The 288,358-nt window shown below is 44.8% G+C and overlaps 5 protein-coding genes across 6 annotated transcripts; 3 read left to right on the forward strand and 2 right to left on the reverse strand.

Annotated features, from left to right (window-relative positions):
* Positions 1-69,303: 69,303 nt before the first annotated feature.
* NR2C2AP (nuclear receptor 2C2 associated protein) lies at positions 69,304-84,471 on the forward strand. Its single transcript, XM_069767705.1, has 5 exons — positions 69,304-69,419; positions 71,177-71,267; positions 76,944-77,049; positions 77,120-77,187; positions 83,320-84,471. Exons 1-5 carry the CDS (start codon positions 69,325-69,327, stop codon positions 83,434-83,436), a joined length of 477 nt encoding a protein of 158 aa, XP_069623806.1. The 5' UTR covers positions 69,304-69,324; the 3' UTR covers positions 83,437-84,471.
* An 11,117-nt stretch (positions 84,472-95,588) lies between these two features.
* RFXANK (regulatory factor X associated ankyrin containing protein) lies at positions 95,589-159,253 on the reverse strand. The gene is made up of 9 exons (XM_069767706.1): positions 159,034-159,253; positions 139,582-139,695; positions 137,773-137,853; positions 134,199-134,264; positions 134,017-134,117; positions 111,153-111,278; positions 109,644-109,710; positions 109,180-109,260; positions 95,589-97,482 (listed from the first exon to the last, which is right to left on the reverse strand). Exons 2-9 carry the CDS (start codon positions 139,691-139,693, stop codon positions 97,430-97,432), a joined length of 687 nt encoding a protein of 228 aa, XP_069623807.1. The 5' UTR covers positions 139,694-139,695; positions 159,034-159,253; the 3' UTR covers positions 95,589-97,429.
* A 76-nt stretch (positions 159,254-159,329) lies between these two features.
* BORCS8 (BLOC-1 related complex subunit 8) lies at positions 159,330-200,409 on the forward strand. Of its 2 annotated transcripts, none has more exons than XM_069767708.1 (4): positions 159,330-159,462; positions 174,512-174,624; positions 177,698-177,762; positions 198,620-200,409. In XM_069767708.1, the coding sequence occupies exons 2-4, from the start codon at positions 174,535-174,537 to the stop codon at positions 198,729-198,731; spliced, it is 267 nt and encodes an 88-aa protein (XP_069623809.1). In that variant the 5' UTR covers positions 159,330-159,462; positions 174,512-174,534; the 3' UTR covers positions 198,732-200,409. The 2 variants fall into 2 exon arrangements, with proteins under 2 accessions (XP_069623809.1, XP_069623808.1); XM_069767707.1 differs by having other exon boundaries at positions 159,340-159,472.
* Positions 178,502-185,742, forward strand: LOC138657520 (uncharacterized). Its single transcript, XM_069745297.1, has 6 exons — positions 178,502-178,519; positions 180,590-180,850; positions 182,566-182,686; positions 182,810-182,919; positions 183,365-183,434; positions 185,463-185,742. Exons 1-6 carry the CDS (start codon positions 178,502-178,504, stop codon positions 185,546-185,548), a joined length of 666 nt encoding a protein of 221 aa, XP_069601398.1. The 3' UTR covers positions 185,549-185,742.
* A 630-nt stretch (positions 200,410-201,039) lies between the features above and the next one.
* TMEM221 (transmembrane protein 221) lies at positions 201,040-217,948 on the reverse strand. The gene is made up of 3 exons (XM_069767709.1): positions 216,138-217,948; positions 214,613-214,698; positions 201,040-204,626 (listed from the first exon to the last, which is right to left on the reverse strand). The coding sequence occupies exons 1-3, from the start codon at positions 216,422-216,424 to the stop codon at positions 204,058-204,060; spliced, it is 942 nt and encodes a 313-aa protein (XP_069623810.1). The 5' UTR covers positions 216,425-217,948; the 3' UTR covers positions 201,040-204,057.
* Positions 217,949-288,358: the final 70,410 nt, after the last annotated feature.

Below are 288,358 nucleotides of genomic sequence, written 5' to 3' on the forward strand. Positions count from 1 at the left end.
TGCCTACAGCCAGCCCAATTTTTTTATTTTAGGCCTTCGATGCCTGTCTGCGGTCCGTTCTTTCTACTACTACTACACTGACCAGGCCACTGCTGCCCGTGTTCCCCTGGAACCAATTTAAAATTGCCAACAGCCATGTGTTATTATGTTAGGCCTTCGATGCCTGTCTGCGGTCACTCCTTCCACTAGGCCTCCACTGACCACACCACTGCTGCCCGTGTACCCCTGGAGCCAATTTAAAATTGCCTACTGCCATCTGTTATTATGTTAGGCCTTCGATGCCTGTCTGCGGTCCTTCCTTCCAATAGTTCTCCACTGACCAGACCAATGCTGGCCGTGTACCCCTGGAACCCAGCTGAAAGTGCATGTAGCCTTTTTTTCTTTGTTTTATATTTAGAAAGCCCAGATGAACTACGCTGTGCAACGGTTCAAGCTACCCAGTCGACATTTCTTTTGCGAGAAAAGCCATCCCAGCCCTCCACCGGCATGAAAAAGTCTGCATTGTCATAGCACTCAGGCAATCAAACAGTAGAAAGGTGCACCTGACAAGAGACGCATGGACCAGTAGGCATGTCCACAAAAAGTTACGTGTCCATTACGGCGCACTGGGTTAATGTGTTGGATGCATGGTCCACAGGGGACAGCCTACAAAGTCTGTCTGCAGTCCCTAATTCCAATTTTCCTCCGCTGACCACACCACTGCTGCCCGTGTACCCCTGGAACCAATTTTACAGTGTCTACAGCCTAATTTTGTTATGTTAGGCCTACTACGCCTGTCTGCGGTCCCTCCTTCCAATACTCGTCCACTGACCACACCACTGCTGCCCGTGGACCCCTGGAACCTATTTTTAATTGCATAGAGCACCCTTTTTTTAATAGTAGGCGCACAAAGTCTGTCTGTGGTCCACTATTGAAATTGTCCTCCACTGCCCAGAGCACTGCTGCTTGTGTACCCCTGTAACTTTTTTAAGCTGCAGTGAGCCACATTTTTGGTTTAAGTCCTACTACCTGTGTCTGTCTGCGTCACTCAATTCAGCTGTGTTCCTTTGAAAAAAGCTGAGCGTCAATAGTCTTGTTTTCAGCCTCTAGGAATTTTAAAACTGCATTGGGGGTACAACTTTGGTAGGGCCTACTAACGGTGTCTGCCTCCCCAAGGTGTGCCCCAGGTTTCCTCGCCATTGCTTCGATCTTAATGCTCTCGTTTAGTAGTTGTTGGAAACTACGCTGCATTAGGCCTACAAATTGGGTATGGGGTGTAGAGAGATGGTGTGTTCCACTCCAAGGTGTTCTCCAGGTTGCCTTTCCTGAGCTTCGATCTTCTGGCTCTCGTTTAGTAGTTGTTGGAAACTACGCTGCATTAGGCCTACAAATTGGGTATGGGGTGTAGAGAGATGGTGTGTTCCACTCCAAGGTGTTCCCCAGGTTTCCTCTCCATTGCTTCGATCTTCATGCTCTCGTTTAGTAGTTGTTGGAAACTACGCTGCATTAGGCCTACAAATTGGGTATGGGGTGTAGAGAGATGGTGTGTTCCACTCCAAGGTGTTCTCCAGGTTGCCTTTCCTGAGCTTCGATCTTCTGGCTCTCGTTTAGTAGTTGTTGGAAACTACGCTGCATTAGGCCTACAAATTGGGTATGGGGTGTAGAGAGATGGTGTGTTCCACTCCAAGGTGTTCCCCAGGTTTCCTCTCCATTGCTTCGATCTTCATGCTCTCGTTTAGTAGTTGTTGGAAACTACGCTGCATTAGGCCTACAAATTGGGTATGGGGTGTAGAGAGATGGTGTGTTCCACTCCAAGGTGTTCTCCAGGTTGCCTTTCCTGAGCTTCGATCTTCTGGCTCTCGTTTAGTAGTTGTTGGAAACTACGCTGCATTAGGCCTACAAATTGGGTATGGGGTGTAGAGAGATGGTGTGTTCCACTCCAAGGTGTTCCCCAGGTTTCCTCTCCATTGCTTCGATCTTCATGCTCTCGTTTAGTAGTTGTTGGAAACTACGCTGCATTAGGCCTACAAATTGGGTATGGGGTGTAGAGAGATGGTGTGTTCCACTCCAAGGTGTTCTCCAGGTTGCCTTTCCTGAGCTTCGATCTTCTGGCTCTCGTTTAGTAGTTGTTGGAAACTACGCTGCATTAGGCCTACAAATTGGGTATGGGGTGTAGAGAGATGGTGTGTTCCACTCCAAGGTGTTCCCCAGGTTTCCTCTCCATTGCTTCGATCTTCATGCTCTCGTTTAGTAGTTGTTGGAAACTACACTGCATTAGGCCTACAAATTGGGTATGGGGTGTAGAGAGATGGTGTGTTCCACTCCAAGGTGTTCCCCAGGTTTCGTCCACATTGCTTCGGTCTTCCGACTCTCGTTTAGTAGTTGTAGAAAACTACACTGCATTAGGCCTACAAATTGGGTATGGGGTGTAGAGAGACGGTGTGTTACACTCCAAGGTGTTCCCCAGGTTTCGTCCACATTGCTTCGATCTTCCGACTCTCGTTTAGTAGTTGTTGAAAACTACACTGCATTAGGCCTACAAATTGGGTATGGGGTGTAGAGAGATGGTGTGTTACACTCCAAGGTGTTCTCCAGGTTGCCTTTCCTGAACTTCTATCTTCAGGCTCTCATTAAATTGTGGTTAAATGGAACAACTGCATTTGGCGTACTAGTTGGTTTGGGGCCTACTATCGGTGTCTGCCACTCCTTGCTGTTCTCCTGGTTTCCTGTCCTGAAATTCCATTTTCAGGCTCTCGTTAAGTAGTTGTTAATGTTAGACTGCATTTGGCCTACTAGTTGGGTTGGGGCCTACTATCGGTGTCTGCCACTCCTTGCTGTTCTCCTCCACTGAACAAAGCTGTGCCGCCTGTTTACTACGGTTGCCAATTTTGAACTGCATTTCGACTACTTACTGATTTGGGCCTACTCTCTGTGTCAGCCTCTCATTCCAGTTGTCCTCCACTGCAATGCCCCCTGGTTAGTCCTGTGTTACCAATTTTGAACTGCATTTAGCCAACTTTATTCTTTGGGCCTATATCTGTGTTTCCTCCTCATCCTGCCCATTGCCCAGCCAGTGATAGATGAGTCTGCTGGTACATTGACCCATAACGCAAAATTCCCCGTGCACGCTACACAGCAAGATTGTGACCCTGCTGAAAGTCAGGTTCCTCTTCCCGCATACCATACCACCTTACACGGGGACAAAGAGGAAGGTGCAGATGAAAGTGCAGGTTCCTTCATCAGGTGGGGGGAGGAATACTAGTTGGCGACGTCACTGGCACAGGGCCTCTCATAGTACGCAAAAGTGTTGCTGCCGGTGGGAGGCGCCCCCGCCGTGCAAACACACCGCTGTACTTTGAGGGGCCCTGTGCCAGTGCCAATGCCAACGAGTGGGCCCCCCCTGCTTGCTCAGGATCACAGCACTTGCAAAGTTGAAATACTTACCTCTCCCTGCTCCACTGCCGTGACGTGGTCCAGATTTACTGGGCCCACTAATTACTTGAACCAGCCCTACCCCCCACAACTTTAGCCATATGACCCCCAATTTCAAATGCCTTCCAATTATTATAAGCTAAATTACGATTGACAAGCTTCTGTAACAAGAATGGATGTTTTTGCCATTAAAATGGGCAGTGTAGGTGTTTTCCTGGCCTCCACTCACTGCCGACTATGCTCCCCCATTGACTTGCATTGGGTTTCGTGTTTCGGGCGATACCCGACTTTTCGCCATAATCGGCCGATTCCACTCGACTCGACTTCTAAGATAGTCGGGTTTCGCGAAACACGACTCGACTCTAAAAAGGTCAAGGTCGCTCAACACTAGTTCCACGGCTCCAAAATCCTGTGAAGGTGTTTGGTGAATGCCGAGTCCTACTTATGAACAGCCCAGTGTCGAAGGGACAACTACAGCTCCAAATCGGAGCATTATATGCAAATAAATTTGTTTTCCACTTGTTGACCAGTCTGCCCGTCGGTCGTTCTGAACAGGATACTCTGCTGCCCGTTCCGGTCCGAAGACCCAGCGTGGTTCTGCGTTTGGAACTATCAAGTCTCCAGAAGTTTCTTGTTCCCAAACTGCAAGATCAGTCTACAGTGTTGATATCTCTCCACCTAATCAGCTGGCTATTGAGTCACGGTGTGCTGACCTCACTGAAGTAAAGGAAGCAGTGGTGTCCTCTCCGCACACCTCCAGTGACAATACCAGTGACCAGTTCCCAGGAACATCCCTGTCACTTGAAAGTTTTTCTCTGAACTATAGGCAGAAGATGCTTCCTGTAAAGATGCCTTCAGACTCCATGTGGCAGGTGGATGAAGTAGTTGAAGCAGAAGCTCTTGTATCTCTGTTCTTCACCAATCCAGAAGAAGAGATGGTCCAGTTTTGTCAGAGTAACAGGCTGATGGGGCTTCCTGAATGTATGCCTTCTGCTTCCAAGTGGCTACTTGATACTAAGACAGAGACTTATTCATCCTCTAATCCAGAAGAGGAGGTCCAGTTTTTTCAGGGTACCAGGCTGAAGATGTGATGTTTCCTGTATGTATGCCTCCAGCCTCCAACTGGCTATTGGGTGAAGATCCCAAGACAGAAGTGTTCTCATCTCTGCTTTCCACCAGTCTAAACGGGGAGGTTCAATTTTCTTGTGATGATGGGCTTAAGTTGGATCCAGTGAAGGTGTCTTCAGTTTCCAATGAATCGGATTATGTTGAGGTCAAATCAGAAGCTTCCAAGTCCCTGCTTTCAGTCAACCAGGTGAAAGAAGTCCTGGCCCTTGTATCTTCAGTGTGGGAAGCTGATCTTGCTGGAGACTGGGCAACCTGAGATCTCTAATGTCTCATCTACCTCATTCCACCCGAGGAATGTTGTGATGGCTCTGACTATGTGTGCTCCTATCCTTCTTCTACAAGTTCTTCTGGTGGGCTTGAAGAAGAGGGGCCGTAAAGGAGGGGGTACTGTAACAACTCTGCTGGCATCACGGCATGGCCATTCATCTCTCACACTATCTTACCCACTGCTCCAGGCCATGATGTGGTTTCTGTTTCTTGCCAGCTCCCTGTTCTGTGCCTCTGCTCTCTGCATGCTTCCTGGCTGTGTGCATAGGGGGGGCGGCGCCTGAACTCTCTGGTTCTTATAGGAATCAGGTGCACCTGTCTAATCTGTTCCTGACCAATTACCAAGAGGCCTCCAGTATTTAGTGCAGTTCCACCCAGTGGACTGGGCCTGTGCTATGTGTTAGCTCAGTTTGTGTCTAGCTTCTGAGTTTGCCAGGCCTAGCTCTGTGTTACTCCCTCTCTAGTGGTCTTTCGCTGTGTTCTTGCCTTGATCTTGTCCGCCCTCCAGGAGGCAGAATATCCTGGTCCCTGTGTCTTTGTCCTTGTGTCTTGTTCCATTGCCTTGTCTATACTTTGTCCTACCTCTGTCTCCTTGTCTGTGGCTTCCTTCCCTGCTGTGTCTTTCCTTGTGTTCTCAGTCTGCTTACACTCCGCACTCTTGCGGCTCTGCATGCTCTGTACCTTTGTGGCTTTACCTCTGCTACGCACTCCTCCGGTTCTGCTCCGTTCTATTCTGCTTAGCTTCTGTGGCTGCAGTAATCTCTTGCTGCAGCTCCTCTCCACATTCCTTGTGGTTCTGCTCTGCTTAGCTTTTGTTGGTACTCTGTCATGATCCCAATGGCAGGGGATCACTAAAGGACAAGCACAGATACAAACAAGCTCTAGGGCGATGGAACCTGAGCTGACCGCGACCCTGAACCTAACACACAAATAAAAGTAGCCGGGGAACGTGCCTACGATGATCCTAGACGTCTCGCTCCAGCCGAAGATCTAACTTCCCTTATTAGAAGAAACACAGACCTCTCTTGCCTCCAGAGAAATCCCCTACAGAAATAGCAGGCCCCCACATATAATGACGGTGAAATGAGAGGAAAGCACATACGCAGTATGAAAACAGTTTCAGCAAAATGAGGCCCGCTAAAGCTAGATAGCAGAGGATACAAAAGTGAACTGCGCGGTCAGCGAAAAACCCTTCAAAAAACCATCCTGAAATTACTTGAACTCATGTGCCAACTCATGGTACATGAGGAGCAATTTCAGCCCACTAGAGCAACCAGCAGCAAGAATCACATATCTGCAGGCTGGACTAAAAACCAAATAAAGCAAAACACCAAAACAGGAAAATCCAAACTTAGCTTGACCAGAAGGTTCTAGGAGCAGGGAGCAGAGGTAACAAGACACACTGGATACATTGATAACCGGCGAGGAAATGCCAGCAAAGCCAGGTTAAATAGGAAACTCCCATATGCTGATGGAACAGGTGGAACCCAGAAACCCAGGAAAGACAAGTCACCCAGCACCATCAGTAACCACCAGAGGGAGCCCAAAAACAGAACTCACAACAGTACCCCCCCCTTGAGGAGGGGTCACCGAACCCTCACGAGAACCACCAGGGCGACCAGGATGAGCCCTATGAAAAGCGCGAACCAAATCATCAGCATGAACATCCGAGGCAACCACCCAAGAATTATCCTCCTGACCATAACCCTTCCACTTGACCAAATACTGGAGTTTCCGTCTGGAAACACGAGAATCCAAGATCTTCTCCACAACATACTCCAATTCTCCCTCCACCAGCACTGGAGCAGGAGGCTCAAGCGAAGGAACAACAGGTACCTCATACTTCCGCAACAACGACCGATGGAACACATTATGAATAGCAAACGATGCCGGGAGATCCAAACGAAACGACACAGGGTTAAGAATTTCCAAGATCCTATAGGGACCGATGAACCGAGGCTTGAACTTAGGAGAAGAGACCTTCATAGGAACAAAACGAGAAGACAACCACACCAAGTCACCAACAAGAAGTCGAGGACCCACGCGGCGACGGCGATTAGCAAACTGCTGAGCCTTCTCCTGGGACAACTTCAAATTGTCCACCACATGACTCCAAATCCGATGCAACCTATCCACCACCATGTCCACTCCAGGACAATCAGAAGGTTCCACCTGACCAGAGGAAAAACGAGGATGAAACCCCGAATTACAAAAGAAAGGAGAAACCAAGGTAGCAGAACTAGCCCGATTATTAAGGGCAAACTCGGCCAGCGGCAAAAAGGTAACCCAGTCATCCTGATCAGCAGAAACAAAACACCTTAAATAAGTTTCCAAGGTCTGATTAGTTCGTTCAGTCTGGCCATTCGTCTGAGGATGGAATGCAGATGAAAAGGACAAATCAATGCCCATCTTAGCACAGAACGTCCGCCAAAATCTAGACACAAACTGGGATCCCCTGTCAGAAACGATGTTCTCAGGAATCCCATGCAAACGAACCACATTCTGAAAAAACAGAGGGACCAACTCAGAGGAGGAAGGCAACTTAGGCAAGGGTACCAGATGAACCATTTTAGAAAAGCGATCACACACAACCCAGATGACGGACATTTTTTGAGAGACAGGGAGATCCGAAATAAAGTCCATGGAAATGTGCGTCCAAGGCCTCTTCGGGATAGGCAAAGGTGACAACAATCCACTGGCCCGAGAACAGCAAGGCTTAGCCCGAGCACAAACCTCACAAGACTGCACAAAAGAACGCACATCCCTCGACAAGGAAGGCCACCAAAAAGACCTGGCCACCAAGTCTCTAGTACCAAATATTCCAGGATGACCTGCCAACGCAGAAGAATGGACCTCGGAGATGACTCTACTGGTCCAATTATCCGGAACAAACAGTCTCTCAGGCGGACAACGATCAGGTTTACCCGCCTGAAACTCCTGCAAAGCACGTCGCAAGTCTGGGGAGACAGCAGACAAAATCACCCCATCCCTAAGGATACCAGAGGGCTCAGAATTTCCAAGGGAGTCAGGCACAAAACTCCTAGAAAGAGCATCCGCCTTCACATTCTTTGAACCTGGCAGGTATGAAACCACAAAATTGAAACGAGAGAAAAACAGTGACCAACGAGCCTGTCTAGGATTCAGACGCCTGGCAGACTCAAGGTAAATCAAATTTTTGTGATCAGTCAAGATCACCACACGATGTCTAGCACCCTCTAGCCAATGACGCCACTCCTCAAATGCCCACTTCATGGCCAAAAGTTCCCGATTACCAACATCATAATTCCGCTCAGCCGGCGAAAACTTTCTAGAAAAAAACGCGCATGGCTTCATCACTGAGCCATCGGAGCTTCTCTGTGACAAAACCGCCCCCGCTCCAATCTCGGAAGCATCAACCTCAACCTGAAAAGGGAGCGAAACATCTGGCTGACGCAACACAGGAGCAGAAGAAAACCGGCGCTTAAGTTCCTGAAAGGCCTCCACAGCCGCAGGAGACCAATTAGCAACATCAGCACCCTTCTTAGTCAAATCCGTCAAAGGCTTAACAACACTAGAAAAATTAGTTATAAAACGACGATAGAAATTAGCAAAGCCCAAGAACTTCTGTAGACTCTTAAGAGATGTAGGCTGCGTCCAGTCACAAATAGCCTGAACCTTGACGGGATCCATCTCAATAGTAGAAGGGGAAAAAATATACCCCAAGAAAGAAATCTTCTGGACTCCAAAGAGACACTTTGAGCCTTTTACAAACAAGGAATTGGCCCGCAGGACCTGAAACACCTTCCTGACCTGCTGAACATGAGACTCCCAGTCATCAGAAAAAACCAAAATATCATCCAAATACACAATCATAAATTTATCCAGATATTCACGGAAAATATCGTGCATAAAGGACTGGAAGACTGAAGGAGCATTAGAAAGTCCAAAAGGCATTACCAAATACTCAAAATGGCCCTCAGGCGTATTAAATGCGGTTTTCCACTCATCACCTTGCTTTATTCGTATAAGATTATACGCACCCCGAAGATCAATCTTAGTGAACCATTTAGCCCCCTTAATGCGAGCAAACAAATCAGTTAACAATGGCAAAGGATACTGATATTTTACGGTAATCTTATTCAAAAGACGATAATCTATACAAGGCCTCAAGGAACCATCTTTTTTGGCCACGAAAAAAAAACCTGCTCCCAAAGGGGACAAAGATGGACGGATATGTCCCTTTTCCAAGGACTCCTTAACATAATCCCGCATAGCAGTATGCTCTGGCACTGACAGATTGAACAAACGACCTTTAGGAAATTTACTGCCTGGAATTAAATTTATAGCACAATCGCAATCCCTGTGAGGAGGAAGCGAACTGAGCTTAGGCTCCTTAAAAACATCCCGATAGTCAGACAAAAACACAGGAATCTCAGAAGGAGTAGATGAAGCGATAGAAATCGGAGGTGCATCATCATGAACCCCCTGACAACCCCAGCTTAACACAGACATTGATTTCCAGTCAAGGACTGGATTATGAGTTTGTAACCATGGCAGACCAAGTACTAGAACATCATGCAAATTATACAGTACCAGGAAGCGAATCACCTCCTGATGAACGGGAGTCATACGCATGGTCACTTGTGTCCAGTACTGAGGTTTATTCATAGCCAAAGGTGTAGAGTCAATTCCCTTCAAAGGAATAGGGACTTCCAGAGGCTCCAGACTAAACCCACAGCGATTGGCAAATGACCAATCCATAAGACTCAGGGCAGCGCCTGAATCCACATAGGCATCGACGGAAATGGATGATAATGAACAAATCAGAGTCACAGACAGAATGAACTTAGACTGTAAAGTACTAATGGCAACAGACTTATCAACCTTTTTTGTGCGTTTAGAGCATGCTGATATAACATGAGCTGAATCACCACAATAAAAGCACAACCCTTTTTTCCGCCTATACTTTTGCCGTTCACTTCTGGACTGAATTCTATCACATTGCATTATCTCAGGTGACGGTTCAGACGACACCGCCAAATGATGCACAGGTTTGCGCTCCCGTAAACGCCGATCAATCTGAACAGCCATAGTCATAGACTCATTCAGACCAGCAGGCGCAGGGAACCCCACCATAACATCTTTAATGGCCTCAGAAAGGCCATTTCTGAACTTTGCAGCCAGAGCGCACTCATTCCACTGAGTAAGCACCGACCACTTCCGAAATTTTTGACAATAAATTTCTGCTTCATCTTGCCCCTGAGAGAGGGCCAACAAAGCTTTTTCAGCCTGAATCTCTTGGTTAGGTTCCTCATAGAGCAAACCCAATGCCAGAAAAAACGCATCCGCATTAAGCAACGCAGGGTCCCCTGGTGCCAATGCAAATGCCCAATCCTGAGGGTCACCCCGCAGGAAAGATATAATTATCTTGACTTGCTGAGCAGGGTCTCCAGAGGAGCGAGATTTCAAAGAAAGAAACAACTTGCAATTGTTCCTAAAATTCAGAAAACGAGATCTATCTCCAGAAAAAAACTCTGGGACAGGAATTCTAGGTTCAGACATAGGAGCATGTACAACAAAATCCTATATATTTTGAACCTTAGTGGCAAGATTATTCAGGCTGGAAGCCAAACTCTGGACGTCCATGATAAACAGCTGGGACCAGAGCCATTCAAGATTAAGAGGAGGAGGAAGTAGCCAGGCTGCAATAAGGCTAGGCAGCAAACTCTGAGGGAAAGAGAAAGAAAAGAAAAAAAAAAAAAACTTCCTCAGACTACTTATCCTCCTACTTCAGCCAATACAATTAACACTTTGTGGGCCGGTTATACTGTCATGATCCCAATGGCAGGGGATCACTAAAGGACAAGCACAGATACAAACAAGCTCTAGGGCGATGGAACCTGAGCTGACCGCGACCCTGAACCTAACACACAAATAAAAGTAGCCGGGGAACGTGCCTACGATGATCCTAGACGTCTCGCTCCAGCCGAAGATCTAACTTCCCTTATTAGAAGAAACACAGACCTCTCTTGCCTCCAGAGAAATCCCCTACAGAAATAGCAGCCCCCCACATATAATGACGGTGAAATGAGAGGAAAGCACATACGCAGTATGAAAACAGTTTCAGCAAAATGAGGCCCGCTAAAGCTAGATAGCAGAGGATACAAAAGTGAACTGCGCGGTCAGCGAAAAACCCTTCAAAAAACCATCCTGAAATTACTTGAACTCATGTGCCAACTCATGGTACATGAGGAGCAATTTCAGCCCACTAGAGCAACCAGCAGCAAGAATCACATATCTGCAGGCTGGACTAAAAACCAAATAAAGCAAAACACCAAAACAGGAAAATCCAAACTTAGCTTGACCAGAAGGTTCTAGGAGCAGGGAGCAGAGGTAACAAGACACACTGGATACATTGATAACCGGCGAGGAAATGCCAGCAAAGCCAGGTTAAATAGGAAACTCCCATATGCTGATGGAACAGGTGGAACCCAGAAACCCAGGAAAGACAAGTCACCCAGTACCATCAGTAACCACCAGAGGGAGCCCAAAAACAGAACTCACAACAGTACTCTATCTCTTGCTGCCCTTCCACTCCTATCTGCAGCCTTGCACTTCTCTTCCTGTGTGAACAGGCCCCAACCTGTTCCTTCATTCTCCTTTCCTTCTGGCTTGTTTCCGTACATGCATCTCCTGTGTGAACAGGTCCCAACCTGTTCCTTCATTCTCCTTTACTTCTGGCTTGTTTCCGTACCTGCATCTCCTGTGTGAACAGGTCCCAACCTGTTCCTTCATACTTCATTCCTTTCTGCTTGTTTTCTTACCTGTACCTCCAGTGTGAACAGGTCCCTACTTGTTTCTTCATACTACATACCCATATCTGCACCTCCTGTGTGAACAGGTCCCTACCTGTTCCTTCATATACCACACCAACCAGTCCTGTGCTCCTGCCATGCCTGCCAGCCCTGTGTTCTCTGCTGTGTCTCTGCCAGCCCTGTGTTCTCTGCTGTGTCTCTGCCAGCCCTGTGTCTCAGCCGTGCCAGCCTACTCGTCTGAGTTTCAGCCATGCCCTTCTGCCAGTCCTGCCTGATGCCCGCACCTGTCCTGGTGTTCCTGTTCTCCAAGTGGGATCAGCAGCCACAGCCAGACACCACCCTGGAGTAGCACCTGGCAGCTGCCTGCTGCACAATCCTGACCTCACCATCAGAGGCTCCAGTGAAAACCCAGGCAGCTGTCATAGTCACGCCCCTTCCAGGGTAGTCTAGTTTGTGGCACAGTGGGGCCACAAACCCCCCGAGCTCACACCTACCAGTCAGGGCGTGAGTGTGACAGTATTTGGATGTGCTCGGAGATTTTGTTTTCATCGACACAGCTGCATGATTTTCGACTGCTAGATAGGCTGAATATATGTGGGAATTCCCTAACAAACAGGCAATCCCCACATGTATTCAGGCTGTCTAGCAGTTGCAAATCTCCTAACTCCATTCACAAGTATAGCATTCTAATTAATCATTATTATTTATTTATATAGCACCATTAATTCCATGGTGCTGTACATGAAAAGGGGTTACATACAAATTACAGATATCACTTACAGTAAGCAAACTAACAATTACAGACTGATACAGAGGGGCAAGGACCCAGCCCTTGCGAGCTTACATTCTACAGGGTGGTGGGGAAGGAGACAGTAGGTTGAGGGTTGCAGGAGCTCCAGTGTTGGTGAGGCTGTAGCATCGGTAGTGGTAAGGAGGCAGTGGGGTCAGTGCAGGCTGTAAGCTTTTCTGAAGAGGTGGGTTTTCAGGTTCCGTCTGAAGGATCTGAATGAGGTTGATAGTCGGACATGTTGGGGCAAAGAATTCCAGAGGATTGGGGATATTCAGGTGAAGTCTTGGAGGCGGTTGGGTGAGGAGCGAATAAGTGTGGAGGAGAGAAGGAGGTCTTGGGAGGATCGGAGATTATGTGAGGGAAGATATCGGGAGATTAGTTCAGATATATGGAGGAGACAGGTTATGGATGGCTTTGTAGGTCAGTATTAGTAATTTGAACTGGATACTCTGAGGGAATGGGAGCCAGTGAAGAGATTTGCAGTGGGGGAAGCGGAGGAGTAGCGAGGAGAGAGATGAATTAGTCGGGCAGCAGAGTTGAGGACAGATTGGAGAGGTGCAAGGGTGTTAGCAGGGAGGCCACAGAAAAGGAAGTTGCAGTAGTCAAGGCGGGAGATGATAAGGGCATGTACAAGCATTTTAATAGATTGATGTTTGAGGAAAGGACGGATTTTGGAGATATTTTTGAGCTGGAGGTGGCAGGCAGTGGAAAGAGCTTAGATGTGTGGTTTGAAAGACAGGGCAGAGTCAAGGGTTACTCCGTGGCAGCGGACTTCCGGTATGAGGGAAAGCGTGATGTCGTTAATTGCGATAGATAGGTCAGGTAAGGAAGATCTATGAGATGGAGGAAAGATGATGAGTTCTGATTTGTCCACATTGAGTTTGAGGAAATGAGAGGAGAAGAAGGAGGATATGGCTGATAGACACTCTGGGATTCTGTACAGCAGAAAGGTGACGTCTGGGCCAGAGAGGTAGATCTGAGAGTCATCAGGATAGAGGTGGTACTGGAATCCATAGGACTTTATGAGTTGTCCCAGGCCAAGTGTATAGATTGAGAAGAGTAGGGGTCCTAGAACAGAGCCTTGGGGGACTCCAACAGAGAGATGGTGGAATGAGGAGGTAGTGTGGGAGTGATTAATATTTTTTCACTTGCTAAATGTGAAACAGCCTTCTGTATCCCAAATTTTAGCTAGTTCGCTAGGCGCTGGTATATCAGTCAGATAGTGTAGCTAGCTAGTGTCCTGCATGGCTGTTAAATTTACCTTCCAGCACTTTTTTTTGGCCATTACCGAGGTCCACAGAAAAGCATGGCACATGTCCTACAAGTGTGTTGTACACTACTTCTATTGTGCTCCATGCATGAGTATAGCATTGTAAATATTATTTTTTTCAGTAGCTAAATGTGAAACAGCCTGCTGTATCCCACCTTGTCATTTAGTGCTGTGGTGACATGAAACTGTCTGCAGACCTAAGGCACATTAAAAAAAATATATTTTTCAGTTGCAAAAAGTTAGACTGCCCACTGTATCACACTTTGTTATTTTGTTGGGTTAAAATTACGCTGTAAAGGCCTGATCCAGAGGCCACCCAAACATTCTTGTGCTCCTAACGTCATACAGTAGGGGACCTGACTTTAGAGGCCTGATCCAGTGGCCACAAAAAATTCTTATGTTCCTAGTGCCACGCGTTAGGGGACCTGACTTTAAAATAGTTTGTAGCATCTAGTGTGTTATAGAGTCCTGATCCACAGACTACAAAAAAATTCTTCTGTTCCTACTGTAATACAGTAGGGGACCTGACTAGATGCTACAAACTTTATAATAGTTTGTAGCATCTAGTGTGTTATAGAGGCTTGATCCAGAGGCCAACAAAAAATTCTTGTGTTCCTAACAGCATACAGTAGGGGACATCTGACTTTCAAATTGTTTGTAGCATATCTTCTTTGTCATGTGGCATGTGGCCTCATCCACACTCAAACAATTCTTTCTTCTGTGACTAACACGATACAGCACGCAATATTTCACCTTGGAATTTCCTGTAGCTGAAATTCAGCTGTTTGCAGAGGTGGTGCAGAGTTTAAAATCTCTTCTTTTTTTTTTTTGCTAATACTGTGCTCCTACCACACTATCTGAGCAACATGACTGGGAAAAAGTGAGGCCATGTGGAAGGGGAATTAGGCTTGGTGTTCAAGGTGTACGTGGGGTAGGTGGTAATGTTTGTGAAAGCACTAGTGAACCAAAGTCATGTCCTATGCATAGACAATGGACAACTTCTGCTACTGGATGGGCTACTCCACTACCTTTCTTTGCACACGCACAGTGGTATGCCTTGTTGATGAGGCCCAGAAAGAGTATGTGCTCAAGTGGATGGCAAGCACAGCTTCAAGTGGCCTTTCCTCCTCTTCCTTCACCACAACATCACACCCAGTAAAGTCCACAGATGTTGCACCCAAATTTCTCTTTCTTCCCCCAGAGTCCCAACTCTCCAACCGTACCACTGACTGTACGGAACCAAAGATGGGTGAGTCTGAAGTGCTGTTCACACATTCTATGAAATGGTCAACTGAGGAGGAAATCTGCACCGATGCCCACTTTTTTTTAGCTTGGATCCAGGGCAGGATGAAGTAGGTTCCGAACAGCATCCTGACCCTCATCATCAGACGTTAACCCCTGGAAGGAAGTAATCCTGATGAGACTCAGATATCCGAGGCTCAAACGGACTGTACTGTGCTGTTAGGGCAGGAAGAGGAGGGTGACTTCAAGGGTGAGAAATGTGATAAAACAGAGGATGATGATGATGAGGTGTTAGATCCCAGTTGGCTTGAACATAGAGGCACACAGCTGAATAGTTCATCTGAGGAGGAAGATGAGGAGGTTACGTTGCGCAATATGTCGCAGACACGTAGTGATGCAGCTATGACAAGCAATGCATCCTCAGCCACAACTGTGGCTGTGATCAGCAGCGTCCGCGGGTTTGCAGCTCACAGGGGCGGCAAGGGTTGCCGAGCAAAGGATAAGCCAACTCACATAATCTGCCAGCTTTGCAAAAAAACTGAGTAAAGGTAAAAAGTGCAATAATTTGACTACTACATGTGTGAATTTTCACATGCGTAATCAACATGTGTTACTTTGGGAATCGCACTGCGCTGAAATGTGGACCAGCGGACCTCAACAACCATCAGTCGCCTCATCAATCGCATCTGCTGCTTCTTCCTCCTCCTCTGTTACCGTGTTAACTATTGAGACGCAGGTCTTCGACCGCAGAAACTCGGGTTCTTTACCTGCTCCATTCACTCTGAGAGCCCACCATCAGCTGTAACGGAAGTGGACATGCTTGCTGTTTTTGACCGATGTCAGAGAACAAGCACACCACAACTTTCTCAATCCATCATAACATCTCACCGTGCACTTCTCTCAAGGTCCAGTAGTTTGTCCAGTTTACCATACTCCGCCCTCTCTCAGCACTGCAGCCAGCCCACGGTTCCGCAGATGAGATCACATAAAAGATTGTTTCCTCCTGCAGATGACAAAGCTAAGAGGTTGAACTCCGCCATCTCCAATCTGTTAGCCATAGAATTACTGCCTTTCTACCTGATAGATACAGACAGTTTTCAAAAGCTGAGAGCCGTCGCAGTCCCCCAGTACTAATTGCCCAGTCTCCATTACTTTTCTAAGAAAACTGTGCCTACACTACACCAGCATGTTGCAGACATCACCCGTTCCTTGATTAAATCTCTGTTTGCATTTCAGCACATATACATTTACGAGTAAGCATGGCCAAGGGCGTTACATTTCGCTGACTTGGCACTGGGTGACTCTGGTGGCTGTGGGGGCAGGTGCTGCTCCACAAGTCTTGGAATCTCCAAGGCTTGCAGGACAAACCTTTAGATTGAACACTTCCTCCACTGCTTCTGCCTCCTCATCTATTTCCTTTAGGGCCTCCAGCTGTGCCCTCAACCTCTGCCTTAATGAGACACGCATTCCAACAGTGCAGAGTGAATCCCCACCACTTCCGTACTGCGCAGCCAGAGCTCACCGCAATCAGGAAGTATTAAAATTTATATGCCTTGGAGAGGGCAGTCATACAGCTGAATAGTTGTGGACAGCTCTCCAGGCTGAGTTTGATCAATGGCTGTCTCCGCTGAACCTGCATCCAGGGAAGGCTGTGTCCGATGATGATGCAAACCTGGTGGCAGCCATACGGCGTGTCAAGCTCACACACGGGCCTTGCATGGCTCAAGTCCTCATCCAGGTGGTACAGCATTTTCTCCACCACTATCCTGGCCTGGGTGAGCTGCTTCAGAAAGCACGTAAGCTGTGTGTTCATTTCCCACCATTCGCACCCCTCAGGTCATCGACCTGTATTGATACAGAGGTCTTTATCCATGACGGTTAACAGGTTTATATGCGATGTTCCAAGACGGTGGAATATCATTCTGCACATGTTGAAGTGACTGTAGCAGCAGCAATGAGCCCTGATGCAGTATGTCATGTCATATAGCCTGGGCCAACACAGTACGGATGTGGCACATATCACATTTACAGAGTGGGCACAGATCAAGGACCTCTGCACCCTTCTGCAGAGTTTCGAAATGGCTACTAAGATGGTTAGCACTGAAGACGCCATCATCAGCATCACTATTCCGGTCATCTATATGCTGGAGCAGACTTTGAACAGCCTGCGGGTGCAGATAGTGGGAGGAGGAAGCAGAGGAGGATAACATTGTCTCTAAGTTCCAGACTGTCGCCACACAGGCGGGTGCCAAGGGAGGATGGATTACTGCGATCGAGGGGGGCTGGTCATAATAGACACACTGTTATTGAAGGTGCAAGATCCGAGGAACAAATGGAGGAGAGGTAGAGGTGATGGGCGAGTATGTCAGATGAAGAGGATAATCCTCCCCCTCTCTGTTGTTTGTGGTTGGAGGGAGGGGAAGGAGGAAACCAGCCTCATTGTTAACCAGCCACGAACACAACATAGACCTGGACCTCATGGTAGAGCCCGACATACAGTACAGACCAAAAGTTTTGGCACACCTTCTCATTTAAAGATTTTTCAGTATTTTCATGACTATGCAAATTGTACATTCACACTGAAGGCATCAAAACTATGAATTAACACATGTGGACTTATATACTTAACAAAAAAGTGTGAAACAAGTGAAATTAGGTCTTATATTCTAGGTTCTTCAAAGTAAATAAATAGATATGAGGCAAAGCCTCAGCCAGCTCACCAATTCGCTTCACAGGTGCACGGAACCCGTCCTGACCCAACGTGTCTCCAATCCAATATGTGAAAAAAGTTAGCAGTTCCAGCTCCTTTTAAAATTTCCAATTCTTTATTTTTCCATTAAAACTGCAAAGTCCTTGTGCAAAGTGGATGTAGCTACAGTGGATACAGAAAAACAAGCAACGCGTTTCGATCTAATATGATCTTCAAAGTAGCCACCTTTTGCTTTGATGACTGCTTTGCACACTCTTGGCATTCTCTTGAGGAGCTTCGAGAGGTAGTCACTGGGAATGGTCTTCCAACAATCTTGAAGGAGTTCCCAGAGATGCTTAGCACTTGTTGGCCTTTTTGCCTTCACTCTGCGGTCCAGCTCAACCCAAGCCATCTCAATTGGATTCAGGTCTGGTGACTGTGGAGGCCAGGTCATCTGGCGTAGCACCCCATCACTCTCCTTCTTGGTCAAATAGCCCTTACACAGACTGGAGGTGTGTTTGGGGTCATTGTCCTGTTGAAACATAATTGATGGTCCAACTAAACGCAAACTGGAAGGAATAGCATGCCGCTGCAAGATGCTGTGGTAGCCATGCTGGTTGAGTATGCCTTCAATTTTGAATAAATCCCCAACAGTGTCACCAACAAAGCACCCCCACACCATCACACCTCCTCCTCCATGCTTTACGGTGGGAAACAGGCATGTAGAGTCCATCCATTGAACTTTTCGGTGTTGCACAAAGACACTGTGGTTGGAACCAAAGATCTCAAATTTGGACTCATGAGACCAATGCACAGATTTCCACTGGTCTAATGTCCATTCCTTGTGTTTTTTAGCCCAAACAAATCTCTTCTGCTTTTGCCTGTCCTTAGCAGTGGTTTCCTAGCAGCTATTTTACCATGAAAGCCTGCTGCACAAAGTCTCCTCTTAACAGTTGTTGTAGAGATGTATCTTATGCTAGAACTCTGTGTGGCATTGACCTGGTCTGTAATCTGAGCTGCTGTTAACCTGCGATTTCTGAGGCTAGTGACTTGGATAAACTTATCCTCAGAAGCAGAGGTGACTCTTGGTCTTCCTTTCCTGGGGCGGTCCTCATGTGAACCAGTTTCTTTGTTGCGCTTGATGGTTTTTGCAACTGCACTTGGGGACACATTTAAAGTTTTCCAAATTTTTAACTGACTGACCTTCATTTCTTAAAGTAATGATGGCCACTCGTTTTTCTTTACTTAGCTGCTTTTTCCTTGCCATAATACAAATTCTAACAGTCTATTCAGTAGGACTATCAGCTGTGTATCCACCAGACTTCTGCACAACACACCTGATGGTCCCAACCCCATTTATAAGGCAAGAAATCCCACTTATTAAACCTGACATGGCACACCTGTGAAGTGAAAACCATTCCCAGTGACTACCTCTTGAAGCTCATCAAGAGAATGTCAATAATGTGCAAAGCAGTCATCAAAGCAAAAGGTGGCTACTTTGAAGAACCTAGAATATAAGACATAATTTCAGTTGTTTCACACTTTTTTGTTAAGTATATAATTCAACATGTGTTAATTCATAGTTTTGTGAATGTACAATTTTCATAGTCATGAAAATACAGAAAAATCTTTAAATGATAAGGTGTGTCCAAAACTTTGGTTTGTACTGTATCAGTGCCTTCTTGCACTATCTGCAACATGATCCCCGTTTAGTTATGATTAGGAATACTGCTGAATAATGAGTTGCCACTTTGTTAGATCCACGTCATAAAACCAAATTTTGCCAGATGCTTCCAGCTTTGGAAAGGGATCTGCCAATGCTGGAGTATCGTAACATGCTTTTACACAACCTTTAGAGAGCTTTTCCCCAATAGAGCAGTGAAGCACACAGTTCACATCACAGCTCTAGACTCCCAACCTCCAGCACATCAATTCGTCAGCGCCAAAACATTAGCAGCAGTGGTATAAGTGGAAGAAGAAAATTCTGTGTGTCCTTTGACACTTTTTTTTAGACCAACTCGTGCACCAGCACAACAGAGTCCAAGTCTTTCACATGGTGAACAAAGAGGAGAGGATGGTGCAGGAGTATCTAGAACTGAATATCAACACCATCAGTGAGGGTTTGGAACCTTTCACATTTTGATCCTTCAAAACGGATGAGTGGCCTCCCCTCGCCTCACACGCCTTGGAGGTTTTATTGTTCTCGGCAGCCAGTGTTCTCTCAGAACTTGGATTGAGCGAAACAGATCGGACAAATTGAAAAATCGCCAACTTTCGGCAAAGTCGGGTTTCGTGAAACCTGACCTGATCCTAGTGTGGGATCGGCCAAGAGGTCGGCGATCAGCGCGCCAAAGTCGCGTTTCGTATGACGTTTTCAGCACCATTTTTCATCCAATGAAGGAGGACGCAAAGTGTGGGCAGCGTGATGACATAGGTCTCGGTCCCCACCATCTTAGAGAAGGGCATGACAGTGATTGGCTTGCTTTCTGCGGTGTCACAGGGGCTATAAAGGGGCGTGCACGCCAACCGCCATCTTACTTCTGCCGATCTTAGCATAGGGAGAGGTTGCTGCAGCTGCATCAGAAGAAGGGATATAGTTAGGGAGGGAAGATTAAAGGTACCGTCACACTAGACGATATCGCTAGCGATCCGTGATGTTGCAGCGTCCAGTGTGACAGGCAGCAGTGATCAGGCCCCTGCTGTGCTGTCGCTGGTCGGGGAAGAAAGTCCAGAACTTTATTTGGTCGCTGGACTCCCCGCAGACATCGCTGAATCGGCGTGTGTGACACCGATTCAGCGATGTCTTCACTGGTAACCAGGGTAAACATCGGGTAACTAAGCGCAGGGCCGCGCTTAGTAACCCGATGTTTACCCTGGTTACCATCCTAAAAGTTAAAAAAACAAACACTACATACTTACCTACAGCCGTCTGTCCTCCAGCGCTGTGCTCTGCTCTCCTCCTGTACTGGCTGTGAGCATCGGTCAGCCGGAAAGCACAGCGGTGACGTCACCGCTCTGCTTTCCGGCCGCTGTGCTCACACAGACAGTACAGGAGGAGTGCAGAGCACAGCGCTGGAGGACAGACGGCTGTAGGTAAGTATGTAGTGTTTGTTTTTTTTACTTTTAGGATGGTAACCAGGGTAAACATCGGGTTACTAAGCGCGGCCCTGCGCTTAGTTACCCGATGTTTACCCTGGTTACCGGCATCGTTGGTCGCTGGAGAGCGGTCTGTGTGACAGCTCTCCAGCGACCAACAGCGATCCGGATCGTTGTCGGTATTGCTGCAGCGTCGCTAAGTATGACGGTACCCTAAGCCCCGAAACTGCTTGTGCTGTAGCGATTTCCACTGTCCAACACCACCTTTTCTTTGCAGGGACAGTGGAGTTTATATTTTTGTGCATCAGCTCTGTAGCTTATTAGGCTGCCTTATAAGGCTCCCTGATAGCTACATTGCTGTTTGTACGCTGCTGTGCAAACCAACTGCTTTTTTAAAAGCAAAAATCCTGTTGCTCCTTTCTGCACAGTTATCTTGTTTATTTGTCCACACTTTTGTGTGCAGCATTCCTTTTTATTGCTGTCATACTTTTCCTGAGATCATTGTAGGGAGATTGAAATTGTACTACAGGCTTTGTATTTTTTGGTATATCTTCCAGCCACGTTCTGCCACCTACATTGTGTAGTGTTATACACTGTGCCTGAGTTTTGGTGCATTCTCCCCCCAAAAAAGGGAGATTTAAATTGGCACTAAGTGGATCTACGTCAGTTCTGTTGGTTTGTCGTATATCTTCCAGCCACGTTCTGCCACTTACATTGTGTAGTGTAATACAGGGGTCCCCAACTCCAGTCCTCAAGGCCCACCAACAGGTCATGTTTTCAGGATTTCCTTTGCATTGCACAGGTGATGCAATTATTACCTGGGCAAGACTAAGGAAATCCTGAAAACATGACATGTTGGTGGGCCTTGAGGACTGGAGTTGGGGACCCCTGGTGTAATACACTGGGCCTGAGTTTTGTTGCAGTCCCCCCCCCCCAAAAAAAAAGGGAGATTTAAATTCTCAACAAGTTTATATACACCTTCTACCTTGTTTTACAGTACCATATAACGGTTGTTATTTTGGTTAGATTTTTCCAAAAATGAGGAAGTCTGGTGGAAGAGGCCGTGGGCGGTCGTTGCCAGCTGGTACTGATGGTGGTTGTGGTGGTGGATCCAGATAGATAGAACTTACGTTATTTTTCTGAGAACTCCGTATTAATTCATAATAGATCCCCCTGATCTTTTTCTGGTTGTGGTGGTGGAGCATATGGTGGTAGTGGGAAAAGCAAAATAGCACCAAAGGCTCGAGGTGTTGAGCCAGCGTCATCGTCTGGCTACACAAGGCCTTGAAGGCTCCCTTATCTGGGAGTAGGAAAACAGCTTTTAAAGCCGGAGCAGCAGGAAAAAGTTTTGGCTTTCCTTGCTGACTCAGCCTCTAGCTTTTTCGCCTCCTCTTCATAAGGTGCGAAATATAAAAGCAGCGAGTCGTCAGTGGATGCTCCCGGTCAGGAACAAGTCGCTTCCTTGTGTCCTTTACCAAAACCAAAAGTGAAGGATGCGGCAGGCGACACTACAGGTTATTCCATGGAGCTCTTTACACATACTGTGCCTGGGTTAGAGAGGGAAATTGTTAAAAGCCCATTACAAGATGAACCGGACATGGAGTGCACAGATGCACAGCCACAGCTAGATTATTATGCTGTTCCATTGACTCAGATCACTACATTGCCCTCGCAGTGTACTGAGCCAGAATCTGACCCTGATGAGACTATGGTGCCCCGTCATGAACGCTATAGCACCTTACACGATGACACAGAGGAAGGTGCACATGACATTGAAGAGGAGGTAATAGATGACCCAGTTGTTGACCCAGATTGGCAGCCATTGAGGGAAGAGGGTGCCACTGCCAGTAGCTCAGAAGCGGAGGAGGATGATCCGCAGCAGCCATCTACATCGCAACAGCTTTCATCTGGCAGGCCCGTATATGGCCAAAAATGTTTGTCAAAACCAAAAACAGTTTTAGGACAGCGTGGCCATCCGGTGAAAGTAGCACAGCGTGCAATGCCTGAAAAGGTATCCCATAGTAGGAAGAGTGCAGTGTGGGAATTTTTTAACCAAGATCTGAATGGTCAGTGCAAAGATATCTGTAAGAAGTGCTCAAAGACCTTTAGCAGGGGGAAGAATCTCCAAAATTTAAATACAACGTGCATGCTTAGACATTTAACCAGCATGCACTTGCAAGCCTGGACTTACTAATAAACGTCCCATACCGTTGGTGCACCTGCTCAAAATGAAGGTAGTCAGCAACGCTACATTGCTTCCCTCACTGTAAGCCCACTATTTAGGACACCACCAGCAGCAAATGTGGAGGTATCGTCGCAAGGCCAAAGCAGTCAGGGAATCATAAGGTTCTTGGTAGGAAACACTGTATGTAGGCCAACATCAAGAATACCATCACCAACCCTCTCTCAATCTGCTATGTCCACCACCACCCCCGCTAGTTCCACCATATGCAGCTCTCCAGTCCAGCTCACCCTACAAGAGACTCTCGTTAGGAAAAGAAAGTACTCATCCTCTCATCCGCATACACAGGGTTTGAACGCCCACATTGCTATACTAATCTCGTTAGAGATGATGCCCTACCGGTTGGTTGAAAGCGAAGCTTTCAAAGCCCTGATGGCCTACGCAGTACCACGCTATGACCTACCCAGTCGACACTTCTTTGAGAGAAAAGCCATCCCAGCCCTCCACCAGCATGTCAAAGACCGCATTGTCCATGCACTGAGGCAATCAGTCAGTAGAAAGGTGCACCTCACAACAGATGCATGGACCAGTAGTCATGGCCAGGGACGTTACGTGTCCATCACGGCTGTTATGAACAGGTAATTCAGAACCACAATGGACCTTGAAGTTCAGAGCACACAAGGTGACCTGACATTTACCAAAAACATAGGACGAGCTCTGAGACGTGGAAACTCTGCTGACCGCAATCCCTAATCCTAACACACCACACTAGAGGTAGCCATGGATTGCGCCTAACGCTCCCTATGCAACTCGGCACAGCCTGAGAAACTAACTAGCCCTGAAGATAGAAAAATAAGCCTACCTTGCCTCAGAGAAAATTCCCCAAAGGAAAAGGCAGCCCCCCACATATAATGACTGTGAGTAAAGATGAAATACAAACACAGAGATGAAATAGATTTAGCAAAGTGAGGCCCGACTTACTGAATAGACCGAGGATAGGAAAGATAGCTTTGCGGTCAACACAAAAATCTACAAACAACCACGCAGAGGGGCAAAAAGACCCTCCGCACCGACTAACGGTACGGAGGTGCTCCCTCTGCATCTCAGAGCTTCCAGCAAGCAAGAAAAACCAATATAGCAAGCTGGACAGAAAATATAGCAAACAAAAATAACACAAGCAGAACTTAGCTTATGCAGGATAGAGAGGCCACAGGAACGATCCAGGAGGAAGCAAGACCAATACTAGAACATTGACTGGAGGCCAGGATCAAAGCACCAGGTGGAGTTAAATAGAGCAGCACCTAACGACTTAACCTCATCACTTGACGAAGGAAACTCAGAAGCCGCAGTACCACTCTCATCCACCAAAGGAAGCTTATAGACAGAACCAGCCGCAGTACCACTCACGACCACAGGAGGGAGCTTGGCCACAGAATTCACAACACACGGCACACTGGGTTAATGTGGTGGATGCAGGGTCCACAGGGAACAGCAATAGTGGGACGGTTCTGCCTAGCCCACGGTCTAGGAAACAGTTGTCTGTAGGCGTTCGCCACCCCTCCTCCTCCTCCGTCTCCTCCTCCTCCAGAAGCGAAAGCTCATCCACAGAGCGCAGTCACACGACCACTCCATCCGCAGCTGCCAGTGTTGCACATGAAGTGTTCCATTATCGAACAGCTAGTGGTAACCATTAGCAGGCTGTGTTAGAAATGAAGTGTTTGGGCGACAACAAACACGCCGTGGAAGTACTGGCCGAGTACTTGCAGCAACAGCATCAGTCATGGCTGGGCAGTGTACATTTTGAGGCAGGTAAGGTAGTCAGTGATAACGGAAGGAATTTTATGGCTGCCGTAGCCCTTTCAGAACTGAAACACATACCTTGCCTAGCTCACACCTTGAATCTGGTGGTGCAGTGCTTCCTGAAAAATTATCCGGGGTTACCAGCCCTGCTCCTGAAGGTGCAAAGACTTTGCTCGCACATCCGCCGGTCACCCGTACACTCCAGCCGTATGCTGAACCATCAGAAATCGCTGAATCTTCCCCAGCACCGCCTAATAATCGACGTTGCAACAAGGTGGAACTCCCCACTGCACATGCTGTAATTTATTTGTGGGAGAATACACATACACGGGCAGGCAGTTGGATGGCAGACATGGAGTTGTCTGGTGTGTAGTGGTCGAAGCTACAAGACCTCTGTCAAGTCCTTCAGTGTTTTAAGGAATGCACATGGCTGGAAAGTGCAGATGACGCCATCATAAGCATGAGCATCCCACTAATGCGTCTGTTGATGCAAAGTTTGACGCACATTAAGGAGCAGGCGTCTGCAGCTGAGGAGGGAAGCCTTGATGACAGTCAGCCATTGTCTGCTCAAGGAACTCTCCTGGACGAGGTGGCAGACGAAGAGGAGGAGGAGGATGGGGATGAATATTTATGAGAGGAGGATGCTTCTCAGGGGGCAATTGAAACTGCCTTGTGTATCCTAAAATGGGACCCCCGCATTATCAAAATGATGACCGGTGACGATTACTGGTTAGCCTGCCTCCTGGATCCACGATATAAAGGAAAATTACAAAATATCATGCTACATGAGAACCTTGAGCAAATATTGGCTACCAAACAAGCAACTCTTGTAGACCGTTTGGTTCAGGTATTCCGAGCACACAGCAGCAGTGATGGTTCTCACACGAGCTGTAGGGGGCAACATGGCAGAGGTGTTAGAGGTTCACAAATCCGAAGTGGCGTTGGACAGAGGGGTTTTCTGACCAGGTTGTGGAGTGATTTAGCAATGACCGCAGACACGACAGGTACTGCTGCATCGATTCAAAGTGACAGGAGACAGCATTTGTCCAGTATGGTTACAAACTATTTTTCCTCCCTTATCGATGTTCTCCCTCACAGGTCATTCCCCTTTGATTACTGGGCATCTAAAATAGACACCTGGCCTGAATTGGCAGAATATGCATTGCAGGAGCTCGCTTGCCCTGCTGCTAGTGTGCTATCCGAAAGAGTCTTCAGTGCTGCTGGTTCAATACTGACTGAAAAAAGGACACGTCTGGCTACCAGAAATGTTGATGATCTAACCTTCATTAAAATGAATCAATCATGGATTTCAAATTATTTTGCCCCACCTTCCCCTGCTGACATGTAGCTTGCCTGAAAAATGTCTTGCTTTTGGCCTCCTCTTACTGACTGCTCCAATTCCTCCATTTGCAGCTGCTGAATGTCCACCATAGGCCATTTTTATACCTCCCTAAATGGGCTGACTCCCCCCACAGGGCCGTGGTCACCACTTGGCGCAAGCACCCGTGCGAGTGCCGTTTGCCTGGACAGGTGGGTGTGCCCACTCTTGGGCGACGGCACTAGCACAGGGTCCCTCAAACTACAATGAAGTGTCTCTGACAGTGGTGGTGCACAACCAACGTTAGACACACCGTCGTAATATGAGGGGCCCTGTGCCAGTACCGCCGCCCACGAGGGAGTGTTCCCCCCAGCTCGAACAGTGCTCTACCACTTGCAATACTTACCTCTCCCTGCTCCACCACTGTGTAGTCTGTGCTGTTAAATCCTTCAATGGCACTGCCAATACAAATTTGTTGAAATGATAGATGATAGTTAAAATATACAGGGGCCCTGGCCTCCATTTAGACCAGTTAATACTTTGCGCCAACTACCACTGTCTGCTACTCAGCAGAGGAGCCCACCCCTGTACCTAGCTATGCCACCTGTTTATTTATGAACAATTTTTTGTCAGCCACTCATTACAGTTGTCCTCCACTGAATAAAGCAATGCCGCCTGTTTAGTCCTGTTACCAATTTTGAACTGCATTTAGCCTACTTACTTATTTGGGCCTAGTAACTGTGTCAGCCACTCCTTACAGTTGTCCTACGCTGAACAAAGCATTGCCGCCAGTTTAGTACTATTAGCAATTTTAAACTGCATTTAGCCTACTTTATCATTTGGGCCTACTACCTGGGTCTCGTGTTATGAAAGGCAATTCAGTATCATAATGGACATGGAGGTCAGAGCACATACAGTGATCTGACAAAAACCCAAAATAATAGAACGAGCTCTGAGACGTGGGAACTCTGCAGACCGCAATCCCTGATCCTCTCCAAACACAACTAGAGGCAGCCGTGGATTGTGCCTAAAGCTCCCTATGCAACTCGGCACAGCCTGAGAAACTAACTAGCCTGAAGATAGAAAAAATAAGCCTACCTTGCCTCAGAGAAATACCCCAAAGGAAAAGGCAGCCCCCCACATGTAATGACTGTGAGTAAGATGAAAAGACAAACGTAGGGATGAAATAGATTCAGCAAAGTGAGGCCCGATATTCTAGACAGAACGAGGATAGGAAAGATAACTTTGCGGTCTACACAAAACCCTAAAGAAAACCACGCAAAGGGGCAAAAAGGCCCTCCGTACCGTACTAACGGCACGGAGGTACACCCTTTGCGTCCCAGAGCTTCCAGCAAAACAAATAGACAAGCTGGACAGAAAAAATAGCAACAAATAGCAAAGAAGCACTTAGCTATGCAGAGCAGCAGGCCACAGGAATGATCCAGAGAAACACAAGTCCAACACTGGAACATTGACAGGAAGCATGAATCAAAGCATTAGGTGGGGCTAAGTAGAGAAGCACCTAACGACCTCACCAGATCACCTGAGGAAGGAAACTCAGAAGCAGCAGTACCAGTTTCCTCCACAAACGGAAGCTCCCAGAGAGAATCAGCCGAAGTACCACTTGTGACCACAGGAGGGAGCTCTGCCACAGAATTCACAACAGTACCCCCCCCTTGAGGAGGGGTCACCGAACCCTCACCAGAGCCCCCAGGCCGACCAGGATGAGCCACATGAAAGGCACGAACAAGATCGGGAGCATGGACATCAGAGGCAAAAACCCAGGAATTATCCTCCTGAGCATAACCCTTCCATTTAACCAGATACTGGAGTTTCCGTCTTGAAACACGAGAATCCAAAATCTTCTCCACAATATACTCCAATTCCCCCTCCACCAAAACCGGGGCAGGAGGGTCAACAGATGGAACCATAGGTGCCACGTATCTCCACAACAATGACCTATGGAATACGTTATGTATGAAAAAAGAATCTGGGAGGGTCAGACGAAAAGACACAGGATTAATAACCTCAGAAATCCTATAAGGACCAATGAAACGAGGTTTAAACTTCGGAGAGGAAACCTTCATAGGAATATGACGAGAAGATAACCAAACCAGATCCCCAACACGAAGTCGGGGACCCACACGGCGTCTGCGATTAGCGAAACGTTGAGCCTTCTCCTGGGACAAGGTCAAATTGTCCACTACATGAGTCCAAATCTGCTGCAACCTGTCCACCACAGTATCCACACCAGGACAGTCTGAAGACTCAACCTGTCCTGAAGAGAAACGAGGATGGAACCCAGAATTGCAGAAAAATGGCGAAACCAAGGTAGCCGAGCTGGCCCGATTATTAAGGGCGAACTCAGCCAAAGGCAAAAAGGACACCCAGTCATCCTGATCGGCAGAAACAAAGCATCTCAGATAGGTTTCCAAGGTCTGATTGGTTCGTTCGGTCTGGCCATTAGTCTGAGGATGAAAAGCCGAGGAAAAAGACAAGTCAATGCCCATTCTACCACAAAAGGCTCGCCAAAACCTCGAAACAAACTGGGAACCTCTGTCAGAAACTATATTCTCCGGAATGCCATGCAAACGAACCACATGCTGGAAGAACAATGGCACCAAATCAGAGGAGGAAGGCAACTTGGACAAGGGTACCAGATGGACCATCTTAGAAAAGCGATCACAGACCACCCAAATGACTGACATCTTTTGAGAGACGGGAAGATCTGAAATAAAATCCATAGAGATATGTGTCCAAGGTCTCTTCGGGACCGGCAAGGGCAAAAGCAACCCACTGGCACGAGAACAGCAGGGCTTAGCCCGAGCACAAATCCCACAGGACTGCACAAAAGAACGCACATCCCGCGACAGAGATGGCCACCAAAATGATCTAGCCACTAACTCTCTGGTACCAAAGATTCCAGGATGACCAGCCAACACCGAACAATGAACCTCAGAGATCACTTTATTTGTCCACCTATCCGGGACAAACAGTTTCTCCGCTGGACAACGATCAGGTTTATTAGCCTGAAATTTTTGCAACACCCGCCGCAAATCAGGGGAGATGGCAGACACAATTACTCCTTCCTTGAGGATACCCGCCGGCTCAGATAAACCCGGAGAGTCGGGCACAAAACTTCTAGACAGAGCATCCGCCTTCACATTTTTAGAGCCCGGAAGGTATGAAATCACAAAGTCAAAACGGGCGAAAAACAGCGACCAACGAGCCTGTCTAGGATTCAAACGCTTAGCAGACTCGAGATAAGTCAGGTTCTTATGATCAGTCAATACCACCACGCGATGCTTAGCTCCTTCAAGCCAATGACGCCACTCCTTGAATGCCCACTTCATGGCCAGCAACTCTCGGTTGCCCACATCATAATTCCGCTCAGCAGGCGAAAACTTCCTGGAAAAAAAAGCGCATGGTTTCATCACTGAACAATCAGAACCCCTCTGCGACAAAACAGCCCCTGCTCCAATCTCAGAAGCATCAACCTCGACCTGGAACGGAAGAGAAACATCAGGTTGACACAACACAGGGGCAGAAGAAAAACGACGCTTCAACTCTTGAAAAGCTTCCACAGCAGCAGAAGACCAATTGACCAAATCAGCACCCTTCTTGGTCAAATCGGTCAATGGTTTGGCAATACTAGAAAAATTGCAGATGAAGCGACGATAAAAATTAGCAAAGCCCAGGAACTTTTGCAGACTTTTCAGAGATATCGGCTGAGTCCAGTCATGGATGGCTTGGACCTTAACAGGATCCATCTCGATAGTAGAAGGGGAAAAGATGAACCCCAAAAATGAAACCTTCTGCACACCAAAGAGACACTTTGATCCCTTCACAAACAAAGAATTAGCATGCAGGACCTGAAAAACCGTTCTGACCTGTATCACATGAGACTCCCAATCATCCGAGAAGATCAAAATGTCATCCAAGTACACAATCAGGAATTTATCCAGGTACTCTCGGAAGATGTCATGCATAAAGGACTAAAACACTGATGGAGCATTGGCAAGTCCGAATGGCATCACTAGATACTCAAAATGACCCTCGGGCGTATTAAATGCAGTTTTCCATTCATCGCCTCGCCTGATTCGCACCAGATTATACGCACCACGAAGATCAATCTTGGTGAACCAACTAGCCCCCTTAATCCGAGCAAACAAATCAGATAACAAAGGCAAGGGGTACTGAAATTTAACAGTGATCTTATTAAGAAGGCGATAATCTATACAAGATCTCAGCGAACCATCCTTTTTGGCTACAAAAAAAAAAACCCTGCTCCTAATGGCGACGATGACGGGCGAATATGCCCCTTCTCCAGGGATTCCTTCACATAACTGCGCATAGCGGTGTGCTCAGGCACGGATAAATTAAACAGTCGACCTTTTGGGAATTTACCACCAGGAATCAAATTGATAGCACAATCACAATCCCTATGCGGAGGTAGGGCATCGGACTTGGGCTCATCAAATACATCCCGGTAATCAGACAAGAACTCTGGAAGCTCAGAAGGGGTGGATGACGAAATTGACAAAAATGGAACATCACCATGTACCCCCTGACAACCCCAGCTGGACAACGACATGGATTTCCAATCCAATACTGGATTATGGGCTTGTAGCCATGGCAACCCCAACACGACCACATCATGCAGATTATGCAACACCAGAAAGCGAATATCCTCCTGATGTGCAGGAGCCATGCACATGGTCAGCTGGGTCCAGTATTGAGGCTTATTCTTGGCCAAAGGCGTAGCATCAATACCTCTCAATGGAATAGGACACTGCAAGGGCTCCAAGAAAAACCCACAACGCTTAGCATATTCCAAGTCCATCAAATTCAGAGCAGCGCCTGAATCCACAAACGCCATGACAGAATATGATGACAAAGAGCAGATCAAGGTAACGGACAGAAGAAATTTTGACTGTACCGTACCAATGGTGGCAGACCTAGCGAACCGCTTAGTGCGCTTTGGACAATCAGAGATAGCATGAGTGGAATCACCACAGTAGAAACACAGCCCATTCAGACGTCTGTGTTCTTGCCGTTCAACTCTGGTCAAAGTCCTATCGCACTGCATAGGCTCAGGTTTAAGCTCAGGTAATACCGCCAAATGGTGCACAGATTTACGCTAACGCAAGCGTCGACCGATCTGAATAGCCAAAGACATAGACTCATTCAAACCAGCAGGCATAGGAAATCCCACCATGACATCCTTAAGGGCTTCAGAGAGACCCTTTCTGAACATAGCTGCCAGCGCAGATTCATTCCATTGAGTGAGCACTGACCATTTTCTAAATTTCTGGCAATATACCTCTATCTCATCCTGACCCTGACAAAGAGCCAGCAAATTCTTTTCTGCCTGATCCACTGAATTAGGCTCATCGTACAGCAATCCGAGCGCCAGGAAAAATGCATTGATATTACTTAATGCAGGATCTCCTGGCGCAAGAGAAAATGCCCAGTCCTGAGGGTCGCCGTGCAAAAAAGAAATAATAATCAAAACCTGTTGAACTGGATCACCAGAGGAACGAGGTTTCAAGGCCAGAAATAACTTACAATTATTTTTGAAACTCAGAAACTTAGTTCTATCTCCAAAAAACAAATCAGGATTAGGAATTCTTGGTTCTAACATAGATTTCTGATCAATAGTGTCTTGAATCTTTTGTACTCTTGCCGAGAGCTGATCCACAAATGAAGACAGACTTCTAATGTCCATCGCTACACCTGTGTACTGAACCACCCAAATGTCTAGGGGAAAAAAAAGACAAAACACAAAGCCAAGAAAAAAAAATGGTCTCAGAACTTCTTTTTTCCCTCTATTGAGAATCATTAGTACTTTTGGCTTCCTGTACTGTTATGAAAGGCAATTCAGTATCACAATGGACATGGAGGTCAGAGCACATACAGTGATCTGACAATAACCCAAAATAATAGAACGAGCTCTGAGACGTGGGAACTCTGCAGACCGCAATCCCTGATCCTCTCCAAACACAACTAGAGGCAGCCGTGGATTGCGCCTAAAGCTCCCTATGCAACTCGGCACAGCCTGAGAAACTAACTAGCCTGAAGATAGAAAAAATAAGCCTACCTTGCCTCAGAGAAATACCCCAAAGGAAAAGGCAGCCCCCCACATATAATGACTGTGAGTAAGATGAAAAGACAAACGTAGGGATGAAATAGATTCAGCAAAGTGAGGCCCGATATTCTAGACAGAACGAGGATAGGAAAGATAACTTTGCGGTCTACACAAAACCCTAAAGAAAACCACGCAAAGGGGCAAAAAGACCCTCCGTACCGAACTAACGGCACGGAGGTACACCCTTTGCGTCCCAGAGCTTCCAGCAAAACAAATAGACAAGCTGGACAGAAAAAATAGCAACAAATAGCAAAGAAGCACTTAGCTATGCAGAGCAGCAGGGCACAGGAATGATCCAGAGAAACACAAGTCCAACACTGGAACATTGACAGGAAGCATGAATCAAAGCATTAGGTGGGGTTAAGTAGAGAAGCACCTAACGACCTCACCAGATCACCTGAGGAAGGAAACTCAGAAGCAGCAGTACCAGTTTCCTCCACAAACGGAAGCTCCCAGAGAGAATCAGCCGAAGTACCACTTGTGACCACAGGAGGGAGCTCTGCCACAGAATTCACAACAGTCTGGCTGTCAGCCACTCATTACAGTTGTCCTCCTCCACAGAACAAAGCAATGCCACCTGTGTACTCCTGTTACCAATTTTGAACTGCATTTAGCCTACTTGTTTTATTTTGGGCCTACTAAGTCTGCCTGCGCCACTCATTACAGTTGTCCTCCACTGAACAAAGCTATGCCGCCTGTGAACTCCTGTTACCAATTTTGAACTGCATTTAGCCTACTATCATTTGGGCCTAGTACCTGGGTCTCCTGTCAGCCACTCATTACAGTTGTCCTCCTCCACAGAACAAAGCAATGCCGCCTGTGTACTCCTGTTACCAATTTTGAACTGCATTTAGCCTACTTTTTATTTTGGGCCTACGAAGTCTGTCTGCGCCACTCATTACAGTTGTCCTCCATTGAACAAAGCTATGCCGCCTGTGTACTCCTGTTACCAATTTTGAACTGCATTTAGCCTACTTTATCATTTGGGCCAACAACCTGTGTCTGGCTGTCAGCCACTCATTACAGTTGTCCTCCTCCACTGAACAAAGCAATGCCGCCTGTGTACTCCTGTTACCAATTTTGAACTGCATTTAGCCTACTTTTGTATTTTGGGCCTACTACCTGTGTCTGCACCACTCGTTAAAATTGTCCTCCACTGAACAAAGCAATGCCACCTGTTTAGTCCTGTTACCAACTTTGAACTGCTTTTAGCCTACTTTTTTATTTTGGGCCTATATCTTTGTTTCCTCCTCATCCTGCCCATTGCCCAGCCACTGCTAGATGAGTCTGCTGGTATATTGACCCAGACCACTACATTCCCCTTGCACTCTACACAGCCAGAATCTGACCCTGCTGAAAGTCAGGCTCCCCTTCCCGCATACTATACCACCTTACACGGGGACAAAGAGAAAGGTGCAGATGAAAGTGCAGGTTCCTTCATCAGGTGGGGGGGCATACCCATTAGCACTGGCACAGGGCCCCTCATAGTACGCAATAGTGTCTCTGGCAGTGGGAGGCGCCACCCGCCGTCAAACACACCGTCGTACTATGAGGGGCCCTGTGCCAGTGCCACCTAGTGGGCCCCCCATGCTTGCTCAGGATCACAGCACTTGCAAAGTTGAAATACTTACCTCTCCCTGCTCCACCGCCGTGACATATTCCGCGTTTCCAGGGCCTACGAAAATCTTGAGCCAGCCCTACCCCCCCACAACTTTAGCCAAATGACCCCGTTTTCAATGCCTAACTATTATTATAAAGTAAATTAAGATTGACAAGCTTAATAAATAAGAATTGATGTTTTTGGCATTAAAATGGGCACTGTAGGTGTTTTTCTGTCCTGCACTCACTGCTGACTTTGATTCCCCATTGACTTGCATTGGGTTTGGTGTTTCGGTCGGCCCCCGACTTTTCGCAATAATCGGCCGATTTCACCCGACCCGACTTTTGACAAAGTTGGGTTTGGCAAAACCCGACTCGATCCTAAAAAAGTAAAAGTCACTCAACTCTAGTCATGAGTGTGTCAGTTGTGACAGATAGTCATTCTGTAGAAGGTCACTGCGCCTGCTTCTGCAGGCATATTATGGATCTCGGCTGTGGAGTGATATCCTTCTCCGTCTAGAACCTAGAGGTGAGCTCTACTGCTTGCTGCTGATTAGCACACCCTTGCTGGAGTCTTAAATACCTTTAGTCGCTTCAGCAAGGCACCGATGATGGCTCTATTTGCCTCTGTCTGTTGAAGTGCTAGAAGTCAACTAGTTTCTTCTTGGAGCTTCTTGGAGGATTGGTGGCATGAGCGCTCTTGTGTTGTCTCAAGCTAAGTGTATTCACTCATTTGTCTTGCTTTGTCTTTAGTTGTAGTGGGAACTGACTAATTGCTACCCCGTCCCCTCACTATCCAGGGTCTATCATTAGGGCAGTCAGGGTTTAGGTTCCTGCTCTGCGATAGGTGTGGAACCTATTTAGGGACTTAAGGGCAGACAGGGTGTTGTCAGATCTGCCTAGGGGTCTCCACTCCCCTTTTTCCTAGTGTTCTAGCTCTCCCACCCTCTTCCCGTTGTTGTGCACCTAGCTTCTCCCTCACTCAGCGTGACAGCTAGGCCAAGGAATAGACCATTGCTAGATGGTGATCATGTGGTGATGCTGTAATCCTGTACCGGCACACTGTCAGCTGGAGCATAGGAAGACCATGTAAAAAAGAGTTTGATGTCAAACGCATACTAGGTAAATGCAAGTGCTAAGCATATGTGCAGTATTTAATCTGGAATCCGAAGCTTCAAAGCAAGAAGCAAAATGGCTGCTTTGCTAAGCAGGGCCTGGACCAAGTGTACACAGCAGTGAGCTAAGAAAAATATTCATAGTGTTTGGTGGACTAATATTCTAGCCATTGAATGGATTTGGAATGCATGTATATTTTGTGCGCTACCACTGAAAAAGGGGGTCTGTGAAACCTTAGTGGTTAGCTCTGGAAAGTATCTCGCTGATGTGCAAAGCCATTAGCACTGTGAGGGAATCAGTGGAGGGCTGTGCTTCTCAACCCAAATTTTGGGGAGGCTGTGGTTCAGTCCTGTGGGGGTTCGTGCAATAGAAGTGAAATCCTGAAAACATGATCTGTTCATGGTTCATGGAGTTGGGAACACTGGAGTAAGGTAACAGTATTGCTGCAGCCCCTGTAAAAACAAACATAGACATGAAAAAAAGACATAACTTGATCCACAGTATGTTTATTGGTTTGAATAATTCCCCAATATTTAAGAATTATCCCTCATAAGAGTACTAAAGAACAGTTGCAAGCATATTGTCTTTTGTGCCTATTAACCCTGTAATGACAAAAACAATTTTGACCTTAATGACCAAACCAAATTTTACAATTCTGACCACTATCATTTTATGAGGTTACAATTCTGGAAAGCTTCAACAGATCCCACTAATTCTGAGAATGTTTTTTTCGTGGCATATTGTACTTCATGATAAAGGTAACATTTCTTCTATGTGACATGCGTTTATTTATGAAAAAATCTGAAAATTCGCTAAAATTTTGAAAATTTTGCAATGTTCAAAATGTTACCCTTGTGCCCTTAAATCAGAGAAATAGGTCACACAAAATAGTTAATAAATAACATTTCCCATATTTCTACTTTACACAATTTTTGAAACTTTTTTTGTTAAGAAGCTAGAAGAGTTAAAAGTTGACCAGTGATCTCTCATTTTTCCAACAAAATTTACAAAACCATTTTTTAGGGACCACATTACATTTGAAGTGACTTTGAGAGGCCCATATGACAAAAAAAAACCAAAAGTGACACCATTCTAAGACTGCACCCCTTAAGGTGCTCAAAACCAAATTCAAAAAAGTTTATTAACCCTTCAGGCGTTCCACAGGAATTGAAGCAATGTGGAAGAAAAAAATGAACATTTAATTTTTTTCACAAAAAATGTACTTTAGACCCAAACTTTTTGCTTTTCTCAAGGGTAACAGGAGAAAATGAACCCCAAAATTTGTTGTGCAATTTCCCGAGTACGCTGATACTTTATTTGTGGGGGAAATCTACTCTTGGGGCGCATGGCAGAGCTTGGAATCCAAGAAGCACCATTTGTCTTTTTGAATGTAAAATTTGCTGGAATAATTTGTGGATGCCATGTCGAATTTGGAGAGCCCCTGGTGTGCCTAAATAGTGGAAACCCCCACAATTGACCCCATTTTGGAAGCTACACCCCTCAAAGATTTCATACAGGAGTATAGTGAGCATTTTGAAACCACAGGTATGACACAGAATTTGATAACATTAGGTCGTCATATTGCATATGTCGTCATTACTGTTAAGCGCAAGTACTCGCTACTGTAATTTGCATCGGATGCTCGGATATGCACTGAATATCGTGAGTGCTTGAGTGATATGCTTGAGTCCCTGCCTCGCATGCTCTGTGACTGTTAGTCAATCCCAAAAAATGCAAGAAACCAGATACTCGGTGTATACCCGAGCACCCGATGCAAACTCGAGTAGCAAAAACTTGTGCTCAATACTAGCCTTCATATTGTCACTTTTTTACTTTAAAAAAACAACAATTCTAACCCCAACCCTAACACAACCCTAACCCAACCCTAACCCTAACTACAAAGAATGGAAAAAATAAAACAAATTATTTTATATTTTTTATCTAACTAAGGTGATGACAAAGGGTGGTTTGATATTTACTATTTTTTTATTTTGATCACTGTAATAGGGTCTATCACAGTGATCCAAAGGAACTAATAGGAAACATTTCCTATTGTTGCCAGGTTCTGGCCGGCAGATCTCAGCATGCACACTGAGCATGCGCCTTCCATTTTTTTCCAGTAAGATGGTGCCAGGCCACGGGATGGATCAGGAGGGACAAGGGGGATGGTGAAGGTATCGGGGAATCTCAGGGGGCATCATTTCTCTCTCCTCTGACATGTATACCATGTCACTTTGTAAATGTTTTTCCCAGCAATATGCACTCCTGAAGGATGATGATGGAACCTGATATTCTGATTCATGGATGAATTGTATTTCAAACTAAAATATAACCGGTTTCGACTTCTTGGAGTCTTCCTCAGGTATATTGTCATGTCATACCTGAGGAAGACTTCAAGAAGTCAAAACCGGTTGTATTTTAGTTTGAAATAAAAATCATCCTTGAATCAGAATATCGAGTTCCATCATCATCCTTCAAGAGTGCATATTGCTGGGAAAAACATTTACAAAGTGTTATCGCCTATGAAAGCACTGTTCTGTGCGCTCATCAGTTCCCATATCTCTGCAGCAAACTGAATGGAAAGAGGAATGGAGTGATCCATGGATTGGATCTATACGTAGTATATCAAGACACAAAAAAGGTGAGTGGATTCACACTGAATATATACCTTTGGAAACTAACTGCTACACTCAGAAGTCTGCGGTTCCCATTTCTCTTCCTATAATCCCCTCTTGTTTTATGTATACCATGTCATAAGATAGAAATTATTTTAATAGCGGGCACACATTTTATTTTGTGATCGGGGACCGGAAAATCCAGCCCTGACCATGTTCTCCGGGGTCTCAGCTACCCCCGGTAGATTTTCTGTCTCTGAGGGGCACTACAGCCTTATTCGCAATCGCCATTTTAAAATGGCAATGAGGGAATAAGTACCCTTAGTGCATTTTAATGAGTGTCGGCTATCGTTAAGGGAAAAAATAAAGTTGGATCCAAAATGGCTGACTTCAAAATGGCCGCCATGGTCACTACCCATCTTGAAAAGTTTTCCCCTCCCATATACTAATGTGCCACTAATACTAATACTAATGAGACTTGATTACACACAGGTAGATTATATTTATCATCATTAGACATTTTGGATCGTTCAGAGATCCACAATGAACTTCTGGAGTGAGTTTGCTGCACTGAAAGTAAAGGGGCCAAATAATATTGAACACCCCACTTTTCAGTCTTTGAATATCCACAAAAATTTAAAATAACCAATACATTTCATTCAACTTCACAATTGTGTTCTACACCAACAAGTTACATTTGGTATCTTTATGTTTGAAGCATGATATGTGGGAAAAGGTTGAAAAGTTCCATGGGGCTGAATACTTTCGCAAGGCACTGTATAATATACAGCAGTCAATTATACATTTTATAGCTCAGTCTGCAAATGCTATATATACAGAATAAAAAACTTTTATCTTGGTACTCACCCAGGTCCCTGAGATGGGAGGAGGATAAAGAGATGAGGTGGATCTACTATCCATCCAGCATCGGAGGTGCTGAGGAGCGGATGCAGGGGATTGGTGAGGAGAGAACACTGTTCTCTGACGCTGGTACTGGCCAGTGTCAGACAGAGAGAGGAAGGTGTCCTGTGCATGCTGCATTGGCCTTTTCAAACTTCTGACTAGGCCCTGTGTGCATGCGCTCTCTTGCTTGCCCGCACTGACAAGGGCTGCAGCCGTGTACACAAGCATGAATGAGGGCCGCGCTCACGTACACATAAGGGCCGCTGCAGCCCTTGTCAGTGCGTGCACTGAGAGAGCGCGCGCACACAGGGCCTCATCAGAAGATTTAAAGGGCCGGCTCTGGGGGGCCCCTGCAGGACAGCTAATAATGAGGGCAATCTGGCCAGTTTATCCAGCCCCGAGGCTCTGGGGGGCCCCTGGCCAGATTGCCCTCATGTGCGGTGGGCAGGGAGCAATCCCGGTAGCTCCGCTACCGGCAAGAGTAAATGGCAGTAGAGCGGAGATGCAGAGAATGGATCCATCCAGCTTTCGGCCAGCGCTTCCTATCTCACACAGCAGCGGCTAAATTACATCAACATTCAGCGCCTCGGCTGTGTGAGTCAGGAAGCTGCCGGTGATGGTGCGGCTTCAGGATACTGTGCACAGAGGTGAGGTGAGGGATGTGTGTGTATGCAGAGAGGTGAATGGTGCTGTGTGTGTCTGTGTGTGTAGGTGGAGGAGAGGGCAATGATGAGGTGATGAGGAGAAGGCAATGATTGGGTTGACGGAGAGGGCAATGATAGGGGTGGTTGGGGAGAACGCAATGATGGGGTGGTGGAAAGGGCAATAATGGGGGTGGTGGGGGAGGAGGAAATGATGGAGGTGGTGAATGGGCAATAATGAGGGTGGTGGGGAAAAGACAATGATGGTGGTGGTGGAAAGGGCGATGATGGGGATGGTGGGGGAGTAGGAAAGTATGGAGATCGTGGAATGGGTAATGTTGAGGGTGGTGGGGAGAAGACCATGATGATGTAATTGAAAAGGACAATGATGGGGTGGTGGAGAGGAGGCAATGATGGAAGTGGTGGAATGGGTAATGATGGGAGTGGTGGGGGGAAAGACAATCATGGTGGTGGTGGAAAGGGCAATGATGGGGATATTGGGGGAGGAGGAAATGATGAAGGTGGTGGAATGGGTAATGATGGGGTTGTGGGGAGGAGGCAATGATGGAAGTGGTGAAGAGGACAATCATGGGGGTTGGGGAGAGGGCAATAATGGGATGCGGGGGAGGAGGACAATGAGGGGTGTGGAGGATTGTGATGGGAGGAAGGGGGATTTATAATGGATTTAGGAACAGGGGAGGTGGAGGAAGACGTTATTATCGATTATTACTATGTCTAACACAGTCCCTTAGTATAAAGTGTACTCACTTATTATGTATAGCACAGTCTCTTAGTATATAGTGCACTCAGTTATGTATAGCACAGTCCAATAGTGTATAGTGTACTCACTTATTATGTATAACACCATCCTTAGTTACATAGTTTCCTCTTTTGCTATGTATAACACCGTCCCTTATTACGTACCATCCTCTCTAGTTATATATGATGCCCTCCCTTATTATATAGCTTCCTCTGCTATGTACACTGCTGTCTCTTACATAGTGTATTATTGTTATTTTTGTTACTCACAGCACCCTCTTTTATTACATAGTCCCCTCTCTTGTTAGATATAAAATGACTACTAATGGAGGAGCCAGTGACCAGACTAGCAGACCATCAGCTCCTCCTTTAGAAAAGAAGCTCTCCCATACTCCATCAGCCATCATTGCATTATACAGCTAACAAGACAGGACGGTATGTAATAAAAAACAGGGCTCTATAAAACCCAATATGTAAGGGACGGTGCTTTACATAACAAGAGAGGGCACTATATAATAAGGGATGGCAATATACATAATAAAGGAGACTATGTAATATATACATGTATGTGGCTATACAGTTAGGGCCAGAAATATTTGGACAGTGACACAATTTTCGCGAGTTGGGCTCTGCATGCCACCACATTGGATTTGAAATGAAACCTCTACAACAGAATTCAAGTGCAGATTGTAACGTTTAATTTGAAGGGTTGAACAAAAATATCTGATAGAAAATGTAGGAATTGTACACATTTCTTTACAAACACTCCACATTTTAGGAGGTCAAAAGTAATTGGACAAATAAACATAACCCAAACAAAATATTTTTATTTTCAATATTTTGGTGCAAATCCTTTGGAGGCAATCACTGCCTTAAGTCTGGAACCCATGGACATCACCAAACGCTGGGTTTCCTCCTTCTTAATGCTTTGCCAGGCCTTTACAGCCGCAGCCTTCAGGTCTTGCTTGTTTGTGGGTCTTTCCGTCTTAAGTCTGGATTTGAGCAAGTGAAATGCATGCTCAATTGGGTTTAGATCTGGAGATTGACTTGGCCATTGCAGAATGTTCCACTTTTTGGCACTCATGAACTCCTGGGTAGCTTTGGCTGTATGCTTGGGGTCATTGTCCATCTGTACTATGAAGCGCCGTCCAATCAACTTTGCAGCATTTGGCTGAATCTGGGCTGAAAGTATATCCCGGTACACTTCAGAATTCATCCGGCTACTCTTGTCTGCTCTTATGTCATCAATAAACACAACTGACCCAGTGCCATTGAAAGCCATGCATGCCCATGCCATCACGTTGCCTCCACCATGTTTTACAGAGGATGTGGTGTGCCTTGGATCATGTGCCGTTCCCTTTCTTCTCCAAACTTTTTTCTTCCCATCATTCTGGTACAGGTTGATCTTTGTCTCATCTGTCCATAGAATACTTTTCCAGAACTGAGCTGGCTTCTTGAGGTGTTTTTCTGCAAATTTAACTCTGGCCTGTCTATTTTTGGTATTGATGAATGGTTTGCATCTAGATGTGAACCCTTTGTATTTACTGTCATGGAGTCTTCTCTTTACTGTTGACTTAGAGACAGATACACCTACTTCACTGAGAGTGTTCTGGACTTCAGTTGATGTTGTGAACGGGTTCTTCTTCACCAAATTAAGTATGCGGCGATCATCCACCACTGTTGTCATCCGTGGACGCCCAGGCCTTTTTGAGTTCCCAAGCTCACCAGTCAATTCCTTTTTTCTCAGAATGTACCCAACTGTTGATTTTGCTACTCCAAGCATGTCTGCTATCTCTCTGATGGATTTTTTCTTTTTTTTCAGCCTCAGGATGTTCTGCTTCACCTCAATTGAGAGTTCCTTTGACCGCATGTTGTCTGCTCACAGCAACAGCTTCCAAATGCAAAACCACACACCTGGAATCCACCCCTGACCTTTTAACTACTTCATTGATTACAGGTTAACGAGCGAGACGCCTTCAGAGTTAATTGCAGCCCTTAGAGTCCATTGTCCAATTACTTTTGGTCCCTTGAAAAAGAGGACGCTATGCATTACAGAGCTATGATTCCGAAACCCTTTCTCCGATTTGGATGTGGAAACTATCATATTGCAGCTGGGAGTGTGCACTTTCAGCACATATTATATATATAATTGTATTTCTGAACATGTTTTTGTAAACAGCTAAAATAACAAAACTTGTGTCACTGTCCAAATATTTCTGGCCCTAACTGTATATATATATATGTATATATATATATATATATATATATAGCTTTGTCACCTTTAAAGGAGGGGCGCCCAGACACACTTCCTGCATAGGGGCCCCAAGCTGTCTGTGTCCGCCCCTGGGTCCCATTATACTGTATGGAGCACTGTGGGGGCCCATTATACTGTACGGAGCACTAAGTGGGCCCATTATACTGTATGGAACACTTTGGCTCACAAAATGGCACCTTTTTTTAATTACAAACTTTGTATTTTTTTACTACAAATGAAGAACCTATAAGTTTGGCATCTGCGTACTCATACTGACCTGGAAAATCATAATGGAAGGTCAGTTTTAGCGTTTAGTAAACATGGTACATAAAAAAAACTCCCAAAGACAATTGTGGAATTGCATTTTTTTTTTTGCAATTTCACAACACTTGGAATTTTTTTTACCCTTTTCTTGTAAACTGTATGGTAAAACCAATGGTGTCGTTGAAAAGTAAAACTCGTCCCACAAAAACAAGCCCTCACATGGCCATATTGCGGGAAAAATAAAAAAGTTATGGCTCTGGGAAGAAGGGGAGCAAAAAAACAAAACGGAAAATCGCAAGGTTGTGAAGGGTTTAAGTTTTTTTTTTTTTAAAAAGTAGTGGGGTAAATATATATATTATAGTTTCCATTTTAGCACAATTTACAGATTTAGGCTAGGTTCATATTAGCGTTTCAGTCTGCAGCGTGGTTCTGTGGACTTCTTTCCTTAAGCTCCGCCTGCTTCCGCATGCGTCCTGCGAGCCTTTAACATTGTGTACGCAGGGACGTACGTTGTATGCGGATGAGTCCGCGTGTGTCATTTTGATGTGCCCGCATGTTAGCCGGAGTATTACCACAGCAGCGCGTGTTACTTCATATAAGCAGCAGAATCCAACGTAAGGCAAACTGTGTTTAATATATGCAGCTTGAACTGGAACAAAATAAGAAAGCTTTGACAGTAACTACCGATATAATCTAGTCCATGTAACACATGTCTCTCTGTGAAGGAAACAGCAGCAGAATGATGCAATCAGTGAGAGTCCTCTGACCTTTTTGTACAAACTTTAACAATCACAGCATAGCTGACAAATGAACACTCATAGACATTCAATGCAGACTACAACAGGAATGGAGTTGTTGCATTTAAACTTATTCCAACACCCCCACTCAACAACTGCTTATCCTGTTAGTCCCATTGCAGTTCTGAATTCTTCAAACTTGGCTCTTGACAATGGCTTTGTCAAAACATCTGCTAACATCTTGTCAGATTCACAGTAAACAAACTTTAGAACTTCACGCTCTACTAAGTCACGCAAGTGATGATGTTTAACATCAATGTGCTTTGTTCTTGCACTTATCCTTTCACTGCTGGCGAGCTTGATACATCCTTGGTTGTCCTCATAGATAACAGTTGGTTCAGCTAGTGGTTTGCCGAATTCTTCCAAAAGTTGCTTCAACCAAATTAACTCTTGACTTGCATGAGCAGCTGATGTATATTCTGCTTCTGTAGAAGACAATGCAACTGACACTTGTTTTCTACTGGACCATGAGATTGAAGTGTGTCCTAACTTGAACAAGTAACCACTTGTTGATCTTCGATCACTTGAGTCTCCAGCCCAATCTGCATCTACATATCCTCTGAGAATTAGATCTCCTGATGCAGAAATCTTTAGACTTAACTCTTGGGTTGCCTTAAGATACTGAAGAAGTCTCTTAATTGCATTCCAATCTCTTTGGCGTGGCTTGCTTACACGTCGGCAGAGAATTCCCACTGTGGCTGAGATATCTGGACGGGTTGTGGTTGCTATGTATAGAAGTGCCCCCACTGCTTGTCTGTAACTGTCATTTGTGGGTAGCAGATCTTCTTCTCCTTCCAATTTTAGGTAAGATGGATCCATTGGAGTTGATATGCCTTTGGCTTCTGACATTCCAAACTGGTTTAGAACTGTGGAGATTTTAGAATTTTGATTAAGAAGAAAACTTCCATCTTCCTCTCTCTGGATTTGGATTCCCAAATAGTATGTCACATCTCCAAGGTCCTTGGTCTCGAAATGCTTGTTCAGAATTTGACCTAGTTTTGAAATTTCTCTCTCTTCTTGATGCGCTATTATTACATCATCCACATATAGAATAACATACATCCAATCTTGTGATACACCTTTTGTATACAAACATGGATCCGCTTGAGACCTTTTAAATCCTTCGTCGATTAACACTTTGTTCATCTTAGTGTTCCATGCTCTTGCTGATTGCTTAAGGCCGTAGAGAGATTTTTGCATTCTGCAAACAAGGTTCTCTTTACCCCTTTTAACATAGCCTTCTGGTTGAGTCATGTACAGCTCTTCTTCAATGTCTCCATGTAGAAAGGCTGTTTTGATGTCAAAATGTCTTACTTTCATCTGCTGAACAGCAGCTATGGATAATAAAGTTCTGAATGTAGTTTGCTTGGCAACTGGAGCAAAAGTAGCATCATAATCTTCACCATATTTTTGTGAATATCCTTTTGCGACCAATCTTGCTTTAAAACGGTGAACATTACCTTCGGAGTCATATTTGTTCTTAAAGACCCACTTACATCCAATTGCTTTCTTGCCTTGAGGTAGCTCTGTGAGCTCCCATGTTTTGAGCTTATGAAGGGATTCCATTTCTTCATCAGCAGCTTTTATCCATTTTTGCTTCTTATGAATAGGCAGTTTTTGCATTTCCTGCCATGACTGTGGCTCTTCTTCTGGAATTGATCTGACCATATAAGAAAGGCGTTTAGCTGGAATTCCTTTATTTGATCTTTCTGATCTTCTGATCTCCTGAGGTTGGCTTGGTTCTTCTGTTTCTTTTTCAGTACTTTCAGAGCATATCCAGACTTCAGTATTTTCTTTGAGATTCTCTTCAATGTCTGGAATCACTGACTGAAATTCTTGTTCCTTAGGTTGAATTATTTGCGTAACCTCATGAAATTTGAGCGATACTGAGTTTTCATCAATCACTACATCTCTGCTGATTGTTACTGTGTTGGTCTGTGGGTGCAGGATTCTGTATCCTTTCTGAGTTTCACTGTACCCCACAAGAACTCCTTCCTTTGCATGAGATTCCCACTTAGAACGTTTTTCTTTGGGAACATGCACAAAAGTTTTGCTTCCGAATATCCTGAGATGCTTCAGGTTGGGCTTCTCACAGTTCCATAGCTCATATGGAGTTTTACTTGTAGCTTTACTTGGCAGTCGATTTTGAAGATAGGTAGCAGTCATGATGGCTTCTCCCCAATATGTTGTAGGTAGGTTTCCATCAAATAGCATACTTCTTCCACTTTCACAAAGAGTTCGGTTCTTTCTCTCTGCTGTGCCATTCTGCTCTGGGTTGTATGGAACGGTTGTCTGGAACACGATTCCATTCTTTTTCAGGATGGTTTGCACTTTACCACTTGTATATTCAGTTCCATTATCTGCTCGCAGTACCTTTGGTATTCTTCCAAATTTGTTAAGAACTGCAGCAAGATATTCTTCAAGTTTCTGTGGAACTTCATCTTTACTTTGAAGTAGGTAAGTAACAGTATATCTGGAATAATCATCAATGAATGTGAGAAAATATCTCTTCTTGCTGGGAGTAAGAACACTCATTGGACCACACACATCTGTATGTATCAAATCCAGTATCTGTGCAGATTTAGTAGTGCTTACTTTAGGAAACGATTTTCTGGACATTTTCCCTTTTAGGCAACTTGTGCACTTCATTGTTTGATTACACTGGTTGATTGCAATACCATTTGCAAGTTGAGCTAGTTTCTTTACTGCTTCTGGATCTCTGTGGCCTAGGCGTCTGTGCCACACATGAATACAGTCCTTATGAAAATCTTGTCTAGCACTGTAAACAGTTTCATTGCATTTCAGCTGATAAAGTTCATCTTTGATTTTTCCTTCGGCAAGGGTATGACCCTTCTTTGAAATGATGCATCTGTCATCCTTAAATGTAACTATATTTCCCTGTTGTGCAAGCTTCTTTACAGATAAAAGGTTACTTTCAAGTTTGGGAACATACAGCACGTCTTTAACTGGGATTTTTCTGACTTGTGCTGAGGATTGAACTTGACAATGGAGATAACCATCTCCTATTCCTTCTGATGTCATATAGTGACCATTAGCTAAAATTACCTTTTCAGACTTGCTTTCATCTAGATTAATGAAGAAATCTTTATCACGTGTCATGTGAGCAGTCGCTCCAGAGTCAATACACCAAACATGGTTTGCATATGGGCTTGTGCTGACCCCAAATGCAGTCGCAATACATGCATCTTCCTTCTTTACAGCTGTTTTAACCTTTTGATGACTGTCCTGCTTTTTAAACTGATTCATTCTTGCTTTCCACACTCTGCAGTCTGCTTTAAGGTGACCAGGCTTTTTACAGACAAAACATTCACGAGTTTCCTTTAAATGACTCTGAGCTTTAGAAAAGTACTGTGTCTTTAATGCTGCTTCTGCTTTGCATATATTATTGCTAATAGTCTCTGACTTTCTCTTGTATTCATCTGCAAGTTTCCCTTTCACATATTCTAGTGTGAGTTCATCATCTGGTCTGGCATCTAATGCAGTCACAAGCGTGTCATAACTTTCTGGAAGACCACTTAATAGTAATGCAGCAACATGAAAATCTTTAATTTCTTCACCAATACCCCTTAGGCGCTCCACAATCTCTAGGGTGTTTCTGATATAGTCCTGCATATGCTGGCCATCACTTAATTTAGACTGATACAGCTTTCTCATAAGATATAGCTTATTGCTGAGATTTGACCTTTCATGCACTTTCTGTAATTCTTCCCACATTTTCTTTGCAGTATCACATTTGCATACATGTACAATCTGGTTATCATCTATGCTGAGGGAAATAGTGCTTTGTGCTTTCTGATCAGTCTCTAGCCAATCACCCGGTACTGGGTCAGGCACAGGCTGTTCAATACATTTCCATGTACCCTCTCTTATAAGTAACATCTTTACCTTGAATTTCCAGGAGCTGTAATTGTGATTTGTGAGACTTGGCACTGTGTACTTCACTGCATTCCTTTCTGTAGACATTCTTGTCTCTTGTACCTTTTTTTTTTTTTTTGTTTGTTACTGGCCCTTTAAGCTGCGCTGTCCGGTGCTCTGTACACTGCGGTACCTTTGCGTTCCGGTGTCCTTGTATTCCGGGGGTTCCTCTGTGCTGTCTGCGCTTGGCTCGCTGCTTATTCCGGTGACTGGGCTTTTTACCATTTACTTTCCGGTGGCTGGGCCCATAACCTGTTAGCCGGAGTATTACCACAGCAGCGCGTGTTACTTCATATAAGCAGCAGAATCCAACGTAAGGCAAACTGTGTTTAATATATGCAGCTTGAACTGGAACAAAATAAGAAAGCTTTGACAGTAACTACCGATATAATCTAGTCCATGTAACACATGTCTCTCTGTGAAGGAAACAGCAGCAGAATGATGCAATCAGTGAGAGTCCTCTGACCTTTTTGTACAAACTTTAACAATCACAGCATAGCTGACAAATGAACACTCATAGACATTCAATGCAGACTACAACAGGAATGGAGTTGTTGCATTTAAACTTATTCCAACACCGCAGAACACAAGAAAATGCAACATGTTGCATTTGGAGGGCACTTGAAAACAATGCACGGGAATGCATCCGCATACAACGCATGTCTGTGCATACACAATGTTAAAGATAGGTACGCAGGACGCATGCGGAAGAAGGTGGAGCATAAGGAAAGACATCCGCAGCACCACACTGCGGACTAAAACGCTAATGTGAACCCAGCCTTAGTCAGTAAAGTATGGTAGCCACTGTGCAAGTACATAAACCCAGATATGAACAACTACACTTCCAAAGTTACTACCTAACTTTACTGACTAAAATCTGGCACGTGTGCTAACATGGAAACCATCTACTATATAATTGTCTAAGGGTCACTTCCATCTGTCTGTCTGTCACGGAAATCCCAAGTCACTGATTGGTCGTGGTCAAACGGCCACGACCAATCAGTGACGGGCACAGTGCGGCCGCGAAATGGCCGCGAAATGGCCGCTCTCTACTCCCCTGCCGTCAGTGCCTCGCTCCATACTCCCCTCCAGGCAGCGCTCACACAGGGTTAATGGCAGCGTTAACGGACCGTGTTATGCCGCGGTGTAACGCACTCCGTTAACGCTGCTATTAACCCTGTGTGACCAACTTTTTACTATTGATGCTGCCTATGCAGCATCAATAGTAAAAAGATCTAATGTTAAAAATAATTAAAAAAATAAAAAATCATTATATACTCACCTTCTGTCGGCCCCTGGATCCAGCCCAGGCCTTTCCCGCTCCTCGCGACAGTCCGGTCCATGCATTGCGGTCTCGCGAGATGATGACGTATCGATCTCATGAGACCGCTATGTCATCATCTCGCAAGACCGCAATGCACTCTTGGGACCGGAGCGTCGTGAGGAGCATCGGTAAACTCCTGGGCTGGATCCAGGGGCCGACGGAAGGTGAGTATATAACTACTAGATGGGGGCCCGATTCTAATGCATCGGGTATTCTAGAATATGCATGTCCACGTAGTATATTGCCCAGCCACGTAGTATATTGCCCAGTCACGTAATATATTGCCCAGCCTCGTAGTATACAGCATAGAGCCACGTAGTATACAGCACAGACATGTAGTATATTGGCCAGTCACGTAGTATATTGCCCAGCTACGTAGTATATTGCCCAGCCACGTATGTAACAGGTTAAAAAATAAAAAATAAACATACTCACCTTCTGAAGGGCCCCTTGTAGTCCTGTCGCCTGTGTTCCGTGCACACGGCAGCTTCCGGTCCCAGGTTTGGTATGAGCGCAGCACCTGTGATTACGTCGCGGTCACATGACCATGACGTTATGGCAGGTCCTTGTCGCATAGCATCTTTAGCACCGGAACCTGCCGCTTGCACTGCCGAGGACAGGACGACACGTCGGAGGGTGAGAATAATGTTTTTTTAAATTATTATTATTTGTAACAGTAGATCTTTTTACTATTGATGCTGCATACGCATCATCAATAGTAAAAAGTTGGTCATACAGGGTTAATAGCTGCGTAATCGGAGTGCGTTACACCGCACTCCGGTAACGCTGGCATTATCCCTGTGTGAGGGCTGACTGGAGGGGAGTACGGAGTGGGCACTGACTGCAGGGAGGAAGGAGCGGCCATGTTGCCACCGGACTGCACACGTCGCTGATTGGTCGTGGCAATGGTTGTGGGCGTTTTGCCACGACCAATCGGCGACTTGGATTTCCATGACAGACAGAGGCTTGTTGTGAGTTCTGTTTTTGGGCTCCCTCTGGTGGTTACTGATGGTACTGGGTGATTTGTGTTCTGCTGTCTCTGGTGTCCACCTGTTCTATTAGGATTTGGGAGTTTCCTATTTAACCGGGCTTTCTTGTCATTTCCCCGCCGGCTATCAAGGTTATCAGAGTGTTTTGTTACCTCAGCTTCTGGCTTCAGTAATCTTCAGGACAAGCTAAGTTTTTGATTTTCTTGTTCCACGTTTTGATTTATTTTTGTCTTGTCCAGCTTGCATATAATTGTTTCTTTGCTGCTGGTTGCTCTAGCGGGCTGTAATTGCTCCTCATGTTCCATGAGTTGGAACATGAGTTCAAGTAATTACAGGATGGTTTTTTGAAGGGTTTTTTGCTGACCGCGCAGTTTACTTTTGTATCCTCTGCTATCTAGTTTTAGCGGGCCTCATTTTGCTGAATCTGATTTCATACTGTGTATGTGCCTTCCTCTCATTTCACCGTCATTATATGTGGGGGGCTGCTATTTCTGTGGGGTATTTCTCTGGAGGCAAGAGAGGTCTGTGTTTCTTCTAATAGGGGAAGTTAGATCTTCGGCTGGTGCGAGACGTCTAGGATCAACGTAGGCACGTTCCCCGGCTATTGTTATTTGTGTGTTCAGGTTTAGGGTCGCGGTCAGCTCAGGTTCCATCACCCTAGAGCTCGTTGGTGCTTGTCCTTTTGTGATTCCCTGCCATTGGAATCATGACAGAGGCTGCGACCAATGAATATCCGTGACAGAAAGACAGACAGAAAGACAAGCAGACAGACAGACGGAAGTGACCCTTAGACAATTATATAGATTTTTTATTTTAATTCTTTTTTTAACAGGGATATGGTGCCCACATTGCTATATACTACATGGGCTGTGTTTGATGCTGCATGGGCTGTGTTATATACTACATCCCTGTGCTATATACTATGTGGGCTGTGCTATATACTACATGGCTGTGGTATATATTACATGGCTGGGCAATATACTACATTGCTCTGCTCTATACTATGTGGCCTGGGTTATATACTGCATGGGTAGTGTTATATACTACTAGATGGTGGCCCGATTCTAATGCATCAGGTATTCTAGAATATGCATGTCCACGTAGTATATTGCACAGCCCACGTAGTATATTGCCCAGCCACGTAGTATATTGCCCAGCCACCTAGTATATTGCCCAGCCACGTAGTATATTGCCCAACCACGTAGTATATTGCCCAGCCATGTAGTATATTGCCCAGCCACGTAGTATATTGCCCAGTGACGTAGTATATTGCCCAGCCACATAGTATATTGCCCAGCCACATAGTATATTTCCCACCCGCATAGTACATTGCCCAGTCACGTAGTATACAGCACAGAGCCACGTAGTATACAGCACAGACACGTAGTATACTGCCCAGTCACGTAGTATACTGCCCAGTCACATAGTATATTGCCCAGCCACGTAGTATACAGCACAGAGCCACGTAACATACAGCACAGACACGTAGTATACTGCCCAGTCACGTAGTATACTGCCCAGTCACGTAGTATATTGGCCAGTCACGTAGTATATTGCCCAGCCACGTAGTATATTGCACAGCCCGTGTAGTATATTGCACAGCCCGCGCAGTACCACGCACGCAGTATATAGCACAGGCCACGTAGTGTATAACACAGGCTACGTAATGTATAACACAGGTCACGTAGTGTATAGCACAGCCCATGCAGTATATTGCACAGCCCGCGTAGTACATTGCACAGCCCGTGTACTATATTGCACAGCCCGCGCAGTACATTGCACAGCCCTCGCAGTATATTGCCCAGCCACGTAGTATATTGCCCAGTGACATAGTATATTGCCCAGTCACGCAGCATATTGCCCAGCCACGTAGTATATTGCCCAGCCACGTAGTATATTGCCCAGTCACGTAGTATATTGCCCAGGAATTTCCGGGGCCCCCTTGAGACTCCGCCCAGGCTCCACCCCCACCCCGCCTCCACGCTCCACCCCTCAAACTGTCCACAGTCCCACCACTCTTTCTTAGAAAAACTCCACTTCTCACCTATCACACATTAACAGTTCCTATCACCAGATCACACATATAGCCGGCAGCTTTTGTTTTGGCCAAAAGATTTTTTAAGCCACCAAAATGACAAGGTAGACACTTTTGGCCGGGCCCTACTCTACTGTAACCTATTAAATATTTGTTAAAATATGCAATACAATTTAGGTATATTTTTATTTATTTTTCAATTTTTAAAATGACCTATAATACCACATACAAGGAACAAATACCACAGCACCATGACCAGACGCCATATCACCACAGTGACATATAATACTATCTACAAGGCACAAATACCGCCACACCATGATCAGATGACATATTACCACCATAGTGATCGAATAATATCAAATACAAGGAACAAATACCACAACATCATGACCAGACCACATATTACCACCACATAGTGACCCGATACTACAATACTGATCAATAATAAAAAAAACTATAATACTATCACCATCAGTGCCATTATACACAGGAGATCTGTACTTAGTATGCAGTGTCTGTGTACAGGTAATACAGTGATCACCAGTGACATTATACACAGGAGCTCTGTATATAGTGTATAGGTAATCCAATGATCACTGGTGACATTATACCCAGGACCTCTGTATATAGTATACAGTGTATAGGTAACACACTGACTCACCAGTGACGTCTCTAGGTGAAGTCCTTCATCTTTCATCCAGCACAGACCGCCATCACTTCATCCAGCCAGGACTCGTCTCTGCAGGAAATAACACCGTTATCTCGAATTCCACTTGCAGAACACATTACTTAATTTTCCCAACTTCTACCTTACACCACATGAAGAAGGCGACTTAGTATCACTCTACACAGTAATAGGACCGCCCCCCATTTAGAACAGTATACTCAAAAAATAAAATAAATACATCACTGCATTAATAATATCCCTTAATTAGCCCCTATGGTAATAATATTCGCCATCCTAGCCCCCGTGTGTCTCATTCCTGGCGTCAGCCATATGTTTTCCCATCCTGCCCTAATGAGTATCCATCCTGCCCCATCTGTCTCCATCGTATCCATCCTGCCCCATGATCCTGTCCCATCTGTCTCCAATCATGCCCGTATCACCATTCTGCCCCGTCTCCAATCATGCCCCCTGTGTCTCCAGTCATGCCCCAGTGTCTCCAGTCATGCTGCCATGTCTGTCATCCTGCCCCCTTTGTCTCCAGTCATGCCGCCATGTCTGTCATCCTGCCTCCTGTGTCTCCAATCATGCCCCGTTTCTCCATTCTGCCCCTGTGTCCAGCAATCTGCCCCTGTGTCCAGCAATCTGCCCCTGTGTCCAGCAATCTGCCCCTGTGCCCAGCTTTCTGCCCGTATCCAGCTTTCTGCCCATGTGCGCAGCATTCTGCTCCTGTGCCCAACTTTCTGCCCCCCCGTGTCGATTTCTGCCCCCCCTGTGTCCAGCTTTCTGCCCCCCCCCGTGTCCAGCTTTCTGCCCCCCCCGTGTCCAGCTTTCTGCCCCCTTGTGTCCAGCTTTCTGCCCCCCCCTGTGACCAGCTTTCTGCCCCCCCGTGTCCATCTTTCTGCCCCTGTGCCCAGCTTTCTGCCCCCCCTGTGTCCAGCTTTCTGCCCCCCTGTGTCCAGCTTTCTGCCCCCCCTGTGTCCAGCTTTCTGCCCCCCTGTGTCCAGCAATCTTCCCCTGTGTCCAGCTTTCTGCCCGTCTCCAGCGTTCTGCCCGTCTCCAGCTTTCTGCCCCTGTGTCCAGCTTTCTGCCCCCCCCTGTGTCCAGCTTTCTGCCCCCCCGTGTCCAGATTTCTGCCACTGTGCCCAGCTTTCTGCCCCCCCCTGTGTCCAGCTTTCTCCCCCCGTGTCCAGCAATCTTCCCCTGTGTCCAGCTTTCTGCCCGTCTCCAGCTTTCTGCCCGTGTCCAGCGTTCTGCCCGTGTCCAGCGTTCTGCCCGTGTCCAGCGTTCTGCCCGTGTCCAGCGTTCTGCCCGTGTCCAGCGTTCTGCCCGTGTCCAGCGTTCTGCCCCTGTGCCCAGCTTTCTGCCCCCCCTGTGTCCAGCTTTCTGCCCCCCCTGTGTCCAGCAATCTTCCCCTGTGTCCAGCTTTCTGCCCGTCTCCAGCTTTCTGCCCCTGTGTCCAGCTTTCTGCCCCTGTGTCCAGCTTTCTGCCCCCCCGTGTCCAGCTTTCTGCCCCCCCGTGTCCAGCTTTCTGCCCCTGTGCCCAGCTTTCTGCCCCCCCCCCGTGTCCAGCTTTCTCCCCCCGTGTCCAGCAATCTTCCCCTGTGTCCAGCTTTCTGCCCGTCTCCAGCTTTCTGCCCGTCTCCAGCTTTCTGCCCCTGTGTCCAGCTTTCTGCCCCTGTATCCAGCGTTCTGCCCGTGTCCAGCGTTCTGCCCGTGTCCAGCGTTCTGCCCGTGTCCAGTTTTCTGCCCCTGTGCCCAGCTTTCTGCCCCCCCGTGTCCAGCTTTCTGCCCCCCCCGTGTCCAGCTTTCTGCCCCCCCGTGTCCAGCTTTCTGCCCCCCCTGTGTCCAGCTTTCTGCCCCCCCGTGTCCAGCTTTCTGCCCCCCCGTGTCCAGCTTTCTGCCCCCCCCGTCCAGCTTTCTGCCCCCCCCCTCCCCGTGTCCAGCTTTCTGCCCCCCCCCCCCCCCTACCTTTTCCAGCTTTCTGCCCTCCCTGAGTCCAGCTTTACTGCCCTGGGCCCCCCAGATCGCCGCTGTCAATAATAAAAATTTTCTGCTTACCTGCCGCGCTCCTGCTCTCTCCAAGCAGCTGCAGCGTGCACTCGCCGGCGACTGACAATGACGTCAGACGCCGGCGACCTGCACGCTGCGGCTGGCGGCTGTTAACTATTGACGTGCGGGCGCGGGCCCGCACGTCAATAGCGTTAAACAGCTGCAGCACCGGCCGCCGCTAAGGGCCCGGTTCAGCCTGCGGCTGCCGGTAGGGGCCCGGTGAGCAGATAAGACGGGACCCGAAGCGGGCCCCCTCTGCTCACCGGGCCCCATACGCCAGTCACTGCTGTAATGCCCTGATGGCGGCCCACTCCACCAGGCATCACTCCACCAGGTTGTATTTGTTTGTGAGGTTTTCTCTCCTGTCTATTTTTTGTGACCCAGTGATATTATCATGTATAGGTGACCCATTAGCCTTTTTTTTTTTTTTTTCCTTTGGCTCACCGTGGTTCACCATTGTCTGGGACATTCTTTGTGCCTATCATCTATTATTATTATTTTTGTTTGCTTGGCACTGTGTGTGCGCTTTGGCAAACTAATCTTGGCACTGTCCCGCTATTTATATTCATATTTGTATTCATATATACATACCTTGTCGCTATACCCCATGAGCCATTGGGTTAATTTTGGGTCACTTTATTACACTGAGCTATCGTCCGTTTTTCCTGAGTGTCTTTGATGGTGCTTATATGTTTTTAATTATGTTTTTATTGTTTGTGGTGTGTTTTCTTTTGAACTGTCAATAAAATCAGCTTGTATTTTACGTTTATTGCTGTTTATTATTGTAGGTGTGCGACTTTTTGCAGTAATGCTTTTCTTCTTTGGATTTTCAGTATAGTTTTTATTACTGTTATCGCACCCTCATGGATGTCTATATATTGTCTATATATTGTATATGGCTGTGCGCTCAAAAATCTAGTTTTGCTGTAGTATGTTGCCCAGTCACGTAGTATATTGCCCAGCCACGTGGTATATTGCCCAGCCACGTAGTATATTGCCCAGCCACGTAGTAGTATATAATACAGCCCACGTAATATATTGCACAGCCCACGCAGTATATAGCAATGTGGGCACCATGTCCCTGTAAAAAAAAAGAATTAAATTAAAAAATAGTTATATACTCACCCTCCGCTGGCCCCCGGATCGAAGCAGTTACCGACGTTCCTCGCGCGCTCCAGTCTGAAGAGTGCATTGCGGTCTCGCGAGATGACGTAGTGGTCTCACATCATCTCGCGAAACCGCAATGCATGGAGCGGTCACCGGGGCGTCATGGGGAGCGGGAAAGGCCTGTTCCTGATCCGACAGATGGTGAGTATATAACTATTTTTTATTTTTTTTACTATTTTTAACATTAGGTCTTTTTACTATTGATGCGGCATAGGCAGCATGAATAGTAAAAAGTTGGTCACACAGGGTTAATAGCAGCATTAACCGAGTGCGTTACACCGCGGTCAATGCTGCCATTAATCCTGTGTGAGCGCTGACTGGAGGGGAGTACGGAGCGGACACTGACTGCGGGGAGGAAGGAGCGGCCATTTTTCCACCGGACTGTGCCCGTCGCTGATTGGTCGTGGCTGTTTTGCCAGACAGACAGAAAGACAGACAGACAGAGAGGCGGAAGTGACCCTTAGACAATTATATAGTAGATGTCTCTGTGCTATATACTACGTGGCTGTGCTATATATTACGTGTCTGTGCAATATATTACGTGGCTGTGCAATATACTACGTGGCTGTGCAATATATTACGTGGCTGGGCAATATACTATGTGTCTGTGCTATATACTACGTGGCTGGGAAATATACTACGTGGTTGGGCAATATATTATGTGGCTGGGCAATATACTATGTGTCTGTGCTTTATACTACGTGGCTGGTCAATATACTACGTGGTTGTGCAATATACTATGTGGCTGGGCAATATACTATGTGGCTGAGCAATATACTACGAGTCTGCGCTATATACTACGTGTCTGCGCTATATACTACGTGTCTGTGCTATATACTACGTGGCTGGGCAATATACTATGTGGTTGGGCAATATACTACGTGGCTGTTATATACTACATGGGCTGTGTTATATACTACGTGGCTGTGCTATATACTACGTGGGCTGTGCTATATACTACGTGGGCTGTGCTATATACTACGTGGGCTGTATGCTACTTGGCTATTTCTCTGCTGTATCTGTGCATCATGAATCGTGGTATATGTTAAAGAGGAGGGCCTCCTGAAACTCTTTTGCCCGGGCCCTCAAAAATCTAGAGCCGGCCCTGGCTTCACCATACCTCCCAATTGTCCCGGATCCAGCGGGACTGTCCTGATTTTGACAGTCAGCCCCACGATCCCGAGCGGGACATTAGTTGTTGGGAGGTGTGTGTATCACCCGGTCAGCTCCCTGAGTCCCTGCACCCGCAGATCAGCACACCACATATTGGTTGCACTGTGCGCACAGGACCTGTGATGAGGTCACAGGATGGGAGGAGTCAGGGGTCACATGATCAGGAGGATCTCCGTGTACAGGACTCTGCTGATTGCCATGCCGCCGGACGAGGGTAAGTGTATGTGTGAGGTCAGGAGGTGTTTACAGTGTGGATGGAGCAGAGCCGTGTGTGTACGAGGTGTATGGATCGGAGCAGCGTGTGAAAGGTGTATGGAGCTGAGTTGTGTGTGTAAGAGGTGTACGGAGCCATGTGTACGAGGTGTAACGGAGCACAGCCGCGTGTGTACGAGGTGTATGGAGCGGAGCAGTTTGTGAAAGGTGTATGGAGCGGAGTCTCGTGTGTGTAAAAGGTGTACGGAGCCGTGTGTACGAGGTGTATGGAGCACAGCTGCATGTGTACGAGGTGTACAGAGCGGAGCAGCGTGTGAAAGGTGTATGGAGCAGAGTCGTGTGTGTACGAGTTATACGGAGCGGAGCCATGTGTGTACAAGGTGTACAGAGCAGAACCACGTGTGTACGAGGTGTGCGGAGCAGAGCCATGTGTGTACAAGGTATACGGAGCGGAGCAGCGTGTGCAATGTGTATTGAGCGAAGCCGTGTGTGTACGAGATGTATGGAGCAGAGCCGTGTGTGTGGAAGGTATACGGAGCGGAGCAGCGTGTGCAATGTGTATGGAGCGGAGCCGAGTGTACGAGGTGTACGGAGTGGAGCCGTGTGTGTACGAGATGTACGGAGTGGAGCCGTGTGTGTATGAGGTCTGCAGAGCGGAGCCACATGTGCAAGGTGTATGGAGCGCAGTCGTGTGTGTACGAGGTGTATGGAGCGGAGCCGTGGGTGTACGAGGTGTACGGAGTGGAGCCGTGTGTGTATGAGATGTACGGAGAGGAGCCGTGTGTATATGAGGTGTACGGAGTGTAGGCGTGTGTGTACGAGGTGTATGGAGTGGAGCCGTGTGTGTACGAGGTGTACGGAGCTGAGCCGTGTGTGTACGAGGTGTACGGAGCGGAGCCGTGTGTGCACGAGGTGTACGGAGCGGAGCCATGTGTGTACGAGGTGTACGGAGCGGAGCCGTGTGTGTACGAGGTGTACAGAGTGGAGGCGTGTGTGTACGAGGTGTATGGAGCGGAGCCGTGTGTGTACGAGGTGTATGGGGAGGAGCCGTGATGGAGAAGGCAATGATGGGGGTGGGGGTAACCATGTGTGGCCATTATACTGTACCCAGCATCGTGTGGGGCCATTATACTGTACAAAGCATCATGTGGGGCCATTATACTGTATGGACCATCACGTGGGGCAAGTATACTGTACGCAGCATCATGTGGGGCCATTATACAGTATGGAGCATAATGTGGCCATTATACAGTATGGAGCATTATGTGTGGCCATTATAAAGTATGCGGCACTGTGTGGCCATTATACAATATGGAGCATCATGTGGAGCCATTATACAGTATGGAGCATCATGTGTGGCCATTATACAGGATGGAGCATAATGTGGCCATTATACAGTATGGAGCATCATGTGTGGCCATTATACAGTATGGAGCATCACATGGGGCCAGTACACTGTACGCAGCATCATTTGGGGCCATTATACAGTATGGAGTATCATGTGTGGCCATTATACAGTATGCAGCATCATGTGGGCCCATTATACTGTATGGAGCATCACGTGGGGCCAGTACACTGTACGCAGCATCATTTGGGGCCATTATACAGTATGGAGCATCATGTGTCTGGAGGAGAGAAGGTTTTTCCACCAACATAGAAGAGGATTCTTTACTGTTAGGGCAGTGAGAATCTGGAATTGCTTGCCTGAGGAGGTGGTGATGGCGAACTCAGTCGAGGGGTTCAAGAGAGGCCTGGATGTCTTCCTGGAGCAGAACAATATTGTATCATACAATTAGGTTCTGTAGAAGGACGTAGATCTGGGGATTTATTATGATGGAATATAGGCTGAACTGGATGGACAAATGTCTTTTTTCGGCCTTACTAACTATGTTACTATGTGTGGCCATTATACAGTATGCAACATCATGTGGGCCCATTATTCTGTATGGAGCATCACGTGGGGCCAGTACACTGTACGCAGCATCATTTGGGGCCATTATACAGTATGGAATGTCATGTGTGGTCATTATGCAGTATGGAGCATCACGTGGGGCCAGTACACTGTATGCAGCATCATTTGGGGCCATTATACAGTCACCATCTAGTTTTGGATATAATGGCTCATAAACCCATACCATGGGGAGTGTTCTAGTCAGAGATCTGTACATAAAGCACTACATGTTTGATATATTCTTCTCTCCTTTTCTAACTCCTAAAATGAAAGTAAGGACAGTATGCACATTTTGAAATAGGCTATTTTCACACTAGCGTTGTTTGCTGTACGTCGCAATGCGTCGTTTTGGAGAAAAAACGCATCCTGCAAATGTGCTTGCAGGATGCGTTTTTTCTCAATAGACTTGCATTAGCGACGCATTGCGACGTATGGCCACACGTGCGACAGATGCGTCAAGTTTTGGCGCACCGTCGGCACAAAAAAGTTACATGTAACTTTTTTTGTCCGTCGAGTCCGCCATTTCCAACCGCGCATGCGCAGCTGGAACTCCGCCCCCTCCTCCCTGGACCTTACAATGGGGCAGCGGATGCGTTGTAAAACTGCATCCGCTGCCCCCGTTGTTATTTTCGCAGTTTGCGTCGGTACGTCGGGCCGACGCATGGTGACGGCCCTGTACCGACGCTAGTGTGAAAGTGGCCTAGGCTACTTTCACACTAGCGTCGGGTCGACATACCGACGCATGCTGTGAAGTAAAAGCACAACGGGGCAGCGGATGCAGTTTTACAACGCATCCGCTGCCCCATTGTAAGGTCCGGGGAGGAGGGGGCGGAGTTCCGGCCGCGCATGCGCGGTCGGAAATGGCGGACACGACGCACAAAAAAACGTTACATGTAGCTTTTTTTGTGCCAACGGTCCGCCAAAACACGACGCATCCGTCGCACAACGGATGCGACGTGTGGCAATCTGTCGCTAATGAAAGTCTATGGAGAAAAAAACGCATCCTGCGGGCAACTTTGCAGGATGTATTTTTTTCTCCAAAACGACGCATTGCGACGGAGGCCAAACGACGTTAGTGTGAAAGTAGCCTTAGGCTACTTTCACAGTAGCATCGGACTCGGCCCGTCGCACATACCTCCCAACTTTTGAAGCTGGGAAAGAGGGACAAAGTTAGCGGCGCGCAACGCGCGCCGTGGCAAATTTTAGGCCACGCCTCTGACCACACCCATTCACTAGTCACACCCATATCCACGTCTCAACCACACCCATTTAGCACTGCTGATCACACTGTTCATAAAGAATAATTATAAACAAAAAAATATGGCCACAGTGCTACATACTGTATAATGGCCACACATGATGCTCAATACTGTATAATGGCCACACATGATGCTCCATACTGTATAACGGCCACACAGTGATCCATACTGTATAATGGCCACACAGTGCTCCATACTGTATAATGACCCCACATGATGCTCAATACTGTATAATGGTCGCACATGATGCTCCATACTGTATAATGACCCCACATGATGCTCAATACTGTATAATGGTCCCACATGATGCTCCATACTGTATAACGGCCACACATGATGCTACATACTGTATAATAGCCACACATGATGCTCCATACTGTTTAATGGCCATACATGATGCTCCATACTGTATAATGGCCCCACATGATGCTCCATACTGTATAACGGCCACACATGATGCTACATACTGTATAACGGCCACACATGATGCTCCATACTGTATAACGGCCACACATGATGCTCCATACTGTATAATAGCCACACATGATGCTCCATACTGTATAACGGCCACACATGATGCTCCATACTGTATAACGGCCACACATGATGCTCCATACTGTATAATGGCCACACATGATGCTCCATACTGTATAATGGCCCCACATGATGCTCCATACTGTATAATGGCCACACATGATGCTCCATACTGTATAATGGCCCCACATGATGCTCCATACTGTATAATGGCCCCACATGATGCTCCATACTGTATAATGGCCCCACATGATGCTCCATACTGTATAATGGCCCCTGTTATGGCTGGCAATCAGGCAACACAGCGTGCAGTAATCAGCGCACATACAGAGATCTGGCAATAACCAAAAACAATAGGAAGAGCTCTGAGACGTGGAATCTCTGTAGACTGAAGCTGGACAGAAAAAACAGAAAACAAACTAGAAGCACTTATCTAGCAGAGCAGCAGGCCCAAGGAAAGATGCAGTAGCTCAGATCCAACACTGGAACATTGACAAGGAGCAAGGAAGACAGACTCAGGTGGAGCTAAATAGCAAGGCAGCCAACGAGCTCACCAAAACACCTGAGGGAGGAAGCCCAGAGACTGCAATACCACTTGAGACCACAGAAGTGAACTCAGCCACAGAATTCACAACAGTACCCCCCCCTTGAGGAGGGGTCACCGAACCCTCACCAGAACCCCCAGGCCGACCAGGATGAGCCACATGAAAGGCACGAACAAGATCTGGGGCATGGACATCAGAGGCAAAAACCCAGGAATTATCTTCCTGAGCATAACCCTTCCATTTGACCAGATACTGGAGTTTCCGTCTAGAGACACGAGAATCCAAAATCTTCTCCACAATATACTCCAATTCCCCCTCCACCAAAACAGGGGCAGGAGGCTCCACAGATGGAACCATAGGTGCCACGTATCTCCTCAACAACGACCTATGGAATACATTATGTATGGAAAAGGAGTCTGGGAGGGTCAGACGAAAAGACACCGGATTGAGAATCTCAGAAATCCTATACGGACCAATAAAACGAGGTTTAAATTTAGGAGAGGAAACCTTCATAGGAATATGACGAGAAGATAACCAAACCAGATCCCCAACACGAAGTCGGGGTCCCACACGGCGTCTGCGATTAGCGAAAAGCTGAGCCTTCTCCTGGGACAAGGTCAAATTGTCCACTACCTGAGTCCAGATCTGCTGCAACCTGTCCACCACATAATCCACACCAGGACAGTCCGAAGACTCAACCTGTCCTGAAGAGAAACGAGGATGGAACCCAGAATTGCAGAAAAATGGAGAGACCAAGGTAGCCGAGCTGGCCCGATTATTAAGGGCGAACTCAGCCAACGGCAAAAATGACACCCAATCATCCTGGTCAGCGGAAACAAAACATCTCAGATATGTTTCCAAGGTCTGATTGGTTCGTTCGGTCTGGCCATTAGTCTGAGGATGGAAGGCCGAGGAGAAAGATAGGTCAATGCCCATCCTACCACAAAAGGCTCGCCAGAACCTCGAGACAAACTGGGAACCTCTGTCAGAAACAATATTCTCAGGAATGCCATGTAAACGAACCACATGCTGGAAGAACAAAGGCACCAAATCAGAGGAGGAAGGCAATTTAACCAAGGGCACCAGATGGACCATTTTAGAAAAGCGATCACAGACCACCCAAATGACCGACATTTTTTGAGAAACGGGAAGGTCAGAAATGAAATCCATCGAAATATGTGTCCAAGGCCTCTTCGGGACCGGCAAGGGCAAAAGCAACCCACTGGCACGTGAACAGCAGGGCTTAGCCCTAGCACAAATTCCACAGGACTGCACAAAAGCACGCACATCCCGTGACAGAGATGGCCACCAGAAGGATCTAGCAACCAACTCCCTGGTACCAAAGATTCCTGGATGACCGGCCAGCACCGAACAATGAAGTTCAGAGATAACTTTACTAGTCCACCTATCAGGGACGAACAGTTTCTCGGCCGGACAACGATCAGGTTTATTAGCCTGAAATTTCTGCAACACTCTCCGCAAATCAGGGGAGATGGCAGACACAATGACTCCTTCCTTGAGGATACTCGCCGGCTCAGATAACCCCGGAGAGTCGGGCACAAAACTCCTAGACAGAGCATCCGCCTTCACATTTTTAGAGCCCGGAAGGTATGAAATCACAAAATCAAAACGAGCAAAAAATAACGACCAACGGGCTTGTCTAGGATTCAAGCGCTTGGCAGACTCAAGATAAGTAAGGTTCTTATGATCAGTCAAAACCACCACGCGATGCTTAGCACCCTCAAGCCAATGACGCCACTCCTCGAATGCCCACTTCATGGCCAGCAACTCTCGGTTGCCCACATCATAATTACGCTCAGCAGCAGAAAATTTCCTGGAAAAGAAAGCACATGGTTTGAACACTGAGCAACCAGAACCTCTCTGTGACAAAACCGCCCCTGCACCAATCTCAGAAGCATCAACCTCGACCTGGAACGGAAGAGAAACATCAGGTTGACACAACACAGGGGCACAGCAAAAACGACGCTTCAACTCCTGAAAAGCTTCCACGGCAGCAGAAGACCAATTAACCAAATCAGCACCCTTCTTGGTCAAATCGGTCAATGGTCTGGCAATGCTAGAAAAATTACAGATGAAGCGACGATAAAAATTAGCAAAGCCCAGGAATTTCTGCAGACTTTTTAGAGATGTCGGCTGAGTCCAATCCTGGATGGCCTGAACCTTAACCGGATCCATCTCGATAGTAGAAGGGGAAAAGATGAACCCCAAAAATGAAACTTTCTGCACACCGAAGAGACACTTTGATCCCTTCACGAACAAGGAATTAGCACGCAGTACCTGGAAAACCATTCTGACTTGCTTCACATGAGCCTCCCAATCATCTGAGAAGATCAAAATGTCATCCAAGTAAACAATCAAGAATTTATCCAGATACTCACGGAAAATGTCATGCATAAAAGACTGAAAAACAGATGGAGCATTGGCAAGTCCGAACGGCATCACCAGATACTCAAAATGACCCTCGGGCGTATTAAATGCCATTTTCCATTCATCTCCCTGCCTGATTCTCACCAGATTATACGCACCACGAAGATCAATCTTAGTAAACCAACTAGCCCCCTTAATCCGAGCAAACAAGTCAGAAATCAATGGCAAGGGATACTGAAACTTAACAGTGATCTTATTAAGAAGGCGGTAATCAATACACGGTCTTAGCGAACCATCCTTCTTGGCTACAAAAAAGAACCCTGCTCCCAATGGTGACGACGATGGGCGAATATGTCCCTTCTCCAGGGACTCCTTCACATAACTGCGCATAGCGGTGTGTTCAGGTACGGACAAATTAAATAAACGACCCTTAGGGAATTTACTACCAGGAATCAAATCGATAGCACAATCACAATTCCTATGCGGAGGTAGGGCATCAGACTTGGACTCTTCAAATACATCCTGAAAGTCCGACAAGAACTCTGGGATGTCAGAAGGAATGGATGACGAAATAGACAAAAATGGAACATCACCATGTACTCCCTGACAACCCCAGCTGGTTACCGACATAGAGTTCCAATCCAATACTGGATTATGGGTTTGTAGCCATGGCAACCCCAACACGACCACATCATGCAAATTATGCAGTACCAAAAAGCGAATAACTTCCTGATGTGCAGGAGCCATGCACATGGTCAGCTGGGCCCAGTACTGAGGCTTATTCTTGGCCAAAGGTGTAGCATCAATTCCTCTCAACGGAATAGGACACCGCAAAGGCTCCAAGAAAAATCCACAACGTTTAGCATAATCCAAATCCATCAGATTCAGGGCAGCGCCTGAATCCACAAACGCCATGACAGAATATGATGACAAAGAGCACATTAAGGTAATGGACAAAAGGAATTTGGACTGTACAGTACCAATAACGGCAGAGCTATCGAACCGCCTAGTGCGTTTAGGACAATTAGAAATAGCATGAGTAGAATCACCACAATAGAAACACAGTCTGTTCAGACGTCTGTGTTCGTGCCATTCTACTTTAGTCATAGTCCTGTCGCACTGCATAGGCTCAGGCTTACTCTCAGACAATACCGCCAGATGGTGCACAGATTTACGCTCGCGCAAGCGATGACCGATCTGAATGGCCAAGGACATAGACTCATTCAAACCAGCAGGCATAGGAAATCCCACCATTACATCCTTAAGAGCTTCAGAGAGACCCTTTCTGAACAAAGCCGCTAGTGCAGATTCATTCCACAGAGTGAGTACTGACCATTTCCTAAATTTCTGACAATATACTTCTACATCATCCTGACCCTGGCATAAAGCCAGCAGATTTTTCTCAGCTTGATCCACTGAATTAGGCTCATCGTAAAGCAATCCCAGCGCCTGGAAAAATGCATCAACATTACTCAATGCAGAATCTCCTGGTGCAAGAGAAAACGCCCAGTCCTGTGGGTCGCCGCGCAAAAAAGAAATAATAATCAAAACCTGTTGAATAGGATTACCAGAAGAATGAGGTTTCAAGGCCAAAAATAGCTTACAATTATTTCTGAAGCTCAGGAACTTAGTTCTGTCACCAAAAAACAAATCAGGAATCGGAATTCTTGGTTCTAGCATCGATTTCTGATCAATAGTATCTTGAATCTTTTGTACATTTACAACGAGATTATCCATTGAGGAGCACAGAGCCTGAATATCCATGTCCACAGCTGTGTCCTGAAGCACTCTAATGTCTAGGGGAAAAAAAAAGACTGAAGACAGAGCTAAGAAAAAAAAATGATGTCAGGATTTCTTTTTTCCCTCTATTGGAAATCATTGGAGGGCTCCTTGTACTGTTATGGCTGGCAATCAGGCAACACAGCGTGCAGTAATCAGCGCACATACAGAGATCTGGCAATAACCAAAAACAATAGGAAGAGCTCTGAGACGTGGAATCTCTGTAGACTGCAGTACCTGATCTATCCTCACACAACTATAAGCAGCAGTGGATTGCGCCTATCAACTACCTATGCAACTCGGCACTGCCTGAGGAGCTGACTAGCCTGAAGATAGAAATACAAGCCTGACTTACCTCAGAGAAATACCCCAAAGGAATAGGCAGCCCCCCACATATAATGACTGTTAGCAAGATGAAAAGACAAACGTAGGAATGAAATAGATTCAGCAAAGTGAGGCCCGATATTCTAGACAGAGCGAGGATAGCAAAGAGAACTATGCAGTCTACAAAAAACCCTAAAACGAAAACCACGCAAAGGGGCAAAAAGACCCACCGTGCCGAACTAACAGCACGGCGGTGCACCCCTTTGCTTCTCAGAGCTTCCAGCAAAAGTTAATAGCAAGCTGGACAGAAAAAACAGAAAACAAACTAGAAGCACTTATCTAGCAGAGCAGCAGGCCCAAGGAAAGATGCAGTAGCTCAGATCCAACACTGGAACATTGACAAGGAGCAAGAAAGACAGACTCAGGTGGAGCTAAATAGCACGGCAGCCAACGAGCTCACCAAAACACCTGAGGGAGGAAGCCCAGAGACTGCAATACCACCTGTGACCACAGAAGTGAACTCAGCCACAGAATTCACAACAGGCCCCACATGATGCTCCATACTGTATAATGGCCCCACATGATGCTCCATACTATATAATGGCCCCACATGATGCTCTATACTGTATAATGGCCCCACATGATGCTCCATACTGTATAATGACCGCACATAATGCTCCATACTGTATAATGGCTCCACATGATGCTCAATACTGTATAATGGCCACACATGATGCTCCATACTGTATAATGGCCACACATGATGCTCCATACTGTATAATGGCCACACATGATGCTCCATACTGTATAATGGCCACACATGATGCTCCATACTGTATAATGATCGCACATGATGCTCCATACTGTATATTGGCCGCACATGATACTTCGTACCGTATAATGGCCACACATAGCTATTCCTACACACGCGACTGCGCTCCGTACACTTTGCATACACGGCTCCGCTCCATACACACGGCTCCACTCCATACATCTCAAACACACACGGCTCCGTTCCGTTCACCTCATACACATTCAGCTCCGCTCCATACACCTCATACACACACGGCTACGCTCCATACACCTCATACACATACGGCTCCGCTCCATACATCTCGTACACACGGCACTACGTACACCTCATACACACACCGCTCCGCTCCATACACATTGCAGAAGCTGCTCCGCTCCGTATACATTGCACACACACGGCTCCGCTGCGTACAGCTCATACACATACGGCTCCTCTCCATACATCTCGTACACACACGGCACTACTCCGTACACCTCGTACACACACGGCTCCGCTCTATACACATTGCACACTCTGCTCCGCTCCGTATACCTTGCACACACATGGCTCTGCTCCGCACACCTCGTACACACGTGGCTCTGCTCTGTACACCTCGTACACACGTGGCTCCACTCCATACACCTTTCACACTCTGCTCTCATCCGAACACCTTTTACACACGACTCCGCTCCGTACACCTCGTACACACGCGGCTGTGCTCCGTACACCTCGTACACACGCGGCTGTGCTCCGTACACCTCCTACACACGACTTCGCTCCGTACACCTTTCACATGCTGCTCCGCTCCGTATACCTTGTACACACGCGGCTGTGCTCCGTACACCTCGTACACACGGCTCCGTACACCTCGTACACACGCGGCTGTGCTCTGTACACACGCGGCTGTGCTCCGTACACCTCGTACACACGCGGCTGTGCTCCGTACACCTCGTACACACGCGGCTGTGCTCCATACACCTCTTACACACACAGCTCCGCTCCGTACACCTCGTACACACGCCGCTGTGCTCTGTACACACCTTACACACACGGCTCCGCTCCGTACACCTTTCACATGCTGCTCTGCTCCGTACACCTCGTACACACGCGGCTGCGCTCCGTACACCTCATGCACACGGCTCCGTACACACGGCTCCGTACACCTCGTACACACGCGGCTGTGCTCCGTACACCTCGTACACACGCGGCTGTGCTCCGTACACCTCGTACACACGGCTCCGTACACCTCGTACACAGGCGGCTGTGCTCCATACACCTCTTACACACACGGCTCCGCTCCGTACACCTCGTACACACGCGGCTGTGCTCTGTACACCCCTTACACACGGCTCCGCTCCGTACACCTTTCACATGCTGCTCTGCTCCGTACACCTCGTACACACGCGGCTGCGCTCCGTACACCTCATGCACACGGCTCCGTACACCTCGTACACACGGCTCCGTACACCTCGTACACACGCGGCTGCGCTCCGTACACCTCATGCACACGGCTCCGTACACCTCGTACACACTCGGCTGCGCTCCGTACACCTCATGCACACGGCTCCGTACACCCCTTACACACACGGCTCTGCTACATCCACCCTGTAAACACCTCCTGACCTCACACATACGCTGCCTTACCCTCCTCCGGCGCCATGGCAACCAGCAAAGTCTTGTACACGGAGGTCCTCCTCCCGAATCCGATCATGTGACCCCTGACTCCTCCCATCATGTGACCTCATCACAGGTCCTGTGCACAGAGCAGCCATTATGTGCTGCTGTGCTGGCCGGGTGCAGGGAGCTCTCAGCTGACCGACCGGGTGATTCACATACCTCCCAACCAGTGCGGGACAATTAATGTCCCGCCCGGGATCGCGGGGCTGACTGTCAAAATCAGGACAGTCCCGCTGGATCCGGGACGGTTGGGAGGTATGCGTCGCAGTGCGTCGGGCCGAGGTTCTGACGCTAGCAGTGAATGCGCCACACAATGGAGGCAGCGGATGCATTTTTCCTGCGCATCCGCTGCCCCATTGTGAGGTGCGGGGAGGTGGGCGCGGTCAGAAACAGCGGTCCGTCGGCAGCAAAAAACGTTACATGTAACGTTTTTTGCTCCCGGCGGTCCGCCACAACACGGCGCAACCGTCACACGACGGTTGCGACGTGTGTCGCTAATGTAATAATAATAATAATAATCTTTATTTTTATATAGCGCTAACATATTCCGCAGCGCTTTACATCACATTATCATCACTGTCCCCGATTGGGCTCACAATCTAGAATTCCTATCAGTATGTCTTTGGAATGTGGGAGGAAACCGGAGTGCCCGGAGGAAACCCACGCAAACACGGAGAGAACATACAAACTCTTTGCAGATGTTGTCCTGGGTGGGATTAGAACCCAGGACCCCAGCGCTGCAAGGCTGCTGTGCTAACCACTGCGCCACCGTGCTGCCCATAACGTAATGTAAGGCTACGTTCACATTGGCGTTCCGCCAATGTGCGTCGCTGTTGCGCCGGCGACGCGCCGGCGACGCAGCGGCGACGCGCCCCTATGTTTAACATAGGGGACGCGTGCGTCGTTTTGGTGGCGTTTTTCGCCACGTGCGTCGTTTCCGACGCTAGCGTCGGACGCAAGAAAACGCTACATTGTAGCATTTTCTGTGCGTCCGATTTTCGTCAAAAACGACGCACGCGTCGCAAAACGCGCGCGTTTTTACGTGCGTCGCGCGTTGCGTCGCCGACGCAGGGCGGCGCAACGCTAGTGTGAACCTAGCCTTAATCTATGGGGCAAAAACGCATCCTGCAAACAAACTTTGCAGGATGCGTTTTTTCCCATAAACGACGCATTGCAAAAAACGCTAGCAGAATCGCCTTTGTGTGCCTCCTCAGCAGCACTCACACAAGCGTTGCATTTCTTTTTCATTAGCTGCATCTGTTTCCCGCCTAAATACAAGGACAATGCTTACAGTAAACGATGTGGTTCTGCTGCCATCTGCTGGCTGCATCCAGTATTAACATGAAGACAACAGCCAAAGAAACGTCACATGCGACGTTCATTCCATACTAGATTCGAGGCTTGGAATGCAAAGCCCAATGCTTTACGGCACACTATGCACAGACGTGCTTCACGACAGCAGCATGTGGTGTGTCATGTGTTTTACGGCAACATGGTGCAGACAGTGTTATGTTCTGAGGTAGTAAGCAGGTGAGTTGTTTGACAGTCTCCTTCTATAGTGTGGTCGGTGAATATATATTTTTTTATCTTTAATTCTTCATAAAGTTACATGGAGGCTATGTGATTGCTATGGAAAGAGCTGTGACCGCTGCTCAGTATTGACCAGAATACAGTGCATTGGCCCCCCATTCTTACCCCCTGAGGGCTCAGAAATGTCCTCCTGGTGGTCAGATGGTGCCTGTCCCTCTTACTATGGAGTAGGTCCCATGGCAGCTGACCTTTTTTTTTGGAGCACATATGGGGAATAATGACAGCCCCTCAGTGCTTGGTTTGCAGTGTTTAACGTGTGGTAAAAATGACCTGGCAGCAGATTCGTCAGTACGATTACAGAGATATCCGGCTTGTAAGGTTTATTTAGCAGTTTGGGGCTGTCGTGAGAAAAGCACTTCTGACAAAGTGGGCAGAACTGGGGCATGGCAACCCCTGTTTGGCAAGTTTGTGATGAGTAGCGGAGTTCCTTGTGTGACATCTTCACTCTCTTATTGGAGTGCGATTATTGGTGCGGCGCTCGCCACTTGTCAGACATGTTGGCTTCATTATAGGGTGTGTATCTCGTAATGAATCAGGAGCATCTGACTCCAACACGTCTCCTCATCAACATTGACAGTTTTTATCAGGGCTCGCGTTTTTGAGACGCTTTGTATTTCTGAGGATTTTGAGCGTTTCCAGTTTCTTCTCCAAAAACACTTCACAAAACTTCGTGTGCACATAGCCTAATAGTGGTTTGTCAGAATTTAGCTGATCAATTTGTTAAAGCTCTTATAGCTGGGCATACAGATGCGTTTTGTGATATATTGCTCTTTCTGACTGAACGGATCATGGAATTTAGCCTTTAATGTTTGATGCAATAAGGATGATATGAGGAAAAAAAAGGTCCATCTCTAACGGATGTAAAAAAAAAAGCAAAGGGATGCGTGAATGAAGCTTTAGGTTAAGTTCCCACTGGGTGTTTGTGCTGCGTTTTTTAATTTTTGTGCAGCAAAACCTGAGTGCTTGGCAGGAAAGAAGCTGTTTTTTTTTTTTGTTTTTTTTTCATGCGTGTTTAACATTTAATTCAATAGGTGAAAAACACTGAAAGAAGTGACATGCTCTGTCCAAAAAACCATGCAAAGCACAAAATCCTGATGACAAAAACCAATGTGTGTGAATGAGATTTCTGAAATCTCATAGACATAGCTGGCACTGTCAAATGCAGCTGAAAATTGGCATAAAAAACATAGCAAAAAACGCACAGTTTGAATAGGCTATTTTCCCACAGTGCGTTTTTGATGCTGTATATTTTCGCTTTGTCAATAACGCAGCTTCTTATAGTTGCAGAAAAGTGGATGGGATCTATAGTGGATGGGAGCATCTCTGTGCTCCTTTTGTGCTTGTTGGATGCAGAAAATTTGCACGGACAAACGATTTTAGTGTTTTTCCGTCAAAAAAATGCATATAATCCGCATATGACTGTATCAATAAAGTTTTGTTGCTTCCTAGTATTTGTCCTTATCAAAAATAAATCGGCTTTCATTAAAACATGACAACCGACAAGAGACAAAAGCCACAGCAATAAAAATACATGTAAAAAACCACACGTTATCTAATTTACGTCACAGCTGCAGAAATGGGGCAGAACATCTGCAACATCATAAGTTCATCGTGCAAACATAGCCTGGGTAGGATAATAGAAGCAGATAGAATAGTGGGTTCTTGTGGCATTGATCTTATTTTATTTCTTCTTGCAGGGTAAGTTCAGTTCTTCAGCGGGATGTTAAGCAGTTTGGTAAGCAGTTCCTCTTTGACCGTAAGGAAGAAACATGCTGGAACTCTGATCAGGTACAGTCATGTCAGATGTTGTTTGTTAAGGAAAGTAGTCCTTAATATACACATGCACAGCTCCTTTTAAGTAAATGCAGCCTTTACTGTTTTTGTTGTGTAAAGTTCTGCAGTTGTCCCATTCATTTGAAACAACCCATTTAGATTTGCAGTGTAAGACATTAACATAAGTCATGGAAGGAGTTAGGGTATGTGGAGCGAATTTGGGAGCTAAGCATATAGAGTAGATGCCAGTTGTGTTAAAGGGACTCTTTCACCCCCTCCAGCCGTTATAAACTAAAAGAGCCACCTTGTGCCGCAGTAATGCTGCATTCTAACAAGGTGCCTCTTTTAGTTTTTGGTGCAGTTATTGCCAAAATAAAGCGTTTTATAATTTCGCCAAAATACCTTTCTTTAGGCAGGGAGACAGGTCTTAACTCCCCTGCTGGAAACGCCACACTGCCATCACTCAAAGCTTCTGGGTTGCCGGGCGCCGCCCCCTCCGCGCTGTTTTCCCATGAAATCCGGCGCCTGCGCTGTTTAGTACTGGCTGCACAGGCGCAGTCTGCAAGACTGCATGTGAGGTCAGACGGCCAGAGCTCACTGCGCCTGCACCAGCCAGTACTAAACAGCGCAGGCGCCGGATTTCATGGGAAAACAGCGCGGAGGGGGCGGCGCCCGGCAACCCAGAAGCTTTGAGTGATGGCAGTGTGGCGTTTCCAGCAGGGGGGTTAAGACCTGCCTTCCTGTCTAAAGAAAGGTATTTTGGCGAAATTATAAAACGCTTTATTTTGGCAATAACTGCACCAAAAACTAAAAGAGCCACATTGTTAGAATGCAGCATTACTGCTGCACAAGGTGGCTCTTTTAGTTTATAACGGCTGGAGGGGGTGACAGTGGCCCTTTAAATAGCTGAAATTCGCCTCATTTGCTGTTGTAAACCACTTAAATGTCTTTCTCAATCACTGACAGTGACATTATAAGCTCCACAATCAGGTCCAAGCATTTGTTTGGGTGCCCAGCTCCTCTTCAGTTTTAGATTTAACCCCTTTTTGCCGTGGCCCTTTTTGGTTTTTGCGTTTTCGTTTTTCGCTCCCCTCCTTCCCAGAGCCATAACTTTTTTTATTTTTCCGTCAATTTGGTCATGTGAGGGCTTATTTTTTGCGGGATGAGTTTTACTTTTGAACGACATCATTGGTTTTAGCATGTCTTGTACTAGAAAACGGGAAAAAAATTCCAAGTGTGGTGAAATTGCAAAAAAAGTGCAATCCCACACTTGTTTTTTGTTTGGCTCTTTTTCTAGCTTCACTAAATGCTAAAACTGACCTGACATTATGATTCTCCAGGTCATTACGAGTTCATAGACACCAAACATGTCTAGGTTCTTTTTTATCGAAGTGGTGAAAAAAAAAATTCAAAACTTTGCTTAAAAAAAAAAAAAGTGCCATATTCAGATACCCGTAGCGTCTCCATTTTTTTGTGATCTGGGGTCGGGTGAGGGCTTATTTTTTGCGTGCCAAGCTGACGTTTTTAATGATACCACTTTTGTGCAGATACGATCTCTTGATCGCCCATTATTGCATTTTAATGCAATGTCGCGGCGACCAAAAAACGTAATTCTGGCGTTTCGATTTTTTTTTTTCTTGCTACGCTGTTTAGCGATCAGGTTAATGGGCTTTTTTTATTGATAGATCGGGCGATTCTGAACGCGGCGATACCAAATATGTGTAGGTTTGATTTTTTTTTTTTTTTTTTTTTAATTTAGGATGGGGTGAAAGGGGGGGTGATTTAAACTTTATATATTTTTTATTTTTTTCATATTTTTAAAAACATTTTTTTACTTGTCCCATGCTTCAATAGCCTCCATGGGAGGCTAGAAGCTGGCACCACTAGATCGGCTCTGCTACATAGCAGCGATCATCAGATCGCTGCTATGTAGCTGAATTGTAGACTTGCTATGAGCGCCGACCACAGGGAGCGTTCACAGCAGGCCGGCATCATTAGCCATAGAGGTCTCAAGGACCTCTATGTTTACTGTCCTGACACATCGCCGACCCCCGATCATGTCACGGGGTCGGCGATGCGCTCATTTCAGGCCACGCGGCCGGAAGCGGTAGTTAAATGCCGCTGTCAGCGTTTGACAGCGGCATTTAATAGCGGCGGGTGAATCGCGATTTCACTCGCCGCTATTGCGCACACATGTCAGCTGTACAAAACAGCTGACATGTCGTGACTTTGATGTGGGCTCACCGCCGGAGCCCACATCAAAGGGGGAGACACGACATGCGCAGTACTAGTACGGCGCATGTCGTGAAGGGGTTAAAAACCTTATCCTGGTGCCGCACAGCATCTCTTCATGATGGTGATTGGTGCTACTAGTCAGCGTTAATCACACCTCAAGCTACTATATATCTACAAAAACTTTCCAGTATTAGCCCCAGCAACTCCCAATTGCCATATATGGTATTTATAGACAAGTATAATTACTGGCTATTTAACCTCTTATCTCTGGATGGGCAATACAGCAGAGGTGACAGCTATATGAGAGCAGGAGAGCTAATTGAAGGGTTTGTAATGTGACACAGCTAAACTCACCTGTACTGCCCCTTCCACTACACTGAGTTTTGGACCTTATCTGAAATCTGTGAGTTATCTGTGCTACCAGAACAGTCTAATCATGCAGAACTTAGGATCAGCTGTATTATAACATCTCACAGAGAAATCTGTTCTAAGCTATTGTGGTGGTGTGTTCTTACGGTACTTTTTAAGTTTTGCTGCCTGCTTATGATTTCCTGGGGAAAGGCCTGGCTATTCACTGCTTGCGTCGAGAAACACGTGATGGTGTCTCCGCAGCTTCTTTACCTGCATCTGCATATTTCCCATAAGGGATGGGGGCAGTGTTCTGGAATCACTGCGTTGAGAAACACGTGATGGTGTCTCCGCAGTGTTGGATGTTTTGGTCTCCCCGAGGCCAATCATCTGTGCCTTTATAGCCTTTTTACTAGGCACTGCTCCTAATAGCCAGATTCCTACTCCACACTGATGAGGGGCAAACACCCCGAAACAGCTGTCTGTGGATGGATACCATGCTTGGCATAGGTGGCTTTCCTTCATAGGATGCTGCCCTTCCCGTGGTTGTTCTTTCCCGGGGAAAGGCCTGGCTATTCACTGCTTGCGTCGAGAAACACGTGATGGTGTCTCCGCAGCTTCTTTACCTGCATCTGCATATTTCCCATAAGGGATGGGGGCAGTGTTCTGGAATCACTGCGTTGAGAAACACGTGGTGGTGTCTCCGCAGTGTTGGATGTTTTGGTCTCCCCGAGGCCAATCATCTGTGCCTTTATAGCCTTTTTACTAGGCACTGCTCCTAATAGCCAGATTCCTACTCCACACTGATGAGGGGCAAACACCCCGAAACAGCTGTCTGTGGATGGATACCATGCTTGGCATAGGTGGCTTTCCTTCATAGGATGCTGCCCTTCCCGTGGTTGTTCCTTCCCGGGGAAAGGCCTGGCTATTCACTGCTTGCGTCGAGAAACACATGATGGTGTCTCCGCAGCTTCTTTACCTGCATCTGCATATTTCCCATAAGGGATGGGGGCAGTGTTCTGGAATCACTGCGTTGAGAAACACGTGATGGTGTCTCCGCAGTGTTGGATGTTTTGGTCTCCCCGAGGCCAATCATCTGTGCCTTTATAGCCTTTTTACTAGGCACTGCTCCTAATAGCCAGATTCCTACTCCACACTGATGAGGGGCAAACACCCCGAAACAGCTGTCTGTGGATGGATACCATGCTTGGCATAGGTGGCTTTCCTTCATAGGATGCTGCCCTTCCCGTGGTTGTTCCTTCCCGGGGAAAGGCCTGGCTATTCACTGCTTGCGTCGAGAAACACGTGATGGTGTCTCCGCAGCTTCTTTACCTGCATCTGCATATTTCCCATAAGGGATGGGGGCAGTGTTCTGGAATCACTGCGTTGAGAAACACGTGATGGTGTCTCTGCAGTGTTGGATGTTTTGGTCTCCCCGAGGCCAATCATCTGTGCCTTTATAGCCTTTTTACTAGGCACTGCTCCTAATAGCCAGATTCCTACTCCACACTGATGAGGGGCAAACACCCCGAAACAGCTGTCTGTGGATGGATACCATGCTTGGCATAGGTGGCTTTCCTTCATAGGATGCTGCCCTTCCCGTGGTTGTTCCTTCCCGGGGAAAGGCCTGGCTATTCACTGCTTGCGTCGAGAAACACGTGATGGTGTCTCCGCAGCTTCTTTACCTGCATCTGCATATTTCCCATAAGGGATGGGGGCAGTGTTCTGGAATCACTGCGTTGAGAAACACGTGATGGTGTCTCCGCAGTGTTGGATGTTTTGGTCTCCCCGAGGCCAATCATCTGTGCCTTTATAGCCTTTTTACTAGGCACTGCTCCTAATAGCCAGATTCCTACTCCACACTGATGAGGGGCAAACACCCCGAAACAGCTGTCTGTGGATGGATACCATGCTTGGCATAGGTGGCTTTCCTTCATAGGATGCTGCCCTTCCCGTGGTTGTTCCTTCCCGGGGAAAGGCCTGGCTATTCACTGCTTGCGTCGAGAAACACGTGATGGTGTCTCCGCAGCTTCTTTACCTGCATCTGCATATTTCCCATAAGGGATGGGGGCAGTGTTCTGGAATCACTGCGTTGAGAAACACGTGATGGTGTCTCCGCAGTGTTGGATGTTTTGGTCTCCCCGAGGCCAATCATCTGTGCCTTTATAGCCTTTTTACTAGGCACTGCTCCTAATAGCCAGATTCCTACTCCACACTGATGAGGGGCAAACACCCCGAAACAGCTGTCTGTGGATGGATACCATGCTTGGCATAGGTGGCTTTCCTTCATAGGATGCTGCCCTTCCGTGGTTGTTCCTTCCCGGGGAAAGGCCTGGCTATTCACTGCTTGCGTCGAGAAACACGTGATGGTGTCTCCGCAGCTTCTTTACCTGCATCTGCATATTTCCCATAAGGGATGGAGGCAGTGTTCTGGAATCACTGCGTTGAGAAACACGTGATGGTGTCTCCGCAGTGTTGGATGTTTTGGTCTCCCCGAGGCCAATCATCTGTGCCTTTATTGCTTATGATTGGGCAACATGGTGCAGAAATACCAGTGAAAACTGTCTGATAACACACACTTGTATACTTTGATTGCTAATATGTCTGCAACGGAGTGGCAATTTAATTTAAAGTGAATCTGTCATCAGTTTTTTGCTATCTCAACGATGTATCGCTTAGTTTAGTGGGTGCAGAAATTGTGACACAGAGTTATTAGATGTAGCAGAGCTCATAAAGCTAACTCTGCTTACACCACAGCTTTGTATGTATATATCTGACAGTGAGATGCTTATCAGAATAAGTAGTGTGGTTGGTCTAGTGTGAGCTGTATTCTCGACAGTGATAATCTCCTGCTTATGAGACTTTCATTGTAACTAAACAGCACACAACCAGAAAAGTGACACATCACTGAAATCTGTTTCAGACTCTTACTGTCTTCAGATAACATAGCAAAATCCTACTGACAGATTCCCTTTAAAAAGTTTTACTTTGCTCTGCAGCCACTATTACATTGTGCGTCCAGTTCAACATGAAAAATAAATATGGAGAAAGTTCTGTAAAACTAGCTGAGCCAGTGACATTTAGAATTTGTTTGCTTTCGTGCCCAAGGGATCATCTCAATGGATTACGCTGGAGTTCCCGCAGAAAGTCTGCATATCAGAAATCCACATTCAGTTCCAGGGTGGTTTTTCAAGCCGTAGTTGCGTACTAGAAGGTAATAACTTTTCCTAAGTAGAGTTAATACTACAGGACAAAAATCTTATTTTTATTGTTTTCATTTACAGGATGCCTTAAAGAAGGTGAACTAGTGAAAATTGCAGAATTTTACCCAGAAGATAACAGTGCCCTTCAGATATCCTTTTCAGGATGGTAACCATTAAACTAACAGCTTGTTATGGTCTATTTCCATTAATGCATATTGCCATGACCTTTATCTTTCTCCTGATGATTACAGTGTACCATACCTGTCTTTCATAATAGATCTATATCTTATGTGCACTGTGTGAAGATTGTTCTGTTTTGTATCAGAAAATACTATGGATTCATCATTTGTCTGGTTTTTTTTTTGTTTGTTTTTAACCCCTTCGCGACCATGGGGTTTCCGTTTTTGCATTTCCGTTTTTTTGCTCCCCTTCTTCCAAGATCCATAATTTTTTATTCTTTGGTCAATGTGGCCATGTGAGGGCTTGTTTTTGGCGGGACGAGTTGTAGTTTTGAATGACGCCCATTGGTTTTACTATATCTTCTATTGGAAAATGGGGAATTAACTTGAAGTGCTTTGAAATTGCAAAAAAAAGTGCACAATTGCTTTTTTTTTTTTTTTTGATCTGCCATTATAATTCTCCAGGTCATTACGAGTTCACAGATACCAACCATGTCTAGGTTCTTTTTTTACTTAAGTGGTGAAAAAAATTCCAAAGTTGGCAACAAAAAGCACGCCATTTTCAGAGATCCATAGTGTCTCCATTTTCTGGGGTTTATGGCTGTCGAGCTGACGTTTTTCTTGACACCATTTTGGTGTGAATACGATCTTTTGATTGCAGTGAAGTGCAGTAACAGGCTATGTTGCGGCGACCAAAAAAAAAATTAAATCTGGCGTTTTTGATATTTTTCCCTTACGCCGTTTAGGGAACGCATAAAATACTTATTAAAAAATGGAGCAAATTAAATGAAGAATTTGGCACAATTGTTGGTAAATTTCCCCCCCCAAAAATACAAAAATGCTCAAATGCAATAATGAATCTCTTCATATATCTGACCACCTTGCAATACTACGCACAAGGTAAAAGTAAATTTTCATCGTTAGACATTGCTGCCACTGAAAAGTCCAGGGAGCCTGCTCAGAATTGCCCAGCTCTGCTCCCAATTACAGCATTGGGTATGGGCACATACCTCCAATTCTGAGGATCCTCTGGAGCACCATCAAATCCATTATCCTCATATGAAGAGAAAATGGCACCATAACAAACCTGCCAGGAGATCCCAAGCAGGAGTATCTGTCCGTATGACCACAATAAGTCGTACACTCCAGAAAGGTAGCCTTTATGCAAGAGTGGGCAGAAAAAAAGCCTTTACACACAAATTGTAAGTCTCATTTTAGTTTGCCAAAAGACATGTAGGGGACTCTCCACATGTGTGGAAGAAGGTGCTGTGGTCAGATGAGACCAAAATTGAATTTTTTGTCCACCAAGGTAAACGCTAATGTCTGGCTCCAACCCAACGAAGCCCATCGCCCGAAGAACACCATCCCCACAGTGAAACGTGGTAGCAGCATCGTTCTATAGGTAGCAGGGACAGGGAAAATGGACCGAGTCGAGTGGAAGGTAGATGGTGCGAAATACAGGGATATTTTTGAGCAAAACCTGTCTGTCAGTGATTTGAGACTGGGACGGAGGTTCACCTTCCAACAAGACAATTACCTAAAGCAACACTCGAGTGGTTTAAGGGGAAACGCGTAAATGTTTTTGCGTGACCTAGTGATAGCCCAAGCCTTAATCCAATTGAGAATCTATGGTCAGTCTTGAAGTTTGCTGTTCACCATCTAACTTGAAGGAACTGGAGCAGTTTTGCCTTGAAGAATGGGCAAAAATCTCTCAACCACCGGCCACCCCATCAACCACATCTACTGCTTCTTCCTCCTATGTCACCGTGGCAAGTGTTCTCACACAGGTCTATGGCCACAGAAACTCTACTTGTTTACCCGCTACAGCCAGGTTGAGTGACAGCCCGTCAGCTCTTACAGAAGTGAACATGCTGCTGTTTCTGACAGATCTCGGACACCAAGCACATCACATCTTTCTCAATCCACCATAACATCTCTGCCTGCACCTCTTTCACAGTCCCACGTTTGTCATGTTCACCCCTCTCAGCACAGCAGCCAGCCCTCAGTCCTACAGTTGTCATGTGAAGGATTGCTTCCTCCTACACAAGGCAAAGCTAAGAGCTTGAACTTCACCATCTCCAATCTGTTGGCCAAGGAAATCCTGCTTTTCTGCCTGGCGTATACAGAACCTCTCTGAAAGCTGATGCCCGTCGCAGTCCTCCCATTACCAGTTATCTAAGAAAGCTGTCCCTGCGGTACACCAGCATGTCGCAGACATCATCCATTCCTTGAAAAAAATCTATGTCTGCCTGGGTGCATATCATCACTGACACCTTGACGAGAAAGCATGGTTAGGGTGATTACATCTCGTTGATGGGGTACTGGGTGACTGGTGGCTACTGGTGCAGACAGGGAAAGGGCTGCTCCACATGTCTTGGAGTCCCCAATGCTTGCAGGGCGCTTGGGGATGGAGAACTAAACCGTTATACACCAGAATATTGAGATCTAAAGTACTGGACAACAGGGGAGGAGGCTGTACAAAGTACTGACTGTAGGTGGGTGAATAGTCATGCACACTGAAGTTTTCAGTTATTTTGTCCTATTTGTTGTTAGTTGCACAATAAAAAGAAAACCAAATGTTCACAGTTGTAGGTATGTTCTTTACAATAACTGATGCAAACCCTGAAAAAAAAAACTGTGATACTCCAGGATGTGAGTCAGCAAAATATGAAAAACTTCAAGGGGTGAATACAATTGCAAGCCACTATACCTAGCACAGGACAGGAATTCGGAATGGATTTCTTTTTTGAAGGGCAAAAAAATCTGAAAGCCCTTACATGTGATGCTGTTATACACATAGATGTCTGCCAACAGTTAACTAATATGTCCTGACTCCCCTATACACATGAGCACGCCACTCAGCCACCCGCTTATGTATTTTCAGTGGCAGGAATGAAGAAAGCCACTGCCAGAAACTGGCCTTTTTGGATGTCACCATCAAAAAAGAGGACAGAGGGGGAATTTCCACAGGAATATATCGCAAGCCGACAAGCACTAATAGCCTCTTGCATTGGCAAAGTCACCATCCGACCCCACTAAAGAGAGGGATCCCCAAAGGTCAGTTCCTGAGACTCAAGAGGAACTGTTCCAGGAAAGATCTGTTTGATAGACATGCGGGGGACATGTACAGAAGATTCAGGGAAAAGGGATACCCTAGACATGTACTTGACACTGCTTATGAACATGCCAAAAAAACAGACAGACAGAAACTTCTACAGAGTAAGGGGAGAGATGAGGAAAGCAAGGAGGACATAAGGATAATTGGCACTTATGACACTAGGCATCAAGAGATCCGTAAAATACTACTTAAACATTGGGACATCATCAGACTGGATCCGGAATTGAGTGAAGTGGTGGGAGAGTACCCCAGCATAACGTTCAGGAAAGGAAAGTCGCTCAGAGACATGCTTGTACATAGCCAATATAGAAGACCAGAACCAAGCGGCACCTGGCTAGACAGAAAGCCATGTGGGTTCTTCAAATGTGGAAACTGTAGCATGTGTAGATGGATGGAACCAGGGAAATCATTTCATAGTTCGGCCACAGGGAAAGTGTACTATCAGAGGAACTTCTCCAACTGTAAAACTACAGGGGTGGTGTACATGGCGAAATGCTCTTGCCCAAAAGATTACATAGGTAAAACAAAAAGGGAATTTAGGAGACGAGTGGGGGAGCATATGGGAGATATCAGAAACAACCGGGATACCCCACTAGCAAAGCATATACAAACCCATCATGGGGGAGATGTCAAAAGTGTGACCTTTACTGTGATAGAAGTGGTGAACATCAACCCCAGAGGTGGAAATACAGATAAGACCATTCTAAGGAGAGAATGTGAATGGATATTCAGAATGGGGAGTCTTGAACCTAGAGGACTGAATGACCAATTATCATATGCCTGCTTTTTGTAGTACAGTCATAATATAAAGGTTAGCTGGGGGTCAATATTTTATAGCCGTGCATATGTCCAACTTTTTGTCTGGAGTCTCCCGACGGAATAGGGGAGCAGCATAGATTGGTGTGCAATATCTTTGTATCAATATTCATATATAATACCCCGCTCCTATGACACCACTGCCGTAAATAAATCCGAGTTACCGTCTAATCGTAATAAGACTTGAGTACTCCCTGGTATGTCATATACACGAACAGCCCCCCCCCCCTCTCTCTCCCTCCCCAACTCTGGCGTGAGAAAGTGATGTCTGGTGGATTGTGGCCATACGCATGCGCTAATGATCTGCGGCGGTGTGGTATGGTGTTATCCTCGGACGTCAAAATACCTAATCAATAAAGGAGTGGGATGTACGGGGGATAAAATGAGGCATAGCCCGAATGCCTCATTAAAATGCTGATCTTCGCATTACTCTATCGTGATGGCATATAGAATAAAGACGCGCAAGCGCAGTAAACATTAGGAGATGTGCGCAGTGCCAGTTTGCATAGCTGGAGCATGCGCAGTTGGGACAGGTGAGGGACGACCCGGAAGCAGTGCGGGCTGTCTAGCGAGTCACCGGAAGTGCAAGAGTGGCGGGTAGTCGGATGCCGGGCCGCCGCTGGTGGGCTCCTTTGGGGGCCGATAGGAGCATGCGTGGTTACATCATACTACCCGTAAATGCGCAGGTAGGGGGCGGGGCTATCTAGCACGCCGCGAGTATGGCAGAAGTTTAACCCTGCTGTTCTGTTGGTCAAAAATGACCGACTTTGAACTTCAATATTCTTTAAAATATTCAAGATGCGGCTCTGAAACCCGTGGCCGACCGACCCATCCTCATTTAAGTCAATCAACCACAAGTTTCAGAACCGCATCTTGAACACCCCAAAAAATACCAAAGTTCAAAATAGGTCTCCCCAGACCGAACAGAACAGCAGGGTTAAAGAGCGGGGAAATAAGGGCGATTCAGCCATGACACCACATCAGGACACACTATGCCAGTGTATCTTGCCTCCTGAGGAGCCCGCGGAGGGCGAAACGCGTTGAGGCGCCGTGATCTGAGGCAAACGGCGTACAGAGGGAGATAAGTGCATGTAACATAATATCGAGATATGTGAATGTACGCATTTGTGGGTGACACTGGTCTATGGGTTCAGCCATAGTCAATGGGATCGGCCACGACTGGCACTATGTACCTATACAAGACTGAGCCCATATAAATACTCCCTAACAAATACGTCAATATCGATGTGCCGTATGTGTTCCGCACATTTGTTTTTAGTCTGTGGGGATCTAGTGTTCCCTTAGTATAGGAGCTACTCTGTTTAGCCTACAGTGGGCCCTAGGCGGTGGGTAGTGGGTGTCCCGTGGTCATTGTAGGGTGCATCAGTAACCCAGGGACAGCCGCCGCGGAGTGGGGGCGCCACAACGCTCCCCCGTAGGGTGCCAACCTCCACAGACAGGTAGGCTGTGAGCACAGTACTAAGTAGGGACACCTAGTCCCCCCATTTTTAACTTAGTGTGTAGTTTTTGAGCACATTGTTCTGTTTTTGTTTTCTTTGTCATTTTTTGTCCGTTTTTTGTGGTGTGAACCAGTGTATTGGTTCTTTAGATTTATCAATAAAGATTTATTATTTTAGGATAGTTTATGATAGTCTATTGAGATCCTATTTGGCATTACATTTTCTTCTATATTAGCGGCTTATCTTGCTTGAAAACTGCCTGATCCCTCTCTCCACTGACATCTTCTATCAGGGTAGTAGTGGACGGCCTTCCTATACACATTAGATGCTCGTCCTTTCCAGCCATAATCAGTACTGTAGCTTTGGCCAACTTTTAAAGCATCAATGAGTGCCTTCATTGGGAATTTACACAGCGCGATGATCAGGAATGATATTTGTCCGTTAATTGAATGAAACGATTTTTAGGCTTGATTAAAAAAAATCATTGTTCTTGGCAGCACATCATCCTGTGTAAAGACATGCTGCCAAGAACAATGCCAGCCTAAACAATCTATTACTGTTTGCTCTCTGCACACTGTAAGCATGTCAAAACAGTCTATTTAAGATTGCCAATCGGCAGGTTGTGTAATTGAGCCCATAGATCTAACGTTCTGCTTTTTTTTTTGTCTTCTCCTCATATTCATTCTTCCTTGACTTTCTGAGCTGCACAGATTTGACTTTCCAGAGGAGTATGCTGAAAAGCTGCGTCTATGTTTCCCAAACAGTACAGATTTCTTTGGAAGGATTGTGGTTTACCACCTTGACCTGCTGGGCCGCAAGAACTGAAACTGCACTTCAGCCAACAAATAGGTGCAGAGACATGGAATGAAATATGGTTATGTTCTCAGATGTTGAATCTCTGTGCCTTTTTTATGTCGGGCTCATCAAGAACATTATTGTTAAAAAGAAATATGGTGCAGAAGCTCCATCTAACCATAAAGACAGTTCGCTAGTGTCTTCTGTTGTATGGCCTTTTCTACTGAACCTTTACTGAAGCAAATGAAGACTTTGTACATTCAAGACTGTAACATTCAAAAACAAACATTGCCTCTAGCCACCGACTTAGACCACCTTCAAACATCAGCATTTTTCATGTACACGATAAAATGGTACTGGTGTCATGGTGTTGTCAGCGTTTTTCATGTATGGATGAATAAATAACCACTCTTCAACTACCCTTTTTCCATGTTAAACATAGACTGCGCATGGATGCCATCCTTGTGCTGTACGTGTTTTCACAGACCCATAGACTTGTATTGGTGCTTTTCATCCGTGCCACCAGACATGTCTGTGAGTTTTGCACAGACACACGGTCTGTGTAAAAACACAGTCTGTATTGTATCCATAAAAAAAAATGAGAGCACAGACATCTGAATGAGGCATTATCTTGTTTTTCACGATGGCAAAATGTTCTGCAGGTTTGTCTTTGAGAGCAAGGCAGCAATATTTTATTATGGAAATATAAGACATTTATATAAAAATGGCCAAAAAGCTTTATGGGAGTTTTTGTTTGCAGGGGACTGACTTCTAGGACCCACACAATTTCTAAAGAATGAGATTGTTTTGAGTGACAGCCTGTAACATCACTGGATCTCTAAAGGGTGAATTCAATTGACATGACACAGGACTTTTTGAATCTCCCTCGTTATAGCTTCCTATTTAATGCATTCTCTTTCATGAAAAGTAGAATCCTATATTGCCAAAAGTGGAAGCCTTCATCTAACGTTACCTCATTTTACATTGTGATGTGATCCAATTCTCTGTGCAATAAAAATTACACTTTCATATATACAAAAGGAATTAAAATCATTGGTAAATTTTTTTTCTAAGTTTTATTGGTTTTGTTCTTGAATCTCCTTTTACAAAAAACAAGAGAAAAGAAAATACAATACCATAAAACGAGTTATGTAATGAATCTGAAACTGATAAAGAAGAGGGTGTCAAAAACATAACTCGTTCACTTGAAACTATATATAAGTATATGTGCTAGTTGATAGATGGAGAAAGAAAGAAGAGAAGCCAAAATAGACTAAGGCGACCCATCAGTTCAATAGACAACCTTCAACACATTGGAGGAGGACAAAGACCAACCAAAAGTTTATTAGTGGGTAAAGTGAAGGAAAAGGGAGCTTCATGAGGCATCTCACAATACTTCAATAAGTTGGAAAAGAAAGACGGGATTTCCACTGAAACCATTTGGTAGCAACTACATTGATTTCAGCTTGGGTCTGGGCATATGGGTGTTTCCCTACAGTGCAAAACTTCTAACCACTACTTTTCTAAAAGGGGATCTTCTGTCTTCCAGTGACTGGGCAGCTTCAAGTAGGTGCCTTAGTAGGGAATTTGTTATAAATGCATTTGGACATGAGAAACGTATAAAAGAACTGCTTTTGAGTATTTATGAATGTTAGTCATCTCCTGAGTGAACTTAATAACCTCCCCCCAGAAAGCATTTTAAACCGGGCAGTACCTCCATATATGCGACATTGGTCCCAAAACTATTTTGGACTTTTAATAATAGAAGTGTTAAAAAAAAACGTATTGGTCAGCAAAATTAAAAGTGATTGATCAATCTACAAATCTACTGGTAAATCAAAATTTGGTGAGACATCCCATCCCCCCTTTTTGCGTGGAGTGAATATTCATTACCTTAATGAACGGGGACAGGTGATCGCGCAGCTGCTGGTACCGGAACAAGATGCTTTTCTGATGGCTACACATACAAGGATAGGGATTAAGGTGCCATGCATACTAGGATAGGTATGAGGAGGCCATGTATACCAGGATAATGATGAGGAGGCCATGCATACAGGATAGGGATGAGGAATCATGGATACCAGAATAGGGAGGAGATGGCCATGCATACAAGGATGGGGATGAGAGGGGCCATGCATACCAGGATGGGGATGAGGAACCATGCAAACCAGGATAGGGATAAGGGGGCCATGAATACCAGGATAGGTATGATGGGACAATGCATACTCTGCTTATAATCGAGTCAATAAGTTTTCCCAGTTTTTTGTGGCAAAATTAGGACCTTTGGCTTATACTCTAGTATATACAGTAGATGGGGGACTTTAGATTATGAGCCCCAATGCGGAAAGTGATGGTGCTTCCTGTAAATATCTTTGGAAATTAATGGAACTATAAAAGCTATTAAAATCAATAAATATGACCCCACCATAACACTTCTCAACATCATCAAGTCTGTTTGGGATTACATGGAGACAGAAGGATATGCGCAAGCCTACATCTACAGAAGATCTGCGGTTAGTTCTCCAAGATGTTTGGAACAATCTCCCTGCTGAGTTTCTTTTAAACTATGCAAGTCTACATAGAATTGAGGCAGAGGGTGGTCACATCAAATGTTGAGTTAGATATCTATTTTATTTATTCACTTTCCTTTTGGTTAATTGTTAAAAAAATAAAATTAACACTTCTATTAGCATTCTCACTTTGTAGCATTTTTTTCCACATCTGCCTAAAATTTTTGCACAGTACTGTTTACCAATACATTTCTATTTCCTGGACAGACATAGCTAGCACTTATATGCTCATATTGTAGCAGGCTTTTCTGGATAGTACTGTCAATGAAAAACAAGTTTTTTGATGAAACATTATACCTCTCTGAATGGCAGATTCCTGGCATCGTGCTAAGAAAGGTCACTGGGTATTCTTTCTCTCAAATAGCAGGGATCCAAGAAGTATGATTTCTCCTTGCGGAGAGTGACATGGTAAGTATGTCGAGGTGAGGAGACTTGAAGCCAAAATGCTCCTCTGGGAAATATGCAAATTTTCTCTTCAGAGAGGTACTGGACTAGAACTCTAGTGCCACCTATTGGAAGTAGCAATCCTAATAGTAAATGTCGACCCTTTAACGAGCCTTGTCACATGACTTAGGATAATAGCCAAACCAGAATCTCAATTTGCAGACACTGTGTTTCGGGTACTGCCCCTCGTCAGTGCAAAGTGGAGATCTAGTTTGGCTTATTGAGAGGCTTCTGACCGGGATCCAAGAAGTATTGTTTCTCCTTGTGGAGAGTGACATGATAAGCATGTCGAGGTGAGGAGACTTAAAGCTGCAATGCTCCTCTGGGAAATATGCAAATTGTCTCTTCAGAGAGGAAGAGGACTAGAACTCTAATAGCAAACAGTGACGTCCTATGTCTGTTTAGGTGGCGCTGAGTAGATTAGTAGGTTAAATTACCTTATCTACGCTAAAGTTCTGCTTATGTAGCGTTTACTTACTACAGGGTATATGCCATTTTGTTTTTTTCCTAGGTCTTGTCTGTGACATGGCCACAATATGAACGTGCTTTGGTACATTGCACGTATACCAACTTATGTCTTTGGTTTTGCTACTCTTAGTGACCGCCGATATGCCTTTTAACAGCGGCATTTAAGGGTACTTATTCCTCAGTGCCGCTTTTTAACAGTGATGAGAAATAAGTGTATAGTTCCCCCCAGCGCTGGAAAATCTCCAGGGGCTCGGCTACGTGGGGGGGGGGGGGCTGGGGGTAGCCAACACCCCAGAGAACATGATTCGGATCAGTTTTACCATCCCGTCTTGTGATCACCGTTATTCACAAAATAACGGCAATTGCAAAAAATACGGCAGATTTCCCATTCATTTCTCTCTCCTCTGATCTAGCATACCAGGGGACAGAGAAATGGGGTCCCCCGAGCCCACCCGGTACTTTTGTTATCCTCGGACTCTCCGGCTCCGTTCCCCAGCCCTCCACATCTTCCAGGAAGAAAATGGCTGGCGCATGCGCTCCGCACCTGCCGAGATCCGCTGGCCGGTACCTGGCAACAGTAGATTTTTCCTATTGGTTCATTTTGATCACTGTGATAGACCCTACCACAGTGATCAAAATAAAAAAAAATAGTAAGTCAAACCCCCTGTGTCACCCCCTTAGTCAGGTATAAAATAAAATGAAAAACAGGATTTTTGGTTGCTTACCGTAAAATCTGTTTCTCGGAGCCTTCATTGGGGGACACAGGAACCATGGGTGTATGCTGCTGCCACTAGGAGGCTGACACTATGCAAATAAAAAAGTTAGCTCCTCCTCTGCAGTGTACACCCTACCGACAGGAAGTAGGATATTCAGTTAGTGAGAAAGCAGTAGGAGAAGCAACGTGTAAAAGAGAAAGAATAATATAATATTAATAAACTTTATATAGCGCCAACAAAATCCACGGCGCTTCACAGATTAACAGCTTCAAACACTCAGAGTGTTCAAAGAACCCAAACGTAGACAGTAAACAGAGCTGTTCAACTTGGGAGGGTGCTGTGTCCCCCAATGAAGGCTCCGAGAAACAGATTTTAAGGTAAGCAACCAAAAATCCTGTTTTCTCTATCGCCTTTCATTGGGGGACACAGGAACCATGGGACGTCCCAAAGCAGTCCCTGGGGTGGGAAAAACAGACTTCCATCAGGTCCGAGGACTCACCAGTGCCGCCTGCAGGATCCTTCTGCCCAGGCTGGAGTCCGCCGTAGTTCGGCGAAACGTGTGGATGGAAGACCAGGTTGCCGCTTTGCAAAGCCGTCGGCGAAAGCCCTGTGACGTACCGCACTGGAAGCGCCGACTGCCCGGGTAGAGTGAGCCTTCATCTCAGGAGGGGGCCCTCTGTGCTTGACCCGGTAAGCTTCCAAAATTGCCGTTCTGATCGAGCGATCAATCGTCGCCTTGGAAGCCGGCAGGCCTCTACGCACGCCATCAGGGATGGCGAAAAGAGAATCCATCTTTCGGAAAGCGGCCGTGCTAGCCAGGGAGATCCTCACTGCCCTGACGAGGTCCAGCCTGTTCAACGATCGCTCCAGAGGATGAGTCGGAGCTGGACAAAAGGAAGGTAGAACGAAGTCCTCGTTGAGGTGGAAAGATGAAAACCACCTCGAGAAAGGAAGGAAGGCGGAGGCCTTGGACCACCTTATCCTGGTGGAAAATCAAGAAAGGAGGTCGGCAGGAAATGGCCGTCAACTCAAAAACGCGGCGGATCGAAGAGATGGACCTGAGAGAAGCCACCTTCTGAGATAGAACTGACAGGGAAAACTCCCTGAGAGGCTCAAAGGGGGGAACCCCTAAGAACAACCAACACAACCTTTAAATCCCATGAATCCACAGAGGCCCTGAACGGAGGGACAGCGTGGACTACTCCTTGAAGGAAGGTCTTAACCTGTGGCTGAGGAGATAGTCTTCTTAAAGGGAAGAAAAGTGCAGGAACCTGGCCCTTTTGGGAACTGAGAGCGAAGCCCGAATCCAGTCCTGCCTGAAGGAAAACCAAATGGAAGGCAGGGAAAAAGGACATAGGTGAAAAGCGGTTGGACTCGCATCAACGAAAGTAAGCCTTTCAGGTACAATAGTAGATCCTGGAAGAAGACGAAGGCTTCCTAGCCTGGATTATAGTGTGACTCATCCGGACCGAAAGGCCGGACGCTCTTAAAACAGTGGAGTCCACAGCCACGCCATTAAACTGAGCGACCGATAATTCGGGTGGCAGATCGGACCCTGAGACAGCAGATCGGGTCTGTTTGGAAGGCACCAGGGGTGTCCGCGAGAAGATTGACGATGTCTGCAAACCAAGACCTCCTGGGCCAATCCGGGACGATCAGAATGACCGGCACCCATCCCGCCTTGATCTTTTTTGACAGCTTGGAAAGCAAGGGAAGGGGTGGGAACCGATAGGGGAGCAGGAACTGCGACCAAGGAATGGCCAAAATGTCAACACCACTGTGAGAGGATCACGGGACCCTGGGCCGACCCGAGGGACCTCCTGTTCAATCGGGACGCCATGAGGTCCACCTCTGGAGTCCCCCATCGAAGAGCAAACCGACAGGAAACCTCCTGAAGTACCATTCCCCTGCCGCGAGGCCCTCAAAGCCGAGGAAGTCGGCGGCCTAAATGTCCACGCCGGGGACATGCACTGCGGAGCTCACCAGGACCGTTGCCTCTGTCCAAAGGAGGATCCTGGAATCTCGGCCGAGGCCAGAGAACGCAGAGTCCACCCCTGGTGGTAGACGTATGCCACTGCTGTGTCATTGTCTGTCTGGGTTCGAATTGGCAGGCTGCTGAGAATCCTTACCCAGTGAAGGTAAGACAGAAAGATGATCCGGAACTTGAGAACATTGATCGGCAAAGAGGACTCCTGCGCCGACCAACAACCCTGAAGAACAGGAGACAAAGCCCCGCGCCTCCGCCGAGCGGGCTGGCGTCAGTCGTCACCACCTGCCAAGGAACTGGAAGGAAGGATATGCTGAGAAGGATCTACTCTGGGATAAGAGAAGTGACCTCGGCCACCAGTCGAGGAACCATTTGACCCGGGAGAAAACCGGATTGGACGATGCAGGGAGAAGACAGACCTGTCCCCTGTGATAGAATAGCCTGCTGAAGAAGTCTTGAATGAAACGGGCGAAGGGAAAATTGCTTCCGATGTTGCAACCAACCTCCTTAGGGCCTTTAAGGCCCATCGGAAAGGAGGGGAGCCGAGAACCCTGGAGCAAGCGAACTTCCTGACAAAGGAGGGATATCTTGTCTTCGGGAAGGAAGACTCTGGTCCGACAAGTGTCGAAGAACATGCCCGGAGATACGAGGCGCTGAACAAGACGGAACTTCTTCCCGTTGACGAGCCACCCGCAACGGTTAGAATGTCGGGAAAGATGGATAGACTTTCGGGAGCCTGAAACCGAAATTCCTGAGCCTCCATGGAAGCGATTACTGAACGAGGGAATATCGTCCTGAAGTGTCTCCGACGAAACTTCTTGTTCAGCAAATTGAGATCCGGACTGGGACGAACCTTGTCGTTCTCTGTCAGTACAAAAAGATTCGAAGAGAAGCCTGTGAACCGTTCCTGTTCTGGGACGGGAACAATTACTCCGGATTTAAGGAGGGAAACAATGGCAGTAAAGAAAACCCGGGACTAGAGCGGGGTCTCTTGTAGGTTGGGATTTGAAGAAAACGATCCCAGGACCGTGAAATGAAAATTTTGTGTCTAGAGGGAACAAGTGCCCTGGCCCATGCGACCTCTGCTGAGGAGACCCAGACGTCCCTGAGGAACAGGAGACGGTTGCCCAGTCTGAGAAACGGGCTGGGGTCTAGTCGTGGGTCATGCCTAGGTGGAACTTCCAGTCCTGGACCTGGAGAATCCACCTTAGGAGTAGCGGGCACGCCAGGAAAGAGTGAGCCGAAGAATACCTTCTTCTCTTAGGCTACGTTCACATTAGCGTCGCTGTTGCGTCGGCGACGCAGCGGCGACGCGCCCCTATGTTTAACATAGGGGACGCGTGCGTCTTTTTGCACGCGTTTTCCGACACGTGCGTCGTTTTAGACGCTAGCGTCGGACGCAAGAAAACGCTACAAGTTGCATTTTTCTTGCGTCCGATTTCGGCAAAAAACGACGCACGCGTCGCAAAACGCGCGCGTTTGCGCGCGTTTTTCCGTGCGTCGCCGCTGCGTCGCCGACGCAACAGCGACGCGACGCTAATGTGAACGTAGACTTAATGTGCCTGTGGCCTCTGCAGTTGCGAAGAAGAATCTGATGCCGCAAAACTACGAAAAAGGTCGAAAAGACCAAAGTAGCCGCCTAAGGGGAAGTAGGTGAGGTCTGGAGAAGGGGACTGGTGCCACCAGTGGCGTCCTTAATAATTTGGTCCAGCTTGGAACCGAAAGGACGTGAACCTTGAAAAGGCAGGCTAGTGAGGGATTTCTTCGATGACTCTTGAGCCAAACAGTGCGACAGCTGGCAACGACATTACTGGGCGCCTGTGCGGCAGAAGACGCGACGTCCCGGGAACAAATTATTCCCCGGCATGAGTAATCTGGGCGTCAAGTTCCGCCAGCCGGCCTGACGGAGCTCCAGCTTGAATGCCCCAACGGAGTTGTTTAGCCCCTCAGATACAGACTTCGAAACCCAAGTGGAAGCCAAAGCCGGGCATTGGGATGATGCGGCAGTTTCGAAAGCCGACTTCACGAAGGATTCCATGATTCTATCGATGGAATCTTTCAGAGCCGCCCACCGGACAGCGTAAGGACTGTGTTGGCGGCAAGTCTAGCAGCCGACGGATCCACAGGGGGAGAGGTTGTTCTCTAACGCCTCTCGTTCCGGTTGGCAATGAGATCCGGAGGAAAGAGATATGAGACTCCAAGACGCTTGTCTCTTTGAGAACGTCTGGTCGAATTCGCTCTCTGGCCAGAAGCTCCTCGAATTCAGGATGAGGAGCAAATACCTTGGGAGGTAGTTTAGACCGTCTAAACGAAACCGCCTGATCTGCGGGTTTCGTAGAGGAATCTTCGATGCCACAGGTCTGATTGGTCGCTCCAATGAGGCTTTGAACCATATCCCTCATGTTAGCGATTTGGTTCGAATCCGGCCCCAAATTATCCTCCGAAGGCGCATCAGAGAAAGCCTCGCCTGACTCAGCGGAGGAGGATCGGGAGGACGCCGACCGCAGAGGAGGACCGAGTGGTGAGATGGAGCGAGAAGAGGACTCAGACCGGCGTTCCTGTCTGGACCTTTTGCAGCTAGCCTTGGAGGGCTTGGACGGAGCTTCCTGCGACCCGGTGGCTACTGCGGGGGTCTGCAGGGGTAACCGATCCAGCACGGAAACCAGGGTTTGAGACACCCATGTTAAATTGGCCACCGATTGAGACAGAGAGGAGGCCCAGCCTGGGATGGGTATCACTCTGGGGCGGATCGGCTGGGGGATCCTGGGCGGTGGAAACAATCGGGTTGCTGCAGGACAGACATAGCGGAGTGTCAGTCTGCGGTGCAGAGCTACTTACGGCAGACGAAATCCGGAGGAAGCTGTCCGGCTAGATGGTATGGACCTCCGGCGAGAAATAGACCCTTAGGCAGGAGGGTGGTAAGGCCTGCTGCCGTAATCTTGATCGATCTGCGTTGCTTAAAATTAACTTTCATTGCTGGGGTTCGAACTCACAGCTCTCTGTTTGCAAGCCTGCACACCTTACCACTGTCCTATATCACTCTCTTGTTCCGGAGGGGACTCGTGGTTCAGGAGTCCCAAGATGGCGCCGGTGGGAGGAGAAAAGGCGGTTCTCAGAGAAATTGTCGGGCGGGAGAAAAGCTCACCCGACGAACAAGGAAAGGGGGCGGAGTCCGGCACCGGAAGTAGGCCCAGGCAGAAGCCGGGGCCTAAATTAGCGATCGGTGACTGGCCTGGAAGGGCGGCAGCGGAGAACAGTGTGCCGCAAAAGGCGATGGTGAGCAGCCGCCTACAGCGGCGGGAGTAGCGCAGCCGCAGGTCCAAAGCGGTGTGGCGGTCTGGCAAGCCGCTGCGCTGAGGGAGGATGAGCGGCACTGTAAGCGGCCAGAGGGACGCAGCCGCAGGGGGCCCGAAGCGATGCGGCGGCCGGCAAAGCCGCCGCGCTGAAAAGAAATGAACGGCCGCATACAGCGGCCGGAGCAGGGAAGCCAGAGGGGGCCGAAGCGATGTGGCGGCTGGGAAGCGGCCGCGCTGAAAAGAACGGCCGCATACAGCGGCCAGAGCGATGCGACGGCTGGCAAAGCCACCACGCAGAAATGAACGGCCGGAGCAGGGGAGCCACTGAGGGCCGAAGCCGCCGCGCTGAAGCTGGGAAGCCTGCAGGACCCGAGGCGGCGCCGGAACAGGGGACAGGGAGGCCGCATCCACGGAAGTGGCGCGGCTGAAAAGAGATGCGATTCGCATCAGAAAACCCCTTAAATAGGAATCCCTTTTTTTTTTTCTTTTTCTTTTTTGGGATCCAGGGAAGCCACAGGGTGGGGCGGGAAAATACTCACCTAAACATCCCCCGCCGGTACTAACCTGGAAGGAATGAGACGTCCACGGAGCTGATGGACGTCCTCGTCTCCTCCGACCGACAGGCTCTGGTGGGCGAGTGGGTGGGACGGAGCCAGGACCGGACTTCTGAGCATGCTTGTGTGCTGGGATCTTGGTCCTGGAGAGGGATTTATGAGGATACGGGGTGGCAGTACACGCCGTACTCATAGTCCGCATAGTGGGACTACAGGTGTGACTGTTCACCCTGTATCCCTCCGGAAAAACCTGAAAGGAAACGACGCACATTGAGGTAGATAAGGGTCTAATGAAAGACCCGTGTCCACCTCCTACTGACACTAAGCTAAACTGAATATCCTACTTCCTGTCGGTAGGGTGTACACTGCAGAGGAGGAGCTAACTTTTTTATTTGCATAGTGTCAGCCTCCTAGTGGCAGCAGCATACACCCATGGTTCCTGTGTCCCCCAATGAAAGGCGATAGAGAAATATTTTTTCCATTCTTTGCAGCTAGGGTTGGGGTTAGAGCTATGGATAGTGTTGGGTTGGGGTTGGGCTAGAGTTAGGATTGGGGCTAGTGTTGGGGTTACGGTTGTGGTTAGAGTTGTGTTGGGATTAGGGTTGTGTTGGGGTTAGGGTTGGAGTTAGAATTGTTTTTTTTCACTGTTTAGATACATCAGGGGGTTTCCAAACGCGACATGGCGCCCGCTATTAACTCCAGCCAATTTTGCATTCAAAAAGTCAAACTTCGCTCCTTCCGAGCTCTGACATGCACCCAAACAGTGGTTTTCCCCATATATGAGGTATCAGCGTACTCAGGACAAATTCCACAACAACTTTTGGGGTCCAATTTCTCCTGTTACCCTTGGGAAAATTAAAAATTGGGAGCGAAAAGATCATTTTTGTGGAATTTTATTTTTTTCCCGGCTCTATGTTATAAACTTCTGGGAAGCATTTGGGGGTTCAAAGTGCTCACCACACATCTAGATAAGTTCATTGGGGGGTCTAGTTTCCAAAATGGGGTCACTTGTGGGGGATTTCCACTGTTTAGGTACATCAGGGGCTCTCTAAATGTGACATGGCGTCCGATCTCATTTCCAGCTAATTTTGTGACAGTGGTCAGAATTATAAAGATTGGCTTTTTTATTAAGTACAAAATTGTCTCTGTCACTAAGGGACTAAGGTCAGTGGCATGATACGACCGCCAATTGGTAAACTTTTACTTGTGTGCAGTTGTTTGAATACCTGTTTATACAGTCAGCCCAAAGTAAACAATCCATAAGGAGCCATCTATACTGGATCGCTCCATGCGCATAGACTGTCATTGTTATCAGCAGTCCGAGTCCCGTTTACACAGGATCACGCACCGCCAAGAATAATGATCTTTGGTGCTGCATATAAGATCATTTTACCCAATGAGCAATCATTTTTTGTTATTCATTGTGTGAAATGACAAAAAAAAATGGTGAAATGCAAATCTGCTGCACATTTTAAGGCTGAGGGTTAAAGCTGCAGTATACATTGACATGCTGCAGACCTGAAATCCACATTGCAACTGTTATATGTAGCAGAATTTTGCATATAATCCCTGACTGCACTTACCCTTATAGGATATCTAAATGATGTTCTAGTAACTCAGGTTCCCTTTACCAATTAAACAAACATATTTGCAGACTTAGAAAACCATTTCCCATATTCAACCTATAAGTGTAAATGAGAGATGCAAAATTCATTTTAAACTAATCAAATTAATTTACAACGCCCCAAATTTAATGGATTCAGGCGATTCCAAATTTTGGGCAATTCTATTTTACTGAATTTGTGCGAATAGAGGCTTGTGTACTCATCTTGGCCTTTCCCACAGCCACTCCCCACCCAATCCTCTGAACAGCTCCTCTTCTCCTGGGTCTTCGAGCATTAACTGGGATGCGACGGATGGAGAGGACCAAGTTGGAAGCTGCAGCAGAACAGGTATGGGGATGGTCAGTAAGTAATGACTAAGAATTTAGATTTTTTTAACCCCTTGTGGACAGATTCAAAATGTATTCAATACCAAATATCCCACCTCCCCATGAATTGTGAAATTCTGCTAGAAATTTGGGAGATTCAGTCAATTGAAATATAAACCTGTAATTGCGTTCATGTTCCAAAATGGAGACAACTATTGTGCAAAACAATTACTTTATTCTTAAAAGCAGAAAATAATTCTTTATTTTTCAGGGACGAAAGTGAATCTAAATCCCATTTTAGTGATATCCTCTCTTACAAACTATACAGTACATACAACTTGATGTTCAATGTAATTGGAATACCTGGTTTCCATGTGATTATACAATGTTCAGCAGTAAACCTTGTGAAAAAGGCTGTGGCCAATAACAGAGGTACCTCCCTGAATTGTGCAATATGAAATAATGGGTCCATAAAAGAAAATGTCTATTTGGGATTTTCAAACTTTATGCTCATTTTAATTTAATTTAAAAAATGATAAAATACAACTTAAGTTTCTATTACTCCATATTTAAAATCCGTGCTGTCAGTGAATAGAAGCAACTATTGTTTCTCTCTAGAGGCTGACATGAATGGATTCACACAGAATCTGTTCACACTTGCAATGACAGATTTCCATCAGGGCTTCCAGGATTTTAGACACCAAGAAAAAAAAATGTCTGTGGTCAAAATAGCAAATCTCCAAAGAAAGCCTAAGTAGATATTTCTGCACAAAAATAGTGTTGACAGGAAAAAGGTTGGGTACAATAAGTGCGTTTATGAGGCATTTTTCCCACATTTATTTCAATTGGGGAAACACTCGGCTTAAACTTTGTCACAATTTGATCTCGGTGTCCTCTTTTCTTGCAGATTTGCTGCATCAAATGCAAGTCTATAAAAAAAATCTGCACAAGATTTCTCTTGTGGGTACCCAAAGTTTTAACATGTTGTGGATTTGAAACTCGCACTGCCATCAGTTTATGCTGAGTAAATAAAATAAAAAACACAGAGGGCATGAGATTTCTATAAATCCCATCCACTTTGCGGGAACGCAGCATCAAATACTCATCATGAGCACACAGCCTTACAGACCATTAAGAGTCAATATGTTCCATCAAGATTCACTGGGATCTATGTAACATTTGAGTCTGGCACAGCGGTCATAGCCTGATATTTAGGTCATGTTCCCCAATGAACAAACTGCTTCCCTCTGATTATTGCAATTGTGCTTCACCTTTTTATGCATTTTTTTGCAGATTTGAAGCAACCTTTATTAACATGCGGTTTTTGGTGCAGAACTGCTGGTATTCTGCATTTAAAAATGCAACAGATTTTTTATAAGTGTTTCTTTTCCTACAAAAACTACTGAACACCGTAGGAAAACTGCTGTCACCAAGTAAGCCAATAGGGGTTGTAAACTGAGACTAGACAACCTAAAGCTGCACCAAATTTATCATCTCATTTCATGTTTTAGAGAAATTTTCTCTTAAAATACCAGCTGCCAAAATACATTCAAATATCATAGTCAAAGCAAGCAGCTATTTAAATTTTGAGGGAAAATGCTCGAATATACACAGTTCAAATAGTATTCCCCAAATTCCAAGACTAGAGACAACCTGTTACATTCAGATCTGGACTTAACCTGTTAAAATGACACATGATATGCAAATGTTATGAAATGTCTTGCTTTTAACACTACAACCCTTCAGACTCATGTGCTGGAGATTCTAATTTCCCACTCATAAAAGCCCTAACCTTCCTGGTTGGGCAAGGCACATTTAAAAAGGAAAATGGCAATGATTGGCTACTGCGCCTTCAAGCAGAATAAATAGATTGATTTTTTTTGCTTATATGTCTAAAGCATTTTCGCTCAGCTTGAATTATTTCTCTGCAAAAGAGGCTTAAATAAAGTTCTTGATAGCGTTATTAGAAATCTGGCATTAATTTAGCATTATCCACTGTGCGCTACAGAAACGGTCCTGTTTCCGTCAACTTTCTCTTAGTCTTCTCTCGTTCACCGATTATGGTTGATTCTGAAACAGTTTTAGGATATGATGCTCAATTACCTGTTGAACTAAAGAAAGAAAAGAATATTTTTAATAAAACTATATAAACATTCCAAGGCAAAAACACCCCATTGAGAAAGCGTTTGCTTCAGTATAGCATAGTGATGAGCGAGTATACTTGTTGCTCTGGTTTTCTCCGAGTATTTGTTAGTGTTCGGAGATTAAGTTTTCATCCCCTCAGCAGCATGATTTACAGCTATTAGCCAGCTTGATTACATGTGCGGATTCCCTAGCAAGCAGGCAACCCCCACATGTACTTATGCTGGCTAACAGATGTAAATCATTCAGCTGCCGCGATGAAAACTAAATCTCCGAACACTAACAAAATACTCGGAGATCACCCGAGCGTGCTCGGGAAAACCCGAGCAACGAGTATACTCGCTCATCACTATAGCAGACCTCTTATCCACTTCTTGGAAAATACAAGATGACAGGGAAAAAAAAGAAAATTACAAATTCAATTAACAAAACAGAAGAAAATGTCTAGATGATGGACAGGATTCCCTCAAAGGTTTATTCCCATCTTCAACTTTTGGGGCCAAGGCTCCCAGATGCCAGAGGTCATGCTATGAAAACATCTGAGGTCAGCTGGGCTATACTGCTTGCATAATACTCACAGAAATTAATGGGAGTTAGAAAAAGCTCTGGTAGAATGTCATTTCTATGGAAGTGACACAAATGGCGTTAACACAGCTGCACTTGGCAGACTTTTTATACCCCCATAGTTGGGACTTAGAAGCAGTCACTCCTATCTTGGTCTATGAAATATTAAGATGGGGATATCCCTTTAGTATGGAATACTGATGGGCGAACATGCTCGTGTGCTAAGTGTCTTCGGAGTCCTCGTAAAATATGTTCGAGTCTCCGTGAGGCCCCATGCAGCCGCAGTGACATATTTTTCGAGCATGAAATATTTCGAGTATGGGAACATTTTTCATAACGTTTGGGATCACATTTATCCAGCGCTCTACGCTGATCACTTACTTTGGGGTTTCCATCTAAATCTCTGAGTGACATGGTTCAGCTGAAACCCCTGAGGAATCCATTCACATTAATGAGGCAGCAAAGTTACTCTGGACTCTGTCTGGCCTCTGTTAAGCAGTGTCCTTCTTTTCAGAAATGCACAAAACTGTTGCCGACGGCACTTTTATACAATCCTAAAAAGACGGACACGACTGGATCACAGGTCTTATGGCATCCACAGTGCCTCCATCTGCTTCAATTATAAGGAATCTTCCTCCAGAGGTTCCGTCTGAATCACGTATTTTAGAGATTTACACAGAAACCCCGGTGTAAACGCTCAGCATAGAGTGCAGGATAAATGTGCGCCAAACCTTGCTGCGATCTTTGAATGGCAGATTGACAAAAATCAACAGCAGGTGAAGAATTGGTTTTATTTATTTTTTACACTGTTCCTCGTGCGGTATAAGTGATTACAGCGATACCAGATTCATATCGGGTTTATATGTTTATCTGCTGTCACACACTAAAATATGCTTTTTATTGCAAAAAATAGTTTTTGCATCACAGCATATTGAGAGCTATAATTTTTCCTTGTTTTGGCCCACAGAGTCATGTGATAGCTTGTTTTTTGTGGGACGAGTTGACGTTTTTATTGGTACCATTTTTGAAAGGCAGAGTGAACAAAAGACAGCAATTCAGGAATTTTTCTTTGAAGGGGGGTTTATACTGTACCGTGTGTGGTAAAATTGATAAGGCAGTACTATTCTTCAGGTCAGTACGATTACAGCGATACCTCATTTGTATCTTTTTTATGTTTTGGCACTTTTACACAATAAAAACTATTTTATAGACAAAATTCCGAACTAATTTTTGCATTGCTTTATTCTGAGAGCTATAACTTTTTTATTTTTCTGCTGATGGAGCTGTATAGTGGCTTGTTTTTAGCAGGACAAGATGACGTTTTCAGCGAGACCATGTTTATTTATATCTGTCCTTTTGATTGCGTTTTATTCCACTCATTGATCGGTGGTATAATGATAAAGCATTGTTTTTTGCCTTGTTTTTTATTTATTTTTTATGGTGTTCACTAGAGGGATTAACTATTGGGACAGTTTTATAAGTCAGGTCGTTGCGAACGTGGCAATACCAAATATGTGTACTTTCATTGTTTATCATTTTTGTCATACAAATATTTATACATACAATATTATTTTTTATTTTTTTTTTTATATTTTTGCAATTATTCAAAAAATTGGACTATCATTTTTTGCAGGCAGATCACTTGTACAGCATGGGGATGCAGCAGCATACCAATGGTGTATAAACTGTCAGCTCTGCACTGACAGGGAAAGTTGCTGATCATGCACTGCGCATGATCAGGAAGTTACCTAGCTCTGGTGACCCGGATGACTTCGGGTCACCATTCAAACAATTTATAAAAAAAAAAAAAAAGCCATATTCAAAGGGATCACCTAAAATACACTAATATTTTATTTGGCACTACAAAAAAAAACGAAAACCACATAAAAACAATTAAAATTCATAAAATGACACAAATAATGTACATTTAGCCCACAATAGAGCCATAGTATGTCAGTTCATTGAGGGCTGTGGCTCTACTGTGGGCCAAATGTATATTATTTGTGTCATTTTATGGCTTTTAAATGTATTTATGTGGTTTCAGTTTTTTGTAGTACCAAATATAACATTAGTGTATTTTAGGTGATCCCTATATATATGGCTTGTTTCTTTTTTCTTGATTGTTTTACTGTTGGTCTTTGACATGCCTCAGGTGTATCCCCTTCATTTAACGGTGCTCTCCAATTTTTTTAAGACATCGGTTCACAATGGCAACGATAGGGACCCCGTGTCATGCCACGAGGTCTCCGATCTAACGGCAGAGGGGCTGTAAGCCCTCTGACGACTCCCGGAATGCTGCGATCGTGTTAGATTGCAGCATTTTGGGGATTAAAGTGCCGGGAGCGGTGCGTGTCCAACTCCTGGCACTTAGTACCAGGTGTCATCTGTCAGAATCAATTTACACCCAGCAAGCGATCGAAATGACGTAATAATCCGTCCCTAGTCAAGTAGACCCAAGGCAGATGAACGGATTATTACATGTGATGTCAGAAAGTGGTTAAGGCAAAACTGCTCCAGCTCCTTCAAGTTAGATTGTTTCTTCTGGTGAACAGCAATTTTCAAGTCTGACCACAGACTCTCAATTGGCTTTAAAGGGAACCTGTCACCTGAATTTGGCGGGACAGGTTTGCGGTCATATGGGCGGGTTATTCGGGTGTTTGATTCACCCTTTCCTTACCCGCTGGCTGCATGCTGGCTGCAATATTGGGTTGAAGTTCATGCTGTGCCCTCCGAAGTACACGCCTGCGCAAGGCAATCCATCTTCCTCTCCACTCAGACCATTTTTTCTGTCTCTGCTGCAGAACACATCCCCACAGCATAATGCTGCTGCCACCACCATGTCTTACTGTGGCGAGTTCTTGGGGTGATGTGTGCTGTTGGTTTGGCACCAGACATAGTGTTTACCTTATTGGCCAAAAAGTAAAATTTTGGTCTCGTCTTCCTCCATACATTTTGGGGAATTAAAAAGAGCCCTATTTTTGTGTGTAAGTAAAACTTTTTTTGTGGCAACTCTCCCATAAATGCTACCTCTATGGAGTATACGGTTTATTGTCGTCGTATGGACGGAAAGAAACTCCAGTCTCTGCTTGTAAACTCTGCAGGTCCTTCAGGGTTACCTTTGGTCTATGTGCTGCCTCTCTGATTTATGCCCTCCTTGCCTAGGCTGACCGTTTTAGTGGGCAGCCCTCTCTTGGCAGGTTTGTTGTGGTACCATGTTCTTTCCATTGGATGATAAAAGATTTGATGGTGCTCCAGGGGATCATCAGAGATTGAGATTTTTTTTTTTTTTATAACCCAAACCCATTAACTTTGTTCCTGACTTGTTTGGGGATCTCCTTGGTCTTCATAGTCTTCTTTGGTTAGGGGTGTCTCTTGCTTAATAGTGTTACAGCCTCTGTGGCCTTTCAGAAAAGGTGTGTATATACTGACAGACCATGTGACACTTGCACACAGGTGGACTTCCTTTTGCGAAGCATGTGGCTTATGGAGGTAATTGCTTACACCAGAAATTTTGAGGTGATTCATAGAAATTTGCTTGTACCAGAAATTTTTAGGGGATTCATAGCAAAATACATATGCACATGACAATTTTTAGTTATTTGATCCCATAAATTTAATTTATCCCTATATTTTTCTCACGTCAACAACTTTAGACTATTTAGTGCTGATGCATCACACACAGATCTACAAAAATATTTAAACATAGGTTGAAATGTAACAACACACATAAAAATCCAAGGAGGTAAATACTTTCGCAAGCCACTGTTTATACTCAACATTGAAATTACGACACCAAGAAGGGAAGGGTGAAATTAGAATCATAGAATGTTAGAGTGGGTAGGGACCTCCAGGGTCATCGTGTGCAAACCCCTGCACAATGCAGGATTCACTAAACCACATCAGACAGATGTCTGTCCAGACTCTGTTTAAAGACTTCCATTGTAGGAGAATGCACCACCATATCTTCTCCCTTTCATTCCATTGCTTCTCGTGTTTCCATGTGAGAATAATGAGAATATTGATCATCCCTCTACACTGTGACATCCCTTCCCTTCAGATATTTGTAGACAGCTATTAATTCTCCTCTTAGTCTTCTTTTTTACAAGCTAAACATTCCCAGATCCTTTAACTGTTCCTTGTAAGACATACTTTACAGTCCACTTACCATCCTCGTAGCTCTTCTCTGAACTTGCTCAAGTGTTTCAATGTCTTTTTTAAAATGTGGTGCCCAGAACTGGACACAGTATTCCAGATACGGCCTGACCAAAGAGGAGTAGAGTAGGATACTTCACGTGATCTAGACTCTATGCTTCTAATAATACATCCTAGAACAGCATTGGCTTTTTTTTGCTGGTGCATCACACTGTTGACTCATGTGCAGTCTGTGATATATTAGTATACCAAAGTCTTTTTCACACATGCTGTTGCTTAGTTCTATTCCTCCCATTCTGTAGATGTAATATTAGTTTTTATTGCCCAGATATAGAATCTTGCATTTCACCCTGTTAAATACCATTCTATTAAGGTACCGTCACACTAAGCGACGCTGCAGCAATACCGACAACGATCCGGATCGCTGCAGCGTCGCTGTTTGGTCGCTGGAGAGCTGTCACACAGACAGCTCTCCAGCGACCAACGATGCCGGTAACCAGGGTAAACATCGGGTTACTAAGCGTGGCCCTGCGCTTAGTAACCCGATGTTTACCCTGGTTACCATCGTTAAAGTAAAAAAACAAACACTACATACTTACCTACCGCTGTCTGTCCTCGGCGCTCTACTTCTCTGCTCTGGCTGTGAGCACAGCGGCCGGAAAGCAGAGCGGTGACGTCACCGCTGTGCTTTCCGGCTGCCCGGCGCTCACAGCCAGAGCAGAGAAGCAGAGCGCCGAGGACAGACAGCGGTAGGTAAGTATGTAGTGTTTGTTTTTTTACTTTAACGATGGTAACCAGGGTAAACATCGGGTTACTAAGCGCGGCCCTGCGCTTAGTAACCCGATGTTTACCCTGGTTACCAGCGAAGACATCGCTGAATCGGTATCACACACGCCGATTCAGCGATGTCAGCGGGAGAGCCAGCGACCAAATAAAGTTCTGGCCTTTCTTCCCCGACCAGTGACATCACAGCAGGGGCCTGATCGCTGCTGCCTGTCACACTGGACGATATCGCTAGCGAGGACGCTGCAACGTCACGGATCGCTAGCGATATCGTCTAGTGTGACGGTACCTTTAGTCTCTGCCCATTGTTCAAACTTATCTAGATCCTTCTGAATCCTTTGTCTTCTCTAGTGTTATCTATCCCTCTTTGCTTTGCATCGTCTGCAAATTTGATCAGTTTACCTTCAGTTCCCTTATCTAGATTAGTTATAAAAATATTGAACAACATTGGGGCTAGGACAGAGCCTTGTAGTACCCCACTTGAAACACTCTTCCAATTGGATGTGCAACCATTTATTACCACTCTTTGAGTCAGTTATGAATCCACCTAACCGTAGCCTTGCCAATCCCATACTTTGTAATTTCTTCAATAATTTTAGTATGAGATACTTTATCAAATTCTTTTATTGAAGTCGAGATATACTAGACCTACCGCATTTCCTGAATCCACCCAGTTAGTGATTCCATTATAGAAGGAAATTAATTAGTCTGGCATGACTTGTTTGCTACAAACCCATGCTGGCTCTGCTTAATTACTGTATTCTTATGCAGGTATTTACATACATGCTGTTTAATAATTTGTTCAAAGATTTTTCCTGCATAGGAACAAGGCTCACTGGCCTCAAATTTCTTTCTTTCCTTTTTTGAAGACTGGGACAATATTTGCTCTTCTGCAATCTTCTGGGACTTCTCCTATTCTTCAGAATTTTTCAAAGATTTTGGCTAGTGGTTCTGCAATTTCCTGTGCTAATCACAGGATGGATAGACATGTTAATGATATGCAAATGATGGAAAAATGGAAACATTTTTCAAAGCATCTCAATTTATTCAGTATCAAGTATGAGCATCACATGCAGAAATAAATGCCTTAACATGTATCAGTAAGGTTATTAACCCCTTCATGACCCAGCCTATTTTGACCTTAATGACCTGGCCGTTTTTTGCAATTCTGACCAGTGTCCCTTTATGAGGTAATAACTCAGGAACGTTTCAACGGATCCTAGCGATTCTGAGATTGTTTTTTCGTGACATATTGGGCTTCATGGTAGTGGTAAATTTAGGTCAATAAATTATGCGTTTATTTGTGATAAAAATGGAAATGTGGCGAAAATTTTGAAAATTTTGCAATTTTCACAATTTGAATTTTTATTCTGTTAAACCAGAGAGTTATGTGACACAAAATAGTTAATAAATAACATTTCCCACATGTCTACTTTACATCAGCACAATTTTGGAAACAAAATTTTTTTTTGCTAGGAAGTTATAAGGGTTAAAATTTGACCAGCGATTTCTCATTTTTACAACGAAATTTACAAAACCATTTTTTTTAGGGACCACCTCACATTTGAAGTCAGTTTACGGGGTCTATATGGCTGAAAATACCCAAAAGTGAAACCATTTTAAAAACTGCACCCCTCAAGGTGCACAAAACCACATTCAAGAAGTTTATTAACCCTTCAGGTACTTCACAGCAGCAGAAGCAACATGGAAGGAAAAAATGAACATTTAACTTTTTAGTCACAAAAATTATCTTTTAGCAACAATTTTTTTGATTTCACAATGGTAAAAGGAGAAACTGAACCACGAAAGTTGTTGCCCAATTTGTCCTGAGTACGCTGATACCTCATATGTAGGGGTAAACCACTTACCACTTATCTAGATGCACTTTAAACCCCCAGCTGCTTCACAGAAGTTTATAACGCAGAGCCATGAAAATAAAAAATAACTTTTCTTTCCTCAAAAATGATTTTTTAGCCTGGAATTTCCTATTTTGCCAAGGGTATTAGGAGAAATTGGACCCCAAATGTTGTTGTCCAGTTTGTCCTGAGTACGCTGATACCCCATATGTGGGGGTAAACCACTGTTTGGGCGCAGGGCTCGGAAGGGAAGGCACGCCATTTGGCTTTTTAAATGGAAAATTAGCTCCAATCATTAGCGGACACCATGTCACGTTTGGAGAGCCCTTGTGTGCCTAACCATTGTAGATCCCCCACAAATGACCCCATTTTGGAAACTAGAATATAATCTAGATGTGTGGTGAGGACTTTGAACCCCCAAGTGCTTCACAGAAGTTTATAACGCAGAGCCATGAAAATAAAATAAAAAATTATTTTCTCAAAAATGATCTTTTAGCCTGCAATTTTTTATTTTCCCAAGGGTAAACAGTTGTCCAGTTTCTCCTGAGTACGGTGATACCCCATATGTGGGGGTAACCTACTGTTTGGGCACATGCCGGGGCTCGGAAGTGAAGTAGTGACGTTTTGAAATGCAGACTTTGATGGAATGCTCTGCGGGCGTCACGTTGCGTTTGCAGAGCCCCTGATGTGGCTAAACAGTAGAAACCCCCCACAAGTGACCCCACTTTGGAAACTAGACCCCGAAAGGAACTTATCTAGATGTGTGGTGAGCACTTTGAACTCCCAAGTGCTTCACAGAAGTTTATAACGCAGAGCCGTGAAAATAATAAATACGTTTTCTTTCCTCAAAAATAATTATTTAGCCCAGAATTTTTTATTTTCCCAAGGGTTACAGGAGAAATTGGACCACAAAAGTTGTTGTCCAGTTTCTCCTGAGTACGCTGATACCCCATGTGTGGGGGTAAACCACTGTTTGGGCACACGTCGGGGCTCAGAAGTGAAGTAGTGACTTTTGAAATGCAGACTTTGATGGAATGGTCTGCGGGTGTCACGTTGCGTTTGCAGAGCCCCTGGTGTGCCTAAACAGTAGAAACCCCCCACAAGTGACCCCATTTTAGAAACTAGACCCCCCAAGGAACTTATCTAGATATGTGGTGAGCACTTTGAACCCCCAAGTGCTTCACAGACGTTTACAACGCAGAGCCGTGAAAATAAAAAATCATTTTTCTTTCCTCAAAAATTATGTTTTAGCAAGCATTTTTTTATTTTCACAAGGGTAACAGGAGAAATTGGACCCAAGTAATTGTTGCGCAGTTTGTCCTGAGTATGCTGGTACCCCATATGTGGGGGTAAACCACTGTTTGGGCACATGTCGGGGCTCGGAAGTGAGGGAGCACCATTTGACTTTTTGAATACAAGATTGGCTGGAATCAATGGTGGCGCCATGTTGCGTTTGAAGACCCCTGATGTGCCTAAACAGTGGAAACCCCTCAATTCTAACTCCAACACTAACCCCCCCACACCCCTAGCCCTAATCCCAACTGTAGCCATAACCCTAATCACAACCCTAACCGCAACACACCCCTAACCACAACCCTAACCCCAACACACCCCTAACCCTAACCACAACCCTAATTCCAACCCTAACCCTAAGGCTATGTGCCCACGTTGCGGATTCGTGTGAGATTTTTCAGCATCATTTTTGAAAAATCTGCGGGTAAAAGGCACTGCGTTTTACCTGCGGATTTACCGTGGATTTCCAGTGTTTTTTGTGCGGATTTCACCTGCGGATTCCTATTGAGGAACAGGTGTAAAACGCCGCGGAATCCTTACAAAGAATTGACATGCTGCGGAAAATACAACGCAGCGTTTCCGCGTGGTATTTTCCGCACCATGGGCACAGCGGATTTGGTTTTCCATAGGTATACTTGGTACTGTAAATCTGATGGAACACTGCTGCGGATCCGCAGCCAAATCCGCACCGTGTGCACATGGCCTAATTCTAAAGGTATGTGCACACGCTGCGGAAAACGCTGCGGATCCGCAGCAGTTTCCCATGAGTTTACAGTTCAATGTAAACCTATGGAAAACAAAAATCGCTGTACACATGCTGCAGAAAAACTGCATGGAAACGCAGCGGTTTACATTCCGCAGCATGTCGCTTCTTTCTGCGGATTCCACAGCGGTTTTACAACTGCTCCAATAGAAAATCGCAGTTGTAAAACTGCAGTGAAATGCGCAGAAAAACCGCGGTAAATCTGCCATAAATCCGCAGTGGTTTAGCACTGCGGATTTATCAAATCCGCAGCGGAAAAATCCGCAGAGGACCAGAATACGTGTGCACATACCGAAACCCTAACCCTACCCCTAACCCTAACCCTAACCCTAGTTCTTACCCCAACCTTAGTGGAAGAAAAAAAAAAAAATCTTTATTTTATTATTGTCCCTACCTATGGGGGTGACAAAGGGGGGGGTCATTCAGTATTTTTTTTATTTTGATCAGAGGTTTTATCGCAGTGATCAAAATGCACTTGAAACGAATCTGCCGGCCGGCAGATTCGGCGGGCGCACTGCGCATGCGCCCGCCATTTTGGAAGATGGCGGCGCCCAGGAAAGAAGACGGACGGACCACGGGAGGCTCAGTAAGTATGATGGGGTGGTGGGGGAGCACGGGGGGGTGGATCGGAGCATGGGGGGGTAAATCGGAGCACGGGGGGGTGCATTGGAGCATCGGGGGGTGGATCGGACTGCAGGGGGGTGGATCGGACTGCAGGGGGGTGGATCGGACTGCAGGGGGGGTGGTTGGAGCACGGGGGGTGATTGGAGCACGGGGGTGAGCGGACAAGAGCACGGGGGGGAGCGGACAGGAGGACGGAGGGGAGCGGAGCAGTGTAAAGGACAGATCGGAGGGCTGGGGGGGCGATCTGTGGGGTGGGGGCACATCAATGTTTCCAGCCATGGCCGATGATATTGCAGCATCGGCCATGGCTGGATTGTAATATTTCACCAGTTATAATAGGTGAAATATTACAAATCGCTCTGATTGGCAGTTTCACTTTCAACAGCCAATCAGAGCGATCGTAGCCACGGGGGGGTGAAGCCACCCCCCCTGGGCTAAACTACCACTCCCCCTGTCCCTGCAGATCGGGTGAAATTGGAGTTAACGCTTTCACCGGATCTGCAGGGACGCGATCATTCTGTGACACAGCATATGCGTCACAGGTCAGATTGGCACCGACTTTCATGACGCATACGCTGTGTCACAGGTCGGGAAGGGGTTAATGGTAATCTGAGGACTGTCCTGAATGCATTTGGGCACACATCACTAAGATCTGCTGGAAGCCTCCTTTGCAATTACCGATCAATGGCATCCCAAATGTTATCTATGGGAGAAAAGGTAGGTGATACTACAGCCCATGTAGAGACATTTAAATCACGAAGCCTGCTCACAGTACTAAAAGCCACATGCGGCCTGGCGCTGACGTGAAGAAAAATGGCTGTTGGGAAACTTTGTAGAAAAGCATGTAAGTGTGTACTCTATACTAAATAAATTGAGATTTTTTTCACCATTTGCATATCATTAACATGTCTATTCATCCTGTCATTTTATTAATACCATAACTTTTTCATTTTGGTACTGCAATTTCAATGTTGGGGAGTGTATCTGTAAGCCAGGAGTGGGTGCAAATCTTTCTAGTATAGTTTTCTTTATGTAAGGCCAGATGCACACCACCTTTTTCCATCCAAGTGCGATCCAAAAAAACATTGGATTGCATTCGGACCAATGTTATTCTATGGGGCTGTGCATGTCCGAATCAGTCTGAGGGAAAAAAAATGTCAGCATGCCAGAGTTTGATCCAATATTTAGATCACACTCAGCCATGCAAGTCAATGATTGCATGGAAATCATCGGACTGCAATTGGATGCAGAAGAAAATAAAAATGTTCTCAATCTTCTCATTAGTGTGCTCCGATTCTACCATCCCAGAGAATCGGATCACACTCATATGACACTCTAATCAAACGGTGATCATAGTTTGATCAGAGTATCATTTGCATATTTGGTCCAATTCTCTCAGATGAGAGAATCTATGACTGTCTAACCCAAGCCCAAGTTCTACTCAGACCAAAAAATTACATTTTTGAATGAGGCCTCCAAAGTTTCTATGTTCCCCAACATTATTACAATGTATGAAAAGCATGGACACCCTTGTACACAACTCCCATGGTGGTACATGTCATTGCTTTTTATCCACAGAGTTCACCTATGAAATAACATTATGCTCTTGTCAGAGGGACCTATAATAATACCTTTTTTATGTCCAAGTGCAACAGCAAGATCCATTGGGGTGTATCCAGAGTCTGCCTCCATTGTTAAATCAGCTCCTCGCTCTATAGATATACAAGGTACAATTAATTATTAATTAATTTATCCTTTTTCCAAGTGGCTTTTTTATGCTATTTTACCAAATATAGTAAAACCTCTTCCAGACAACCAGACAAAATTGAATGCAAAGTGGTTGCCTAAGAGGGTGGCATCTCAAAGATGCCAAGTATGGATAAACATGCTAGAAGGGAAAATCTGGTCTGGGAAGGGGGGTGGTCCTTCACTGTTTAATAAAAGTAAAGACTTGCCTAAAAAGCCAGATATTTTTGCATCTTTAGGTCTATTGATATAAGGCACAGCCACGCTCGCTTTTCCCCCAGTGTTTTTTCTTTCCGCTTCCATTTACATATCTACATCTATAATATAGCAAATACGAATGTGTATGTACCTAGTAACACCTCTACACATTTCACATGATTCCCTCTCACGGCATACAATAATGGTGTGCCTCCATTCTGCAAAAACAAAAGCAAGTCATGAATCATTTCTATGAATTATTTTAATGCATTTTCTGCTTACACATTGGACAGTATAATAAATCTCACTTTAACAATGCAGGAAAGAATATCAGTGTAGGAGTGACTGCCCAATACGTTGTTATTTCACAGTGATGATAATGTGCAGCTTTAGAACTGGTCAGTATTATGTCTAAAGGTACCGTCACACTTAGCGACGCTGCAGTGATACCGACAACGATCCGGATCGCTGCAGCGTCGCTGTTTGGTCGCTGGAGAGCTGTCACACAGACCGCTCTCCAGCGACCAACGATGCCGGTAACGAGGGTAAACATCGGGTAACTAAGCGCAGGGCCGCGCTTAGTAACCCGATGTTTACCCTGGTTACCATCCTAAAAGTAAAAAAAACAAACAGTACATACTTACCTACAGCCGTCTGTCCTCCAGCGCTGTGCTCTGCACTCCTCCTGTACTGTCTGTGTGAGCACAGCGGCCGGAAAGCAGAGCGGTGACGTCACCGCTCTGCTTTCCGGCTGACCGACGCTCACAGTCAGTGCAGGAGGAGAACAGAGAACAGCGCTGGAGGACAGACGGCTGTAGGTAAGTATGTACTGTTTGTTTTTTTTACTTTTAGGATGGTAACCAGGGTAAACATCGGGTTACTAAGCGCGGCCCTGCGCTTAGTTACCCGATGTTTACCCTGGTTACCAGTGAAGACATCGCTGAATCGGTGTCACACACGCCGATTCAGCGATGTCTGCGCGGAGTCCAGCGACCAAATAAAGTTCTGGACTTTCTTCCCTGACCAGCGACAGCACAGCAGGGGCCTGATCGCTGCTGCCTGTCACACTGGACGATATCGCTAGCGAGGACGCTGCAACGTCACGGATCGCTAGCGATATCGTCTAGTGTGACGGTACCTTAAAAGGCATAGTACAGATAACACCGGATTTAAAGGGGTTGCCCAGGCTTCTAATATCAGTTAATTCTTTTTAGTATAGGTCATCAATATCAGATCAGAGGGGGTCTGACACCCGGAACCTCCACTGATCAGCTGCTTTCCGTTCTGGTGGCTGGATGCAAACAATGAATGAAGCCAGAACAACACCACAGAGCAAAGTAGGGCACTTCTGACACCTCAGCTCGGCACCCAACCTCCCCTTCACTAATCAAAACTTTTGTCTCTATGAAATGTCAACATTTTTTTAAGTGGCAGTCACACTATTAGGACTGGAGAAATATTTTCATATTTCATCTGTTAGACTATGTAGATAAATGAAATCATATTTTATATAAATCATTATGGAATACATATAGTATGAATCAGTGTTTATGACATTAATAACCACAGAATGTATAAAGAAGCAATACATATTATATTACCATGCAACTATTACATTAAATGACAGCCATTACTGCATGGTGACAACACGTTGTCATACCCAGTCATAAATATTAATATCCACTTTGGTATTCAAGAGTAAAGTCACAATATCAGAATATCCTCCAGTGCTCGCCAGGGACAAGGCACTTTCTCGTTCCTTAGCCAGAATGTGAGGGTCTGCTCCCTGCGGACAGATATTATGAATTAACACATTGCTTTAATATAAATAACAAGTATCCCAAAAAAATCCCCAAAAAACCCAAGGTGGTATTATGATAAATTTGTCTTCATCGCGTGTTCAGGTTATGTTTTTATTTTTTTTTTTGTAATCATACATGTGACATTACGGCACACGCTCATTCCTTTTATTAAAAGAAGTTGGCCAGTTAAAGGATAGGTGATAACTTGCTGGTTGGTGGGAGTCCCATTGCTGGCACCTGCACCAATTAGCAAATCAAGGAACTTTTATCCCCACTACAAGATGGCACAGCAGGTTGGACATCATACAGCGCATCTCAAGCCTGCACAATGCAGCTCCATTTTAATGGGGATAAAAGTTCCCAGACAACCCCATTACAAAAATTCTGCAAAACAAAATTATAAAATATATGTCATAGAAGGTAATGACTTTACAAGGGTCACAGTGTTAGGTCAGCTTCACATTTCCTACTTTCATGGTCCGTGTACAGATCACGATTTCTGTACTGACCTGAATTCAGCAGCCTCCTTTATCTCTAAGACTAAGTTTACACTGTGCGCTTTGGCGGAGTTTTTTTTTCTGCAGCAAAAATGAATGCTTGGCAGGAAAAAAGCTGCGGGTTTGGTGCATTTTTTTCATTCAATTTAATGGGTGAAAAATGCAGAAAAAACACTGAAAGAAGTGACATGGGTCCAAAAAAACATGCAAAGCACAAAATACTGATGACAAAAAAACAATGTGTGTGTATAAGATTTCTGAAATCTCATAGCCTTTGCTGGTACTGTAAAAAGCAGCTGAAAATTAGCATTAAAAATGCAGCAAAAAACGCCCTGTGTGAACTTAGCCTAAGAGTCTGTTGAGTTAATGTCAGGAAACCCATGGCTGGTCTGTAAATTGTAAACTGTGACGTGTGAAGCTGGCCTTAGACTCTGTGGGTGTTTTTTTGAATGCAGAACATAAAACTTAGCCATACATAGTGTCAAATGCTGCTGCAGTGCAGTATAGGACAACCTCCACCAGGGGGTGCTGGTGAGGGAAGAGAGGTTGTACACACAGCGTAGCAACACTGATCAGCAGCACAGGTGCCACAGGTAACGAAAGAGAAGTCAGACAAGCCAAGGTCATACACAGAGGTCAGCGCAGTACACAGGGGCAGTCAGAAGAATAGTCTGGGACAAGCAAGAAATCAGAGCCTACCGGGAACGTGGTAACCAAAACATGAGACTAAGACGAAGTCGGGGTACAAACCAGAGTGGAAGCCAGTCGGGGAGCGTGGGATCAGAAACGGAAATAAGGGGCGAAGTCCAGAGATCAGATTGAGTCATACACGGGTACAGGCAGTCAGAGGCACGAGGATCACTAATACAGATCAGGGGATCAAGCTGGGAAGCAAGACGTATAGCTGACACTGGCCTGCAGGCTGCAGAGAACTGAAATAGCCCAGCCAGCTTCAAAGCGAGGCAGAGGGGATTAACTCCTGCATGACCAGTCCAGAGGCAAGGCAGCTGAAAACAAAGTCAGGAGTGGATCATGACAGTACCCCCCTCTCAATGGGGGGCCACCGGACCCCCAGGCTTCCCTGGATAAAGAGCGTGAAAGGCCCGGACCAGCCGATCTGCATGGACCGAACGCGCCGGCACCCACGACCAGTCCTCAGGACCGTAACCTTTCCAATGGACCAAGTACTGCAGTGAACGGCGGAGCGTACGAGAATCCACCACCCGTTCCACCTCATACTCGGTCTGGCCATCCACCACAACAGGAGGCGGGTGTTAGCGCGATCACAAATTTCACAGGAATACACAAATCCAATTACGTCAGAAGCCAACGAAGGCCACCAAAGCAGCCTACTGATGGCTTTACGCGTGGCCGAGATTCCAGGATGTCCACTAAGAGCCGAGTCATGGAATCCCGAAGCACCTTTAACCGATACTGAACAGGTACAAAGAGCTTATTATCGGGTACGGATGAAGGAGCAAGAGATTGGGCTGTTGTGAATTCTGTGGTCAAGCTCCCTCTTGTGGTCATGAGTGGTACTTCGGCTGGTTCTGTCCATGAGCTTCCTCTGGTGGATGTGAGTGGGGCTGCGGCTTCTGAGTTTCCTTCCTCAGGTGACGAGGTTAAGTCGTTAGGTGCTGCTCTATTTAACTCCACATAGTTCTTTGTTCCTGGCCTCCAGTCAATGTTCCAGTATTGGTCTTGCTCTCTCCAGGATCGTTCTTGTGGCCTGTCTGCCCTGCATAAGCTAAGTTCTGCTTGTGTTACTTTTGTTTGCTATTTTTTCTGTCCTGCTTGCTATATTGGTTTGTTTTGCTTGCTGGAAGCTCTGGGACGCAGAGGGAGCACCTCCGTACCGTTAGTCGGTGCGGAGGGTCTTTTTGCGCCCTCTGCGTGGTTGTTTGTAGGTTTTTGTGCTGACCGCAAAGCTATCTTTCCTATCCTCGGTCTATTCAGTAAGTCGGGCCTCACTTTGCTAAAATCTATTTCATCTCTGTGTTTGTATTTTCATCTTTACTCACAGTCATTATATGTGGGGGGCTGCCTTTTCCTTTGGGGAATTTCTCTGAGGCAAGGTAGGCTTATTTTTCTATCTTAGGGCTAGCTAGTTTCTCAGGCTGTGCCCGAGGCGCCTAGGTCTGGTCAGGAGCGCTCCACGGCTACCTCTAGTGTGGTGTGATAGGATTAGGGATTGCGGTCAGCAGAGTTCCCACGTCTCAGAGCTCGTCCTATGTTATTAGTAACTATCAGGTCATTTTCAGTGCTCTTAACAACCAGGTCCATTGTGGTTCTAAATCACCAGTTCATAACAGTACTGGAGGCCCAAAGTACTAATGCTTCTCAATAGAGGGAAAGGAGAAGTTCTGAGACCATTTTTTTTTCTCTGCACTGTGTTTTGTCTTTCCTTTCCCCTAGACATTTGGGTGGTTCAGGACACAGGTGTAGTGATGGACATTAAAGGTCTGTCTTCTTGTGTGGATCATCTCACTGCAAGAGTACAAAAAATGTAAGACTTTGTGGTTCAGAAATCTATGTTAGAACCTAGAATTCCTATTCCTGATTTATTTTCTGGAGATAGAGCTAAGTTTCTGAATTTCAAAAATAATTGCAAACTGTTTCTGGCTTTGAAACCCCGCTCCTCTGGTGACCCAGTTCAACAAGTTAAGATAATTATTTCTTTATTACGTGGCGACCCTCAAGACTGGGCATTTTCCCTTGCGCCAGGAGATCCTGCATTATGTGATATTGATGCGTTTTTTCGGGCGCTCGGATTGCTTTATGATGAACCTAATTCAGTGGATCAGGCAGAGAAAAATTTGCTGGCTCTGTGTCAGGGTCAGGATGAGGTAGAGATATATTGTCAGAAGTTTAGGAAGTGGTCTGTGCTCACTCAATGGAATGAATGTGCGCTGGCAGCAATTTTCAGAAAGGGTCTCTCTGAAGCCCTTAAGGATGTCATGGTTGGATTTCCTATGCCTGCTGGTCTGAATGAGTCTATGTCTTTGGCCATTCAGATCGATCGACGCTTACGTGAGCGTAAAACTGTGCACCATTTGGCTGTATTATCTGAGCATAAACCTGAACCTATGCAATGTGATAGGACTTTGACCAGAGCTGAACGGCAAGAACACAGACGTCGGAATGGGCTGTTTTTACTGTGGTGATTCCACTCATGCTATCTCCGATTGTCCTAAGCGCACTAAGTGGTTCGCTAGGTCTGCCACAATTGGTACGGTACAGTCGAAATTTCTTTTGTCCGTTACTTTGATCTGCTCTTTGTCATCCTATTCTGTCATGGCATTTGTGGACTCAGGCGCTGCCCTGAATTTGATGGACTTGGAGTTTGCTAGGCGCTGTGGGTTTTTCTTGGAGCCCTTGCAGTATCCTATTCCATTGAGAGGAATTGATGCTATGCCTTTGGCCAAGAATAAGCCCCAGTATTGGACCCAATTGACCATGTGCATGGCTCCTGCGCATCAGGAGGATATTCGCTTTTTGGTGTTGCATAGTCTGCATGATGTGGTCGTTTTGGGGTTGCCATGGCTACAGGTCCATAACCCAGTATTGGATTGGAAATCTATGTCTGTGTCCAGCTGGGGTTGTCAGGGGGTACATGGTGATGTTCCATTTCTGTCTATTTCATCATCCACCCCTTCTGAGGTCCCAGAGTTCTTGTCGGATTACCGGGATGTATTTGATGAGCCCAAGTCCAATGCCCTACCTCCGCATAGGGATTGCGATTGTGCTATCGATTTGATTCCTGGTAGTAAGTTTCCTAAAGGTCGACTGTTTAATTTGTCTGTGCCTGAGCACGCCGCTATGCGGAGTTACGTAAAGGAATCCTTGGAGAAGTGTCATATTCGCCCGTCGTCGTCGCCATTGGGAGCAGGGTTCTTTTTTGTGGCCAAGAAGGATGGTTCGTTGAGACCTTGTATTGATTACCGCCTTCTAAATAAAATCACGGTCAAATTTCAGTACCCCTTGCCGCTGCTGTCTGATTTGTTTGCTCGGATTAAGGGGGCTAGTTGGTTCACCAAGATAGATCTTCGTGGTGCGTATAATCTTGTGCGTATTAAACAGGGCGATGAATGGAAAACAGCATTTAATATGCCCGAGGGCCATTTTGAGTACCTGGTTATGCCATTCGGGCTTTCTAATGCTCCATCAGTGTTTCAGTCCTTTATGCATGACATCTTCCGAGAGTACCTGGATAAATTCCTGATTGTATACTTGGATGATATTTTGGTCTTCTCGGATGATTGGAAGTCTCACGTGAAGCAGGTCAGAATGGTGTTCCAGGTCTTGCATGCAAATTCTTTGTTTGTGAAGGGGTCAAAGTGTCTCTTTGGTGTTCGGAAGGTTTCATTTTTGGGGTTCATTTTTTCCCCTTCTACTATCGAGATGGATCCTGTTAAAGTTCAGGCCATTTATGATTGGACTCAGCTGACATCTCTGAAGAGTCTACAAAAGTTCCTGGGCTTTGCTAATTTTTATCGTCGCTTCATCAATAACTTTTCTAGTATTGCTAAACCGTTGACTGATTTAACCAAGAAGGGTGCTGATGTGGTCAATTGGTCTTCTGCTGCTGTGGAAGCTTTTCAGGAGTTGAAGCGTCGTTTTTCTTCTGCCCCTGTATTGTGCCAGCCAGATGTTTCGCTCCCGTTCCAGGTCGAGGTTGATGCTTCTGAGATTGGAGCAGGGGCTGTTTTGTCGCAAAGAAGTCCTGATGGCTCGGTGATGAAACCGTGTGCCTTCTTTTCCAGGAAGTTTTCGCCTGCTGAGCGTAATTATGATGTTGGCAATCGAGAGTTGCTGGCCATGAAGTGGGCATTCGAGGAGTGGCGTCATTGGCTTGAAGGAGCTAAGCATCGCGTGGTGGTCTTGACTGATCATAAGAACTTGACTTATCTCGAGTCTGCCAAACGGTTGAATCCTAGACAGGCTCGTTGGTCGCTGTTTTTCTCCCGTTTTGACTTTGTGGTTTCGAACCTTCCGGGCTCTAAGAATGTGAAGGCGGATGCCCTGTCTAGGAGTTTTGTGCCCGACTCTCCGGGTTTGCCTGAGCCGGCGGGTATTCTCAAAGAGGGGGTAATTTTGTCTGCCATCTCCCCTGATTTGCGGCGGGTGCTGCAAAAATTTCAGGCTAATAGACCTGACCGTTGCCCAGCGGAGAAACTGTTTGTCCCTGATAAATGGACGAGTAGAGTTATCTCTGAGGTTCATTGTTCGGTGTTGGCTGGTCATCCTGGAATCTTTGGTACCAGAGATTTGGTGGCTAGATCCTTTTGGTGGCCATCTCTGTCGCGGGATGTGCGTTCGTTTGTGCAGTCCTGTGGGACTTGTGCTCAGGCTAAGCCCTGCTGTTCTCGTGCCAGTGGGTTGCTTTTGCCCTTGCCGGTCCCGAAGAGGCCCTGGACACATATCTCTATGGATTTTATTTCGGATCTCCCTGTCTCGCAAAAGATGTCGGTCATTTGGGTGGTTTGTGATCGCTTCTCTAAGATGGTCCATTTGGTACCCTTGTCTAAATTGCCTTCCTCCTCTGATTTGGTGCCATTGTTTTTCCAGCATGTGGTTCGTTTACATGGCATTCCGGAGAACATCGTTTCGGACAGAGGTTCCCAGTTTGTTTCGAGGTTTTGGCGAGCCTTTTGTGCTAGAATGGGCATTGATTTGTCTTTTTCCTCGGCTTTCCATCCTCAGACAAATGGCCAAACTGAACGAACCAATCAGACCTTGGAAACATATCTGAGATGTTTTGTTTCTGCTGATCAGGATGATTGGGTGTCCTTTTTGCCTTTGGCTGAGTTCGCCCTTAATAATCGGGCCAGCTCGGCTACTTTGGTTTCTCCGTTTTTCTGCAATTCTGGTTTTCATCCTCGTTTCTCTTCAGGGCAGGTTGAGTCTTCGGACTGTCCTGGTGTGGATACTGTGGTGGATAGGTTGCAGCAGATTTGGACTCATATAGTGGACAATTTGACATTGTCCCAGGAGAAGGCTCAACGTTTCGCTAACCGCAGGCGCTGTGTGGGTCCCCGACTTCGTGTTGGGGATTTGGTTTGGTTGTCGTCTCATTATATTCCTATGAAAGTTTCCTCTCCTAAGTTTAAGCCTCGTTTTATTGGTCCGTATAGGATTTCTGAGGTTCTTAATCCTGTGTCTTTTCGTTTGACCCTTCCAGCTTCTTTTTCCATCCATAATGTATTCCATAGGTCATTGTTGCAGAGATACGTGGAACCTGTGGTCCCATCCGTTGATCCTCCTGCCCCGGTTTTGGTTGAGGAGGAGTTGGAGTATATAGTGGAGAAGATTTTGGATTCTCGTATTTCGAGACGGAAACTCCAGTACCTGGTTAAGTGGAAGGGTTATGGTCAGGAAGATAATTCCTGGGTCTTTGCCTCTGATGTTCATGCTGCCGATCTGGTTCGTGCCTTTCATTTGGCTCATCCTGGTCGGCCTGGGGGCTCTGGTGAGGGTTCGGTGACCCCTCCTCAAGGGGGGGGTACTGTTGTGAATTCTGTGGTCAAGCTCCCTCTTGTGGTCATGAGTGGTACTTCGGCTGGTTCTGTCCATGAGCTTCCTCTGGTGGATGTGAGTGGGGCTGCGGCTTCTGAGTTTCCTTCCTCAGGTGACGAGGTTAAGTCGTTAGGTGCTGCTCTATTTAACTCCATCTAGTTCTTTGTTCCTGGCCTCCAGTCAATGTTCCAGTATTGGTCTTGCTCTCTCCTGGATCGTTCTTGTGGCCTGTCTGCCCTGCATAAGCTAAGTTCTGCTTGTGTTACTTTTGTTTGCTATTTTTTCTGTCCTGCTTGCTATATTGGTTTGTTTTGCTTGCTGGAAGCTCTGGGATGCAGAGGGAGCACCTCCGTAACGTTAGTCGGTGCGGAGGGTCTTTTTGCGCCCTCTGCGTGGTTGTTTGTAGGTTTTTGTGCTGACCGCAAAGCTATCTTTCCTATCCTCGGTCTATTCAGTAAGTCGGGCCTCACTTTGCTAAAATCTATTTCATCTCTGTGTTTGTATTTTCATCTTTACTCACAGTCATTATATGTGGGGGGCTGCCTTTTCCTTTGGGGAATTTCTCTGAGGCAAGGTAGGCTTATTTTTCTATCTTAGGGCTAGCTAGTTTCTCAGGCTGTGCCCGAGGCGCCTAGGTCTGGTCAGGAGCGCTCCACGGCTACCTCTAGTGTGGTGTGATAGGATTAGGGATTGCGGTCAGCAGAGTTCCCACGTCTCAGAGCTCGTCCTATGTTATTAGTAACTATCAGGTCATTTTCAGTGTTCTTAACCACCAGGTCCATTATGGTTCTAAATCACCAGTTCATAACATTGGGCCTCACGAATCTCTCGCTCCAGTGCCGAGGACACCGCACTCCACGCTGAAGAATGGAGGAAGGGACGGCCCCCCCAAAGAAGCCTACGTAAAACGCGCGTAGGGGCTGGCTTTCCACTTCCACACTACGACCATTATAGGTGAGGTTCAGTCCTATATACACATTTATTACTATGCGTTTTAGTGGGACATTGAGTGCTTGCTACTACATGGACAATATACTCTATTGAACCTGAGACCTTGGGTCGGACTATACAGTATATTATTAGTGTGGATTTGTGGATGTGTTACCTGTATCCTTCGCTTGTGTAATGACCTTTAAATGACTATGTGTTTTTTACAATATTCTATATGGTGACTTTAATAGATTTTGATATTAAATATATGTTAACAATTTTTATATACTAAAAAAGACAGTTTTTCTGACTCCATTTTCTAATTATATATATGTTGTTGGGAGTTTTCTGTTATGGTTTAAATTGAGTAAGTGTTGCTCTAATCTATTTAATTATTGGTTTAACCCCTTCATGACCTTGGGATTTTTTGTTTTTCCGTGTTCGTTTTTCACTCCCCTCCTTCCCAGAGCCATAACTTTTTTTATTTTTCCGTCAATATGGTCATGTGAGGGCTTATTTTTTGCGGGACGAGTTGTAGTTTTGAACGACATCATTGGTTTTAGCATGTCGTGTACTAGAAAACGGGAAAAAAATTCCAAGTGCGGTGAAATTGCAAAAAAAGTGCAGTCCCACACTTGTTTTTTGTTTGGCTTTTTTGCTAGGTTCACTAAATGCTAAAACTGACTTGACATTATGATTCTCCAGGTCAGTACGAGTTCGTAGACACCAAACATGACTAGGTTATTTTTTATCTAAGTGGTGAATAAAAATTCCAAACTTTGCTAAAAAAAAAAAAAAAAAATGCGCCATTTTCCGATACTCGTAGCGTCTCCATTTTTCATGATCTGGGGTCGGTTGAGGGCTTATTTTTTGCGTGCCGAGATGACGTTTTTAATGATAGCATTTTGGTGAAGATATGTTCTTTTGATCGCCCGTTATTGCATTTTAATGCAATGTCGCGGCGACCAAAAAAAGTAATTCTGGCGTTTCGAATTTTTTTCCCGCTATGCTGTTTAGCGATCAAGTTAATGCTTTTTTTTTAATTGATAGAGCGGGCGATTCTGAGCGTGGCGATACCAAATATGTGTAGATTTGATATTTTTTTTATTGATTTATTTTGATTGGGGCGAAAGGGGGGTGATTTAAACTTTTATATTTTTTTAATTTTTTTAACATTTTTTTTCAACTTTTTTTTTTTACTTCTGCCATGCTTCAATAGCCTCCATGGGAGGCTAGAAGCAGGCACAACGCGATCGCCTCTGCTACATAGCAGCGATCTGCTGATCGCTGCTATGTAGCAGAAATGCAGGTGTGCTGTGAGCGCCGACCACAGGGTGGCGCTCACAGCCACCGGCGATCAGTAACCATAGAGGTCTCAGGGACCTCTATGGTTACAATGGAGACGCATCGCCGACCCCCGATCATGTGACGGGGGTCGGCAATGATGTTGTCGGAAGCGGTAGTTAAATGCCGCTGTCTGCGTTTGACAGCGGCATTTAACTAATTAATAGGTGCGGGCAGATCGCGATTCTGCCCGCGCCTATTACGGGCACATGTCAGCTGTTCAAAACAGCTGACATGTCCCGGCTTTGGTGCGGGCTCAACGCGGAGCCCTGCATCAAAGCAGGGGATCTGACCTCGGACGTACCATCACGTCCGAGGTCAGAAAGGGGTTAATAATGGATAGGTGTCTTATTGACGCCTCTCCATTATTAATCTGGCTTAATGTCACCTTACAATAGCAAGGTGACATTAACCCTTTAACCCCTTTACCCCCAAGGGTGGTTTGCACGTTATGGACCGGGCCAATTTTTACAATTCTGACAATACAGTCCAGAAAGCAAAGAAATGAGCGGCACTGCCCCCACCACTCGGGTCCTTACTGGACCAACTGCAGGTGGTAACGAAATAAGTTGCTAGATGTCACTCTCCAAAACCGTGATAACATGGGACTTCGGGTGCTCTTCAGAAGTGACTCTATTGTCCACAAATTCTTGAAAACTCGGCCTGTATCAAAGTCCATTTTGTCTCTTATATATTTATCTCTTTTCCTCTGCTTAAAGGGAACCTGTCACCTGAATTTGGCGGGACTGGTTTTGGGTCATATGGGCGGAGTTTTCGGGTGTTTGATTCACCCTTTCCTTACCCGCTGGCTGCATGCTGGCTGCAATATTGGATTGAAGTTCATTCTCTATCCTCCATAGTACACGTCTGCACAAGGCAAGATTGCCTTGCACAGGTGTGTACTATGGAGGACAGAGAATGAACTTCAATCCAATATTGCAGCCAGCATGCAGCCAGCGGGTAAGGAAAGGGTGAATCAAACACCCGAAAACTCCGCCCATATGACCCAAAACCAGTCCCGCCAAATTCAGGTGACAGAGTCCCTTTAATATTTGCCTGAATGGGTACAAGTTTACTATCCAATTTCTTATGGAAGACGTCCCACTGGCTCTCATTGAGTCTAGATTTCAGCTCTTCTTGTGTTTTATTCAATTCGGCATTCACTGCCTCATAATTCTGTAAATTAGTTTTCAAAACCAATGCCAATAATTCTTGTGAGCATTTCAACATAACACTTTCCCACTCCTTCCGGAAAGCGATATTGTCATTATGCTGCGAAATTTGCTTCCAGACTCTTAGTCCACGTGGGACTCTTCCATTCTCACAGTATGATCTCAACGATTTATTCGTCCAGAAAAGTTTGACTTCCCTTTCTGCCAAACTCGTCATCTTAAATTCTAAGGCTTTAGTGCTTAACGCGTGTATCTCATCCCCCTGCTCACATTCTTTAAAATAATTTTCTACGTCCACCCTGCCAGCTTGTAATCCCAATCTGGGTTGAACGGTTGAGAGATCCATCTGTCCCATGAGTTGTAATCAACCACTTAGCACACTTTAGAAGTAATCTCAGATGTTTATCTTAGTGTTTTTAAATGTGCTTTTTATATTTGGTGTATTTCGTGATTTGTGGGAGGGTTTTGGTAGTGGGAGGGGTCAGGGCCGGTACACTATTTCCGCTGTCTAACCTGAGCACAGATTGACCCGTAGAAGCGCAGGCACAGCGCGAAACGGCCGTCGTCCCCCTCTGCTCACACGAGCTTCGGCTCCCTCTCCCCCGGCCATGAATTTTATCTGGAGTTGGTGTCAATAAAGGAATCTTTTGGAAGACTGGTGAGTGCCTTCGTTTTTCTCTTTTCAAGGATTTTTACAATTCTGACCACTGTCCCTTTATGAGGTTATAACTCTGGAACGCTTCAACGGATCCCAGTGATTCTGACACTGTTTTCTCGAGACATATTGTACTTCATGATAGTGGTAAAATTTCTTTGATATTACCTGCGTTTATTTGTGAAAAAAACGGAAATTTGGCGAAAATTTTGAAAATTTTCCAACTTTGAATTTTTATGCAATTAAATCACAGAGATATGTCACACAAAATACTTAATACGTAACATTTCCCACATGTCTACTTTACATCAGCACAATTTTGGAACCAACATTTTTTTTTGTTAGGGAGCTATAAGGGTTAAAAGTTGACCAGCAATTTCTCATTTTTACAACACCATTTTGTTTTAGAAGTCATTTTGAGGGGTCTATATGATAGAAAATACCCAAGTGTGACACCATTCTAAAAACTGCACCTCTCAAGGTGCTCAAAACCACGATCAAGAAGTTTATTAACCCTTCAGGTGTTTCACAAGAATTTTTGGAATGTTTAAATAAAATGAACATTTAACTTTTTTTCACAAAAAATTTACTTCAGCTCCAATTTGTTTTATTTTACCAAGGGTAACAGGAGAAAATGGACCCCAAACGTTGTTGTACAATTTGTCCTGAGTACGCCGATACCCCACATGTTGGGGTAAACCACTGTATGGGCGCATGACAGAGCTCGGAAGCGAAGGAGCGCCATTTGACTTTTCAATGCCAAATTGACTGGAATTGAGATGGGACGCCATGTTGCGTTTGGAGAGCCACTGATGTGCCTAAACATTGAAACCCCCCACAAGTGACACCATTTTGGAAAGTAGACCCCCTAAGGAACTTATCTAGAGGTGTGGTGAGCACTCTGACCCATCAAGTGCTTCACAGAAGTTTATAATGCAGAACCGTAAAAATAAAAAATCATTTTTTTTTTCAAAAAAATTATCTTTTCGCCCCCAATTTTTTATCTTCCCAAGGGTAAGAGAAGAAATTGGCCGCAAAAGTTGTTGTACAATTTGTCCTGAGTACGCTGATACCCCATATGTGGGGGTAAACCACTGTTTGGGCGCATGGGAGAGCTCGGAAGGGAAGGAGCGCCGTTTGACTCTTCAATGCAAAATTGACAGGAATTGAGATGGGACGCCATGTTGCGTTTGGAGAGCCACTGATGTGCCTAAACATTGAAACCCCCCACAAGTGACACCATTTTGGAAAGTAGACCCCCTAAGGAACTTAACTAGATGTGTGGTGAGCACTTTGACCCACCAAGGGCTTCACAGAAGTTTATAATGCAGAGCCGTAAAAATAAAACAAAAATTTTTTCCCACAAAAATTATTTTTTAGCCCCTAGTTTTGTATTTTCCCAAGGGTAACAGGAGAAATTGGACCCCGAACGTTGTTGTCCAATTTCACCTGAGTGCGCCGATACCCCATATGTGGGGGGGAACCACGTTTGGGCACATGGGAGGGCTCGGAAGGGAAGGAGCGCCATTTGGAATGCAGACTTAGATGGATTGGTCTGCAGGCGTCACATTGCGTTTGCAGAGCCCCATATGTACCTAGACAGTAGAAACCCCCCACAAGTGACCCCATATTGGAAACTAGACTCCCCATGGAACTTATCTAGATGTGTTGTGAGACACCAAATACCCTGTTTTTTTACATCTTTTACTAGCACTTGCGGATTACTGCGATTTTTTTTCAAACTGAGTGTTTTTGGTTTTACTATTCTCTTTTGTGTCTACAGGTTTCTTGGTGGTGTGTGAACATGTTCCTACAGACTTGTTCACTGTGCAAGTAGCCCATGTGTTCCTGTTTCCATAATTGTTCTCTTGTGTCTACAAGACTGGGGAGTTATCCACCACTCCTCTTGGGCTATCTGCACAAAAGCTGTTCTACTCTGTATGTACACATGGATTTTTCCTCTCTGAACCCTGTTCACACAGGTAATATACAGATGATCAGGTTTTTAAATACATCAGATAGGGATTGCATACATTAGTTAGGACTGCTCTGATATGGGTATACCGTGAAGTTTGGTAGAGCAGCTTAGTATACATTTTTTGCAAAAAACGTATGAACCAAATACCCTGTTTTTTACATCTTTTACTAGCACTTGCGGATTACTGCGATTTTTTTTCAAACTGAGTGTTTTTGGTTTTACTATTCTCTTTTGTGTCTTCAGGTTTCTTGGTGGTGTGTGAACATGTTCCTACAGACTTGTTCACTGTGCAAGTAGCCCATGTGTTCCTGTTTCCATAATTGTTCTCTTATCTAGATGTGTTGTGAGAACTTTGAACCCCCAAGTGTTTCACTACAGTTTATAACGCAGAGCCATGAAAATAAAAAATAAAACATTTCCCCCAAAAATTATTTTTTAGCCCCTAGTTTTGTATTTTCCCAAGGGTAACAGGAGAAATTGGACCCCTAACGTTGTTGTTCAATTTGTCCTGAGTACGATGATACCACATATGTTGGGGTAAACCCCTGTTTGGTCACACGGGAGAGCTCGGAAGGGAAGGAGCTCTGTTTTACTTTTTCAACGCAGAATTGGCTGGAATTGCGATCGGACGCCATGTCGCGTTTGGAGAGCCCCTGATGTGCCTAAACAGTGGAAACCCGCCAATTATAACGGAAACCCTAATCCAAACACACCCCTAACCCTAATTCCAACGGTAACCCTAACCACACCTCTAACCTAGACACACCCCTAACCCTAATCCCAACCCTATTCCCAACCGTAAATGTAATCCAAACCCTAACCCTAACTTTAGCCCCAACCCTAACTGTAGCCTTAACCCTAGCCCTAACCTTAGCCTTAACCCTAGCCCCAACCCTAGCCCTAACCCTAATGGGAGAATGGAAATAAATACATTTTTTAAATTTTTTAATTTTTCCCTAACTAAGGGGGTGATGAAGTGGGGTTTGATTTACTTTTATAGCGGGTTATTTAGCGGATTTTTATGATTGGCAGCCGTCACACACTGAAAGACGCTTTTTATTGCAAAAAATATTTTTTGCGTTACCACATTTTGAGAGCTATAATTTTTCCATATTTTGGTCCACAGAGTCATGTGAGGTCTTGTTTTTTGCGGGACGAGTTGTCGTTTTTATTGGTAACATGTTCGGGCACGTGACATTTTTTGATCGCTTTTTATTCCGATTTTTGTGAGGCAGAATGACCAAAAGCCAGCTATTCATGAATTTCTATTGGGGGAGGCGTTTATACTGTTCCGCGTTTGGTAAAATGGATAAAGCAGTTTTATTCTTAGGGTCAGTACGATTACAGCGATACCTCATTTATATCATTGTTTTATGTTTTGGCGCTTTAATACGATAAAAACTATTATATAGAAAAAATTATTATTTTTGCATCGCTTTATTCTGAGGACTATAACTTTTTTAATTTTTTGCTGATGATGCTGTATGGCGGCTCGTTTTTTGCGGGACAAGATGACGCTTTCAGCGGTACCATGGTTATTTATATATGTCTTTTTGATCGCGTGTTATTCCACTTTTTGTTCGGCGGTATGATAATAAAACGTTGTTTTTTGCCTCGTTTTTTTTTTTTTTTTTTTTCCTTACGGTGTTTACTGAAGGGGTTAACTAGTGATATAGTTTTATAGGTGGAGTCGTTACGGACGCGGCGATACTAAATATGTGTACTTTTATTGTTTGTTTTTTTATTTAGATAAAGAAATGAATTTATGGGAATAATATTTTTTTTTTCATTATTTAGGAATTTTTTATTTTATTTTACACGTGTGGAAATTTTTTTTAAACTTTTTTACTTTGTCCCAGGGGGGGCATCACAGATCGGTGATCTGACAGTTTGCACAGCACTCTGTCAGATCACCGATCTGACTTGCAGCACTGCAGGCTTCACATTGCCTGCTCTAAGCAGGCTCTGTGAAGCCACCTCCCTCCCTGCAGGACCCGGATGCCGCGGCCATCTTGGATCCGGGCCTGGAGCAGGGAGGGAGGTGAGGAGACCCTCGCAGCAACGCGATCACATCGCGTTGCTGCGGGGGGCTCAGGGAAGCCCGCAGGGAGCCCCCTTCCTGCACGATGCTTCCCTGTACCGCCGGCACACCGCGATCATGTTTGATCGCGGTGTGCCGGGGGTTAAATGTGCCGGGAGCGGTCCGTGACCGTTCCTAGCACATAGTGCCGGATGTCAGCTGCGATAGGCAGCTGACACCCAGCCGCGATCGGCCGCGCTCCCCCCGTGAATGTGGCTGATCGCGCTGGAGGTACTATTCCGTCCTTGGGAAGTAGGGCCCCTACCACATGGACGGAATAGTACGTCCATTGGCAGAAAGGGGTTAATACCCCATATCCCACTGCTACTCTGGAGTGGGAAGAGAGAGGCTAAGTGCCAGAACAGGCGCATCTTACAGATGTGCCTTTTCTGGGGTGGCTGGGGGCAGATATTTTTAGCCGGGGGGGGGCAATATCCATGGACCCTCTCTAGGCTAATAATATCTGCCCTCAGTCACTGGCTTTCCCACTCTGGCAGAGAAAATTGCGCGGGAGCCCACGCCAATTTTTTCCGTGATTTAACCCTTTATTTTAACAGCTAGAGACACCAAATTTTACACACAGACACTTCTTACATTAGTAGTGAGGAATATGTAATAAAATAAGGGATATGAAATGGTTTACTGTATGTAAACCATGTCTCATATCCTGTCGGGTTTGTGAAGGAGATAGCAAAAGCCGGCAATTGAATTATCGGCTTTTCTGCTATCTAGCGCTGCATTAAATATAAATATATATATATAGGTGTCTCACTGACATATATATATATACACACACATATATATATATATATATATATATATATATATATATACACATACATACATATATATATATATATATATATACACATACATATATATATACATATATATATATATACACACATGTATATATATATATACCTATTCAATGTGTAGACATTTATTTTATCTATTCTATTCTAACCTGTCAGTGTGATTTTACTGTACACCGCGCTGAATTACCGGCTTTTCAAAGGACACCGATGCGTAAAAATTGGACAGAACTCGCATGGTGCGACTTTTTTTCTCGCACCCATTGACTTACATTGGCGAATCTCGTCCGAGAATTGCAGCATTACGCAGCATGCTGTGATTTTTTTCTCAGTCCGATTTCAGCTGAGAAAAAAAATCGCAGATGAGATGTCACCCATTGAATAACATTGGTCCGAGTGCAATCCGATTTTTTATCAGATTGCACTCGTTCGTTTTTCTCGCAAGTGGAAAAGAGCCCTTAGTCTTACACGCAGACAATGGGGCAGCTGGCACTGGATTGAGAAGGTATTCTTAACCCCTTTATCCCCAAGGGTGGTTTGCACGTTAACCCCTTCATGACCCAGCCTATTTTGACCTTAATGACCTGGCCAGTTTTTGCAATTCTGACCAGTATTCATTTTTGAGGTAATAACTCAGGAACGCTTCAACGGATCCCAGCGGTTCTGAGATTGTTTTTTCGTGACATATTGGGGTTCATGTTAGTGGTAAATTTAAGTCGATAATTTTTGCATTTATTTGTGAAAAAAATAGAAATTTGGCTAAAATTTGGAAAATTTCGCAATTTTCAAATTTTGAATTTTTATTCTGTAGAACGAGAGAGTTATGTGACACAAAATAGTTAATAAATAACATTACCCACATGGCTACTTTACATCAGCTAGGAAGTTATAAGGGTTAAAATTTGACCAGCGATTTCTCATTTTTATAACAAAATTTACAAAACCATTTTTTTTTAGGGACCACCTCACATTTGAAGTCAGTTTGAGGGGTCTATATGGCTGAAAATACCCAAAAGTGACACCATTCTAAAACCTGCACCCTTCAAGGTGCTCAAAACCACATTCAAGAAGTTTATTAACCATTCAGGTGCTTCACAGCAGCAAAAGCAACATGGAAAGAAAAAATGAACATTTAACTTTTTAGTCACAAAAATGATCTTTTAGCAACAATTTTTTTATTTTCCCAAGGGTAAAAGGAGAAACTGGACCCCGAAAGTTATTGTACAATTTGTCCTGAGTATACCGATACCCCATATGTGGGGGGGGGGGGACCACTGTTTGGGCACACGACAGGGCTCGGAAGGGAAGGAGCGCTATTTGACTTTTTCAATGAAAAATTGGCTCCAATCTTTAGCGGACACCATGCCGCGTTTGGAGAGCCCCTGTGTACCTAAAGATTGGAGTTCCCCCACAAGTGACCCCATTTTGGAAACTAGACCCCCCAAGGAGCTTATCTAGATGCATAGTGAGCACTTTGAACCCCCAGGTGCTTCACAAATTGATCCGTAAAAATGTAAAAAGTACTTTTTTTTCACAAAAAAATTCTTTTAGCTTCAATTTTTTCATTTTAACCTGGCCAACAGGATAAAATGGATCCTAAAATTTATTGGGCAATTTCTCCCGAGTACACCGATACCTCACATGTGGGGGTAAACAACTGTTTGGGCGCACGGCAGGGCTCGGAAGGGTAAGAGCGCCATTTGACTTTTTGAATGAAAAATTAGCTCCAATCGTCAGAGGACACCATGTCGCGTTTGCAGAGGCCCTGATGTGCCTAAACAGTAGAAACCCCCCACAAGTGACCCCATTTTGGAAACTAGACCCACCAAGGAACTTATCTAGATGTGTGGCGAGCACTTTGAACCCCCAAGTGCTTCACAGAAGTTTATAACGCAGAGCCGTGAAAATAAAAAATCATTTTTCTTTCCTCAAAAATTATTTTTTAGCAAGCAATTTTTTTATTTTCACAAGAGTAACAGGAGAAATTGGACCCCAAAAGTTGTTGTCCAGCTTGTCCTGAGTACGCTGATACCCCATATGTGGGAATGAACCACTGTTTGGGCGTTTTGAGAGCCCCTGATGTGCCTATTGACATTGAAACCCTCACAAGTGACACCATTTTCTAAAGTAGACCCCCCTAAGGAACTTATCTAGATATGTTGTGAGAGCTTTGAACCCCCAAGTGTTTCACTACAGTTTATAACGCAGAGCCGTGAAAATAAATATTCTTTTTTTTTTTTTCACAAAAATTATTTTTTAGCCCCCAGTTTTGTATTTTCCCAAGGGTAACAGGAGAAATTGGACCCCAAAAGTTGTTGTCCAATTTGTCCTCAGTACGCTGATACCCCACATGTGGGAGGGGAACCACCGTTTGGGCGCATGGGAGGGCTCGGAAGGGAAGGAGCGCCGTTTGGAATGCAGACAGATGGATTGGTCTGCAGGCATCACATTGCATTTGCAGAGCCCTTGATATACCTAAACAGTAGAAACCCCCCACAAGTGACCCCATATTGGAAACTAGACACCCCAAGGAACTTATCTAGATGTGTTGTGAGAACTTTGAACCCCCAAGTGTTTCACTACAGTTTATAACGCAGAGCCGTGAAAATAAAAAATCATTTTTTTCCCACAAAAAGGGTTTTTTAGCCCCCCAAATTTTTATTTTCCCAAGGGTAACAAGAGAAATTGGACCCCAAAAGTAGTCAAATTTGTCCTGAGTACGCTGATACCCCACGTGTTGGGGTAAACCCCTGTTTGGGCGCATGGGAGAGCTCGGAAGGGAAGGAGCACTGTTTTACTTTTTCAACGCAGAATTGGCTGGAATTGAGATCGGACGCCATGTCGCGTTTGGAGAGCCCCTGATGTGCCTAAACAGTGGAAACCCCCAATTCTAACTGAAAACACACACCCCTAACCCTAATCCCAACCCTAACCACACCCCTAACCCGAACATGCCCCCAACCCTAATCCCAACCACACCTCTAACCCCAACCACATTCCTAACTCCAACCACACCCCTAACCCTAATCCCAACCCTAACCACATCCCTAAATCCAACACACCACTAACACTAATCCCAACTATAACCCTAACCACACCCCTAACCCTGACACACCCCTAACCCTAATCCCAAACGTAAATGTAATCCTAACCCTAACTTTAGCCCCAACCCTAACCCTAACTTTAGCCCCAACCCTAACTGTAGCCCTAGCCCCAACCCTAACTGTAGCCCTAGCCCCAACACTAACCCTAGCCACAACCCTAACCATAGCCCCAACCCTAGCCCCAACCCTAACCCTAGCCCCAACCCTAACCCTAGCCCCAACCCTAGCTCCAACCCTAACCCTAGCCCTAACCTTAATGGGAAAATGGAAATATATACATATTTTTAATTTTATTATTTTTCCCTAACTAAGGGGGTGATGAAGGGGAGTTTGATTTACTATTTATAGCTGTTTTTTTAGCAGATTTTTATGATAGCCACCTGTCACACACAAAAAGACGCTTTTTATTGCAAAAAATAGTTTTTGCGTCTCCACATTTTGAGAGCTATAATTTTTCCATCCTTTGGTGCACAGAGTCATGTGAGGTCTTGTTTTTTGCGGGATGAGTTGACGTTTTTATTGGTACCATTTTCGGGCATGTGACATATTTTGATTGCTTTTTATTCCGATTTTTGTGAGGCAGAATGAACAATAACCAGCTATTCAAGAATTTCTTTTTGGGGGGGGGGAGTTTATACTGTTCCGCGTTTCGTAAAATTGATAAAACAGTTTTATTCTTCGGGTTAGTACGATTACGGCGATACCTCATGTATATGATATACATACATTTTTTATGTTTTGGCGCTTTTATACGATAAAAACTATTTTATAAAAAAAAATAATTATTTTTGCATCGCTTTATTGTGAGGACTATAACTTCTTTATTTTTTTGCTGATGATGCTGTATGGTGGCTCGTTTTTTGAGGGAAAAGATGACGTTTTCAGCAGTACCATGGTTATTTATATCCGTTTTTTTGATCGCACGTTATTCCACTTTTTGTTTGGCAGTATGATAAAAAAGTGTTGTTTTTTGCCTCGTTTTTTTTTTTTACGGTGTTCACTGAAGGGGTTAACTAGTGGGACAGATTTATAGGTCGGGTCATTACGTATGCGGCGATACTAAATATGTGTACGTTTATTGTTTTTTTTTATTAAAATAAAGAAATGTATTTATGGGAACAATATATATATTTTTTGTTACACATCTGAATATTTTTTTTTTTACACTATAACATTGTTCCAGGGGGTGGGGCATCATGTTATAGGGTCAGATCGCTGATCTGACACTTTGCACAGCACTGTGTCATGTCAGAACAGCGATCTGACAGGCAGGGCTGCAGGCTTACCAGCGCCTGCTCTAAGCAGGCGCTGGTAGCCATCTCCCTGTAGGACCCGGAAGCAGCCCCATGGCCATTTTAGATCCGGGGCCTGCAGGGAAAAGGTAGGAGACCCTCGGAGCAATGCGAGCACATCGCGTTGCTCCGAGGGTCTCAGGGAAGCACGCAGGGAGCCCCCTCCCTGCGCGATGCTTCCCTATACTGCTGGAACACTGTGATTATGTTTGATAGCGGTGTTCCGGGGATTAATGTGCCAGGAGCGGTCCGTGACCGCTCCTGGCACATAGTGCCGGATGTCAGCTCCGAGCGCGGCAGATCGCATATGATGTACTATCCCGTCGGTGGTCATACGGGCCTCGGTGAGCCTTTATTCTATGTTTAGCGTTAGGACTGGCAAAATGTAAGGAGCCTTGACTTGGGTTGCCAGCTTACATATTGAGGCCCCAATATAAACTAATACCTTACATGCATTGATATGTGGGGGGGGGGGGGGTTTGCACTTTATCTTGCAGGGCGCAGTCGGACCAAGATGGCTCTGTAAACTGTTGGCCTCTATTCGCATAGCATGCATTTTTTAGCACTGGGCGGCCCGCCTGTATGTGCGTTAGCAATAGGCCGTAAACCAGATGCTTTGCATTGCCTGTGTGAACAATGCCACATACAGAATATTATCTCTTATCTTTTTGTGCACTAATACCAAACAGCCAACACTGGATTGAAAGTGGTTGTTTCATCGGTATTTTTGCACCTGTGTGTTTGCCATCATTAACCCCTTACCGGCATCGGACGTACTATACCGTCCGATGCCGGCTCCCCTGCTTTGATGCAGGGCTCCGCGGTGAGCCCGCACCAAAGCTGGGACATGTCAGCTGTTTTGAACAGCTGACATGTGCCCGTAATAGGCGCGGGCAGAATCGCGATCTGCCCGCACCTATTAACTAGTTAAATGCCGCTGTCAAACGCAGACAGCGGCATTTAACTACCGCTTCCGGCCGGGCGGACGGAAATGACGTCATCGCCGACCCCCGTCACATGATCGGGGGTTGGCGATGCTTGTGAATGGTAACCATAGAGGTCCTTGAGACCTCTATGGTTACTGATTGCCCGTCGCTGTGAGCGCCACCCTGTGGTCGGCGCTCACAGCACACGTGCAATTCTGCTACATAGCAGCGATCAGCAGATCGCTGCTATGTAGCAGAGCCGATCGTGCTATGCCTGCTTCTAGCCTCTCATGGAGGCTATTGAAGCATGGCAAAAGTTAAAAAAAAAAGTTTAAAAAAATGTGAAAAAAATAAAAAAAACATAAAAGTTTAAATCACCCCCCCTTTCGCCCCAATCAAAATAAATCAATAAAAAAAATATCAAATCTACGCATATTTGGTATTGCCGCGCTCAGAATCGCCCGATCTATCAATTAAAAAAAAGTATTAACCTGATCGCTAAACAGCGTAGCGGGAAAAAAATTCGAAACGCCAGAATTACGTTTTTTTGGTCGCCGCGACATTGCATTAAAATGCAATAACGGGCGATCAAAAGAACGTATCTGCACCGAAATGCTATCATTAAAAACGTCATCTCGGCACGCAAAAAATAAGCCCTCAACCGACCCCAGATGATGAAAAAGGGAGACGCTACGAGTATCGGAAAATGGCGCAATTTTTTTTTTTTAGTTTTTAGCAAAGTTTGGAATTTTTTTTCACCACTTAGATAAAAAATAACCTAGTCATGTTTGGTGTCTATGAACTCGTAATGACCTGGAGAATCATAATGGCAGGTCAGTTTTAGCATTTAGTGAACCTAGCAAAAAAGCCAAACAAAAAACCAATGTGGGATTGCACTTTTTTTGCAATTTCACCGCACTTGGAATTTTTTTCCCGTTTTCTAGTACACGACATGCTAAAACCAATGATGTCGTTCAAAAGTACAACTCGTCCCGCAAAAAATAAGCCCTCACATGGCCAAATTGACAGAAAAATAAATAAGTTATGGCTCTGGGAAGGAGGGGAGCGAAAAACGAACACGGAAAAACGAAAAATCCCCCGGTCATGAAGGGGTTAATCGGGTCCGCTGCACCCTGCAGTGCATTTGGTTGGAGGCTTCAGCAGGTAAACATCTCTGCTTTTTCTCTCTGTGACTTTTTTCAATTTTTGGGAGGATTTCTAAGTCCTCTTTTTGTGTCGGTGAGCTTTCATACGGGCCCACCCCACCTAGACGGGATAGTACGTCATATGTCAGAAAGGGGTTACCATACCCAGCCACTGGTAAACTTTACATTTTCCCAGAGAACACATGTAATAGGTTTGTATCTGCATTATATCTTCCTAGAAAATAAGCGATAGAAACTTCTTATTTACCATTTCCAGTAGGTACCGGACAGTCTCGATCTCACCAAAAGCAGAGGCCCACATTAAAGGAGTAAAGCCTCGCTCATCCGGACGGTTTAAAAATGTATCATCTGGATAGAAATCAAACAATTTATTAGGAAAGGAGTTTGTCCATATAAACTATACACGTGTGACTAGATTACACAGTTTACCTTTTTGCAGATATTCTTTTAATTGGGTTAACTCCCCCTGGGCTGCGAGTTGCTGTACAGACAGGGCTAGGGAGAGTCAACAGACATCATTAAAGGGGTTGTCCGGTCACAACATATTGATGACTTTAGCCATAGGCTACATCATGAATTGCCTGGTAGGGATGTAACAACTGGCACCGAACTGATCTGCCGTTATTTGCTCCGATGGCTGCCTGATGAAAACATGTGGAAAGAAGCAGCAAAGCCCAGCTACACTGAATATGCAGCGGCTGCTGCCGGGTACAGCACAACAGTTCCTTACAAGCTGTGTGCAGTACTCATCAGCAGCCATTGTGCACTTTATGCACTTTGCAGCTCCATTACACTTGGTTACGTCTTGTGGCTCCTGGAGCAAACAACAGCTGATTATGGGGGTGCTGGGTGTCTGACAGCTCTATCTGTTCATTAGAAATAGACACTGAAATATGATAGGGCATTCTGCACAAGGACTGCAAAATTTAAAGCATGTTATTTTAACCCCCTTTCTTTAACGAAAGTGCTTCATGGAAGTAATCCTTTCTAAGTGACCACCAGAAACTAGCTAATCTCAGCTGTAGCTGTCCACTATGTAGTAAACTGGAATCCATTTACAGCAGCACACCATCATATAGATGCTCAGACTTCTTTACAGGTTTAACTCACAAACTCGGTGATAATTGTAAGGTCTAATCAAGATATGGTTAGTTAAAAAGAAAGTCCTATTAAGGCCGGCGTCACACTCAGCGTATAAAAATACGGTCCGTAATTTACGGCCGTAATACACAGAAAAGTCCCCAAAATAGTGGTCCGTATCTCCTCCGTAGGCAGGGTGTGTCAGCGTATTTTGCACATGGCATACTCCGTATGTAATCCGTATGGCATCCGTACTGCGAGATTTTCTCACAGGCTTGCAAAACCGACATACGGACATACAATGGATCCATGTTCTCAAAAAATCATAAAAACATATATACTGTCTATATATATATATATATATATATATATATATATATATATATATATATATATATATATATATATATATATATATATATATATATATATATATATATCATTGAGACACACACAATATATATATATATATATATATATATAAAAATATTTACCTCAGCGCGATATAGCAGAAAGCCGGTAATTCAATTACCGGCTTTTGCTGTCTCCTTCCTAAACCCGACATGATATGAGACATGGTTTACATACAGTAAACCATCTCATATTCCCATTTTTTTGCATATTCCACACTACTAATGTTAGTAATAATAATAATAATAATAATAATCTTTATTTTTATATAACGCTAACATATTCCGCAGCGCTTTATAGTTTGCACACATTATCATCACTGTCCCTGTTGGGGCTCACAATCTAAATTCCCTATCAGTATGTCTTTGGAGTGTGTATGTGCAAAATTTGGGCGCTCTAGCTATTAAATTTAAGGGTTAAATGGCGGAAAAAATTGGCGTGGGCTCCCGCGCAATTTTCTCCGCCAGAGTAGTAAAGCCAGTGACTGAGGGTGACAGCCCTCTGCTGGATGTCCTTCGAGCGTGGGAAAAAAAAAAAATCAGACAAGTTCCCAGGCTCGAGTTCATATGAGGACAACCAGCAAAGGGTGCATCACCGCGAATGAAGGTAACTACAGGTCATTGACCTACTTTACCTTCATTCTCCGGGGTTTTACAGCCACGAGAACAGCTGCATTAGCAGAGCTCCTGGCTGTAAAATATTTTAACCCCTTCAGATGGATTTACATCGTGGGACATTACAGATCATCGGAAGGTATGTATATTGTTGGTTTATTATGTTTCCTTTGTTACAGAGCGAGGGTCTTCAGGTGGATTGAGAGAACAATAAAATATTCAAATAAACTGTGTGTTCATTTCATTAAAATAATTTTTAATAATGTGTGTGTTTCTATTAACCATTTCATGCTATTGGATTAATAATGGATAGGTGTCAGAATTGACGCTTCTCCATTATTAATGTGGCTTAATGTCACTTTACAATAGCAAGATGACATTAACCCTTCATTACCCCATATCCCACCGCTACACGGGAATGGGAAGAGAGTGGCCAAGTGCCAGAATAGGCGCATCTTCCAGATGTGCCTTTTCTGGGGTGGCTGGGGGCAGATGTTTTTAGCCAGGGGGGGGAGGGGGGGGCAAAAACCATGGACCCTCTCCAGGCTATTAATATCTGCCCTCAGTCACTGGCTTTACTACTCTGGCGGAGAAAATTGCGCGGGAGCCCACAGCAATTTTTTCCGCCATTTAACCCTTAAATTTAATAGCTAGAGTGCCCAAATTTTGCACATACACACTACTAACATTAGTAGTGTGGAATATGCAAAAAAAATGGGAATATGAGATGGTTTACTGTATGTAAACCATGTCTCATATCATGTCGGGTTTAGGAAGGAGACAGCAAAAGCCGGCAATTGAATTACCGGCTTTAAAGCTATGTAGCTCTGTATGAAATATTAATATATATACATATATGCGTCTCAATGACATATATATATATGTACATATATATATATATATATACCTATTCTGTGTACACATTTATTCTACCTATTCTATTGCAAGCTGTCAGTGTGATTTTACTGTACACCGCGCTGAATTGCCGGCTTTTCTCTCTAACACCGCTGCGTATTTCTCGCAAGTCACACTGCTGGTCCGTGTGTAATCCGTATTTTTCTGGCCCCCATAGACTTTCATTGCCGGATTTATTGCGCAATACGGTGACAAACGCAGCATGCTGCGATTTTCTACGGCCGTAGAAAGCCATATAATACTGATCAGTAAAATAGGAGCAGGGGCATAGAGAAGCATTGTACCGTATGCAATCCGTATTTTCAGCACCCCTCTTACGTCCGTAAAATACGGTAGTGCGACGCCGGCCTAATGCAGTAGATATTATATTAAGCATTTTGACTTCCTTTCCTTTGGGGTCCTTACCTACACAGTGGTTAGTGGTATAGAGGTGGTAAAGAGTTTAAGAAGGTTTTACATTTCTGATAAATGTAAATGACATTGATTAGATTGTGACGTAAAAGAATAAAACCCTTTGAATATAAAACATATAATTTACAGTTTTGATTATATGTAAACAGAAATCCAAATACTAAAGGGTTAATATTTACCAGTGTATGATCACAGCCAGCAGTGTTCTGACTGTGGGACTATAGCTAGCAGCAGCAAAATAATGGTTGTATCTCTTTCTGTATTGGTCTGCCATTTATTTCTATATTCTCCTGCAGTTTAGGAGTAGAAAAACAAGGCCGTTCATTTCCAAACATGGCTCCACAACTCTCCAAAGGCTGTGCGTGGTACTGCAACATAGCTCCATTCTGCACATTTGCGATAGTGCAGCTCAGCTCCATGGACGTGAATGCAGTTGAGCAGAAATTATAGGTACAATCCACAGACACTTGTGATGGTGGTTCTACAAGATAGCAGCCATGTTTTTCTAATCCGGTACAACCAGAAGAACAGTCTCTACCATGGGACAAATAAGCAGTAGATTTGTAACTCACAGTCCAAAGTTGCTGGTAATACAGATACCATGTTTCCTCGTTGCCTGTTGGTTAGGGTTGTGGAATATTTCAACGGGCCAACTATGAGGAAAGAACGCAGTATTCAGATCAAAGCTACACATATCAGGTTTAACATTTAAAAAACACCATTTCTGAGTATCTCCGAGAAGAGTCTTCAAATCCAATACCCAGTCTGCCATATTGGCTACATATTTTTCCAGATTCCCAGCTGATTTCCTCCAGTGTTATGTAAAGAATGGGTTCCGCATATAATTCCGTGGAAACACTCGCATGTCATGCTGATTTTGCTGCAGATTTCGGGCCACTGTAAAGAATGATCTGCACTTTGTGCTCACACACTAACGGTCCCTCATACACATCAGAGTACACCGATTGTGGCAGGATCGGCTAACCATCTAATGTGTGTGGGCCCGATCTTAATTGCCGCAGGAGCTATGCTGCTACCACAGATGTCTGACAGTAGCTTGTTCTCCTTTCTCCCAAACGTGCATGAATATGGGTTACAAGGAATAGATGTTAGGCAAGTGATCTTTCATCCGACAGCTAAGGGGTAAGAGAAACCTCCATTTAAATAATAGATATACTAATAATAATAATAATAATATATACAATTAAATAATATATACGAAACGCGATGGAACAATAAAGAACCATTTTGGGGAAAAAAGGGCTTCTCATTTACAGCCATGTGGTTTCATCCTCTCTACTAATTTAATATAGCTGCCCACCTCTGAACCTTGTCTAGATTACTTAATTTTACGTATAATCTGCCATGTACTTGCCCAATCTCCCAGTTTATCAAACAGATTTCTCACCCCATTCTTATGCCGTACATGTAGGAAGCAAAGCTTGCTATAACAAGAACCAATTCTCCATCATGCTTCTTTCCTCTTTCACTGTTGTCAGTAAGTGACTGCTGCAGCTAATCAGTGGCAACCATCACAGCTACAGCCGCTTATTGGCTGCAGCATCACCGCTGACAATGTCGGAAAAGAAGTAGAGGATAGTATTGGAGGAATGGGCCAACAGGATGGAAGTCAGGTAGGTGAACAGGTGAAGTTGTTCTTTTTAGGCCATGTTCACACATTCAGTATTTGGTCAGTATTTTACATCAGTATTTGTAGCTAAAACCAGGAGTGGGTGATACATGCAGAAGTGGTGCATATGTTTCTATTATACTTTTCCTCTATTTGTTCCACTCCTGGTTTTGGCTTACACATACTGATGTAAAATACTGACCAAATACTGACCGTGTTAACGTGGAATTATAGTAAGATTGGCCTATATATTCAGAATAAAAGAGAGGGTTGTTAACCCCCTTTAAAGTCTTTGTGTAACATCTTATACCCCCATACTAACGGCTAATGCTATCATCAGCGATTCTTCTGGAATGCATAAAGCATACTTAATTTCTTCAGGGTTTGCGATCCCAGTGTCAGTTTTTACCATCAGTGTTTCATGAGTGATTTTTCTTTTATTAAAAAAATAAATAAATGACAAAGCTTCTCCTATACATTACAATGTTAATCACACACAGCACACGGTACAATTCTCCATGTGTTGTGTTTGGTATTGCAGTTCAGTGCCCAGAATTGAATGCAGCTGAGCTGTATGACTTGACACATGCCCAGGCAAGACACTAATTCTAGAAATAAAGTAGACCCTTATTCCTAATCCTGAAAACCCTGGCATTATTTGTTGGCTTTTGGTCATGCATTGGTTAAACGTAGTACTCATAGTTTTTTATATGGGTCAATACCACCTGTTATATTTGCATATATTTGATACCATTTAGCTGGGTGGCCTCTTCCTCTGTGTCAGAGCCATTCTGGGAGTCCGGATAAAAATTTAGGATGACTATGCTCTCATCAATAGCCGGGCAGGATGCAGGATCTGCCATTGCTGGAAAAGAAGAGATTACACATTCCTTTCAGATTAAATTATTATACAGAGGATCTTACATTCCTTATAGATTACTGTAGAATATTATTATACAGGGGATTTCAATTCCTTATTTATATACAGACTAGCTGAAGAGCCCGGCGTTGCCTGGGCATAGTAAATATCTGTGGTTAGTTATAGCACCTCACGTCTCTTATTTTCCCATCAAACCTCTCATTTTCCCCATCACATCTTTCATTTTCCCCCTCACATCTGTCATTTTCTCCCTCACACCTCTCATTTTCCTTCTCACTCCTCTCATTCCCCCCTAACACTTGTCAGTTCGACCTCACATCTGTCATTTTCCGATCACTCCACTATTTTCCCTCACTCCTCTCATTTTGCACTCACACCTTTTCATTTTCACCTCACACCTCTCATTTTCACCTCAGTATATACAGGTTTGTCATCTCCTTTATATATAGTAATAATAATAATAATAATTTTTATTTATATAGCGCCAACATATTCCGCAGCGCTTTACAAATTATAGAGGGGACTTGTACAGACAATAGACATTACAGCATAACAGAAATACAGTTCAAAACAGATACCAGGAGGAATGAGGGCCCTGCTCGCAAGCTTACAGACTATGAGGAAAAGGGGAGACACGAGAGGTGGATGGTAACAATTGCTTTAGTTATTCGGACCAGCCATAGTGTAAGGCTCGGGTGTTCATGTAAAGCTGCATGAACCAGTTAACTGCCTAAGTATGTAGCAGTACAGACACAGAGGGCTATTAACTGCATAAAGTGAATGAGAACATGATGCGAGCAACCTGATTGTTTTTTGTTTTTGTTTTTTTTATAAATAGGCCACACAGGGATAGTTAGGTTAATGCATTGAGGCGGTAGGCCAGTCTGAACAAATGAGTTTTTAGGGTACGCTTAAAACTGTGGGGATTGGGGATTAATCGTATTAACCTAGGTAGTGCATTCCAAAGAATCGGCACAGCACGTGTAAAGTCTTGGAGACGGGAGTGGGAGGTTCTGATTATTGAGGATGCTAACCTGAGGTCATTAGCGGAGCGGAGGGCACGGGTAGGGTGGTAGACTGATACCAGGGAGGAGATGTAGGGTGGTGCTGAGCCATGGAGTGCTTTGTGGATGAGGGTAGTAGTTTTGTACTGGATTCTGGAGTGGATGGGTAGCCAGTGTAATGACTGGCACAAGGTAGAGGCATCGGTGTAACGGTAGTATACACCTGTATGTCATCTCCTGTATATAGTATATACCTGTATGTCATCTCCCCTGTATATAGTATATACCTGCTGTGTGTTGTCTCCCCTGTATATAGTATACACCTGTATGTCATCTCCCCTGTATATAGTATATACCTGCTGTGTGTCATCTCCCCTGTATATAATATATACCTGTATGTCATCTCCTCCTATATCTAGTATATACCTGTGTGTCATCCCCTCTTGTATATAGTATATACCTGTATGTCATCTCCTCCTGTATATAGTATGTACCTGTATGTCATCTCCTCCTCTATATAGTATATACCTGTGTGTCATCTCTCCTGTATATAGTATATACCTGTGTGTTATCTCCCCTGTACATAGTATATATCTGTATGTCATCTCCTCCTGTATTAGACCTCGTTCACACGTTATTTGGTCAGTATTTTAACCTCAGTATTTGTAAGCTAAATTGGCAGCCTGATAAATCCCCACCCAACAGGAAGCCCTCCCCCTGGCAGTATATATTAGCTCACACATACACATAATAGACAGGTCATGTGACTGACAGCTGGCGTATTTCCTATATGGTACATTTGTTGCTCTTGTAGTTTGTCTGCTTATTAATCAGATTTTTATTTTTGAAGGATAATACCAGGTTTGTGTGTGTTTTAGAGCGAGTTTCGTTTGTCAAGTTGTGTGTGTTGAGTTGCGTGTGGCGACATGCATGTGGCGACTTTTGTGAGATGAGTTTTGTGTGGCGACATGCGTGTAGCAACTTTTTGTATGTCGAGTTGCATGTGACAGGTTAGTGTAGCAAGTTGTGTGCAGCAAGTTTTGTGCATGGCGAGTTTTGCGCGTGGCAAGTTTTATGTGTGGTGCCTTTTGAGTATGTGCAAGTTTTGTTTGAGGCAACTTTTGCATGTGTTGCAACTTTTGTGCATTTGGCAATTTTTCCGCGGGTGCAAGTTTTGCGTGAGCCTAGTTTTGCATGTGGCGAGTTTTGAGCGGCGACTTTTGTGTTTCGACTTTTATGTGGCGAGGTTGGTGTATGTGTGAAGTGTGTGCTGAGGGTGGTATATGTGTTCAAGCACGTGGTAGTGTGTGGCGCATTTTGTGTGTGTGTTCATATCCTCATGTGTGGTGAGTATCCCATGTCGGGGCCCCACCTTAGCAACTGTACGGTATATACTCTTTGGCGCCATCGCTCTCATTCTTTAAGTCCCCTTGTTCACATCTGGCAGCTGTTAATTTGCCTCCAACACTTTTCATTTCACTTTTTTCCCATTATGTAGATAGGGGCAAAATTGTTTGGTGAATTGGAAAGCGCGGGGTTAAAATTTCACCTCACAACATAGCCTATGACGCTCTCGGGGTCCAGACGTGTGACTGTGCAAAATTTTGTGGCTGTATCTGCGACGGTGCAGATGCCAATCCAGGACATACACACACACACACACATTCAGCTTTATACTGTATATTAGATTGGGATAATTGTGGTACATTTCTGCGCTGCTGAATCAATAGAATTTCAGAATTATTAGTACATGTGGATTTTTTATTCTGCGCGTTTCAGAGATCAAGACTCCTTCATCAGGACACACCACCCTGTGTAAACTGTATTGACATGTTCCTGTGGTGATTGCTGATGAAGGAGTCTTGAACTCTGAAACACGTAGAATAATAAAGCCACATGTACTAATAATTCTGGAATTCTAGTGATTCAGCAGCGCAGAAATGTACCATAATTTTCCCAATCTGTATCGAGCGGCTGGTCCTTCCTGGACTTGTGGATCTACTGCAGCGAATCCTTTCAATGCTTCAACTTAGCTACATCTGGTGAGTGCAATCCTATGGATTAACCTTTTAACCTTCTCAGATAAGACACTATTTGCGCTCTTTCCTTCAACAGTTTTCATAGAATTCCTTATGTATGAGATTATTATTATACAGGAGCTCTTACCATATATCCACCTCTATGGTGTGGCTGGGGAGTCAAATATGCAGCCATAGTTTTTTTTTCTGTGTTGTGTGTTTGGAGAGGAGAGACTCCAGAGGAGGCTCCAGGAGGAGCTGAGGACTTTTGAGTGTTCCCTGTGGATGAATCTCGAAGGAAAAAGGACTCTATTGGACTTTAGCTTTTTGTTTTGCCATTAGGCCAGAAAGGCTACATTTACTTTGTTCAATCCTGCTATGGTTTATGCTGTGCTCTAATAAACCAGCAGGTGATTTACCACAAGAAGCATTCCTGTGTCACCTCTGCAAGCAGCTGAGTGCATCAACCCCTCAAAATGAGATTATTATTATTATTATTATTATTATTATTATTATTATTCAGGGATCTTATATTTCTTATATATGAGATTATTATCATACAGGGGACCTTACAATCCTTATATAGGAGATTATTATTATACAGGAGGAGATCTTACATTTGTTATATAGATTATTATTATACAGGGATCTTACATTCCTTATATAGGAGATTATTATTAAACAGGGGATCTTACATTCATTGTACAGTGAAGGAAATAATTATTTGATCCCTTGCTGATTTTGTAAGTTTGACCACTGACAAAGACATGAACAGTCTATAATTTTAATGGTAGGTTAAAAAGTCGCCATGGATAATGAAGCCGCGCGTCGCTAAAGAAGGAAGACGTGCAGCAGTGTGCAGCACCTGTGACGGTCGGAAGTCACTCTGCGTATCCATGGCAACGCGTCATGCATTGTGGGCAGCTGCGAAGCTCCCAGAGCTCTGTGCCGCCTCCTCTCTTCTAGCGTGCACTAGGCTGGAGCAAAGCATTGCGGGGGGAGGACAAGGTATGGGCTGTTATATACTACGTGGCCTGTGTTATATACTACATGGGCTGTTATATACTACGTGGGCTGTGTTATATACTACATGGGCTGTTATATACTACGTGGGCTGTGTTATATACTACGTGGGCTGTGTTATATACTACATGGGCTGTTGTATACTACGTGGGCTGTTATATACTACATGGGCCTTAATATACTACGTGGCTGTGTTATATACTACGTGGGCTGTTATATACTACATGGGCTGTTATATACTACGTGGCTGTGTTATATACTACGTGGCTGTGTTATATACTACGTGGCTGTGTTATATACTACGTGGGCTGTGTTATATACTACGTGGGCTGCGTTGCATACTACGTGGGCTGTGTTATATACTACGTGGGCTGTTATATACTACGTGTACTGTATTACAGTAAGTTTGAAAGGAATGCGACCCACCAGCTGAATTTTTTTTTTATGTGCGGCCCATTTACTCTGCCGAGTTTGAGACCCCTGAGTTAGACGCTCCTAATCTATTCGTTACCTGCAATAAAGACAGCTGTCTTACATAGTCACCTTTATAAAAGACTCCTGTCCACAGACTCAATTAATCAGTCAGACTCTAACAACTACAACTTGGACAAGACCAAAGAGCTTTATAAGGATGTCAGGGACAAGATCATAGACCTGCACAAAGCTGGAATGGACTACATATCCATAAGTAAGATGCTGGGTGAGAAGGAGACAACTGTTGGTGCAAAATCTCACCTCGTGGGGTATCCTTGATCATGAGGAAGGTGAGACATCAGCCTAAAACTACATGGGGGGAACTTGTTAATGATGTCAAGGCAGCTGGGACCACAGTCACCAAGAAAACAATTGGTAACACATTACGCCGTAAAGGTTTAAAATCCTGCAGCGCCCGCAAGGCCCCCACTGCTCAATAAGGCACATGTGCATGCCCATCTGAAGTTTGTCAATGAACATCTGGATGATTCTGGGAGTGATTGGGAGAATGTGCTGGGGTCAGATGAGACAAAAATTGAGGTCTCTGTCATTAACTCAACTCGCCTTGTTTGGAGGAAGAGAAATGCTGCCTATGACCCAAAGAACACCATCCCCAGTGTCAAGCATGGAGGTGGAAACATTGTTTTGAGGGTGTTTCTCTGCTAAGGGCACAGGTCTACTTCACATCAATGGGAGAATGGATGGAGGCATGTACCGTAAAATCCTGAGTGACAACCTCCTTCCCTCCACCAGGACATTAAAAATGGGTCATGGGTGGGTCTTCCAGTAAGACAATGGCCCAAAACATACAGCCAAGGCATCAAAGGAGTGGCTCAAAAAGAAGCACATTAAGGCCAGGTTCACATTAGTGTTCAGGGGTTTGCGGCGGGCTGCGTAAGCCACGCCTACTTCCGCATACTTCTGCATTCTCCAGCAGGACTTGGCACCTGTCCACACTGCCAAAAGTACCAATATCTGGTGTGACGCTGTAAGAATCTGGCTGCACTCGGATGTCACCCGAGTGCAGTCCTATTAGAGCATGTAGATTCAAACAGTGAAAAACGGAGAGTGGACCCACTGGACCGTGATGACGAACCCCTCTCGGACGAGCTGACCAGGTGGACCGCCCCCTATACAGTGAGAGTTAGGGGCAGGCCCGTGAGGGACTATCGCCACGGAAGCTGGAGGGTCGACTAAGAACAGAAGGGAACACAGCAGGCACAAAGAGAAAGAGGGAACAGAAAGGAACTACTGAGACAAGGGAGAAGATGGGAACGCTACGGAGGCACGGAGGTTGGCAGGACAATATGGAGACACCGAGGCTGACGGGAGCAAGGAAAAGATATAGGAGCCGGGCAGGTACCGCAGAGGAAAAGGAACAAGGCAGGAACACAGGAAACAGGCAGGCACTGCAGAGGGCGGAGGAGACCCAAAGTCAGAGAGCTAGGAATGCACAGAGACCACAGGTGGCCAGAAGCACTTGTAAACACAAATGAACATCAGGCACAGAGAAGCAGCAGGAAGCAGTTTACATAGCAGCATGGGAGCTACTTCTGGGTTACAGTCCTCCAGGATGACGGAGAGGACAGGAAAGAGCGCCAACAGAGGAATCAGATGTGCGCATGCGCAGAGCTGAATGCGACGCGCGCGAGCACCCGGCGAGCTGCAGTGGGGAGAGGCGGCGGCAGCAACGGCATGACAGTACCCCCACCTTTACGCCCCTCCTTTTTAAGACTAGAAAGAAACCGGGACAAAATACGAGGAGCCCGAATGTTCTCTCGAGGCTCCCAGGACCTCTCCTCAGGACCAAAACCCTTCCAGTCAACCAAAAACAAAGTTCTCCTTCTAAGTTTTTTCATGGCTAAAATGTCCCTAACTTCAAAGACATCATCCTCGGAAACAAAGGTTAGAAGAATGAAACTGATTAAAAACTACAGGTTTAAGGAGAGACACATGAAAAGAATTAGAAATACGCAGAGAGGCAGGCAACTTAAGTTTGTAAGAAACGTCATTAATACGAGACAAAACTTCGAATGGACCGATATAGCGAGGACCCAGCTTATGTGAAGGGATTTTGAGACGGATAAATTTAGAAGAAACCCAAAACCTTGTCCCCAGGATGGAATATAGGAGAATCAAGACGTCTTTTGTCCGCATGTCTCTTCATTCTAACTTGAGCCAACTCAAGGGCGGACTTGGTCTCCTGCCAGACCCTGGAGAACTCTCTAGACAGAAGATCAGCCGCTGGTACAGTAGAGACAGGAGGAACCGGAAGAGGAAGACCAGGATGTTGACCGTAGACGATAAAAAATGGAGATTTGTTAGTGGCTTCGGTGGGATGGTTATTGTAAGAAAACTCAGCCCATGGCAGTAAGTCAGACCAATCATTCTGATGAGAATTGGAAAAATGACGGAAATAAGTTACCAAGGTCTGATTAGTACGTTCCACCTGGCCATTGGACTGTGGATGGTAGGCCGAAGAAAAATCAAGCGAAATGTTCATAGATCTGCAGAGGGATCTCCAGAAGCGGGCGGTGAATTGAACACCTCGGTCAGAAACAATATGTAAAGGAAGACCATGAAGACGAAAAATATGGTGAACAAAAATCTTTGCCAATTCAGGAGCAGAAGGTAAACCTGGGAGAGCGATGAAATGAGCCATCTTGGAGAAACGGTCCATGACCACGAAGATGACGGTGGAACCAGAAGAATGAGGCAGATCATTGATGAAATCCATAGATAAATGTTGCCACGGAGAGGAAGATACTGGCAAAGGATGTAGAAGCCCAGAAGGTAGTTGCCTGGGAATCTTATTCTTGGCACAGGAAGGACAAGAGGCGACAAAACTTTGGACATCCTTAGACAACGTTGGCCACCAGTAAAAACGAGAGATCAAACGAAAGGTTTTTTTGAAACCAACATGTCCAGCCAGTTTGGAGGCGTGACCCCAAAGTAAGACACGTCTCCTGTTCCCTTCAGCGACAAAGGTCTTACCCGGAGGCAACGAAGTGAGAGAGACTGGAGCAACTGTGATGATTCTGGCAGGATCAATGATGTGTGCAGGCTCGTCCTCCAAATCCACCACCTGGAATGACCTAGACAGAGCGTCGGCTTTGGAGTTTTTATTTCCTGGCAAGAAACGAAGTTCGAAGTCAAACCTGGCGAAAAACAAGGCCCACCTGGCCTGCCGAGGATTAAGTCTTTGCGCAGAACGAATATACGCCAGATTCTTGTGATCGTTGTAGATTATAAAACGATGTAAAGCCCCTTCTAAGAGGTACCGCCACTCCTCTAATGCCAACTTGATTGCCAAAAGTTCTTTATCACCGATGGAATAATTTTTTTCTGAGGAGGAGAAGATATTTGAGAAAAAACCACAGGGCACAAGACGACCAGAAGAGGATTTCTGCGAGAGCACAGCTCCAGCTCCAATTGCAGAAGCATCTACTTCAAGGATGAAGGGTTTATTGGCCACTGGACGATGAAGAATAGGAGCTGAGGCAAAGGCTTGCTTGATGGACCGGAAAGCCTCTTCGGCCTCAGACGACCACAGATGAGGATTGGCACCCTTCCGAATCATGGAGGAGATTGGAGCTGAAAGAGAGGAAAAGTGAGGTATAAACTGCCGATAGTAGTTAGCAAATCCAAGAAATCGCTGAATTGCTTTCACTCCAAGAGGACGCGGCCAGTTGAGCACGGCAGAAACTTTTCCCGGATCCATACACAAACCAGCGTCGGAAATGATGAAACCCAAGAAGGGTAGAGATGACTGTTCGAAGACACATTTTTCCAGTTTTGCGTACAGCCGATTCTCTCTCAAACGCTGAAGTACTTGCCGTACATCTCTTCTGTGAGTAGACAGATCTGGAGAGAACACAAGGATATCGTCCAAGTACACTACAACACAGGTGTAAAGTAGATCCCGAATATCGTAGTTACTTACCGATAACGGTATTTCTCTGATCCCATGACGGCACTAACGAGAGAGGGATCCGCCCTCAGGGACAGGAAACCCACAGGTTAAAAAGGCGGGACCTCTCCTCCACCTCAGTTGGTTTACAGAGCCTTGCAGGGAATTTCTGCTGTAACTTAATTGGTTATTTTTACACAACAAAATATAACTGTATAACTTATATAAGCTCATATATATATATATATATATATATATATATATATATATATATATATATATATATATATATATATATATATATATATATATACGGTATATATATATATATATTTTTTTTTTTTTTTTTTTTTTTTTTTTTTTATGCACACCTCGTGACTTAATTTATAAGTAGTGTGGACACCCATACGTGAAGGGAGGGAATATACAGGTGCCGTCATGGGATCAGAGAAATACCGTTATCGGTAAGTAACTACGATATTCTCTTACCCCATGACGGCACTAACGAGAGAATTTCAAAGAATGAAAATTTTAGGGTGGGACTACTGCCTCAAGAACTCTCCTACCAAAAGTTAAGTCTGAGGGAGAAGATAGATTAAGCTGATAGTGCTTGAAGAATGTAGAGGGGGAAGACCAAGTGGCTGCTCTACATATTTGATCTATTGATGCTCCACCACGTTCAGCCCAAGAGGTTGCCACCGACCTGGTTGAATGAGCCTTAATTGTGTCCGGAGCTTGTTCTCCGGAAGAGGTATATGACATCTTGATGGCATCTCTTACCCACCTCGCCAACGTGGCTTTCGATGCCTTGTGACCCTTATTTGGTCCCTGAAAGCAGACAAACAGAGCCCTCCCTTTTCTACACTCCCTTGTGGCTGATAGATAGTGTGTTAGACATCTCTTTATATCTAGAGTGTGTAGAGCCTCCTCTTTTTTGTTTTTTGGATTGGGGCAAAAAGATGGTAACGCTATCTCTTGAGACCTGTGGAATTTTGACGCCACTTTGGGAAGGTAAGAAGGGTCAGTTTTGAGGACTACTCTGTCATCTAATATTTGTGTTAGAGGTGGGTAGGCTGATAAGGCCTGCAGATCACTAATCCTGCGAGCTGAGGTTAGGGCCACCAATAAACAGGTTTTCCAAGATATTATTTTTAGTGAAGCCTGAGATAAAGGTTCGAACGGCGCCTTAGTTAGTGCTGAAAGGACTAAGTTCAGGTCCCAGGGAGGAGCGGTGAGATGTATAACTGGTCTGGACCTAGTAGATGCTCTAATAAATCTTTTTACCCAGTGATTCCCCGCCAAATCCTGATTATAAAGGGCACCCAATGCTGCAATCTGAACTTTCAGGGTGTTTGTTGCCAGGCCTTTCTCTAATCCTTTTTGCAGAAATTCTAGAATTTCCTGGATTGGCATCTGATCTGATAGAGTAACTGCTGATGTGGATAGGAACTTTTTCCAGACCTTGCCGTATGCTTTGGTAGTTACAGGTTTTCTACTAGCCAGCAGGGTAGAAATTAGATTTGAAGAAAACCCCCTTTTTGTTAACAGTTCCCTTTCAAAAGCCAGGCCGTCATATGTAAACTTTTTATTTGTGGGTGATTCACTGGTCCTTGATGCAGGAGGTCTGGGATATCTGGGAGTACCCATGGATCCGCTATGGACATTAGGCGTAGCCATGGGAACCATACTCTTTTCGGCCAGAACGGGGCTATCAATATCACTTTGGCTCTGTCCTCCCTGATTTTTTTCAAGACTAAGGGAATTAGAGCTATCGGAGGAAACACATAAGCTAGATGGAATTTCCATGGAATTAACAACGCGTCTATAGCCACTGGACTCCCCCGAGGATCTATCGAGCAGAAGGCCTCCGTTTTCCGATTTTGATTGTTTGCAAATAGATCTATATCCGGGGCCCCCCAAAGATCCACTATGCGTTTGAATATTCTTGTATTTAACTCCCATTCCCCCTGTTTTAATTGGGTTCTGCTTAGAAAATCCGCAGTTTGATTTTCTGACCCTTTTATGTGAAGGGCTGTCAGGGAGGACAAGTTGGCTTCTGCTTGTGACATGATGAAATTTGTCACTTTCATTAGGGATTGAGACCTCGTCCCTCCCTGATGGTTTAAATATGCTACTACCACCCTGTTGTCCGTCAGTACTCTCACGTGGTGGGAACGGAGGGAAGTTAAAAAATGATTGATGGCGTACTGAACTGCTAAAAGCTCCTTCATGTTTGAAGTAAGGTCTTTTTCTTCTACTGACCAAGGACCTTGGGCAATTTGCCTGTTTAGGTGGGCCCCCCACTCCGAAGGACTTGCGTCTGTGGCCAGGATTATCGAGACTGGCCATACCCATGGAACCCCCCTCCTGAGATTGGACGGGTCTGTCCACCAAGCTAAGGAAGTTTTTGTCCGAGAGGATATTTTTAATTGCTCTTCTAAATTTCCTCCTGCGTGGGATACTGCCTCTAGTATTTCCCACTGGAGATCTCTCGAGTGGCTCTGAGCCCACTGTACCGCTGGGATACAGGATGTCATCGACCCCAGTATGGACATGGCTCTCCTTAGAGTGATCAGAGGAGAGATACTCAACTGATTCACTAGATGTATCATGTTGGATACTTTTTCTTCCGGCAGACGACACTCTTGCTTTGTTGAGTCTATTACTATCCCCAAGTACAACTGTACTTGAGATGGGATAAGCCTGGATTTTTCCAGGTTCAAAAACCATCCTAGATTTGATAGGGCTACCATCACTCTGTTTAGTTGCTGGCTGCAATGTAGAGAGGAACTGCCCATCACTAGGAGGTCGTCCAGATAAGGCACAATCAATATGTTTTGTTCCCTTATATGGGCCATTACTTCCGCCATTAATTTTGTGAATACTCTCGGGGCAATGGCTAGACCAAACGGAAGAGCCCTGTATTGGTAATGTTTCAGTTCCCCTTGTATCATTACTGCAACCCTGAGATATTTCCGGAAATCCGGATGGATTGGCACATGATAGTATGCGTCCTTTAAGTCTATAACAGTCATGAAACAAGACGGGATAAGGGATCTGACACATGATTTTATTGTCTCCATTTTGAATTTTTCTATTACTAGGTATCTGTTTAGTTGTTTCAAATTTATAATTACTCTGAAAGTTCCGTCCGGCTTTGTTCGAAGAAAGTGCAGAGAATAAAACCCCTTTGTCTCTTCCTGTTGCGGAACTTCCTGTAAGACTTTCTTCTCCAGAAGACTGAGAACTTCTCTCTGGATACTCAGCTGCTCGATCTCTGACTTTCTTCGTGGTGTGACCACAAACTGATTGTGTGGCATTGAGTGAAAGATTAGTCTTAGGCCCGTCTTTATGATGTTTAGGGTCCAGGCACTTCCAGAAATTTTTTCCCAGGTTGGAAGAAAGTGGGTCAGTCTCCCTCCTACCTGGGGCACACCCTCATTGTGGCTGTTTTTTATTATCCGGCTTGTTGAACATGAAACCTCCTCTTTTGAATTTTCTGTCTTCCCACCCCTCCTTTTGGTTTTTTGGGGGGCGTCTTTGTGTGAACCTCCTTCCTCGAAAGGGCCGTCTATAAGATTGATTTAGGAATCCCGGAAAGGCTTTCTTTTTATCAACCGCTTTTTCGAGGACATCGTCTAGGGTGGGACCGAACAAATATTCACCTTCACACAGAATGGAACACAACTTAGCTTTAGTTTGCAGGTCCCCCGGCCAGCACTTTAGCCATAGTGCTCTCCTAGCCGCATTTGAGAAGGAAGCCGATCTTGCCGTCAGTCTAACTGAGTCTATTGAGGCATCTGCTAAATACGCAGCGGCACCTCTCATCGCTGACACAGAGTCCAGTATAGACTCTCTCGGGGTTTATTTTTTAATTGAGTCTCTAAATGATCCAGCCAGACCATTAGTGCTCTAGCTGTACACGTAGCAGCTATCCCGGGTTTTAGCCCCCCGCTGGCGGCCTCCCAGGACCCTTTTAGGAAGACATCGGCCTTTTTATCCATAGGATCCTTGATGGTCCCCATATCTTCAAAAGGCAGAGCGAACTTTTTAGAGGCTTTCGCGATGGCGACGTCTAATTTTGGCGCTTTTCCCCATGAGGCGCAGGCTGGGTCATCAAATGGGTATTTCCTTTTGGGTGTTAATAGTACTTTTTTGTCTGGTCTTTTCCACTCCTTTTTTATAAGGGCTTGAATTTTTTCATTTAATGGGAACACTCTGTACTTCTTTTGTTCCAGGCCACTAAACATAAGATCTTGTACAGATTTTTTGGAACGAGTGTCTGCCAGACCCATTGTCGCCCTAACCATTTTTACCAGCGCATCCGTTTCATCTATTGGGAAACAGTTGCGACCGCTTTCTGAAGATGCGGAGGAGGATGATGAAGCTGTAGAGCTATCAGAATCCTCACTCGAGCTATCTCCCTCCCTGGAGCTGTAATCTGGAGATTTTTCTTTATGTTTTCTTTTACGGTTTTTTACGCTTTTTAATGCGTCCGCTACTTGGGTTTTAATTAAATCTTTTAATTCAGATGTGAAACTTGGTGTCTCCTCATCAATGGTGTTCTTAATACATGGCGCACAGAGTTTTTTAACCCATGAATCCGGCAAATCAGCTGAACAAAGCGGGCATACTCTATTTTTACTTTTCCCCTGGCATTTCTTTCCCTAGGAAACAATAAACCCCTATTAGAATTTCCACTTTCACGGAGGTCACTTACCCTCCTAATGTGAGGAAGATACCGGTTGTGGCTTTGAGGATGCCTCCTCCAGTTGAACCACCGTCTCCCTCCTGGATCCACCAGAGCCTCTGCTACGCTGGGATCCTGAGCTGCTGCGCTGCGTGGGTTTTCTTGAAGAATGGCGCTCCTTCGGGTTCTTTGTCACAGGGGCCTGTGAAATTTCTTCCACCGACTGCTCTATTCCACTCATGGTGGTAATCTCTGAGCAGCGGTATGCCCCTTTCCTTCCGGATATATACCGATGGAGCGGCGCCAGGCAACTTCCGGTTTACCCAGAGGTGCCCTGCGCCGCCCCGGAAGTGACCCCCGCGCCTGCGCAGTAAGTCGCCGGACCTCGCGCGCGCGCTCACTACTTGCCGGCTCACAGGAGGGACGGAGCTTCTGCAGCCGCTGCTGCACCCTGCGTCCTGCCGCTTGTCGGTGACCGGCGTCACCACCCCCTGTGCGCCTCATGGACCGGCGGAGGAAACCTCCAGGTAGCCGCCGCTACCTATTACCGACCACTCCATTGAAACGAGAAGAGGCAGGCTCGGTCCTCTTCACTGCCTCCCCTCCGCGCATATCCACGAGGCCCGCCGACCCCGGAACGCGCCTTCAGGGAGGAATCCACCCGTGACCGTGGCAGGGCCCCCCGCTGCCTGAACTCGGCCCGATGGTCCCTGGACTCCTGGATGGTAAGCTGTGGGTCCCCGTCGGGGACAGGAAACCGAACTGAGGTGGAGGAGAGGTCCCGCCTTTTTAACCTGTGGGTTTCCTGTCCCTGAGGGCGGATCCCTCTCTCGTTAGTGCCGTCATGGGGTAAGAGAAAAACATCATTTACGAACTCCTGGAAGACTGCGGGTGCATTGCATAAACCGAATGGCATAACCAAATATTCATAATGACCATCTCTGGTATTAAACGCAGTCTTCCACTCGTCACCAGAACGGATACGGATCAAATTATAAGCTCCTCTGAGATCCAATTTGGTAAAGATTCGTGCTCCACGCAGACGATCAAAGAGCTCTGGTATGAGAGGAAGTGGGTACTTGTTTTTGATCGTGATGGTGTTGAGACCCCGATAGTCTATACATGGGCGAAGAGAACCGTCCTTCTTTTTAACGAAGAAGAACCCAGCTCCTGCAGGTGAGGAAGACTTTCGAATGAAGCCTCTGGCCAGATTCTCATGAATATATTCGGACATGGCTTGAGTCTCGGTAGGAGACAATGGGTAAATACGACCCCTAGGTGGAGTAGAACCAGGAACAAGGTCTATCGGGCAGTCATAAGAGCGGTGCGGCGGCAAAATCTCCGCTTCCTTCTTGTTAAAGACGTCCGAGAAAGCGCAATAGGCTGGAGGAATTCCCACGGATTCCGAAGCAGACCGAGAGGAGGACGCAGGCTTGATGGGAAGCAGGCACCTGTTCAGACAAGACTGTCCCCACCGTAGAACATCTCCAGTACGCCAGTCCAGCGTGGGTTCGTGATCTCTCAACCAAGGAAGACCCAAAAGGAAAGAATGAGACAAAGAAGGTAAAACATAAAAGGCCAGTTTCTCACGATGAAGAGCTCCAATCTGAAGTTCGACTTCCTCCGTAACCAAGTTGACGGTCTCCCGCAAAGGCTGACCATCGACGGAAGCTATTTGTCTAGGAGTCTCCAAGGGTCTAACAGGTATCCCAAGCCTGTTAACAACATCGAGCTGAACAAAGTTCCCAGCCGCTCCTGAATCAACATAAGCCTCCAGAGAAAAGTGACGGGAACCTAAATGTAGAATAACAGACAAAACCAGAGGCGGAGAGGAATCATAACCACCTAGGAAGGCCTCTCTTACCTGTCCTAGGCGGATGCGTTTCCCGGCTTCTGAGGACAAGCGCGTAAGAGATGAGAGGCATTGCCGCAGTAAAAACAAAGACCTTGTGCGAGTCTCTCCTTGCGGCGTTGCTCAGAAGACTTAAGGCGATCTACCTGCATGGGTTCAGGAGAAGATGAAGAAGCCACCGGGGCTGCTTGAGAAAAAGAAGTCCCTCGAGCAACAGTGGTCTGGCGAAGAGATCTCCTCTCTCTGGCAAGCTCACGAGTGCGCTCCTGAAAGCGCAGATCAATGCGTATGGCCAAGGAGATAAGATCATCCAAAGAGGTGGGAGTGTCCTGTCCCGCCAACTCATCCTTAATCCGTGAAGACAAACCACGCCAAAACGCTCCAACCAAAGCCTCATTATTCCACCCAAGGTCTGAGGACAGAGTCCGGAAACGGATGGCGTACTGGGCTACTGAGAGAGTACCCTGGTAAAGGTTAAAGAGGGACTCAGTGGTAGAGACCAGACGACCAGGTTCATCAAAAACCTTACGGAAGGTATCCAGGAACGGATTGAGTTGGGAGACCAAAGGATCATCACGCTCCCAGAGAGGATTAACCCATGCCAAAGCCTCACCCTCCAAATGGGATACTATAAAAGCAACCTTAGCTCGGTCGGTAGGATAAAGTGGCGGAGATAATTCAAAATGCAGCTGGCATTGATTAAGAAAGCCACGGCATGCTTTAGAATCCCCACCATACCGAGGAGGTCTAGCAAGTCGGGGAGAGGGTTGTGGCGCAGAGACAGGAGTGGAACCAGAGGCCACATTCTGGAGGGAGCGAAGCCGATCATTAATGGAGGCCATAAAATTCAAAATATGGGACCGAGTGTCCCGTTGTTGACCTAGCTCCTGCTGAAGGGCAACCAACTGCGGAGCAATACCAGGATCAGAAGGCTGTAAAGCCGCTAGGCGAGACTCCATATTCTTTAAAAAATGACATGATCCTAGTCTGGTTTTCACGCAAAAAGAGTAACTCCTTTTAAGTGGCGGAGACTCCAGCGGGGTCCATGGCCTGATGTTACTGTGACGCTGTAAGAATCTGGCTGCACTCGGATGTCACCCGAGTGCAGTCCTATTAGAGCATGTAGATTCAAACAGTGAAAAACGGAGAGTGGACCCACTGGACCGTGATGACGAACCCCTCTCGGACGAGCTGACCAGGTGGACCGCTCCCTATACAGGGAGAGTTAGGGGCAGGCCCGTGAGGGACTATCGCCACGGAAGCTGGAGGGTCGACTAAGAACAGAAGGGAACACAGCAGGCACAAAGGGAAAGAGGGAACAGAAAGGAACTACTGAGACAAGGGAGAAGATGGGAACGCTACGGAGGCACGGAGGTTGGCAGGACAATAGGGAGACACCGAGGCTGACGGGAGCAAGGAAAATATATAGGAGCCGGGCAGGTACCGCAGAGGAAAAGGAACTGAAGGAACACAGGAAACAGGCAGGCACTGCAGAGAGAGGAGGAGACCCAAAGTCAGAGAGCTAGGAACGCACAGAGACCACAGGTGGCCAGAAGCACTTGTAAACACAAATGAACATCAGGCACAGAGAAGCAGCAGGAAGCAGTTTACATAGCAGCATGGGAGCTACTTCCGGGTTACAGTCCTCCAGGATGACGGAGAGGACAGGAAAGAGCGCCAACAGAGGAATCAGATGTGCGCACGCGCAGAGCTGAATGCGACGCGCGCGCGCACCCGGCGAGCTGCAGTGGGGAGAGGCGGCGGCAGCAACGGCATGACATCTGGTTTAAAACCAACAGTATCACTGTGCTTGGATAGCCAGCAAACTCGCCTGACCTTAACCCCACAGATGGGGTATTGTCAAGAGAAAGATGAGGGACATCAGACCCAATAATGTAAACATTTTGGATTTTAAAAATGCATGAAAATGCTGGTGTTATAAAAGTATTCTTATTTACTGAGATATTGACTTTTGGGTTTTTATTGGCTGTAAGCCATAATCATCAACATTAACAGAAATAAACACTTGAAATAGATCACTTTGTAATTACTCTATATAATATACGAGTTTCACTTTTTGTATTGAAGAACTGAAATAAATTTACTTATTGTTGAATTCTAATTTTGTGAGAAGTACTTGTATATGAAATTATTATTATACAGGAGATCTTACATTCCTTATACAGTGGGAAAAATAAGTATTTGATATACTGCCGATTTTTCACGTTTTCCCGCCTACAAAGAATGAAGAGGTCTGTCATTTTTATAGTATGTACACTTTAACTGTGAGAGACAGAATCTAAAAATAATAATACAATTAAAAAAAAACAGAAAATCACATTGTATGATTTTTACATAATTAATTTGAATTTTATTGCATGAAATAATTATTTGATACAATAGAAAACCAGAACTTAATATTTGGTACAGAAACCTTTATTTGCAATTACACAGGTCAGATGTTTCCTGTAGTTCTTGACAAAATTTGCACTCACTGCAGCAGGGATTTTGGCCCACTGCTCCATACAGATCTTCTCCAGATCGTTCAGGTTTCGGGGCTGTCGCTGGACAACATTGAGTTTCAGCTCTCCCCAAAGATTTTCTAATGGATTAAGGTCTAGAGACCAGCTAGGCCACTACAGAACCTTGACATTCTTCTTACAGAGCCACTGCTTATTTGCTCTGTCTGTGTGTTTCACGTTATTGTCATGCTGGAAGACCCAGCCACAACTCAACTTCAATGCTCGTACTGAGGGAAGAAGGTTGTTGGCCAAAATCTTGTGATATGTAACCCTATCCATCCTCCCTTCAATATGGTGCAGTCATCCTATCCCATTTGCAGAAAAGAACCCTCAAAGTAAGATGTTTCCCCCACCATGCTTGATGGTTGGGATGGTATTCTTGGGGTTGTACTCCTTCTTCTTCCTCCAAACATGGTGAGTAGAGTTGATACCAAAATGTTCTATTTTGGTCTCATCTGACCACATGACCTTTTGCCATATCTCCTCTGGATCTTTCAAATGGTCATTGTGAAGCTTCAAATTGGCCTGGACATTTACTGGGGAGAGCAGGGGAACCTTGCCTGCCCTGCAGGATTTTAATCTATAACGGCGTAGTGTATTACTAACGACACTGTGGTCCTAGCTCTTCAGGTCATTGATCAGGTCCTCCCATGCAGTTCTGGGCAGATTCCTGACCTTTCTCAGAATCATCCTTACCCCACAAGGCGAGATCTTGCATGGAGCACCAGAACAAGGAAGATTGACCGCCATCTTGTGTTTCCACTTTCTAAGAATTATTGCCAACAGTTGTTGCTTCTGTCCATGGTGTCCTTAGACAGCTCTTTGGTCTTGGCCATGGTGGAGAGGTTGGCGTGTGCAGAGGAGGAGGGCTTATTAAAGAAAAACAGGTCTGTGAGAGCCAGAATTCGTACTGGTTGGTAGGTGATCAAATACTTATTTCATGCAATAAAATGCTAATTATGTAAAAATCAAACAATGTGATTTTCTGGTTTTGATTTTTAGATTCTGTCTCACAGGTGAAGTGTACCTACGATAAAAATTACAGACCTCTCCATTCTTTGTAGGTGGGAAAACTTGCAAAATCGTCAGTGCGTCAAATACGTATTTTCCCCACTGCTTATTATCATACAGGGATCTTACATTCTTAATAGAGTCTCTTATATATAACGGTGGATGCGTCCTTCTGTCCGAAGCCGGGGTGCGTGGCACCTGCGCAGTATGGCATTGTAATCAGCGCATGCGCATACTACACTACGGCACCATTGTATTTAAGTGCATTCCCAGACAGTGTCTTCAATAAAATGGTGCCGGAGATTGCGGTATGTGCATGCGCTGGCACCATTTTATTGATGAATTCTACTACGTCAGCATAGCAGTGGGCACATGTCGGCTGTTGTCATTATCCCTATGGCCGGCACGTGCACATATCGCCATATCTGGCGCCATTTTGTTGAAGACCCTGTATAACAGTACCAATAACACCGCTCACCCCCCGAGGCAGAACGCGTGCAGTACCTAGTACCATCTATAGCAGTGGTGGCGCTCACATCCCATCACCACCATCAGACCTTCCTAGCAGCATGGAGCACAGGAGTCACAAGCACGCCTGCTAAGGGGCCCAGGCACCGAGGGCCACAGATCAGCTAGGGCACATAGAGGAGGAATCACTGCAGCAGAACAGCCATCCTTCTCACAAGCATGGCTGATAACAGAGAACAATAGGATGGAGTCACCCACATAACAATGCACTTTACTGCCCCATTCCAGTCCACGCACACTACAATATCCATGAACCCCCCCCAACAAGCTGCGGTAATCCACGCCACCCACCGGGGTAAAGAAATGGCCAGCATTCGTCTTGTCCGGTTTCTTAAAGGCGCAGCTCCCTCCTGTCGTGCGGCATGGCAAGAGTTAAACGAGCCAGCTACCTCGCAGACAAGCAGCGCGCACTTCCTGGTGGGTTGATGTGAGGCGGTTTCCGATTGGACAGCAGTGCACCGTGTTTCTCCTGATTGGTCGAGAGTAAGGTCTGTGCTGTGATTCGCCAGAGGGCAGTCACATGTTCGGTCCTGTAGCGTATACTTAGTCGTCCTATGTCCTGATGCTAAACTGCTGGGGTTAGTAGTGCCACTGTCGCGGAAACTAGTGAGTACGCGTGCTGCTTTCATACAGGCGGAACCTCTCAGCCCGTGCTGTGCCCGGACGGCTGTTGGTGACGGACCGGAGCTGGTTATGGAGGAACAGGAGATGCAGATAAAGGTGAAGAAAGGTGAGTGGCGGGGAGCTGTGGACGGTGTGGGCTGCGCGGCCGTCCCGTGTTGCCTGTGCTTCCTGCAGCATGGTAATGAGTTGCTTAGCGACCATTGTTTTTTTCCTCCCCTTTTTCTCATTATCTTCTGCCGCCATAGAAATTGCTTTTTAAATGACACCATGTGTTTTACCATACAGTTCTCTGGCAAGGTGATAAAATGGGCAACTGTGCCATTCACTGTCCGGTATAATCGCCATGTATGCTGCAGCTCCGCACGCCCTGCCACGGGGACGGACTAAACTGCATATTGGGATTATGGGATGATGGGCTGCAATACTAGACTCCACCACTAGATGGCAGCACATTTTACAAATGCAGCCCAGGAAATGACTTCTTGTAATATAGCAAGAAGGGAATTCAATGGAAATACGGTACTTAAATGAATCAGAACATCCACAGGGCTGGATTAAAGTTTAATAATAGAACCAGGGAAAAAAGATTGTAACTATATGGGATTATGTGTAGAATATCGGGTTACACACGCCTGGTGATATAGCTCATCAACATCTCATAGGAATATGGGTATAACTATTGATCTGTATGGGGATTATGGGTGAAATATCACAAATACACATGCCCAGGAACATACTTCATCTACTTCTGATAGGAATATGGGTATATTTATTGTTCTGTATGGGGATTATGGGTGAAATATCACAAATACACATGCCCAGGAACATATTTCATCTACTTCTGATAGGAATATGGGTATATTTATTGATCTGTATGGGGATTATGGGTGAAATATCACAAATACACATGCCCAGGAACATACTTCATCTACTTCTGATAGGAATATGGGTATAACTATTGATCTGTATGGGGATTATGGGTGAAATATCACAAATACACATGCCCAGGAACATACTTCATCTACTTCTGATAGGAATATGGGTATAATTATTGTTCTGTATGAGGATTATGGGTGAAATATCACAAATACACATGCCCAGGAACATACTTCATCTACTTCTGATAGGAATATGGGTATAACTATTGATCTGTATGGGGATTATGGGTGAAATATCACAAATACACATGCCCAGGAACATATTTCATCTACTTCTGATAGGAATATGGGTATATTTATTGTTCTGTATGGGGATTATGGGTGAAATATCACAAATACACATGCCCAGGAACATACTTCATCTACTTCTGATAGGAATATGGGTATAATTATTGTTCTGTATGGGGATTATGGGTGAAATATCACAAATACACATGCCCAGGAACATACTTCATCTACTTCTGATAGGAATATGGGTATAATTATTGATCTGTATGGGGATTATGGGTGAAATATCACAAATACACATGCCCAGGAACATATTTCATCTACTTCTGATAGGAATATGGGTATATTTATTGATCTGTATGGGGATTATGGGTGAAATATCACAAATACACATGCCCAGGAACATACTTCATCTACTTCTGATAGGAATATGGGTATAACTATTGATCTGTATGGGGATTATGGGTGAAATATCACAAATACACATGCCCAGGAACATACTTCATCTACTTCTGATAGGAATATGGGTATAATTATTGTTCTGTATGAGGATTATGGGTGAAATATCACAAATACACATGCCCAGGAACATACTTCATCTACTTCTGATAGGAATATGGGTATATTTATTGTTCTGTATGGGGATTATGGGTGAAATATCACAAATACACATGCCCAGGAACATATTTCATCTACTTCTGATAGGAATATGGGTATATTTATTGATCTGTATGGGGATTATGGGTGAAATATCACAAATACACATGCCCAGGAACATACTTCATCTACTTCTGATAGGAATATGGGTATAACTATTGATCTGTATGGGGATTATGGGTGAAATATCACAAATACACATGCCCAGGAACATACTTCATCTACTTCTGATAGGAATATGGGTATAATTATTGTTCTGTATGAGGATTATGGGTGAAATATCACAAATACACATGCCCAGGAACATACTTCATCTACTTCTGATAGGAATATGGGTATAACTATTGATCTGTATGGGGATTATGGGTGAAATATCACAAATACACATGCCCAGGAACATATTTCATCTACTTCTGATAGGAATATGGGTATATTTATTGTTCTGTATGGGGATTATGGGTGAAATATCACAAATACACATGCCCAGGAACATACTTCATCTACTTCTGATAGGAATATGGGTATAACTATTGATCTGTATGGGGATTATGGGTGAAATATCACAAATACACATGCCCAGGAACATACTTCATCTACTTCTGATAGGAATATGGGTATAATTATTGTTCTGTATGAGGATTATGGGTGAAATATCACAAATACACATGCCCAGGAACATACTTCATCTACTTCTGATAGGAATATGGGTATAACTATTGATCTGTATGGGGATTATGGGTGAAATATCACAAATACACATGCCCAGGAACATATTTCATCTACTTCTGATAGGAATATGGGTATATTTATTGTTCTGTATGGGGATTATGGGTGAAATATCACAAATACACATGCCCAGGAACATACTTCATCTACTTCTGATAGGAATATGGGTATAATTATTGTTCTGTATGGGGATTATGGGTGAAATATCACAAATACACATGCCCAGGAACATACTTCATCTACTTCTGATAGGAATATGGGTATAATTATTGATCTGTATGGGGATTATGGGTGAAATATCACAAATACACATGCTCAGGAACATATTTCATCTACTTCTGATAGGAATATGGGTATATCTATTGATCTGTATGGGGATTATGGGTGAAATATCACAAATACACATGCTCAGGAACATACTTCATCTACTTCTGATAGGAATATGGGTATATCTATTGATCTGTATGGGGATTATGGGTGAAATATCACAAATACACATGCCCAGGAACATACTTCATCTACTTCTGATAGGAATATGGGTATAATTATTGATCTGTATGGGGATTATGGGTGAAATATCACAAATACACATGCTCAGGAACATACTTCATCTACTTCTGATAGGAATATGGGTATAATTATTGTTCTGTATGGGGATTATGGGTGAAATATCACAAATACACATGCCCAGGAACATACTTCATCTACTTCTGATAGGAATATGGGTATATCTATTGATCTGTATGGGGATTATGGGTGAAATATCACAAATACACATGCTCAGGAACATACTTCATCTACTTCTGATAGGAATATGGGTATAACTATTGATCTGTATGGGGATTATGGGTGAAATATCACAAATACACATGCCCAGGAACATACTTCATCTACTTCTGATAGGAATATGGGTATATCTATTGATCTGTATCGGGATTATGGGTGAAATATCACAAATACACATGCCCAGGAACATATTTTATCATTATTTTAAGAACATATATTTATCCCAAATAGTCATGCCCAGTACCACATTTGATGAATTTCCCATAATAATATGAATAGAATTATTCACCTCCATGGTAATTCAATGTGAAATATTATATTTACAGAGGCCAAATAATTTTGCAGCTTTGTTTGAAAAAATATCTTTAAAAACTTGTGGGCACCTAAGCTCCATAATAAATGAATACCTATATGTACTTTTATATTACAGCGTCAAATAGGCTAAGTAATTTCCTTTTACAGCTTGGTAATTCTGCATTCAACAGCGCTGTAATAAGTCAGTATAGGCTGTTTATTGTCTCTATATGACGGCTTTTTATTAATATAGCGATAACAGTTTGAACTATTAATTTGAAAATATCTGCATTGATTTCCTGGACACATGCAGTGTCTATACGCTCAAAGATGCTGAAACAGGCCTGGAAAGACGGGTTTAACAAAGTTTTTGCTTTTTTTTTTTTTTTTCTTCAAGATTGTGAAAACTGTCTGAAGCATTGACTTGAAAATAGCTTTTGTGACTTTATTGATATATTTTGTGGTTGGACGTCAAGGTTGCTGAAATAAGTAAATAAAGGCGGATTTAATAGACTTTTAACTGCTTATCTTCAGTACTGAAAAAAAGGCTTAAAGCTGACCTGTCATCACATTCAACGCCTCCAAGCCGCAGCTATGGTGGCATAGCTGACAGGTCCAGCAGTGTGGACAGCCCTCTATCCGCCTCCCTGGTGCCTCCGCACTAAAATATTACACTTTATTCCTCTCGACGGGCACCACTGGAAGCATGAAGTGTCTGTATCGGTCCGATGGAGTGTGAACAAATCGCTATCTACAATGCACTGCGTCATCAGTTGCTGGGCAGGAATTTTTTTACTGCCCAGTGACTGATGACGCGGCACAGCGCAGGGCTCAAGCACTGATTGGTTCACACTCCAAAACACCAACAGGACCACTTCTTGATTCCCGTTACGCGCGCCAAGGGGGCAATAAAGTTTAGTATTTCAATGAGGAGTCACCCAGGGAGGTGGACAAAGGTCTCTCCACACATCTGGACCTGTCAACTATGCCACCATAGCTGCGGCTTGGTGGCATTGAATGTGATAACAGGTCCTCTTTAAAGCGTCGAGTTGAAAATAGCCTGTGTTTTCCTTGTGAAATTTAATACTTAGCTGCTCAATCGTGCATAGCGTGTGCTGTCAACCAACAAACACCTTACCCCACTAATTTCACATAAAATGTAATGCGATATGATCATCAGATGTGGATGATTATATTATTGATTATTATCAATATTCATTTATATGGGGATTATGATTTGGATAACATGGCTACAAATCCCAACTCCCATATTTATCCTTTACCTGATAAAAATATCCAGTAGAGTCTCTTTTATCCAAGCTAAACGGGAGCAGAGGGTGCTTGGATTTGTGAAAAACTGGGATAACTCAAACAACTGAATAAAATGCCCCCCTTTGTATCCTGCTGTCCCGCTTTGGGTCTTCCTGTCCCTCTTGTATTCTTCTGTCCCTCTGAGTATCCTCCTTTTGTGTCATCCTACCTCTCTTTTATGTTCTACTGTCCGCTTTTGTCCATTTTTTGTGTCTAAAAGGGGAGCCCTGGGCAGCCGCCTGGATGCTTGGATAAAGCAGTATATTGGCTGGCAAAGTGCTGTACAGTCATGGCCAAAAGTATTGAGAATGAGACAAATAGTAATTTTTCCAAAGTTTACTGCTTCATTTTTGTAATGGCAATTTGCATATACTCCTGAATGTCAAAGAGTGATCAGCTTAACAGCAATTACTGTACTTGCAAAGTCAATATTTGCCCAGAAAATGAACTTTAACCCCCAAAACACATTTCAACATCATTGCAGTCCTGCCTTAAAAGGAGCAGCTAACATCGTTTTAGTGCTTGATCCATTAACACAGGTGTGGGTGTTGATGAGGACAGGGCTGGCGATCAGTCATGATTAAGTAAGAATGACATTACTGGACACTTTAAAAGGAGGCTGGTGCTTGGTATCATTGTTTCTCTTCAGTTAACCATGGTTATCTCTAAAGAAACATGTGCAGCCATCATTGCACTGCACAAAAATGGCCTAACAGGGAACAGTATCGCAGCTACAAAGATTGCACCTCAGTCAACAATCTATCGCATCATCAAGAACTTCAAGGAGAGAGCTTCCATTGTTGTCAAAAAGGCTCCAGGGCGCCCAACAAAGACCAGCAAGCGCCAGGACCGTATCTTAAAACTGTTTCAGCTGCGGGATCGGACTACCAGCAGTGCCGAGCTTGCTCAGGAATGGCAGCAGGCTGGTGTGAGTGCTTCTGCACGCACTGTGAGGAGGAGACTCTTTGAGCAAGGCCTGGTTTCAAGGAGGACAGCAAAGAAGCCACTTCTCTCCAGAAAAAACATCAGGGACCGACTGATATTCTGCAAAAGGTACAGGGAGTGGACTGCTGAGGACTGGGAAAAGTCATTTTCTCTGATGAATCCTCTTTTCGATTGTTTGGGACATCTGGAAAACAGCTTATTCGGAGAAGAAGAGGTGAGCGCTCCCACCAGTCTTGACTCATGCCAACTGTAAAGCATCCTGAAACCATTCATGTGTGGGGTTGCTTCTCAGCCAAGGGAATCGGCTCACTCACAGTCTTGCCTAAAAACACAGCCATGAATAAAGAATGGTACCAGAATGTCCTCCAAGAGCAACTTCTCCCAACCGTCCAAGAGCAGTTTGGCGCCCAACAATGCCTTTTCCAGCATGATGGAGCACCTTGCCATAAAGCAAAGGTGATAACTAAATGGCTCATGGAACAAAACAGAGATTTTGGGTCCATGGTCTGGAAACTCCCCAGATCTTAATCCCATTGAGAACTTGTGGTCAATCATCAAGAGACGGGTGGACAAACAATAACCAACAAATTCTGGCAAAATGCAAGCATTGATTATGCAAGAATGGACTGCTATCAGTCAGGATTTGGTCCAGAAGTTGATTGAGAGCATGCCAGGGAAAATTGCAGAGGTCTTGAAGAAGAAGGGTCAACACTGCAAATATTGACTTGCTGCATTAACTCATTCTAACTGTCAATATAACCTATTGGTACTCATAATACGATTGCAATTATATTTCTGTATGTGATATAAACATCAGACAAACACTAATAAAAACCAGAGGCCAGCAGATCAAGTGAAAATATAATGTTGGTGTCATTCTCAAAACTTTTGGCCATGACTGTATACGTTACCCTCATCTTTTTCCCACAGCCACACAAAAAAAACAAAAAAAACTGCCCTGTATAGCGGGGAATATGAAAGTTTCCATTCCCATTCAAGTGAACCTGGATGGAAAACGGGCACATAAGATTCAATTATGCCTTGCCTACTAACGAAGAAGCAATACCGAGTCCTATATCAGACATGTGAACGTAAGCAGGATCATTTATTGTTCCATGAAAGCTATTTTGTTGGATTTGTTATGATGGCCTTCATATTAACCTAGAGACCAGTATACACTAAAATACATGTTCCATTTCCAAATATTTTTGTTAAGATAAAACCTATTATTTTATTAAGTTATTTTAAAAAAATTCTATATATCTCCATTAAAAGTTATTGATGTCAACAAACCTAAGTAACCAATAAAATCCTGCAAAAGATCCAACATCCTATAAAGAACAATGTATTGAGAATAATATAGGTATATAAGCAAGAAGTATGGTGCAAGACTGCTCATCTCTATGACATGGCCGGCCTAATAAGGAGGTGGGAACACTGGGTCAAAGACCTATGAAGCCAGGGCTCACATCTCCCAGGGGTGGGAGAAGTCAATGGACATGTAATCCTGTCAGATGCAAATAGGTTACAGGATCTGTATATCCATAGCATTCTGACCATAACCCCATATAGAATAATAAATATACCCATATTCTTACCGGAAGTTAATGAAATGTTTCATCATATTTTACCAATAATCAACGTATAAAACAATAATTGTACACATACGTGTTCTTACCAGGAATTGATCGAATATGACACTGGGCATGTGTATTCATGATATTTCACCCATAATCCCCATACAGATCAATAGATATACCCATATTCCTATCAGAAGTAGATAAAGTATGTTCCTGGGCATGTGTATTTGTGATATTTCACCCATAATCCCCATACAGATCAATAGTTATACCCATATTCCTATCAGAAGTAGATGAAGTATGTTCCTGAGCATGTGTATTTGTGATATTTCACCCATAATCCCCATACAGATCAATATACCCATATTCCTATCAGAAGTAGATGAAATATGTTCCTGGGCATGTGTATTTGTGATATTTCACCCATAATCCCCATACAGAACAATAATTATACCCATATTCCTATCAGAAGTAGATGAAGTATGTTTCTGAGCATGTGTATTTGTGATATTTCACCCATAATCCCCATACAGATCAATAATTATACCCATATTCCTATCAGAAGTAGATGAAGTATGTTCCTGAGCATGTGTATTTGTGATATTTCACCCATAATCCCCATACAGAACAATAGATATACCCATATTCCTATCAGAAGTAGATGAAGTATGTTCCTGAGCATGTGTATTTGTGATATTTCACCCATAATCCCCATACAGATCAATAATTATACCCATATTCCTATCAGAAGTAGATGAAGTATGTTCCTGGGCATGTGTATTTGTGATATTTCACCCATAATCCCCATACAGATCAATAATTATACCCATATTCCTATCAGAAGTAGATGAAGTATGTTCCTGAGCATGTGTATTTGTGATATTTCACCCATAATCCCCATACAGAACAATAGATATACCCATATTCCTATCAGAAGTAGATGAAGTATGTTTCTGAGCATGTGTATTTGTGATATTTCACCCATAATCCCCATACAGATCAATAATTATACCCATATTCCTATCAGAAGTAGATGAAGTATGTTCCTGAGCATGTGTATTTGTGATATTTCACCCATAATCCCCATACAGATCAATAATTATACCCATATTCCTATCAGAAGTAGATGAAGTATGTTCCTGGGCATGTGTATCTGTGATATTTCACCCATAATCCCCATACAGATCAATAATTATACCCATATTCCTATCAGAAGTAGATGAAGTATGTTTCTGAGCATGTGTATCTGTGATATTTCACCCATAATCCCCATACAGATCAATAATTATACCCATATTCCTATCAGAAGTAGATGAAGTATGTTCCTGGGCATGTGTATTTGTGATATTTCACCCATAATCCCCATACAGAACAATAATTATACCCATATTCCTATCAGAAGTAGATGAAGTATGTTCCTGGGCATGTGTATTTGTGATATTTCACCCATAATCCCCATACAGATCAATAGATATACCCATATTCCTATCAGAAGTAGATGAAGTATGTTCCTGGGCATGTGTATCTGTGATATTTCACCCATAATCCCCATACAGAACAATAATTATACCCATATTCCTATCAGAAGTAGATGAAGTATGTTTCTGAGCATGTGTATCTGTGATATTTCACCCATAATCCCCATACAGATCAATAATTATACCCATATTCCTATCAGAAGTAGATGAAGTATGTTCCTGGGCATGTGTATTTGTGATATTTCACCCATAATCCCCATACAGAACAATAGATATACCCATATTCCTATGAGATGTTGATGAGATATATCACCAGGCGTGTGTAACCCGATATTCTACACATAATCCCATATAGTTACAATCTTTTTTCCCTGGTTCTATTATTAAACTTTAATCCAGCCCTGTGGATGTTCTGATTCATTTAAGTACCGTATTTCCATTGAATTCCCTTCTTGCTATATTACAAGAAGTCATTTCCTGGGCTGCATTTGTAAAATGTGCTGCCATCTAGTGGTGGAGTCTAGTATTGCAGCCCATCATCCCATCATCCCATAATCCCAATATGCAGTTTAGTCCGTCCCCTGCCACGCCTGCTCCTGGGGGTGTTCAGCATGGCGCTGCTCTTTACCAATGAACACGCCTAATAAAACTTGTCACAATCTCCCGATACCCACCATCATTTTTCCTCTTCCCTTTTTTTTTTTTTTTGAGAGGGGAGAGCTTTGTTAAGAGTTCTACTGTACAGAATACATCATATACTAATTTTTTATAAGTGTAAATTGGCTTTTTGTCTATTCAGGGGGAAGGTTATAACAAATGGTGAGAACAGGTGATTTTCATAAATATTTGGACAGTGACAGATTTGGTATTTTAGCTGTTTACCAAAACACATTCAAGATACAGTTATTTAATCAATATGGGCTCATGTGCAGACTCTGGTTTACTTTGAGGGAGTTCATATCCTATTTGGAGTAAGGGTTTGGGGATTACAGCTCTCTAATGTGTAGCTGTCCCTTTTTAAAGAGATCAGAAGTAATTGGACAATTTTCTCAAGCTGTATAATGAGTGGCATGAGCTTTTCCCTTGTTAATCCATCAATTAAAGGTAATCTGTCACCCCATTTTAGGCCTATAAGCTAAGGCCACTGCCATCAGGGGCTCATTTACAGCATTCTGTAATGCTGTAGATAAGCCCCCGATATAACCTGCAAGATAAGAAAAAGAGGTTATATTATACTCACCCAGGGGCTTTCCGGTCCGATGAGTGTCGCGGTCCGGGGCCTCCCATCTTCATATGATGACGTCCTCTTCTTTGCTTCCTATTGTGGCTCCTGCGCAGGCGCACTGATTTGCCCTTTTGAGAGCAGAGCAAATTCCTGCAGTGCGCAGGCCTTTCTGACCTTTCCTGGCACCTGCGCACTGCAGTACTTTGCCCTCAGCAGGGCAAATCAGTGCGCCTGCACAGGAGCCACAATAGGAAGCAAGGAAGAGGATGTCATCGCATGAAGATGGGAGGCGCCAGACCGTGACACCCATCAGACCGCCCCTGGGTGAGTATAATATAACTTGTTTTTCTTATCTTTCAGGTTACATCGGGGGCTAATCTACAGCATTACAGAATGCTGTAGATAAGCCCCTGATGGCGGTGGCCGAAGCTTATAGGCCTAAAATGGGGTGACAGATTCCCTTTAAACAGGTACAAGGTCTGGAGCTGATTCTAGATGTTGCATTTGGAAGCTGCTGCTGTGAACCCACAATATGCGGTCAATGGAAGAGAAACAAACTATCTTTAGGTGAGAAAAAAATTCCATCAGATAGCAGAAATTTTAGGAGTGGCCAATTGAACAGTTTGATACATTATGCAAAAAGAATAAAAAGCACACTGGTGAGCTTGAGAACTCAAAAAGGCCTGGACATCCACGGAAGACAAGTGGAGGATGATCGCAGAATCTTTTCCATGATGAAACAAATCCCCTTCACAAATTCCAGCCAAGTAAAGACCAGTCTTCCAGAAGCTGGTGTTTCAAGTCTACCATGCAAAGAAATCTTCATAAGCGCAAATACAGCAGGCTCACCACAAGGTGCAAACCATTAAAGGGAACCTGTCACCCCGTTTTTTGAGATTGAGATATAAATACTGTTAAATAGGGCCTGTGCTGTGCGTTACTATAGTGTATGTAGTGTACCCTGATTCCCCATGTATGCCGAGAAATACATTACCAAAGTCGGCGTTTTCGCCTGTCAATCAGGCTGGTCTGGTCAGGTGGGCGTGTTCACAGCGTTCTTTTCTTCCCCAGGTTTCCGTTGGTGGTGTAGTGGTGTGCGCATGTCCAAGGTCCGGATTCCCTGTGCCCACGTGAAGACACAGCGCGCGATCTGCGCTGTCATTCCTTTCATCGGTGCGGGCGGTCATCTTCCTGGGGCCGCGCGTGCGCAGATGTAGTGCTCTGCTGCACGGGGCTTCAGGAAAATGGCCGCAGGATGCCGCGCGTGCGCAGAAGAGATCGCGGCGGCCATTTTCCCAAAGCCGAGTTTGCATCTCGGCTTTGGGAAAATGGCCGCCGCGATCTCTTCTGCGCACGCGCGGCATCCCGCGGCCATTTTCCTGAAGCCCCGTGCAGCAGAGCACTACATCTGCGCACGCGCGGCCCCAGGAAGATGACCGCCCGCACCGATGAAAGGAATGACAGCGCAGATCGCGCGCTGTGTCTTCACGTGGGCACAGGGAATCCGGACCTTGGACATGCGCACACCACTACGCCACCAACGGAAACCTGGGGAAGAAAAGAACGCTGTGAACACGCCCACCTGACCAGACCAGCCTGATTGACAGGCGAAAACGCCGACTTTGGTAATGTATTTCTCAGCATACATGGGGAATCAGGGTACACTACATACACCATAGTAACGCACAGCACAGGCCCTATTTAACAGTATTTATATCTCAATCTCAAAAAACGGGGTGACAGGTTCCCTTTAACCTTAAAAATAGAAAAGCCAGGTTAGACTTTGCCAAAAAAACATCTAAAGAAGCCAGCCCAGTTTTGGAAAAGCATTCTTTGAACAGATGAAACTAAAATCAACCTGTACCAGAATGATGGGGAGGAGAAAGTATGGAGAAGGCGCGGAACTGCTCATGATCCAAAGCATACCACATTTATCTATAGAACATGGTGGAGGCAGTGTGACAGGCATGCATAGCTTCCAATGGCACCCAGTCACTGTTTATTGATCTAACTGAATGCTGAAGTGTACAGGGCTATACTTTCTGGTCAGATTCAACCAAATGCAGCAAAGTTTTATATGGCACTTCACAGTACAGATGACAATGACCCAAAACATACTGTGACATCAGATCTCAACCCCATCGAACATGCAATTCACATGCAAAAAGGGATTGTCTGGTCCAAATCAATAAGTCTGCAGTCACTCTGACTGCAAACTAATGAATCCCCAAGTGCAATAACTGTACGCTGCGGGGATTCGCTTGTTTCTGAGCTGGGACAGGGGATATGCATGTGTGCTGATCAGCTAATCGTCTGCAAAGCCTTTCAGCCATTACAGGGACATTTGCCTAATGTAATGTGACATGTCGGCAGAATTTTGCTTAGTAAACTACAAACACTGTCTTGTTGGCGCTGTTACACTGATTTAAAATATGTGGGGTGAAGAATTGTCTTGTGTATTCGGTGTTAGGTTACGTTCACATTAGCGTTTTGCATGGTTGCGTCGGGCGCAGCAGCGGCGACGCATGCGTCATGCGCCCCTATATTTAACATGGGGGGGGGGGGGGCGCATGGACATGCGTTGTGCTGCGTTTTGCGACGCATGCGTTTTTTTTGCCGCAAGCGTTGGGCGCAGAAAACGCAGCAAGTTGCATTTTTTTTGCGTCCAAATTTCGGCAAAAAAGGACGCATGCGTTGCAAAACGCTGCGTTTTAGCGTGCGTTTTGTAGCGTTTTTGTTTGCGTTGTGTCTCCGACGCAACATCGCACGACGCAAATGTGAACGTAGCCTTAGACGTTTCCCGTTAATGAGATGCCTGTGCTCTGGGACGGGACTGTAGGCAGTCTTGTCTTCCTACTCTAGGCCAGAGAAACCAAGACGCCCACGCAAAGCCCAAACAGTCAGTCTCTCTGATAAGGAACATGTTTGTTCTAAAGGTACCGTCGCATTTAGCGACGCTGCAGCGATATAGACAACGATGCCGATCGCTGCAGCGTCGCTGTTTAGGTTGTTGTGTGGTCGCTGGAGAGATGTCACACAGACAGCTCTCCAGCGACCAACGATGCCGAAGTCCCCGGGTAACCAGGGTAAACATCGGGTTACTAAGCGCAGGGCTGCGCTTAGTAACCCGATGTTTACCCTGGTTACCATTGTAAAAGTAAAAAAACAAACGGTACATACTTACATTCCGGTGTCTGTCATGTCCCCCGGCGTCAGCTTCCCGCACTGACTGTGTCAGCGCCGGCCGGCCGTAAAGCAGAGCACAGCAGTGACCCCTTAAAGACAAAACTTGAGGCAGAAAGACCTACAAACAAGCAGTCACTGAAGTCGGCTGCAGTGAAGGCCTGGCAAAGCATCACAAAGGAGGAAACCCAGTATTTGGTGATGTCCATGGCTTCCAGACTGCAGGGAGACCTTGCCCGCAAAAGATTCTCTAATAACATTTTATTTATGGTAAAGTTAATTTGTCCAATTACTTTTGAGCCCCTGAAATGAAAAGACTTTGTAGAAAAATGGTTGTAGTTCCTAAACATTTCACAGGATATTTTTGTTCAACCCCTTTAATTAAACCTGAAAGTCTACACTGCAATTGCATCTCCGTTGTCTATTTTTAAATTTAAAAAAAAATGGCCTGCAGAGCCCAAATCACGAAGATTGTCACTGTTCAAAATTTTCTGCGTCCTAACTGTAGCTATATTTAAATGCTTTGTGGTGGTGGTTTTGGTTTGAAAGTTGTTTGCAAGGATTTGATGGATGTCTCCACCAAGATAATCCTTATTACTGGATTGTCTTGGTGGAATAATACCCCATTCAAAGTTTTGTTCTGTATCCTATCCTGTGTCAGAGAGTTACCGGAATTTAAAATGGATGTCATCTATATGATAGATACGTCTAAAACACAAACCATGATTGCACGCGCATTTGTAGGCAAAAAGGGAGGCCAATGGACAACGGGCCATCAAATCAGCACTATGGATATGCTAAGCTCTCTCCAGTGACAAAGGTCTCATTCACACCTTAATTAAACGCATACGTGAAAAAATGGTTGTAGTATCTGTGGTTTGGATCAGTGTACTGTCTGTTTTTTGCCATCAGTGTGTCATCAGTGTTTTCACATATTGATAGATAAATGACAAAGCTTCTCCTTTACTCTGCAATGTTAAGTATGGACAGCACGCATGACATACTGATGCCATCTGCAAGTTGTATGTGGGTTTTTTGTTTAGTTTTTTTTGTTTTTTATGGACCCATAGACTTTGTATTGGCCCTTTTCATCTGTGATACTGGAGGGGGGGGGGGAAGCTCCATGAACTTTGCATGGGCCCACAATCCCTGGAAAAGATAGACATGTGAATACCACTGTAGATTATATGGTGCGAGTTCTAGCCATGAAAAAAAATTAATACAACTTGTATGTGCAGCACAAACATCTGAATGAGGCCTTAGAAATAGACGAGCAAGCATGCTTGTCTGTTTCTGTGAAATCTTTGAGAGATAATTTCTTCACTTTCAGTCCTTCCTACACATTGACCAGTCAGTAATTATACATGTTTGCATACCCAGGTGTACATAAAGTCCTAGAACACACATTATACCTTTTATGGCATTTTATTGCATTTGTATTCTCTAATTGTCTCTAAATATGTATGTAATATTGTGTGTAAGTGTTAAAATCCCATCTGCCCCAGTTTCAAGCTGCCCACTGCGCCCCACAGGGGTTTCTAAGTGAACCAGGAGATGCTTTCTCAATTTGTGGAGCCACGTTCTGAGTTTCGTAGACAGGGAAAGCAGCTAATGCTCCATATGGTAGAAATTTGTGTGATCCTAGTGAAGTTGGATGGCAATCATGTGCAGTAAACTGGGGTTGTTTGCAGTAGGCGAGTATTTAGTTCACTTACACTACTTTACATTCACATTTAGAAAATATTAGGGGACACTATTGTATGACAGCTTGTTTACCAATCTGTTTTCTTTCAGTAACGGACAAGTTTACAGAGAGCATGTATGTCCTCGCCAATGAGCCTTCTGTGGCTTTATATCGGCTTCAAGAACATGTCCGCAGGTCTCTTCCAGAGTTGGCTCAGCACAAGGTGGGTAAGCTTCTCCAGTAGAATAAAACAGTGTCTGTCAATGTGCCTCTGGACGGGCGTTATACAACATTAGCAGAATTCCAGTTAAAGGGAACCTGACAGCTGATATGTGCTGCCCAATCCACCAGCAGCATGTATGATGCACTGGCTACACAATCTCAGCCAGGTATGTTTCAGCCTGAAACACTGCAGCATTTCAGAGGAAGACCTAATATCAAAGCCATCGGGGCTCTAGCCATGCTGGAGACTAGCTGGACAGGCTTCCCCACAAGCGCTGCCCTGGAGGCCACAGGTCTCTAGCTTTACACTTGAGGAGAGACCTGTCAATCCAGGCCAGCGGACAGGGAGACGTCACCAGGGACCTGCATGTTTAACTAGTCTCCAGCACGAGTTGGTCACCGGTGACTTCTATAGTTTACTGGCTGAGATTATACAGCTAGCGTCTAATACTGCCTGATCCAGGGCAATATGTGTGTATTAGCTGCAAGATTCACTTTAAACCTATAGTGACTGAGCCATATTTTTTAAATCTGACGTGGCAATAACTGTGGAATGCTTCAACATATCCCATTGATTTTGAGGTTTGTTTTGGTTTTTTTCATGACTTTTTGTGCTTTATCAATGGTAAATTTAGGTCAACATGCTTTCCATTAATTTATAAAAATGTCAAATTTTACAAAACTCACACGAGCAATTTTTAAACTTTGATTTATTCTTTTAATCCAGAGAGGCATACCACACAAGCATTGCCATATATACTCAAGTATAAGCAGAGACCCCTAATTTTGACACAAAAAAAACTGGGAAAACTCATTGACTCAAGTATAAGCCTAGGGTGGGAAATGCAGCCGCTACTAGTAAATTTCAAAAATTAAAAATAGATACCAATAAAAGTAAAATTAATTGAGACATCGGTAGCTCAAGTGTTTTTGAATATCCATATTGAATCAGGAGCCCCATATAATGCTGCACAAAGGTTAATAATGGCCCCATAAGATGCTCCATAGAATAATATGCTCCATATGCTGCTGCGATTTAAAAAATGAAAAAAAATACATACATACACTCCTTTCGTCACTGGGGGCAAGGTGTCCTGAATGGGTGTGGACACCGGCGTGCTATGGGTCCAGGTGCAGGAGTCAATGCTGGCTCAGGCCCCCGGCTCTTGAAATATTCACCTGTCCCCGTTCCACCGCTGCGTATCTTCCGGATCCTCTTGCTGTGACTGCTCAAGCAGAGGGCGCGCACTAACCACGTCATCGCAACCTCTGACCTGAATGTCACAGCCAAAGGATGTGGAAGACACAGCGCGGTGGTGGAATGGGGACAAGTGAACATCGCATGGCTCACCCTCCCAACCACCCCAAACCATCCCCCCCTCCCGGCGCGGTCTCTGCACGTTCCTGCTTCTCAGATGGTCATCGGCAGCTCTTCCTATGTTCCGCAGTCACGTGGTACCGCTCATTAAAGTACCGTATAAGCCAACCCCCCTAATTCTGCAACAAAAAAACTGAAAACTTATTGACTCAAGTATAAGCCTAGGGTGGAAAATGCAGCAGCTACCGGTAAATGTCAAAAATAAAAATAGATACCAATAAAAGTAAAATTGAGACATCAGTATATTAAGTGTTTATGAATATCCATATTGAATCAGGAGCCCCATATAATGCTCCATACAAAATAGGCCCCATATAATGCTCCATGCAGTGCTTTATGGCCCCATAAGATGCTCCATGCAGTTCTTTATGGCCCCATGTAATGCTCCTTATAATGCTCCATGCAGTTATGGCCCCATATAATGCTCCATGCAGTTCTTTATGGAGCATCTATGGGGCCATATAGCCACATCTAATGCTGCTGCACTAAAAAAAAAAAATGACATACACTCCTCTCGTTGCTGCTCCTCAGCATCCCGTCTCTCTGCACTGACTGTTCAGGCAGAGGGCGGCACGCACACTAATACATCATCGCGCCCTCTGACCTGAACAGTCAGTGCGGAAAAGACGTGGCGGTGGAACGCGGAAAGGTGAATGACATACTCACCTGCTCCCAGCGCTCCGGATGCGGTCCCCGCATGTCCCACGTTTCCGGGAGCGGCAGCTTCTTCCTGTAGTGAGCGGTCACGTGGCACCGCTCATTACAGTAATGAATATGCGGCTCCACCCCTATGGGAGTAGTCAATATTCATAACTTTAATGAACGGTACCAGTGACCACTGAACAGGGGAAGAAGCTGCCGTGCCCGAAGACCGTGGGTCATGCGGGGACCGCGTCTGGAGCGCTGGGAGCAGGTAAGTATTTGACAGGCGCCGACGCCCATACCCATATGGGTACCCATACGCATATTAAAAGATTTAACAATGTAGTAGTAAAGAGAGCCCCACACTCTTAACCACCTAGATGCTGCAGTCATTATTGACAGCAGCATTAAGGGGTTAAATGGCTATAGTCAGTACCAACACGGATCTTGGCTGATGCAGCAAGTTGTCAGCTATAGTGTGCAGCCGACAGCTGCTGGATTGTATCCCGTCAGGGGTTGCTAGTCTTTTATATTGCAGGTCAGTAAAAAGACATATATTGGTGTTCACTAAGGGGTTAAAGGTTCCAAAAATTATATTTGCGCAACTACCTGTTAGGTAATTTTTCACAGATCAGAATGATATAGTAGCTTCTGGAAAACTGCCATAAGATTTTTTTTTTATGCAATCAGACACGTAATCCCTCTTTAAGGGACTGTAATACACTGTGTATGAAATGCCACTGAACTGATCAATTCTCTGCTGAATGCCTATAATGGGAACGTATACAAAAAATTGGATATAAAGTGAAGAAAAAAAAAACAGAATGGCACTAAGAAAAACATTTATACTCACTGGAGGAGAAGGTAATTTCTGAGTCGGCGTCACCTTGCCCGGTGAATCCACTGTATTGGGTGTGCTTGCTTGGAGACACATGTGCAAAGACACAAAAAAAAAAAAGAGGAAAAAAAAGTCGCACCGCTCCAACTTTCCATATAGTCAAACCTTTGTCCTTTATAGTCATTTAGTATGTACTAAATATTCTTGATGTTGTAGGCAGATATGCAGAATTGGGAAGAGCAAAGTCAAGGATCTATCTATACTGTGGAATACGCATGCAGGTATGTTTTGCAGCTTTTTAATTTATTTTTTTTTTTTTTAATTTATATATTACTGGAGTTGTTTCAAGTTCTTAACCCCTTCATGACCCAGCCTATTTTAACCTTAATGAGGTAATAACTCAGGAACGCTTCAAAGGATCCTAGCAGGTCTGAGATTGTTTTTTTTTTTTTTTTTTTCGTGACATATTGGGCTTCATGTTAGTGGTAAATTTAGGTCAATAAATTCTGCGTTTATCTACTATATAAAGCTGTGTGTGTGTGTGTATGTCCGGGATTGGCATCTGCACCGTCGCAGCTACAGCCACAAAATTTTGCACAGTCACACGTCTCGACCCCGAGAGCGTCATGGGCTACGTTGTGAGGCGAAATTTTAACCCCGCGCGTTCCAATTCACCAAACAATTTTGCCCCTATCTACATAATGGGGGAAAAAAGTGAAAGGAAAAGTGTTGGAGGCAAATTGACAGCTGCCAGATGTGAACAAGGGGGACTTAAAGAATGAGAGCGATAGCGCCAAAGAGTATATACCGATCAGTTGCTAAGGTGGGGCCCCGACATGAGATACTCACCACACATGGGGTTATGAACACACACACACAAAATGCGCCACACACTACCACGTGCTTGAACACATATACCACCCTCAGCACACATTTCACCACACATACACCAACCTCGCCACAAAAAAATCGAAAGACAAAAGTCACCGCTCAAAACTCACCACGCGCAAAACTCGCCACATGCAAAACTCGCCACAAGTGCAAAACTCACCTCATGGAAAACTCGCCACACGCAAAACTTGCACACGCGGAAAAATTGCCACATGCACAAAATTTGCAACACATGCAAAACTTGCACATACTCAAAAGGTACCAGACATAAAACTCACCACGTGCAAAACTCGCCATGCGCAAAACTTGCTGCACACAACTTGCTACACTAACCTGTCACATGCAACTCGACACACAAAGTTGCTACACGCATGTTGCCACACAACTCAACACACACAACTTGACAGACGAAACTCGCCCTAAAACACACACAAGTCTGGTATTAGCCTTCAAAAATAAAAATCTGATTAATAAGCAGACAAACTACAAGAGCAACAAATGTACCATATAGGAAATACAGCAGCTGTCAGTCACATGACCTGTCTATTATGTGTATGTGTGAGCTAATATATACTGCCAGGGGGAGGGCTTCCTGTTGGCTGGGGATTTATCAGGCTGCCAATTTATCTTACAAATACTGAGGTAAAAATACTGAGCAAATAACGTGTTAACGAGGTCTAATACAGGAGATCACACAGGTATATACTATATACAGGGGAGATGACACACAGGTATATACTATATAGAGGAGGAGATGACATACAGGTACATACTATATACAGGAGGAGATGACATACAGGTATATACTATATACAGGAGCAGATTACCTACAGGTATATACTATATACAGGAGGAGATGACATACAGGTATATGCTATATATAGAAGATGACATACAGGTATATACTATATACAGGAGGAGATGACGCACAGATATATATACTATATACAGGAGGAGATGACACACAGGTATCTACTATATACAGGAGGAGATGACATACAGGTATATACTATATATAGAAGGAGATGACATACAGGTATATACTATATATAGGAAGAGGGGACATACAGGTATATACTATATATAGAAGGAGATGACATACAGGTATATACTATATATAGGAAGAGAGGACATACAGGTATATACTATATATAGGAGGAGATGACATACAGGTGTTTACTATATATAGGAGGAGATGACACACAGCAGGTATATACTATATACAGGGGAGATGACACACAGCAGGTATATACTATATACAGGGGAGATGACACACAGCAGGTATATACTATATACAGGGGAGATGACACAGCAGGTATATACTATATACAGGAGATGACATACAGGTGTATACTATATATAAGGGAGATGACAAACATGTATATACTGAGGTGAAAGTGAGGTGAAAATGAAAAGGTGTGAGTGCAAAATGAGAGGAGTGAGGGAAAATGGTGTAGTGATCGGAAAATGACAGATGTGAGGTCGAAATGACAAGTGTTAGGCGGGAATGAGTAATGAGGGAGAAAATGAGAGGTGTGAGGGAGAAAATGAGAGATGTGAGGGGGAAAATTAAAGATGTGATTGGGAAAATGAGAGGAGTGATGGGAAAATAAGAGAAGTGACGTGCTATAACTAACCACAGATATTTACTATGCCCAGGCAACGCCGGGCTCTTCAGCTAGTTTGATAAAAACTGAAATTTGGCGAAAATTTTGAAATTTGTATTCTGTTAAACCAGAGTTATGTGACACAAAATAGTTAATAAATAACATTTTCCCTTTCGCCACGACAGCACCCCACTGGAGAGAGGGATCCGCCCCGCAGGAACAGGAAACCTACCGAGAAATAAAAGGGGGCGGTCCGCCTTTCCTCCTCAGTTTAGGTTTCCTGTTCCTGCGGGAACATCCAGGAACGACAGGACTGCACGTACCTGGGCTAGCATGCCGCCTGCGCGGTGTCCTTGAGAACGGCAGGGGCTGCAGCTCCGAAGCAGCGTCGGGGGAGTTCCGTTAGACGGCTCCCTCCTCGTCTGGTGGAGCGGGCAGACGGCCGGGTCCGGGGAGGGCCGCCCGGCGTCTTCCCCTGCGTGCGGTACGGCCAGGAGCCGTGTAAGGTGAACTCCATTGCGGTCCGGCGCTAAATCCCGGACCGTGCATGCGCCGACCGCCGCAATATTGGCTACCCCGGAACTGAAGGAGTCACTTCCGGGGCGCCTAGGCCGGATCTGGGGCGGGGGAGCCAGCGACGATCCGCGCATGCGCATTGCGCAGCGGAAAAAAAAAGGGCGCACTATTTAAAACGCCAAGAAGCAATAATGCGGCGAGGCAGAGATGTCGTCCCCAGGTGCCATGGACCCCACAGCTGGAGATCCAGTGCCCCCCGCCAAAGATCACAAAGGATCCTCGGAGACCGCTCGTAAGGGTGACGGTTCCAGAACAGGATCTCGGCCTTCTGATCCGGTACTATTCGCTTCACTGGGTGAGTGTTTAAAAACTCTGCCTATTAAGCTGACGCTGTCTCCCTATTTCTCTCTCTCTTTTCTCTCTTTCTCGCTACTTATTACGCCCAGTCTAAAAAACGACAAAAGTCCAAGCATAAGGAATGTGCCTTGTGTAGCCAGCCCCTTCCGGACTCATACCCCAAAAAACTGTGCAAAGACTGTTTTAAGGAAACAACTCAGGGAGCGACCGTGTCCGTTACAGGCCATTATTAGGGAGGAGTTAAAAAATATGGCCCAGGAAAAACCGCGTAAAGCTAAGTCCAAAACACCAACACTTATGTCAGACTCCAAAAGTGACCAGATGGTACTGTCAGAAGCCTCCCCATCATCATCATCATCAATCGAGGGTCGTTCATGTTTCCCCTTAGACTGTGTGGACAACTTGGTAAAGTCAATCCATGGGGTGTGAGGAGGTAAAGGGTGCGCAAACGTCGCAGGAAATTATGTTTGCGGGTTTGGCAGAGAGAAAGAGGAGATGTTTTCCGGTTATACCAGCGGTGAAAGCATTAATTAAGAGGGTGGGAGAAGCAGGATCAAAGAAGCTTTTTGCCCTCCGCGTCTAAACGTAAATATCCGTTTAGTGATGAGGAGCTTCTTACATGGACCAAAGTCCCTAAGGTCGATGCAGCCGTAGCTTCTACCTCCAAGCAATCCACTCTGCCTGTGGAGGATGCGGGACTTCTGGTCGATCCATTGGATCGTAAAGCTGAATCATCCCTTAAATGATCTTGGGAAGCGGCTACAGGAATCTTTAAACCTGCAGTAGCCAGCACCTGCGCTGCCCGGTCAATGATCATTTGGATTGATCACTTGGACCAGCAGATCGAAAATAAAATTTCTAGAGAGAAACTACGAGCAGCCATCCCCTTAATATGAGGAGCAGCAGCTTTTATGGCGGACGCATCTCTTCGGTTAGCAGCGAGATCTGCAGGCCTTGTGAACAATGCGAGACGCGCACTTTGGATGAAAAGTTGGAAAGGGGACGCGCAGTCTAAATCTAAGATATGCGCAATCCCATGTGAGGGTGAGTACCTCTTTGGTAAAACCTTAGATGAGATACTCAAAAAGGCAAAGGACAGGAAGAAAGCTTTTCCTGATTCCTCTATTCCCTTTTACAGGAGAGCCTTTAAGAGGAGACTGTTTGGTAAAAGGAGGCAAACGGATAGGTCTACAACATGGACTGCTAAAGAGGACAGGCAAAGAGGTACCATGTTTAGAAGACCCAACCCCCCCAAAAGACAATAAATTCTGAGGATATACCAGTAGGGGGCAGACTGAAGTTTTTCGCCACCCAATGGGAAAAAGTAACATCTAGCTCGTGGGTTTTAAACATCATCCGAGATGAAATTAAATTACAATTCTCTCGTGTTCCCCACGAGTCATATATTATAACATCCCTCAGCTCGCCTGCACAACAACAGGCTCTAGAGCTGGAAATTCAAACCCTATTATCAAAGCGGGTTTTAGTCCAAGTCCCCGAGGGTCAGGAAGGCAGAGGATTCTACTCTCCCTTATTCCTGATTTCTAAACCCGACAGTTCTTTCAGAACCATCATAAACCTTAAACTCAATTCATTTGTTGAAAACCATACATTTAAGATGGAATCCATTAGATCCACTATAAAACTCCTCTTTCCAAACTGTATGATGGGGGGCATTGATTTGAAAGATGCTTATCTCCCTATCCATGACAGATTCCAAAGGTACCTCAGAGTAGCAGTGACAATCAACGTCGAGATTCATCATTTCCAGTATACAGCCATGCCCTTCGGCCTTTCAACAGCACCGAGGATCTTTACCAAGATAATGCTAGAGGTGATGGCCTACCTTCGCCAAAAAGAAACCTTAATTGTTCCCTATCTGGATGACTTTTTGGTCATTGGAAATTCAGTTACTCAATGTGATGATCGTTTGGCTCATGCAATTTCCTCTCTACAGGATCTAGGCTGGATAATCAATACCAACAAATCCAGACTCACTCCGCTTTCCTGTCAGGCGTTCTTGGGGTTCCATCTAGACTCCGTATCTCCAAGTGTCTCCTGCCTCAGGTAAAAATACTACTGATCAAACACAAAGTCCTAGCGGCAATAAACAATCCACGTATATCCCTAAGACAAGCTATGTCCTTACTAGGATCCCTTATCTCTTGTATACCTGCGGTAAAATGGGCTCAACATCATACCCGTACACTGCAACACCAGATTTTACAAGAAGATAGACGGTTATCTGGTCACCTAAATGTAAAAATAACCTTATCTCAGGAAGTTTTAACTTCCTTAACGTGGTGGCTGAATTCAGACCATTTGAGTGGTGTTCCATGGATAATAACGCCATCTCATACCATAACCACGGACGCCAGTCCTCATGGATGGGGCGCTCATATGGGGAATGATTTTTGCCAAGGGTTATGGAACATGGAGGAAAGCTGCTACTCCTCTAATGGTAAAGAATTAAATGCAGTAAAATACGCCTTATGTCCATTTTCTCCCACAGCTACGAGGGAAAGACGTCAGAATCCTTTCCGACAACACCACCACAGTGGCGTATCTAAACAGGCAAGGAGGTACGCGATCAGAGACTGATGTCTTCTGCTACAGAAATCCTGAATCTAGCAGAAAGTCACCTAACATTACTGCACTGCACATAAGAGGGGAAAACAACCAGCAGGCAGACTTCTTAAGTCGACACACCTTGAAACAAGGAGAGTGGTGCCTAAACCAACAGATTTTTCAAGACCTAGTATCCCTATGGGGTCGGCCTCAAGTAGATCTCTGTTGTGGATTCTGTTTTTGGGCTCCCTCTGGTGGTTACAGATGGTACTGAGTGACTTGTGTTTTCTGCGGTCTCTGGTGTCCACCTGTTCTATCAGGATATGGGAGTTTCCTATTTAACCTGGCTTTCTTGTCATTTCCTCGCCGGCTATCAATGTAATCAGTGTGTCTTGTTACCTCTGCTTCCTGCTTCTGTAATCTTCAGGACAAGCTAAGTTTTTGATTTTCCTGTTCCACGTTTTGCTTAATTATTGTCTTAGTCCAGCTTGCAGATATGTGATTCCTTTTTGCTGGTTGCTCTAGTGGGCTGAAATTACTCCTCATGTTCCATGAGTTGGCACATGAGTTCAAGTAATTTCAGGATGGTTTTTTGTAGGGTTTTTCGCTGACCGCGCAGTTCACTTTTGTATCCTCTGCTATCTAGCTTTAGCGGGCCTCATTTTGCTGAATCTGTTTTCATAACTACGTATGTGCTTTCCTCTCATTTCACCGTCATTACATGTGGGGGGCTGCTATTTCTGTGGGGTGTTTCTCTGGAGGCAAGAGAGGTCTGTGTTTCTTCTAATAGGGGAAGTTAGTCCTTCGGCTGGCGCGAGACGTCTAGGAATCATCGTAGGCACGTTCCCCAGCTACAGCTAGTTGTGTGTTTAGGTTCAGGATCGCGGTCAGCTCAGTTTCCATCACCCTAGAGCTTGTTTTGTTTTTTGTGCTTGTCCTTTTGTGATCCCCTGCCATTGGGATCATGACAGATCTCTTCGCCACAAGAAAAAACAAAAAAGTCCGGAAATTTGCCTCCCTATCTCTAGCGGATCATCCGGACATTCTGGATGCTCTCCAAGCCCCTTGGCAGTTCAGTCTAGCATATGCTTTTCCGCCGATCATACTACTACCCAAGTCATTCGCAAAATCAGAACCGAAGGAGCGAGGGTGATACTAATAGCTCCATTCTGGCCGAAGAGGCCTTGGTTCTCGTGGCTGCAAACCATGTCGGTCTCAGATCCTTGGGTCCTCCCCTCAACACCCAATCTTCTCTTCCAGGGTCCGTTTTTCCACCCTCAAGTGGACAGTCTACATCTCATGGCCTGGAATTTGAGAGGCAGATGCTAAAATCAAGGGGGTTCTCGGAGGGATTGATAAACACACTCCTCCAGAGTAGAAAACCTTCCACTACAAAAATTTATACAAAAATATGGAAGAAATTCCTACAATTCCATACATCTTCAAACACGTCAGAAATTCCGATACAGTCTATCCTGGAATTCCTTCAAAAAGGGAGAGAACTAGGTTTAACTGCAAACACCTTAAAAGTCCATGTTTCAGCACTAGGAGCTCTCTATGGCCATAACATTGCGGGGGATAGATGGGTATCCCGATTTATTACAGCCTGCGAACGGATAAATCCAGTTAATATACCTAAAGTTCCTCCCTGGGATCTAAATTTAGTTTTACAAGCCCTAACAGATTCTCCATTTGAACCAATAGATTCAATACCAATCAAAATCCTATCGCTAAAAACGGCCCTCTTGGTAGCACTAACTTCAGCCAGGAGAATCAGTGACATCCAAGCACTCTCTATAGATCCACCTTTCCTGCTAACTTTTCAGGATAATTTGGTCCTAAAACCAGACCCTTCCTACCTTCCCAAAGTAGCTAAGAGATTCCATAGGTCTCAGGAAATAATCTTGCCCACTTTCTTCAGTAATCCTTCCACTCCTGAAGAACAAAAGTACCACACTCTAGATGTTAAAAGAGTAGTGTTAAAGTACATTGAAAGAACCTGTAGCTGGTGACAGTGTAGGGCTCTGTTTATTTCCTTCCAGGGTCACAAGAAGGGTCATGGAATAACAAAAAGCACGTTATCCCGGTGGATCAGAGAGTCTATCAGACTGGCCTATTCCGCGAGTAAAGAAAACCCTCCGGAAGGCATAACAGCGCACTCTACCAGAGCTATGGCATTCTCCTGGGCAGAAAGGGGAGAGGTCCCAATTGAGACTATATGTAAGGCGGCAACTTGGTCAAATCCCTCTACATTCTATAATCACTATAGGCTTGACCTATCGTCAACTTCTGACCTAGACTTTGGCAGGACTGTCCTCAGCACGGTGGTTCCCCCACCCCCCCCCCCCCTCCAGGTGATGGTCTCTGTAAGATCTCCAGTGGGGTGCTGTCGTGGCGAAAGGGGAAAAGCCGGATTACTCACCGGTAATACTCTTTTAGTGAGTCCACGACAGCACCCTCTTGTATCCCTCCCTATATTAATATAGTACTTACTATTGAGTAAAACTCTTTTAATCATACATGAGCAAATAAGTTTGAAAATGAAATAAATGATATTTGCCAAATACTGGCGGTCCTCCGGGTACTCTGAAATCAAAACTGAGGAGGAGAGGCGGACCGCCCCATTTTATTTCTCGGTAGGTTTCCTGTTCCTGCGGGGCGGATCCCTCTCTCCAGTGGGGTGCTGTCGTGGACTCACTAAAAGAGTATTACCGGTGAGTAATCCGGCTTTTCCCACATGTCTACTTTACATCAGCACAATTTTGGAAACAAAATTTTTTTTTTGGCTAGGAAGTTATAAGGGTTAAAATTTGACCAGCGATTTCTCATTTTTACAACGAAAATTACAAAACCATTTTTTTAGGGACCACCTCACATTTGAAGTCAGTTTGAGGGGTCTATATGGCTGAAAATACCCAAAAGTGACACCATTCTAAAAACTGCACCCCTCAAGGTGCTCAAAACCACATTCAAGAAGTTTATTAACCCTTCAGGTGCTTCACAGCAGCAGAAGCAACATGGAAGGAAAAAATGAACATTTAACTTTTTAGTAACAAAAATGATCTTTTGGCAACAATTTTTTTTATTTTCCCAATGGTAAAAGGAGAAACTGAACCACGAAAGTTGTTGTCCAATTTGTCCTGAGTACACTGATACCTCATATGTGGGGGTAAACCACTGTATGGGCGCAGGGCTTGGAAGGGAAGGAGCGCCATTTGACTTTTTGAAAAATTTGGCTCAACTCTTTAGCGGACACCATGTTGCGTTTGGAGAGCCCCTGTGTGCCTAAAAATTGGAGCTCCCCCACAAGTGACCCCCAAAGGAACTAATCTAGATGTGTGGTGAGCACTTTGAACCCCCAAGTGCTTCACAGAAGTTTATAAAGCAGAGCCATGATAATAAAAAAATTTCTCTTCTCAAAAATGATTTTTCTCTAGTAACCCCCCACGACAGCACACCTGGAGGATGTTACCCCTTTCCTAATAGGGACAGGAAATGACAAGAGGTTAAATAACCCCTCCCTCATCCTCCCCTCAGTGTTCTTTCCTGTCCCTACTAGGGATGAAGAGGTCATCCCAGGTGCACTGTGCCGGCAGCGGTCACCGGGGGGAATACAGATAATCTGGCCGGGCAGCTGGGATCAGACTTGCGTCCATTCCCTGTCGCTGCTCCCGTCTCCTCCGACTCGGGACTCCTTCGCCACCATTCCGCGCCTGCGGGTAAGGTCTGGGGCGTTCTTCGGCTGGAGGCCTCTCGGAGCTCTCCAGCCCTTCTCCTCCTCCGCACCGCGCGCGCGTGTGTGGGTACTTCCGGTCTGAAGCCGGCGGCCGGATGTGACGTCAGACGCCGGCCGGCTTCTCTGAATCAGGAAGTTCCTCGTGCGTTCCAGCCAGGAACGCTAGGAGATAGCATGGAAGACGTCGGCGTTCTCCCCCCACGTACTTCCGGACACCGGAGGAGGAGGTCCTCATCCAGGAGGACAGGTGCTGCGTCCGGTCGCCTATATATTCAGGCCCTGGACAGGAAGACATCGCAGGTAGGACCACTGTGTGGTGAAGACTATGGAGATGTCTGCTTCCTCGCGCTCTGCACCTGCAGAACACAGCACCATCCCGGCCCCAGTGAGTAGTCTGGCCCCGGGTGTCCATTCCCTGATGTGGGTTGTAGTCTTATGATTCCTTCTCCCCTTTCTTTTTAGGGGGACAAGGAACCCACATCAGGAAGCAAAACAAAAACTACCCGCAAATGCGCAGTTTGTATGAAGAAGCTGTCCTCTTCATACAAGAAATCATTGTGCAAAGAATGCACAGACAAAATTATCAGCGAGGAACGGCCATCCCTGATAGAGGAGATTAAAACCTTAATCCAGCAGGAGATTAAAACATCTCTGGCCACTCTTTCCCAGCCTACACCATCTCCTAGTGCCCCTCCTGAGGCTAAGAAAAGGAAACTTAATCCACAGGAGGGAGAGCAGGAGGACTCTCAGGGAGAGACGTCGGACGAACCCCCAGAGGAGGGTGAATTATCCCTGGACTCTGAAACTGTCCAGCAAGAGAGATACTACTTCTCTTCATCTGATATAGAAGAACTCCTTACGGCTGTAAGAAAAACTATGGAGGTTGAGGAAGAGAAGACGGCACAGTCAGTGCAAGAAGAGATGTTTGGAGGACTTCGTTCTAGGAAGTGTCAGGTGTTTCCTATTCACCAAAACATCCGAGATTTAGTTCTGGACGAGTGGGAATCCCCAGAAAAGAAGCTGACTACTCCAGCGGAAATTAAAGACAGATTTCCTGTGGATGCCGAGACAGCGTTATGCTGGTCAGAAGTCCCAAAAGTGGACGTCCAGATTGCCAGAGTAGCCAAAAAGACCACGCTACCATTCGAGGATGCCTCCCAACTGAGAGACCCTCTGGAACGTAAGATGGACGGACTACTAAAGAAGTCGTGGGAAACGTCAGCATCTTTACTGAACATCAATTCAGTATCCACTTGCGTGGCTAGATCGATGCATCGCTGGCTGGGGCAGCTAGAGGAGCACTTGTCCTCAGGTACTCCGAGAGAAGATATTCTGGCCTCCTTGCCTATCTTCCAGAAAGCAACAGGCTTTTTAGCAGATGCTTCTGCAGAATCCGTGAGAGTGACGGCGAGATCATCCGCACTGTCAAACTCGGTAAGGCGTGCACTCTGGCTAAGATCCTGGTCTGGGGATATGACTTCCAAGATGAGGCTGTGTTCTATTCCCTTTAAAGGAAAGTATATGTTTGGACCAGCCTTGGATGACCTTTTGGAGAAGGCTTCAGACAAGAAAAAGACCTTACCAGAACCTAGAAACCCTAGGAAAAGACCCTTCCGCACTCAGCAGGAGCATACTCCTCAATACAGAGGAAAGGGTAAAACAGGTCGCTGGAGCTATCCGAAAGGAGGGAAAGACAGGAATCTTTTTCTTTCACAACCCCAAAACCAGAGAAAGCAATGACGCCGTCATAGTGGGGGGTCGGATTTCGAACTTCCTCCCAGTCTGGCAAGAGATCGGTGTGGATCAGTGGACCTTAAGATTGGTCAAAGAGGGGATGAAAATAGAGTTTACATCATATCCCCAAAAAAGAATGAAAACTACAACGTTATCAACACCGAAGCTACAGTCCACCCTGATAACTGGGATAGAAGATCTCTTAATCAACAATGTGATCTCCACAGTCCCAAAAGACGAAAGAAACAAGGGCCATTATTCCAGCCTATTTCTGATAAGGAAACCAAACGGAACCCATCGGATGATAATCAATCTGAAACCGCTGAATCAATATGTAACCTACAGAAGATTCAGAATGGAGTCCGTCAGATCGACAGTACCCTTAATAGGGCAAGACTTCGTCATGGCAACCATCGACTTACAGGACGCATATTATCACGTCCCAGTCCATCCAACCTATCGGAAATTTCTAAGGTTTGCAGTCACCAGAGGAGAAGTTATAGACCACTTCCAGTTCAATGTCCTCCCATTCGGACTATCATCAGCTCCAAGGATCTTTACAAAGGTCATGTCCGAGGTGATGGCGTACATCAGAAGTCGACGGATATGCATAATCCCATACCTCGACGACCTCTTGGTAGTGGCTCCCACGGTTCCAATTCTACAGGAACATCTTCAAACAACAGTCCAGATCCTGTCATCTCTGGGTTGGGTGATAAACCCCAAAAAATCGGATATGGTTCCGTCCACAACGAAGATCTTTTTAGGGGTCTTATTAGACTCCCACAGACAAACATCTTTCTTGCCCGAACAAAAACGGTCCCTGCTTACATCAAGGATAAGAACATTGCGGGACAAGAAGAGAGTATCTCTAAGATGGGCCATGTCGGTTTTAGGTACCATGACATCTTGCATCCAGATGGTGGCATGGGCTCAAGCCCACACCAGGATACTTCAGACTCATATTCTGTCAAGCTGGGACGGATCCCCAGGTTCTCTAGACAAAAAGATCCGGATACCACCGCATGTAAAGTCCTCATTAACATGGTGGCTACAAAAAGAGAACTTAATGAGAGGAGTTCCCTGGTTGCAGGTCCCAGCAGTGACCATAACAGTAGATGCCAGTGGAAAAGGTTGGGGAGCTACGGTAGACCAGCACATATTCCAGGGATTCTGGTCAGCCGAAATAGCACAACAATCCTCGAATTTCAAAGAGCTAAAAGCAGTAGAAGAAGTTCTCAAAGCGGCGGTAACTCTTGTACAAAATTCCCACTTAAAAATATACTCAGACAACATGACAACAGTTGCCCACCTTCGCCACCAGGGAAGTACAAGACACGAAGATCTAAAAAGAATATCAGCAAGAATATTTTCGTGGGCCGAAGAACATGTTCTCTCCATATCCGCCCTACACATAAAAGGGGAGATAAACGTACAAGCCGACTTCCTGAGCAGAACAGAGGTCCATCCAGGAGAATGGAGCCTAAACCCAGAAGTCTTTCAGATACTAGTCAAAAGATGGGGACAGCCAGAAGTGGACTTGTTCGCGAACAGTCAGAACGCAAAGGTAGACCAGTTCTTCTCGCTAGATCCGATGAATCCGGGGTTAGCTGTGGACGCATTGGTCCAGCCATGGACATTCTCGCTAGCATACGCGTTCCCGCCATTGCCGATCCTACCAAAAGTCCTGCAGAAAATAAGGGCAGAAAAACTCAAGGTGATCCTAGTGGCTCCACTTTGGCCCAAAAGAGGTTGGTTTGGGGCCCTCATCAGTCTAAAGATAGATGGGCCAATAGCACTTCCACCGGTCAAAGACCTTCTCTACCAGGGGCCAATACTGCATCCAGATCCCGAGAGGCTACACCTAAATGCCTGGCTTCTGAATTCTCAATTCTGAGAACTAGAGGACTATCAAAGAGGGTAATTGAAACATTACAAAAAAGTCGCAAAACGGTAACTAATTCTATTTACCAAAAGATCTGGAAGACGTTCATCACGTGGTGTGCTCCTGAGCAACCTAACCCAGATAAACCAAACCTAGCCAAGATCCTGGATTTTCTACAAGATGGGCTGGAGAAGGGTCTCAGACCCAGCACCCTCAAGGTACAAGTGGCAGCCTTGAGCTCTTATTTTGACCAGTCTTTAGCCAACCATAGATGGGTAAGAAGATTCATGACGGCGGCATCCCGCATATCTCCAAGACCCATAAATATAGTTCCATCCTGGGACCTGAATATAGTCCTGAAAGGACTTACACTGCCACCATTTGAACCCTTATCTATATATATATAATTGTCTAAGGGTTTTTCTGTCTGTCTGTCCTGGAAATCCCGGCTCTCTGATTGGTCGAGGCCGCCAGACCTCGACCAATCAGCAACGGGCACAGCGACGATGATGTCATAATGGTTGCCATGGCGACGATGATGTCATAAAGGTTGCATCGACCAATCAGTGACGGGCACAGTCTGCCGCGAATTCTGGAATCATCATTGTCCATATACTACGGGGACATGCATATTCTAGAATACCCGATGCGTTCGAATCGGGCCACAATCTAGTCTTCCATAACCATGGATAAACTCGCTTGGAAAACCACCTTCCTGGTAGCTATAACAACAGCCAGAAGAGTGGGTGAACTACAAGCCCTGTCAATCAACGAGCCCTACATGAAGATTCTTCAGGACAGGCTTATCCTACGATTAGACCCATCCTTTCTCCCAAAGGTCGTCTCCGATTTCCACAAATCGCAGGAGATAATTCTTCCATCATTCTATCAAGAACCAAAGAATGAGGAAGAGGAACATTTCCATACTTTGGATGTTCGAAGAATGGTACTCTATTATCTTCATGCATCAGAGAAGATTAGAAAAGATCAAAATCTGTTTATTCATCTTCTCGGCCAGAATAAGGGGAAGAAGACTTCCAGATCCACAATTGCAAATTGGATCAAAAGAGCAATCTTGGAGGCTTATCAAATTCAAGGCCTTCCACCACCAGGAAAGCTTACAGCCCATTCTACTAGAGCAACAGCTGTCTCCTGGGCCGAGAAAGCCAGTGCTTCCATCGAGCAAATATGCAGAGCGGCTACGTGGTCCTCGGTCCATACGTTCTCCAAACATTACAGGCTTGACCTGATGTCAAAAGAAGACTTAGCCTTCGGAGAAAAAGTCCTTAGTGCTGTAGTCCCTCCCTAAAAATTACTCTTTGGGTACTGCTCCAGGTGTGCTGTCGTGGGGGGTTACTAGAGAAAATAGAATTATTCTTACCGTTAATTCGGTTTCTAGTAACCCACCACGACAGCAGGAGTAATCCCTCCCTTTGCTTAATATACGTTCTGAAAAGAATAAATATAATTTGAAGCATTCATTCTCCTGTGGTCCTTTATAATAACACTGAGGGGAGGATGAGGGAGGGGTTATTTAACCTCTTGTCATTTCCTGTCCCTATTAGGAAAGGGGTAACATCCTCCAGGTGTGCTGTCGTGGTGGGTTACTAGAAACCGAATTAACGGTAAGAATAATTCTATTTTTTTTTTTTAGCCCGCAATTTTTTATTTTCCCAAGGGTAACAGGAGAAATTTGACCACAAAAGTTGTTGTCCAGTTTCTCCTGAGTACGCTGATACCCCATATGTGGGGGTAAACCACTGTTTGGGCACACGTCGGGGTTTGGGAGGGAAGTAGTGATGTTTTGAAATGCAGACTTTGATGGAATGCTCTGTGGGCGTCACGTTGCGTGTGCAGAGCCCCTGATGTGGCTAAACAGTAGAAACCCCCCACAAGTGACCCCATTTTAGAAACTAGACCCCGAAAGGAACTAATCTAGATGTGTGGTGAGCACTTTGAACCCCCAAGTGCTTCACAGACGTTTACAATGCATTTTTCTTTCCTCAAAAATGATGTTTTAGCAAGCAATTTTTTATTTTCCCAAGGGTAACAGGAGAAATTGGACCCCAATAATTGTTGTGCAGTTTGTCCTGAGTATGCTGGTACCCCATATGTGGGGGTAAGCCACTGTTTGGGCACACGTCGGGGCTCGGAAGTGAGAGAGCACCATTTGACTTTTTGAATACAAGATTGGCTGGAATCAATGGTGGCGCCATGTTGCGTTTGGAGACCCCTGATGTGCCTAAACAGTGGAAACCCCTCAATTCTACCTCCAACACTAACCCCAACACACCCCTAACCCTAATCCCAACTGTAGCCATAACCTTAACCACAACCCTAATTCCAACCCTAACCCTAAGGCTATATGCCCACGTTGCGGATTCGTGTGAGATTTTTCAGTACCATTTTTGAAAAATCTGCAGGTAAAAGGCACTGCGTTTTACCTGCGGATTTCACCTGCGGATTCCTATTGAGGAACAGGTGTAAAACGCTGCGGAATCCGCACAAGGAATTGACATGCTGCGGAAAATACAACGCAGCGTTTCCGCGCGGTATTTTCCGCACCATGGGCACAGCGGATTTGGTTTTCCATAAGTTTACTTGGTACTGTAAACCTGATGGAACACTGCTGCGAATCCGCAGCAGCTAATCCGCTGCGGATCCGCAGCCAAATCCGCACTGTGTGCACATAGCCTAATTCTAAAGGTATGTGCACACGCTGCGGATCCGCAGCAGTTTCCCATGAGTTTACTGTTCAATGTAAACCTATGGGAAACAAAAATCGCTGTACACATGCTGCGGAAAAACTGCACAGAAACGCAGGGGTTTACATTCCACAGCATGTCACTTCTTTCTGCGGATTCCGCAGCGGTTTTACAACTGCTCCAATAGTAAACTGCAGTTGTAAAACCGCAGTGAAATGCGCAGCAAAAAACCTGGTAAATCCGCAGCGGTTTAGCACTGCGGATTTATCAAATCCGCTGCGGAAAAATCCGCAGAGGACCAGAATACGTGTGCACATACCGAAACCCCAACCCTAACCCTAGTTCTTACCCCAACCTTAGTGGAAGAAAAAAAAAATTTTATTATTGTCCCTACCTATGGGGGTGACATTTAGTAGTTTTGTTTTTTTTTTTATTTTGATCACTGTGATAGGTCACAGTGATCAAAATGCACTTGAAACGAATCTGCCGGCCGGCAGATTCGGCGGGCGCACTGCGCATGCACCCGCCATTTTGGAAGATGGCAGCGCCCAGGAAAGGAGACGGACGAACCACGGGAGGCTCGGTAAGTATGATGGGGTGGGGGGAGCATGGGGGGGGGGTGGTTTGGAGCACGGGGGGGGGGGGGGTGGATTGGAGCACCGGGGGGTGGATTGCAGCATGGGGGTGGGATTGGAGCACGGGGGGAGCGGACAGGAGGACAGAGGGGAGCGGAGCTGTGTACCGGACTGAACGGAGGACTGGGGGGGGGGCCGATCGGTGGTGGTGGGGGGGGGTACACCAGTAATATTTCACCAGTTTTCATAGGTGAAATATTACAAATCGCTCTGATTGGCAGTTTCACTTTCAACAGCCAATCAGAGCGATCGTAGCCATAGGGGGGTGAAGCCACCCCCCTGGGCTGTACTACCACTCCCCCTGTCCCTGCAGATTGGGTGTAATTGGAGTTAACCCTTTCACCCGATCTGCAGGGACGCGCGCGATCATTCTGTGACACAGCATATGCGTCACAGGTCGGATTGGCACCGACTCATGACGCATACGCTGTCACAGGTCGGGAAGGGGTTAAATGGGTAAAATTGCAAAATACTTGCAAAATCAACCAACGTTGCATTACATCTTAGTAAAAACTTCTTCTCTGCTCACAAGAATGGAGGGATGTGTTATCCCAACGTGCAGCCTGTTGCCAGGTTACTGGTCATTCTACAGTCAGTGGTTGATTACTTAGACAAGGAGCATATGCCGTTTGGTCTATTCTTTACAGCCTGTTCATGCCCCTCTGAAGCTGTTTTTTTGTTTATTCGGCCTCCCTAAAATCCTAACAGAAAGCGATCAAAAAATGTCATGTGCTCAAAAATGGTACCAATAAAAATGTCAAGTCATCCTGCAAATAACAAGCTGCACATGACTGTCATCCGAAAGAAAGAAAAATTATAGCATTGGGAACAAAGCGGTGTGAGGGCAGCCAAAAAAATATGAATCTGTGGTAGCACCAAGCTGAAGAACAAAGTCATCTAAGCCCTTATACCACACAAGGAACGGCGTAAAAAATAAGCAAATTATTCACCTGCTGTTGACATGTTCATTCTGCTTCCCAAAGATAGCAGTAAGGCTCAGCGCACATTTATCCTGAGCTCTACTCTGAGATCTCACACCGAAGCAGGGTTTCTGTTTAAATCTGCGGTACATGATTCATACGGAACCCCCCGCAGAAGAGTCCCTCTAGTATGGCAGATGGAGACTCTGTGAATGCTGTCTGGCATATGTTCTAGGGGTGGTTTTCGTTTGTGTGCATACAATAATGGTCTGACAGGTTTTTTTTTTTATGCACCCCTGAAACGGACACTGCTGAACAGAGGCCAGATGGAGTATAGAGTAACTTCGCTGCCTCATTATAGTGAGTGCATCTCTGGGGGGGGCGGCTTCATCTTTATCACGCTATTTGGAGATTTAGATGGAAGCCCCAATGTAAGTGCTCAGTGTAAAACACAAGATGAATGTGATCTAAAATGTTCCCTACAAGAACTTCAACTCAATCCACAAACAAAGACTCCACTCAGGTCCATCACCTATCAATGGAAATATAGGGGGCTTTCACGTAACTGATAGCACATGGTTAAAAAAGAAAACAGCGCTATGGATTCTCAATCTCCAAAAAGAATTCCAGCAAACTCTGTTTCCAAATCCAAATGCCCCCTCTCTTCTGAGTCCCACAGTGTGCTTAAACCACATTTAACGTACATGTTTGGCATTTCTGTAGTGGTAAGGGCCCACTGATTTACGGGGTCCATGTCTCCAGAGAAGCACAAGCTGGGCACTACAAATGTAGAAACTACCAGGGTTGTGTCGGTAAGCCAAACCTCCAACTCAAATTTCCCTGACTCTACAGCACTGTCACTACTGAGCATTAACATAAACAGCAGCATATCTCAACTAACAGCCTAGATCCTTCCTTGGATTACCAAAATGGACACAGACTCCATGAATCCAACCCCACAGCCCTGGGCATTACAACAGCAGACTTAAGTTTTCACTCTTCAACATTCACTGCTGATTGCCAGAAACAATCGTGTTTGCCAGAAACAAACACCCATGGAGACAAAATTATTACTACAACTGCAGATAAATTGCCAGAGCGGTGTATGTTCCAAAACGGGGTCACTGGGGATTCTGCTCTTCTGGCGCTTAAGGCCTGTGTATATGGAGTCCGCAAACTATTCTACGATAATATGCTCTCCCAAGAGTCAAATAGCGCTCTGTCCCTCCCGAGTCTTGCTGTGTGGCTAAGCAGTACTGTGCAGCCACATATGGGGTATTTCTACATTCAGCAGAAATTGTGGGACTAATTTTGGTACAATTTTTAACATGTTAAAATGTGAAACCTTCACTGCCAATTGTATAAAATTTGGTTTCACACCTGTCTTGTCAATATGATCATTACACCTCTCAATTCATCTAGGGGTGGAGTGTTAAATGAAGTCACTTATGTGGGGGGGGATTCTGTTCTCGCACCTCAGGGTCTTTGCCAGTGTGACATGGCACCCGAACACCAGAACGGTATAATCTGCAACATACATATGGCTCCTTCCCTTCTAAGCTTTGAGCTGTGCCTCCAAAATAGTTTTTGACCCCATATGAGGTATAGGCGTTTTTCAGGAGGAATTGTACTGTTAATTTTCTCCTATTTATCCATTTTGAAAATTGAAAACTAGGGGCCGATACATTTTAGGGGTAAAATGGTAATTTTCCATTGACGCATCCCAATGTTATAGAGTTATGTGACTCACCTAAGGGTTAAAATGTTCACTACACCTTTAGATTGCTCAAGAGGTGTGGTTTCCAAAATGGGGTCACTTATGGGGGTTTCTATTCTTTTGGCATGTTGGGGGCTCTTCAAATGTGACATGGCTTCTGCAATCTATTCCAGCCAAAATTGCACTCAAGAATTCAGTTGGCACACCTTCTCTTCCAACAATTGCCGTATGACCAAACAGTAGGGCATCTGCGTACTCGAGAGTAATTACACAACAAATTGTATGGTCCATTTTCATGGCGCAACGTTATAAAATCTGTGAAGCATCTGTGCGTTGAAGGTGCTCTCAACACCTCTAGAGAAGTTCCTTGAGGGGTGTAGTTTCCAAAATGTAGTCAATTGTGGAGTCTGTAAGCCAAACCTGACTCCTCAATTTTTCTAAGGCTAGGGTCACATTGCGTTAGTGCAATCCGTTTAGCGCTAGCGGATTGCACTAATGCAATGTTTTTAATGGGGCCGCGGTTTGGGGTCACGTTAACGTCCCCGCTCTCGCAGATTCACGATCTGCGAGAGCGGGGAACGGACCGCGGGCGCGCCTCGGACGCTGCAAGCAGCGTCCGCGGCGCGCCAGAAAACACCGGCGCATCGCTAGCGCGTGCCGAACATGGCACGCGCTACTGAAGCGCGTTCCCATTGCCGTGAATGGGCGCGCTAACGGACGCGCTGCACGGCATTAATTTCGCCATGCAACGCTGTCCGTTAGCGCATTCCCTTTAACGCAATGGGAACCTAGCCTAACTTGGACTCCCTCATACATGCCTCATGTTTAAGTGATCAATTTACTGTAGTAAAATGATAACCTCGGGCTTTGCCTCACCATTAAGTTACAATAATCAAGCTATTGAGATACAACATAAAATAAAAATGTTCTTGTTCACTCTAGCAGCTCTGAGATGAGTGCAGGTATTCCTTCCCAGTGCCTTTCCCCTCAGATCTGCAGAGGAGGCGCTTCACTACTGAGCATGTAAATAAAGTGCAGCACAGATTAATCTCCACTAATAGCAGAGATCCTTATATCAGGAAAAGAATAGACCTTTATAGAACATTCCATAATTTTTTTCATATTCTTATGAAAAAATATTCAGCACATACTGCGTTGTACTACTGTACCCAATTTATTATATATTGTCGGAGTCAGTTCATCTTATACCGACTCTACCAAAATAGGCACCGACTCCTCAACTCCCGAGTATATAAAGTTTGCCCTAAATTTTACCACTAACCTAAACAGTGTGACGAAAATCATTTTCAAAATATCTGCGATTCATTGAAGCGTTCCAGAGTGATTTCCACATAAAGTGACACTAGTCAGAATTGTAAAAACTTTGCCTTTTCAGTAAGGTGAAAACAGGCTCAGGGTTAAGTTTAAATGGTTCTTTGCATTTTCATAAATGTGTAAAATTGCACAGGGCCTATAAAAGCAAGCAAATTTGCAATTCACTTATTAACTATCAGGTCCATTTTATAGAACTAGATGGCTTTTGTTTTTTCTAGTTTCTCATTGCTTAGGTCCCTAGGGCAAGGAGAGCAGTGTTTACAAGCTTTGCTATAGCACTTACAAGTGTTGCTCTGAAGCTGGCCTGATTGCAGGATGCAGCTTCCCTTAGAGCCCATAAATGGGTTTTGGTAACAGTGTGTAACGTCCTATTCAGCAGACTGTTTGCATGTCATTCCCTGTATCATCATTTATTTATTTATTTTTATTTTTTTTCTTGCATGTTTCACTGTGTGTTTTTTTTTTTTTTTTTTTTTTTTTTGAGTTGGCAAAATATGAATGTGTAAAATGTTTATATTCTCTCCTCCCTCAGTGCGGTTAGAAGTATGACGTTCAGCAGTGTGCACTTCAAGAGTATTGACGGCCTCCTGAAGCAAGCCATCAATCTCAAGCATCAAATGAATACGGTCCAGAGCCGTAGGTAGCCAATTGGCACTGCCAAAGTCATGTCTGCCTTCTCAGCATCAGAGGGCTCCAGAAGGATTCCATGCTCTCTGATTATGCTCCTGTATGCATGTGCCATAGACTTGTCACTATATGAAGGGTCATACCAATTTATGATGGTGTAATAATTCCAAAACTAGGTGATGAATTGTACACCAATTTGTGTTGTATATGGATTTTTTTTTTTTTTTTCCCAGTCCTTGTTTGGGGGGAGGGAAAGAAAATAAATCAGAAACTTAATTGGTGATGAGCGATAAGGTGTTATCCAAGCATGCTTGGGTGCTAACCGAATTATTTTGGCGTGCTCGAATAATATGTTTGTCACCACACCAGCATGTTCCATGGCTGTTCAAGAGCTGCAACACTTGCAAGGTTTGCATAACAAACAACTGTGAGACATGCAGCCGAGGGGACTCTATAACATATTTTTGGAGCACACCAAAGACACTCGATTAGCACACGGGGATGCTCGACTTTCACTCATCACTAATTATGTGAACTTGGCCTGCTGGAATCTGACTTGGGTGGTGATTTATTTGATGGCTGGATATGTAATGTTACAACTCTATGCTGGTCAATGCAGTTAAAAAGAAGCTTTATATTAGAGAAATCCACTTTTAAAGACTTTTATTATTATGTTTAATTCTTATGTGATCCCCTTAGTAAATGATATACTGCTAGTTACTTGTTATATAACCCTTTATGAAATAAGATGTTCATATTAGCAATTGCCAATATAAATACTGTAGGCAACCTAATAGACTAACAGTGCACATTTACACTTACTGGTATAGTATACATCATTTCTTGTAAAGTCATTGACGTCTAGATCGCTACAGTGTGCGCATCATGCGTGGTCAGGATTCTCTGATATTATTGGTGAGTGTGTGGTCTCATGACCACAAGTAGTATGCAAATTGCATACCAGACACATTCCAACTAGACGTGCCTGGCTTTCAGGTTGAAATGTAAGTCAGAAGTATGCGAAGGTCATGTGATACTCTTGCCAGCAATAATGGAGAATCCTGACTTCTTGTGGTATGCACGCTGTAAGGATTCAGATTTATCAGAAGACAGCACAACCCCTTTAATGTTGCATATCTGTTGTGTTTGTTTTTTTTTTTTTTTTACTGCAATCGTGTGGACATACTGTAATTTCATAATGCTCAATGGTTATTTTTACGTTAATGATTATTTCCCGCCAATAAGCATTTAATTGCTAGTCATTTAGATACTTCACCTATTTACATTAAATGGGCACTATACTTTCAAATAACTTGATACTTTACATCCAAATATTATGGTTTCTTTATTTTTGATCCTCCTATGAAATGCCCCTCTAAAATGCTAAAATAACATCTACTACCCAAAATGCTGAAAAGGACTGTGAGAAGCGAAGCAGGACAGCGAGTTGTTTTTGTTTTTAGGGAGGGAGGGCGTGGAAACGGGGTGCAAACAACGAATTTTAACATTCTATCAAATAAGTTATTTGAAAGTACAGTGTCATTAAAGTAATTATCTGCTTATTTAAATGGCCTGTTGGTGATTTGTGTCTTTGTTTTCTCTTGTTTTTATCTCCTTGTCAGCTGTAAAGCAATTTGTGGAACCATAGCAAATGTCAGCTCTCTCAAATAAAATCCATTTTATTTTTAAAACTTGCCTGCGAATGAAACATATTTATATATTTTTTTTTTTTATTTACAAAAATAAGACTGAATAATATAAGGCAAAGAAAAATCCAATAGTGTAGAAAAGAAGCCTTAGATGAATCTTATTTGTTATTTCTTTTGGCAGCTTACTATTGTGTTTCCTGTATGGCTGTTCAGTCACAGTTGCTTTCTGTGAAACACAAATATTCATATATACATACAAGTACTACAGCTCATTCAAACTCACTATTTATACATTACACTAAAAAAATAACAATAGTGGAGTCCCCCATTAACATAGAAATATATATTGGGACTAAGTAAGCAGCAGATCACAGCAGTATGTAATGATCCATGCGCATGAGTCCATTCTTTTAGATTTCAGGTTTTACTGAGGATAGTGAGGTTAAAGGGGTTATCTTCTACTGGGAAAACCCTTTCTTAAAGAGTTGTCCACTACAAGAACCACTCCTTCTCAATCTGAATATTTGCCCCCATGAGAAAAAAAACACTTATTCTCACTCACCTCTGGTGTTGGTGGGGTGTCAGCATTCTGGGTTCCCAGTGCTCACGTGAGGTTGTTTACATGAACCCGGAACAAGAGTGCCGATACGGAAGGAGAGTATTCCTTTAAAAAAAATTTTGTTTTTTTTTTCCTTTAATTTTCCCAGGGGCAAACATTCCGATTTGAGAAGAGCTTGTCCTAGTAGTGGACAGCCCCTCTTAAATGCTTAAGAGCACAGCATAATATAAATAACATACTTTCCTCCTAATTGACTGCAGCTCTCACAATTCTGAAATGAAAAGTTCGCTGCACACTCGGTTGGTAAAGTGGTAGTGATGAAGCTTTATTTACAATAAGGCCTGCATATCTACTCACCCCGTGACAATGTTGATAGTGACTCCACAAATCGAAACGTCAATACAGTATTGTCACAATCAAACAAACAAATTTTCACAAATGCATGCACTTACTGTACCCTTATGCCGGCTATTGTACGCGCTGTGATTCCGCATGTGTTCATTGAACACGTGCGGAATCACCGCATCCTATACATAGAACGCTGCTATTTATCTTACGGGAGACTGCGCATCTCCTCAAGATAGACATGCTGCAGTCTATAAAGACGAGCCGCATGTTCGTATATACAGGTCTGCCATTTGCGTCTTTGTACACATGGTGGAGATGGGATTTCATAAAATTCCCTCAACTATGCTGTAACATCTAGACACTGCGGCTGTACACAGCGTCCAATTCACAGCAAATACGCCACGTGGAAATATACCCTCAAAGAATCGCTAAGTTTGCATTCTGAATATATATACTACTGCTCTCACAAATCTGTCAGGCGGGGCAGTTCTGATGGAAGTATGAGGGCAGCAGCTGATCAACGGCCACAGACCTCCAGGCTGGGCACTAAGTATCAAAAATTTGACAAATGTGCAATTTTCAAACTTTGGTTATCCCATTAATCCAGATAGTCATACCACAGAAAAGCATGAATAAATAACATTTCCCTGATGTCTGCTTAAATCAGCACCATTTGTAAAATGTTGTCTTATTTTGTTAGCATTTCAGGAGGTTTAAAAATGCAGTAGTCATTTTATTTTTAATGAAAATTTACAAAATGTATTTTTTGGGGGAAGACATATCCAGGTTTGAAATGACTTTGGGGTTCCTATACATTGGAAAACCCCCAAAAGTGATCCCATTTTAAAAACTGCACCCCTCGACATATTGAAAACTGCTGTCAGGTAGTTTATTAACCCTTCAGGTGATTTTTCAGGAATTAATGCAAACTGGCATAACAAACAGAAAAGTGTGTTTGTTGTGTGTTTGTTTTTTTTTTTGTTTTTGTTTTTTTACCACCTAAATGTCAACTTCTGAACAGGCTGTTATAGCCACCAGAGCCTAAGGCCGCTATTTGGCTGTGAATTGCCATGGCAAGCATCAGGACTACACAATCATGATCTCTGTTTGCTGATGAGGTTAGATTGGAAGCCCCCACATTCTGTTAACCATTTATAGTCCATTTTGACAGCAGCATCTAAGGGGTTAAACAGATATAGACAGTGCCAACACTGATCGTGGCTGCTGCAGCATGTTGTCGGCTATAGTGTACAGCCAACAGCTGCTGGATTGTCACCTGTATGGGGATGCTATTCTCTCAGGTCAGAAAAAAGACATATTAGCGGTCATTAAGGGGTTAGTCTTATTCCGGCTTCATATTTTTCTTAATAGGGAGTGGAATGGGGTCATTGTTTGATGAGTAAAAGTTTATGAAGTGGTGACAAGTCCATTGTAATAGAATGTGCTGCACTTATTAATGTCAACACCCTTTTGTAAACTGATGTGTTGTGTTTTAGAGATACACATATTTAAGATTCAATTGTACATCTCAAAGCCCCATACACATTAGACTATTGTTGGCCGCCAATATCGGCAATAATGTTTATGGGGCATTGGCTAACTCTCTTGGCTAAATGTTGATCAGGCATGTCAGATTTCAAACTGCTGACTAGTGATGGGTGAAAGTGCTCAGATAATATGTACGTGTCCCCATGGTTGCATGATTAGCGTTTGTTAGACAGCAGTAATACATGCGGGGATTGCCTCTTTGTTAGGGAATCCCCACATGTGTTCAGGCTGTCTAACAACTGCAAATCATTCAGCCACGGGAAGGCGAACATATTATACGAGCACGCCCAAGAGACTCATCTTATCCGAGCATGCTCAAGTGTTATCCAAGCACGTTCGCCCATCACTACTACTAATGCTTTGTTCTCCCTGACATAAGCCGCTGTCAGAGATGTCTGTTATTAGCTTTCTCATAGAGCGCACAGGTGCTCAGCATACTCCTGTGTATGAGAAAGATGGTTGTTGGCCGAACAATAGGTCAAAGCATCTTTTGGCCAGAAGCTATCTAATATGTATGGCCAGCCTTAATTCCTTGTATTCAGGTCTGGCAGGTTTCCTGGCAGTATGAGGACAATGGCAGTGTTTAGTTTCCTATCAATATCACTGCATCATGTCTCTGCTTGTAATAACAGACTAGTAGTAATCCACCTACACTTTTAAAAAGTAAGACCCTGAAAGCTGAAATTTTAAGGCCCAAATACATGTCGGGCTAAAGTAGTCCGAATCCCCCTATATCTGCAGATTCGGACAACTAATGTTTCTTGGGGGCCTTCTTGCTCTTAACTGACCGATGTCGGGGGAGAGAAGGATGTGACAAGTTGTATTTCCAGTGGCTGATTTCTTTTGTCCTCCAGAGGATAAACCAATACAAGAGGAGTCTGGCAGCGGCTCTCGTAGATTACAGTAGTACCTGTCCTGCCGAGCTGTCCTTTTATATGGGGGTAGATGGTGATCGTCTGGCATACGATGATCTGTGTCTGTGGAATTTACCGGTATAGAGTAGACATTATTGGTTTGGAGTATTTGTATCTTGGTAATTTTATAATGGTCTTCATAGTTCCAATAGGGAATAGAATCTTGCAAAAGCCCCTCACTGTAAGAAGTTCAGTGACGTCTTTGGTTGAACATCTTCATAGTCTTAGACTATATTTAGTGAATATTCTTACTTCTGCAATAGTTTGATCAAATCTGCTTCAAGTTTAGTATGTTTTGCACTCTTCTGACGGTGGTATAGAGAGATCATACTAGTGTGGAGTCCTTCCCAATCACTCCTGGTTTCCTTAATATCATTGTTCTCATCTCTTGCGTTGCGCCATTCCAGGATCTAGTGTTCGGCTGTGTGAGTCCAGACTCTACAGAAAGCGTACGTTGCATTCTGGGAATGTTGTAGCGCTCATCCCTGTTGCTGTTGCACATACTCTCGCTCTGCTTCACTACACAATGTGCATTGTTAAATAGTGGAGAAAGCGTTTGTGGTTTGTGTTGCTGCTGTTGTTGTTGTTGCTGCTGCTGTACAAATGGAGGATAGGAAAATTCACGGTGGATCTCTGGATGTGGCCGCACTGGTGTCATTTCTTTATCATGGAGGTCTGACGAGGGTGTAGAATCATTAAGGTCTGCTTCATGGGCTGAATCATTTTCATAAAGTGTACTTGCTGCCTGGTCATGGTTTTGGCAGGTAACCTGTGAGGCTTTGTGTAGTGTATGAGCCACAGTGACTATCATAAAAATGGAGCCCATACTGAGAATACAGGAACTAGCTATTCCTGTTTCTATTTCAAACAGGATTAACATGTAGAGTGAGAGTGCTGTAGAGAGAATAAAAATGTCACAATGTTACTTGCATTTATATGGAGGATATGCATAGTTGCATTAGCTTTAAAAAATGCTTCCTGTGATAAATAGCTAACAGTAGAGCTCACCCTAGAAACACACTGAAGTCTGTTTAACCCTCCAGTCTTTGAGGCATATAATGAATTAAAGGAAACCCGTCAGCAGGATTTTAAGTAACCTACAGGCATTGCCAGGTTGGCAGTATTAAACTGATTAAAATCCGTCTTGTGGTTCTTGTGTAATCATGGTTAGAAGTTTTCAGTTAATGATATGCCCATTCTCCAGGGTGGGACTGTAGGCAGAGTCTTATCTTGGTGCTCAAGGCCAGAGAAACCAAGGAGAGACCTGCTCACAGGCCGCCCCGGAGCACAAACAGTCTGTCTCTATCTCTGAGGAACATGTGCAGGTAAGAAGTGGTAATTAATGATGGGCGAATATACTCATTACTCGAGATTTCCTGAGCATGCCCGGGTGTCCTCAGAGTATTTTTAGTTCTTGGAAATTTGTTTTAATTGCCGCAGCTGAATGATTTACATTTGTTAGCCAGCATAAGTACATGTGGGGGTTGCCTGGTTGCTAGGGAATCCCCACATGTAATCAAGCTGGCTAACAGGTGTAAATCATTCAGCTGTGGCGCTGAAAACTAAATCTCCGAGTTCTTACAAATACTCGGACACCCAAGCATGCTCGAGAAATCTCGAGTAACGAGTATATTTGCTCATCACTAGTGGTAATCTCACCAGTCCTTGCCAATGGAATGAGTCATGCTAATAGATTTGCACAGATTTTAGTGAGTATGTATTTTGTTTGCTGCATGCTCAGGTCTCATTTAAAAGGAACCAGACAGCCTGTATCTGATACTGTCTCTTACTGTGGGGTAAGAAAAATGAACATTTTGGCTAACTAGTGATTATGTGGCTCCCATGATTAGTCTGAGGCAGTTCTCTGGTGGCTTCTATATTCCTCGCGTTCCTTGACTATGAGGTCTCTCAATATACACTGTGTTCCAAATTATTATACAAATTGGATTTAAGTGTCATAAAGATTTAATTTTTTTGTTTTTCAAATAAACTCGTGGATGTTATTGTGTGTCAGGGCTCAATGGATCACTGAAATCAATCTTAAACACATGTGATAATTAGTTTTCCAGGTGATTCTAATTAAAGGAAAACTACTTAAAAATGATGTTCCGCATTATTAAGCAGGCCACAGTTTTTAAGTAACATGGGAACGAAAAAGATCTCTCTGCTGCTGAAAGCATCAACTAGTGCAATGCCTTGGTTAGGGGATGAAAACATGAGATATTTCTCGAATATTTAAGCGTGATCATCGTACTGTTAAGAGATTTGTGGCTGAATCTGAGCACAGACATGTTTGTGCTGATAAAGGCAGAATGAGGAAGGTTTCTGCCAGGCAAGTTCATTGGATTAAGAGACCAGTTGTTAAAAAGCCATTACAAACCAGCAAACAGATATTTGAAGCTGCTGGTGCTTTTGAAGTCCCTCGAATCTCAAGGTGTAGGATCCTTCAAAGGCTTGCTTTGGTTCATAAACCTACTATTCGGCCACCCCTGAACAGTGTCCACAAGCTGAAACGGTTGCAGTGGGCCCAGACATACATGACAACTAATTTTCAAACAGTCTTGTTTACTGATGAGTGTCAAGCAACCCTGGATGGTCCTGATGGATGGAGTAGTGAATGGTTGGTGGAGGCCACAATGTCCCAACAAGGCTGCAACGTCAGCAAGGAGGTGGAGGAGTCATGATTTTGGGCTGGAATCATGGGGAAACAGCTGGTAGGGCCCTTAAGGTTCCTGAAGGTGTCAAAATGACCTGCAAAGTATGTAGAGTTTCTGACTGACAACTTTCTTCCATGGTATAAAAAGCAGAATCGTGCTTTCAGGAGCAAAATCATCTTCATGCATGACAATGCACCATCTCATGCTGCAAAGAATACCACTGAGTCATTGGCTGCTATGGGCATAAAAGGAGATAAACTCATGGTGTGGCCACCATCTTCCCCTGACCTCAACCCTATAGAGAACCTTTGTAGTATCATCAAGCAAAAGATCTATGAGGGTGGGAGGCAGTTCACATCAAAACAGCAGCTCTGGGAGGCTATTCTGACTTCATGCAAAGAAATACAAGCAGAAACTCTCCAAAAACTCACAAGTTCAATGGATGCAAGAATTGTGAAGGTGATATCAAAGAAGGGGTCCTATGTTAACATGTAACTTGGCCTGTTAGGATGTTTTTTGAGTTAAATAGCTGTTTTGTTCAGTGAATGTGACCTCCTAATGCTGCAAATTCCACAAATGAGCATTTTCAGTTCTTTAAAACATATCAAATGTATAGAAATTCTACTGTGCCTAATAATTTGGAACAGTGCATTTTGAGTTTTTATTTATTTTGGAGATTATACTGTTATCATTGGGAGGTTTCTTCAATAAAATTCAATGTATATTCTAACGGGTGATGACTTTTATTAGACTGACTGTCATTTGCACCGACCATTTAGGAAAATCCGAGAAAAATATAATTTGCATAATAATTTGGAACACCGTGTACATATACATAATGAGAGTCCTGTCAGTTTCAGGGAGCTGGGTGTGAGGAGTCCGCTGGAGAACTGCCTGGGACAAATCATCCTAGTCACGGTCACCGGCTAGTTTTTCAAAGTGTATTTTCTCTGAAACTCATGGCTGCAAAACAAACCGTTCAATGATTTTCCTAACAGGTTCCCTTTGATAGTGTCAGTTTATAAGCTATAACCATGGACAATCTAATGTCTTATGGCTGGATGCAAATTAAGGCAAACCTGGACAAAGGGCAGCCCTCTGGCCCTCTTGCACCAAGCCAGCTGCAGAGCTAAAAACTGTGGTCTAGGCTATTTCCTGCCTGCGTCCCGATGTCGCTGCCATCTGCAACCTCAAGATGCAGATAGCTGTGATTACAGTGGTGGAAGTAGAAGCTGCGAGCTCCTCCTTTGACCATTCAGCATGTCTGACTGAGAGAACAGAAGACTTGATGACATCATTACATCATGTCTGCTATGCGGAGCCTTACTGCACACAGCAAAACCCGGAGCTGAGTGCCGGAGAAATAGGAGCGAGGTAAGTATTTGTGTGGATGGGCTCCTATGTATAAGGGAGCTGTGTGTGGACTTCTACTACACATAGTGGAGGCTGTGTCTGGGTTCTCTCACTGTATATATGGGGGACTGTGTGGGAGGGGGGGCTCATACTTGTATACAAGGAGGGGGATCAGTGTGGGGGCTCATGCTATATATAGGGAATCATACTGTGTATAGGAGGCCTTTGAAAACCATACCACGTGTGGGGAGGGCCATCACATTCTGTGAAGGGGGGAGCTACCATTCTGTGTTAGAGGCAGTTTGTGAGGGACTATGACATTCATCATACTGTATAGGGAGCTGTGGGGACATCATACTATGTAGGTGGACCTGTTGATCAAGGTACAAGAACAGCAGAATAGGAGCATATGGTTTATGAAAGGTACTAAACTATATGGTTTTGATTTGCTGCTACTGGTAAGATACAGTGTGTATGGAAAGTTTACAGACCCCTTTAAATTTTTCACTCTTTGTTTCATTGCAGCCATTAGGTCATTTCAAAAGTTAATTTTTTTTTTCATTAATGTACACTCTGCACCTCATATTGATTGAAAAATTCTAGTTACTTACCGATAACGGTATTTCTCTGATCCCATGACAGCACCACGGAGAGAGGGGATTGCCCCACAGGGACAGTAAACCTACAGATAAAAAGGCGGTACCTCTCTCCCGCATCAGCTGGTTTACAGAGCATCAACAGAACTTCGGACTGCAATTTAAATGATTAACCAAGAAATTATTTAACATTAAAGTAAACTTAATAGAGACACAGCGTGGATATTTATCCAATTGACTCACTAATTTCATTGTGCACACCCACAAGTAAAGGGAAGGAATGTACGGGTGCCATCATGGGATCAGAGAAATACCGTTATCAGTAAGTAACTACGATTTCCATTTTCCCCCCATGACGGCACCACGGAGAGAATTACATAGATTGTACTTTAGGGGGGACTACTGCCTCCAGAACCCTTCTCCCAAAGGTAGGATTTGAAGAGGCCAGGTCTAGCCAATAATGGTTAAAGAATGTAGAGGGAGAAGACCAAGTAGCGGCTCTACATATCTACTCTATCGAGGTACCGGCTCTCTGCCCAGGAAGTCGCCACCGCTCTGGTCGAATGGGCTCTGATCTCATCTGGAACAGTTGCCCTACATGAGGAATATGATAGGATGACCGCTTCTCTTATCCCACTTTCCAATGTGTGGCTTTTGATGCTTTTTGTCCTCTCCTTGGACCCTGGAAGCATACAAAAAGAGACCAAACCTTCCTACACTCCCTCGTAGCTACCATGTTCTGCCCATCTTAATGTGCAGAAAGTTAATTATCTTGTTATTCAAGTTGTGGCCACTGGAGGTCATCAGTTGCCTACTTTTCATGTTGTTTACCAACCTTTCCCTCCTAAGAGCAATGTCTTATGGGTTAGTTCCGCCCACATTCTTCTTGTGAAGACCAGCTTCAGTAGCCATTTTTCCTCAGATCTGAACAGAGGCGCACGTGCTCCTGTCTCGCTTACTTCCTTACCCCTGTCCTAACGGATCTCGGTACGTTTATAAAGGTTTAATGCATCTTATGTTTTGTGTTAGTATTTATGCCTTATGCAGCTCCTATAGTCAGATATAGTTAGGCAGATGTGCTTTGCAGCTTGCAGTTAGGTTCAGGTGTACTCTGCATGTAGATAGATGCATCTTTGTATAGAATAGGGCAGTGCTGTTAGAATTACTGTGTAATGCACTCTGTATAATTCTTGCTGTAATGTCCCAGTTATTTATGTGATTGCACCCTGTATGTGCATATACTGAAATGCTGTTATTCTTTACAGTTTTTCACCAGTCATCCACTATGATTATTCACTGAACATCCACCTTGTACATCAACATCATTCACTATTCGATCATCTACTATGAATACTGTCCACCATTGTTGTTCAACGTTATAGTTTTGGTTATCATCACCCTAATAAATAAGACTTAAGCATCAACACAGTCTGTTTACTGGGATGTGGATGAAGGTTTAGCCGTATGTTGGAATCCACACAGCATCCTACGTGGAGGAAGACAGAACATACCAGATACTGGATCAGGCATCTTTTCACGTCTAACGTGTGTAGGGCTTCCCCCCCCCCCTATTTTTGCATTGGGGCAGAAGGAAGGCAAGGAGATTTCTTGCGACCTGTGGAACTGCGATGCTACTTTCGGAAGATAGACTGGGTCGGTTTTATGGACAACTCTATCATCCAGTATCTGTGTGAAAGGTGGGTATGCTGACAAAGCTTGTATATCGTTAACTGCGTGCTGATGTTAAAGCTACGAGTAGAGAGGTTTTGAGGGATATGATTTTTAGCGGGGCTTCCGACAGGTTCAAAGGGAGCTTTGGTTAAAGCGGTAAGTACTAAGTTCAGGTCCCAGGGTGGAGTAGTATGAAGGGAAATGGGTCTAGATCTACTTGAGGCCTTAATAAACCTTGCTACCCAACGGTTCCCGGCCAGGTCGCAGTTGTACAAGGCCCCTAGTGCTGCAGTTTGAACTTTTAATGTACTTGTGGCTATGCCCTGTTCCAAACCCTTCTTTAGGAACTCTAGGATTTTGTTTACTGGAACTTCCCCGGCTAGGTTGGTACATGAGACTGAAATAAATTTTCTCCAAACCCTCCCATACGCCCTGGTAGTTACGGGTTTCCTACTTTGAAGTAGAGTGGTTACTAAGTTTGAAGAGAGCCCCCTATTGCTCAGAAGTTCCCTTTCAAATTCCAAGCTGTCATACCTGCGGATGAACCACCGGCCCCTGGGACAACAAATTCGGGATGTCCGGAAGAACCCAAGTGTTTGAGATGGACACCACCCTCAGCCATGAAAACCGTGTCCTCTTTGGCCAAAAGGGGGCTATTACAATCACCCTCACATTGTCCTCCTGAATTTTCCTCAGTACTAAGGGAATCAGGGCTATTGGTGGGAAGGCGTAAGCTAGATGGTAATTCCAGAGAATCGTAAAGACGTCTAAAGCCGCTGGGCTCCCCCAGGGATCGATTGAGCAGAAAGCCTCTATTTTCCGGTTTTGTCTGTTTGCGAACAAGTCTTCTGGCCTTTCTCCACATGAACCTTCTGTTTTGAAAGGGCCGTCTAGGACAGGCTGGGAAACCCTGGAAAGGCTTTTTTCATATCTCCTGCCTTGTCAAGAATATCATCTAACGTTGGACCAAATAGGAACTCGCCCTCACAGGGAATGGAGCATAATTTTGCTTTTATTTGCTGGTCCTCTGGCCAACATTTGAGCCATAGGGCCTGCTTTGCAGCATTTGAAAAAGAAGCAGACCTGGCCGCTAACCTGACTGAGTCTACGGAAGCGTCTGCTAGAAACACTGCTGCTCCTCTCATTACAGAAACTGAATCCAGAATTTTCTCTGGGAGATTTATCTTTCAGATGAGATTCCAAGTGGTCCAGCCATACCATTAAGGCTCAGGCTATGCATGTGGCGGCTATGACTGGTTTTATTCCCCCACCCCACCAACTGCCTCCCAGGAGCCCTTTAAAAAAAATTCTGCCTTTTTATCTATGGGGTCTTTCAGTGTCCCCATGTCTTCAAAAGGTAGGGCAAATTTTTTGAAGGCTTTTGCTATCGCCACATCCAGTTTTGGTGCTTTCCCCCAAAAAGAGCATACACGGTCATCAAAGGGGTACTTTCTCTTTGGGGTTAAAACAACTTTTTTATCTGGTCTCTTCCACTCTTTTGATTAGGGACCGGATTTTTTCATTTATTGGAAATTACCTTCGCTTCCTTTGTTCTAGTCCACTAAACATTAAGTCCTGGGCTGTTCTCTTAGGTCGCGAGTCTGCTAGCCCCATGGTTGTTCTGACGGCTTTCACAAGGGCGTCTGTCTCTTCGATCGGGAAGCAGCTGCATCCCCCTTTTGAGGATAATGAGGAAGAAGGCGAAGATTGCGAACTGCTTGAGACGGATAAGTCGCTCTCTCCCTTGCTGACACTTGATTCAGGGGATCTATGCCTGGATTTGCGTTTTTTTTTTTTTTCTTTGAACTTTTAAGACCTTTTGAGAGCATCTTCTACCTGATTTTTAATTAGCTCTCTCAGGTCTGATGCAAATTTCAGGGATTCTTCACAAATTGTCTGTTCTATGCATGCAGCACATAGCCTTTTCCCCCACGTAGTGGGTAACTCTTCTGTGCAGATTGCTCATGTCTTATGTTTTGATTTTGCTACACATTTCTTTCCTTATAAAAGAGATAACAGACCCTAATTAAAGGGTGGACTTTAACGAAGGTCACTTACCCTGCTGTTGAAAGATAGATACCGGCTCTGGCCTAGGGATTATTTCCACGGCTGGATCCACTTTTGGCCCCCCGGTTCTGCCGCAGCCTCTGCTGCGCTGAGATCCCAAATGGCTGCCACCACTGCGATGCTGGGAAGAAGCTTCTCCCTGTTGCTGTCGTCGCTGCAGGTGCTGACGCTGCTGCTGCCGGTGCTTTTGCTGAGGGGACTGCTCCCGCAGGACCTGCTCCTCCGATTGCTTCTGATTACGCATGGTGATTCTGAGCACTGATTCTGCAAATCTGCCACTTTTTTTAAGCCTCTTCCAGGCCCTCCGGTGCTGCGGCATCCAGGATCACTGATTTCCCAGTGATGCACCACGCTGACCCCGAGATTGCCCCCGCGGATGTGCACTACCGATTTCCCAGTAGTGCATAGCGTCCCGCTCACTTCCGGCATCTTGACGTCCCTGGAGTGACCGGTGGGATCGCTGTGAAGTAACCAGCATTACCTGCCCCTGGATTGTCCGGCGGCGATTCCCATAAGGCGACCGCCGTCACCCTGACGTCGGCATTCTCGCTATGGATGGCCCGGCGGTGGACCCCTAAGGCTGGCTGTCACCTATCCGCCAGGCTTGTGAATATTTCAGGAGAGGCAGACTTGGACCTTTCTTCACTGCCTCTCCCCGCACACCCACAAGGTCCACTGACCCTGGTGGTGGTGCATCGGGGAACAAAAACCAGCCGAGGCAGGGACCCCCGCTGCCTGGATCAGACTGTTCGACCCCCGGCATCCCACAACGATCTACAGTTATGTTATGCTGACTGTAGGTTCCCCATCAGGGACAGGAATCCAACTGATGCGGGAGAGAGGTACCGCCTTTTTATCTGTAGGTTTCCTGTCCCTGTGGGGCGGATCCCCTCTCTCTGTGGTGCCGTCATGGGGGAAGGAGAAAACAAAAACAAATGTAGACATTTTTGCATATTAAAGAAAAACTGAAATATCACATGGTCATAAGTATTCAGACCCTTTGCACAGTATTGAGTATAAGCACCCTTTTGAACTATTACAGCCATGAGTCTTCTTGGGAATGATGGAGAAAGTTTTTCACACTTGGATTTGTGGATCCTCTCCAGTTCCGTCAGCTTGGATGGTTAACGTTGGTGGACAGCCATTTTCAGGTCTCTCTCTAGAGATGCTCAATTGGGTTTAGGTCAGGGCTCTGGCTGGGCCAGTCAAGAATAGTCACAGAGTGGTTCTGAAGCCACTCCTTTGTTGTTTTAGCTATGTGCTTTGGGTCATTGTCTTGTTGGAAGGTGAACCTTCGGCCAAGACTGAGGTCCAGAGCACTCTGGAAAAGGTTTTCAACCAGGATATATCTTTACTTGGCCGCATTCATGTTTCCTTCAGTGACAACCAGTCGTCCTGTCCCTGTAGCTAAAAAACACCCCCATAGCATGATGCTGCCACCACCATGTTTCACTGTTGGGATTGTATTAGGCAGGTGATCAGCAGTGATCTCCTAGTCTGGGAGTCCTTCATGTGTTTTTTAGCAAACTCTATGTGGGCTTTCATATGTCTTGCACTGAGGAGAGGCTTCCGTCGGGCCATACTGCCATAAAGGCCCTGACTGGTAGAAGGCTGCAGTGATAGTTGACTTTGTGGAACTTTCTCCTATCTCCTTACTACATCTCTGGATCTCAGCCATAGTGATCTTGGGGTTCTTCATTACCTCTCACCAAGGTTCTTCTCCCACGGTTGCTCAGTTTGGCTGGACAGCCACTGGTGGTCCCAAACTTCTTCTTATGGAGGCCACTGTGCTCTTAAGAACCTTGAGTACTGCAGAAATTCTTTTGTAACCTTGGCCAGATCTGTGCTTTGCCACAACTTTGTCTCTGAGCTCCTTGGCCAGTTCCTTTGACCTCTTGACTCTAATTTGGTCTGACATGCACTGTGAGCTTTGAGGTCTTATATAGACAGGTGTGTGCCTTTCCAAATCAAGTCCTATCAGTTTGATTAAACACAGCTGGCCTCCAATGAAGGAGTAGAACAATCTCAAGGAGGATCACAAAAAGAAATGGACAGCATGTGACTTAAATATGAGAGTCTGAGCAAAGGGTCTGAATACTTATGACCATGTGATATTTCAGTTTTTCATTTTTAATAAATATGCAAAAATTTCTACATTTCTGTTTTTGTTTTGTTTTTTTTTCAGTCAAGATGGGGTGCTGAGTGTACATTAATGAGAAAAATGAACTTTTTTGAATTTACCAAATGGTTCAATAAAACAGTGAAAAATTTAAAGGGGTCTGAATACTTTCTGTACTCACTGTTCATGTTGCAATCAGACCTATGGTAACATGTATTAGTAGAAGCAGTGAGTCACAATGCTTGTTTCTGCTCAATATTAGGTTATACAGTTAATATCAATATAAAATTATATTTAATATTGAGTAGAAGTAACTTCAGTCCACTGGGTCGGTCTTGCACAACTCATGGTCCTCTCGTGGCCCCTCAAGAAAATGAATTGCCTACCCTGAATTAAGGTATATGAAAAAATTCTTACCTGCCAAGTACAGTGAAAGCCCAAGGCAGAAGAGGCAGACTGCTGATTGCCGTATACTTCGGTTATCTATCAGAAACCATTCACACCTACATAGAGAAGAATATATATTATTATGTGACCTCAAGAGATCTGATGGATTTGGTGTGACACTGAAAGGTCCCTTTTTACCCGAAGCCATGTGGTTGCGGTAGCTGTCTTCAGTAGTGACTTCTCAAACTGACTCAATGTGATGTATATTGTCTTTAAAATCGTATTGCCTTACCACATTGGCATACTATAATCAAAGCTTAATGGCAATATCCACCTTCTGTAAACAATGCTTTTTTTTTTTTTCTTTTCACCTCCAATATAAAAAAAAATTGCCTTGCAAAAATTTCCTAATTTTGTGACTATAGCTCCCACACAGACCCCTCTGTGGAAAACAAACCCAGAAAAGGACTCCAGGTGCTGGAAAAGGTCAAAGAGCCCTGGCGCATGCGCACTGCAGTACTATGCCTGCAAAGGAGCATGATGCCGAGGAGACTGTGTAGATAATGTAGGGAAGCATCGTCTACACAAAGCAAGTAGTAGGGTGATGATCATAAGAAGAAGGGAGGTGCCGGACCAAGAATATCGACACCCCTCAGCCGGACCGCCTCACAGGTGAGTATTGTAAAAGTTATTTTTCTTCTCTTACAGGTCGGGTTGTGGGCAGATATACAGCCTGAAAGGTAGTCGCCGTATCTCGTATTGGCCAAACCCGGTGACCGGTTCCCTTTTAAGAACAATTTCGAATAGCTTAATAGAAAATGCAGCAAATAAGTTTCCCTCCTGGACCACTCAGGTCCACTTTTGGATTTGCTTTCTCTCCTTACAATTTGCATCTGGAACTGCCACTACTTCATATCAATGTATGCCACCAGTTGTTCACTGCTAAGTGACACTCCGATTTCCATAGATCCAGCTGTGTATTTTCTTTGTGGTTCAATATACATTCCTGCCCAAACATATTTGCCCCACTGTTTAGTAAATATCATGGATGGATTTTTTTAAGTCAAAGCTCCCCTTTAAGTCATCACACAACAGATTACCTTGGTGAGTTACATTCCCAGTAAAATAGAAATAAATATCTTGAAATGTAAGAAATTATTTAATTGTACTGTATAATACGGATTGTTAGAAGTTATATTAACTGGGCATATGCCATACATTGAAATGAGTTTGACTTCCTTTAAAACAGGTTTTGATGGAACTATTCCCAACTCTTGGCTGTGAGGCGTTAATGGTCATGTGTCAGCCTAACAAGCTGAAAGCAGCTCCTTGTTGGGACATTGTTTTCAGGAACAAAGAGTGAGGATCTGAAAACTGGAGCAGAGGCTATGGAGGCAAACAGAAGGTTATTGAAATGCATGGTTAGAGTGTGAGCTACATGTAATGAGGAGGTTGATGGAGGCCACAGTGCTGGGAGACTGTTGATGTATCATTAGAATAGGGTTGTAATAGGTCTTCCAGTGCATTTTACATGTTACTGAACGAATGTACTCACCTCCTGGAATCTGGGTCCTCACGACAAACCTCAGCAGTAAAATACGAGTGGAGCAGACACAGCAAGAGGCAACTGGTATTGAGGGCAAGACACAAGGCAGCCAGTACTGCAGAAGCTGGCAGTAGGATCCTACCCGCTGCAGGGCCTAGTCCCGCCGTGAGCTCCCCTTGTTTTGTAGCCGTTTGAACTTGGAATATTAGGATGACTGAAAGAGAGGCCATAATGGCCGCCAAAATGCCAAAAAGTGCAAGAACTATAATGGACTGATGGCTGTAGTGAGAAGGCATCTCTTTGCTGAAAGGTGTTAGGATCTAATTTACAGCGTGTTCTCTCTATTACCACCAAATAGAGCAACCAGCTAAAACAACTAAGGAAATTCTGCAAACCAATACTATATGCAGAACAAGCAAACAGTGCAAGATAATCCCTAAAATGCCAATACTTCTTACAAAAGAAGTGTGTAATGCATTAGATTATCAATGAATAGTAAAATAGACAACACTAACTGTCTTCCAGTCATTGCTATGCCATGTCACAGCAGCAGCATGAAATACCAAGCAACTTTATATTGTTACACTATACAAGCAGTCATTCGGGAGTGCAGTCTTCTCTAACCTTTCATGTACACACTATTACCATAAATCAGGACTACTTTTGATTAATAAAAAAATAAGTTGCAAGAGCAGATTCAAGCAAGAGTCAAAAAACTTATACACATAAAAGTACAAAAAAGACAATCTGCTTACAGAATAACAACCTTGGTAAAACTAATGTGCAAAAATTATATAGCTTCCTATAAAATGACTAAATAATTGCACTACATAAAATCAAGCCTTATAAATCTCTGAACCTGCAACCAGAAATTATCTGGGAACATCTAAAAGCCCCTCCAAATACAGAAAGTTGTTAAACATGCTATGCCACCATATCAACTTCTACAAGATAAGTCACAATTCCTTATTTTTACCTTACTCCCTGCAAGGAACCTGCCTTTTAACCTCTTGCTGGTCTCTTGAAAATAAGCTCCTGGGATTGTTTGACCATTTACAGAGAGAAAATATATAAAATTTGGACCAAGAAAATGAGCGTTCTGAAAAGATTGCCTCCTTTCTCTGAATCTTGGAAACTCTGGGGTTTCCAACAGGATAAAAGAAGGAATCTCTGAATTGTTTGGTCCAGGCACAGAAGGAGGGGGCATGGGCGGGAATTTCAACCGTCTTTTTAACCTCTTCCCTAACTAGAAATCATTGTGGTGACAGGGGGGTTAAAGCTATCACTGATTGGGATGTGGAGCATTTTCAATTCATTTTACAAATATTTCAGAACATTCCGAATGGGAAATATAAGTGATTTTGTATGTTTAATTTTCAGAAACTAGTTTCTTTCTAGAATTCTATTAGCATTTTTTACGAATATAAAAATGTTTTGAAACATATGTAAAAATTTTATACAGCAAATATGCGCACCCAAAATGATGTACTGTATGTAGCCCTGTATGTGTATATGCAGTATATATGCAGTATGTAGTCCTGTTCAAGTGTTGAAGTTGTAGGTTATTATATGCAGATCCACATTTTAAAATTCTGACAGCTTCTATCAATGTTGCTACGTGTCACAAAAGAAATACACTTTTTCGAACATACATGACCCTCTAAGACTGACAGTAGTAAAGAATTTCTAGGGCATCTGGATAATTTTCTAATTAAAATTCTTAAAAACAAACATACTCTTTTATGTAGAAATGATTGGATGATATAGAATAGACTATTCAAAAGGAAGATGGAGTAGCGGGCCAGCACTCCATGTCAGCTACCCATCTGCTATCTTTTCTTCTCTTTTCAAAAGTCCTGTTTTGACCTATCCATCACACTGCTTTTCAGACAAAGATGTGGATTATATTCACTTCAAGGGTGGTAAAAGTGAATTAGCTGTTAGCAGTGATTATGAATGGAACTCGAGCATTTTGTATTTTAAGAAGCATTAATGCTACATCATTTCAGAAATCTGCTTTTTAGTAACATTGTTTCAGCAAGTAAAGATTTTTATTTAATAAAACCTTATACTGTTTCTTATGTGTTTTAAGTGTTCAAGATCTCTTATTGCATGAAGTCAAAAGTAATCCATATTGTTGACTTCCAATTGTTAAAAATCTGTCCTGGTCATGTAATTTTGGCAAAGGTGTTCATCTCATTGCGTTATATAATTCTGACCGCCTGTCTGACAATTCAGATGGACCATTACTGGCAGTGGGCTGCATGGGGACAGGAGTGGAAGGGGCCTGCACCATTTTAAAAGTAATTGCAACTAAATGATAGATTAGATTGTAAGCTTGCGAGCAGGGCCCTCATTCCTCCTGGTATCTGTTTTGAACTGTGATTTTTGTTATGCTGTAATGTCTATTGTCTGTACAAATCCCCTCTATAATTTGAAAAGCGCTGCGGAATATGTTGGCGCTATATAAATAAAATTATTATTATTATTAAATGACACATGCTGTTACAAACTATGGCGGAGCAGGGGAGTCTTCGGCTTCCTGCACCACTACTAACACTGACAGGAGGCTGCTTTATGCTTTTGGCCTGCTGATTGGGGTCTGGACCACTCTCTGGTTGTCAAGTGATGTGATGATGTCACTTCAACGTATTGACCGCAGGGAGGACTGGCTGGGAAAAGAGGATTACTACTGTATGAAAAGAATACAGGGGGAAAAATTACAATATATAGAAGGAAAGATGGGGCACTATCACTATATGGAGGCACAGAAGGGGTCACTAGGACTATATAAAAGCACAGAGAAGTGCACTATTACAATAGAGAGGCACCGGTAGTGGCATTACTAATATATGGAGGCACTATTACTACTTGGCGTGAAGAGGTCATTATTACTATGGGGATGCACAGAAGGGGGCATATTACTATGAAGAGGCACAATGGGACATTATTACTATGAATAGGCATGGGGATACAGGCAAACTATTACGCATAGGGCTGCAAAATTACTGTGTGTAAGCACAATAGAAGCAATTTACTGCAATTTACAGCATAAAAAAGGAATTTTTTTTTAAGGCACTGTCTAGTGCACTATGGATAATTGTAGCACAATGTGGTCTGTGCAGAGGTGGGGAAAGGTAGGGAAGGTGCTGGAAAAGCAATGAGCCAACGCTGTCTCTATGTTACATTCATTCATGATTAAAACATGTATTGATGGTCTGGTCCAAATGGAGAAGAAAAATGAAAGTGAATGAACATGGCATATGAACAGGCTTGGACTGCCCCACAGGACAACAGGTGACTTCCCGGAAGACCCCTGTGCAGGAATGTATCTAGCACATCCTCATAGGCGTAATTTGCACAGTAACTTTGATTCACTATATGCAAACAATTTTAGAATCTCATTATTCTTTTTACAAATTGCCCAGGTTATTATATATAAGCACAAGTAAATTAGTGAATTTTTAGTGGGTTTTTTTTTAGGGTAAATTTGCATTCCCTCCAATCAGACAGGGCTTTATTTGTAAGAGACTTCCATCCAGGGAAGCAGGTTGTGGGAGTGTGAAAAGTGGGCCTGGGTGCATCTTTGTCCAAGATGTGGAACTGGAGATGCACATTTGTTGCACGTGTTCTAGGAGTGCAGTAGATTGGGTTCCTACTAAAAAAAAATACACTATCTTTAATAAAGGGTTTGGTGTGCAAATCCAAGCAGACCGCAAAATATGCATATTGGGATATTTGGGAGAATTGGTCAATTTTGAATCCCCAAAGGCTATAGGTCTTTCGTGAACATTGTATTAAAACAGAAACTTATTGCACAACATTGGCTAGATGCTCAACCACCGACAGTTAATAAATAAGCTAAACAAAATTATTTGGATGGAAAAAGGGGTATATAGAAAGGAAAAAAGATCCAGAAATTTTACAACATCTGGGGACCCTGGATGAATGTTCTAAGCCTGCCTGGAGTAATTCTCATAGATAATAACATATGTCAATTTTTTGGTTTCACGAACTCTTGTGGTATGGTCATTACAGGTTAAATGATATGGGTAGGGTCATTACACATGCAAACTAATTATAAATGAATGGTAGATATTCTAATATATACAGTGGGGCAAAAAAGTATTTAGTCAGTCAGCAATAGTGCAAGTTCCACCACTTAAAAAGATGAGAGGCGTCTGTAATTTACATCATAGGTAGACCTCAACTATGGGAGACAAACTGAGAAAAAAAAATCCAGAAAATCACATTGTCTGTTTTTTTAACAATTTATTTGCATATTATGGTGGAAAATAAGTATTTGGTCAGAAACAAACAATCAAGATTTCTGGCTCTCACAGACCTGTAACTTCTTCTTTAAGAGTCTCCTCTTTCCTCCACTCATTACCTGTAGTAATGGCACCTGTTTAAACTTGTTATCAGTATAAAAAGACACCTGTGCACACCCTCAAACAGTCTGACTCCAAACTCCACTATGGTGAAGACCAAAGAGCTGTCAAAGGACACCAGAAACAAAATTGTAGCCCTGCACCAGGCTGGGAAGACTGAATCTGCAATAGCCAACCAGCTTGGAGTGAAGAAATCAACAGTGGGAGCAATAATTAGAAAATGGAAGACATACAAGACCACTGATAATCTCCCTCGATCTGGGGCTCCACGCAAAATCCCACCCCGTGGGGTCAGAATGATCACAAGAACGGTGAGCAAAAATACCAGAACCACGCGGGGGGACCTAGTGAATGAACTGCAGAGAGCTGGGACCAATGTAACAAGGCCTACCATAAGTAACACACTACGCCACCATGGACTCAGATCCTGCAGTGCCAGACGTGTCCCACTGCTTAAGCCAGTACATGTCCGGGCCCGTCTGAAGTTTGCTAGAGAGCATTTGGATGATCCAGAGGAGTTTTGGGAGAATGTCCTATGGTCTGATGAAACCAAACTGGAACTGTTTGGTAGAAACACAACTTGTCGTGTTTGGAGGAAAAAGAATACTGAGTTGCATCCATCAAACACCATACCTACTGTAAAGCATGGTGGTGGAAACATCATGCTTTGGGGCTGTTTCTCTGCAAAGGGGCCAGGACGACTGATCCGGGTACACGAAAGAATGAATGGGGCCATGTATCGTGAGATTTTGAGTGCAAACCTCCTTCCATCAGCAAGGCCATTGAAGATAAAACGTGGCTGGGTCTTTCAACATGACAATGATCCAATGCACACCGCCAGGGCAACGAAGGAGTGGCTTCGTAAGAAGCATTTCAAGGTCCTGGAGTGGCCTAGCCAGTCTCCAGATCTCAACCCTATAGAAAACCTTTGGAGGGAGTTGAAAGTCCGTGTTGCCAAGCGAAAAGCCAAAAACATCACTGCTCTAGAGGAGATCTGCATGGAGGAATGGGCCAACATACCAACAACAGTGTGTGGCAACCTTGTGAAGACTTACAGAAAACGTTTGACCTCTGTCATTGCCAACAAAGGATATATTACAAAGTATTGAGATGAAATTTTGTTTCTGACCAAATACTTATTTTCCACCATAATATGCAAATAAATTGTTAAAAAAACAGACAATGTGATTTTCTGGATTTTTTTTTCTCAGTTTGTCTCCCATAGTTGAGGTCTACCTATGATGTAAATTACAGACGCCTCTCATCTTTTTAAGTGGTGGAACTTGCACTATTGCTGACTGACTAAATACTTTTTTGCCCCACTGTATATATATATACATCATTTAATAAAAAAAAGTATGGATACATATTTCTCTGGAGTGTTATTAGGGGGAAGAGTGGTTGTATGTATGTGTTTGAATGGGATAAAAAAAAACTAAGGGGAAGAAGATAACAATGTCATTGTATTTTTGTATAACCATAATATACAATGATACAATGTAACATTGAAAATCTGTGTTCTACTGATCTCTGTGTAAAAACATCATTGTGTAATTTTCTTACTAAAAATTATCTGATTGAAAAAAGTCTTGCCCTGAGGGTACGTGCACACGCTGCGGATTACTCTGCAGATTTTGGTAAATCCGCAGGTAAACCGCACTGCGGATTTACAACGGAATTACCACGAATTTTGTGCGGATTCCACCTGCGGTTTTACACCTGCGGATTCCTATTATGGAGCAGGTGTAAACCACTGCAGAATCCGCACAATGAATTGACAGGCTGTGGGATAAACAACACTACGTTTTCGCGCCTTTTTTCCGCAGCATGTGCAACTGCGGATTTTGTTTTCCATAGGTTTACATTGAACTGTAAACTCATGGAAAACTGCTGCCAATCCACAGCGGCCAATCCGCTGCGGATCCGCAGCAAAATCCGCAATGTGTGCACATACCCTAACTGTTTCTGCAATCACTATGTGTCCATGACATGGCCAAGACTGATTTTTAACCTTGTATATAAATAGTGGGGCAATGAATATATTTGTGCAGAGGCCTTGGGAAAAATTTGTCAAAAATTGGCTGCATAACGTTGCATCAAGTCTTTTAGATACCTATTATGCCTTATTTAAATGGATTGTCTGGGACCTTTACATTGATGGTCTACCCTTAGATCAATATTTGATGGGTGGTGGTGTGACACCCAGCACCCCCGCCGATTACTGATCAGCTGTTCCCGATGCCAATGGTGGTTGGAAATGCTCAGTTATGGAACTGCACAGCTATGTCAACTGTACTGCCTCCTATTTAAATCAGTAGGGTGTGGATGTGCAGTACCAAGCCTTGGGCACTGTATAGTTGATGGAGCTATGCAGTGCAGCTCCGCAACAGCACTTCTGGCTGGCACTGATAACAGCTGATCGGCGGGGATTCTCAGTTATGGAACTGCAACTGTCTATTCAAACAATAGGGGGTGGATGTGTCCTCTCCTTTTTTTTTTTTTTTTTTTTTTTTCTTTCCTTATTATTATTTTCATTTTTTCTATGTACTCGCACGTTCTTTATTTACATATTTTTCTGTCAACCTTTTCGTCAAGCAGTTTTAATTTGTTCACTATGTTGAGTTTATCACGTTTGTATCTATATCACAGGTCCATTTTAATTGTACTCACCTGCTGTGAACATACTTATTAGAACCTGTGTTTCTATCAGCATACTGAGGACTAAGGGCACATTTGTTGCTCGAAACGCGTCCAGTCGGGTGCTGGTTGCTCTCCTTTACCCACTATGCCGGTCATGTCTCAGCAGCATTTTAATGTGAACTAATAAAGTTTTTTACATTTTATTCCTGGAGCTGGATCCACATTTCCTTTCTCTACACGGCGGATGTGCAGTACCCAGCCTCAGACACTATACAGTTGGCTGAGCTGTGCAGTTCACCTAAGAACGTCCGGCCAGCTTCGGGAAGATCTGATCAGTGGGGGTGCCAGGTTTCGCACCCCCATCAATCAGATATTGATGACTTATCTTAAAGGGATTGTCCAGTTCAAATTGATAAGTCTGCAATCACTGTGTGACCACAGACTTATGGATCCCCCCAGCGGTTTCTAATCCGGGACCAGAGGGTATGTATGAGGTATGCATACTCCCTGGGAGTGAGTGAAATCTAGTTCACATACACTTATATTGAGCTAGGCCGTGCCCAGACTAGTGACGTGGCTGTTCAGTGGGCATGGCCTCGCTTTATACAAGTGTATGGGAGCGAAGCCATGCCCACTGTCCTGGAGTAAGTGTAACTCATACATACCCTCCGTTCCCAGCTCAGAAACTGGTGAATCCCTGCAGCCCATAGTACGTGAATTGGGGCGATTCAAAAGTCTGCAGTCACACACAGTGATTGCAGATTTATCGATTTGGACCAGACAACAACCCCTTTAAGGCTAGGCCATCAATATAAATGTCTTGGACAACCCTTTATTACACCGTGTGAAGAATTATTAGGCAAGTTGTATTTTGATCACTTGATACTTTTTATACATGTTGCCCTACTCCAAGCTATTCATGATTGAGAGCCAACTACCAAATAAGTAAATCAGGCAATGTACATCTCTGTAATTAGGAGGGGTGTTGTCTAATGACATCAACACCCTATATAAGGTGTGCTTAACCCTCCGTCAGGAACAATGGATCTGACAGGTGCAGCTCTTCTACTTTCATTTCTCCCTTCTCACCAGATTTTCAGGAAACCCCCTCCCTCTAGATAGTCTCCTCGCTCTAGCTGCTGTGTGAAACCTGATACCACAGTTGGTCTGCAGAGCTTCAGAAAGGAAGATATAGCTGTGCTGGCTTCTCAGGCTCATTGGTCCCGAACACATCACACTTTATAAGGTTGGTATGTAATGTTTTTAGTCATTACTATTGTTTATTTACCTTGTTTTATGAATGGATAGAGGAAGGTTTGTGGATATATTTCATATAAATAAGGCAGATTTTCTTACAAATGAAAGTGTGCTTCTCAGGAGTTTTGAAATGTGTGTACATCAAATTTATTACTTTTATGTTGAGTAAATGGGTTTGTTTTGCACCTGATAATGTGTAGTCTCTTTTATTACATCCCTATGAAGGTCTATGATCACTTTTAGATCACTGAAATTGAGAAAATTAGATATTCTAGGCATTTTTCTAACCTGCACTTGACAGGCACATTGTTCCATTACAAATTAGTGTGAATATTGTTCCTGACGGAGGGTTAAGCAACTTCCTTTCCTTTGGCAAAATGGGTCAGAAGAGAGATTTGACGGGCTCTGAAAAGTCCAAAATTGTGAGATGTCTTGCAGAGGGATGCAGCAGTCTTGAAATTGCCAAACTTTTGAAGCGTGATCACCGAACAATCAAGCGTTTCATGGCAAATAGCCAACAGGGTCGCAAGAAGCGTGTTGGGCAAAAAAGCGCAAGATAACTGCCCATCAATTGAGGAAAATCAAGTGTGAAGCTGCCAAGATGCTATTTGCCACCAGTTTTGCCATATTTCAGAGCTGCAACGTTACTGGAGTATCAAAAAGCACAAGGTGTGCTATACTCAGGGACATGGGCAAGGTAAGGAAGGCTGAAAAACGACCACCTTTGAACAAGAAACAAGATAAAACGTCAAGACTGGGCCAAGAAATATCTTAAGACTGACTTTTTAAAGATTTTATGGACTGATGAAATGAGAGTGATTCTTGATGGGTCAGATGGATGGGCCAGAGGCTGGATCAGTAAAGGGCAGAGAGCCCCACTCCGACTCAGACGCCAGCAAGGTGGACGTGTGGATACTGGTATGGGCTGGTATCATCAAAGATGAACTTGTGGGACCTTTTCGAGTTGAGGATGGAGTGAAGCTCAACTCCCAGACCTACTGGCAGTTTCTGGAAGACAACTTCTTCAAGCAGTGGTATAGAAAGAAGTCGGTATCGTTCAAGAAAAACATGATTTTCATGCAGGACAATGCTCCATCACATGCCTCCAACTACTCCACAGCGTGGCTGGCCAGTAAAGGTCTCAAAGAAGAAAAAATAATGACATGGCCCCCTTGTTCATCTGATCTGAACCCCATAGAGAACCTGTAGTCCCTCATAAAATGTGAGATCTACAGGGATGGAAAAAGTACACCTTTCGGAACAGTGTCTGGGGGGCTGTGGTGGCTGCTGCACGCAATGTTGATCGTAAACAGATCAAGCAACTGACAGAATCTAGGGATGGAGGCTGTTGAGTGTCATCATAAAGAAAAATAGCTATATTGGTCACTAATTTTTTGGGGGTTTGTTTTTGCATGTCAGAAATGTTTCTAAATTTTGTTCAGTTATATTGGTTTACCTGGTGAAAATATACAAGTGAGATGGGAATATATTTGGTTTTTATTAAGTTGCCTAATAATTCTGCACAGTAATAGTTACCTGCACAAACAGATTATCCTCCTAAGGCCATGTTCACACAGTGCGTTTTTTACTGCGGAACCTCCGCGATTTTGCCGCTGCGGCTCCGCAGCTGTTTTCCATGCAGGGTACAGTACACTGTACCCTATGGAAAACAGGAACCACTGTGCACATGATGCGGGAATCGGGAAAAAATGCCGCGCTGAATAGCTGCGGTAAAAAAGAAGTACCATGTCACTTCTTTTTGCAAAACTGCAGCGGTTCTGCACCCATTGACCTCCATTGTGAGGTCAAACCCGCAGTAAAACCCGCAGATGAAAAATATATCTGCGGGTTTTACTGCGGTTTGTGGTGCAGAACCGCTGCAGTGTGGCTGCCCCCCGTGCCCCAATCCCACCCCCCCATGCTCCGATGCCACCCCCCGTGCTCCGACGCCCCCCCCCCCCTCATCTCCCCCCCTTATACTTACCCGGCCTCCCGGTGTCCGTCCGTCCGTCTTCTCCCTGGGCGCCGCCATCTTCCAAAATGGCGGGCGCATGCGCAGTGCTCCCGCCGAATCTGCCGGCTGGCAGATTCGTTCCAAAGTGCATTTTGATCACTGAGATATAACCTCAGTGATCAAAATAAAAAAAATAGTAAATTACCCCCCCCCCCCCCCCCTTTGTCACCCCCATAGGTAGGGACAATAAAAAAATATTTATTTTTTCCACTAAGGTTAGAATAGGGGTAGGGTTAGGGGTAGGGTATTTTCAGCCATTTTAACCCTAAAAAAACTCCCTAGAAAACACACAGACTCTGCATAGAAAACTGCATAAAAAAACGCACTAAAAAACGCATAAAAAAAGCACCAAAAAAAGGACCTGCGTTTTCTGCCAAGAGCTGCGTTTTTTAGTGCAGAAAAAAAAGGATGGAAATCAGGAACGTGTGAACATGGCCTAAGATAGCCAAATCTAAAAAAAAAAACCACTCCAACTTCCAAAAATATTAAGCTTTGATATTTGAGTCTTTTCGGTTGATTGAGAACATAGTTGTTGATCAATAATAAAAATAATCCTCTCACATACAACTTGACTAATAATTCTGCACACAGTGTAAAGGCATGTGGCTCAGACTAAATGGTGTGGCTGTAAACACACCATATGTCAAGCTATGCCAAAATACAGATGAAAAAAGTAGCACAAATGAAGACAATCAAAAGATTAGGCAAGTGTCTATAGACACTCAAAATTATTTTATCCAGTGTAAACCATGGTGATAAATATAGTGCATTTTGAGATGTATAATCCTGTTCAATAGTTAGACTATCTGCTCCAATAGAGATTACTACCCAATGACAGTAAGCAAAGGCCTTAAAGAAGTGCAACGCTGATACACAAGGAATGTAAGGAAACGGTGGAACTTTACATTTCATTATACAACTGTTTGCGGAAATTAGAATGAACTTCCAATAGCTTGTCACTTTTATCATTTACCTGGTAATACATCAGCACATAGGTTGTTAATAAGTGATTAATGAGGAATAAGGGCCGACATTAATAAACATCACCTGTAATTATGCACAGGACATGTAAGAGAAAGTTATTGATAAACTAGAAATACTGTGGTGAAGAGGTCAGATGAAAGTCACAAAGCGGCAGATGAACAGGTTCAGAACTGCTCCCTTTTCACCCAGTTACAACAGTCTTTATGATCCTGTTGAGTTTTACTGGAAATTTAACATTCAGGCTATGTGCACACGTTGCACAATGTTTGCAGAATTTTCCTGAGCAAAACCGGACTCCTTTCGCAGGAAATCCGCTTGCATTTTTTCGCGTTTTTTTTCTGGAGCGTCCCAATACAATTATATAGCGGCAAAATCGTGGAAATTCCGCCAAATGAAATGAACATGCTGCGTTTTTTTCCGTGATGCTTTTTTTTGCGGAAAAAAACGCAGCATGGGCACAACAATATGGAATTCCATTAAAAATAATGGGATGCGTTTTGTAAGCGTTTTTTAAGCATTTTCACCGTGAAAAAACGCAGAAAAAAGCAATGTGTGCACATAGCCTTACCATAGTTATCATTTCCATTCCTTTAGTTTGTCCTAAGCACAATGTATCTATAGGACTGTAGATACAGAAGACCGAGGCTAGTCGGAGCATGCTTTAAGGGGTTATTCCTTAGAAATAGTTATGAAAAGTGAAATAACTTCTAAGCATTAGTCATTTCACAATGTGTTGTGTGCAGAAAAACCTCACTTTGTTGGTGGTAGCTGCCACTAGTGTTTGTCCTGTGTCCTGATACGCGCATTTATCTTCTACATTCGGCACTGGTGGACTCCTATGTGCTTTTGTTGTCCTCCTTCCACCTTGAGCTTGGCACTGTCTAGTGAGCGCTCCTTGTTAATAGGTTGAATTAATTACAGTATAGCTAAGCCTTTTTTCTACTTGTCAGAAGAGAAGCAGAGCATGTGCAGCTGCATCCTCTGCCTACAAGGGCACAGGCACACATGCATGCATAGTGGACATGGGATTTCTAGAAATCTATCTACTAGGCTGTAACATGTGGCCACTGCGGGTTTGACGCTGCATAAATACACAGCATCAAAATCACAGCAATTCCTGAACATTGGAACGTGCCCGAAGAGTTTGTGTGATTGCAACTTCTGATGATGTTGCATGAAAAGCCATCATATGAAGCAGTAAAAAATGAAATACCAAAGGCATTGCAGAGAAACTCCTAAATAAAGCACCACTCCAGAATTTTTTAAATTTAATTTTAAGGCTGGAATGGGGTTACTAATTAAGTTTCCAGCATACGGTATCATACTCGGCGGCTGCTGTCTTCTGCAGGTTTTGACCTATTGGATTTCTCCGGTGCTTGCTGGGTGAGCCGGAAGTCACAACTCAATGTACAGGTGCTTCTCACAAAATTAGAATATCAAAAAGTTACCATATATACTCGAGTATAAGCCTACCCGAGTATAAGCCGAGACCCCTAATTTTGCCACAAAAAACTGTGAAAACTTAATGACTCGAGTATAAGCCTAGGGTGGAAAATGCAGCAGCTATCAGTAAATTTCAAAAATAAAAATAGATACCAATAAAAGTAAAATTAATTGAGACATCAGTAGGTTAAGTGTTTTTGAATATCCATATTGAATCAGGAGCCCCATATAATGCTCCATACAGTTTACGATGGGCTCCATATTAAAATATGCCCCATATAATGCTGCACAAATGTTGATTATGACCCCATAAGATGCTCCATACAGACATTTGCCCAATATAATGCTGCACAAATGTGGATTATGGCCCCATAAGATGCTCCATACAGATAATTGCCCCATATAATGCTGCACATGGCCCCATAAGATGCTTCACACAGATATTTGCCCCATATAATGCTGCACATGGCCCCATAAGATGCTCCATACAGATAACTGCCCCATATAATGCTGCACATGGCCACATAGGATGCTCCATACAGACATTTGCCCCATATAATGCTGCACATGGCCACACAAGATGCCCCATACAGATATTTGCCCCCATATCATGCTGCACATGGCCACATAAGATGCCCCATACAGATATTTGCCCCATATCATGCTGCACATGTCCCCATACAGATGCCCCATACAGATATTTGCCTCCATATCATGCTGCACATGGCCCCATACAGATGCCCCATACAGATATTTGCCCCCATATAATGCTGCACATGGCCACATAAGATGCCCCATACAGATATTTGCCCCCATATCATGCTGCACATGGCCCCATACAGATGCCCCATACGGATATTTGCCCCATATCATGCTGCACATGGCCACATAAGATGCCCCATACAGATATTTGCCCCCATATCATGCTGAACATGGCTGGATAAGATGCCCCATACAGATATTTGCCCCCATATAATGCTGCACATGGCCACATAAGATGCTCCATACAGATATTTGCCCCATATGCTGTTGCTGCGATTAAAAAAATTAAAAAATTACATACTCACCTCTCAGGCCCCCGGCACTTGCTATACTCACCTTTCCCGTTCCACCGCTGACCGCCGCTGTGTCTTCCCATCCTATGCGCCGACGTTCAGGAAGAGGGCGGCGTGCACTAATCGCGTCACCGCGCCCTCTGACCTGAGCGTCACTGCGGAAGACACAGCGGCGCCGCCGGTGGCACGAGGAGCAGGTGAGTATCGCGCACTGACCCTCATCATACTTACCTGTTCCTGGCGCTGTCGCTGCAGGTCTGTTCCCCGGCACCGCATTTTCTTCCTGTAGTGAGCGGTCACCGTTACCAGGGGTGGATTAAGGGTAGCCAGGGCCCCGAGCTGTTCAGACACTGTGGGCCCACCCCCCCCCCCCCCGGTCATGTGACGAGGGTCATGTGATGGGGGTCATGTGACGGGGGTCATGATATACCTGAACCAGATTATTCCAGAAAAATGGCAGGGCCCTACTCTACTGTAACCTATTAAATATTTGTTAAAATATGCAATACAATTTAGGTATATTTTGATTTATTTTTCAATTTTTAAAATGAACAATATCACATACAAGGAACAAATATTCCGCACCATGACCAGACCACAAATTACAACCACAGTGATCGAATAATATCACATACAAGGAACAAATATTCCGCACCATGACCAGACCACAAATTACAACCACAGTGATCGAATAATATCACATACAAGGAACAAATATTCCGCACCATGACCAGACCACAAATTACAACCACAGTGATCGAACAATATCACATACAAGGAACAAATACCACCGCACCTTGTCAAGACCACATATTACCACCACTTGGTGACCAAATAGCACATACAAGGGACAAATACCACAACACCATTTCCAGACCACATATTACCACCACATAGTGACTGAATACTACAATACTTATCAGTAATAAAAAAAACCCCACAATACTATCACCATAAGTGCCAGTATTCACAGGAGATCTGTACTTGGTATGCAGTGTCTGTGTAGAGGTTATACAGCGATCACTGGTGACATTATACACAGGAGCTCTGTATATAGTATACAGTGTATAGTGTCAGTGTATAGGTAACACACTGACTCACCAGTGACGTCTCTAGGTGAAGTCCTTCATCTTTCATCCAGCACAGACCGCCATCATTTCATCCAGCCAGGACTCGTTTCTGCAGGAAATAACAGTTATCTCAAGCTCCGCTTGCAGAACCCATGTCCCCATAAAACCCATACCCAAAAATAATGACACGTACACATTTCAATGCTGGAATAAAAATGGCCGTGAGGTTTTATTTTGGGTTACATAAATACCTTTAAATATTCTCCAATAAATAAACATCCAAATAACATGTTTTCAAAAACCAGAAATATCCAAATGACCAAATCCACCCATAACTGAGTGATTTTTCCCCACAAGCAAAACCTCATGACAAATATAATAAATAAATAAATAAATAAGGGGGGGAGGGTGGACTCTTCTCTCTTCTTGCGCCAGCAACTGAGGTACATTGGGCAGAGCAGGGGGGTTATAAAACGCAGAAAAAGACCGCCAAAACACCCGTGGCCAATGAAATTGCGGGACAAACGGCGCGCAAAAACAGGCTAAAACCGGTTTGGCTCAGATCTATTAAAAGATCTAGCCCTGACTACTACATTAATCTGAATCGCAAAAAAATTACCTCAAACAAAAAACTGAACTAAGGGTCTATGTGGACATGAGACCCCCGCTATATTTCTTTTGTCAGTTAAGCTAACATTACTTAATTTTTCACAACTTCTACATTACACCACATGAAGAAAAAAAGGCGATATAGTGTCACTCTGCACAGAAACAGGACCGCCCCCCCATTTAAAACAGTATACTCAAAAAATAAAATAAATACATCCCTGCAGTAATAATATTGCTTAATTAGCCCCTATGGTAATAATATTCCCCATCCTGGCCCCGTGTATCTCATTCCTGGCTCCTGCAATATGTTCTTACATCCTGCCCTCATGAGTATCCATTCTACCCCATATGATCTCCCCATTCTGCCCCATCTGTCTCCATCGTATCCATCCTGCCCCATGATCCAATCCTGCCCCATGTCTTTCATTCTGCCCCGTGTCTCCAATCATGCCCCGTATCTACATTCTGCCCATGCCTCCAGTTCCGCCCCCAGTGTGTCCAGCACTCTGCCCCAGTGTGTCCAGCATATTACCCCCAGTGTCCAGCATATTACCCCCAATGTGTCCAGCAATCTGCCCCAGTATGTCCAGCATATTGCCACAGAGTGTCCAGCATTGCCCCCAGACAGTGTCCAGCAATCTGACCCAGTGTGTCCAGCATATTACCCCCAGTGTGTCCAGCATATTACCCCCAGTGTGTCCAGCAATCTGCCCCAGTATGTCCAGCATATTGCCCCAGTGTGTCCAGCAATCTGCCCCAGTATGTCCAGCATATTGCCCCAGAGTATCCAGCATTGCCCCCAGACAGTGTGTCCAGCAATCTGCCCCAGTGTCTCCAGCATTGCCCCAGTGTTTCCAGCATTTCCCCAGTGTATCCAGCAATCATCTGCCCCAGTGTGTCCTCCAGCATTGCCCCCAGTGTGTCCAGCATTGCCCCAGTGTCTCCAGCATTGCACCAGTGTGTCCAGCATTCATCTGTCCCCAGTGTGTCCAGCAATCTGTCCCAGTGTCTCCAGCATTGCCCCAGTGTCCAGCAATCATCTGCCCCAGTGTGTCCTCCAGCATTGCCCCCAGTGTGTCCAGCAATCTGCCCCAGTGTCTCCAGCATTGCCCCAGTTTGTCCAGCTATCATCTGCCCCAGTGTGTCCTCCGGCTCCAGCATATTGCCCCCAGTCAGACAGTGTCACTGACTGTCCAGCATTCTGGCCCACCCGGATTGCCGTTAGGTTAGCAAAAAAACAAAACAAACCGAGTTCTCCTCACCTGACCAGCGCTCCAGGCGGTGAGCTCCCTCCAGCAGCGCGCACTCACCAGCGACTGACAATGACGTCAGACGCCGGTGACATGTGTGCTGCGCCTGCGGCCGACTTCAGCTGCCAGCCTCCAATTGGCTGGCGGCTGTTGTTAACTATTGACGTGCGGGCGTGCGCCCGCATGTCAATAGGAAACCGCCGCAGCGCCGGTAGGGGCCCGGTGAGCAGATGAGACGGGCCCGATGTGGGCCCCCTCTCTCTGCCCACCGGGCCCATAAATGATACGCCAGTCAGGGCACGGGCAGTAATGCCCTGATGGCGGCGGGCAATCTGTGCAGTAGCCCAGGGCCCCCCCACACCACTGGGCCCTGGGCTACCGCCCAGATTGACCCTCTTATAATCCGGCCCTGACCGTTACCGCTCATTACAGTAATGAATATGCGGCTCCACCTCTAAGGGAGGTGGAGCCGCATATTCATTACTGTAATGAGCGGTACCATGTGACCGCTCACTACAGGAAGAAGCTGCAGCGCTGGAAGAAGCAGGGACGTGCAGGGACCGCACCAGGAGTAGGTAAGTATAATTAGACAGCCCCCGCTCCCCATCCCCTGCCGACCCCTGGGTATGACTCGAGTATAAGCCGAGAGGGGGACTTTCAGCCCAAAAAAAGTGGGCTGAAAATCTCGGCTTATTCTCGAGTATATATGGTAATTTATTTCAGTTCTTCAATACAAAAAGTGAAACTCATATATTAGAGTCATTACAAACAGTGATCTATTTCAAGTGTTTATTTCTGTTAATGTTGATTATTATGGCTTACAGCCAACGAAAACCCAAAAGTAATTTTCTCAGTAAATTAGAATAATTATAAAAAACACCTGCAAAGGCTTCCTAAGCATTTAAAAAGGTCGCTTAGTCTGTTGCAGTAGGCTCAACAATCATTGACACACTCCACAATGACGGTAAGCCACAAAAGAACATTGCTAAATAAGCTGGCTGTTCACAGAGTGCTGTATCCAAGCATATTAATGGAAAGTTGAGTGGAAGGAAAAAGTGTGATAGAAAAAGGTGCACAAGCAACCGGGAAACAGCAGCCTTGAAAGGATTCTTAAGGTAAGACCATTTAAAAATTTGGGGGAGATTCACAAGGATTGGACTGCTGCTGGAGGCATTGCTTCAAGCGCCACCACACACAGACATATCCAGGACATGGGCTACAAGTGTCGCATTCCTTGTGTCAAGCCACTCATGACCAATAGACAATGTCAGAAGGGTCTTACCTGGGCCATGGAGAAAAAGAACTGGTCTGTTGCTCAGTGGTCCAAGGTGTTGTGTTCAGATGAAAGTAAATTTTGCATTTCATTTGGAAATCAAGTTCCCAGAGTCTGGAGGAAGAGTGGAGAGGCAGTTCCAGCAAAGGTAATCGGTTTTTGACAACTATGAGAGACAATTACCTTTCACAACTGGTTAAGGACCCAACAAGGAAGGGGGCACTGCTAGACCTAATATTAACCAACAGGCCAGACCGCATATCAAATATAAGGGTTGGGGGTCACTTGGGAAATAGCGATCACAAAATAATAAGTTTTCATGTATCCTTTAAAAAGATGTGTAATAGAGGGGTTACAAGGACACTAAACTTCAGGAGGGCAAATTTCCAACGGATGAGAGAGGATCTTGGTGCAATTAACTGGGACGATATCCTGAGACATGAAAATACACAAAGAAAATGGGAGACATTTATTAGCATCCTGGATAGGACCTGTGCACAGTATATACCGTATGGGAATAAACATACTTGAAATAGGAGGAAACCAATATGGCTAAATAGAGCTGTAAGGGGCGCAATAAGTGATAAAAAGAAAGCATTTAGAGAATTAAAGGAAGTAGGTAGTGATGAGGCATTAAATAAATACAGAAAATTAAATAAATTCTGTAAAAAGCAAATCAAGGCAGCAAAGATTGAGACAGAGAGACTCATTGCCAGAGAGAGTAAAAATAATCCTAAAATATTCTTTAACTACATAAATAGTAAGAAACTAAAAAATGATAGTGTTGGCCCCCTTAAAAATAGTCTGGGTGAAATGGTGGATGAGGAAAAAGCCAATATGCTAAATGACTTTTTTTCATCAGTATTTACACAAGAAAATCCCATGGCAGACAAAATGACTAGTGATAAAAATTCCCAATTAAATGTCACCTGCTTAACCCAGCAGGAAGTGCGGCGGCGTCTAAAAATCAGTAAAATTGACAAATCTCCGGGCCCGGATGGGATACACCCTCGAGTACTGCAGGAATTAAGTACAGTCATTGATAGACCATTATTTTTAATCTTTAAAGACTCCATAATAACAGGGTCTGTACCACAGGACTGGCATAAAGCAAATGTGGTGCCAATATTCAAAAAGGGGACAAAAACTGAACTCGGTAATTATAGGCCAGTAAGCTTAACCTCTACTGTGGGTAAAATCCTGGAGCATCCTCTGCATTTGGAGGAAAAAAGGTTTAAGCATAATAACAGATGCGGATTCTTTACTGTAAGAGCAGTGAGACTATGGAACTCTCTGCCGTACGATGTTGTAATGAGTGATTCATTACTTAAATTTAAGAGGGGACTGGATACCTTTCTGGAAAAGTATAATGTTACAGGGTATATACACTAGATTCCTTGATAGGGCGTTGATCCAGGGAACTAGTCTGATTGCCGTATGTGGAGTCGGGAAGGAATTTTTTTCCCCAATGTGGAGCTTACTCTTAGCCACATGGGTTTTTTTTTGCCTTCCTCTGGATCAACATGTTAGGGCATGTTAGGTTAGGCTACGGGTTGAACTAGATGGACTTATAGTCTTCCTTCAACCTTAATAACTATGTAATCCAAGCTGCTTAAGGTCTAATGTGAAGTTTCCACAATCAGTGATGGTTTGGGGAGCCATGTCATCTGCTGGTGTAGGTCCACTGTGTTTTATCAAGAACAAAGTCAGCGCAGCCGTCTACCAGGAAATCTTAGAGCACTTCATGCTTCCCTCTGCCGACAAGCTTTTTGGAAATTTCATTCTCCAGCAGGACTTGGCACCTGTCCACACTGCCAAAAGTACCAATACCTGACGTGTAGGATCGCTACTTCAAACAGGTGGTGCTACAGAGTTTGAGGCTACTTTCACACTAGCATCGTACGACGCACGTCGCAATGCGTCATTTTGGTGAAAAAACGCATCCTGCAAAGTTTGCTGCAGGATGCGTTTTTTCCCCATAGACTAACATTAGCGACGCATTGCCACACGTCGCAACCGTCGTATGACGGTTGCGTCGTGTTGTGGCGGACCGTCGGAACAAAAAACGTTGCTTGCAATGTTTTTTTGTGCGTCGTGTCCGCCATTTCCGACCACGCATGCGCAGCCAGAACTCCGCCCCCTCCTCCCCGCAACTCACAACTTCTGTGAAATCAAACTGTCCACTTAGGAAGCAACACTGTTTGACAATCAATTTCACATGCTGTTGTGCAAATGGAATAGACAACAGATGGAAATTATTGGCAATTAACAAGACACACTCAATAAAGGAGTGGTTCTGCAGGTGGGGACTACAGACCACATCTCAGTACCAATGCTTTCTGGCTGATGTTTTGGTCATTTTTGATTGTTGGTTGTGCTTTCACACTCATGGTAGGTAGTGCAGGATGGCACATCAATGCGAGCTGTGGCAAGAAGATTTGCTGTGTCTGTCAGCATGTCCAGAGGCTGGAGGTGCTACCAGGAGACAGGCTAATACACTGGGAGACGTGGAGGGGGGCCGTAGGAGGGCAACAACCCAGCAGCAGGACCACTACCTCAGCCTTTGTGCAGAAAAGGAACAGGAGGAGCACTGTCAGAGCCCTGCAAAATTACCTCCAGCAGGCCACAAATGTGCATGTGCCTGCACAAACAGTTAGAAACCGACTCCAAGAGGATGGTCTTAGTGCACACAATATCAACAAATTAGCATTTTTATGCTCCATTAGTAGTCTGTCCCCCTGAAGAAGCCCAAATACGTGAAATGAGCGTCGGGGCAATCATTGCATGTGATACTGACCCTCTGTGTTCTCTCTCCCCACATTGGTAAGAACTTTGTGCGTACTTTTTTATGATTGGCACCATATAGCATGGTGGGGCAGCAACACTTGGATGCATACATATTTAATGCCAACCGCCCTGTATTTGGATATCTATATGAATATGATTGACTCCTAATGAAGCCTAAAAATGCTAATTTGTTGATTGGAGAGTCCCTGATGTGCCTTAACAGTGGAAACCCCCCAATTTTAACTGAACTGAAACCCTTACCCAAACACACACCTAACCCTAATCCCAACCCGAACACACCCCTAAGCTTAATCCCAACCATGCCCCTAACCCCAACACACCCCTAACCCTAATCCCAACCATAACCCTAACCACACCCCTAACCCTGACACACTCCTAACCCTAATCCCAACCGTAAATGTAATCCAAACCCTATCCCTAACTTTAGCCCCATCCCTAACTTTAGCCCCAACCTTAACCCTAACTTTAGCCCTAACCCCAACTTCAGCCCCAACCCTAACTTTAACCCCAACCCTAACCCTGACCCTAACTTTAGCCCCACCCCTAACCTTAATCCTAACTTTAGCCCCAACCCTTACCCTAACCCTAATGGGAAAATGGAAATAAATACATTTTTTAAAAATTTTATTATCTTTCCCTAACTATGGGGGTGATGAAGGGGGTTTGATTTACTTTTATAGCGGGTTTTTATAATGGGTTTTTATGATTGGCAGCTGTCACACACTAAAAGACGCTTTTCATTGCAAAAAATTGTTCTTGCGTCTCCACATTTTGAAAGCTATAATTTTTCCATATTTTGGTCCACAGAGTCATGTGAGGTCTTGTTTTTTGCGGGATGAGTTGCCGTTTTTATTTGTACCATTTTCGGGCACGTGACAGTTTTTGATCGCTTTTTATTCCGATTTTTTTTTGTGAGGCAGAATGACCAAAAACCAGCAATTCATGAATTTCTTTGGGGGGGGACGTTTATACCACTCCACGTTTGGTAAAATTGATAAAGCAGTTTTATTGTTCGGGTCAGCACGATTACAGCGATACCGCATTTATATTTTTTTATGTTTTGGCGCTTTTATACAATAGGAAAATATTTTATATAAAAATTAATTATTTTTGCATCGCTTTATTCTGAGGACTATAACTTTATTTTTTTTTTGCTGATGACGCTGTATCATGGCTCATTTTTTGCGGGACAAGATGACGTTTTCAGCAGTACCATGTTTTTTTAAATCCCTCTTTTTGATCTCGTGTTATTCCACATTTTGTTCGGCGGTATGATAATAAAGTGTTGTTTTTTGCCTCTTTTTTTTTTTTTACAGTGTTCACTGAAGGGGTTAACCAGTGGGACCGTTTTATAGGTCAGGTCATTACGGACATGGCGATACTAAATATGTGTACTTTTATTGTTTTTTTTATTTAGATAAAGAAATGTATTTATTGAAAGAATATTTTTTTTTCTTTATTTAGGATTTTTTTTTTTTTTACACATGTAAATATTTTTTTTTTACTTGTTTATTTTGCCCCAGGGGGGAACATGACTATATAGTATCAGATTGCTGATCTTACACTTTGTAGTGCACTGTGTCAGATCAGCGATCTGACAGGCACTGCTGGGATTCTTGCTTGCAAGCCACCTCCTTGCAGGACCCGGAAGGAGCCCCGTGGCCATTTTGGATCCGGGGCCTGCAGGGAGGAGGAGGTAGGAGACCCTCGGAGCAACGCAATCACATCGTGTTGCTCCGAGGGTCTCAGGGAAGCACGCAGGGAGCCCCCTCCATACGCGATGCTTCCCTATGCCGCCGGAACGCTGCGATCGTTTGATCAGTGTTCTGGGGTTAATGTGCCAGGAGCGGTCCGTGACCGCTCCAGGCACATAGTGCTGGATGTCAGCTGTGATTGTCAGCTGACACCCGGCCCCGATCGTCCGCGCTCCCCCCGTGTGCACGGCTGATCGGTGTTGACGTACTATCCCGTCGGTGGTCATAAGGGCCCATACCACCTCGACGGGATAGTACGTCATATGTCAGAAAAGGGTTAAATCAGAGAGTCGTGTCACACAAAATAGTTAATAAATAACATTTCCCACATGTCAACTTTACATCAGAACAACTTTGGAAACATAATTTTTTTTGTTAGGACATTATAAGGGTTAGGCCGGAGTCACACTAAGCGTATGAAAAATCGTTCCGAGTCTCCTTGCTGAGAATTGCACAAGTGTAATGCAAGTGTCATGCGAGTACAATCCGATTTTTCACAACTAGCATCCGATTTTCATTTGTATACAGTGTGATTGCTATTCTCTGTCATTTACACATCGTTTTCAAAGGAAGTATTCATCAAAACTTTTTTTTTCCAATGAAGCTAACATTAACCCCTTAAGCCCCGAGGGTGGTTTGCACGTTATTGACGGGGCCAATTTTTACAATTCTGACCACTGTCCCTTAATGAGGTTATAACTCTGGAACGCTTCAATGGATCCCGGTGATTCTGACATTGTTTTCTCAATACATATTGTACTTCATGAAAGTGGTAACATTTCTTTGATATTACCTGTGTTTATTTGTGAAAAAAACGGAAATTTGGCGAAAATTTCGCAATTTTCCAAATTTGAATTTTTATGCCCTTAAATCACAGAGATATGTCACACAAAATACTTAATAAGTAACATTTCCCACATGTCTACTTTACATCAGCACAATTTTGGAAACAAAATTTTTTTTGGTTAGGGAGTAATAAGGGTTAAAAGATGACCAGCAATTTCTCATTTTTACAAAACCATTTTTTTTAGGGACCACATCACATTTGAAGTCATTTTGAGGGGTCTATATGATAGAAAATACCCAAGTGTGACACCATTTTAAAAACTGCACCCCTCAAGGTGCTCAAAACCACATTCAAGAAGTTTATTAACCCTTCAGGCGTTTCGCAGGAATTTTTGGAATGTTTAAAAAAAACAAATGAACATTTATTTTTTTTCACAAAATTTACTTCAGCTACAGTTTGTTTTATTTTACCAAGGGTAACAGGAGAAAATGGACCCCAAAAGTGGTTGTACAATTTGTCCGGAGTACCCCGATACCATAAATGTGGGGGTAAACCACTGTTTGGGCGCATGGTATCGCTCGGAAGGGAAGAAGCACCATTTGACTTTTCAATGCAAAATTGGCTGGAATTGAGATGGGGATGTTGCGTTGGGGAGCCCCTGATGTGCCTAAACATTGAAACCCCCCACAAGTGACACTATTTTGGAAAGTAGACCCCCTAAGGAACTTATCTAGATGCGTGGTAAGCACTTTGACCCACCAAGTACTTCACAGAAGTTTATAATGTAGAGCCGTAAAAATATGAGATGTGGTATGCTCCTGTACACGATCAGACACAGTCAATTTTTAAAATGACCTTTCGTTTGTGGGGAAACCCCTTTAATGTGACCGGCTTCCTCTGCCTGTAGACACGTCACGCATCTGCTGCCGGGATCAGCCGAATGATTCACTGCACCTGCGCGTAATTCGCGCAGGCGAAGTAAATCAGACCACCACCATCTTTGTGCAAACAGATAGCCGTGGTCACATTAAAACATTAAAACTGTGCATGCGCTCCTGTACAAAGATGACGTCAGTCAGTGAATCATTCGGCTGATCCCGGTGGCGGCGTGTTTGTAACGGTGTTCCGCTGGTGGTACCGTGCAAGAGGCTGCGGGAGTGTGTGAGTGTGAGTTTGTGAGTGGGACATCTGGACAGAACAGAAAATGAAAACATTACAAGGCAATTCTATAAATAGATTACTATTGACTGAGATAACCTCTCCCATTTTTTATGTTCTTCAGTGCTGCTGTAGTACACCACTCTCTGATTTGGGCCTTCCTATCGCTATTTGTAATGATGAGCTGTAAACCCTGACCTCTTACCCTAGGCTATACAATACTAAAATGGCAGCTGTTTCCTTGTCATCATCTTTTATAATGCCTATCATAGTCTCCCCTGATTGGCTGCTGTAGACCGCATTATGTGCTAACTACAAGGCATTATATGAAAGTCACACAGCCATGCCCAATGTCATGTGAGCCCACTAGCTACTTGGCCATTCACGCAAATCGATTTGAAATATTTCAGGGTCCTGTGAATTTCTTGAATTTCAATTCAAAGTCAATTAGCAGGGGAACAATCATCTCTAATGGTAATATGCATAGTTTTCATTTTGTTGCCATTTTAAATGTTATATTTTAAGATTGGTAAATGGCCAATTTCAGAATCACAAAAAGACAGAGTAATGGAGTAAATGCAAAAAGAAACTATTGTGATATCACCGCCATAGAACACAGATTTGAAATAAAAATTACATGACTTATTTATTATTGGTGATCGGTGTTCTGTAGTATGACTAGAAATTGCGGAAATCGATGGGAACATTGCTCAAATGACATGGGAACTGCATGGGGAAAACCCCTGGAAGCATTTCTGACTCCCAGGTAACTGCTGTGAACAATGTTGTAAGAGTCTTACGCCACTTTTCCAGACTCACAGTAAAACATAGAAAAACAGAACCAAAATGGATTTTCCTGGGAAATACACTGTTCAAAAAAATAAAGGGAACAATAAAATACCACATCCTAGATATCACTAAATTAAATATTTCAGTTGCAAATCTTTATTCACTACATAGTGGAATGTGTTGAGGACAATAAAACATAAAAATGATCAATGTAAATCAAAATTAATATCCCATGGAGGTCTGGATTTGGAATGATATTCAAAATCAAAGTGGAAAATCAAATTACGGGCTGGTCCAACTTCAGTTGAAATACCTCAAGACAAGGAAATTATGTTCTGTTGTGTGTGTGTGGCCTCCAGGTGCCTGTATGACCTCCCTACAACGCCTGGGCATGCTCCTGATGAGACGTCGGATAGTCTCCTGAGGGATCTCCTCCCAGACCTGGACTAAAGCATCCGCCAACTCCTGGACAGTCTGTGGTGCAACGTGACATTGGTGGATGGTGCGAGACATGATGTCCCAGATGTGTTCAATTGGATTCAGGTCTGGGGAACGGGCAGGCCAGTCTATAGCTTCAATGCCTTCATCTTGCAGGAACTGCTGACACACTCCAGCCACATAAGGACTGGCATTGTCCTGCATTAGGAGGAACCCAGGGCCAACCGCACCAGCATATGGTCTCACAAGGGGTCTGAGGATCTCATTGTGGTACCTAATGGCAGTCAGGCTACCTCTGGCGAGCAGAGAAATGTCGCCTGTCGTGCTGCTGCAGTGCAGTACAGCGCAACCTCCACCAGGGGGAGCTTGAGAGGGAAGTGAGACTGCACACACACAGCAGCACAGAAGCCACCAAGTGGAGAGAGTGGTCAGACAAGCCGAGTCAAAAAAGTTAGAAGTAGAAGTACCAATAGTAGCAGCAGTATACGTGGTCAGAAACAAGCCAGGGGGTTCAGCAATGGTCAGAATCAGATAAGACAGAAGGCAGAAGCGAGTCAGAATACGAGCCAAGTCAAAAACCAGAGAATCAAACCAACAAACAGGGAAATACTGGGAAAAGGGCAGACAGAGGGAGTCAACAGACACGGGGAAAGTCAGGGATCACAGCAGGACAGATCAAGAGCTACCAGAGTCAGGTTCACACGCCGAAGGCAGAACTATAGCTGACACTGCCAGCAGGATGCATCGGAGCTAAAAAGCACACCTGAACCCAGAATGAGGCAGAGCAACGTTAACCCTTGACATGATCCACAAAAAAGGGCAGACAGGATTAAATCCTGGAACGGATCATGACAGTACCCTCCTCTCAAGGGATGGCCACCGAACCTCCAGGTTTCCCAGGATAACTTGCGAGAAATGCCTGAACCAATCAATCAGCATGGACAGATCGCGCCGGGACGCAAGATCGATGCTCAAGACCGTAACCCCTCCAATGGACCAAATACTGAAGTGAACTACGGACCATGCAAGAATCAACAATCCGTTACACTTACATACTCAGTCTGACCATCCACAGACACAGGAGGCAGAAGGAATGGAGGCCCAGCAGAGGATGATACAAATTACTTAAGAAGGGACTTATGGAACACATTGGGGATCCGAAGTGACGGAGAAAGCCTTAAGCGAAAGGCAACTGGATTGACCACCTCAATGATCTCGTAAGGACCAATAAACCTGGGACCTAGCTTAACAGAAGGAACCTTAAGATGAATGTTCTTGGTAGACAACCACACTTTATCTCCTTCCAGGAATATAGGCCCTACAGACCGTCGCTTATCCGCAAAAAGTTTATGTTTGCCCTGAGCCTCCCCAATGTTCTTCTGGACCTCCCTCCACACCTCCCCCAATCGTTGCACTGTCGTATCAGCCCCTGAACATCCTGAATCCAGCCTAGAAAATTCACCAAAATGGGGGTGAAAACCATAGTTACAGAAGAATGGAGAGGTGCCCGTGGACTGGTTAATCCGATTGTTAAATGCAAACTCAGCCACGGGCAACAAAGAACACCAATCATCCTGCTGAGATGCAGCAAGACACCTCAAAATCTGTTCAAGTGACTGACTGGTCCTCTCCGTCTGACCGTTGGTCTCAGGATGGCAAGCAGAGGAGAAGGTCAAGCAAATACCCAATCTTTTACAAAATGCCCTCTAAAATTTGGACAGAAATTGTACCCCTCTATCAGAAACCACATTCAAAGGCACGCCATGCAGCCGTACAACGTGCTCAACAAACAGCTTAGATAGTGTTTCAGCATTAGGCAATCCTGCCATAGGTACAAAATGTGCTTATTTACTGAAACTGTCAACCACTACCCAGATTACATTTTTGCCATTAGAAGGAGGGAGATCAGTGATAAAATCCATGCACAAATGAGGCCAAGGTCTATCCGGAATTGGCAATGGCACCAATTCCCCGGATGGCCGGTTATAGGAGCTCTTAGCACAGGCACAGGTATCACAAGCAGACACAAACAAAGTGATATCGGAGGTCATGGAGGGCCACCAAAACAGTCTAGCAATGGCTTTCTGGGTGACTGAGATCCCGGGTGTCCACTAAGAGCAGAATCGTGGAAATCCCGGAGAACCCTCAACTGGAACTGAACCGGGACAAAGAGCTTATTGTCAGGCAAAGAGGGAGGAGCAAGAGACTGAGCTTTCCAAATCTCCTGCTCCAATTCAGAGGATACCCCCGCAACAACCACCCCGTGCTGAAGAATGGAAGAAGGAGGTTTGGGGGGTGATATCGGATCAAAACTGCGAGATAAGGCATCCACCTTGACATTCTTGGAACCAGGCTGAAAAGTGATTGAAAAATGAAAACGAGAAAAAAACCACCTAGCCTGTCTAGGAGTTAACCATTTGGCAGATTCAATATAAGACAAGTTCTTGTGGTCCATAATCACCATGATCTGATGAGCCGCCCACTCCAAAAAAATGCCTCCATTCTTCAAAAGCCAATTTTGTAGCCAATAACTCACTGTTACCAACATCATAGTTCCTCTCTGCAGAAGAAAACTTCTTGGAGAAAAAGGCACATGGTCTTAAATTGGTCAAAGTAATGGGTCCCTGAGACAACACCGCCCCTACTCCCACCTCTGATGCGTCCACCTCTACAATGAACAGTTCAGATGGATTGGGCAGCAGACATAAAACACTTCTTTAAAGTAACAAATGCTTCAACTGCCAAGGGTGATCAAACTTTGAGATCAGCCCCCTTGCAAGTGAGATCGGTGAGTGGCTTGACCACCTGAGAAAATCACTTGATAAATTTTTGATAATAATTAGCGAAACCCAGAAAACGCTGCAACCCCTTGAGGTCTCTGGGTTGCACCCAATCAACAATGGCCTGTACCTTTCCGGGATCCATCTGAAACTCATTGGCAGAAAGGATGATCCCCAGAAAATAAAGCTCCTGGACAAAAAACAAACATTTCTTGGGTTTAGCGAACAGAGAATTTCCCCGTAACCTATGAAGAACAGCACTTAAATGACCAATGTGGGATTCATTGTCAGGCGAGAAAACAAGGATATCATCCAGGTATACAACCATAAAGCGCCAAATAAAATCAGAAAAAACATAATTCATGAAGTTCTGAAACACCGCGGTCGCGTTCGTGAGACCGAAGGGCATGACCAAATTTTCAAAATTTTCAAGCAGACCCTCGGAGGTGAGAAATGCCGTTTTCCACTCATCTCCTTCTTAAATGCGGATAAGGTTATATGCTCCCCTAAGAGCAAGTTAGGAAAACCACTTAGCCCCAGACAATTGGTTATAGAGATCAGGAATGAGTGGGAGAGGGTAGATATTTCTCACTGTAATTTTATTTAGTTCCTGGAAATCGAGGCACGGGCATAAACCACCATCTTTTTTCTTGACAAAAAAGAATCCCGCGACCACAGGTGAGACAGAGGGACGGATGTGACCTTTGCATAGACCCACTTCCTGTGGACTGAGAGCAATGAAACTTGGTACAGTTATTAGTTCCTCTCTACATAGGTGCCACCTAGGGACACACAACTGTAAACACCTTGCTTGTAGAAGTCAACAGGTTGCTCCAAAAGCCACATTGTGACTTCGGAAATCAGAGTCTCATTATCTGGAAAATGCTTGCCCTTCAAAAACAACTTCATTGTTGGAAAGAGGTGGAAGTCCGATGGTGCAAGGTAGGGTGAATAAGGGGGATGCAGTAGAATTTCAAAACCACAGGAGCATGCTTCCATTTGGGCACCATGTGAGTTGTGAACTGGTCCATTGTCTTGCAGAAGGCGGACACCTTTAGTGAGCATGCCACGTCTCTTGGTTTTAATGGCATCCCGCAATTTCTGCAGCAGTGAAGCATAGTATGCCCCAGTGATCATAGTACCCTTGGCTAGGAAATCCATTAATACTACTCTGTGCAGGTCCCAAATTACTGTGAGCATGACCTTGCCTGCCGAGGGTCAGACACGTGACTTCTTTGGAGGCGATGAATCATGATGCTTCCATTGCATCGACTAGACTTTAATCTCAGGATCATAGTGATGGACCCAGCTTTCATCCTGTGTGATCAGTCTGTTGAAAAAGTCCTCCTGGTTTCCATGGAGGCAAACTCTTCTTTAGTGATCAGTCCCAGGTAGCTGCTGCCAAGGCAAATTATGGAAATAAGTAAACAGGGCATAGATGCTCATGAGAAGAACATAATTTTGCGTCTATACAAGTCACTAGTGCGGCCACCCTTAGAATACTGGGTACAATTTTGGGCTATGATGTGACGTTGATCCAGGGAACTAGTCAGATTGCTGTATGTGGAGTAGGGAAGGAATGTTTCCCCTAATCTGGAGCTGTTATTGTATGCCTTCCTCTGGATCAACATGTTAGGCTATATGTATCTGAACTTGATGGACTTAAGTCTCCCTTCAACCTTAAAAACGATGAAATGATGAAAGATGCTTTTGAGTTTATTAAAACTGTATTTAGCTTTTCCACCACTAGATGTCAGATGCACCCTAGGAAAAAACTTCAACATGTCCTTTATAAATTATTCTAGTTTTAGAGGTGTTCATCATTGTCAACCTGCATTTACACATGAGTTGGACTAGGAAACTAACAATGTACAGTAGATGAACCTGAGCGGTATATATCAAAGCAATGGAGAGGCCACAATAGTGCTCTTTTCTCCCAATGAAATCCTTTAAGTCTATGATAACCCACTCCAGGTAATATAGATTCTTGCTTGGACTAATATACAGTCCTAAGTATATTCTACCTAATAGATATTTGCACAGTCTCTAAAGAATGGCCTGCTAGAAAAAATCTAAGCTGATAGCGCAGATGTATGAAAAATAAGTGATTGTGCACCAGATGCTATACGCACAAACACACGAGGTGCTGATATAAGTGTACTGTCCCTTCCTTTATATCTGTCTGATCACCTACCTATTTGCGGAGGTATATCAACCTAGCAAGACGCAAAAGTAGGAAACAGAAAGCCAGATTGGCATGTATTCATGTTATACTTATGGATTGGCAAATCAATTAATACTAATGATAGAGGTAGGGGTCAGATACAAAATGAAGACTATAGATGTTATAAAGAGACAGTATAATCAAGCATTCAAAAATTGCACATACACTTAGAAATTATACATAGGTGGGCCAATTAAAGATCCCAGATACGCAAAAAAAAAAACAAATACAGTCATGTGGACTGACATAAAAGAGCATAATGGATATAAGTTATGATTTCAATACATTGGTGAAACACATATAATACATACTTTCAATCCCAATGACACATGATATAACTTTGCCTTTAACCTCCAGATGTAATTTACCAATTCGCCAATAGCTCTATGGTAACAAGATTCCCTATCAGGGTATTAAACCAACAATGCTAATAAATGTCATTTAATCCACTAATTCACCAGCAAATGCATTGTGCTGGCAACCAGAAGCACCAGGATACCCCAAATCACAGATACTAAATGTATAAGCAGATACGTAATACAATTGCAGCTCTACATGTAAAGATAAGGAGCCGATAAATCTGCTTATCTTGCTATGGTTGTATCCACCGAGGGCGCTGTTACACTCCACATACTCTCAACGCGTTTCTCAATTTCATGGGATCACCAGGAGAGATCAGTTGGTCAGCATATCGGCGATGTTGCCATATCAGAAGAAAAGAAGCTGCTACCTCCACTAATAAAACCTCCTATATAAATACAGTACCTTGGCGTGCACATGAGGTTAGAATCCCAACTTCCTGTTGGTAATCATTATCAGTGTATAGGAGGATGTCTCCATATCACACACTGCGCATGCGTCTATACCCTCGCGGCCGCTAGAGGTTGAGTTATAGGATACACTCCACCCCAATAGTCACATGTGAGCAGAAAAAATAAATCAGCTACTGTGCATGTGCCATATACCAACGTACACTCACCGGTATTCACGTATAGACGTACGTATTTCTACTTGTAACCTTAGTTAAACTCATCCCCAGCAGTCACGTGCGCGCAGCTAGTATACCAACTACTCCGCTTGCGTTATAAATCAATGTAAATCAGCCGGTATTCACGTATGTAGTTATGTTTTTCTGTTAGTAGTCATAATTACTGGATAAGTTGAACTTATTTCCCCCCGTGCTGGCACTTATGAAAAGATAGCACCACGGCCTTGTCAGTGACAGAGGTAATATGCTGGGTGCTCTTATTTACAATAGCCAGATGGCATAGCGTTAATAGCGGCACACTGATATAGGGCCTGTGAGACCAGACAACCCCCACCTGGTATCACACATTCAACTGTATCCGCATCCTGGATGCCGATACAATTAAAAGCAATGATGAAGGAGGGAGCCATCAACTCCCTCTTCCATTTTTCTTCATGTGTTTCTCAGCTCTGATGTCTCAACACACTCGCTCTTCTGAGCTGTAGACAACTTCAAACTACACACTGCAGAGATCGCAACAGCGGAGGAAAGAAGAGACATGAGTATTTTTATTTATTTATTTTAAATCAATGGGGCAAACATACAGTTTACAGGGCTATGTGACATGCATTGTACTATTTGGAGGCTTATGTGGGGCCAACGAAACAGTTTGCAGAGCTACGTTGAGGTCAGTACACAGTTTGCAGGGCAATGTGGGGGCCATTATACAGTTTTCAGGGCTATGTGGAGGATATTATACAGTCTGCAAGGCTATGTGGGGACCTTATACAGTTTGCAAGGCTATATGGGGGATACTCTACTGTTTAGAGGGCTATGTAGAGGCTATTATATTATTTGGAGGGCTATGTTGAAGCCATTGTACTATTTGGAGGGCTATGTGGAGTCCATTATACAGTTTGCAGGGCTGTATGAGGGACCTCATACTGTTCGGAGGGCTATGTGGGGGACCTCATACTGTTTGGAAGGCTGTGTTGGGTCTATTATAGTATTTGGAAGGTTATGTGTAGGCCATTATACTGTTTGGAGAGCGATGTAGGCACCATTATACTGTTTGGAGGGCTATGTGGGGGGTATTATACTGTTTGGAGGGCTATGTGGGTGCCATAATACTATTAGGAGAGCTATGTGGGAGCCATTATACTGCTTGTAAGGCTATGTGTGGGTCATTATTATGTTTTTTAGGACTATAAGGGGCCATTATAAAGTTTGAAGGCTATGTGAGGGTCATTATACTGTATGGAGGGCTATGTAGGGTTCATTATACTGTTTGGAGGGCTGTGTTGGGTCCACTATAGTATTTGGAAGGCTATGTGTGGGCCATTATACTGTGTGGAGGACTCTGTAGCGGCCATTATACTGTTAGAGGGCTATGTGGGAGCAATTATGCTGTTTGGAGGGTTATGTGTGGCCATTATGCTGTTTGGAAGGCTATCTTGGGAGCCATTACACTGTTTGGAGGGCTATGTATGGGGCTATTATACTGTTTGGAGGGCTAGTGGGGACATTATACTGTGTGTGGGCCATTATACCATGTGAAGGGCTGTATTGGGATCATCATACAGTGTGGAGGAGCATAAGGGTCATTTTTTTTACTGTATGGAGGGCTATGTCAGGCCATCATACTGTGTTGGAGTCACTGTGAGGGTATCACACTTTGCGGGATGGGGGTGTAATGTACAGTCATCAAACTGTGTGTGTGGAGGTTAATGTGTAGGAATTCACTGTATGGATACTGTGTTTGGGGGCGGTTTTGTTGGCATAATACTTTACGGGGGTCATCAAATGAGTATCTTAGTGTTGGATTACTAACTGGCTTCAATAGGAGGGAAATTACTTGGTAAGGGCTGCAAAGCTATGAAATATGCCCTTCTGTGTCCCCGCCGAATATTAATTTTATGCTTTTTTGGGGGAGAAGAGGTGGAGGGGGGGGGCAAATAGAACTTCTGCTGTGGGGCCCCATAATTTTTACATACTCTGTTATGGCCCCTAGTCTGTGACAATGGATTTGACTTTATGACTTTTGCAGTTGATTATACAGTATCTTATCTTTTGACCACCTTGCTCCTGGCGTCTAGGAGAAACTGCTCTGGTTTACTTGACCTAAGTGCTGCGTTTTAAAGAAAGACGATTTTACCTTAATATGCACCAATTTGGATGAAATAGATTATCAATAGACTTTTGCTATTACACAGTTTTTAAAGTTTTTTTATTGCATATACACTGCGTGCAGAATTATTAGGTAAGTTGTATTTTAGAGTATTATTTTTATTATTGATCAACAACTACGTTTTCAATCAAACCAAAAGACTCATAAATATCAAAGCTTAATATTTTTGGAAGTTGGAGTGGGTTTTTTTAATTTGGCTATCTTAGGAGGATATCTGTTTGGGCAGGTAACTATTACTGTGCAGAATTATAAGGCAACTTAATAAAAACCAAATATAATCCCATCTCACTTGTTTATTTTCACCAGGTAAACCAATATAACTGCACAAAATTTGGAAATAAACATTTCTGGCATGAAAAAACAAAACCCCCTAAAATTAGTGACCAATATAGCCACCTTTCTTTATGATGACACTCAGCAGCCTTCCATCCATAGATTTTGTCAGTTGCTTGATCTGTTTACGATCAACATTGCGTGCAGCAGCTACCACAGCCTCCCAGACACTGTTCCGAGAGGTGCACTGTTTTCCCTTCCTGTAGATCTCACATTTTATGAGGGACTACAGGTTCTCTATGGGGTTCAGATCAGGTGAACAAGGGGGCCATGTTATTATTTTTTCTTCTTTGAGACCTTTACTGGCCAGCCACGCTGTGGAGTAGTTGGAGGCATGTGATGGAGCATTTCACCACCCTCATCACCTCACTATCCAACAACCCAAAACTACTTTTTGAAACGTTAAACTCCCTCCTGAAACATAAAGTACAGGCCCGCATCACCAATCTCAGTGGTGAGGATCTGGCCACTTATTTCCTAGAAAAAAATCAACCACATCCATCAGGATATCTCAGCCCAATCTCCTCAGTGCCTGGATCCCCTTCCCTGCCGCACGTCATGCTTACCAGACATCTTTGAGCCTGTTTCAGAAGAAGAAGTTTCCAAGCTCCTCGCTTCTGCTCGGCCTACAACCTGCAACAGTGACCCCATTCCTTCACATCTCCTTCAGTCTCTCATATGCTCATATAATACATACGTATTATAATTGCCAGACCTGAAATAACAAGCACTTTTCACCTATTGTGTCCCCCCCACTTTCTTGTAGATTGTAAGCTTGCGAGCAGGGACCTCACCCCTAATGTCACTGTTTAAATTGTCTTAACTTGTACTGAATTTATTGTCTGTACATGTCCCTGCTTAATTGTAAAGTGCTGCAGAATATGGTGGTGCTATATAAATAAAAAAATTATTATAAAATTATTATTGTCCTGCATGAAAATCATGTTTTTCTTGAACGATACCGACTTCTTCCTGTACCACTGCCTGAAGAAGTTGTATTCCAGAAACTGGCAGTAGGTCTGGGAGTTGAGCTTCACTCTATCCCCAACCCGAAAAGGTCCCACAAGTTCATCTTGGATGATACCAGCCCATACCAGTACCCCACCTTCACCTTGCTGGCGTCTGAGTCAGAGTGGAGCTCTCTGCCTTTACTGATCCAGCCTCTTGTCCAACAAGAGTCACTCTCATTTCATCAGTCCATAAAACCTTTGAAAAGTCAGTCTTAAAGGGAACCTGTCACCCCCAAAAATCGTGGGTGAGGTAAGCCCACCGGCATCAGGGGCTTATGTACAGAATTCTGGAATGCTGTAGATAAGCCTCCGATGTATCCTAAAAGATGAGAAAAAGACGTTAGATTATACTCACCCAGGGGTGTTCCCTCTGTTGGTCCGGGTCCGGCGCCTCCCATCTTCATTAGATGACGTCCTCTTCTGGTGTTCATGCTGCGGCTCCAGTGCAGGCGTACTTTGCCCTGTTGAGGTCAGAGCAAAGTACTGCAGTGTGCAGGCGCCGGGCCTCTCTGACCTTTCCCGGTGCCTGCACACTGCAGTACTTTCCTCTGCCTCAACAAGGCAGACAAAGTACATCTATGCTGGAGCCGCAGCGTGAAGACCAGAAGAGGACGTCATCTGATGAAGATGGGAGGCGCCGGACCCGAACCAACAGTGGGAACGCCCCTGGGTGAGTATAATCTAATGTCTTTTTCTCATCTTCTAGGATACATCGGGGGCTTATCTACAGCATTCCAGAATTCTGTAGTTAAGCCCCTGATGCTGGCTGGGCTTACCTCACCCGCGATTTTGGGGGTGACATGTTCCCGTTAAGATATTTCTTGGCCCAGTCTTGACATTTTATCTTATGTTTCTTGTTCAAAGGTGGTCGTTTTTCAGCCTTCCTTACCTTGGCCATGTCCCTGAGTATCGCGCACCTTGTGCTTTTTGTTACTCCAGTAATATTGTAGCTCTGAAATATTTCACAACTGGTGGCAAATGGCATCTTGGCAGCTTCACGCTTGATTTTCCTCATTTCATGGGCAGTTATATTGTGCCTTTTTTGCCCAACACGCTTCTTGCGACCCTACTGGCTATTTGCCATGAAATGCTTGATTGTTTGGTGATCACGCTTCAAAAGTTTGGCAATTTCAACACTGCTGCATCGCTCTACAAGACAGCTCACAATTTTGGACTTTTCAGAGCCCGTCAAATCTCTCTTCTGACCCATTTTGCCAAAGGAAAGAAAGTTGCCTAATAATTAAGCACACCTTATATAATGTGTTGATGTCATAAGACAACACCCCTCCTCATTACATCTACATCACCTGATTTACTTAATTTGCAGTTGGCACTCAAGCCTGAACAGCTTGGAGTAGAACAATATGTATAAAAAGTATCATGTGATCCAAAAAACAACTTGCCTAATAATTCTGCACGCAGTGCAATGGCTATGCATGGATGCAAACATTTTTAGCCTGTACAAGATATAAGTTAAATGTACAGTTGTGCTCAAAAGTTTACATACCCCGGCAGAAGTTTTGCTTTCTTGGCCTTTTTTCAGAGAATATGAATGATAACACCAAAACTTTTTCTCCACTCATGGCTTGTGGTTGGGTGAAGCCATTTATTGTCAAATTACTGTTTTTTCTCTATTTAAATCAGAATGACAACCCAAAACATCTGTGATGCCCCAGGGTCCTGGTTGTCACAGTGGCATTGCTTTCCTCATGGGGAGAGTGATGTCACACTTGGAAGTGATGAAGGATTCCTTTTGACAGGTAATCAGCACACACAACACCATTCTGACTCCAAGCCAGCAGGGGGAGCTCTACACCTGACTTCAGGGGGGAGCTACTCTCTCTGGCCTGGAGGAGGAGTCAGTTGCTAGGCAGTTAGACAGTTGGTGCCAGACAGCAGATAGGAGCAGTCTGAGGCAGAAAGACGAGTGAGGGGCCATGTAGCCTGAAATGCTGCAGCTCCTAGATAGCGAGATACAGAAGGAAGAACAGCTAGTAGCGAACGTGCCGGAGAGCGAAGCACAGGAGAGTGACAACAAGGGAGAATAGCAGCGACTGGGCTACCTCCCTGACAGAGCGCAGCTACTGGTAACCGGAAGACCGAGGTTGTGTCATACTTTAGAAGGCACAACAGAAACCGGTAGGACAACTAGACTACATGTAACTTGTCCGCCCTAACACCTAGGAGACACAGTGACACATAGAGCCCGGGTCGTGATAGAGACCCTGTAAAAAGGCTTGAGTCACCTGTCATAAGGGTTTGAGTCCTACCAAAAAGGAGGGCAGAGAAAACTGAGAGGACCTTGCCAGAAGCCTTATGCAGTAAGGGACTACAATACCACTGCACTAAAAGGACGGCTTTTAACTCCACCTGGTTAAAGGGGACTCTGAACTCGCTTCCAAGCCGTCCGGACCCTGCTTGTACCTGCGATCTGGTGCCCTGGACTGGGGCTGCCCGCTACCATCAGTAATCCAGGTAAAGAGACTGCAAACTTGTGTCCTCCGTTCTTTATAGCACCACTCACCATCTTCATCTACTACACCGGGAGCCCTGGGGACCCAGTTTCACCTGTGGGAAGCTACACCATCCCAGCTGCCATAACATCACCCCAGTGGACCCCTTAAATCAGTGTCAGTCATCCTTGACCGAATACCACAGGTGGCGTCACAAACTCTTAATATCTCACAAATCCCTTTAAAGACCTTTCCTTTAACATGGGTGCCCAGGGCCACGGACCGGGTCACCGCCACCGTGATAAATCCCTTTAAGTACCGGACCCGGTACCGGTGATTTTGGCTTAATAACATGCACAGAAGTTGACACAAATGGGTTTGAATGGCTACTAAAGGTAACATCCTCACCTGTGGACCGGTTTGCTTGTAATCAGTGTGTGTACATAAAAGCTGAGTGAGTTTCTGGGATCCAGACAGACTCTTACATCTTTCATCCTGCCACTGATGTTTCTGGATTGTGAGGCATGGGAAAAGCAAAAGAATTGTCAACAGATCTTAGGGAAAAGGTAGTTGAACTGTATGAAACAGAAAAGGGATACAAGAAGATATTCAAGGAATTGATAATGCCAGTCAGCAGCGTTCAAACTGTGATTAACAAATGGAAAATCATGGGCTCTGTAAAAGCAAAACCACGGTCAGGTATACTAACAAAAATGTCGTTCACAACTGCCAGAAAAATTATTCAGGATGCAAAGAAAAACTCACAAATAACATTAGCTGAAATACAGGACTCTCTGAAAACTAGAGGTGTGGCTGTTTCAAGATGCACAATATGGAGTCACTTGAAGAAGAATGGGCAGCATGATCAAGTCACCAGAAGAAAGCCATTACTGCGCAAATGCCACAAAGTATTTTGTCTACAATACGCAAAAAGCACTGAGATAAGCCTGAAAACTTAAGGAACAAAGTAATTTGGAGTGATCATACCAAAATTGAACTTTTTGGCCACAACCATAAACATTACATTTGGATAGAGGTCAACAATGACTATGATGAAAGGAATACCGTTCCTACTGTAAAGCACGGAGGTGGATCGCTGACATTTTGGGGATGTGTGAGCTACAAAGGCAGGGGAAACTTGGTCAAAGTTGAAGGAAAGATGAATGCAGCACGTTATCAAAAAATAATAGGAGGAAAATTTGCACTCATCGGCCAGGAAGCTGCGCACGGGACGTACTTGGACATTCCAACATGACAATGATCCAAAACACAAGGCCAAGTCGAACTGTCATTGGCTACAGCAGAACAAATTGAAGGTTCTGGAGTGGCCATCTCAGTCTCCTGACCTCAATAACATTGAGCCACTCTGGGGAGATCTCAAGCATGCAGTTCATGCTAGACAGTACATGAATTTACAGGAACTGGAGGCTTTTTGCCAAAAGAGTGGGCAACTTTACCATCTGAGAAAATAGAGAACCTCATCCACGACTACCACAAAACACTTCAAGCTGTCATTGATGTTAGAGGGGGCAATACACGGAATTAAGAAATGGGTATGCAAACTTTTGAACAGGGTCATTTGGATGTTTTGGGTTGTCATTATGATTTAAAAAGAGAAAACACAGTATTTCCACAATAAAAGGCTTCACCCAACCACTAACCATGAGAGGAGAAAAAGTTTTGGTGTTATCATTCATATTCTCTGAAAAAAAGGCCAAGAAAGCAAAAATTCTACTGGGGTATGTAAGATTTTGAGCACAACTGTATGTGATAGTCTACATACATATAACTTTACTATAATATTTTTTTTATATTTGGTTTTCTATCAATAAAAAAAAATTATCTAATGCACACTTTACTTCCATTTCGCTTGATTTTCAAGATTGCCTTTTGCTGAGACTATTTTTCTTTACATCCAGAGATGGAGAACCTGTGTAGAATTCATATTTCTCACAGCTGAGACTTTTTCACAACTATACCCACCTGTAGATAATGTTACATTGTAGCTTACTATGGGGCCGAGCTTTGAAAACTCACAAAATTTTTGCGCAATGGGGATTTTGTGATTTTTTTTTTCCATTTGCATGCCAGTTTGAATCCGTTTTGCTGAAATTGGCAGACCTGGGGAGGAATCAGGGCAAGACAGGACATAGCCATGCCCACTCACCAAATTCATCAAAATTGTCAGCGTTTTGTGTGCCTTTTCAAAAATGACACTCGAGTCTCCAACTGGATTAGCATCTCTACAAAAAAAAAAGAAAAAAGAAAAAATAGGACCTGCACCTCTTTACTATTAAATTAATTTGCAGGTGCACAAATGCATTATGTTGTTAATATACAATCAAATACAGAGACAGTGCAGCGCCCCAGAGACCTGGTCATTGCAGTAGTGTCGCTCCGCCACTAAGGGGAGTGATGGTACGTCTGATGGCACTAAAGGAGTTCACCTGACCAGGTATCACCAGCACACATTACACTTCACACTCTGGCCATTAGGGGGAGCAAAAGGTTCTATTTATTAGGCCACTCCTCACACTTTGGTAAAACTAGGGGTTGGATAGCAAGTTAGACAGAAGCTGACTGGGTTTTGTCCAGGCAACATCCCGTGACAGGGGGTGTTGCGGGGAAGATTCAGGGGGTCCCTGTCAGGCATGGGAACCTGGCAGTGACCTAGCGACAAGGCAGAACGTTACAGAGCTGCGCCTGCACTACCTTGCGGCGGCATCTAAAGAAAGGACACGAAGAGAAGGATATTGTGGACAGTGAGAAACGAGATCAAGCACAGAAGGAGTCGTGCCCCGAGAACGGCAACATCCTACTGAGGCGCGTAGCCGGCGACCGGAACACCGAGGAAGTAACTGACTCTATGCCTTACTTCAAATACCGCAGGACAGTTAATTATAGGTTGGCTGTCTACCATACATCAACTAAGCACTTCGTGGGGGCTGGGGCTTTATTAAAGAGCCGGGCCTGTATGCGGAGGTCTTTGTGAACCGGAGGGATGTGGAGTCCCATCTCAGAGAAGGCCACCCGGACCGGGATCTCTACCCGGGGGACGAGGTCACCTACTCCCGACACTTTGGGGAAAAGGGGTGGTTCGCCCTGAACGTCCACAAGCGGCGAGGCCCCGTAACATACCCGACTAAAGTGCCGGTGACGTCATCCCCCGTAGCAAAGGCGCCCCCTTGTGACCGGTCTACCGTTACTACTAAGACTACGGTGGTTACCCCGACGTGCACCATTGTCAAGACCACAACCTGCACCGTTGATACCACTACCACCGTGGTAGCCGAAGGATTGGCCTCAGTGATGGCTAGTACCCAGGCCATTTCGGGGTCCAGAACTGTAGCCACCCAGACCCCTGCCTGGAGCGAAGGAGCCCCTGGAACCACACCTGATAGCCGCAGGTATCCGGGCGGATGGCCCCGCCCACTGCTGCCTGCGGAGCTACAACCACCAGAATCAGAAATCAGAGTAAACCCCGGAAACCTGAAATTGTATATAGTTATTTAACTGTTTGTCTTCCTGCTGTTTTGCTGCTAATACCCGTCCAGGGTTGTTCTTAAAGGGATCCCTTCGTTTACCCGGGATCCCTATTGTTTTTGCTTGTTTGTTTGCCATCAGTGTTTTACAAGACTGCCGAATCATGGACGGTGAATGGTTCACAAACTGTTTGTAAATAGTTCACACCTTCTTAAAGGTGCCCTCTACTGGTTTTACAAGGAAAGAAGACTTTGTGAAGAGACTGTTTCTGAAAACAGCACAGAAGTTCTTGCTTTCCAACGGACTTGCAGATAGAGAGAATCTGCACTACCTCAAAGAGACTTGGTTCCCTCTTAAAGGGAATGTTCACGTGTTGCACTTAAGTATAATGTTGCCTTAAGAAAGTTAAATTGTAATAATGTTGAGACTTAAGGTACCGCCACACTAGACGATATCGCTAGCGATCCGTGACGTTGCAGCGTCCTCGCTAGCGATATCGTCCAGTGTGACAGGCAGCAGCGATCAGGCCCCTGATGTGCTGTCGCTGGTCGGGGAAGAAAGTCCAGAACTTTATTTCGTCGCTGGACTCCCCGCAGACATCGCTGAATCGGCGTGTGTGACACCGATTCAGCGATGTCTTCGCTGGTAACCAGGGTAAACATCGGGTAACTAAGCGCAGGGCCGCGCTTAGTAACCCGATGTTTACCCTGGTTACCATCCTAAAAGTAAAAAAAACAAACACTACATACTTACCTACAGCCGTCTGTCCTCCAGCGCTGTGCTCTGCTCTCCTCCTGTACTGTCTGTGAGCGTCGGTCAGCCGGAAAGCAGAGCGGTGACGTCACCGCTCTGCTTTCCGGCCGCTGTGCTCACACAGACAGTACAGGAGGAGTGCAGAGCACAGCGCTGGAGGACAGACGGCTGTAGGTAAGTATGTAGTGTTTGTTTTTTTTACTTTTAGGATGGTAACCAGGGTAAACATCGGGTTACTAAGCGCGGCCCTGCGCTTAGTTACCCGATGTTTACCCTGGTTACCGGCATCGTTGGTTGCTGGAGAGCGGTCTGTGTGACAGCTCTCCAGCGACCAAACAGCGACGCTGCATCGATCCGGATCGTTGTCGGTATCGCTGCAGCGTCGCTAAGTGTGATGGTACCTTTAGGAAAAGTTAATAATGTTACTAGAGATTGAGGACAGGAAAAGTTGGAAGCCGAATTTCAACACAGTGAACCCGTAGGGGTTAGAGAGTCCTCCTGAGAACCATAGAGAGATGGTTGTTTGTGCTGATAGAAGAACAGATGGCAGTAGGCCCAGACAAGGAGCTAGGCGGTCCTGCATTTGTGAAGTCAGAAAAATAAAGAAAAAGTTAAGTTTGCCTTATAGTACTTTATAGTAAGCCTTTAGTGGGTTCAGCCTATACGCCCTTAAAGGAGAAGTTAAATTATTGTTCAGAATCCACACTTAGTAGAATACCCGGCAGGGTACCAGAAGTTATTTATAGTCAGAGTGTTATTTAAAAGATTTAACCTTGTTTTCGTTTGTAACGTTCAAGTGTCCTCACCTCCCATAAAGGGAAGCATTGTTATATTTATTTGTTCCTTGCATTCCAAAAATTTGCATGTCTTTTGCTAACATGTATTGTTGTTCTTCTTCCCAGTCCGGGAGTACTGGATTTATCCGGGGGGGGAGTGCAGCGCCCCAGAGACCTGGTCGTTGCAGTAGTGTTGCTCCGCCATTAAGGGGAGTGATCGTACGTCTGATGGCACTAAAGGAGATCACCTGACCAGGTATCACCAGCACACATTACACTTCACACTCCGGCCACTAGGGGGAACAAAAGGTTCTATTTATTAGGCCACTCCTCACACTTTGGTAAAACTAGGGGTTGGATAGGAAGTTAGACAGAAGCTGACTGGGTTTTGTCCAGGCAACATCCCGTGGCAGGGGATGTTGCGGGGAAGATTCAGGGGGGTCCCTGTCAGGCGTGGGAACCTGGCAGTGACCTAGCGACAAGGCAGAACGTTACAGAGCTGCGCCTGCACTACCTTGCGGCGGCATCTAAAGAAAGGACACGAAGAGAAGGATATTGTGGACAGTGAGAAACGAGATCAAGCACAGAAGGAGTCGTGCCCCGAGAACGGCAACATCCTACTGAGGCGCGTAGCCGGCGACCGGAACACCGAGGAAGTAACTGACTCTATGCCTTACTTCAAATACCGCAGGACAGTTAATTATAGGTTGGCTGTCTACCATACATCACCTAAGCAGACATAGGGGCAAGTGTGGAGAGGGGCGTCTGTAGGGTCCCAGAATAGCTCCGAGCCTTCCCTTCAAACGGGTGCGTCCTAGCCATAACAAACCTGGGGGACGGAGAGAGAAAGATTCGGAAAGAACGAGAACAGAAGTTGTGAGGACTATCCCGAATGCTCAGCAGGGAAGAACTACAACACACAGGCGCTAGTTGGTAGGCACTGATTTCCACCTGCAAAGGGAACTCTGGATGTGCCTTTGGACCGGCCGGTCTCAGACAGCCCTGTTGACAGTGCTCTGGATTGAGGATCCTGAAGCCTTCAGTAAAAGGTAAAGAGACTGCAACCCTGTGTCCTCGTTATTGACTGCGCCTCACACCATCACCACCTACACTACTGGGAAGCCCTGGGGACATACTTCACCTGTGGGAAGGTATACCATCTAGCTGCCATCACAACACCTCAGTGGACCCCAAGCAGCGTCGGTTGCTGACCGAATACCACAGGTGGCATCACGAAATCAGGGCCGACTTTCATCATCCCTTTATTGGACGCCCCTTAGCAGGGTCACGGACCGGGTCCAGCCACCGTGACAACCCTAGAACTGAGACAGAGAGGACCGTTACCGAGTAACCCGCGGCCCTGCGTCTGGGGGCGCTCCAACCGCACACTGCAATAAATGAATAAATGGACTTCAATATTGCTCTAAATATTTCAACGTAGGGTGGTTAGTTAGCGCTTTTGTTCAGAGAAGGTAAAAGCCATCCAACCACGTCAAGGTGTACCTAAATATGGATGATTCCTATTAGCGATGAGTGAGTGTACTCGTTGCTCGGATTTTCCCGAGCACGCTCAGGTGACCTCCGAGTATTCATGACTGCTTGGAGGTTTAGTTTTCATCTCGGCAGCTGAATGATTTACAGCTACCAGCCTGCTTGAATACATGTGGGGATTCCCTAGCAACCAGGCAATCCCCACATGTACTCAGCCTGGCTAATAGCTGTAAATCATTCAGCTGCCGAGATGAAAACCCGAGCAATGTGTGCACTCGCTCATCTCTAATTCCTATCACTCATGTCCTTCTTTCCCACACAAGGTTTTAATTACAGGCTATGTCTGCTTTTCATTCACTTCCCCAGTACAGTTAAGGCTTGGCTTGGCACTTGGAGTGGTAGGATATTAATCATAGGGGCCATCTATATTTAGGTACAGCTTGAAGTGGTTGGATGGCTTTTGCGTTTTTTCATTAAAAAACGCTAGGTACCTTTACGATTTTAATATTCTCAACAATAGTGGAGTTCATGTATTCATTAATCACAGTGTGCGGACGCATCCTGTATGTGTAAGGGGGTTGCAGAAAATGGTTTAATGCCCTTTACACTACCCGTTTAGTGTCTGACTTTTTATGTGTTGCATACTCTATCTGCTAAATGTACATATATTTATTGTGTTCTATTATGTGTTATAGGGAAAGCGTAGTACCTTAGTTAGGCCACTAGAGGGGGGCATATTAGCACATTTAGCTTAGAATAGTAAATAGTTAATCTAGGAGGGGCCTGCTGTGGGTAAGAAAGGGGAATTTCCTGTTTAGGAGTCAGTGTAGCCAGGGAGCTCAGACAGGCCAGGAGGGCCAGAGAGCCCAGACAGTCCCTTAGGGCCCTAGAGCCCGGGGCAATACAGCGGGTCCCATAACATTCCAAGTGAGAAGCCCAGCCATCCAGGGTCAGAGTGCCAGAAATACAGCAGTGACAACAGCAGTGAAAGAAGCAGTGACAGCGGTAGTGTGAGCAAGAGCTACAGCACCCTGGGGTGGAGATAAGGTGGATAACCTCCCACCTGCTTTATGGTTGTCCACAAAAACACAGCCCTTAAAATGGCAGATTAACCCTTCTAAACGCGTAGTGTACTGGAGCAAACTTCTGGGTTTCAAATCACTTAAGTTAATATCCTCAGTGAAAAGGATTTCCCCTCCAACACTTTTCCAGTGACTTTGGCACATGGAGTTCACATATTCATTAATCAGTGTGTTGAAGCATAGTGCATAGATATGGAGTAGTATTTCTGGCACAGCACTCTGAGGCACTCAGAAGAAGCGTCAGTTTCGTTAAGTGGTATGGGCCTCTTAATGAATTTGGCGACTTGTGCTCCAGCAAAACTTGTGTAGCGCAAATGGGCTTGGTGAATCAGCCCCTATATTTTTTCAGGAAAGTGAATTGCGCTATTGGTGTATTATTTTTATACAAAATATTGCTTGGACTATCAAACATTCTTGTGTGACAAGATTAAGGCCACATTCACACATCTGAGTATATCATGGCCTGTGATGCATGGTTGGCTTACGAGTTGCGAGTCTCCAGACCCGAACTCAACAGTCTTAGGCTACGTTCACACTAGCGTTATGCTAGTGTGCGTCGGGTTAGCGTCGGGCGACGCAGCGGCGACGCACGCGACATGCGCCCCTATATTTAACATGGGGGACGCATGCGTTTTTGTTTGTTGCGTTGTGCGACGCATGCGTCTTTTTTGCCGCAAGCGTCGGACCAAGAAAACGCAACAAGTTGCATTTTTCTTGCATCCGATTTTTGGCAAAAAACGACGCATGCGTCGCAAAACGCAGCGTTTTTGCGTGCGTTTTGCCGCGTTTTTGCGTGCGTTGTGCGTTGCGTCGCCGAGGCAGCGGCGCACAACGCTAGTGTGAACGTAGCCTTACAGTCATATATGAGGTTGTCAAGTTGGGGCCAGGGAACTGTGGCCATTCCATGCATCAGGGTGAGAACCCAGCCTCAGTCTCAGTATGTAATTTCAACCTTTTGATGTGAACTACAATGTTGCTCTTCAATAACAGCATGCTGATCTAGAAAATTAACAAAAATACTTACTGAACATATAACTTAGGGTAAATAAATTCACATGACATGTATAGTCACCAGAGAAAGTTAAATTAATAACCATAGAGTAGATTTTTATTAAATATGTTAAAACCAACAAAAACTAGAGTAAAGGCATAAATGGAGATGTTATATGGTACAAGCTACATGGGATAATGTGCTTTTCATTTCTTGACAATCTACAGGTAAGACAATACTAGTAGTAAAACATCCCGAACAGTTTAAATGACATAGATTTTGTTACGAAAGCAAGCACTTACAATAATTAGGCTTGTTACAGCGTACCCACCGACTCAACGCACATTTCATCTAGTACTTCATCAGGAAGCATGTTTTAGGAAGGGGGTAGACACCATATTAAATGTAAGACACAAAAGAGCACAGTGAGGTAAAAAATACTCTGTTGTAAAAAAATAAAAAAAATCACAGTAATAAGCAAGTGCTAGTCAAAAGATGGAAAAACAAGGTATTTAGTTGATATGTTTTTTTGCAAAAAAATGTATACCAAGCTGCTCCACCAATTGTCAAGGTATACCCATATAGAGCAGTTCTAACTAATGTATATAATCCCTATCTGATGTATTTAAAAACCTGATCATCTGTATAGTACCTGTATAAGCAGGGTTCAGAGAGGGAATATCCATGTGGACATGCTGGATGGAACAGCTTTGGTGCAAATGACCCATAAGGTGCGGTGGACTCCCCAGTCTTGTAGAAACAAGAGAACAATTAAAGAACCATAAACACATGGGCTACTTGCACATTGAACAGGTCTGTAGGAACCTGTTCACACACCACCAAGAAACTTGACGACACAAAAGAGCACAGTGAGGTCAAAAATACTCTGTTGTAAAAAAAATCACAGTAATAAGCAAGTGCTAGTCAAAAGATGGAAAAAACAGGGTATTTAGTTGACTTTTTTTTTTGCAAAAAAATGTATACTAAGCTGCTCCACCAATCGTCAAGGTATAAGCAGGGTTCAGAGAGGGAATATCCATGTGGACATGCTGGATGGAACAGCTTTGGTGCAAATGACCCATAAGGTGTGGTGGACTCCCCCGTCTTGTAGAAACAAGAGAACAATTATAGAACCAGAAACACATGGGCTACTTACACATTGAACAAGTCTGTAGGAACCTGTTCACACACCACCAAGAAACTTGAAGACACAAAAGAGCACAGTGAGGTCAAAAATACTCTGTTGCAAAAAAAAAAATCACAGTAATAAGCAAGTGCTAGTCAAAAGATGGAAAAAAATAGGGTATTTAGTTGATACGGGTTTTTTTGCAAAAAAAGTATACTAAGCTGCTCCACCAATTGTCAAGGTATACCCATATAGAGCAGTCCTAACTAATGTATATAATCCCTATCTGATGTATTTAAAAACCTGCAATCTGTTCTGCTTTCGGTCTTATCTCTGTCCAGGAGCTGCAGCACTTTCTCGTGGCTGCACGGCCCCTCTGCTTCCTTCCCCTCTGTCTCTCTGACAGGAACTGACTTACTTTCCCTCCAAACCACAATATATATAGGGGAGTCACCTAGGAATAGGATCAAAAGCTCCCCCTTGTGGCCTGGAGTGTGAAAATGTTGCATGCTTGTGTTTACCTGATGAGAGTTATCCTTCCTTGCCTCCAAGCGAAACATTGCTCTGCCTGTGAGGAAGGTAATGTCACTGTGATGACTAGGACCCTGGGGTGCCACAGATGCACTGACTCATGGCCCCCCAAGTGCCGGGCCATCACAATGAGACGGCGCAGGTGCAGGCATGTGAACTGGCCACTTGTCAGTTTGACCGTGTCTAGAGAACAACCGCACATGCGCACATGATGTACCGTATAGCATGTGTAATAGAGTGCAGGGTAGAGTATGTCACCACGGAACAGACAGACCAACTGTTGAGAGGGATTTATTAATAGGAGTAAGATTCTCCTCGCAGGGAGAAAACAGAGGGGGTTAATAGAGAAAGAGCAAACAGTATAACAATACACAAAAAGCTAACTGAAGCTATGAAACAGTTAAGCGAAATAGAAATGGTTAACGAGTGTTCTTGTAACTTATCAGTCCAGCGAGTTCCTGACTGAAGGGTCCTTTTTCCAGCATGGGGCCGTCACCAACAACACTTGAAGATTCTGAAGTCTCTGCTCTGTCTTCTGGGAACTGGAGACTCTGGGGGTTAAATCTTTGCAGCCTTTTCTCAGAGTGAAACTGGAAGCAGGAAGTAGAACAGCCACACTGCTGCACTATGTTAAGCTGGCAGTCTCTCTGCAGTAGCGATGCTACACACACACTGGGCAGTTTACTTGTCACACTCAGGGAGTCTTGGCTTATCACTGCGGTCACCGCGGCTGCGCGCTTGGGTCACTGTCTCTGCACTGTCAGGGGAAAAGTATTTTCTGATTACGGAGGCTTCAAGTCCACACTCTCACATTCAGCCTTCACTACGGCTGGTATCTCAGCCTCAGTGCCCTCACGAGGAGCACTCTCTCTCTCGGGGAGCACGGCGCTGCAGCCTGCTTTCTCTCTGGTGCGCTGTCCCCTCTGTCTCGCACGCTCTGCTCTCCCGCTCTTTTCTGAACACACCCCTCTCTCTTCCTCTCTGCCTCCAGTAGTCACATGGTCCCCTCTGTCCAGGGAAGAAAGTCCTCCCCCCAACAACCCAGCTGTACGACTAAAGGCCCCTTCACATTTAGCGACGCTGCAGCGATACCGACAGCGATCCGAATCGCTGCAGCGTCGCTGTTTGGTCGCTGGAGAGCTGTCACACAGACCGCTCTCCAGCGACCAACGATGCCGGTAACCAGGGTAAACATCGGGTAACTAAGCGCAGGGCCGCGCTTAGTAACCCGATGTTTACCCTGGTTACCATGCTAAAAGTAAAAAAAAACAAACAGTACATACTTACCTACAGCCGTCTGTCCTCCAGCGCTGCGCTCTGCTTCTCTGCTCTCCTCCTGTACTGTCTGGGAGCCGGAAAGCAGAGCGGTGACGTCACAGCTCTGCTTTCCGGCTCACAGACAGTACAGGAGGAGTGCAGAGCGCAGCGCTGGAGGACAGACAGCGGTAGGTAAGTATGTACTGTTTGTTTTTTTTAACTTTTAGCATGGTAACCAGGGTAAACATCGGGTTACTAAGCGCGGCCCTGCGCTTAGTTACCCGATGTTTACCCTGGTTACCAGTGAAGACATCGCTGGATCGGTGTCACACACGCCGATCCAGCGATGTCAGCAGGAGTCCAGCGACTAAATAAAGTTCTGGACTTTATTCAGCGACCAACGATCTCCCAGCAGGGGCCTGATCGTTGGTCGCTGTCACACATAACGATTTAATTAACGATATCGTTGCTACGTCACAAATAGCAACGATATCGTTAACAATATCGTTATGTGTGAAGGTACCTTAAGTGGTTTCAGGTAAGGAGCAGGGAAAGCAACCTCCTTTGGGCTTGTCTTCCTCTTGACCCCCTTACATATCTACCATATAGCATCTCCAGTTATGTCTGTTCAATAGCGTTCATTCTAGTGCTTGTTGTCTATTTGATAAAAAATCTAATTTGTAAAGGGTATATACTGTATGGTTATTCATTTGAACTTGAAAATTGTAAGAATTGTAAAAAAACTCAAATGTGAATGTTGCAAACATTTTTTTATACAGTAGTTAATAGTCACCAGTAGTCACCATTTCCCAGAAATAACTCACTGTTATGCAATTGAAAGGTACACATATATGTATTAATTATTAATTAAGTTAAGAAACATTCCCCATACCAGTATGCAGAACATATATAATATATTTGGCAAATAAAATATCAAACTAATGACTAGTAATGTTATGATAGCATGACCATTATGCAATATCCCATGGTTGCTGGGCAGAGTGCCCTTTGCCCCGTCTTTGTCTGGGGTAAGACACACTTCTTAAGAACTCCTTTGTATAGGGATTCCAAATAGGGTCTAGACAGCCACTCACTCTACAGGACAGCAGGGGGACATCTGTCTCATGTCTGGCTGTTAGGAGGAATGCTGTGAAGGGGGTGTATTTGATTAATGAGACTACATGATTCAAGTACTGTTCCCTTAAACTAATTATTAATCCAAATGTTGTTATGGCTACATTAAAAAAATTGTGAGAGATATTACCCTAGTAAGTGTGCTTTTTTTTAGCTATAAAATAGGGTCATGTGTCTTTAAAAATACAGACATATACAGAGTGGTATGAAGAAATCATAAAATACGCATGGCACAATTAATTATTTTATTTGTGCCTTTTTATTTGTGCAGCTTTTTGTGCTTGCTTTGCTTGTTTTTCTTTTGTGCCTTATTCTTCAGTCTTTTTAAGCAGTTTATGACTGGGCCATTTACCCCCTCTCCTGAGTGAAGACATCTTGGAGTCATATCGTACATGCACTTTTAATGGCTCTATAACTTTTTCTTGTTTTGATATTCAAATATGAAATACAGTATATGTCTATTTTTCACTTTTTTTATTATTATGATCACAAAGGACTACTAAAAACAATTTAAATTGTGTTCCTCTTTCAATAGTTTTTTTAATATATTGGTCATATACTTCTTTGATGGGAGCAGAGCTATAAGGGTATGTGCACATGTTGCAGATTTGCCTGTGGATTTTTCTGAACTAAATCTGCAGCTCTTGACAGAAAACGCAGGTGCATTTTTGACGTGTTTTTTTGTGCGGTTTTGATGCGTTTATTGATGCGTTTTTGCATGCGTTTTTGAAAGCTAAATAAAAATGTATTATTGAACAAAAAAAAAAGATTTGTGATGTCATGTCTTGTCCAACCTCCTCTTTTACATTTGTCCAACCCACACTAGATAGATAGATAGATAGATAGATAGAGGGAATGAGACAGATAGATGTAGATAGATATATGGATAGTTAGGCTACTTTCACACATCAGGTTTTTGCCGTCAGGCACAATCCGGCGAGTTTTGAAAAAAAGGATCCGTTTTTTTTTCGACGGATCCATTTTTTTTTCTCATAGCGTTGTATTAGCACCGGATTGCGCCTGATGGTCTCACGTTTCATCCTTTTTTTGCCGGATCCGTAAAAAAAAAATGTTCCCGGTGGACGGAGAAAACGTAAAGAGGAAAGTTTTTTCTGTCCGGCGAAAAAACGCACAGTGACGGATCAGGCAAAAAACATATGAAACTGAGATGTGAAATGATGAATCCGGCCTCCGAATCCGGTTTTTCATGCATTTTTTCCATTGAAATCATGCACATTTTCCGTTCTCTCTCTCGCTCTCTTTAAAAAAAAAAAAAACGGATCAGTTGCATCAGTTTTTCACTATTTGCAACGTATCCGTTTTTTCAAAAATTCGCAGGATCCTGCCTGATGGAAACAAACTGATGTGTGAAAGTAGCCTAACTATCCATATATCTATCTACATTTATCCATCAGGCAGGATCCGGCGAATTTTTAAAAAACAGATACGTTGCAAATAGTGAAAAACCTGATGTAATATAACCAGTTTTTGAGAGAGAACGAAAAATGTGCATGATTTTAATGGAAAAATACATGAAAAAACGGATTCGGAGGCCGGATTCATCATTTCACATCTCAGTTTCATTCGTTTTTCACTGGATCAGTCGCGGGGCGTTTTTCCGCCGGACAGAAAAACCATTCTTCTGTACGTTTTCTCCGTCTGCTGGAAACAGCTTTTCTGACGGATCCGCAAAAATCGGTTGAAACGTGTGGCCATCAAGCGCAATCCGGCACTAATACAACTCTATGAGAAAAAACAGATCCGGCGGAAAAAAAACACGGATCTGTTTTTTTTCAAAACTCGTCGGATTGTGCCTGACGGCAAAAACCTGATGTGTGAAAGTAGCCAGATAGATATATGGACAGATATATATATGTATCTATAGATATATCTAGCTATATATAAATATATAAATATATTTATAGATCGGTATAGCCATAGTTATATCTATAGATATAGCCATAGTTAAATAAAAAAATAAAGACACAGCCAGAAAAAAGTATTTTAATATTCTTAATTTAACCATACTTACCATACTCGATCGCCTGTAAAAAAAATTAAAAATAATAAACCATATACTCTCTGCCGACGCAGTCCAATTAATAATGAGTGTCCCACGATGATCTTCCCTATAGAACAGTGACATCGGGTGATGTCACTGCTCTATAGGACCTCCAGTGACACACTGACAGGAGACAATGGCTCCTGCAGTGCATCACTGATGTTACCTGAGTTCAGGGTCTCACTTTATGGAAATGCTGCGTGGGAAATTTCTCACACAGCAGTGCCACAAGTGAGACTATGGACTGTCTTTTACAGTGGCAGAGGAATACAGTGCGGAAGGATACCTTCCGTCATTGTATTCCTGGAGCCCCTGGAGAGCGGTCGCATCAGCTCGTTGGATTTCTGCAGATCAGGGAGTATAGTGTATGTTTATTATTTTAATATTTTTTACAGGTGACACTGGCTTCGGGGATCAAGGTGACAAGGTGATGGTGAGTATGTACTCTATGTTACATGTACTGTATGTCTGTATGTATGCATTGCATGTAATGTATGAATGTACTGTATGTATGTATTGTATGTTATATGTTGTATGTTATATGTTATACTAGATGGTTGCCCGATTCTAACGCATCAGGTATTCTAGAATATGTATGTCCACGTAGTATATTGCCCAGCCATGTAGTATGTTGCCCAGCCACGTAGTATATTACCCAGCCATGTAGTATATTGCCCAGCCATGTAGTATATTGCCCAGCCATGTAGTATATTGCCCAGCCATGTAGTATATTGCCCAGCCACGTAGTATATTGCCCAGCCATGTAGTATATTGCCCAGCCACGTACTATATTGCCCAGCCACGTACTATATTGCCCAGCCACGTAGTATATTGCCCAGCCACGTAGTATATTGCCCAGCCACGTAGTAGATTGCCCAGTTACATTGTATATTGCCCAGTGACGTAGTATATTGCCCAGTGACATAGTATACAGCAGAGCCACATAGTATATTGCCCATTTACGTAGTATATTGCCCAGTGACGTAGTATACAGCCCAGATCCACATAATATATTGCCCAGTGACGTAGTATATTGCCCAGTGACGTAGTATACAGCACAGAACCAAATAGTATATTGCACAGCTCATGTAGTATATTGCCCAGCTATGTAGTATATTGCCCAGCCACGTAGTATATTGCCCAGCCATGTAGTATATTGCCCAGCCATGTAGTATATTGCCCAGCCACGTAGTATATTGCCCAGCCATGTAGTATATTGCCCAGCCACGTACTATATTGCCCAGCCACGTACTATATTGCCCAGCCACGTAGTATATTGCCCAGCCACGTAGTATATTGCCCAGCCACGTAGTAGATTGCCCAGTTACATTGTATATTGCCCAGTGACGTAGTATATTGCCCAGTGACATAGTATACAGCAGAGCCACATAGTATATTGCCCATTTACGTAGTATATTGCCCAGTGACGTAGTATACAGCCCAGATCCACATAATATATTGCCCAGTGACGTAGTATATTGCCCAGTGACGTAGTATACAGCACAGAACCAAATAGTATATTGCACAGCTCATGTAGTATATTGCCCAGCTATGTAGTATATTGCCCAGCCACGTATGACACAGGTTAAAAAAATAAAAAATAAACATATACTCACCTTCCGCAGGCACGTTGTAGCACTGTCGCCTGTGTGGGGTGAAGTCGGCATCTTCCGGTCCCAGGGCGTGCTGACGTCACGGTCACGTGACGGTGTCGCGGTCACATGACCGTGACATCACGGCAGGTCCTTGCCGTGCAGGACCTGTCATGATGTCACGGTCACATGACCGTGTAGCGGTCACATGACCGTAACGTCACGGCAGGTCCTTTCCGCGTAGGCGCGCCGAACTTGTGATGATGTCGCGGTCACAAGACCGTGACGTCATGGCAGGTCCTTCTGCCAGACCATCCGTGTGACTGGAATGTGCCGGTTGCATCGCGAGGAGCGGGTGCCAAGACCCACGCGTATCGACGCTCAAGGCGTCTTTCTCAAGGTCAATATCACGTTAGCTAGTGATACATTTGTGTTTACCCGACTGTCTGGCATTTTGGAGCATTTATTTATATAGTGTGCACTATTGGGTATTATGTAGCCTATTGGGATCAGATTGTGTTTATGTTTAATAGTAACAGATTATCTGTATTAGCTGTGTAGGGTGCTCATGTTTGTCAGCATTTATCTGCTATTACGGTGGACCCATTATTCTTATCTATGTTTTTAGATGTTCTTAATGTTCTTGTGTATGTTGTTCTTTAAATAAAGATTTTTTTTTTGCTATTTCTAGTTATTTGTGGTGATCCCTATTTTTATGCATACGCTTGCTCTTGTTTGCTGTTACATTTAGGGAGATTATGTTTGGCCTGCACAGTTCATATTTTCTTGGTAGTATTCGTCCTGTGACCTGTGCCATTTTCCCCCATCCTTGTTCTTCTTTTTTGTCTGTACATTTTAATGTTTGTACTTAATAAAGAGTTATTTTATTGTTTATAGTTTTTTCCGTATGGTCGTTTTTCTTGTGGTCTCCACATTCCTCCCATATCATCTCTATACGACTGGTGTAGTAATAGTCCGGCAAGTGAGGAGTAGTAGTAAGTGCTTGCACTATTCGTACTCACGGTATGCTGCTTTGTAGTACCGCCATCTTGACACCAGTAAACTAGGTAAAGACTTTACAACTTGTGTCCTTCACTTATGGGTCGGCATACAACATCCTTGCCACACACCTTGGGAGCCCTGGGGACCCCACTTCACCTGTGGGAAGCGTCACCATCTAGCCGCCATGCCATCACACCAGAGGACCCCTTGAAGAGGCGTCTGTCCCTACTGACCGAGAACCACAGGTGGCATCACAAAAATACTTTATACCAAAACCCCTTTAAAAGACCTTTCCCCCTTTAATTGGGTGCCCAGAGCGATGGACCGGATCATAGCCACCGGGACATGCCCTTTAAGACCGGACTCGGTACCGAGTACCCCAGCGCCCTGGTGGGCGACTCACTAAAAAATCCTAAAACTGTGTACCCTACACAGAGCGCATTTATGAAACTAGGTGACGAGACTGTATTTAGGATTACATAATCATAGCTAAGTTCGCGTATTTTGATTGGTCTCCCTTAGATAATAGAGTACTGAAGGCTCAATAGACTAAATAGATGATGTAATAGACCAGCTGCTAACAATGCAATAATGATGATGAAATAATAAAGACACATTTTTTTCATAAGCCTGTGAGTCGCCCCGCGGGCTAGGGTACTCGGTACCACGTCCGGTGTTCATAGGGGGATGTCACAGTGGCTGCGACCCAGTCCGTGGCCCTGGGCGCCCATGTAAAAGGGGAAAGGTCTTTAAAGGGATAGAGTTTATGCTCGTGACGCCACCTGTGGTATTTGGTCAGGGTGACCGAAGTTGCTTTAAGGGGTCCGCTGGGGTGATGTTATGGCAGCTAGATGGTATATCTTCCCACAGGTGAAGTATATCCCCAGGGCTTCCCAGTGTGTAGATGGTGGTAGAGTGGGAGGTGCAGAGAAGAACAAGGACACCGGATTGCAGTCTCTTTACCTTTTACTGATGACTTCAGCATCCACAGTCCAGGGCACCAGACCACAGAGCAGGCAGAGAAGTCCGGGCAGTTCAGAGACAAGCAAGTTCCCTTGCGTAAGTTAGGTGGGAGCCTACCACTCTGCGCTTTCTGTCTCTAAGTCCCTGCTGCCACTAAGTGTCTCAACAAGGTCTTTAATTGTTCTGCTGTCCTAGAACAGGTACCTGTATGGCAGGCAGCTCAGGCCGTATGAACTGGGGTCTGTTCTCGGTGACTCCAGGCTCCTAGGTGCTGCTGTGCCACAGGTAATTATGGCCGAAGTCCTTGTAGAACAATACCCTCCGGTTCTGCTCTGTGTTTTATAATCCACAAAAGCCTTGGGCTCCCGGTACCCGGATTCTTGCGCTGATACTCTTCAGAGCCGGCTCTGTTATGATAAGGTAATTCAGTACCACAATGGACATAGGAGTCAGAGCACATACAGTGACCTGACAATAACCCAAAAACATAGAACGAGCTCTGAGACGTGGAAACTCTGCTGACCGCAATCCCTAATCCTCTCCAACACAACTAGAGGCAGCCGTGGATTGCGCCTAACACTCCCTATGCAACTCGGCACAGCCTGAGAAACTAGCTAGCCTGAAGATAGAAAATAAGCCTACCTTGCCTCAGAGAAATACCCCAAAGGAAAAGGCAGCCCCCACATATAATGACTGTGAGTTAAGATGAAAAGACAAACGTAGAGATGAAATAGATTTAGCAAAGTGAGGCCCGACTTTCTGAACAGAGAGAGGATAGGAAAGGTAACTTTGCGGTCAACACAAAACCCTACAAACAACCACGCAAAGGGGGCAAAAAGACCCTCGGTACCGAACTAACGGCACGGAGGTACACCCTCTGCGTCCCAGAGCTTCCAGCAAGCACGAGAAAACAAATAAGCAAGCTGGACAGAAAAAAACAGCAAACAAAAAGCAAAAGCGGAACTTAGCTATGCAGAGCAGCAGGCCACAGGAACGCTCCAGGAGGAAACAGGTCCAATACTAGAACATTGACTGGAAGCCAGGATCAAAGAACTAGGTGGAGTTAAATAGAGCAGCACCTAACGACTTCACCACATCACCTGAGGAAGGAAACTCAGAAGCCGCAGTACCACTTTCCTCCACCAACGGAAGCTCACAGAGAGAATCAGCCGAAGTACCACGTGTGACCACAGGAGGGAGCTCTGCCACAGAATTCACAACAGTACCCCTCCCCTTGAGGAGGGGTCACCGAACCCTCACCAGAGCCCCCAGGACGACCAGGATGAACCATATGAAAGGCACGAACAAGATCGGGAGCATGGACATCAGAGGCAAAGACCCAGGAATTATCTTCCTGAGCATAACCCTTCCACTTAACCAGATACTGGAGTTTCCGTCTTGAAACACGAGAATCCAAAATCTTCTCCACAATATACTCCAACTCCCCCTCCACCAAAACCGGGGCAGGAGGATCAACAGATGGAACCACAGGTGCCACGTATCTCCGCAACAATGACCTATGGAATACGTTATGTATGGAAAAAGAATCTGGAAGTGTCAGACGAAAAGACACAGGATTAAGAACCTCAGAAATCCTATACGGACCAATGAAACGAGGTTTAAACTTAGGAGAGGAAACCTTCATAGGAATATGACGAGAAGATAACCAAACCAAATCCCCAACACGAAGTCGGGGACCCACACAGCGTCTGCGATTAGCGAAACGTTGAGCCTTCTCCTGGGACAAGGTCAAATTGTCCACTACATGAGTCCAAATCTGCTGCAACCTGTCCACCACAGTATCCACACCAGGACAGTCCGAAGACTCAACCTGCCCTGAAGAGAAACGAGGATGGAACACAGAGTTGCAGAAAAACGGCGAAACCAAGGTAGCCGAGCTGGCCCGATTATTAAGGGCGAACTCAGCCAAAGGCAAAAAGGACACCCAGTCATCCTGATCAGCAGAAACAAAGCATCTCAGATATGTTTCCAAGGTCTGATTGGTTCGTTCGGTCTGGCCATTAGTCTGAGGATGGAAAGCCGAGGAGAAAGACAAGTCAATGCCCATCCTACCACAAAAGGCTCGCCAAAACCTCGAAACAAACTGGGAACCTCTGTCAGAAACGATATTCTCTGGAATGCCATGTAAACGAACCACATGCTGGAAGAACAATGGCACCAAATCAGAGGAGGAAGGCAATTTAGACAAGGGTACCAAATGGACCATCTTAGAGAAGCGATCACAGACCACCCAAATGACTGACATCTTTTGAGAGACGGGAAGATCTGAAATAAAATCCATAGAGATATGTGTCCAAGGCCTCTTCAGGATCGGCAAGGGCAAAAGCAACCCACTGGCACGAGAACAGCAGGGCTTAGCCCGAGCACAAATCCCACAGGACTGCACAAAAGAACGCACATCCCGCGACAGAGATGGCCACCAAAAGGATCTAGCCACTAACTCTCTGGTACCAAAGATTCCAGGATGACCAGCCAACACCGAACAATGAACCTCAGAGATAACTTTATTCGTCCACCTATCAGGGACAAACAGTTTCTCCGCTGGGCAACGATCAGGTTTATTAGCCTGAAATTTTTGCAGCACCCGCCGCAAATCAGGGGAGATGGCAGACACAATTACTCCCTCTTTGAGGATACCCGCCGGCTCAGATAAACCCGGAGAGTCGGGCACAAAACTCCTAGACAGAGCATCCGCCTTCACATTTTTAGAGCCCGGAAGGTACGAAATCACAAAGTCAAAACGGGCAAAAAACAGCGACCAACGAGCCTGTCTAGGATTCAACCGCTTGGCAGTCTCGAGATAAGTCAAGTTCTTATGATCAGTCAAGACCACCACGCGATGCTTAGCTCCTTCAAGCCAATGACGCCACTCCTCGAATGCCCACTTCATGGCCAGCAACTCTCGATTGCCCACATCATAATTTCGCTCAGCAGGCGAAAACTTCCTGGAAAAGAAGGCGCATGGTTTCATCACCGAGCAATCAGAACTTCTCTGCGACAAAACAGCCCTTGCTCCAATCTCAGAAGCATCAACCTCGACCTGGAATGGAAGCGAAACATCTGGTTGACACAACACAGGGGCAGAAGAAAAACGACGCTTCAACTCTTGAAAAGCTTCCACAGCAGCAGAAGACCAATTGACCACATCAGCACCCTTCTTGGTCAAATCGGTCAATGGTTTAGCAATACTAGAAAAATTGCAGATGAAGCGACGATAAAAATTAGCAAAGCCCAGGAACTTTTGCAGACTTTTCAGAGATGTCGGCTAAGTCCAATCATGGATGGCTTGGACCTTAACAGGGTCCATCTCGATAGTAGAAGGGGAAAAGATGAACCCCAAAAATGAAACCTTCTGAACACCAAAGAGACACTTTGATCCCTTCACAAACAAAGAATTAGCACGCAGGACCTGAAACACCGTTCTGACCTGCTTCACATGAGACTCCCAATCATCCGAGAAGATCAAAATGTCATCCAAGTACACAATCAGGAATTTATCCAGGTACTCTCTGAAGATGTCATGCATAAAGGACTGAAACACTGATGGAGCATTGGCAAGTCCGAATGGCATTACTAGATACTCAAAATGGCCCTCGGGCGTATTAAATGCAGTTTTCCATTCATCGCCTCGCTTAATACGCACAAGATTATACGCACCACGAAGATCTATCTTGGTGAACCAACTAGCCCCCTTAATCCGAGCAAACAAATCGGATAACAACGGCAAGGGGTACTGAAATTTAACCGTGATCTTATTTAGAAGGCGGTAATCTATACAAGGTCTCAGCGAACCATCCTTCTTGGCTACAAAAAAGAACCCTGCTCCCAATGGCGACGATGACGGGCGAATATGCCCCTTCTCCAAGGACTCCTTCACATAACTCCGCATAGCGGCGTGCTCAGGCACAGATAAATTAAACAGTCGACCTTTTGGGAATTTACTACCAGGAATCAAATCGATAGCACAATCACAATCCCTATGCGGAGGTAGGGTATCGGACTTGGGCTCATCAAATATATCCCGGTAATCAGACAAGAACTCTGGAACCTCAGAAGGGGTGGATGACGAAATAGTCAGAAATGGGACATCACCATGTACCCCCTGACAACCCCAGCTGGACACAGACATGGATTTCCAATCTAATACTGGATTATGGACTTGTAGCCATGGCAACCCCAACACGACCACATCATGCAGATTATGCAACACCAGAAAGCGAATAACCTCCTGATGTGCAGGAGCCATGCACATGGTCAGCTGGGTCCAGTACTGAGGCTTATTCTTGGCCAAAGGCATAGCATCAATTCCTCTCAATGGAATAGGACACTGCAAGGGCTCCAAGAAAAACCCACAACGCCTAGCATACTCCAAGTCCATCAAATTCAGGGCAGCGCCTGAATCCACAAATGCCATGACAGAATACGATGACAAAGAGCAGATCAAGGTAACGGACAGAAGAAATTTTGACTGTACCGTACCAATGGTGGCAGACCTAGCGAACCGCTTAGTGCGCTTAGAACAATCAGAGATAGCATGAGTGGAATCACCACAGTAGAAACACAGCCCATTCAGACGTCTGTGTTCTTGCCGTTCAACTCTGGTCAAAGTTCTATCGCACTGCATAGGCTCAGGTTTAAGCTCAGGTAATACCGCCAAATGGTGCACAGATTTACGCTCACGCAAGCGTCGACCGATCTGAATAGCCAAAGACATAGACTCATTCAGACCAGCAGGCATAGGAAATCCCACCATGACATCCTTAAGGGCTTCAGAGAGACCCTTTCTGAAAATAGCTGCGAGCGCACCTTCATTCCATTGAGTGAGTACGGACCACTTTCTAAATTTCTGACAATATACCTCTATTTCATCCTGACCCTGACACAGAGCCAGCAAATTTTTCTCTGCCTGATCCACTGAATTAGGTTCATCGTACAGCAATCCGAGAGCCAGGAAAAACGCATCGATATTACTTAATGCAGGATCTCCTGACGCAAGAGAAAATGCCCAGTCCTGAGGGTCGCCACGTAAAAAAGAAATAATGATCCCAACTTGTTGAACTGGGTCACCAGAGGAGCGAGGTTTCAAAGCTAGAAATAGTTTACAATTATTTTTGAAACTCAGAAATTTAGTTCTATCTCCAAAAAACAAATCAGGAATAGGAATTCTCGGTTCTAACATAGAATTCTGAACCACAAAGTCTTGAATATTTTGTACTCTTGCCGTGAGCTGATCCACACATGAAGACAGACTTTTAATGTCCATCGCTACACCTGTGTTCTGAACCACCCAAATGTCTAGGGGGAAAAAAAGGCAAAACACAGTGCAGAGAAAAAAAAATGGTCTCAGAACTTCTTTTTTCCCTCTATTGAGAATCATTAGTACTTGGCTTCCAGTACTGTTATGATAAGGTAATTCAGTACCACAATGGACATAGGAGTCAGAGCACATACAGTGACCTGACAATAACCCAAAAACATAGAACGAGCTCTGAGACGTGGAAACTCTGCTGACCGCAATCCCTAATCCTCTCCAACACAACTAGAGGCAGCCGTGGATTGCGCCTAACGCTCCCTATGCAACTCGGCACAGCCTGAGAAACTAGCTAGCCTGAAGATAGAAAATAAGCCTACCTTGCCTCAGAGAAATACCCCAAAGGAAAAGGCAGCCCCCACATATAATGACTGTGAGTTAAGATGAAAAGACAAACGTAGAGATGAAATAGATTTAGCACAGTGAGGCCCGACTTTCTGAACAGAGAGAGGATAGGAAAGGTAACTTTGCGGTCAACACAAAACCCTACAAACAACCACGCAAAGGGGGCAAAAAGACCCTCCGTACCGAACTAACGGCACGGAGGTACACCCTCTGCGTCCCAGAGCTTCCAGCAAGCACGAGAAAACAAATAAGCAAGCTGGACAGAAAATAACAGCAAACAAAAAGCAAAAGCGGAACTTAGCTATGCAGAGCAGCAGGCCACAGGAACGCTCCAGGAGGAAACAGGTCCAATACTAGAACATTGACTGGAAGCCAGGATCAAAGAACTAGGTGGAGTTAAATAGAGCAGCACCTAACGACTTCACCACATCACCTGAGGAAGGAAACTCAGAAGCCGCAGTACCACTTTCCTCCACCAACGGAAGCTCACAGAGAGAATCAGCCGAAGTACCACTTGTGACCACAGGAGGGAGCTCTGTCACAGAATTCACAACACGGCTCATGGCCTCTTGGAACTCTCTCTTTCCTCTGTGCTCCACTCCTCTCTGTCCTTGCAAACAGACTTCTGCTACAAACTGAGCTGTCTCCGCCTCCAAACCAGGATCTTTATTGAGGAAAGCTGCCCTAAAACAGGGCTTGGAGCTCCCCCTCCTGGCCTGGAAGTGGAAGGTGTTGTGTGAGTGAAAACCTACCAAAGAAAACCTCACTTGTCTCCAGACATAGCACTATCCTCCCCGTGAGGAAGACAGCACTACTGTGGTACCCGAACTCCTGGGGTGCCACACCGGCATGAAAGGTGTCATATGTAATTACAATCTCCTCTGGATCTGGAAAATTAGAGCCAATCATCAAATTTAAGCATCATATTAATTTTCAGCACCACAAAATTAGTTAAGTGCATTTGCAAATGTTTGTAATGAGACAAAGTTCACTTCTGCTGTGCTGTGTTAGTTCTCATCTCAATACAAAGCTGTATGTGATTATAAGAGCAAACTGTCAGTCATTACATGTCTCACTCTGGTAACTGCACCTTTAATTTAAAATAAGTTCTGGATGTGCATCAGTCTGTGGAAGAAAGGGTGGCATTGTATGCAGATGACCTTTTGGTATTTCTTGAGGACTCATTGTTAAACACTATAGTTATGATTAACCAGTTTGGAGTTTTTGGGGTCTTCGTATTAATTGGGAGAAATCTATGTTAATGCCAGTGGAAGAACTTTCTCAAACATCCAAAGTGAATGAAACAAGACGTTAAAGTGGGGAAGGAGTTTAAATATTTGGGCATTCAAGTTTCAACAAATGTTAGATCGTTTATACCTCTGAATTTTGATCCGCTATACATGAAATTCCAAGCAAAAATCAACACCTGGTGTAAATTACCATTATCAGTAGTGGGTCGCACAAATTTGGTTAAAATGATTCTCATGCTGCAGCAGTTATATGTCATTCATAACACCCCGGGGTGGATTCCTCTGAAGCACTTTTACAAATTTCAAGCTATGTTCAGAGAATTAATTTAGGAAAAAGGCACAGCTCGGATTAAATATGACACATTACAGAGGGGGAAGGAGGAGGGAGTATTGGCTGTCCCTAACCCGTGGCTGTATTTTCTAGCCTCACAGTTGCACCAGCTTAAACTGCTTCAGAGCTTTATAGCTTCCATTGTCCAGGGCTATACTGAGGGGAAACCCAATTATCTCATTTTTGGAAGGAGGTTATTTGAGGGAAAATAAGACGAAGCTCCCTTCTCTAGTCCTTAGGCCTCATTCACACGTCAGTATTTGGTCAGTATTTTGCATCACAGTTTTTATGCCAAAGCCAGGAGTGGAACTTACAGAGAAAAACTACAATTTAAAGATTGACACCTGTTCTGTGTTTTGAAGACACGCCTGGTTTTGGCATATAAATACTGATGAAATACTGATGGAGAAATACTGACGTGTGAATGAGCCCTTGTGATTAAAACCTGGGAAAAAACTAAGCAACTCCTTAATATTGTTGGGTTTACTCCAGTTACTCCTATATGGCAAAACCCAAAGTTGTCGGAAATATTCAGGTTAGAGGGCTTTAGCCCCTGGCGACAAGCAGGGATCTTATTTATGGATCAGCTTCAGTTGGACGGAGTTTTAAAAAGTTTTCAGCAGTTAAGAGATGAATTCCAGCTGCCAGTCTGCATTTTGTGCGTGGCCCCTCTTTGTCCTACACCCTATCTGTTAGGTACACTTGAAATTGCTGTGTGTCCAACTTAGGCTCTGCTTACTTACAGTGAGGTAAATGTTCATCTTGTTTCTATGTAGGTTTTGAGAATAATATAATCAGCGTTATTCTCCTTCTCTGTTCCAGTGCTAGCTCTCTGCTGCTGCTCTGGTCTTTGTTCACAGACTGTAGTGGTGACGTAATGACTCTGTAGTGCATGTGACTGCTGCATGAAGGCATTGATGCTATCGACTGTCCTGCCCGTTCCTCAGAACTGAATCCAATCGAGCACATCTGGAATATCATGTCTCGTTCCATTAGCCAAAGCCACGTGGCACCACAGACTGTCCAGGAGTCGATTGATGCTTTAACCCCTTAACGACCGCCGATATGCCTTTTAACGGCGGTCATTAAGGGTACTTAAACCACAGCACCGTTAATTAACGGCGCTGTGGAAAAAGTAAATAGCGCCCCCCACAGTCCGATTTTCTCCGGGGTCTCGGCTGCCGGGGGTAGCCGAGACCCCAGAGAACATGATTCAAGTCGGTTTTTACCGACCCCGCTTTTGCGATCGCCGGTAATTTATCCGTTTACCGGCGATCGCAAAAAAAAAAAAATCCGGACTTGCGTTTTCTTTCTCTCCCCTCTAATGTGATCGCACATTAGAGGGAAGAGAAATAGGGTCCCCCGAGCCCCCGACGGTACCTTATGTACCGAAAAAGGTACCCCCTCGGTCCCCGACCCTCCTCCTTCTTCCTAGGGCTCCAAAATGGCGGGCGCATGTGCAGATGCACCCGCCAAAACCTAGCTTCCCCCGAAGTGTATTGGTAAAAACCGACACCTGGAGCGATCGCAATCCCGGGGGTCTTTCCAAACCCCCGGGGTTGCGATCGCTGCATATAGTTTGTAAAAAAAAAAAGTTTGCTTTGCATTTCTGTCCCCTCTGATGTGATCGCACATCAGAAGGGAGAGAAATAGAGTCCCCCGAGCCCCCCACCATACATCTAGCGGTGTCCCCCTGTCCCCGGTCCAAGGTCCCCGGTCCAAGGTCCCCAGCCCACAGCTCCTGGCCCCCCTTCTTCTTCTTTGCTGGAAGAAAATGGCGGGCGCATGCGGGCAGTGCGCCTGCCATGATCTGCCAGCAGAGACCCAGCAACCTGTGAGAATTTTCTCATTGGCTGCTGGGTTTTGATTACTGTGATATGTCCTATCACAGTGATCAAAACCCCAAATGTTTGATAAACATGGCAGCACTTGGGCTGTACCTCTCTTCTCTCCTTGTAGTTGTTCTAGGAGAGAAGAGAGAGAGACTACATTTCAAGTGCTGCCCTGTCAGTTACAAAAACATATTTCTATATCCGCCAGCATCCAATTTACCCACCCCCGTTCTCCGTAATCCCTGCATCATCAGCAGAGGATTATAAAAAAAAAATAAAAAAAATAAAAAAATTATAATTTTTTTTTTTTTACATTTTTTTAGGGTTAGGGTTATGGTTAGGGGAGATAATAAATAAAATGGCCTGCAGAACTTTCAGCGCGGAGCAAGCTTACAGCCTGCTTTGCTCCGGCAGCTCCGGCAGTGAAACAGAATCTGCCTCTGAGGCCTGTTTCACACGTCAGTGTTTCTGGTACGTGAGGTGACAGTTTCCTCACGTACCGGAGACACTGACACATGTAGACACATAAAAATCAATGCATCTGTGCAGATGCTGTGCTGTTCCATGTATATTCCTCAGTTTCCATGAATGTTGTTTTATTTTACTCTGCTGCCACCCAATGGCCTTTTTCTGTATGGCAGCTTGTTTTTCATGTATTTCTTGTGGGCATGTCTTACATCCGGTTCAGGGGTCAAATCTTCTCTTCCTCTGGCAGCCATTTCCAGTTTACTTTCTGTTGTGAGAGGACGTGCTTTTGAACTGGGCTTAGGAAGGCATCAGTCTTTCGACCACTCTCTCATGCTGCTCACACTTGCAGTCATACTTGGTGCTACATCTTACTGTACCCTGTCTACCCTGCATTTCTGGAGAAGTTCTGTATTACCAGTTATACGCTGTATGTCCAGATCTACAAAATAAACAAGTCTGGATTACACAATCCCTGGAGTGCATCATCTCTCTGGACGCTGAGCAGCATTGGTCCTGTCTGCCTCACATCGAAGAAATACGGAGGTACGTTTCTCTCTCACAACACTTATTAATCAACCACACCTCCATTCGCCTCATGTGGGGACAGAACAGTCGAAAGACTGCCTTGAAGCCCGGCCAGAATCGCCCTTATATCACTATTCACGTGCCCGCTCTCTGCCCGCTCACATACTGCAGCCCTGCTCTGCTAAGAAATCTCCTGCAGCATCACCTCAGACTGCATTGTACATAAAGACTCTCTGTGTATTATACCACACTGCTGCAGATCGTCGGACCGCAGAACCCCACAATTCTCCAACAACACCTTGGGAATCTTATCAGGGGGTCGCAACTAAGCTGCACCGCAATTTCCAGCCCCTAATTTAAAGGTTCAGTTTCTTAAAGGGACAGCGCACCTTAAATCAAAATGGCCGAAAAGGACCTTCCACAGTTCCCCAATGCTGAAACAGAGCAAATACAACCTGATACTGTCCATTATGAAGACCAGGAAGCGGAGCCCGCTTCCACAGCAGACCCAGATGCACGACCAGTACGTTCCATCAAGCCAACATTAAAGGTCCTCGAGAATTACTGTTCCACAAGGGATGAGTTCAATGACAACTTGGACGACCTATGGGAACGAGTCGCCTCCCTTATGTCAAGCGTCCAACGCCATAAAAATGATGCAGCGGGTTTACAGGACACTATAAGACAGCTAGACGTGGCCCACGGCAGATACAAGAGACTGTCCACAAAGTATGCTGCCTTCCTAAAAGAATCTAAAATCGACGAAGCCCTATCAGAGTTAAGCAAGGCAGATTCCACAGACAGAGAAAGGGACGCCGCCGTGCAAGACGCCAAAGATAAAGCGGAGCTTCGTATCACCCATCTGCAAGAAACTAGATCGCACAGGTCAGCCTCGTCTAAACACTCTGCTCGGTCATACAAATCATCCTGCTCAAGAACTTCAGCCCTCAGCGACAGAATCCTAGAGGCCCGTTTAAATGCAGAGCGGTCCAAACTAAGACGTTCATACACCGAAAAGAAAGCAGAGGCTCGAGCAAAGATTCTTCAAACAGAAGCAGAAGCGAAGAGAGCAGAAGCAGAGGCTCGAGCAAAGATTCTTCAAACAGAAGCAGAGGCTCAAGCAAGGATTCTTCAAACAGAAGCAGAAGCGAAGAGAGCAGAAGCAGAGGCTCGAGCAAAGATTCTTCAAACAGAAATGGAGGAAGAAATTGCATTAGCCGAAGTAAAAATACTCGAGCAAGCATTGAAGCAAAACCTCGACCCAATTTGCCTGCCACCACAGGAAGAAGACGACCCAGCTGTTCGTACCAGAGACTACGTGCAGAAACAGATACCTGCAGCGCACACCTTGTCCAGTGACATTCAACCCAACATTGCGGAAACGTCCAAGTCAGCCCAACCTATGGTGCCAGTATCGCCCACAGCCCCTACAGAGACCCAAGACCAACGCCGTGATGTACCCCCTCAGGAGCAATCATCATCGCAAGACGACCACAAGGCACACTCCAGCCCGCCTCCACAGTTCAAGCAGCAGTCATCGGAATCTCTAGAGGTTAAAACACAGCTCAACCCTGCAGCGACATCATTCTACCCGGGAACAATTCACCCTTCCACGCCACACAGCTTATACGCCCGAGGGGCACCACAAGCTAATATGGTAACAAGGAGTGAAGGATCAGACATGTCCGAGTTTGCCAGGTTCATGGTGAGCAGGGAGCTAATCAGCACTAGCCTCTCAAAATTCGACGACCGTGCAGAGAACTACAGAGCCTGGAAAGCAACCTTCAAGGCCGCCATTGCTGATCTCAACCTATCCGCGGAGCAGGAGCTCGACCTCATGGTAAAATGGTTGGGTCCTGAATCCACAAACCGTATCAAGAGTCTTAGGACCGTCTATGTGGGGCAAGCTGAAGCAGGTCTCGCTGCGGCCTGGCAGAGACTTGAAAGTACCTACGGCAGCGCTGAAGCCATAGAAAAGTCCCTATTCAAGAGACTGCAGAACGTTCCAAGGATCAACCTTAAGGAAGCCCACAAGCTTCTGGATTTAAGTGACCTGCTTATGGAGCTGGAACTTGCTAAAAGAGACCCTCGTCTGTCAGGACTGTGCTACCTGGACACTGCCCATGGGGTGAACCCAATCGTCTCAAAGCTGCCACATAGTCTGCAAGAGAAGTGGGCAGTGTGTGTCTCCAGGTATAAAAGGTCACATGACGTCACCTTTCCTCCGTTCATTCAGTTCTGCAAGTTCATTGACGAACAAGCCCAAATGAGGAACGACCCTAGCCTCGACTTCCTGGAGTCTAACACTGCAGCTCCAGCAACACCTTCATCAAGGTATGAAAGCGTCGCACATAGACGCAAGGACTCAAGGAACAGTGTAAGCGTCAGAAAGACTAACCTGCCATCACCTGCAGTACCTGCCGACAAGCAGTACACTATTCCGTCGAAGGATAAGTCTTTCAATCGTGAGTGTCCCATTCACAAAAAACCACACTCACTGAACAAATGTAGAGGCTTCAGGTCCAAAACCATGCAGGAGCGCAAGAAAATCCTCAACGAACTTGGGGTATGTTTCAAGTGCTGCGCTTCATCAGAACACATGGCCAAGGACTGTAAATCTGCCATTAAGTGTGAAGAGTGTCATAGCGACAGACACCCATCAGCCTTGCACCCAGGCTCAGCCACCAGCGATCCAGCAGTCGCAGTTACCTCTGGTCCTGCTACAAACCATGGCGGGGAGCCACAGAATCACGCCAAGTCCACCACAGCTGTGTCCTGCTCATGCTCAGAGGTATGTGGGGAGAATCAAAGTGCTAAATGCTGTGCCAGGATATGCCTAATCAGAGTCTATCCAGAAGGGCAACCAGAGAAGGCTGTAAAAATGTATGCCATCATTGACGATCAGAGCAATCGATCCCTAGCTGGACCTAAGTTCTTTGAAGCCTTTAGAATCAAGGGACCAGCAACGCCCTACACTCTGAATACTTGCTCGGGGCGCATAGAGACTAGCGGCAGAAGAGCACAAGGTTTCATCGCTTCTCCTGTCAATGAAGACGTAGAAATACCCCTACCTACGCTAATTGAATGCGATCAAATACCAGACCAAAGGGATGAGATCCCTACCCCGGAAGCTGCTTTCCACCAACCACACTTAAGGCACCTAGCCAGCGTTATCCCACCTTTGGACACAGATGCTGAAATCCTACTTCTGCTCGGCAGAGACAATTTGAGGATACATAAGGTCCGCCAACAGTGTAATGGTCCTGACTACGCCCCCTACGCCCAGAAACTTGACTTGGGGTGGGTAGTCATAGGAAATGTATGCTTGGACCAAACAGGAGTCCACTCCTTTAAGATGTACGTACGCCGAGACGGGCGCACTACCTTCTGCAAACCATGTCCTCATCACTATGAGGTGAAGGAAAAGCTTCCAGATTCCGTAGAGCTGCCTGATGTTATCCCTTCTCCCTATGCAGACGACTTGGGAAAATTGGTGTTTCATACCACTAAGGATGACAACAAAGTAGCCCCATCTATGGAAGACAAGGAATTTGTCAGGATAATGGACAATGAGTTCCTTAAGGACGAAACCAATCACTGGGTTTTCCCCTTACCCTTCCGAGCTACCAGGGTAAGGCTCCCGAACAATCGTGAACAAGCCTTGTCCAGATTTAACTCTCTCCAGCGCACGCTAAGCAATAAACCGGAGATGAAAGAACACATTGTCACCTTTATGGGCAAAATATTCCATAACAACCATGCGGAGCCAGCGTCTCCCTTAAAGGAAAATGAGGAGTGCTGGTACCTTCCCTCATTTGGAGTATATCACCCGAAGAAACCTAAACAAATTAGAGTTGTCTTTGATTCAAGCGCCAAACATCAAGGCGTATCTCTCAATGATGTCCTCCTCACAGGTCCTAATCTGACAAACAACTTAGTAGGAGTGTTGATGAGGTTCAGGAAAGAGCCCATTGCCATCACCGCCGACATTGAACAGATGTTCCACTGTTTCATAGTCCGAGAGGACCACAGGAATTTCCTCAGGTTCCTGTGGTACAAGGACAATGACCCCAGCAAAGAGATGGTGGAGTATCGCATGCGGGTGCACGTATTCGGGAACAGCCCTTCACCCGCTGTGGCAACATATGGCCTGCGGAGAACCGCACAAGAAGGAGAGTCCGAGTATGGAACAGACGCCAGAGACTTTGTAGAGAAAGACTTCTACGTAGATGATGGACTAAAATCTCTACCTACAGAAGAAGCTGCAATCCACCTACTCAAAAGGACCCAACATATGCTGTACCGAGCTAAGCTTAGACTGCACAAAATTGCTTCAAACAGCCCGGCTGTCATGAGAGCCTTTGAGTCAAGCGACCACGCACCTGGATTCAAGGACATAGACCTGGGACCAGACCGTCCGCCTGTGCAGAGAAGCTTAGGCCTGAGGTGGAACCTGTCAGCCGACACCTTCGGATTCCAAATCAACTGTGCAGACAAACCATTCACTAAACGTGGTGTCCTGTCAGTGGTAAATAGCCTGTATGACCCACTGGGATTCATAGCACCAATTACCATACAAGGTAAATACCTTCTGAGACAGTTGTCCGAAACTGTCAAGGACTGGGATACCCCTCTACCTCCTGATAAGGAACCAAAATGGGAAACCTGGAAGCAGTCTTTGTGTGCCTTGGATAAAATCCATATACCGAGATGCTACGCTGGAATCTTACTTGCTGCTAGCACCAGGACGGAACTCCATGTGTTCTCGGATGCATCCACGGAGGCCATTGCAGCTGTTGTCTACCTGAAGGTAACGGGATCTGACAATCAAGATCATGTTGGGTTCGTTTTCGGCAAAACTAAGTTGGCTCCCAAGCCTGACCACACTATTCCCAGGCTGGAACTCTGTGGGACTGTGCTTGCAGTAGAACTCGCAGACTTTATTCAGCATGAGCTGGACACTCACATAGATGACGTACAATACTACAGTGACAGTAAAGTTGTCTTAGGTTACATCTACAACCAAACAAGGCGCTTCTACGTGTACGTCAGTAACCGCATTGAGAGAATAAGAAGGTCTTCCAAACCTGAACAGTGGCACTATATCCCATCTGAACATAATCCAGCCGACCATGCCACTAGACCTATGTCTATAAATTCCTTTGCTAACTCTTCTTGGCTTTCAGGTCCAAAGTTTCTGCTGGAACAGAAGGGAAGTGAATGTGTTCAGGAAGTCTTCAGCATCCAGGATCCGGACGATGATCCAGAAGTCCGCTCCGAGGTCAGTGCTCTGGCCACGAACGCTAAACGAACCTCCACCCTCGGTTGTCAGCGCTTTGAACGCTTCTCCAATTGGATGAAACTCGTCAAGACTATTGCAAGGTTAGTCCACATTGCGAGATCTTATCACAATTCACATGGAGACAAAGACTGTCATGGTTGGCACGTCTGCCAAAAAATACTCACTATCGAGGACATTCCGGTAGGATAAACTACCAACAGAACACTGCACTAGTACTTTACCCATTGGATTACAGTGGGTCAGAGATAGTTTGGCCTAGTGCGGCTTCTCTGATCCGAAGATGGGTTTTCCTTTGGATTATCTCACAAACTGGCTTAATGTTTATCTTGTTTAAAGTTGTTGTTGTTGCATTGCATGCATGTTTGGTTTCATTTTCTAGGTTGTTGGATTTTATTTCACGGACATTAATATAGTGAAATCCCTTTCGGAATTTCAGACGGGGAGTGTGCTGTTCCATGTATATTCCTCAGTTTCCATGTATGTTGTTATGTTTTACTCTGCTGCCACCCAATGGCCTTTTTCTGTATGGCAGCTTGTTTTTCATGTATTTCTTGTGGGCATGTCTTACATCCGGTTCAGGGGTCAAATCTTCTCTTCCTCTGGCAGCCATTTCCAGTTTACTTTCTGTTGTGAGAGGACGTGCTTTTGAACTGGGCTTAGGAAGGCATCAGTCTTTCGACCACTCTCTCATGCTGCTCACACTTGCAGTCATACTTGGTGCTACATCTTACTGTACCCTGTCTACCCTGCATTTCTGGAGAAGTTCTGTATTACCAGTTATACGCTGTATGTCCAGATCTACAAAATAAACAAGTCTGGATTACACAATCCCTGGAGTGCATCATCTCTCTGGACGCTGAGCAGCATTGGTCCTGTCTGCCTCACATCGAAGAAATACGGAGGTACGTTTCTCTCTCACAACACTTA

The sequence above is a fragment of the Ranitomeya imitator genome, chromosome 1 (assembly GCF_032444005.1).
Source record: "Ranitomeya imitator isolate aRanImi1 chromosome 1, aRanImi1.pri, whole genome shotgun sequence".
NCBI lineage: Eukaryota > Metazoa > Chordata > Amphibia > Anura > Dendrobatidae > Ranitomeya > Ranitomeya imitator.

What these genes read in the sequence shown, in the direction of transcription:
- LOC138657520 (XM_069745297.1), top strand. An exon ending in CCAAGTGTCTCCTGCCTCAG is followed by an intron (nt 182,920 to 183,364) that starts GTAAAAATACTA and finishes TTTCTCCCACAG; the next exon opens with CTACGAGGGAAAGACGTCAG. An exon ending in GTATCTAAACAGGCAAGGAG is followed by an intron (nt 183,435 to 185,462) that starts GTACGCGATCAG and finishes ATTTCCTTCCAG; the next exon opens with GGTCACAAGAAGGGTCATGG.
- NR2C2AP (XM_069767705.1), top strand. Translation starts at nt 69,325, where the DNA reads ATGCACAGACGTGCTTCACGACAGCAGCATGTGGTGTGTCATGTGTTT. An exon ending in CATGCTGGAACTCTGATCAG is followed by an intron (nt 71,268 to 76,943) that starts GTACAGTCATGT and finishes TTCGTGCCCAAG; the next exon opens with GGATCATCTCAATGGATTAC. An exon ending in AAGATAACAGTGCCCTTCAG is followed by an intron (nt 77,188 to 83,319) that starts ATATCCTTTTCA and finishes TCTGAGCTGCAC; the next exon opens with AGATTTGACTTTCCAGAGGA.
- TMEM221 (XM_069767709.1), bottom strand. Translation starts at nt 216,424, where the DNA reads ATGCCTTCTCACTACAGCCATCAGTCCATTATAGTTCTTGCACTTTTT. An exon ending in GAGGACCCAGATTCCAGGAG is followed by an intron (nt 214,699 to 216,137) that starts GTGAGTACATTC and finishes TTCTCTATGTAG; the next exon opens with GTGTGAATGGTTTCTGATAG. An exon ending in GCTTTCACTGTACTTGGCAG is followed by an intron (nt 204,627 to 214,612) that starts GTAAGAATTTTT and finishes TTCTCTCTACAG; the next exon opens with CACTCTCACTCTACATGTTA.
- BORCS8 (XM_069767707.1), top strand. Translation starts at nt 159,436, where the DNA reads ATGGAGGAACAGGAGATGCAGATAAAGGTGAAGAAAG. An exon ending in GCAGATAAAGGTGAAGAAAG is followed by an intron (nt 159,473 to 174,511) that starts GTGAGTGGCGGG and finishes GTTTTCTTTCAG; the next exon opens with TAACGGACAAGTTTACAGAG. An exon ending in ACTGTGGAATACGCATGCAG is followed by an intron (nt 177,763 to 198,619) that starts GTATGTTTTGCA and finishes CTCCTCCCTCAG; the next exon opens with TGCGGTTAGAAGTATGACGT.
- RFXANK (XM_069767706.1), bottom strand. Translation starts at nt 139,693, where the DNA reads ATGGCAGATCCTGCATCCTGCCCGGCTATTGATGAGAGCATAGTCATC. An exon ending in AGAGGCCACCCAGCTAAATG is followed by an intron (nt 137,854 to 139,581) that starts GTATCAAATATA and finishes CTTTCCTCATAG; the next exon opens with TTGGCCCGTTGAAATATTCC. An exon ending in TCCGGTACCTACTGGAAATG is followed by an intron (nt 111,279 to 134,016) that starts GTAAATAAGAAG and finishes ATCTGTCCGCAG; the next exon opens with GGAGCAGACCCTCACATTCT.